At 46.1% G+C, this 242747-nt stretch overlaps 9 protein-coding genes, 2 long non-coding RNA genes and 1 other non-coding gene across 39 annotated transcripts in view; 6 read left to right on the forward strand and 6 right to left on the reverse strand.

The window, feature by feature from the left end:
- Positions 1–705: 705 nt before the first annotated feature.
- Positions 706–124304, forward strand: GBF1 (golgi brefeldin A resistant guanine nucleotide exchange factor 1). 8 transcript variants are annotated; one of them, XM_059881875.1, is made up of 42 exons: positions 719–962; positions 11770–11843; positions 13040–13148; positions 14588–14654; positions 93812–93943; positions 98348–98466; positions 99005–99113; positions 99618–99678; positions 100860–100914; positions 101643–101741; positions 104657–104804; positions 105132–105355; positions 105880–106048; positions 106472–106683; positions 107318–107416; positions 107999–108193; positions 108404–108593; positions 109185–109325; positions 109646–109734; positions 110687–110889; positions 111330–111453; positions 111743–111868; positions 112138–112220; positions 112870–113106; positions 113389–113482; positions 113852–114028; positions 114353–114417; positions 114503–114626; positions 114819–114890; positions 115036–115130; positions 115364–115517; positions 118870–119095; positions 119602–119762; positions 119893–120139; positions 120262–120467; positions 121328–121478; positions 121567–121697; positions 121896–121997; positions 122259–122372; positions 122521–122701; positions 122853–122981; positions 123457–124304. In XM_059881875.1, the coding sequence occupies exons 2-42, from the start codon at positions 11806–11808 to the stop codon at positions 123735–123737; spliced, it is 5739 nt and encodes a 1912-aa protein (XP_059737858.1). In that variant the 5' UTR covers positions 719–962; positions 11770–11805; the 3' UTR covers positions 123738–124304. The 8 variants fall into 8 exon arrangements, with proteins under 8 accessions (NP_001075069.2, XP_059737858.1, XP_059737860.1 ...); XM_059881877.1 differs by lacking the exon at positions 101643–101741; XM_059881879.1 differs by lacking the exon at positions 101643–101741 and having other exon boundaries at positions 120262–120455.
- LOC132343951 (uncharacterized) lies at positions 107127–134225 on the reverse strand. The gene is made up of 3 exons (XR_009492987.1): positions 125329–134225; positions 125041–125155; positions 107127–109371 (listed from the first exon to the last, which is right to left on the reverse strand). It is a non-coding gene; the product is annotated as an uncharacterized lncRNA (long non-coding RNA).
- NFKB2 (nuclear factor kappa B subunit 2) lies at positions 129763–137446 on the forward strand. 4 transcript variants are annotated; one of them, XM_024985643.2, is made up of 23 exons: positions 129763–129861; positions 131108–131200; positions 131482–131563; positions 131698–131738; positions 131998–132096; positions 132176–132327; positions 132592–132698; positions 132787–132945; positions 133205–133309; positions 133411–133496; positions 133575–133713; positions 133949–134077; positions 134205–134414; positions 134494–134635; positions 134988–135102; positions 135194–135407; positions 135561–135730; positions 135846–135948; positions 136085–136236; positions 136367–136436; positions 136667–136839; positions 136953–137064; positions 137163–137446. In XM_024985643.2, exons 2-23 carry the CDS (start codon positions 131180–131182, stop codon positions 137285–137287), a joined length of 2706 nt encoding a protein of 901 aa, XP_024841411.1. In that variant the 5' UTR covers positions 129763–129861; positions 131108–131179; the 3' UTR covers positions 137288–137446.
- Positions 137447–137535: 89 nt separating this feature from the next.
- On the reverse strand, positions 137536–154089 carry PSD (pleckstrin and Sec7 domain containing). Of its 3 annotated transcripts, none has more exons than XM_024985634.2 (17): positions 154028–154089; positions 150813–151549; positions 150440–150542; positions 149595–149955; positions 148414–148854; positions 147029–147223; positions 146782–146862; positions 146464–146576; positions 145769–145827; positions 145554–145643; positions 141598–141641; positions 139962–140164; positions 139802–139872; positions 139543–139700; positions 139229–139373; positions 138813–138956; positions 137536–138345 (listed from the first exon to the last, which is right to left on the reverse strand). In XM_024985634.2, the coding sequence occupies exons 2-17, from the start codon at positions 151464–151466 to the stop codon at positions 138115–138117; spliced, it is 3093 nt and encodes a 1030-aa protein (XP_024841402.1). In that variant the 5' UTR covers positions 151467–151549; positions 154028–154089; the 3' UTR covers positions 137536–138114.
- Positions 154090–155516: 1427 nt separating this feature from the next.
- Positions 155517–157565, forward strand: FBXL15 (F-box and leucine rich repeat protein 15). The gene is given in 3 exon segments (NM_001110077.2): positions 155517–155594; positions 155768–156798; positions 157235–157565. Coding segments are annotated over 2 exon segments (525 nt in total). The 5' UTR covers positions 155517–155541; the 3' UTR covers positions 156240–156798; positions 157235–157565.
- Positions 157566–157669: 104 nt separating this feature from the next.
- CUEDC2 (CUE domain containing 2) lies at positions 157670–165588 on the reverse strand. Of its 6 annotated transcripts, none has more exons than XM_024985620.2 (9): positions 165438–165588; positions 159515–159598; positions 159042–159185; positions 158887–158948; positions 158679–158746; positions 158413–158592; positions 158211–158272; positions 158070–158130; positions 157670–157994 (listed from the first exon to the last, which is right to left on the reverse strand). In XM_024985620.2, the coding sequence occupies exons 2-9, from the start codon at positions 159586–159588 to the stop codon at positions 157848–157850; spliced, it is 798 nt and encodes a 265-aa protein (XP_024841388.1). In that variant the 5' UTR covers positions 159589–159598; positions 165438–165588; the 3' UTR covers positions 157670–157847. The 6 variants fall into 6 exon arrangements, with proteins under 6 accessions (XP_024841388.1, XP_024841384.1, XP_024841387.1 ...); XM_024985616.2 differs by having other exon boundaries at positions 158679–158800; XM_024985619.2 differs by having other exon boundaries at positions 159515–159601.
- Positions 165589–168954: 3366 nt separating this feature from the next.
- Positions 168955–169060, forward strand: MIR146B (microRNA mir-146b). The gene has a single exon (NR_031033.1). It is a non-coding gene; the product is annotated as a microRNA mir-146b (primary transcript).
- A 2321-nt stretch (positions 169061–171381) lies between these two features.
- Positions 171382–176717, reverse strand: C26H10orf95 (chromosome 26 C10orf95 homolog). Its single transcript, XM_059882028.1, has 2 exons — positions 174474–176717; positions 171382–173020 (listed from the first exon to the last, which is right to left on the reverse strand). The coding sequence occupies exon 1, from the start codon at positions 176399–176401 to the stop codon at positions 175748–175750; it is 654 nt and encodes a 217-aa protein (XP_059738011.1). The 5' UTR covers positions 176402–176717; the 3' UTR covers positions 171382–173020; positions 174474–175747.
- LOC132343952 (uncharacterized) lies at positions 171382–176804 on the reverse strand. The gene is made up of 2 exons (XR_009492988.1): positions 176716–176804; positions 171382–174629 (listed from the first exon to the last, which is right to left on the reverse strand). It is a non-coding gene; the product is annotated as an uncharacterized lncRNA (long non-coding RNA).
- Positions 176805–183426: 6622 nt separating this feature from the next.
- MFSD13A (major facilitator superfamily domain containing 13A) lies at positions 183427–198733 on the forward strand. Of its 11 annotated transcripts, XM_059881847.1 has the most exons (12): positions 183860–183926; positions 185759–185950; positions 187001–187073; positions 187506–190953; positions 192744–192986; positions 193401–193483; positions 193693–194145; positions 194272–194395; positions 195623–195719; positions 196291–196462; positions 196550–196743; positions 197931–198733. In XM_059881847.1, exons 5-12 carry the CDS (start codon positions 192819–192821, stop codon positions 198191–198193), a joined length of 1554 nt encoding a protein of 517 aa, XP_059737830.1. In that variant the 5' UTR covers positions 183860–183926; positions 185759–185950; positions 187001–187073; positions 187506–190953; positions 192744–192818; the 3' UTR covers positions 198194–198733.
- Positions 198734–199864: 1131 nt separating this feature from the next.
- On the reverse strand, positions 199865–216197 carry ACTR1A (actin related protein 1A). The gene is made up of 11 exons (NM_001193248.3): positions 216071–216197; positions 208332–208396; positions 207425–207500; positions 206622–206747; positions 205700–205824; positions 204163–204379; positions 203371–203463; positions 202677–202851; positions 202520–202581; positions 201848–201888; positions 199865–201666 (listed from the first exon to the last, which is right to left on the reverse strand). The coding sequence occupies exons 1-11, from the start codon at positions 216116–216118 to the stop codon at positions 201564–201566; spliced, it is 1131 nt and encodes a 376-aa protein (NP_001180177.1). The 5' UTR covers positions 216119–216197; the 3' UTR covers positions 199865–201563.
- A 2924-nt stretch (positions 216198–219121) lies between these two features.
- SUFU (SUFU negative regulator of hedgehog signaling) overlaps positions 219122–242747 on the forward strand; it is a gene marked incomplete in the record, with an annotated part of 139474 nt that continues 115848 nt past the window's right edge. Inside the window, 2 exon segments of the mRNA NM_001098083.2 lie at positions 219122–219416; positions 224090–224222. Coding sequence (NP_001091552.1) covers positions 219235–219416; positions 224090–224222 — 315 coding nt within the window.

Here is a 242747-nt window from a genome sequence, read left to right on the forward strand (position 1 = left end):
TATACAAACATGGGGGCTATCTTTCCATTCTGGGACTCAGTTTCCTGATCCATAAAATGAAAGGACTTGAATTAAATATCCAAGCCTGTTGTCACCTCCCATTGTCTATTTCAGGATGACAGGCATAAGGCACAAGACACAGAAACAAAGTTGAGATGGGACAGATTCATTATGAGAAGTCAAGCAAGCAGAAGGCACGGTGGGGGATGGGAGGTTGGAATAGATTGCTCCCTTGAGCTGCCTTGAAAGGAAACGATTCCTCAAGTTTATAGTATTGGCCCAGGTGACTTTAATAGGGAGAAGCGGCCGGTTTCGGCCTAGAGAGAATAGTGTCGGCCACTCAAGGCTCTCAAAACGGACTCCGCCCCCTTTCCAGCAAATCATAGCTTTCTTCCCCATAATGCCCAGCAGCCACTGCCAAACTGTGCACTGCAACCTAACTCTACCTAACTCCACCTCTCCAACTGCCAGCATAATTTCTGCTTTTTTACTGGTTCTAGGAACTGTCACTCAGAGAGTCCTCGTATCCGTTGGTTGTCCCCTGCCTATCTTTTTCTTTCCCTTGTAATCTCGCCTCTTTAGGCACTACCCGCCTCCCGACGCCAATTTCCTTCCTTCGATTGGGTAACCGAAATGCCATTTTTCACGATGCGAAGCTATGATTGGCTATGAGCGGCAGGGCTCGTGCAGATACCAGGCAGCGGGCTAGACTGAGGCTAGTTACCACGTCAGTGAGCTGACAGGGAAGGTAGCCGGCTCCACCGCCCGTTCTGGCCGACTCTTCCTGGCTAATTGGGTGGGCTTTGATTTCGGCCTCAACTCCCGGAAAGGGCTCCTTTCCTGCTCCTATCTGCCGCCAGAGCCGGGAGAGCCGCTCAGAGACGCCTTCGAGGCCCGGGCTGGACATGAACAGCCGCCGCCGGTCCTGGGACTAGGCCCCGCCATTTTGGATCCGCTGACAGGTCAGCGAAGTCTCTTATTAGAGTTCCAGTGTCGTGAAGGCCGCCCTGACATCACGAGAGGGAATAAGGAGAGGAGAGCCCTTAAACCGAATGAGCCGGGCGGGTTGGGTTAGGGACGCAGGGGCAAGAACGAGATGAGAGAGAGATTGTTGTGGGAGGGCACTGGGAGAGGTGCAGGGGGCAAAGGTCAGGCCTCTGCCGCCGGAGGGGCGACTTCAACTCTGCCTTTTGATCTCTTGCAAGTACCCGAATCCTTCTCCCTGTGTTTCCAGGCTTAGCCTATTTCCTGTCTTTTGGAGCTTCCCGCGTCTTCCTTCCAGTTTTCAGAAGCTGAAAGCAAACTTGCAGAGTATCATATCTACATTTCAGGGTTGATTTTTAGAGCTTGGATGAGAGTCTCACTGGATTTTGTGCAGCGCCCACTTCTGTGTGACTGCCTCTTTAACACAGCTGAACTGCTTCATTAATGATGGTGAACTAATCATCACTACTACTAGACCAGGTAGTGAGAAAGCTTGTGGAAGGACTGAGGCCAGCCTCCCGAGGACCTGTTTAAGAGAAGGCTTTCCTTTTATGGGGCTGCTCACCTGCCAGTCTGGGTCTGTGTGTAAACACTGGGCTTAATCTTCTGCGCCTCTTTCATCTTTTACAAATATTTTCTTCAGGTGTATATTTTTGGTTGCCATCTCTTCCCCAGGTCTTCTCTTCACTTGTCCTAAGGAGATGAAGTTTAATTTCAAGGAAGCCATTCTATTACAACATATTTGGAGGAGAGCAGAGAGGAATTTGAAAACCTGTGAAGTTGGTACTGTTGGCCTATTATTTTTAGTGGTAGGAAGAGTCATGAGAGATATTCAATCAGTTTAAAAGTGGTAGGGTCAGGACAGCAGAATGAATGATGGAACATAACCCCAAAGAGCGTAGTTTGTGGTGCTGTGATGACTTTGACAAACTGCTGTATTGTAAAGCTATAAGAGTCCCTCAGTGGTAAAGAATGCCTTTAAAAATAAGGAATAGGTATAGTGTCTTTTAATGCACGACATAGAACTTGGCATGCTTTTAAATCAGGTATACAAGGCACACCTCTGGACCCTGTGGAGGATACAAATGGAAAGGTCTGATTGGAGGTTGCTTTGCTGTGCTCAGTTTATGTGCTCTAAAAAGCAGTAGCAATATATGTGTACTGGCCTATACTGTGCATGTCAACCTAAGTGCCTTTTAGCCTGTAATGTACACTCAGTAAGTGTTATCCATACCTAGGATTAGAGTTAGTGTGTGATCCTGTGGCCTGGTTCTAACCCTGGCAGTCAGGCCTTTTGCATGGTGAGGTAGTAACAAGGAGAATCTAAACCTCATTATGTTAGAAGGGAAAACAATCTAGGTTCTAGAGTGACTAAACTGTGCCCTCCTGAAATTGTGTGTGTATGTATTTGTTGATTTAAAATAAATGGGGTGGAAATTATAGGACACTATTTGCATTTTGAACTTATTTGAACTTATCTAACCTGAAGTATCCAGGGTCTGCTTTTCTCATCTGGGTTGACAGGCCCTGTTGATCCCTGTTGAGTTGATAATGCTTTGCATAATAGGCAGTCTAGTCTTTGGATATAGTATAACCAGTTCAGCATCTTTTCAGTTGGGCTTGGAGGTAAGTTAGGCATCAAAGATTTTACCTTTTCTTATTTAAAAAGTCATTTTCTGGATAGAAATAATTCTTTACTTCCAGCCCCCATCCCAAATCAGAAAATTTGTTCTTCCTTCAAGATTTGTATTTGAGCTTCTTTTTATAAGTGCCTGTAAACAGTACATTCTAATCTTGACAGTGATGCTCATTGGCACAGTGGGAACTCAGGTTGTAGACACATCTCATGAGTAGCTGGGCACCAATCCCAGTTGAACTCAAGTTCTCAGTAGTTACACTACTACTTCCTTCTCTGTGTTCCAGAAGGCAGGATGACTGCCACTTTTAGATAATAACTTTATTGTTTGGGTACTTAAACTGGCTAGCAATTAGAGAGGAAAAAGACACAGCTCCTGCTTTTGAGGAGACCCATTGTCTTTATACAGTACTCACTGGAAGGATCAGCCTTGTCTTTGCACAGCACTTCTATTGATTGATCAGTCTGTCCTTGTGATTCAAGGTGACTAATTAGAATGATTCTGTTGTGGGGTAATTGTGGAACTGAGTTGAAGGGAGTCAGGGAGGTTAATTTTACCTCTGGCTAGAAGAGCTGTGTAATTGTTAGCTCTTTAGCTTTTATTCTTCCTCTTTTTCTGTATTTCATTATGTTCAATGGCAGTTGTTTATTTAAATGAAAATGTACTGGACTTTGTGGTGATTTGGAGCCCACTTGTAGTGGATGTGATCATGAAATAATGATTTATTGCCATCATATAAATAAACTAGGAAAAAAAAAAAAGTAAATAAACTAGGGATTGCAAGCTCAAATGCCTGAGTATCAGGCAGGTAATGTAATTGAGTGAAGTGAGCCAGGAGGGAATGTGTTAGGATATAGTAGTGACTATAGTTGGAGAAGGCAATGGCAGCCCACTCCAGTACTCTTGGCTGGAAAATCCCATGGACGGAGGGCCCTGGTGGGCTGCAGTCCATGGGGTTGCTAAGAGTCAGACACGACTGAGCAACTTCATTTTCACTTTTCACTTTCATGCATTGGAGAAGGAAATGGCAACCCACTCCAGTGTTCTTGCCTGGAGAATCCCAGGGAAGGGGGAGCCTGGTGGGCTGCCGTCTATGGGGTCATACAGAGTCGGACACGACTGAAGTGACTTAGCAGCAGCAGCAGCAGTGACTGTAGTGTACTGAAATGTGAGCACAGTATGACCATGCTTCCTATTTTTCAGGAGAAACTGGGAATTCAGATCATTATGTTTTAAACTGTTGGCAACTAGTTAAATTATTTAAAAGCCTTTTACAGGTGGAAAATACGTCTGTGGACTGGATTCTGTGCCATGACAGTGGAGGATGACTCCTGATACTCAAGATGAGCAGACCTCATGAGACTTAATCACTGCAGTTCTCTATGTATAATCATACAGACTCACTTTTTAATATTTGTCCTACTCTGCCAACTTTTATGCTGAGTTGTCATGTTGGATGCTCTGAGTGGTTAAAAGATGAGTGAGAGAAAGAAGCCTTGTTTCGTTTTTCATCTCCAAGGTGACAGAAAGGACATCTTTGGACAACTTTGGGCTTATCTCAGTAACTCACTGCATATAGTTCTTGGGATAACCTCAGAATCTCTATAGAGGGAGGAAGTGGAATGGCAGAGCTGGGGTACACCAGTCACCTGCTTATGGGGTTGGGAGGATTTTCCAGTTGTATCCTCTCAGGGAATCAGCTTATTTCTTGGTTTGATTTTCTCTTACCTCCATACTTGAAGTAAATTTCTTGAGCCCAGTAAGTTATTTACTACTTCAGTAATTTTTGTTCACTTTCAACAAAGCACAGAATTATGGCATGTTCTTTGGCTAGCTATAGAAACCTTAAAAGCTCTGCATCTTTGGTGATTCTCTGGGATGTTAGAGAGATGAGTGAAGATAAACCTTGGAAGGGCCAGTTGATAGTTGTTCAGCTCCCTGGTACCTTCTACCTTCTCAGTATGCCCATCAGAGTTTTCTTGGTTTACATAGCTCTGTACTAGACATCAGAACACCATGAAAAAGAAAAAACCCTGAGTTTTTGCCTTTGGAGAATCTAATTTCTAGTTGGATAAGAACAACTTTTAAGCAATGAAGAAAAAAAATAATGGTCTACTAATAATCTGTATGTGTGTGTTCAGTCGCTTAGTCGTGTCCGACTCTTTGAGATCCCTTAGACTATAGCCCGCCGGCTCCTCTGTCCATGGAATTCTCTAGGCAAGAATACCTGAGTGGGTTGCCATGCCCTTCTCCAGGGAATCTTCTGAACCAAGGGATCAAACCCTGGTCTCCTGTATTGCAGGCATATTCCTTACTGTCTGAGTTACCAAGGAAGCCCCAACTAATCTAGTACCAAAGAAAATAAGACACATATACATGAATATGAAGAATTGACAATTACATAAAGAATTGTAATTATTTACAATGTTTCATAGAAGAAATGTGAACATGCACATAGCATATGAGGAGACTTCAGGAAGATAGATGTAAATCAGAAGCATTATTCTTTGGTGGATAAATGTGGGTTCTTTTTGTCCGTAGAGTGGCTAATATGGAAGGTTTGTAACTTCTTTTAATAGTAGAGGAACAAACGTGGGTTACAGAAAGTTTTGCCTGCCCGGCTTAGAGTCCTTGTCTTCTGTGAAGCAATTGTTCTCACAAGAGGTGGATGTGAACTGCATCAATATTGAAGAGTCAGTCTTGGTATTCTTTCATTTATTCATTCAGTATTTATCAATTTTCTTACTATGTATGTATCATTTTTCTTTATCATTTTTCTGTGTAAAAGATGCTAAATTATGGTCTCTTCCTGAAATGCTCATAGACTCGTGGGAGAGACAGACTAAATAAATAATTATAAATTAGCATAAGATATGCTTAAACAGAGGTAGGTGCAGTGCTATGGGGTGACAGAAAAAAAAAAAACCAAACCACTCTTGGAAAGTGGGTTAGCTAGGGAGGACTTACACCTTAGGTATTACCATAATAACAGCCAATCTTTGAGGGGTTTTAATATTCCTAATAGCATGCTCGGCCTTAACAACAAGTGGATGAGGAGGTACTAGCTCAGTTTTGCAATGAGAACTGTAAACTGGGGCTCAGAGAGCCTAAGAAACTTGTTTAATTAAGATCATATAGGTAATAATAGTCAAGAATACCACTGTGGTATTCTAAGTCTCTCATTGACTTTTGGATGTAATGAGTAAGGATTTACCAGGTGAATAAGAATGGGAAAAAATGTTCAAAACGGAAAAGGAACAGCATGCACAAAGGCAGACAGCAAAGATCGTGACTTGAACAAGAAAGAACTTTTGATGTTCTATTTAAGAAATATTTTTTGGCCACACTGCAAGGCATGGATCCTAGTTTCCCAATCGGGGATCAAACCCACTCCCCCAGCATTGGGAGGGCAGAGTCTTAACCACTGGACCACCAGCGAAGTCCCTTGATGATCTCTTATATAAAGAGTATATAGAGCATACATGGGGCATCAGTGTCCCCAGCCAAGCTTAAAAAACAGAGCATTACCAAAGCTAGGGCAATGTGTATGCCCTTCCCTGTTAGTCACATCTTCCTCCCCTTAGCCCCTGTTGTAAATTTTTTGTGCTTCCCTGGGGTGTAGTCTAGAGGGAGTTGCTAGTTGATACAGTGACAACTGCTCTTTGGATCCTCTTGGGGTGTGTAACTGGGATGCTGCAAAATACTAGAGGAATCCTGTTAGACCCAGGTTTAAACAGATAGTGGTTTCAAATAATATATGTTGCTCGGAATCTCTGAGCAGATAAGACAGTGGCTTATTTCCCTGGAGGATGTTAGTTGTTGTATTGTGTATTTAGTTGTTTGTTCTGATATTATTTCTGATAAAAGGTAAACCTTAAGTTCTTTTCTACCATACTCATGAGGTGTCTGCTGGCCTTTGTGACCTTGTGACAAGGGGGTTCTAGGTCGTTGGCTACCAGGCAGCAAGTGGTTCATCAGAGCTTCCCTTTTGAACCCAAAGGACAAATTTCCCTTGGGAGATTCTTGGGTAAGGAGACGTGTTTCAAGGCTTGGAGGGAGATTAGGCAACTCTACATAGTCCTTGAGAATAATTCCTCTTTATTCCCTACATGTTTCTTTTTTTTTTTTAACTAAGAAACTTATGACAATGATTTTTTTGTTAGACCTTTGCTATCTTAGAAATGTGTTAACTTTTGATGCCTAATGAATTTTGATTTAGTGTAGGTCGATTACTTCAGGTGGTATCCCAATTAATAACCTCAGATATGCAGATGACACCACCCTTATGGCAGAAAGTGAAGAGGAACTAAAAAGCCTCTTGATGAAGGTGAAAGTGGAAAGTGAAAAAGTTGGCTTAAAGCTCAACATTCGGAAAACGAAGATCATGGCATCCGGTCCCATCACGTCATGGGAAATAGATGGGGAAACAGTGTCAGACTTTATTTTTCTGGGCTCCAAAATCACTGCAGATGGTGACTGCAGCCATGAAATTAAAAGACGCTTACTCCTTGGAAGGAAGGTTATGACCAACCTAGATAGCATATTCAAAAGCAGAGACATTACTCTGCCAACAAAGGTTCGTCTAGTCAAGGCTATGGTTTTTCCTGTGGTCATGTATGGACGTGAGAGTTGTACTGTGAAGAAGGCTGAGCACCGAAGAATTGATGCTTTTGAACTGTGGTGTTGGAGAAGACTCTTGAGAGTCCCTTGGATTGCAAGGAGATCCAACCAGTCCGTTCTGAAGGAGATCAGCCCTGGGATTTCTTTGGAAGGAGTGATGCTAAAGCTGAAACTCCAGCACTTTGGCCACCTCATGCAAAGAGTTGACTCATTGGAAAAGACTCTGATGCTGAGAGGGATTGGGGGCAAGAGGAGAAGGGGATGACAGAGGATGAGATGGCTGGATGGCATCACTGACTCGATGGACATGAGTCTGAGTGAACTCTGGGAGTTGGTGATGGACAGGGAGGCCTGGCGTGCTTCGATTCATGGGGTCACAAAGAGTCAGACACGACTGAGCGACTGATCTGATCTGATCTGATCCGATCCCAATTAAAAATTTATTTCTTCTGAAAGCCTTCCAAATAGCATGTAGATCTCAGATAAGTCTTGACACTTTTGTTTGCAATTTGTAGTATAGTGTTGTTTCTTGTTTCTGTATTGTTCTCAGTATGGGTGTTTTCTCTCTTGCTCTTAGTTCTTTATTTAAAAAATTTTTTTTATTTACTTTTGGTTGTACTGGGTCTTCGCTGCTTCACAGGCTTTTCTCTAGTTGTGGTACATGGGCTTCTCTTTGCTGTGGCTTCTCTTGTTGCCGAGCACGGATTCTAGGGCGGCTGGACTTCAGTAGGTGCGGTTCCTGGACTCTAGAGCACAGGCTCAATAGTTGTGGCCCAGGGGCTTAGTTGTTCCGTGGCACGTGGGATCTTCCTGGATCAGGGATCCAACCCATGTCTCCTGCATTGGCAACTGATTCCCACCACTGAACCATTAGGGAATTCCTCTTAGTTCTTCAAAAGAGAAATTAAAGGTACTTCCCTGGCAGTCCAGTGGTTAAGACCCCGAGCTTCTGCTATGGAGGGAATCACGGGCAGGGGACCTGTGTTCGATCCTGGATCGGGGAACTAAGATCCCACATGCCCTGGAGCACAACCAAAAAAAAGAGAAATTAAATATTCTTATTTTATAGTGGTCCTCTCCAGGCCCCCCCAAATATTTTTTACAATGATTGTAGTCAGTATATATACTACATATATTGAAAGCCCTCCAGGCCCCCCACTTGCTTTTGTAGCTTTACCTGCTATTATTCTCCTAGGAATAATGTTCCAACAAGTCTGGAATAATCCTGATCCTTTACATACTGAATTTTCCCACCAGTAAGCTTTTGCTCTTGCCATTCTCTTGTATTTTTGGCTGTTTGAATCCTGTTTTACATTTGCTTTTCCAGTGTTCTCTAACAGGAATATTTTCTCTACTTCACCCCTGTGACACTGCGTACCACTCATGTATTGGGATATGTACGGGTTGTGTATAGATGTATGTGTTTAATCTATTAGATTATAAATTCCTTGTGGGTGGATAGGGATAATTCGGTATGACTGTGTCTAGCATTTTGCTTAGCATGTGCTAAGTAATATCTGGTTGACTGAGGTGAATGTTTATTAGTTAATTAACTTTGATTGCTGTTCTTAATCATTTACACATGAAATAATACAACTATTTTTCTAAAGAGCTACTCATTTTTAAAAATCTAAAATTTAAAAAACTTTAAATTTTAAAGTTTAAAAATAGGTAATATATGTATGTGACACAAAATTCAAAAAGTATAAAAGAATATACAAAGAAAAGTAAGGCTTCCCCCCTCCACTGTGAGAGGAAGGAACTAGAAGTTCCGTTCTCCAGTGGCAGCCTCTGTTGTGTGCTATGTCAACTCGCCTCAGTCATGTTTGATTCTCTGCAATCTTTTGAACTATAGCCCGCCAGGCTCCTCTGTTCACGAGATTCTCCAGGCAAGATTACTAGAGTGGGTTGCCATGCCCTCTTCCAGGGGATCTTCCCAATCCAGGAATTGAACCTGTGTCTCTTACGTCTCCTGCTTTGGCAGGTGGGTTCTTTACTTCTAGTGCTGCGTGGGAAACCCAATGTTTAACACTCCTCCACACTGGGGAATCGAACCCTGGTCTCCCAAATGACAGGTGGGGATACTCACCACTATGCTAAGAGTGTCTTAAAAATCTTTCCAGAGATCTAGAACATATTCATCTTGCCTAAATAATTTAAGGAAGAAGAGGTACTAGAGATTTTCTGATACTTTAAGTTATTTTTAAATTTATTTTTCTTCTACTTCTTGATTCTCTTCCTCTTCATCATTATGTGTTCTCATCATTGAATCTTCTCCATTCATTGAAGAGAATATTATTGTGTGCCTAGAGCATTTAGTCTTCTGAGACTAACCTAGTTGTTTCTTTAAATTGTTATTAAAATAAATGTTGGGACTTCCCTGATGGTCCAGTGGTTAAAATTCTGTGTTCCCAATGCAGGGGGCATCATTTCGATCCCTGGTTGGGGAAGATCCCACATACTACATGGTGAGGCCGAAAAAACAAAATCTTTAAACAATAGATACTATCTTTTGTTGGAATTCCCTGTGGATTGAGAGAGGTGTTATGGGCCTTTACAAAATTTGTACTTTTTTCCTTTGTCATAGTAGTTTACATGCTTCTCACTTTCTTTATGCAAAATATGCAAATAGAGCTACTTGCAGCGTGCTTCCCCCCCACCCCCCACCCTTTGTCTCTGGTTCAGTTTTCTTTTAGATCCTGCTGAACTCTATAAATGCCTCAAGGGCAGAAATTATATCTCATTTCTTTCATAATTATTAATTTTAAATTATATTGATAGTATAGTAATACATTCTTGTAAAAAATTAGAACATAGATAAGGCTATGCTGCTGCTGCTGCTAAGTCGCTTCAGTCGTGTCCGACTCTGTGCAACCCCATAGATGGCAGCCCACCAGGCTCCACTGTCCCTGAGATTCTCCAGGCAAGAACACTGGAGTGGGTTGTCATTTCCTTCTCCAATGCAGGAAAGTGAAAAGTGAGAGGGAAGTCGCTCAGTCGTGTCCGACTCTTCAAGACCCCATGGACTGCAGCCCACCAGGCTCCTCCATCCATGGGATTTTCCAGGCAAGAGTGCTGGAGTGGGGTGCCTTTATAAGTATCCTTTGATTGCAACCTAATTTCATAATACCTTCTCTAGAGATAACTGTGGTTATTGAGTTTTGGTACATCTGCTCAAACCTTTTATTCATTGTTTACATATCTCTGTATATACCTATATCTCTCTATATACCTGTAACGACATTAGATGACTCACACACACAGTATTTCAAGGGAAAAAGACAAATTGCAGAAGAATACATACAATCTGATATTATACAAAATATAAAAATAGGCAGAATGATACATACTGTCTAAAGATACATATCAATGAAGTAAAAGTATAAAGCAACATTAAAATTTTAATAAACATCAGATTTAGAATAGTGGGGACTATGGATGAAAGAGAGAAGGATGTAATTAGGAAGGACTTCAGTTGTACTGTTCATAATCTGGATACTGGCTTGTTATATCACTCTTTATATCTTGAAAGTGAAAGAAAGTGTTAGTCACTCAGTCATGTCCAGCTGTTTGCGACCCTGTTAACTGTGGCCTGTCAGACTCCTATGCCCATGGAATTCTCCAGGCAAGATTACTAGAATGGGTTGCCATTCCCTTCTCCAGGGGGATCTTCCCATCCCAGGGATCTAACTCAGGTCTCCTGAAATGAAGGCAGATTCTTTACCAACTAAGCCACCAGGGAAGCCCGTTTATATCTTTGTTGCTGTTGTTCAGTTGCTCAATCATGCCCGACTCTTTGCGACCCGATGGACTGCAGCATGCCAGGCTTTCCAGTCCTTCACCATCTCCCAGAGCTTGCTCAAACTCATATCCATTGAATTTGTGGTACCATCCAACCATCTCATCCTCTGTCATCCCCTTCTCCTGCCTTCAGTCTTTCCCAGCAGGAGTCTTTTCTAAGAGTCCTGAAAAGGAGTCTTTTCAGGGTCTTTTCTAATGAGTAAGCTCGTCGCATTAGGTGGCCAAAATATTGGAGCTTCAGCTTCAGTATCAGTCCTTCCAGTGAATAGTCAGGGTTGATTTCCTTTAGGATTGACTGGTTTGATCTCCTTGCAGTCCAAGGGCTTTATATCTTACTTTATGTTAAATATTACATATTTTTAAAAACGAAACTCTAGTATTTTATGTAGGATTGGTTAGTTGGTTTTTACATAACTGGTGACATATAATCATATACTACAGTTTTTTTGTTTTTTCATTTCACAGTATGTCTGAGGCTCTTTCCATGTCTTTTGCTCTGTTCCTTAGCACTCTGAAAGATGCCTTATGCATAGTAGCTGCTCATTAAGTATTTCTGAAATCGCTTCACTTACTCTGTTAACCTCACTGTTTTTTATTTTATTTTTAATTGGAGGATAATTACTTTACAGTATTGTGATGGTTTCTGCCATACATCAACGTGAATCAGCCACAGGCATACACATGTCCCCTCCCTCTAAAAACCTCCCTCCCTATCCCATGCCTCTAGGTTGTCACAGAGCACCAGCTTTGGATTTCTTGTGTCATGCAGCAAATTCCCACTGGCTATCTATTTTACATATGGTAATGTATATGTTTCAATACTACTCTCTCAAATCATCCCACCCTCTCCCTCCCCAACAATGATCTTATGTCTGCATCTTCTTTGCTGCACTGTGAGTAGGATCATCAGTACCATCTTTCTAGATTCCATATATATTGCTAGTATACAATATTTGTCTTCCTTTTTCTGACTTCACTCTGTATAATAGACTCTGGGTTTATCCACCTCATTAGAATCGACTCAAATGCATCCCTTTTTTATTGCTGAGTAATATTCCATTGTATATATGTACCACAACTTCTTTATCCATTCGTCTGTTGAGGGACATACAGGTTGCTTCTGTGTCCTAGCTATTGTAAAAAGTGCTGCAGTGAATAGTGCTGCACTGGGGTACATGTGTAGCCTTAGTGTTTTAATTTTCCTTGAGCCTGATCTAAATGTCTATATAACTGTGTGTCTCCCCTTCCCTTCTCTTTATCCCTTTTGCTTTTTAAAATTTTGTCTATTTTGAGGAGGATTCTAAATAATGGGAAGTGATTAGGTTGGTTTTATAAGCTCCTATTAAGGTTTTCTCTATGCCAAGAAGAGTCTACCTTTCAGTTTGCTTATTAGAGATTTCCTGCTATAAGCAAGTGAACTTGACTTTTTAGAACTTTTCAAAGCTTGCATCACTGCCACTGTCCAATTTTCTGGAGCTGACTTGGCAGAATAAATGCAGTCTAAAAATTGATATTGTAACTGTGGTTCCATACTAAGGCTATTTTTCTAACAGCCTTCATTCTTTTTTTTTTTTAACTTAGACCTTCATTACTGATTGGGTTGATAAAGTAAAAGAACAATAGGAAGGTCTGAAATATTTCTTTAACAAGCTAGGCACACAGAGGTATCTGCTTGTCTTCATGCTTTGTAGGGTAGATTTGAGGGACATTGACTTTGAGGAATTTGAATGCTTTTTAGAGATTGCTGAGGTGCCTTAGAGAAATTTTCTGGTGTGATGTTTTTGGAGTTGTATCTTGAACTTTTAGAGACCTCTAGAAGAGCCAGGTAATTGGATTCATAACATAAGAAGGACCTTATCACATTTTAGTATTATAGGTGGGGAATCTTGGTACTAAAAAGCTAAATTAATAGTTCTAACTTTATCAGGTACTGATTCAAGCATGGGGATGCTCTTGGGTAACCAAATATTAACTAACTTTTCTCTTAACTGTTTCAGTAGGTTTGCCAGGATGGTGGATAAAAATATTTACATCATTCAAGGGGAAATTAACATTGTGGTTGGGGCCATCAAACGAAATGCCCGATGGAGCACCCATACACCACTGGTAAGTGGGGGATGGGCAGAACACTTGGTTACTGAGTTGTTGTAGGGGATCTGATACATGGTCAGTTTCCTGGTAATAATGATAAAAGGAGCAATTCAGAGTTTTTCAGAAGGGTATCAAGGACCCTTCTGTTTTATTTTAATAAGAGTCAAATTTATAAGCTGCCTTTTTTTCTCTAGAACCCAAAAGGTGATACCATTTTTCTTCTAGCTGTTTTTATAAGCAGCTTAAGCTAGTACTTGGAACCTCTTTGATATGTCTAAACATGTCAGAAAGATTTCTTATCTTCTTTTTTGTTTGTTTACTTTTTGAACCAGAAATTTTACTTCTAAGAATTTATTCTAATATTCAAATATTAGAAAAAAATTGCGATATAGATTCCTTACCTTCTGATTCCTGAGAACTATAATTAGCTATCAAATTCATTTCAATGAGTGCAGTTATTGGCACATGGAATATGGCTTTGTAATGGTACTCCTTGGAAATTCAGCAAGCTTTCAAATATAGAGACCAAATCTTGCTAATAAGATGAGTAAGCTTAACTGTTGTAAAGCTCTCTTTGTTGCATATGTATGTTCAGTGATGTTTTTGTTACAGTTGTATAAAACAGTTTTGAGTACAATTGTAAAATTAAAGTTTAGACATTTCTAGCTTGGTGAATATGTATATGTTTGTTTAGAAATTTCTCACTTTCATTAATAAAAATGAACTGTTTTATAAGTAAGAGGGGAGTTACGGATGAATGTATATGACTATGATAGCTATGAAGAAAGAGAAGAGATAGGGTAATACATGTCTCAGTCTGTATGTTTCAGTCTGTTTGGGATGTTCTAACCCAATACCATGGACTGGGTAGCCTATAAACAGATTTTTTTTTTTAAACAATGTATTTATTTCCAGGGGCTGAAAGTTCAATATCAGAATGTTAGCATGCTTGGGTGAGGTACTTCTGGGTCTCAGATTTCTCATTGTATCCTTACATGGTAGAAGGGGCAAGGGAACACTCTTGGCATGTGGGATCTTAGTTCTCCGAGGAGGGATCAAACCTGTGCCCCCTGCAGTGGAAGCATGGAGTTTTAACCACTGGACCACCAGGGAAGTCCCAGCACAGAAGTTTTGAGGGGTCATGATCATTCAGACCATAGCACATATAGAAGACCTAGCAGTCTATGGTAACTTGAATGCCATGGTCTTGGTGTAGATTAACATTAGCACTTCAGGATGTACTATTTTAGGTAAGCCCAGGATACTTCTATGAGAATAAGAGATTAGGGAACTGGAAAAATGAACCATGGCTAACTTCCTTTTCGTCAGAAGGAAAACTGACTGAATTTTCTGGTTGGATTCAGAGAAAGAGCTCTTGATCTATCTTTTATTTCCTTTTTACTCTTGGTCTGATAATGGATTCTTTTTTTTTTTTTTTAATCTGTGTGTTATAGGATGAAGAAAGGGATCCTCTGCTGCATAGTTTCAGTCATCTAAAGGAGGTTTTAAACAATGTAACAGGTAAGTGTGTTTGATTTATTGCAAGGATGGGCAAACTTTTTCTTTATAGTATAAGACTATATGATATTTTAGGCTTTGCAGGCTGTAGCAACTGCAACTACTCAACTCTGTCATTGTAACTCAAATGCAGACTCAGATAATACTTAAATGAATAATAAATACAATTTTCTTTAAAAAAAAAACAGGCTGCAAGCCAGTTTTGGCCCACAGGTGTAGTTTGCTCTGGTTTATTTTACTGCTGATCCTTCCTGGAGCTCTTAGTGTCCCACTTTAGTGGGGTATCGGCGTTCATACAATTATAAGCTTCCTTCTTTGCTTGAGTTATAAGTGTTATTTTTGGCTAATGTTCTGTTTTGTTTTAGCTATTTTTCTTTCTCTAACTCACGTATGCCGTCAGATAGGAAGTTGATGACACAAGTGAAGTATTTAATACTTGCAGTATAACCTTTCTCTTACAGAAAATCCTTACTGGTTTTAGGACCTGAGCTTTCTGTAATGCAGCTCTTTTAGTCTTCACTTGTTCCCAGAATCTTTTGTGTCACACACTCCGCCTTTGTTTTCCTAATCATAATTATCTTATGTAATATTTATATGTTTAAAATTTTCAAAGCCACTTTCACATTTATTACCTTATTGAATTTTTTTCACTTTTGTTTTATTTATATTTCAGATCAGAAACTTCATTCTTTCTTCTTTTAGTTTAATTGAGATGTAATTGATATATAGCACTATATAACTTTAAGATGTACATAGTGCTTTGAATTACATACATTATGAAATGATTTCCCAATAAGTTTAGTGAACATCTGTCATCTCACAGATACAAAATTAAAGAAATAGAAAAAAAAATTTTTTTTCTGGTGAGAACTCTTAGGATTTAGTCTCTTAACAACTTTCATGTGTAACATACAGCAGTGTTAATTACATTTATCATGTTGTATGTGCGTACATGCATGCTCAGTCACTCAGTACGTCTGACTCTTTCTGACCCCATAGACTATGGCTTGCCAGGCTCCTCTGTCCATGGGATTTTTCAAGCAAGAATATTGGAATGAAGAATACTGGTTGCCATTTCCTCCTCAGTGGGATCTTCCTGACCTAGGGATTAGACCCATGTCTCCTGCGTCAGCAGGTGGATTCTTTACCACTGGGTCACCTGTGAAGCCCATTGTGTTGTACATTACAGCCCTAATACTTATTTATCTTATAACTAGAAGATTGTGTCTTTTGGCTGCTTTCATCTAGTTCCTCTTTCCCCCACCCCCTGCCTCTGGAAACCACAAATCTGATCTTTTTGTTTGTGAGTTTATTTGTTTGCTTTTGAAATAGAATTGACCTGTAATACTATGTTCTTGCTATACAACATTGTGATTTGATGTTTCTGTACATTTCAAAATGTTCGCCATGATAAGCCTAGTTACTATACCTTTTTGAAACTTTTACACAACCTATGAGGGAGGCATGGCAGATTTGTCCCCCTTTTATGAATGAAGTTGAAGCCCAGAGATATTTTAAGTGATTTAGCTGAGATCACACTGATCCTAAGAAGTGGAGTCAGAACTCAAAACTAGAGTTCAGGCCCCTAACACCAGATTCAGTGCCCTGTTCTGTGTGGTTTCTGTTCATACAATTAGAGGAGAATGTACACAGGAAATGCTTTATATTATGTTTAAAAACATGTCGAGGGAAGAGTTAAAGGCTCAACACTTCATATTTTTCAAGCTGGTGGGGGGAAGATATAGACATAAAGGGAAAGCCTCAGGGCTGTGCTCCTCTGTTGACTATAAAGGGCTTTTGCAGTGTATATCCCTGGAATGTTTTTAGCTAGTAACATCTAACACCACGATTGAAATAGCTTTTAGGCTTCTGCAGATTAAATAAATGAAAAATAAGTAAATGTTCTCCTTTTATGAGAAATGTAGGAGAATATCTGGAGAAAAATTCCTTTTACTTTCCTAACCCTAATCCTAGGGAATCTAAGGATTTTCTACATGTTTGTTTAAAGGAGCAAATTTGACTCAATGGGAAAAAGTGTTGGCAATGTTAGCCAATGATCAAATATAGAGGAAGAGGTGTCTGATAGCTAGTTTGCAGGGCTAATGCTGCAACTAGGCATGTTCTCATTTTATGGCCTGTACTGAAAGTGATTTGGCTGCTTTAGAAAGTTGGTGGCTTGTGCAGATTTTTTTTTTCAATTGAAATATAGTTGATTTACAGTGTTGTGTTAATTTCTTCTGTACAGCAAAGTGATTTAGTTATACATATATACATTCTTTTTTTTTTTTTTTTTTTACATATATACATTCTCTTCCATGATGGTTTATCCTGGGATACTGAATATAGTTTCCTGTGCTATATAATAGGACCTTGTTGTCCGTCCATTCTATACGTAGTAGTTTGCATCTTCCCAGGTGGCACTAGTGGTAAAGAACCCACCTGGCAATGTAGCAGATGCAAGAGATGAGGGTTCAATCCTTGGGTGGGAAAGATCCCTTGGTGGAGGGAGTGGCAACCCACTCTAGTGTTCTTGCCTGGAGAATCCCATGGGCAGAGGAGCCTGGTGGGCTACAGTCCATAGAGTTGCAAAGAGTCGGACACAACTGAAGTTAACTTAGCACGCACGCAGCACGCACTAAGCCCAAACTCCCAGTCCATCCTCCCCTCCCCCGTAGCACAAGTCTGTTCTCTCTCTGAGTGTTTCTGCTTCATAGGTAGGTTCATTTGTGTCATGTTTTACATTCTGTGTACAAGTGATATTGTATGGTATTTGTCTTTCTGACTTACTTCACTTAGTATGATAATCTCTAGTTGCATCCATATTGCTGCCAGATTTTTTTTTTAACTTTTCATGTAAAGCTTACATATCCCAATTACAAAGAAAAATAGTCAATAGATATTTACAATTCTTTTTCGTGGGTCAGAGTTTGGAGTATTATCTTTCTCAGAGAATACATTTGGCAAATGTTTGGCAAGCATTTTATATACAGCTAAGAATTGTTGTCATAGTGGCTGAAAGTGAAAGAAAGTGAAGTTTCTCAGTCGTGTCCGACTCTTTGCAACCCCATGGACTGTAGCCTACAACGCTCCTCCGTCCATGGGATTTTCCAGGCAAGAGTACTGAAGTGGGGTGCCACTGCCTTCTCCAGAGGATCAAACCTGGGTCTCCCGCATTGTAGGCCGATGATTTACCATCTGAGCCACCAGGGAAGTCCCGTAAGTGGCTGGGTACATCCTAAAATGGCTGAGGTGAGACTGGAGTTGCCTTGTAGGCCTTTTGGGCACTTTGCAGACCCTCAGGAGCTGAGGTGGTGCTGCTCTCCTGATAAAGCCACGTTTCCTGCTTGCCATGCAATCCATATCCCACACTTGTTTTCTCCATTCTGACATATCCCAAGACTTCAGTTCAGAGATGGTATCTGTGGTGAGTAGTGCAGTCCAGGATTTGGTTTCTAGTTCATCTGAGAGTTACCAAACTTGAGTCTGCTGCCTTAATTTCTTACATCTTTGGGTTAGGAATCCAGATTATCTTCTGCTTGAAACTATTAAAACCAGAATGTGCTGAGGAACCAGTTCTGTTAGTGGTACTAGGAACATAGCTGGGTGTTGGCCAAGCTTTCCCTCAGAGTGAAGAAGAAGGTGATGATATTCTCCAGGGGCCAGTAGCTGTGGCAGGTATTGAAACAGTGCCTGTCTAAGTTGCCCCATTGTTCTTGGGTTTTAACATATCACCCACCTGATAAAATAACAGAGTGGATCTGAAATAGAGCATTTCATGGTCTTCTGATTGGTTCTGACCCCCCACATAGTGCTGGCTTCCAGGAGCAGGTTTATGGGTCAGCTGCTCCTGTGGTCCTGGACTTTGTAATCCATGACCAATTTCTTGTTTCTTTTACTGAAACAAACAGATTTTTTTTTTGATTGGCAGTGTCAGGAGGATTGCTTTCTTGGAAGCCTGTTAATGGTCGGAGGCTGGGAAAGGGTTTTGAACTTGGAGAGAGAAACTGAAGGGACTGCCCATGCTATGTGACTGGGAATGGTGTACCACTTAGGTTGGAAGAACTATGGTAGGAATTCCAAGACTCCATTCAGTTAAACTCATGAAACTGATTTGGGCTTGGTCTCTTTTTACAAAGGCTTTTTATTTGCACTTTTCTAGACTATCTGCTGGCTGGGTTGGTTAAGAATATTATTAATGGACATAGGTGATTCATTGGACATTGTCAGTCAACCAAAGCAATTTTTCCTCTTGTAAACAGTCAGAAGACCTTTTAAGGGCATAAGTGCTACCTACTCCTCCAGGAACATTGTCTGAGCATTGTAAAGGATGTAAGTCTACTGTCTCTAGTAAGGGTTGGGTAAGTCCATGTCGTTATTCTCATAGGTGTGTCTCTGGACCACATTTGCAGTCCATATTTGCCCAAAATGCATGATAACTGAATGCTCTGTAATATCTAGAGTAATAGAATGTTCTAATACCACATCTAAAGAGAGGGTTGCACTTGGAAAGTATGAAGTGCCTGAGAGCAAAGTGTGCATATTGGTACTTTGGATAAAGCCATAGCTCACCACCAGTGAGACTTGACTGCTGCCCCTCATTTAGTCTTTCAGTTCTCTTAAAGAATCCTTTAAGAGGTTATTCTAAAGGAGTTAAAACAGATGTGTGGTTGCTAGGAGCAGGAAGTGGGCATGGGAAGTAACTGCTAATGGTAATAGGGTTTCTTTTAGGGGTGATGAAAATGTTCTGGAATTAGATCATGATGATGGTTGTACAACTTTGTGAATATACTAAAAACTGTAGAAGTGTATACTTTAGAAGGATGAATTTTATGGCATATGAAATCTATCTTAATTTTTCAAAATAGCAAGTGTAGACTGGAAAAGCAATGGGATTCACCAGCTCTTTCTCAGCACTCAGAGCCATGAAGGACTGCCTCTGACTATACTTGCTGCTGTGCTTTGAACCCATTGCCCAGCAAAGGCAGCGTAAGGCTCTGTTCAGCCTCCTGGCCCAGTTTGTCCTTTTATGTCTCTCTCATTAACTCAAGAAGCACATGGCTTTTATATTTAAATTTATTCAAGCTGTAATCTTTGACATTTGAGTTAGCTTTTAGTACAGTTTTGCATTTATAGTAATATATATTATGTATTTTCTCTATCCCCAAAGAATCCATTTTAATCTTTTCCGGATGCAAATTTCAGGCTGTCTTGCCCCATCTCCCCTTTCTTTCTCTGTTTCCCCTCCCCCAACGGAGTGTGTTTGATCAGGTGTGGCAGGAACATCCACTGTCAAGCTGCGCCCTTTATATTAGTCAATATTATCCTTCTCCCCCCTCCCTGTCTGTCTGCCCCTTTGGGCTTTCCCAGTTGATTTATAATTTTGGAATTCTCATCGGAGTCTGTAATACAGTTTGTTCATTATTTAACCAAAACCTGTTTAATGAGCAGAGAGAGGCAATGTAAATGTTAGGCATGTTGCAGTGATGTACCTTTGTGCTTCTCAAAGCGGGTGGGTAGTTAACTCTGTGCTGCCTGCAGGGCTGGGGCTTCCTGGCCTTAGGGGCAGAAGGACCAATGCCTCTTCCTTGCATCTGCTCAAGCCATACGGTGGGCTTAGATTCCAAAGACACATTTCTTTTTATCCTTTTAGAGATCTTGTTGGGGCTCTTGCGTACTGGAGTTATCTATAATCTCACAGACTGGGCGGTAAGATTTGTGTTCATGAGACAGGGGGATGGAAGGGAAAGTGAAATATTAAAATACTTGATACCGCTCTTGGTTTTAGGTGTGTAGAGAGTTGTTCAGTCACTCAGTCGTGTCCGACTCTTTTTGACCCCATGGACTGCAGCACGCCAGACTTCCTTGTCCTTCACCATCTCCCGGAGCTTGCTCAAACTCATGTCCGTTGAGTCAGTGATGCTGTCCATCCATCTCATCCTCTGTCATCCCCTTCTCCTTCTGCCTTCAATCTTTCCCAGCATCAGGGTTTTTTTTCCTAATGAGTCATGTCTTCGCATCAGGTGGCCACAGTTTTGGAGCTTCAGCATCAGTCCTTCCAGTGAATATTCAGGATTGATTTCCTTTAGGATCGACTGGTTTCCTTTAGGATCTCCTTGCAGTCCAAGCTGTAGAGAGTAGACGGTTTACTTTTTTTAGCTGTACTATGCCGCATGTTGGATCTTACTTCTCTGACCAGGGATCAGACTTGTGCCCACTGCAGTTAAAGCACAAAGTCTTTACCATTGGACTGCCAGGGAAGTTCCCCAAGTGTAGACAGCTTAGAGTAATCCTTCTAGCCAGCATGGTCTCTGGTCTTTGATCTTTTTGTTTCCCGATTAGATAAGTGCTTGGAAGCCTTAGTACCCTTCATTCAATATAGCTTCCCATACAGTGCTCCAATCAATTGTGATTTGTGGTGTTTGGCTATGGTTATTTACCTCCAGATTTTAGGCTGCCTTTGTCCTTGGTGTTTAAACTTAGATCATTACAAAGAGATTCTTTTCCAGAATTCAAAATTTTTAAACCAGAAATTTTGGTTTAAAGCACAGAGGGAAGAACAGTCTAAAAGTATCCCACCAGAATCTAAGGAATCACCTCTTAATGACTTTAAGGGCTTGAGAAAGACCTCTTAGTGATATGTGTGTGTGTCAGGGGTGGTGGTGGGGAGGGTAGTAAGTTTGCCTATGGAGATAAAACTTCTTGCTGGTCTTTTTAATTTTGAGGACCTATGAGGCTCGGGGTATTGAGCATAAGACTGAGGTGGTCTTGAAGCTCAGTATAAGCACCTGTATTAACTATGGAACTGTTGTCGCTGCTTGGACCTTTTCTTTCTGAGATTCACTAAGATTTGGATTTCTTCTAAGTCTAGCTTATTGAGTTGCTTCTGACCAATATTTATTGAATACCTGCTGTGTGCTAGGCATTTTGCTTAGGCACTTAGCCATTGGATCTACAATGGTAAACAAACTTCCTGCCCTCATAGCCACTGGTTTTTAAGACTAGTAACTCTGGCTGACCATTCTGAGACTAACTTATGTACTTATATACTATACTTTAGGCTATATGGTTCCCTATCAGATATGGAATAGATGATAGTGAATCAGAGCAGTCTGTTGCCATCTTTTCTTATTCCTCCTTTTCCCCTTGTTCACATAAACCATAGAAATGAAGAAAAATTTAGCTCATATATTTGCTTATTTGGTCTTCTCATGTAAAGCTGTTCTGGGCAGAGTTTAGGTATTCCCAAACATATTGATGGGTTTGCATATTGTAACTCTTGAGGGATAAGATATTTCTTCACTGTGCTTACCTGTACAGCAAGCTATGATGTGCCTGAGTTTAAGAGGAAGAAACAGGTGTCTGGAGAGAGTGGATATATCAGGAGTTTATTTAAATATAGTTTATCCTAGACAAACACACCTGTAGGGTACTGTCTCAAGCTTTGTGAATTCAGAGTTTGAGCTAGGAAGTTTGAATCCATGTAACCTCCAGAGCTTTACAGAGAACATTTAAACAGAGTCTGAAAGCCAACCTGGGAGGAACTATAACTTAACACCTGTCTGACTTAGGCCTCTTAGAAATAGCCTTCTAAGTTGAAGCAAAACTTTTCCAGGATGCCTCAGACCTCAAGTTTAATCTGTTCCAATTGAAACATAGGGACATATAGGAAAGACATTTAGTAGTCGCTGTCAGGAAAAAGACTGAGTAAGGGTGCATATTTGAAAGAGAAATATCAATAACCTCAGATATGCAGATGACACCACCTTTATGGCAGAAAGTGAAGAGGAACTAAAGAACCTCTTGATGAAGGTGAAAGAGGAGAGTGAAAAAGCTGGCTTAACGCTCAACATCAAAAAACTAAGATCATGGCATCTGGTCCCATCGCTTCACAGTAAATAGATGGGGAAACAATGGAAACAGTGACAGACTTTATTTTCTTGGGCTTCAAAATCACTGCAGATGGTGACTGCAGCCATGAAATTAAAAGCCGCTTGCTCCTTGGAAGAAAAGCTATGAGAAACCTAGACAGCATATTAAAAAGCAGAGACATTTCTTTGCTGCCAAAGGTCCATCTAGTCAAAGGTATGGTTTTTCCAGTAGTCATGTATTGATGTGAGAGTTGGACCATAAAGAAAGCTGAGCACTGAAGAATTGATGCTTTTGAACTGTGGTGTTGGAGAAGACTCTTTGAGAGTCCCTTGGACTGCAAGGAGATTAAACCTGTCAATCCTAAAGGAAATTAGTCTTAGATATTCATTGGAAGGACTCATGAGGAAGCTGAAGCTCCAATACTTTGGCCACTTGATGTGAAGAGCTAACTCATTAGAAAAGACCCTGATTCTGGGAAAGATTGAAGGCGGGAGGAGAAGGGGATGACAGAGGATGAGATGGTTGGGTGGCATCACTGACTCAATGAACATGAATTTGGTTAAGCTTCTTGAGATGGTGAAGGACAGGGAAGCCTGGCTTCCTGTGGTCTTGTGGTCTCTTAGTTCCTGACCAGAGGTTGAACCCAGGGCACCCAGCAGTGGAAGCTCAGAGTCCCTGGTCTGAGGGAATTTCAGTTTAACTTTGATCCACTTGGAAATGAGCTCAAGTAAATTGCTCAAGGCCTAACTAGAGACTAAAAGGAAAAAATGATAAAATGATAGAATTTGGCTGACAGATTTATGTAATGTGCTAAGTATTGGAACAGGCAAGATTGGGCACACTTATGTAAGTATCTCTTTCCTGTGCCTTTTTTTTTCTTCTGGTTGTGCCACATGGCATGCAGGATCTTAGTTCCTTGACTAGGGATCAAACCTGTGTTCCCTTTAGTAGAAATGTGGAGTCTTAACCACTGGCCCACCAGGGAACTTCCTCCTGTGCTCTTTTTTTCTTTCTTGTTCTGTAATAAAATATATGACTATATTAGTTTGGAGATTGTTGAGCAACACATTAGAGTGTGACTTGAATTTGAGTCAGGCTGGCTTTGGCATCTTGGTAGCTTGAGTGGCCTCAGATTTATGGGCGTTTGAGCACAGTTAGGGGAAATAAAGGTACTGTGTTTTTTTTTTTTTCCCCCTTGAGATTATTTATATCAATAAGATGGCTCCCAGAGGCCTATATTTTGATGACTTTACGTTGTCATTTCTTTTTACTGATGTGTTACTCGCTCAGTTGTGTCTGACTCTGCAGCTCCATGGGCTGCAGCCCTCCAGGCTCCTCTGTTCATAGAATTCTCTAGGCAAAAATACTGGAGTAGGTTGCCATTCCCTTCTCCAGGGTATCTTCCTGACCCAGGGATCGAACCTGAGACTCCCAAATTGCATGCAGATTCTTTACCAGTTGAGCCACCAGGGAAGCCCCATGATCTGAACCTTCATTTGAAAATTCTAAACCAACAAGTTCTTCTAAACCTTTGTTTGTCCTCAGGATTAGAAAATGAAGACTTTCTTGAGAAGAAGCAGTACTACGTAGTCTTTTTGTTAATCAGACTCTCCCTTTTCTCTTCTAGTGCTCAAACACACCATCAGAACCACTGTCCTGGTACATTTTCCACTACTCATATCTGAAAGGAAGCTGTGAAGAAAAGGCCTTTTTTTGGCTGTGCTGCATGCCTTATAGGACCTTAATTCTCCATCTAGGGATTGAACCTGCACTCTGGGCAGTGAAAGTGTAGAGTCCTAACCGCTGGACCACCAGGGAATTCCCATAAAGGGCATCCTTAATATATTGGCTCTCAAGAGCAGAAGCAAAGAAACCTAATTTCTTTCTAGCAGAGTTTAGCAGACAAGGTGACAGTGTGGCCTGTGGTGGGTGTCACTGTTGCTAGTATTGCTCTCATTGACATTGTCCTTTTTAAACAGCCACCTCTTGAGGCCTGAAATTTCTCTCTGGATTATGTGTTCCAGTTTGCCATAACAGCAGTCAGATGAGTAAAAGGAGGGAAAGCCAGATACAGCCTTGTTTTTAACAGGGAGGCAGGCAGAGTCCCTTTCTTCTCTTCTACCCATTCAAACCTAGGGCAAGTGCCAAGAGGGTTTCAGAAGGAGCCAGGTGTTTGAAATTCACTGTGCAGTTTTTGTTAGGAAAGATAGTGAAGAGTTTTGTCCTAGCCTTACCTTCTTTAACCACCTCTCTGTGCTCACAGACATTCAGTTGGTCACCTCAATTTCTAAAATGATATTGGGTATGTTTATGGAAAGAGTGAGTACATTTGTCTTTTCTGCACCCATTAGAAGATAGAGTGGGATATAGAGCAAAATGAAGATCAAGTTATTTTATCTCAGAGATCATCTTAAATAAGAGTTGTAGATGGAGAGCAGTGACTACCTTAAGCTATCAGTTTTGCTTCTGGAAATGAGGAGATAAGATGCTCCTTTCCAGTTTTGAGACCTTTGTTTCTTTACTTTGGTCTTTGGAAGTCTGAAGGACTTAGATGGACAAGCACTCCTGGCTGCCTGTTGGCTGGCTTCTCTTTGCATGCCTCTTCAGTAACACCAGCCTTCTGTTACCACTGTATGTTGAGTTGTGAAGGGCTGCCACATGTGCACATATCACAACTGACCTTTCCTTGTTCCACGCTTGTTGAGCAATTATTTGCCCATTTGTAGAACTCACATTATTGCTTTGGGTTTCTGGCCCATTGTGAAGTGGGGCCATCCAGGAAGTGGATTGATACACTGTACATCAGAGGGGAATAAACTGGCTTTTGATTTGGTGGAAAGGCAGGGCCAGATGTCGTGTGGGAGCAAGGGTTTTTCTGCAGTCAACCATGTAGCTTGCTTCAGGTGTCCTGGAAAGCAGCTTGGGAACTGGAGGCTAAGGGTAGTTGGGGACATTAATTGGTGAGCAAGAGGATCAAAAGGACTTCAATGTTATCTGTGATGGGCCCTTAACTGGAAAAAATCCTCTATAAGTATAGGGACAAATGAAATTTTTCTGACACTGGTAGTAATTTTTCAACTGATTATTTTTCCTTTTCAAGTAAAGTGAGTTATTAATTGGCAGAAAAATATAAAACTTGAATAAGAAAACTTCATTTCATGTGAGCTTTTCATGAAGGTTCATTCTTTTCTTTGGGCAACAACAGGTTTAAGAAAACTGCCTTAGTATTGGTAATAAAGGGAGAGCTAAGATAATATTATGACTACCCTACTGTGGGCTTGATTGGTATCTTCAGACTGTAGTTGCATTCTGTTAATGGATTGTGATATCATTTTAAAGGGTTACACAGCAGTTTTTCCTCAAGTTTTTAGTATGAAAAATTTCAGACATACCAAAATTGAAATATAGTGAGCACCTGCATCCCATACTTGAGTCAAAATTATTAACATTTAGCCATATTTACTTTATCCATGTATATGTGTATTTTTTTCTCATACATCATTTGAAAATAAGTTGCAGATGTGTTGACATTTCAGGCTGGATCCTAAATAAGGAAATTCTCCTACATAATCATAGTACCGTTATCATACCTAAGAAACTGAGCAGTAATTTACCAATATTAGTGAATATCCAGTCCATTTATTAAAATTTCCTATTTGTTCCCAAACTACCTTTTATATCTATAGCTGGTTTTACCAACCAAAATCCATGTAGAATTCTCATTTCATTATGTAGTTCTATCTCTTTAGACTTTAAAAATCTAATATAGTTTTCTCCACCCTATTTATTATTTTTTTCTTGGCATTGACTTTTTGAAGAGACTAGGCCTTTTATCTTTAGAATGTTTTACATTCTGGGTTTGTCTGTGTCCTTATGGTGTCATTTAACTTGTTACTGTACTTCAAATATTTCCATTCTAGAAGTTAGAGTTAAAAGCTTGACTCAATTCAGGATAAACATTTTGGGCATAGATGATACTGTGTGCTTCATATTATATCACCACAGGAGGCACATACTGTCAAGTTGTCCTGCTGTTGATGGTGCTAAATTTGGTTATTGCTTCTGGTGGTGACTGCCATATCTCTTCATTGTAAAATAAATTTATTTTTCTCTTTGTGATTAGTAGATAATCTGTGAAGTAATAATTTGGCCTCTTGCAAATATCCTGTTTCTAATATCCTTTTACCTAATAATCATCCACTGATGAATTTTTGCCAGAATCACTTATTTTACTAGGGGAGGGGATTTGCAGAATGATGATTTTCTAATTCTGTCTTTCTTTCTGCATTATTGGCGGTGTTCTCTAGAATAGTTCTCCTCTGTAAACTGGAGGATGAAACACAGTTTCTCCTGAAAAGGCAAGGAAAATGCCTAATTCTTTCCCTTAAATTACTAACTTTCAGATAAGGAGTTTGTGTAGTAATGAGCACTAATGGGGGCAAGTGAGGAGTTTTCCATTTTGGAGGGGCTTATGAATTTTTATTTATTAAGTGTTTACAGTTAATTATATTTATGATCGTTTTTGGTGCATAAGTAATTCCAAATTTGGTCAATGAGAGCCCCTTCAAACTAATTCCTTTGTTCCTTTGATATTGACCCCTTTGAGCACTTCCTTGTTTTCTGTGTACAAGCTGTGGGCCTTAAAAAGAATAGAATAGAAAACATCAGTGCATCACACATAATAAAGAGAATATCTGACTTATTCAATTAGCATAATGTCCCCAAGGTTCATCTATATTGTTACAAATGGAAGATTTCCTTTCTTTTTTGTTTATGGCTAAAGCAGTTCTATTTATATGCTCGTTTCTCTCTGGGTGAATCAGCTTTTGGAAGGCAGAAATTAATTTGAGACTATTTGAATCATAACAGTCCTGGAGAATGTTGGAATAAGTATTCTTCCCCAAGGAAATAAAGATTGTGGATGTAATCATGATTAACTAGTCACTTTGTACCTTCTGTATTATCTGTTTTACATGATGTTAAACTGATTGTTCAGGAAAGAGTGGATAGCACATCATGTTAGACATGGCAAGCAGGGAGTAAGTTGTGCTAGAAAGATTTGAAACAGCATCTTTTATAGGAACTTTGATCTGGGCAGAAATTCATTTATATATTAAGTCAACAGGTATTTCTTAAGCACTTCAATGTGTGCCAGACACTGAATTATGTATTAAGGACCTAGTTTTCAAGGAGGCTAACCCAGTTCCTGTCCTCATAAAGTTTATGGTCTAGTGGGTGGGTGATATGAGAGACTCTGGAATTTGAGTGGACAGCTGGATGGTGGTTTGAAGTCTTCCCAGCTTCCACATATGACCTTAGGAAATTGTTGTGTGCCCTGGTGTACTGAAAGAGGTTCTAGGGTCTTCGGAAGAACAGCCTTGGTGTTTGTCAGCTTTCTCTCTCCCATTCTCTGCCCTCGCCCTGGCTTCCTGGGAGTAACTGTGTGCATGGCAGCTTCATTAGCTGCTTTAGGGCTTTGAATGTCTTAGGGCTCAATTAATCCATTTATATTCATCTTTGATTAATCAGTCTGTGCATTTCAGAGCTGAACTAACTAAAATTGTACTATAAGGATAGGATATCAATGACTGATTGTCTTTTCTAATAAAAGTCAACCTCTAATAAAATTTTGCTTTCAGGCTTGGACTTCTAACGTAGTTGTTAGGATTCTGCAGTCTAGGGGCACAAAACAAAAATTTTAATAGCTACTTAGTTAAGGTACTAAAAGAATGAGGGGAATTCTATGGTGATCCAGTGGTTAGAACTCTGAGCTTCCACTGCTGAGGGGCCGGGTTTGATCCCTGGTTGGGGAGCTGAGATCCCGCAAGTCATGAGCTGTGACCAAAAAAATAAAATAAAAATTCACAACTTAATCAGGCCAACAGTATAAAAAATAAAAGAGTGAGGAAAGTCCTTTTCTATAGCTCAAATTTAATAATCCCAGTTCAAAAGTAACATGAGCAGCCCGTTGTCTTTAGCCCAGCAGCCTCACCTGAGGAAAAAAGTATCAGAACTCACAGTGACTTTGAATAGGATTTGACTTCAGATTAGCAGAACATCCCATTATATGTTTATCTTTTGAATCCCAGAGAAAGCTCCCTTATTTAGAAGTAACTCTTGAGAAACTTGAGTTCTTAGAAAGAATGCCATTTAAGAAATGTCCTTTTTCCTTAGGAAAAAGGACTATTCCTAGGATTTTCAAGAGTGGAGAGAGGTAGTAAGGCAGTGAAGCAATTAAACAGTGGTTACCCACTCCAGTACTCTTGCCTGGAAACTCCATGGATGGAGGAGCCTGGTAGGCTGCAGTCCATGGGATCGCGAAGAGTCAGACGCGGCTGAGCGACTTCACTTTCGCTTTTCACTTTCATGCATTGGAGAAGGAAATGGCAACCCACTCCAGTGTTCTTGCCTGGAGAATCCCAGGGACGGGGGAGCCTGGTGGGCTGCCGTCTATGGGGTTGCACAGAGTCGGACACTACTGACATGACTTAGCAGCAGCAAGATCTTTCTAAAAGAGGAAGTTGAAGTGGATGTTGGAGTAAAAATGTTACTGAAACAAATGTCCACAAAAAGACCTCATCATTTGCTTGATAGCTTATTGCGTTTAAAGTGCAGTTTTATCTTGTTGGCCTTTTTTCTGGGATGAGTGTACATCCAGAGTACATCCCTAATACCTGTTATAGCCCAATACTTTTGGTGACCAGAGCCCAGTGACTCTGGCAGAGGATCCTGTTCCCTCTAGCCCAGGAAGAGGAGTTCTCTTTTGGTTTAGCCCACCTGGAAAGAAGCATTGTGGGATAAATAATCAAGGGAAAGTCGATTTCTGTTGAAATCCAGAATCCAAATATGGCTCATTAATCCTCCCAAGTGAGCCCAAGATTACCATCTTAATCAGTCTCATTTTAGAGGTTTTAAAGACTTACTCTGTTCTCTAGGTTCTTTATAAGGAAGGAAATGAGCAGTGGCTGCAGTTGATAGAGCTCCTTGGTATTTAGAGAATGGGAGCTGTTGCTAGGGTCCTAAGTGGTCCTAGGTAGGCTGCAGCCTTAAGAATCAGCAAAACTGGGTTGTGTGTATCCATTAACTGAAGGCAGAGAGCTGGAAATATTTGTGTTGCTGATAGTGTTCCTCTAAAAGCTCAGAAGGGAAAGAATTGGCTTGCTTCCCTACCATTTAGTGTTTTAGTGTTATCTAGAATGTAAGTCAATCTCTACTTCTTCTTTAATTTACTGGTGTCAGGATATTTAATCATCAACTGATAGTGGATTCTTCTGAATTTTCATTTTGAAATAATTTCAAACTTAAAGAAATGTTGCAAGAATAATACAGAGGTCTCCTATATACTTTTGTTTTTATTATTCTTTTCTTTCTATATACACACATACGTATGTATATACATTTTTTTCTAAATCATTTGAGAGTAGATTATATATATATTACAGTCTTATCACTTAATACTTCAATGTATATTTGCTAAGAACAAGGATAACCTTTTACATAATATTTAATACAGTATCAAGTTCAAGAAATTTAGCATTGATACAGTACTATTCATATTCCAATTCTGTCAGTTGTCCCAATAATAAATTTAAAAAATTTTTTCCTTTTCAGTCAAAGATCACCTATTGCATTTACCTGTCATATTTCTTTAGTCTCCTTTAATCTGAAACAGTTCTATAGCCTTACTTGGTCTTTCATGACATTGAATTTTTTAAATGAATATCATCCATTTTTTTCTTTTTTTCTTCCTTTCAAGAATGTTCTTCATTTGGGTTAGACTAGTATTTCCTCATGATGATTCAGGTAATATGTATTTGGCATGAATCTACACATCACTGGGCTTTCCTGGGGGCTCAGACCATAAAGAATCCACCTGCATTGTGGGAGACCCGGGTTCGATCCCTGTTCCGGGAAGATCTCCTAGAGAAGGAAATGACAACCCACTCCAGTATTGTTGCTTGGAGAATTCTATGGACAGAGGAGCATGGTGGGCTACAGTCCATGGGGTCACAAGGAGTTGGACACAACTGAAGCAACTTAGCACATACCCACCACTACTGATAAGTGTCCTTCTTAGGACACCCCTCAACCCTCATTGGTGATATTAATTTTGATCACTTCATCAAAGTGTTAACTTTGTTTCTCCACTGAGTAGATACTGTGATCTCCTTGGAACTCACAAGCAGTTTGTGGGGTGACATATTAAGACCTTGTTTTGCTCCTCATTAAACTTTTGGTGGCTCAGTGATAAAGAACCAGCCTGCCAATGCAAGACACATGGGTTTGATCCCTAGGTTGGGAAGATTCCCTTGGAGAAGGAAATGGCAACCCACTCCAATATTCTTCCCTGTGAAATCTCATGGACAGGACCCTGGATGGCTACAGTCCATAGGGTTGCAAAAGAATAGGACATAACTGAGTGACTAAATAACAACAATGACAAACTTTTCTCCCCATGATTTATCATATGTTGATGATTCTTGCCTGAAACATTTTCAGGTTGCAGTGATGGAAAATTTGAATGGTTGCCTAAAACATCTGTTCTTAAAGGACTTGTTCTTAGGTATGAGAAGAAAATGTGAATTTTCTTCCTAGCTTGCTTATGTTTGTTTCTTTCTAAGAAGTACAATCACATGCTCTGAAGGTCTGTATTTCTTTATGGCTTTGGTGATGCTGCTGTTCTTGTTGTGTGTGTGTGTGTGTGTTTAATTTATGTTTTTTAATTTTTGGCTGTGCTAGGTTTTTGTTGCTGTGCTAGCTTTTCTCTAGTTGTGGAGAGCGGGGGCTGCATTCTAATTATGGTGCATGGGCTTCTTCTTGTGATGATTTCTCTTGTTGTAGAGCACAGATTTTAGGACACTCGGGCTTCAGTAGTTGTGGCCCCCATGATGAAGGCACAGGTTCAGTAGTTGTGAGACACAGGCTTAGTTCTCTGCGGCATGTGGGATCTTCGTGGATTGGGGATCCAACCCGTGTCTCCTGCATTGGCAAGCGGATTCTTTACCACTGAGCCACCAGGGAAGCTTGTGATGCTGTTTTTTAAAAATATACTAATGCATATATATGGAATTTAGAAAGATGGTAATGATAACCCTGTATGCGAGACAGCGAAAGAGACACAGATGTATAGAACAGTCTTTTGGACTCTGTGGGAGAGGGAGAGGGTGGGATGATTTGGGAGAATATCATTGAAACATATATAATATCATATAAGAAACAAATCGCCAGTCCAGGTTCAATGCAGGATACAGAATGCTTGGGGCTGGTGCACTGGGATGACCCAGAGGGATGGTACGGGGAGGGATGTGGGAGGGGAGTTCAGGATCGGGAACGCGTGTACACCCGTGGCAGATTCATGTTGATGTATGGCAAAACCAATACAATATTGTAAAGTAATTTAGCCTCCAATTAAAATAAATAAAGTTAAAATAAATAAATAAATAAAAATATACAGTAACTTGGGGAATTCCTTGGGAGTTCAGTAGTTAGGACTTGGAGCTCTTACTGCCAAGGGCCAGGGTTTGATCCCTGGTTGGGTAACTAAAATCCCATAAGTCACATGGCATGGCCAAAGGAATTTTAAAAAGCCAGTAACTTAAAAACTCTTTTAGTTGTTTTCATTAATAATTTTATTTAATTTTGGTTGTGCTGGGTCTTTGTTGCTGCACAAGCTTTTCTCTAGCTGTGGCGAGCGAGGCCTGCTCTTCATTGCAGTGCACAGGCTTCTCATTTTGGTAGCTTCTCCTGTTGCGCAGCATGGACTCTAGGGTGAGTGGGCTTCAGTAGTTCCGGCTCGTGGGCTCTAGAGCACAGGCTCAGTAGTCGTGGTGCACAGGCTTAGTTGCTCCATGGCACATAGAATTTTCCTGGATCAGGGATCCAACTCATATCTCCTGCATTGGCAGGTGAATTCTTATCACTGAACCACCAACACAGCCAAAACACTTTTTAGTTTTGAAAATTGCGAAAAGGTTTATCTCAGTGAAGCTTGACCAAGGGTTTGGTGATTTCCTAGAATATGGCAACATCATCAGTAGGATGAATTTGTTCTCTGCTCAACCAGCAGCATAAATGCTTTTCCCCTAAGCCAGATTGGAAACAGCCTTGTGAAGCTGATGCCCTTCTTTTTTTTCTTTTCTCCTTTTAATAAGTGGGATACCAATATGAATGTATCATATATCAACATTTCTCAGATATATTTTAGAAGCCTGGTTGAGCTCATTAAGAACTTCAGCTTTTTAAAATATGTAAAGTTTTGAAATGCCCATCATTCAGGAACTTTAAGAGAAAAAATTGGTTTTAGAAAATCACTCCTCATTCTTATTTACTATCACCCTTTTCTCTCCGTCACTCTTTTTTCTCTACATTTTTCCTTTTGTTTCTACTTTCTTTTTATTCCTTTGAAGGATCTGGTCAATATGCATGAGTGAGCCTCCCTAAGAAAAGAAAAGGTAGAGAAAAAGGTATTACTCTTGAGTCTTATTCTTTGCTGTTACTATGGTGAAGAGTAGGCTGATGATATGACATTACTAATGAAAACCTTACTAGTTATCAGTTATGTTTTGTGGAGGAAACCTTGCCTATGAAAAATTAAGAGAGAGAGAAAAAAATAGGGAAAGAAAATAAATGGAACTAGAGAGACAGAAAATAAGGAGGAAAGATCAGAAAGGAGCAGAAGAAAAGGACTTGGAGGGAAGGACCAAGGTTACAGAGCTGCTAAATAGGAAAGTGGGAATCAACTCTAACATTTACCCTTACCCAGTCTACTGTTTCGGCTTTCCCCTTTCAGTAGAGTGTGCTGCAACGTAGGATGAGGTCGGGATGAATAAAATGGTCCCAGCTTTGATTCCTTGGATCCGTCCATTCAGAACTGAAAGGTTTACCCTGTGATATGGTGACTTGATAGCCTGATCCTAGTAGGTTATGGTGAAAGAGTCTATTAAGAGATGCCTTTTGGGCAGCTAGCATTAACAGTTATTTTTAACTGTTAATGAAACTCCCATTTCAATCCCTTCATTCTTTAGACTCCTCCACTGGCTGCTATGAGAAGCAGTCAAAATTAGCAGCTATACAAAATGAAGTACCTCTTGTCTCCCCAGTCACTTCCAAAATAAACAGGGAGTAATACTGTCCGTATTTTGTCTCACTTTACTCTGAAGGCTACCGATAGAGGAAGCATGGATTAGTGTGTAGTGATTTCTAGGCTCTGCCCTCTGGACAGATTCCCCTGAGTGTGTGGCTGAGTGACAGGACCATGTGGCAGGAGTGCAGCTGGAAGTATATCATCGGCAGATTTGGGTTGGGTAAATATAGCAGGAGCAGGATGTCAGTGTGGGAGATGGATTGTTCTGGGAAAGGAAGTGTTGTCTTTCGTCTGAGAAACAATTTCCTGCACTTCTGGGACTCTTGCTTTCTTCTTTTTTTTTCCAGGGCAGAACAGGAGTTGGCAGGAGTTGGGTACACTTGGTGTATTCTATCTCTGGGTGTCTGTCTATTCCTACATTTGAAGATGGGAGTAGAAATCAGATCTGTTTTGGCAGTTAGCAATAAATAGCCATACCCTTTTGCCTTATAGTTCACTTTTTGCAGTCTTAAAATTATAGCACATACCTGTATAGAGTTTCTTTTTTAAAAGTAACTTTTTTTTTTTAGTAAAACAGACAAGTTGAAAGACAAATATAATTATACAAAGAAAATCAACTCTATTGAAAGTCAGACATGAGGCACCAGCTGGCAGGAAACAGCTGGGATGTTTCTGGGGGCTAGACTCTTCACACCAGAACTTAACTCTTCAAGCTATCTCTGTTATCTGAACTACTTAAGGTGGCTGCCTACCTATCAGCAAAAAGAGTAAATCTACTAAATTATGTGACCTTTTACAAATGACTAGAACTTTGCAATTTATAAAGTGTGCTTTTGCATAATTTAAAAACTTTTTAAAAAGTGTTTTAATTTTAGAATAGATTTAGATATATGGAGAAACTGTAAAGAAGTTTCCATATACCCTACACCAAGCTTCTCCTATTATTAACATCTCTCATTAGTATGGTACATTTGTCACAATTAACGAACCCATCTGATACATTATATTAACTGAAGTCCATTCAGATTTCCTTGATTTTCACCTAATGGTTCCAGGATCCCATCCAGGATGCCATATTACATTTAGTTATCATGTTTCCTCAGGCTCCTCTTCACTGTGATAGTTTGCATATTTTTTTTCTTTAATGTTTCATAACAACCCACAAAATAGACTGAGCCTTTATTAGTATCCTCCTCTTACAGATAAAATTCAGGCTCTGGAAAGGCTAAGTAACATGTTCAAGGTTATATAGTTAGTAAAAATTTCTATTAAAATGTGATTATGGCTTGGAAAAAGACAATGAAGTAGCTATTTGCTTTTAATGTGGATGAGGGCAGAACTGTAGCCAACTTTCCAGTGGGCCATTTGTAGAAGAGGAATAAGAGACTGATTTGAGTAAATATTACTTGTTTTGGACCTTTCTGTCTTACCTGGATATAAATTAACATTATTATTTTAGTAACAGTCCCATGGGAAATGCCCATTCTCTTTGTAATTCTGCTGTCTATCAAAGGAGCTGATTCCAGAGAATTCTGGACTGCCTGATAAGTTGACCTTGTTCTCTAGCAGCAGGCTTGCTGCTCCCTGGTGCTTGTTGTTAGACATCCAAGTTCAGTAGGAAGGTCCACTGAAAGCCTAGCATGTGCACTAACACAACCAGACTGTTTCTGGCATTATGTGGAAGTGACTGGGACTAAAGCACATGAATTTTTTATAAAGTTCTAGAGTCTAATTGAGCAAGCTGAAGTTCTGGCTTGAGGTTAGGAGATTCACAGGATTGTAGTGCTGAGAGGTGGTAGAAAAATGAAAAATCCACCAGGACATGGCAGTTACAGGCTCTGAATGTTTTATTCAGTGGGGTAAGGTGGAGGAGGGGAGAGGAGGTAAAGTGTAGTATGTTACTGATTCTGCTGCTGCTGCTACTGTGTCGCTTCAGTCATGTCCAACTCTGTGCGACCCCATGGACTATAGCCTACCTCCTATAGGCTCCTCTGTCCATGGGATTTTCCAGGCAAGAGTACTGGAGTGGAGTGTCATTGTAGATAACTGTTAAAAGATAATTTCAGGGTGATGGAAACTATAGGGGTACAAATTGTCAGATCTTGAGGGAATAGCATCTCTTGCCTAGAGAAGTATCTGTGGAATTGTACCTGTGTCTTAAAGACCAACTTTTAAAGTTCTCCAAATTAAGCTGATAGGGTAAGAGTTTATTGATGGCATTAACAACCACTTTTATTATCACAGTTTTTATTTTAATTAATGGGAAATGGGATACTTCTCAATTTATGCTTTTATGATATATAGCTGTGAGCCTAGAGGCTGGTTTAGCACCTTTTTGTAGTGACTGTTGCTCTCTCTGGTTATTAGCTCTGATTTTTTGTCTCCAAAAGGCAGCTATGGAAATAACAATGAATAAAAAAATGAGGGAAAACTTGAGGAAGTTTGTGTATATTGTTTGTCTTCATGGCATCATGTAGTAGGGTGGGGATGATGTAGACGTTATAAACTATCAGTTTAGGAGTCTTAATGGGCATGGATGACTAAGGCCTTGTGCCAGGAGAGTGGGAGATTATCGATGGGAGCAAAGATGACAGCAGTTATTAAACATTCCATGAACTACATACATGAACTATAGTCCTTGGAATTCTCCAGGCCTGAATAGTGGAGTGGGTAGCCTTTCCCTTTTCCAGGGGATCTTCCCAACCCAGGGATGGAACCCAGGTCTCCCGCATTGTGGGCAGATTCTTTACCAGGTGAGCCACAAGGGAAGCCCAAGAATACTGGAGTGGGTAGCCTATCCCTTTTCCAGGGTATCTTCCCGACCCAGGAGTCGAACCGGGGTCTCCTGTATTGCAGGCAGATTCTTTACCAACTGAGCTATCAGGGAAGCCATTAAACATTCCAGGATGGACCTAATACTCTGAAAATGCTTTCGCTTTACCAATTTGAAAGAGAAAATATAAAAGACAAAGTGACAATATGAAAAATGACTATTCAAACCAGAAAATCCTGTCCAGTGGTGAAATTTTAAACTGTCATTAGATCGGAGGAAAGTCTTGTTCAGAATGTAAGACAAGAAACAGTGAAGTATCTGTGTCTCCAAAGAACTCAGTATTTGAACTGTGGTGGAGGAAAGGGAGATTCCTTACTGTGGTCTTGCACAGTGTGAAATCTTCTTGAGGTCTCAGCAGATGTAGAGTCTCTAAGGATTTGTGGCTGGCTAAAGAGGCTCAGGAGGAGAAGGGGACGTCAGAGGATGAGATGGCTGGATGGCATCACTGACTCGATGGACGTGAGTCTGGGTGAACTCCGGGAGTTGGTGATGGACAGGGAGGCCTGGCGTGCTGTGATTCATGGGCTCGCAAAAAGTCGGACACAACTGAGCTACCGAACTGAACTGAACTGAAAGAGGCTCAGATTCACTGAGCCTCCAGTGTGGAGTGCAAGACAGAAATGGCTCACTGACATCTCTGCTTCAGAGCAATCAGTTTTGGTGAGTGGAAAGCTACCAGGTGTACTTCACTTTTGCAAGAATCCAGAACAGTTCCTGTGAACTATGGCCTGAGGTGACTGCTCGTCTCTACAAAAGCAACAAAGAAAACACTACAGGAACTTAAAATTTCCCAGAAGGAAAGCTCATATCCTGTTAAAGCACTGTAGAAAAATTAAGTAGAACTAGTGAAAACAGGAGAAGGCAATGGCACCCCACTCCAGTCCTCTTGCCTGGAAAATCCCATGGACGGGAGGGGCCTGGTGGGCTGCAGTCCATGGGGTCGCTAAGAGTTGGACACGACTGAGTGACTTCACTTTCACCTTTCACTTTCATGCATTGGAGAAGGAAATGGCAACCCACTCCAGTGTTCTTGCCTGGAGAATCCTAGGGACAGGGGAGCCTGGTGGGCTGCTGTCTGTGGGGTTGCACAGAGTCAGACACGACTGAAGCGACTTAGCAGCAGCAGCAGTGATAAGAGAATCTTTACTTTCATTTTCAAGAGCCTTGTAAAAAAAAATTGAGGTAAATTTCATCTAACATAAAATTGACCATTTTGAAGTGAACAGTTAATTCATTGGCACATGTTGTTCAGTCACTAAGTTGTATCTGATCCCATAAATTACAGCACACCAGGCTTCCCTGTCCTTCACTATCTCCCGGAGTTTGCTCAAATTCATGTCCATTGATTTGGTGATGCCAAACATTTATAGTGTTGCAGCCACCACCTCTGTCTAGTTCCAAAGTATTTTCAGTACCCCTAACGGAAACCTTGTTCAGTTCAGTTCAGTTCAGTTGCTCAGTCGTGTCCAACTCTGTGACCCCATGAATCGCAGCACGCCAGGCCTCCTTGTCCATCACCAACTCCCGGAGTTCACTTAAACTCATGTCCATCGAGTCAGTGATGCCATCCAGCCATCTCATCCTCATCCTCTGTCATCCCCTTCTCCTCCTGCCCCCAATCCCTCCCAGCATCAGAGTCTTTTCCAAGGAGTCAACTCTTCGCATGAGGTGGCCAAAGTACTGGAGTTTCAGCTTCAGCATCATTCCTTCCAAAGAACACCCAGGGCTGATATCCTTCAGAATGGACTGGTTGGATCTCCTTGCAGTCCAAGGGACTCTCAAGAGTCTTCTCCAACACCACAGTTCAAAAGCATCAATTCTTCGGTGCTCAGCTTTCTTCACAGTCCAACTCTCGCATCCATACATGACTACTGGAAAAACCATAGCCTTGACTAAATGGATCTTTGTTGGCAAAGTAATGTCTCTGCTTTTCAATACTTACTAAACAGTTAACTACTTCTCCCTTCTCCTCAATCCCTGGCAAACACCAGTCTGCATTCTGTCTCCATCCTGGATTGTTGTTGTTGTTTTAGTTACTAAGTCACATCCAACTCTTCTGTGACCCCAGGGACTGTAGCCTGCCAGGCTCCTCTGTCCGTGGGATTTCCCAGGCAAGAATACTGGAGTGGGTTGCCATATCTTTTTCCAGGAGATCTTCCTGACCTAGGGATTGAACTTACATCTCCTGCATTGGCAGGTGGATTCTTTACCACTGAGCTACCAGGAAAACCATGTGATATTTGACCTATCTGGTTTCTTTCACTTAGTATAGTGTTTTGTTTGTTTATTTGCATATTTATTATTTTTGGTTGCACTGGGTCTTTGCTGCTGTGCCGGCTTTCCTCTAGTTGCAGCAGGAGGGGGCTACTCTTGGTTGCAGTGCACGGGCTTCTCATTGCAGTGGCTTCTCTTGTTGCAGAGCATGGGCTCTACGTGCACAGGCTTCAGTAGTTGCAGCTTGCAGGCTCTAGAAGGCTCAGTAGTGTGGCACACAGGTGAAGTACTCCGCAACATGTGTAATCTTCCCAGACCAGGGATTGAACCCATGTCCCCTGCCTTGGCAGGTGGATTCTTATCCACTGGACCACCAGGGACATCCTAGCATAGTGTTTTTGAGGTTTATCCATGTTATAGCAGAAGTCAATACTTTATTCCTTTTATGGCTGAATAATATTCCATTGTGTCTATATACCACAGTTTATTTATCCATTCACCCACTAATGAACATTTGGACAATTTCTACTTTTTGGCTATTACGAGTAGTCCTGTTAGGCATATGTGTGTACATGTATTTGAGTACCTGTTTTCATTCTTTTGAATTACATACCCAGGAGTGGCATTACTGGCTCATATGGTAACTGACTTTTTGAGGAAATGTCAAACTGTTTTTCACAGCAGCTGAATCATTTTACAGTCCTAGTAGCACTGTATGAGGGTTCCAGTTTCTCCACATCCTTACCGGCACCAGATAAAACTCCTTCAAGTCTTTATGGATCTCTTGGCATACTTCCCTGAAATCACAGGAAGGCTCTTCTGGGTCAAATAAAGTACTGAGGTTCTACCTTTTGTGCTAAATAATTACTTTCTTCTAAAATCTGTAGGACATAGTGGTCACAGCTGATATGGTTTGTTTAGATAGGGTTGTTGAAATCTGACTTGCCAAAAAGAGTGTCAGTTACACTTTGGGTCTCGACAGAGATGGTAGTATTTCTGGTATCATATGCCATCAGAATCCTGCACCAGGCAATAGACTGGGTCTTGCTGACTATTCAGGAAGTTCAGTTTGCTTGCAGATTGCCAGTTTACTTTCCTGCTTGCTGAATTGCCTTCTGGAGAGGGAGTTAGTGCTAATTCCTGATAAGTTACTGGTTCTTTTTAAGGTACTACATAAATTGATTTCTGTTTTTATTCTTTTACTACTTGTTAGTTGGTTAGTTGCTCAGTCAGGTCCAACTCTTTGCAACCCCATGTGCTGTAGCCCACCAGTCTCTTCTATCTATGGGATTCTCCAGGCAAGAATACTGGAATGGGTTGCCATTTCCTTTTCCAGGGGATCTTCCTGACCCAGGGATCAAACCCAGGTCTCCTGTACTGGCAGGCAGATTCTTTACTGTCTGAGCCACCAGGGAATCCCTTTACTACTTATATGGACCTTAATACTCTAACAATCCCATTTCTTTGCTGTTTGGCAAGATGGTTTCTTATCTTGATGTCTTCTACATCACATTATTGAATTCCTAAATGCCTTTTTCATACCTTCTCTTTTTTAGGCCATCAATTTCTACTTCTTATGTCTATATATTTTGTGATTTGTATAATAGTAGTCACTGTGGTTAATGTTTTAGTGTGTCTTATCTAAATTTTTATTTTGTAGAAATTACTTTCTTCTTGTGGAAGGAAGAAATTGTTGCTGGGATCTAGGAAACTTGACCTTGTAGTTCTCTCTCACTTCTCTATAAGTCTAGCTTTCCTTTGTTTTTGGTAGCACTGCTTTCTCCAGTTTATGAGTTGGGTGGTAGATTTTTCTAACTTTCAGAAAAATAATTTTTTGCTCCTGTAATGTGTTTGCTGTGTTTTAAATCAGAATAAATCAGAATACATTTCAATGTTTATTGCTTCCATTGGTTGCTTAAAAAAAATTTTTTTTTAATGAGTCTGTACCAGTTTTCAAAGCAAACAGAAAATTGTAGTCTCTACTCTACCTCTCTCCCCCTCTCCCTCTCCCCTGCTCCAGGTTGGGTTTATAAACGCATCCTAACCATTTGATCAAAGTCAGTCTTTGAATAAGGCTTTATAGTCAGGTGTAGTTGAATGACAGGTATGTCTGGATTTGGTCTTGAGAGATTTGGGGATGGGTTTTTTTCCCTCCCTCTTCTAATAATGTGCTGTGTTCTATAATAGGTTGAGTTGTAACATTCATTAAACCACTCCTCACATTCCCTGTTTTCAAAGCTTATCAGGATGACTTTGATTTAGTTATTTGGAACCAAAAAGGCATTTGTGGAGCCTGGTCTGGAGTTGTGGAACAGTAATATATCAGAGATCAGACTTAGGTCCCAGTGGGATTATTCCTCAGGATTTACTTGCCTGGAAGTACACACAGGAGTCAAATGGTATGTATGGAAAGCTTTGCTGGAATGCAAATTGGACACATTTTGTTGGGACCTGTAGGGGATTTTCACTGCTTCATAATTTTTCAAAGGTTTGTTATACATCAGACAGTCACTGCCTCTTCTTTAAATCTTTAAATCCCCCCTCTTTTTCCTGTTGTAAAGGTCAGATTTTTTTTGACAACTGTGTGCAGGAACAAGATTTTCTAAATCCCTTCATTTTTATTCATACAAATATCGGCATTCAGTGAGCATCAGTTATCCCAGCATTTAGAGGTAAGGAAAACTCAGAGAGAGTCTTATGAATCTCAACTTAGTACCAGGCATATATCTCTGGGGATAAGTTTGCTGCCTCAACTTTAACCCTGACTGCTCTGATATGGGATGAGACCCTCACAGTGACTTGTACAGGAAACTTACCCTTCATTAACTCCATGTCTATGGTTTGTAAAATAGATAATATGACTAGTGGGAGGAAACTGTATTGGACTCTTCTAATGGGGCCTCTTTGTGACAATCCTTAGATTAGTGCTGAAAATAAAGGACAATTCATTCTCTCTAATGGAGCCCCTTTTTTATGTGGTATCTTGCTTGGGCAGCGTACCACTTTTAATTTGAATATGATTCTTTTTCTCACTAAGTAGATCGAATCATGGTATTATTACCATATGGTACAGTTCCCCATCAAACTTGTTTAGTTTGATGTTATCATGTTATCTATTGCTAGGTAGCAAATTACCCTAAAACTTAGAAGCTTAAACTTTTTATTATGGAACAGTTTCTAAGGGTCAGGACTCTGGGAGCCACTTAGGGGTTTCGGCTTAGGGTCCCTCAAGATGATAAGCCAGAGCTGCAGTCATTTGGAAGCTTGGCTGGGCTGGAGGACCCATATCCAAGCTTACTCATATGGCTTTTGTTAAGGTGCCCCAGTTTCTTGCAGGCTGTTGTCCAGAGGCCTCAGTTCTCACAATGCAGACCTTTGCATAGGATAGCTAACAGCTTTACAGCTGGCTTACCCCTAAGTGGGTGATCCGAGAGAGAGCAGAAGCTGCACTAATTTTTCTTACCTAGTCTCAGAACTTCTGCCATATAACATTGATCAGCAGACCAATCCTGACATGATCTGGGAAAGAACTGCACAAACATACGTAATCATTGTCATTGGGGGTCATCTTGGTGGCTGGCTACATAAGAAGTTAATCGAAAAATTTCAAAAGTTTACTTGGGTTTAAATACTGATTTTTTTTCCCCCTAAAAATTGTGTTCTCCTTACTAGCCCTCTTTCTGTCTTTTCTCTTTCTCTTTTTTTTCTTTCTGTCTTTTCTCATACTCTTCTGTCTCTAAATTATCCAGGGTGTATATGGCAAATATATATGTGAAATATATATTCTTCAACATGTGAATCTTTCTCACCCATTGTCATCTCTAAGCATTAGTAAAACCCTTCTCTTTTTCTCAAGCAAATCAGTAAGCATGATCAATCCATCTGCTGCTTCCTTCTTGTCTTCCCTGTGTTCTCTCTCTTTTCTTCTAAGAAACACCTGTGGCAGTTGGTCCCAAGAGCTCTCTCCTCATGAGAGCCCTTCAGTTGAATTCAAATAATCCTTTGTGCTTTCTCAATCCATTTACCACTGATCCTATAAAATTTGGTGCAAATAGACTGGAGTGATCAGAGTCATAGGACCACTGTGGATCTTCCAGATTGAGATATGTAATGATGTGAACTCTTCTTAGATTCTATCCAGGAGCTCTGAGATGGAGATAAAGTCCTTGCACAGGGGAGATATTAAAAAACTAAATTATCTGTTACTTGATGGGTTCATCTGGCCCTTTGTATACTAATCAGAAAAGAGCCTAAAGAGTGATTTGCTTTTCTTTACCTTTCTAGAACAAGCAGGCCTATAGTCACAGTAATGAAGAATGTACAGGTTGATCTTGAAACTAACCAGAGACACTGTCCTGCCTGTTCGGTAACCATGCAAGCTATGCTATTACATTGACATCTTTTGCCACCTTGGTAGAGTTTCTTCCACCAAACTCTATACCTGATAGCCTGTGTTGTGAAATTGAACTTGTTCAGCTCTTGTGGGTGTTAAAAAGGAGAATTAGCTTACTTTCTCAAAAATCCCAGAGCATCTTTGGCTTCCTAGGAACAGCCTGAAGCTGTGATTGAATCTGGCCTCATATTCCTGTTGCTGTTAACTGGCCTACTAGAAAATTCATACCTGGAAAAATGTACATGATACTTTTTTTTGACTCAGGATATACAGAACCTGGAAAATTCCATGGACAGAGGAGCCTGACGGACCACAGTCCATGGGGTTGCAAAGAGTCGGACATGACTGAGCATACACGCGCAGCGTAGCCCAGTATAGAACCAGTGAGTGAACCCCCTCAGTCGTGTCCAACTCTTTGCGACCCCATGGACTGTAGCCTACCAGGCTCCTCCATCCATGGGATTTTCTAGGCAAGAGTGGGTTGCCATTTCCTTCTCCAGGGGATCTTCCTGACCCGGGGATTGAATCCAGTTCTCCCACATTGTAGGCAGATGCTTTTACCACCTGAGCCACCAGGGAAGTCGTATAGAACCAGAGAGGATCCAAAATTGTGTTTACCTCTATAGAAGTCCATGGATAAAAGTAACAAAGCAGGCAAACAAGAACAAAAAACCTTTCATCATAAAATCACTCTTTACCTAACTCTGACCTTCTCTAATCCTTAGCATTATATACACATAATTTAAATAGTTTACTCAGTTTGCCATATTATTTTTGTTCCTTTTATTCATTTAGCATAACTTAATACAGAATTTTATTTAGCGTTTTTATTGTCATTATAAAAATACATTGAATTAGAATGTCATAGGTTAACTATTCTTTTAAAAATTTTAATTTGTTGTATATAGTGCAACTTTAATCATCTTTATACTGATAAAATTGGGTTTTTTTCCTAATTATCTTCGTGAAATAATAGGCCCATTAGTAGACTCAACTGAGTTTTATGGTTGTGCTATCCTTTATTATTTTTTACCTTCTTTTTATTTTGCTAATTTAGTGGACAAGATGATACCTTTATAATTCGTTTTACAGTTCTTTAATTACTAGCATTTTCTCAAGTGTTTTACTGTTAGAAGTTTTTCTCATGTGAATTATCTGTGTTTAAGTCTTGGCCACTTATTTGGCAGAGATTGGATAGTGTCCATTCCGATTTGTATCAGCACCTTTTATATCTGGATAATGCTTTTTTATCTTTTCATATTTATTCCTCATGTCTTTTTCCCCTATTATTATGGGATATTTGAAACCTGGTTAGGTTAGTGGTATTTTTGATCCTTACAGTGAGGTTCTTCAGCATTAACTAGTGTATCTGCATTTGAAGTATAGAAATGAGAGTTTCTGTGAGAGCCTTTAACTCAGAGTGTGCATGGGAGCCTCCCTGTGTGGAGATCAGGCAATCCAAGGTGTAAGGAGGGGAGATGAGGACAAGGCTGACTGATACCAGACCTATAAATAACCTAAGGTTTAGCTTTGTGCTTTGAAATAGGAATTAGGTCACTTTTATTGTCTTCCCCAAGTCATTTACTGGTTGGCCATGAAGAGGAGGCATTAGGATTTTTTTTTAAAGAAAATGTTACTGTCTTCTACTCTTAGAAAAATGAGAAGTGCTGGTATTGGTCAGCTCTGTCTTGTTTTCTTTTTTCTTTTATAGTGAGATGATTGAAAAGTGTGGGTTTGGGGATTTAACTAGACATGATATCCAGCTTCCTAAGAAAGTGGAATTCTAAATAGTGAAAGGCCCTGTATCTCTTTGCCATGGCACTGTGCCTAGGACAGATTGACCATGTGAAAGGGAAGCTGGTAACCCAGCATGTGTCAGTCTTCTCCCCATTGAGCAAGGTCCTTTTTTACCTTGTAGACTGATGTGCCTAATCATTCTCACTGCTCTCTGCAGAGAGTTAAAGGCCCAGACTCTTAGAACTTTTTCTCTGGGCCCTCAATTTTCTTCTCTAACCTGAGAAAAGTGGACCAAATGATCTCTGAAGTCAAAGTCCTTAGCTTCTTTGAGTCTACTCTCCTCTCGCACAAGTTTGGAAATACTTTCAGAGAGAGCCTATTCTACATGAGTGTCATTACCCTTTATTTGTAATGAAGCTTTTGATGTTGGAATAGTACAGAATGTAATTTTAAGGAGAAAATGCACATAATCTTTGCCTCCGTGTGTTTTGAGGTAGTCTCACTTTACAGTTTCCCTTTGTCTTTCTGTTGTCTACTTGGGTCACTTTTCAGGTGAACTGTGCTTCAAACTTGTTATATAATTTCACAAGGGCCTTTTAGTTCCAAGTAAGTGATTCTTAGATGTTTGTTATCTCTTAAAATTTTCAATAGTTTGTGGAAATGAATTAATATTACATGAGTGTTCTATTTTTGATTTAGAACTTTTACTCATTAAATACATTTATATATTAACATATATGAAGATATATAAATATGTCTCAGTTAAGACTCAAAACAATCCTGTGAGGTAGGCATGAGGATATGGAATAGTAATCCCCAATACCTGCTTTTCATCATGTGCCACTCCCAGGAGGCAACTCCTTTCATTTTTTTTTTTTTAGCAGATTCTTTCAGAATTTACTTAAGCATTTCTAACAAGCTTATATTGCTCCTTCTTGTTTTTTTCAGTTTTAGGCATGAAGTTCCCTCATTTGTTTTATTTCTCTGCTAACGTTTATAAGAATCAAGTTACCTTAGAATGAGACTTCAGATCTTCCAGAGACCCATGCTCAAAACTTTTAAGGGCCTAGTAGGTAACTTATAAATGGGTATGAGGATAGGGATCATTGGGAACTACAACAAATTGAAAGGCTACCCCAGCTAAAGAAATTCAATTCTGTTTTTAACTGCACATAACAAACAGTTTCAGTATATGGGTCTTATTTGGGTCCCGATTTATACAAAAAAGTGTTACAAAAATTTATGAGGATTATAGAAGTTGAATAATTGCAAATTGAACACTAACCCTTTGATACTAGGGCAATATTGCTGTTTCAGATGTGATGCTAATGATGTTATCAAGATGAATGAAAATATATGATATAAAGGATTTGCTTCAAAATAATAGGGGAATGGTGGTGGTTTAGTCGCTAAGTTGTGTCCGACTCTTATGACCCCATGGACTGTAGCCTGCTCCTCTGTCCATAGGATTCTCCAGGCAAGAATACTGAAGTGGGTTGCCATTTTGGGAGGGGATAATAAAAAAAGATTAGCCCTGAGTTGCTAATTATTAAGGGTGGATTTGGAATACATGGGAGTTCACTACACTAGTCTGTTTACTTTTACATAATTTTGAAATTTTTCGTAATGTTAAAATTACATAGTTCAGAATCAGGTCCTCACAGAGGAGTACTAGAATAAGGAGGAAAAGAATCTAGAATAGACTAGAACAAAGGTAGTTCTTTTACCTATACTGTCACCAGACCCTTAACAGTATATTCAGTCAAATAATAATTTGTTATTACAAATGTTCATTTGTCTAGTTTGTTCTTTTAAATTTTTATTTTTTTCCTTAGTAGTAGATGATAACATGTCATTTCAAAATGTGGTTTCAGTTATTCTTACTAAATTCATTCATTGCTCTAAACAAAAAACTTGCAGCTTACACCAGACAAAATATATCTGGGGCCTAGCCCTGATTTTTTTAAATGGGCTTAAGTTTGTGATTCCTCAGTTTGTTCCAGAAGAAACTAAAGCACAGAGTGGTTGTCATTTGACCAAGGTCACACAGCTTATTAGTGTAGAAAGCTAGAACTCAGGTCTGATACTATTGTCATTGTTTCTTACGAGAAAATTGCCCCATTAACTTATATAAGAAAAGGGGGTTATGGTTTTGCCTGGCAGTTTTCTTTTTTTAAACCTTAACTATTTGTCTTTAAAACATTGACTAGAGATTTGGCTTCTCTTTTTTTGTAAGGTGATAAGAATAAGAGATCTGAGCCACAGTCAGCTCCTGGTCTTGTTTTTGCTGACTGTTATAGAGCTTCTCCATCTTTGGCTGCAAAGAATATAATCAATCTGATTTTGGTGTTGACCATCTGGTGATGTCCATGTGTAGAGTCTTCTCTTGTGTTGTTGGAAGAGGGTGTTTGCTATGACAAACAAAAAAGTTTCTCTTGGCAAAACTCTATTAGCCTTTGCCCTGCTTCATTCCGTATTCCAAGGCCAAATTTGCCTGTTACCCCAGGTGTTTCTTGACTTCCTACTTTTGCATTCCAGTCCCCTATAGTGAAAAGGACATCTTTTTTGGGTATTAGTTCTAAAAGGTCTTGTAGGTCTTCATAGAACCATTCAACTTCAGCTTCTTCAGTGTTACTGGTTGGGGCATAGGCTTGGATTACTGTGATATTGAATGGTTTGCCTTGGAAACAAACAGAGATCATTCTGTTGTTTGTGAGATTGCATCCAAGTACTGCATTTTGGTCTCTTTTGTTGGCCATGATGGCTACTCCATTTCTTCTAAGGGATTCCTGCCCACAGTAATAGATATAATGGTCATCTGAGTTAAATTCACCCATTCCAGTCCATTTTAGTTCGCTGATTCCTAGAATGTCAACATTCACTCTTCCCATCTCCTGTTTGACTACTTCTAGTTTGCTTTGATTCATGCACCTGACATTCCAGGTCCCTATACAGTATTGCTCTTTACAGCATCGGATCTTGCTTCTATCACCAGTCACATCCATAGCTGGGTATTGTTTTTGCTTTGGCTCCATCCCTTCATTCTTTCTGGAGTTATTTCTCCACTGATCTCCAGTAGCATATTGGGTACCTACTGACCTAGGGAGTTCCTCTTTTAGTATCCTATCATTTTGCCTTTTCATACTGTTCAAGGGGTTCTCAAGGCAAGAATACTGAAGTGGTTTGCCATTCCCTTCTCCAGTGGACCACTTATGAACAAAGCTATTGGAGGTGATGGAATTCCAATTGAGCTATTTCAAATCCTGGAAGATAATGCTGTGAAAGTGCTGCACTCAATATGCCAGCAAATTTGGAAAACTCAGCAGTGGCCACGGGACTAGAAAGGTCAGTTTTCATTCCAATCCCAAAGAAAGGCAATGCCAAAGAATGCTCAAACTACCGCACAATTGCACTCACCTCACATGCTAGTAATGTAATGCTCAAAATTCTCCAAGCCAGGCTTCCGCAATACGTGAACCATGAACTTCCAGATGTTCAAGCTGGTTTTAGAAAAGGCAGAGGAACCAGAGATCAAATTGCCAACATCTGCTGGATCATCGAAAAAGCAAGAGAGTTCCAGAAAAACATCTATTTCTGCTTTATTGACTATGCCAAAGCCTTTGACTGTACGGATCACAGTAAACTATGGAAAATTCTTCAAGAGATGGGAATACCAGACCACCTGACCTGCCTCTTGAGAAACCTATATGCAGGTCAGGAAGCAACAGTTAGAACCGGACGTGGAACAACAGACTGGTTCCAAATAGGAAAAGGAGTATGTCAAGGCTGTATATTGTCACCCTGCTTATTTAACTTCTATGCAGAGTACATCATGAGAAACGCTGGACTGGAAGAAGCACAAGCTGGAATCAAGATTGCCGGGAGAAATATCAATAACCTCAGATATGCAGATGACACCACCCTTATGGCAGAAAGTGAAGAGGAACTACAAAGCCTCTTGATGAAAGTGAAAGAGGAGAGTGAAAAAGTTGGCTTAAAGCTCAGCATTCAGAAAACTAAGATCATGGCATCTGGTCCCATCACTTCATGGCAAATAGAGGGGAAACAGTGGAAACAGTGTCAGACTTTATTATTTTGGGCTCCAAAATCACTGCAGATGGTGATTGCAGCCATGAAATTAAAAGACGCTTACTCCTTGGAAGAAAAGTTATGACCAACCTAGACTGCATATTCAAAAGCAGAGACATTACTTTGCCAACAAAGGTCCGTCTAGTCAAGGCTATGGTTTTTCCAGTGGTCATATGTGGATGTGAAAGTTGGACTGTGAGGAAAGCTGAGCACCGAAGAATTGATGCTTTTGAACTGTGGTGTTGGAGAAGACTCTTGAGAGTCCCTTGGACTGCAAGGAGATCCAACCAGTCCATTCTGAAGGAGATCAGCCCTGGGATTTCTTTGGAAGGAATGATGCTCAAGCTGAAACTCCAGTACTTTGGCCACCTCATGCGAAGAGTTGTCTCATTGGAAAAGACTCTGATGCTGGGAGGGATTGGGGGCAGGAGGAGAAGGGGACGACAGAGGATGAGATGGCTGGATGGTATCACTGACTTGATGGACATGAGTTTGAGTGAACTCTGGGAGTTGGTGATGGACAGGGAGGCCGGGCGTGGTGCAATTCATGGGGTGGCAAAGAGTCGGACATGACTGAGCAACTGAACTGAACTGAAGAATAAGAGAAGAGATTCAGTCTTAAAGTCTGGTGGAAATCCAGGCCTAGAGATGGTTCTGTTTCTTAGGATAAGAAATTGCCAAGCTTAGGCAAATTATAAGCATAAAACTTTAACTGAGGCAGGACTGGAAAAATGAGCCCCTTGGTTCTATTTGATCCTTAAGTGAAATTTCACTCCCACTACAAAACTACTACTCTGTTTGCTTGAAAAAAGTTTTTTAACTATCTTAACTATTTTTTCCAAGTCCAAAGCACTAAGCCAGCAGAATAGATGTACAGACCTGCCAGCTGTGGGGAATATGTTGCTAAGTAGCTGTGACAGAGCCTTGGTAAGACACAGTCCTATAGAGCTGATACTAGGCTTTTGCTCCCAGAACAAATTGGGAAATAAGGATATGGGAAGTCGTCTTTTATATATGTTTTATTTTCATGCTTAATTTAAAAGCCTAATAAACCTGAGCTGACTTTCAAAGAGTTATTGCTATACTGGCAAAGAATCACATTGTAAATATTAGTTGAGGGAAGATTTATAGAAAGCACCAGAAGAAAGTAGAATGACTCTTCTAGATAGATTCTAATAAGTCTTTTCCACCAGTATAGCTTATTCACCTCTTTTTGACCATCCTTCCCTATCCCTGTTTGTTTATATATTTTCCCACCAAGACCAAACAGAAGCAAGATGGAAGGAAATGAATTGCAAAATTCTTTTGGGCAGAGAATTTGAAATTTTTTCAGACTTTAGTTAAATAACTCTTTTGAAGTAAACCCTGTTCTCCTAAGAACCCGCAAATTTTATTAAGTAGTCTCTTACCAAGTGTCATAGAACTCATGCCTTTATGTATTTTTCCTCCTCTCAGGTGTCAAAAGTTATTAGGACAAATATTTTATCATTTTGAAATTGATGCAGATACCTGGAATGAGAGAGTTGGAACCTGTAGTTTTTAGAATCCATACTATATCTTGACCAGTAAAGACTTTGCCCTTACCAATGCCAAGGGAATATTCTAGACTGGAAGGCAGATAGATTCCATACCTGAGTATTGATTCTGTTCTTTTTTTTTTTTTTAATAGAAAATTAAAGCTATTGACCAAAATTAAATTGAATTTATCTCTGTATTTTATTTATAGATCCAGCCACACAATTTAGCATCATATTATATAATAGCATCTATTATATATATATATTTTTTTACTTTCTTTTTTTTTTTTTCTCTAATTTTATTTTATTTTTAAACTTTACATAATTGTATTAGTTTTGCCAAATATCAAAATGAATCCGCCACAGGTATACATGTGCTCCCCATCCCGAACCCTCCTCCCTCCTCCCTCCCCATACCATCCCTCTGGGCTGTCCCAGTGCACCAGCCCCAAGCATCCAGCATCATGCATCGAACCTGGACTGGCAACTCGTTTCCTACATGATATTTTACATGTTTCATTGCCATTCTCCCAAATCTTCCCACCCTCTCCCTCTCCCACAGAGTCCATAAGACTGTTCTATACATCAGTGTCTCTTTTGCTGTCTCGTACACCGGGTTATTGTTACCATCTTTCTAAATTCCATATATATGCGTTAGTATACTGTATTTATGTTTTTCCTTCTGGCTTACTTCACTCTGTATAATAGGCTCCAGTTTCATCCACCTAATTAGAACTGATTCAAATGTATTCTTTTTAATGGCTGAGTAATACTCCATTGTGTATATGTACCACAGCTTTCTTATCCATTCATCTGCTGATGGACATCTAGGTTGCTTCCATGTCTTGGCTATTATAAACAGTGCTGCGATGAACATTGGGGTACACGTGTCTCTTTCCCTTCTGGTTTCCTCAGTGTGTATGCCCAGCAGTGGGGTTGCTGGATCATAAGGCAGTTCTATTTCCAGTTTTTTAAGGAATCTCCACACTGTTCTCCATAGTGGCTGTACTAGTTTGCATCTATTATATTTTTAAGAAAATGTTTCTCTCTTTAGCAAGAACATGTGTACCTTGTAGACAGGGGCTGTGCCTTCTACATCTTTCAAAGGTTAATAAATACTACCTTGTGTATTTAGTAGGTATTTAGTTTGGCAGGGCTTTATTGGCTGTATTCAGTACAAGTGGCAATAATATTAGTGTGTGTCATACATCATCTCATTTAATCTTTCCAGGAATATTTCAACATAATATTATCCTCATTTTATGGAAGAGGAAACTTAGGTTCTAAAAAGTGAAGAACTTGTAGAAGTTCACATACTTAGTAAGTGGCAGAACTTGAATTTTAATCCTAGGCCTATTTCCTTAATGATAGCTCCTGCTCTTTATTATGTATCATGTTGCTTAAAAGCTTTGGAATCATTGCTAGAAATCTTGACAAACTGTTCTCTGCTTCTGTTTTAAGTATGAAACTCATTTATTCTTTGGTACCAGAAGAGCCCTTCATGTTTAACTCAGGATTATGGCATGCTCCTCTGAGAGTCTAAGCTAATAGGGGGCAGTATAGCATAGTGGTTAACAGTATGAGTTCTAGAGCCACACAGACCTGGGTTTGAATATTGGCTTCACATTGGTGACCTTCAGCAGGTTACTTAACTTCCTTGAGCCCCAGCTGCCTTACCTATAAAAATGAGACAGCATGGAATGGTACTCAGCAATTAGAAGGAATTAACTATTGATACACACAAGAACTTCGGTGGATCTCAAAGCCATTATGCTGAGTAAATGATTCCAGTCATATGATATTCTAGAAAAGGCAAAACTACAGAGACAGGGAACAGGTTATGATTGTCAAGTTTAGAAGTAGGGAGATGGTGCGACTATTAATATAAGGAAGGATGGTAGAGGGAGTATTTGAGGTGGTGAAAGTGTTCTGTGTCCTCATTGTCATGTTGATTATATGACTCTGTAAATATTAAGACACATAGGACAGTACACCAAAAAAAAGTATTTACTGAGTGTTAATTTTAAAAAATAAATGTAAAAACGGGATAGTAATGAAACTTTTCTCATACAGTTATTGTGAAAATTAAAAATAAGATAACATGTTTATCACTGTATGTGGTATGTAGTACACAATGAATAAATGGTTGTTGTTTTATCATTAAAATATAATATTAAATATAGTGACATTCATTGAAAGGAAAATGGAATAAGCTTTCACATCATCTGCATGGGTACAGTCAGTCAGTAAACAATGAGAAAAATTAGCAAGAGGGATTATGTGAGTCAAATGTGAGTCAGATGGATTATGTGTTTTCACGTGATTTGAGATCTTCTGGAAGGTAGGGGAAGGTTAGGCTTCTTTTCTGGCTGCCTGAACAGTTCCCTTGATCTTACTCTTCAACAAGATGGCTTTGGTCTCAGAGGCCACAGCTCCTTTAACTCCTCAGATTAGATCTGAAATTTTGATTTGAGCAAACTGGATCAAAGAAGAAGCTGAAAGTGATTCTCACACTTGGAAGATAGTAACTGGTCTGTATAACAGCTGTGGCTTCCAGAGCCATTTACTCCTGCCAGCCAGTCTCTGATTAGACAGTGACAGCAGCAGGGCAAACATTATTCAAGAGCTAAAAAAAGTTAAGGTCAAAGTGGCATTGTGGTTGTACTAAGCAGTGAAACGGGGTCTAAAGTGAAACCTTGACCTTTCTGTCCTGTAGGTTAATTGTCTTGTACAAGAGTTCAAAACCTGAATCAAAACAACTTGAAGTGATAGTGAAAAGGAATCCAATCTTAAAAATACCTGCTGTACTATTAATAGTTACTTTACAGTCTTAATAGCTCTTACTGGTCTGTGAATTATATTTCTCTTAGCTAATACTGGAATTTAGGAAGCAGGGGGAAAAAAGGAATGTTTGGGGTTGTTGGTACAGGGCTTTGGGTTAGGAGTGGTTTGTTTTTTCCTAATTTCTTTATAGCGATGACAAATTTCAAGCAAAGCTCTGTCATTCAGTTTGCTTCTTTCATAGCTTATTTTACTGTATGTTGTTATTGTTGTTCAGTCACTTGTTGTCTGTGTCCAACTCTTTGTGACACCATGGAATACAGCATGTATTCCAGGCTTCCTTGTCCTTTACTATCTCTCAGAGTTTGTTCAAACTCATGTCCATTGTGTCGACGATGTCATCCAGCCTTCTTATCCTGTCACCCACTTCTCCTGCTGTCAGGATCTTCTCAGTATCAGGATCTTTTCCAGTGAGTCACTTTTTCACATCAGGTGGCCATAGTATTGGAGCTTCAGCTTTATCAGTCCTTCCAATGAATATTCAGGGTTGATTTATTTCCTTTAGGATTGACTGGTTTGATCTCCTTGAAGTCCAAAGAACTCTCAAGAGTCTTCTCCAATACCGCAGTTCGAAAGCATTAATTCTTTGGTGCTCAGCCTTCTTTATGGTCCAACTCTAACATCTGTTCATGACTACTGGAAAAACCATAGCTTTGATTATATGGACCTTTGTTGGCAGAGTGATGTCTCTTCTATCCTGTGAGGAGACAATGTCAAGGTGAATAGCCTTTTGTTTGGTTTTGGTTTTTAGTTCTCTGGTAGATATGCTGAGTAGGTGGTTGGGACAAAGGTATATAAAATACAAAAGGATCATCTTTTTCAAAAATCATATTTTATTACACAACTCAGAATATATTAAAAAACATTGACTTTTACACATTAAAGGGATGAATTTATATGACATGAATTATATCTCAATAAAGCTTTTACCTAAAAAATGCCATATCAAAAAAAATCATGATATGTGACCTTTTAATGGAAAGAGTTTGACTAAGAACTTTTCAAAATGGAGCTCTTGGCACTAAGGGATGGTCCTGAGATCCTTTCAAAATGATGGATTATGGAATATTAAATGACTTTTCCAGAGAGTTCTTAGAATTCATCTACTAAGCAAATAACCATTCAGATAGTCATGACATAAACATTGGTAATTTTGGAAAGGAAAAGTTTAGGGAGCATCATTTATTCTAAAATAGTGATTCTCAACCAGGCAGTTTTGCCTTCCAGGGGAAATCGGGCAATATCTTGAGGCATTTTGTGTTGTCAGTGCTAAAGAGGGAGGAGTTCTACTAGTATCTGGTGGGTAGATGCTCCAGACATCCTACCATGAGCAGAACAGCCTTCTACAACAGAGAATCATCTAGCCTAAACTGTTAGTATTGAGGTTGAGAAACCCTGGTGTAGAGATTACACACCTGTGTTTTCTTAGAGTTTTATAGTTTTAGTTTTTACATTTAGGTCTTTGATCCATTCTTTGTATATGGTGTGAGGTAGGGGTCCAACTTCATTTTTTTATATATGGATATCTAGTTGTCCCAGCGTCATTTATTAAAAAGACTAGTCTTTACCCACTGAATTGTGTTGGCATCCTTGTCAAAATCAACAGACCATACAAATCTGTGGAGATAGTGAAAAGATCAGGGGTTGCCAAGAGTTAGGGAGGAGGGAACACAGGTGAAACAGGTGGAACACAGACCATTTTTAGGGCAGTGAAAACTGCTCTGTATAATACTATAATGGTGGATACATGTCATTATACATTTTTCATAACCCACTGAAGGTACAACACCAAGTGTGAACCCTAATGAGAATATATACATGTATATGTATGACCAAGTTCCTTCACTGTTCACCTGGAACTAGCACAACATTGTTAATCGGCGATACCCCAGTTCACAATAAGCAATTTAAAAAAATAAAATTAAAAAAATGCCTTCTAGTACAGGAAAAAAAAAAGTGAACCCTAATGTAAAATATGGACTTTGGGTGATAATGATGTGTCATTGCAGTTTCATTGTAACAAATGTACCACTCTGGTGGGGGATGTTGATTGTTGGGTAGGCTGTGAATAAGTGGGGCAGAGGATATATAGAAACTCTCAACTTCTTTCTCAGTTTTGCTGCAAACCTAAAACTGCCCCCCCAAAATAAAGTCTAACTTTAAAAAAATCAATTGACAATAAACAACCCTAGTAAAAATGAATGATATCTGTACAGATTTCTCCTAGAAAAGGCTTACATAGCTTCCCTGAGATCTTAGGTAATCTTGATGACTATATTGCTTCAGAATAACTTAGGGTGTTTCAGTATGGACACTACTATACCTGAGTGGGGACAAACACCATTGTTATGGTGTCTCTAAGCCTCCTCCTGTCATATATTAAGGCAGCTTATATTATGCAGCCTCAGGGTTTTCCCCAGGCTAAGCTGTGGCATTAAAATTGTAGAGGACCCTAATGATCATTTAGTCCAACACTCTACTAAGCTCTCTGAATTCTGTCAGTAATATGTTGTTATTGTTTATGATACTTCTTAATATGCAGGGTGAATACCCTTTCAGGACCTAACTTTTTCCAAAATTATCTTAGCTATTCTTATCTGAGTACTTTATATACATTTTTTGTTTTTGTATTTTTGTATGTATTCAGTTGCTCAGTTGTGTCTGACTCTGCGACTCCATGGACTGCAGCACACCAGGCTTCCCTGTCCTTCACCATCTCCCGGAGCTTACTCAAACTCATGTTCATTGAGTCAGTGATGCCATCCAACTGTCTCATCCTCTGTCATCCCCTTCTCCTGCCTTCAGTCTTTCTGAGCATCAGGGTCTTTTCTAATAAGTCAGTCTTTGCATCAGGTGGCCAAAGTATTGGAGCTTCAGCTTCAGCATCAGTCCCTCCAATGAATATTCAGGACTGATTTCCTTTAGGATTGACTGGTTTGATTTCCTTGCAGTCCAAGGGATTCTCAAGAGTCTTCTCCAATATCACAATTCAAAAGCATCAATTCTTCAGCACTCAGCCTTCTTTATGGTCCAACTCTCACATTCATACATGACCACTGGAAAAGGTCCATCTATGGACCTGCTGACATAGATGGACCTTTGTCATATGGACCATAGATGGTCCATAGATGGACCTTTGCCAGCAAAGTAACGTCTCTGCTTTTTAATATGCTGTCTAGGTTGGTCATAGCTTTTCTAAGGAGCTTCCAAGGAGCAAGCGTTTTTTAATTTGATGGCTGCAGTTACCATCTGCAGTGATTTTGGAGCCCAAGAAAATAAAGTCTGTCACTGTTTCTGTTGTTTCCCCATCTATTTGTCATGAAATGATGCAACTGGATGCCATGATCTTAGTTTTCTGAATGTTGAGTTTAAGCCAGCTTTTTCACTCTCCTCTTTCGCTTTCATCAAGAGGCTCTTTAGTTCCTTTTTGCTTTCTGCCATAAGGGTGGTGTCATCAGCATAGCTGAGGTTATTGATATTTATATATATTATTTCATTTAATTCTCAAGCTGAGCCAATGTGGTTTTTCAAGTCTCCATTTTACGGTTATGGAAACTGAGGCTTAGAGAAGTTTGCTATGGTTACACCAGAATTGAAACTTGATTCTTGGTCCTTTTTATTCCAAAGCTACTATCTTTAAATGTAATGAGGTCTCCATCTTCATGTAAAATTGAGTTCTAATAGGAATAATAACTATAAAAATGTATTCAAACAGAAAAATGGTACATGAGACTTAAGTTTAAGCCAGTATATACTTATGGGGAAATCTAAACTATATTTAAGATTCATTGACCTTTTGTAGTCTATCTTCTGACCCAGAAGGGGAATGTAGACTGCTCTCTGAATACACTGGCTTCTTATTTGCTCTATAGCCAAAAAGGTCCTTACAATGGTGGGTCTCATCCTGCAGGATTTTAAAGACAAAAATATAGCATGTCAATACCTTAAATACCATTTGTGGTTCCATTTTCATATATATATGAAAAAAATTTAGAGAAAGTAAAATGAAGAAGGGACTTCTAAGTTTCGGAATATTAGAATTCAGGAACATAATCTTCAAATTAGAATTAAGTATAAGAAAAAGTTCTACCTTGTGTGGCTGTTAGTAAATTTGTAAGTTTTATATAAGAAGTTTATTCAAGAAGGATTGAGATCAGACATTCTGATCTGGGGTCTTGGAATGGAATTTAGGACATTAATAGAACTCCTGAAAATATATGCAGACTTGTATATATGCACACACGTGCATGACACGCACACACACACATTTCTGGGGAGAAGATTCATATCTCATTGGAATCTCAAAGGGAGTTCAGTTCAGTTCAGTTGCTCAGTCATGTCCAGCTCTTTGCGACCCCATGAATCACAGCACGCCAGGCCTCCCTGTCCATCACCAACTCCCGGAGTTCACCCAAACTCATGTGTATCGAGTTGGTGATGCCATCCAGCCATCTCATCCTCTGTCGTCCCCTTCTCCTCCTGCCCCCAATCCCTCCCAGCATCAGGGTCTTTTCCAGTGAGTCAGCTCTTCGCATGAGGTGGCCAAAGTATTGGAGTTTCAGCCTCAGCATCAGTCCTTCCAGTGAACACCCACAAACCTCCATAAACTTGGGCATTATAACTTTAACTTTTTGTGCTTCATTTTCTTTCACCTGTAAAATGATGGAATGCTCCTCTGATCCCTTAACACTGACTCTGGTGTTAAAACTTCCTTTTCTCTATAAGTTTGCATTCTTGGTTCCACGTGCCTGAGGAAGTGTCACCTTGGTGAAATAGTATTAAGAGGTACCACTTCTAATTCTGGACAATATTTTTCTCTTAGCTGTAGAAGTTGATGTCCTTTCAACTGTGTTTCTCTCCTGAAGAGTCATTTCAATATATTTTTATTGAATGTCTTCTGTATACCAGACACTTTAGGGTGCTTTGTGCGATACAAAAATAACCAAGTTTTATGAGTATCACGTACTGTCCTTGACAATGAAAGTGTTACTTGTGTCCAACTCTTTGTGACCTCATGGACTGTAGCCCACCAGGCTCCTCTCTCCATGGAATTCTCCAGGCAAGAATACTAGAGTGAGAGCCGTTCCCTTCTCCAGAGGATCTTCCTGACCTAGGGATCAAACCCAGGTTTCCTGCATTGCAAGCAGATTCTTTCCCTCTTGAGCCATCAGGGACGCCCAAGTAAAGAGTAATAGACCTTTCCTGCCAGAAAGATGGAGGTAGGACAATCCAAGGTTTGGAGAAAAGCAAGGAATCCATTGGGAGAGAAAATTGGATTGGTAGGTTGGATTCATGTTATGGAGGGCCTTAACTGCCAACTGAGGAAGGCCATTAGGTGGTGAAAAGAACTTAACTGGCAGTCTGAATACTTGAGATATAGACTGGGCTTTGTCATAATTTTGTGTGTGATCTTGGGTGAGTTAATCTCTGTTGACTTCACTTTCATTACACATGTATACACACACATAATGGGATAGAAAATGGGCTGGTTGAGTGCTTATTTCCTTACAGCTCTAAAATCCTATGCTTCTTCTTAATTCAGTTAGAAGTGGGAAATTATCGAAGGTTTCTGAGTACAGGAGTTTTTTCATCAGCAGAATTACTGCTGTTCTGTTGCTTGGATACTCCTATTTATTAATGCTGCCTCTTCACCCTAACGTGATTGCTCTAGTGGGACTGTCACTTTAGATAATTCTTGATGTAGTCAAGGAGTTGGCCATCATTGTCATTATTAAGTTATATTATCAAGAACATAGAAACTACCAGGTGTCTTTTTTTGAATCAGGTCTAAAGCTAGTCTTATTTCCTCATGTTATCAGTCACTGACCTGAGAGTTGGATCATGTGTCCTGAGGGTGGGCAGCAGGTAAGTGCTGACATTTTGATGGGCACATCATATTTCAGGGATCTATGAGAAGGCCTGTAATGACCATGGAAAGCCAGCCAATGATCTCCTTGCCATGGACAAATGGGAGAAGTTACTAAGTTTAGCTGACATTAAGCTGTAAATTATTTGAAAGGTGGAAAAGGATTCTATTCAGAGGCTATCTAGAATTTCCGTTTACTAATCAGGTCTGTGTGCTGTAGGGGCTTCCATCCCAGGAAAAATATTGCTTTCTGGTTCCTCTTTCCCCACACTTTGTCCCTGTTATATTGGAAGATGATTTGCAGCTCTTATTGGGACCTGGCACTTTAGTGCTTCCTGCTATTCTTAGATTCCAGGGGCCTCAGGATGATAAAATCAGAGGTTGGAACCGCTCGCTAAAAATTGGAATATGAGTTTCGTTGCAGTTGAGTTTTCTCCAGAGAATGAGAGACATGTATGAAATACAGTAAATTGATTTTTGAAAGGAATATTTCTAGCGATATTTACAAATCACCAAAACTAGCAAATAAAAAAGTCTCTATAAGAACTTGTATAAATCAATAAGAAGAAGGCAGATTTTGCAACAGAAAAATGGGCTAAAGACTTGAACAGACACTTCACAAAAGAGTATATCTGAATAGTCAGTAAACATAAGAATAGATATTCAACTTCATTAGTCATTAGAGAAATTCAGAGGCACTGTGGACTACTACTACACATAGAGCAGAACAACTGAAATGAGTTGATATACCCATACTCTGTTGAGCCAACAGTTTTATTTCTAGAAGTATATGCTGTGCTGTGCTAAGTCGTTTCTGTCATGTCAGACTCTTTGCAACCCCATGGACTGTAGTCTACCAGGCTCCTCTGTCCGTGGGAATCTCCAGGCAAGAAAACTGGAGTGGGTTGCTATTTCCTCCTTCAGGGGATCTTCCCAACCCAGGGATTGAACCCATGTCTCTTACATCTCCTGCATTGGCAGAGAGATTCTTTACCATTAGTGCCACCTGGGAAGCCCCATTTCTAGAGGTTTCAGTTCAGTTCAATTGCTTAATTGTGTCTGACTCTTTGCTACTCCATGGGCTGCAGCACACCAGGCTTCCCTGTCCATCACCAACTCCCAGAGCTTGCTCAAACTCATGTCCATTGAGTCAGTGATGCCATTCAGCCATCTCATCCTCTGTTGTCCTCTTCTCCTCCTGCCTTCTAGAGCTATACCCAATAGAAATTCATACATATGTTCACCAAAAGATGTGTACAAGAATACTTATAGCAGCACTATTCATAGAAGACAAAAAAGAGGGGAAAGCTACCCAGATGTCCATAATAAACAAAATGGATGAGTGATATATGTGTGGTATAGTCTTACAAAGAAATATTATACAGCAAGGAGAATTAGTGAACTACAACATATAGCAACACAGATGAATTTTTCCAATGTAATATTGAGCAAAAGAAGCCAAACACAAAGGAGTTCATACTACACAATACCATTTATATATTAAAAGCTTTTACTTTGGTTTGCAGAGCAAACCAGATTTTGTTTGGTTGCAGAGCAGTCAGTGGTATTAGAAGTCAAGATAATGGCTACCTTTGGAATCATTGTGAATGGAAGAAGTGATGATAGTGGCTTCTGGGTCCTGATTATGTTCATCTGGGTGCTGGTTACTTAGGTAATTAAGTTTGTGAAAATTCATTGAGCTGTGTACTTAATGATGTTATGTACTTTAATTGAAAAGTTTTCTTAAAGGGGGAGGGAGGGCTTAAGTTTGTAGATGCTGAGCTGTTAGCCAGTCTCACTTACTAGCTAAATAATTAACTGTTACAAATTACTTAAAGCAGAATTCAAACTTTTGTCTCAGAAAAGTTATTAATTATGATGAATCTTGGATCTTTAGAGCCATTTTTAAATAGTTGAGATAGTAAGTATTAAATTTATGGATGCTATTTTGGTCATCAATACTAATAAGAAGGTCTTTGGGGAAATATGACTAAAATGAAATGGCAAGAAGAGGTCTACTCTTATAATACTGATTTTTGGTCAGTATTATATGGAACACTCCTTGGAAGAAAAGCTGTGACAAACCGAGACAGTGTATTAAAAAGCAGGGACATTACTTTGCCAACAAAGATCTGTATAATCAAAGCTATGGTTTTTCCAGTAGTCGTATATGGATGTGAGAGTTGAACCATAAAAAAGACTGAGTGCTGAATACCCAAACTGCAGTATTGGAGAAGAGTCTTGGGAGTCCCTTGGACTGCAAGGAGATCAAACCAGTCAATCCTAAAGGAAATCAACCCTGAATATTCGTTGGAGGGACTGATGCTGAAGCTGAAGCTCCAATACTTTGGCCAGTGATGTGAAGAACTGACTCATTAGAAAAGACCCTGATGCTGGGAAAGATTGAAGGCAGGAGGAGAAGGGGACGACAGAGGATGAGATGGTTGGATGGCATCGCCAACTCAATGGACATGAGTTGGAGCAATCTCCGGCAGATGGTGAAGAATAGGAAAGCCTACCGTGCTACAGTCATGGGCTCGCAAAAAGTCAGACACAACTGAGCAACTGAACAACAAGAACAATTATATGGAACACAGAATACATTGTGTTCTGTTGACCCTTATAATACTAATTTTTTCCCTCTGTCAGCATCAGGCTCCAGAAGTTGTTTAGTGTGAAGCTTGCTTTTTCTCTCTGGGCAGCTCAGTTTATGACTTTTCTTACTTTTGCCTCAATATCTTTGTTTGTAAATATGATACTTGCTTATTTATCTTCCAAGACTGGTAAGATATCTTGTCCACTGTATTTGTTCAGATTAGGCTGCCTTTTTTTTTTTTTTTTTGAGGATTTTTGGTCTTCTAGTTATGATTTTGTGTGTGTGTGTGTATCTGGAACTCTATTCATTATTAATTGTGGAATGAAAGGCAAGGTATATTTTGTTCTCCTGAATTTTCTCCCTATTCTAGATCTGCTGTCATCAGGCTTTAGTCAGAAGCTAATATAGTGATGCTCAATTAGTCCTAGAAATTGCCTTCAATTCTAGTTTCAATTTATTCTGAGTTTCTGTGTTTTCAAAAAATCTCATTTTATGATTCTTGGTTTACATTGCATAATTTAAGAGAATATGGCCACCTGTATTTTAAATATATGTAGCTTCATCTTTTCTATTGGGCTTAAAGAGCTGTGTTGGATATCGTGAAACTGGAAGTAGGTTGTGTGGATAGGTGTGGGATTTAAGTGGATTAGTAGTTGGTAGAAGTGATGAATTGGAAAAGTGGTAGGGTACATGTGTTTCTCACTCAGGTCTGGTCTGTTCTTACTATTTGTTGTCAGAGTAAAAAGTGTCAGTAGCTCAGAAAGGCAGAAGCATCTTGACAGAGTTGAAAAAGTTATACTGATATTCTATTGACCAAGAGGAAGTTATATTTTCAAACTTGCACCCTGAGATGAAATCGAAATCGTGTATCTGCCCTGCTTATTCTTCTTAGCCTTGATTTGGTTTTCAAATCTTTTCTATTAAATATGATATATGTTATATTAGCATTGAATCTGCTGTGCCTGTATTGGTTGATATTTCTATTAATCAGTATTAGATTTCTGGTCTCTGTTAGGTACCTCATTTTTACTTTTGGTATTCCCTAGAATAGAGGCATGCCTGCATGTTTGTACTTTTATGATTATAAGCACTAGAGTTTTTTTTTTTTCTGGGACTGTTAGAAAATATTGCAGTGGTATTAACCTAGAAGAGATTTTGGGATTTTCAGATTTTCAGGTAAGTATGAGTGCTTGGTCAGCCTGTGGCTTCTACACCAAGACTATTCTTTAGCAGCCCCAAGCCACAGAGGTTTGTGTGGGGTTGAGGAAGGGATTGATTTTCTGTTTATTAGAGGTGACAAGAGCAGTGGGGCAGTGGCAAAGAGGCCATGTTGCTCTTGCTAAATATACATCCCTGACAGTTGGATAATAGGTTCCAGGAAGTTCAGTGGAAAATTAAAACAAAGCAACATTTATAGCTGATTGAACTTGAAAAGCCATTTTGGTGCTGAATGGCAAATATGTAGACTTCAGCATTCCTGGAGCCTGATGCATCCCGCTGGATGGCCCTGTTCCTGTGTACATGATGGCCTGGGGACTCAGCATTGTGCAGGGCATTCTCCTTTAGAGAGTGTTTTGAGGAAAGAAAGCTTCCTGGTGCTTACAGAAGTCCCTTTCCCATAGACTTAGGTAACACAGATTCCTTATGTCTTGGGAGCATCTTTCCTCTGATAATTTGAGGACTTATTTATTAGAAGGACAGGAATGTCTGGCAAGAGACAGAGCAGCTCTTAAGTCCTATAAATACTCCTAATCATTCTGTATTGGGGCTGAAGCTCTAAGCAGATTGTTGTGGTATATACACCCCATCTTAGCATGGTCCTACTTTTGATTAGTGTCCCTAGTTGTCCTGAGGCCACTGACTTGAGCCTTAATTTGAGCTGACTTGGCTATGAAGAAAAGGTTTCGGACTCCATGTGTTGGGTAGTTAATTTTTTTTAGAACCAGGAGAGGGGCTTTAGTCAAGAGATTGGAAGGTGAAGAAATGGTACAGGGAATATAGGTGGAGAGAGAATTGAGCCTTTTGCAACTATCGAGAAAAGTTGCTGTACCCATCTTTTTCTCCAAGATTATCTCATGCTTCCCTTCCTTTGTATCTCTCTTGTGGAGAACAAAGCTTTAATGTCTGATGAAAGCTTTTGAGTTTTGGTTTAGTAAGAATGATGAGAAAGTCCCTGTCACTTAACTTGATCAATCCCTTCAGAACTTCATGCTAATGAAGCTGTCAGGAAAACATGAACTGTGGATATGGGCATAATTTTATTTGGTTCCCACTCAGGTGAACTGCCTTTGTTGGCTGTAGAACCAGTCATTCCTGCACCCTGTGTATTTCCTCAAAGTTGAACTCCAGTGAAACGGAGAATTTATAGGTTCCCTAGCTTATCAGAGCATTTTCCCAACAAATAAAGAGTTTTCTTCCTTTCCACCTTAACTAGAAAACAGAGACCTACCTTAACAGTTCTCTAAGCTCCTCCTTTACTGAATGAAGCTTGAGTGGGCCCCATTTTAGACATATCTCCTATAAGAATGGTGGAATGTTAACAAACTTAGAAAATAATTAAATCTCTCACTGTCCCCATTCTGCTGTGGGTTTGAGGCATAATGCACTTAATGGGTCTCTTCCCTTCCCAGTTGCAGCCATATCAGCTCTATGCTTATGTTGCTTAGCAAACATTTATAAACTTTGGATAACCTGGCACCAGGCCTTCAGTTCTCTTTTATTTTAATGCTTTTGAAGTTTCGCTTTTAGTTCAGTAACCTTTGTTGGTGCCTAACTATTATAGTTAGCAATCTCATCCATTGCAGGGGAATCTTGGCAGCTGATCCACTGTTGTCTGTGCAGTTTCAAGGGTCTTTGGTTGCAGTAAACCCATACTTTGGGTGTTCCCAAACTGTGAAACTGTGATGCTACAAGGTGGAAACAGCTGTTTCAGTTTGGTTTCTCCTACAGAAAGAATTCTGCTCATGAAATTTGGCTCCAGGTGTTTTCCTCAAGTGCCTGTAGAGTCAGTCACTGAAGAAGAAATTGGTTTCCAGTGAATTGAGTTTAATTTTGCCCTGTTGCTTTCTCTGTCTGCATCTCACATTGGCGCCATTAGTTTGCTTTCTAAGCCACTGAAAGCAAGGATTTGCCTGTCCTATAGAGATCTGAGACTTGGCTAGGCTCATCTTTGTGGTCTCCTGGTGGTGAAATTAGGGCCAAGGCACAAGGAAATGCTGGTTCCTGTAGTGTCTTGTGGACAGTGAGTGTTCACTTTGACAGGACAAGGAAAAATAGTTCTGAATATGCACTCCAGAGTCCCGTGCAAGGGTAGCAATACTGTGAATGCTAATAAAGAATAATTGTGCTGCTAGGCAGATGGAACATTTCATGACTTGAAAGCAGGCTCCTTGTATTGTGGGGGCCAGGTTATGTTCCCAACTTCAGGGAGGTGACACTACATGTTCTTCTGCGTATACCCAAGACCAGACTGCAGTTAGTACTATTCCTTTCCTGAAATAAGAATGTGATTTACGAGGTGTGGGCCCTTACATGAAAGAAAACAAAACCGGCTGCTGTGTGGGCCTGTAAAATTCTTGTGCCATCTCGATGGTGTAGGTTACAGGAGGAGAAGATGGAGAGGGCTAGCTGGCCCTGCTTTGCTGGGGCACAGCTGCCCCAAATACTTGTGATATTGTGGGTTATTTATGAGCTCGTCTGGGCTGGGATTCACTACCCCACACCCTGGTAGGTGAAGATTTGCAGGCAGAATGTAGAAGCCCTCATTAATCTTCCTGGTCTTGTTGGGGATTTCTTGCCGGCCGGAGCTCCTGTTGGACGACAGACTGGCCTTCCCACTGAATTGCAATGACTCAGATTAATATTAATCCCTTTAATGCTGCAGTTCATGATATAGTCATTAGGTGACTTGGAACTAATCCTGTCCACCTAACTACTGTGATTTATTAAATACACATGGAGATCTAGCCTGAATACAGCCAGGCAGAATCAGCAGCAAATAAATACCTCTGTGTATCTGTATTAATGCTGGTTGATTGGGACACAATTGCAGGCTGGGCTGGGGAGGAATGGGAGTAAAAGAAGGCTGAGCTCTCTAATCAACAGCACTTGCCCATCCCTAGCCTTTAATTTAAGTGACAGAAATTCTGCAAACTCTAGATGCAGGCCCAAACTAAGGAGGAAAAAGTCCCTTAAACATATCAATTATTTTATTGACTTTCTTCCTGTACTTTTTCTCCTTTAAGTTTTAAGAGTAATTATTCAGATAAAACTTAACTGTGCCTTAACTTGCTTAGATTCTTTGAGTTCTTCATTATTAGACACCCTGGGCAGGGCATAGGACACAGTGATCTATCTTCTCTCCTGGCCTCAGGGCTTACATTTTTCTTTTTGAAAGGGGCAAGGATGTGGAGCAGCAATACCTGCCAGATAACAGTTCTTCTTTTATACCCTTGCCCAACTTAGAAGCATAATTTCTTCTGTAAATAATTTTAAGTTTATCATTTTCCATTCTCAAACCTCCTTTTCTTTCCCCTTTTGCTCTTTTAGCAAAGATGGCATTAATATGAAAAACATCTACCTTGCTGGCTTCGTTTAATCAGGCAAGTCTGACATTTGTGAAACCTCTCATTAACATTTTCCCCAAAGAGCACAAAATGGCCTCTCTCCCATCTCCCTTCCCAATACAGCCACCTCAGAGTTTAACTGCTTTCCATCTCCATTGGCAGGCTGTTCTCAGAAATGTTACTTCTCTGAACTCTCACTCTTGGCCAACAGCCACTGGTCACATATGGAGGGACCTTCTGTTCAGGTGCTGCCCTATTCCTTATAAACCTTACTTTTCACCAATTTTTCCTGGAAATGACAAGAAATCTTTTATAGGAAAATTGGGATATGGATTTCGTTAGTATGTCCCTGTGACCTTTTTAAACTGAAAAGCATTGATTGAGCACTACTATCTTCATGAACCCTCTCTGCCTTCCAGGAGCTTACAGACTACAATTAGCTATTCCATAATGGTACTTCACATGGTAAAGAATCTGCCTGCAATGCAGGAGACCTGGATTTGTTCTCTGAGTCAAGTCCAAGGTCCGCTGGAAAAGGGAATGGCTACCCACTCCAGTATTCTTGCCTGGAGAATTCCACAGACAGAGGAGCCTGGCAGGCTGTGGTCCCTAGCGTCGCAAAGAGTCAGACACAACTGAAGCTACTAACATGTTTCACCTTTCCTTTTTTTTCCCCCACAAGCCAGAATATGCTCTATATACTAAAGCAACAGCATTCTAGAAGTACCAAGAAGGGATAGATTAATTCTGGGAGCAAGAAATTAAAGGTAGTTATTTTTGCTGAAATCGAGAAAGTGAGTAATGATAGAGCCAGGCCTGAACTCTTGGGAAGATCTTGGTTTTGTTACTGCCATCAAAGTGGAGACCTCTGTGTGTGTGTGTATCTGTGTGTTAGTCACTCAGTCATGTGAGAAGCCCTCAGATCTGTGTACCCTGAACCAATGGATAAGAACTGACCCAGAATAGGCATCTTAATACATCATGGTAGTAATGGTGCTTCCTACTTTTATTGCAAGGTGAGCAGTGGTAATTCTCTTTATTGCTTGTATTCAGTTTTCTTTGCTATTCTTTTTATCCACTTGATTTCAGTGTGACATACTAATTCATATCCAAATGAGGACAATAGTCTCTTGTCAGTTACCTCTGTGTTTAGATCATACTCTTGAGAGGCTCTTTGTTCTTTGACTATAGTTTAAGTTAGGACATGACCTGCTTAGAGAAAGCAAGAGAATCCAGAAAAAGAGAAAACAAGGGAATTCCAGAAAACATCTAATTCTCCTTCATTGATTATCCTAAAGCCTTTGACTGTGTGGATCATAACAAACTGTGGAAAACTCTTAAAGCGGTGGGAATACCTGACCACCTTATCTGTCTGAGAAACCTGTACGTGGATCTAGAAATAACAGTTAGAACCTTACATGGAACAACAACTGGTTCAAAATTGGGAAAGGAGTATGACAAGGCTGTATATTGTCACCCTGTTTATTTAAATTATATACAGAGCACATCATGTGAAATGCTGGGCTGAATGAATCACAAGCTGGAATCAAAATTGCTGGGAGAATTATCAGCAACTTCAGATATGCAGATGATACCACTCTAATGGCAGAAAGTGAAGCGGAACTAAAGAGCCCCTTGATGAGGTTGAAAGAGAAGAGTGAGAAAGCTGGCTTACAACTCAGCATTCAAAAACTAAGATCATGGCATCTGGTCCCATCACTTCATGGGAAATAGAAGGGGAAAAAATGGAAGCAGTGACAAATTTTCTTTTCTTGGGCTCCAGAACCACTGTGGATGGTGACTGCAGCTGTAAAATTAAGACAGTTGCTCCTTGGAAGGAAAGCTATTGACAAACCTAGACAGCATGAAAGTGAAAGTTGTTCAGTTGTGTCCGACTCTTTGTGACCCTGGAATGGGTAGCCTGTCCCTTCACCAGCAGATCTTCCAGACCCAGGAATTGAACTGGGGTCTTCTGCATTGCAGGCAGATTCTTTACCAACTGGGCTATCCTAGACAACATATTAAAAAGCAGAGACATCATTTTGCCATCAAAGGTCCATATAGTCAAAGCTGTGGTTTTTCCAGTATTCTTGTATGGATGTGAGAATTGGACCATAAAGAAGGTTAAGCACCGAAGAATTTATGCTTTCAGACTTTGGTGCTAGAGAAGATTCTTGAGAGTCCCATGGACTGCAAGGAGATCAAACCAGTAAATACTAAATGAATTTAGTCAGCCCTGAATATTCATTGGAGGGTCTGATGCTGAAGCTTCAGTACTTTGGCCACCTGATGCAAAGAGCTGAGTCATTGGAAGGGTCCTGATGCTGAGAAAGATTGAAGGGGAAAGGAAAAGAGGGCAGCAGAGGGTAAGATGGTTAAGGTAGCATCACCAACTCGATGGAGATGAATTTGAGCAAACTCAAAGATAGGGAGATAGTGAAGGACAGGGAAGCCTGGCGTGCTGTAGTCCCTGGGGTCACAAAGAGTCAGACATGACTGAACAACACAACTTTTTTTTAAAAATAGATTTTAAACATTTGAACCACTATCTGTTGACTTCCTACTCCTAGATGTAGAAATATAGCACTTCTGCAGTGCTACTTGATACCTATTTTCCTTCCCTCCATCCTCCCAATATATGATAGTTCTCTTTCCAGTTGGCTAAATCAATATTCAGTCTTTACCTTATTAAGATCTTAAGTACTATTTACTATAAGTCAGATATTACTCCCTTTTGAAAAATATACTTAATTTTCTATGTTAGTGTTACTATTTCTTCTCAAGCTCTACAATACAGTTTTTAACTCTGAATATTGTTTTCCCACATGATCAAACTCCATTCTTGTCTCTTCCATTTTTATCTTGTACTCCATTTTTCTCTCTTCTTGGAGAATCTTTATCAGTGCCTGCTAGCCTCTTCTTCCATTCTGCATCGGTTGCTGTCTAGGCATGAGGTACAGCTGTCATCCTGAAACTTCCCTTCACTTTTCTCGGGACTCCTTTTTCCTGGATTCCATGTCCATTTCCTTTTTGTTTTACTCTCTCAATTTGGGTTGAAAATCCTCCAAAGGCTCCTAGGAAAAGACACCTGCTATATAAGTTATTTTAGACTGTATATCTGAAACTATTTGTATTCTGCACTGCTCTTGAGTGAAGATTTGACAGGATATAGAATCCTAGTTTGGAAATTATTTTCTTTCAGAATGTGGTGGCTTTGCTTCTTTGTCTCTTCATTTCCAGTGTTGCTCTTGAGTAGTCTGATACCACGGATTCTCAGTCCTTTGTGTTTGAACTGGAAGTTTTTTGCAATCTCTTTGTTTCAGTATTCTAAAACACGTGATGTAAACACTTGATGCCCCTTTCTAGTCATTGTGCTACGTTCTTAGTGAGGGTCCTTCTGATCTAGGAAAATCATTATTATTTGATTGGGAGATGATCTTATGTTAGTTCTTCAATGATTTCCTCCTCATCCATTTTATTTTCTTCTTTTTTCTCACCCTCCCCCTGATGCTTCCATTTCAGAACTTGTTTCTCACTGGTGCTTCCCTCTGAAGGACCCTGGTATTCAGCCTTTTCAGCTCTACTTCCGTTTCCTTTTCTTCTGCTAAGCATATGTTGATGAATCTTATAACTACTTTTCCTTCATCTCAGGTCACTTTATTTCACCTGTTAATATGTTTCAGTTTTTACATTTAACTCTTGAACACTTTTAGCACTTATGTGAGCCCTAATGTCTTTCTCTTCTACTACATAGGAAAGGATTGCATTGCATTGTTCACCACTATATTTCTATTATCCATCCCAGTAACTGCTACACAGTTGGTGCTCATAAATATTTGTTGAGTGAATTATTATTCACAAACAAAGAAGGTAATTATTATCTTCTTTTAATCACATAGAATTTATTTTGTCAAGTGAAATGAAGCGGGAATATAACTTTTACTCCCTAATAATTAACCATGTGTTACAGCACCATTTATTGAATTTTCTTTTATCATATATTACATATTATTCTACTTGTTCTTCTGCTAGTATTATACGTGCTTATTTGTTATAGTTTTGTAACTCATTTTAAAATGATACTACTACAAACTTTCATTCAGTTCAGTTCAGTCGCTCAGTTGTGTCCGACTCTTTGCAACCCCATGAATCGCAGCACGCCAGGCCTCCCTGTCCATCACCAACTCCCGGAGTTCACTCAGACTCATGTCCGTCGAGTCGGTGATGCCATCCAACTATCTCATCCTCTGTCATCCCCTTTTCCTCCTGCCTCCAATCCCTCCCAGCATCAGTTTTTTAAAAAAATATTCTGGCTATCATTATCTGGTTATTCTTTCACATGAAGTACAGGGTCACTTACTCAAGTTCTTTTAAAAATTCCAATTGGGATTTTGATTTTAAAATGTCAATTAATATGAGGAGACTTTACATCTTTATAATATATATGTTTGCCTCCCTGTCCTGAAACATGTTTTTGCTTCTGCATTTATTCAAGACTTCGTTTGTAACTCTAGTAAAATTTGTAGGTTCTTCTTTCCCCCATTTATGTACCATAAATTTCTTAAGTTTATTCTAAGATTTTTTTTTTAATCTTCAATTGCTAATGGAATGAGATTCCCCCCCAATATAAATTCTTTTTAACTAAAATTGGGTCGATTTTCCTTGTTTATGCAATAGAGTTTATGTTATATGCCCAGGACAAAAGAATACTAGCTTCATTTTTAACAAAAGCTAGCTGTTTCAGTTATCTGTTGCTACCTAACAAACCACTCGAAAAGTTCATGGCTTAAAGCACAACCATTTTATTATATCTCACAATTCCATGGGTTGACTAGGGCTCAGCTGGGCAGTTCTTCTAATGCTCTCATTTAGGATCTTTCTTGAAGTTGCAGTCAGCTATGACTGTGGCTTAGATGTCTGGTGCCATGTGGCTTCTTTTGATGTGATGCTTCAGTCTCCAGGGCTTTCCCTCATGACCTATCATAGAGTAGCTTAGAATTTGTACATGGCAGTTCAGATTGCCAAAATGAAAGAAATAGAAGCTTCAAAGCCTTTTTAGTGCCTGGGCACTGAAGTCCCAGATTGTCCCTTCCCCTGCATTATATCTGTCAACACAGTCACAGACCAGATTCAAGGGGAACCTCTTGATGGGAGGAAGCCATGTAAGGGGTGGCATTGTATGGGACTGTCTTTGGAGATTATCATAATGGCATTACCTGTCCTTACCTTTCTTTTATACCAAGTAGCTACTAGCTACCCTAGGCTCTTAAATTCCCACAAGCTTCTTTCATCCAGTCAGCTTCCAGTACCAAATAACTAGACTCATTGTTATTTGGGACTGGAAATTAGAATCTGTTTGAAGAGGGTAGCAGAGAGGAAAAAATTTTTTCCACCTTCCCACTTGCTCTCCTGGGTGAGGCATAAGTCTCATGGACAGAAATTCAGCGTTCACTTGAGCATGAAATTCCAGACAAGGGGACAGGTGTACACTGGCCTTGTTCTTCTGAATTCTGCCTACTCTCCAGAAAGAACAGCCTCCCCTCTTTTCCTCCCCAGCAGAAGTCTAACCACTTTCTTCATTGTAGCTTATCATAAGAGCTCCCTCCTATGCTGGTCCAAGCAGAAATGAGAAAGTGTCATTCCTTTTCTCTTTTCACACGTAATTCTTCCTACCCTGGGTGTACTAACCTCTAGCTTAAATATGCACTAAGCAAAGATGTATAGTCTTCCTCCCTTCCTCCCTCTCAGCTTAGTCTGAAGGAAGGCAGCAGGTGATAGAATGAATAAAGAATGGGGCTGGGGTGATGGGGAAGGAATCTTTTCTCACACAGTATGGATGTTGCTCAACAGAACGGGTGTGAAATTTAGTCAGAGCCACAGCATGTGTTTCAATTTTCCAGGGAATTTCCTCTTCCTAACAGTAGGTTTAACCCTTTCTTCTGTATAGTGCCAAGAGCTACATGACATGTGTGAAATAAGTTATTTACAAGAAGGCAAAAATGCTAGGGCCCTTTGGAGATATAGGATCTCCAACTTATTTCCTGCCAAATGGTTGTGGAGAAAAGTGTAACTTTTAGAGCTGAACAGACCTGGGTTCAAATCCAGTCTCTACCATTGGGTTGTCTTGGAAGTTTGTTGTTGTTGTTCAGTAACTCAGTCATGTCCAACTCTTTGTGATCCCATGAACTGCAGCACGCCAGGCTTCCCTGTCCTTCACCATCTTCCAGAGCTTGCTCAAACTCATGTCCATTGAGTCAGTGATGCCATCCAACCATCTCGTCCTCTGTCATTCCCTTCTCCTCCTGCCTTCAGTCTTTGCCAGCATCAGGGTCTTGACAGTTACTTGACCTATTTGAACCTCCATTTTTCATCTGTAAAATGGGGATTAAAAACTTGTTTTACCAGGGTTCTCCTAAGGATTAAACAAAATGATACATGCAAGGAGTCTAGTACAATGCATACCTAGCACATAATAGGCACTCAATACATGTTTGTTTTCTTCTCCAGTCTTCCCACTGGATTTTGAGGATACCTACTCTTCTTTTATAGACTTCCCTGGTGGCTCAGACAGTAAAGAATCCGCCTGAAAGGTGGGAGACCTGGGTTGGGAAGATTCCTGAGGAGGGCATGGCCACCCACTCCAGTATTCTTGCCTGGAGAATCCCCATGGACAGAAGCCTGGCGGGCTATAGCCCATGGGGTCGCAAAGAGTTGGACCCGACTGAGAGACTCAGCACAGCACTCTTCTCTTATGCTGCACCACCTTGGGTTTGCCATGTAAGCAGCTTCTTATATTCCTAAGCTGTAAGCTATTTTCTTTGAATCTAACTCTGTGTTAGAGGAGTGAAATCATTTCACACGAAATGCAGACTCTTTCTGGTTGGGGAGGGGGGTGGCTCTCATTAAACTAAAGGATGAATCTATAACAATGCTGAGAAGGATTACAAGGCTTGCCTTCCCCATCTGATCCTGGAGGTCATATGAACTAATAAGAGTATTAAAATAATACAGTGGTAGAGCTAAGGTGAAGCAAAAATGTCATTCAGGCCCATTTTATTGAGAAGGAACTGTGGCTTAGAGGTCATGTTTTATATAAGGTCTCATGACAGAGTGGTGACGGCTCTAGAACTAGAGCTCTGACTTGCTTGTCTATTACTATGGTTATAATATATTTTTTAAGACTGTGTGGGTTTTTTGGCCACACCACTCAGCCTGTGGAATATCAGTTCCTCAACCAGGAATTAAACCTGTGCCCTCTGCAGTGGAAGTGCAGACTCTTAACCACTAGACCACCAAGTCCCTGAATTTTAAGTAGTGAGGGCCTAACTTTTTCTTTGTGAACTTCTAAATTGAACCCTGATTATACTTTTATCAATGGAGAAGTAAACACTGGAAGACAAGTAAACACTGGAAGACATTTCAGTGACACTCCTTTGGGGAACCATAGGCCTCACTAAGGGTATATCAGTTACAACTTGAAAATCTTTTCTTTCCCCAAAGGTTGCCCAAGGGGCACTGAGGTGGCAGTTCAGCTCGCTGTTGAGCCTCTGCTCCCAGAATGGTGATGAGAAGCAAATCTGCTTCTTCTCTTCTATGTCTTCATTCTCCTAAATAATCCCAATAGGAGAGGCTGATCCCAAGCACCCCTAGTTCTCTCTTCTTTTTTCTTTTTTAGTTGAAATACAATTAGCATACAGTGAAGTACACTGACCTTAGGTGTTCAGTTGATAATTTTTTGAGAATTGTAGACATTCATTAACCATCTTAAAAAAAAGATATATAACATTTTCATCACACCAGTTTCCTCTGCCGCCTTTAAGTTAACCCACACGCGCATACACAAAACCACTTTCTATATTCTATTACCAAGGCAATGGCACCCCACTCCAGTACTCTTGCCTGGAAAATCCCATGGACGGAGGCTGGGATCCCGGGTAGGCTGCAGTCCTTGGGGTCGCTAAGAGTCAGACACGACTGAGCAACTTCACTTTCACTTTTCACTTTCATGCATTGGAGAAGGAAATGGCAACCCACTCCAGTGTTCTTGCCTGGAGAATCCCAGGGACAGGGGAGCCTGGTGGGCTGCCATCTCTGGGGTCGCACAGAGTCGGACACGACTGAAGCAACTTAGCAGCAGCAGCATACCTTAGTTTTGATTTTGAATTTCCTGTAAATGGAATCACATAAGATATTCTCTTTTGTATCTAGCTTCTTTTCACTTAGCATGTTTTTGGAATTCATCCATGTTGTTGCATATATCACTAGTTTTTTTTTTTAGTTTTGATTCATTCTGTTTTACTGAGTAGTATGCAGTTGTATGGGTAAACCATAAGAGAATTTACTTATTTTCTTATTGAAGGATATTTGGAGTGTTTCTAGTGTTTGTCCTTCATGAATAGGTTGCTATGAACGTTCTTATACAAGTCTATTTATGAACATATATTCTAGTTTCTCTTAGACAAATACTTAAGGATGAAATTGCTGGATCATAGGGGAGATATGTGTTTGAAAGAAACATTTCTTCAAGGTGGCTATAACCCCCAGTCTATCTTTTCCTCCCCTGGGGGGCTAGGCTCTTTAAATTGAGGATTTGGCAGGAGAAGAGAACCCGTATCATCAGGGTCCCTGCTGCCAGAGCACAGTGGCCTGAATCGGACACTTAAAAAGCTGAAACAGGTGTTTGAAACCCTACTCCAGCCTCCCTATTTTATGCCAGCCCCCTGAGAGGCTGGGGCTTGGCCAGCAGAATTCAGATCTAATCTAATGGATGCTGGATTAGAAATTTTCAGGACATGGCTAGGTAATAATGTATGTGCTGTGACTTGATACATTTGACGCAGGTAAACAAGCATCATCATGTAGGAGAGGGGCCTTTGGTGGCCCTAATGCTTCTTGATCAGGGGGTAGTTAGTCTGTGTGGCAGATGAAAGCCCCTTCCCACTCTTGCTTTTTACCCCTACCTTTTCTCCTTGAAGCTGAATGCAGTAGAAATCATTTCCCTTTGTAATGTTAATATTGCCAAGGGCCTTTAGCCAGTTAGGATTTGGCATCCTATGTATCAAATATTATGGAAAATAAAGTATGCCCTGGTAAAATTCTTTCTCTGTATTTTTAATGCCTCTATCTTACCTAGGTCTTAGGGAACAAATTCTTGGAAGCCAAAGGTTAAAGCAAGAAACAAAAGGTTAGGGTGTGAGCTTCCAAAGCCCACTTAATATACCAAAGAGTAGTTTCTCTACTGTTCTCAGTAGGCTTGAAATTGATGGAAGTGTGATCTGTCTCTGCAGGGCTGCTTCAGCTGAAGGTTTCTAAAGAACAAGCTCCAGTAACAATTTTTTTTCTAATATTGGTTAGAAGAGCCCAGGGAGAGAAGAAATAGGCTCCCCATGCCAGTCTAGCCTTTCCACAGAGGAAAGGGCTTTTCTGAATTCAGGTCCGTGTTCATAGGTGGCCATTCCCTTAAACCTAATCTCAGTGTCTTCAGACCTCAGTCTTAGAAGGCAGGGCCTGATATTCGGCTGCATCATGTGGATGCCATTCTTGGTGTGAACTAGGCTGAGATTTGCATGTTAAGATTGTTTCGGTACTTAAAAAAATTTTTTTTAATTTTAATTATCTTATAGTAAAATTGACTTTTTTAGTACACATACCTATGAGTTTTTACATACACATAGATCCCTGTAAGCACTGCATCAGTTGGAATACAGAACAGTCTCATCACCCCAGAAAACGCCCTCTGTTATTCCTGTGTGATCACACCCTCTCTCCTACCCCAACTCCCGTGAACCACTGATCTAGTCTCTCACCACAGTTTTACCAAAGAGGTCATATAAATGGAATCCTACAGTACATAACCTTTTCAGGCTGATTTGTATAAACTGCTACCTAAATCAATAGTCTGTTCCCTTTTTACTGCCAAGTAGTATTCCATTGCATGTTTCTACCACAATTTGCTTATCCATTCACTAGCTGAACGACACTGGACTTTTCCATTTTTGGACAATTACGCATAGAGCCGCTATAAACATTTGGGTACAGGTTTTTGTGTAAAGAACATTGGTTTTCATCTCTCTGGGATTAATATCCAGGAGTAGGATTTCTGGGTGAAAGAATAAGTGTGTGTTTGGTTTTATAAGAAACTGCCAAACTGTTTTTCCAGAGTCCTATATCATTTTGCATTCCCACTAGCAATGAGGATTCTGATTTCTCGACAGCCTCTCTAGTGCTTGGTATTTTCAGTACTTTTATTAAGTCATCCTAGTAAGTAAGCAGTGGTATCTCAATGTGGGTTAAATTTGCCTTTCCCTAATGGCCAGTGAAGATCCCCTGGAGAAGGAAATGGCAACCCACTCCAGTACTCTTGCCTGGAAAATTCCATGGATGGAGGAGCCTGGTGGCTACAGTCCATGGGGCCGCAGAGTCGGACACGACTGAGCAACTTCAGTCACTTCAGTCAGTCAGTGGCCAGTGACATCAAACACCATTTGGTGATCTGTCTGTCCAAGTCTATTGCCCATTTTTTGATGGGAATTGTTTTCCTATTGTTGAGTTTAAAGACTTAAGTCTATTCTGGATTCAAGTCCTTTATTGCAGTTTTAACTATAATTTATACAGTTATTTATAAATATTTTCTCCCAATCTGTAGCTTGTTTTCTCATTCTCTTAACAGTATCTCTCATAGAATAGATATTTTGTTTTTATTGAAGTCCAGTTTTTTCTTTCATGCATTTTGTTTTTTGTGTCCTATTGAAGTACTCTTTCTAAAAACTATGCAGATTTATGCTTTTCATTTACCCCTATGATCTATTTTGAGTTAATTTTTGTGTAACATGAGGTTTAGGTGAAAAAAATTTTTTTTTTTTTTTTTTGCATATGAGTGTTCAGTTGTTTCAACAGTATTTGTTGAAATTAATACCTTTTTTGATACCAAATTCTCCTTAGCACTGTGTATTCTTTAGGAATGAAGGAATTAAGAGCATTCTATTGAGTTCTTCTTGTCTTTCCAGCAATCACTTTTGTTCCTATTCCTTGTTTATTTCTGAGTCTTTCTGATTTGAGGTTTGTTTTTAATGCCATGTAATGGAAGACTCATTATTTATAAATTGATTGAGCATAAAGGTTTTCATTATAAAGTGGCCATCCATCACAAAGAGGCATGTGGGCTGTAAAAAACATTAACTGTGCACTCTGGCCTGGAATGCAACTTTACCAGAATAATGCAGCTTTTGTATTGTGTGAATTTGGAATAAAATGAGAGAGACAGATATTGTTGGGGAAACAGGTGTTGGCTGAACCTGGGTTCTGTCCCATGTTTTCTAAAAGGTTGTTTCCCAACCCTTTCAGGATTGTTCCTCTAGATTCAGCTGTCTTGAAAGTTCTCTGGGTACCTTTCAGAACAAGTAACATGTGACTTCTCAGAGTACTGGTGCTCCCATAAACTTTTATTTGTTCATTCTCCAGCTCATAGTCATGTCTTTAGAGGCAGCAATGGCAGGTGGTTAGAGTACTTGTCCTGGCCCTTGTTGATTATATTTTCAATGTCTTTGTTTTTCCCATCAGTAAAATGGAAATGTCCCTTGTCATAAAGTTCTTGAGCCCATTAACACAAAAGGTGGCTGAGGCAGAATAAGATTCCTCAGACTTATTGTCACTAAGAATTTGTGATATGCTGCTATTAAAAAAAAAAAAAAAAAATTTCCAGCTGCTGGGGAAAGGTGAAAAAGTAGGATTCTGTACATGTAGAGAACAGGGAGAGTTGCTTACCAGTCCTGTGACTGATCCTCTTTAGGGATTCTCTTACTCTTCTCCAAAAGCTTTGGCTATTGACCCTTCAGTCTTTTCTATCATCTATACACTATGCTAATGTCAATTCAGAATTTAGTTCTTTAGTATTTCCTTTTACTTCCCTTCAGGGCCCCTGGAGGAGACCTGACAGAGTGGTAATCTCTGATAAACCTGTAATTGTTTTCTCTTCTTGCTGCCATTGAACAATGAAATATTTTACTAGACTGTGAGGGGAATTTGGATTGAAAAAGTTGCTCCAAGTGTAATGACTGCATAAAGCTGGGGTGAATGTCCTGTTTTAAAGTATAGCAACAGAAATTTTTAATTTCTCCTGGGCTTTCAAATTGCCTGCTTAAGTTTGGTCTTGGTCTTATACAATGAATGCAGAAAACGGCAAGGCAGAGTAAAGGACCACAGCAGCTCTGGTTTGCCTGTATGTTACAACCTAATTGCTTTCCTTTCAATATGGGCCAATTTCCTCTAGAAGGAAGAGAACTAGTGGTTAGAGTTGATACGCATTAAACTTGGGCTCTCAGTAAGACAGATGGATCAGTGTGTCCTCCGGCCTCTGCGCTATGTTTGAGGCTGCTCCCTGTGGGCCTTGTTTAGCCCTGCCAGCCTTGTTAAAGGAGCCTCACTCTTCCCTCTTGGATTAGGAATGAATGTGGGCAAACCTGAAGCTTCATTTGTATGGCAGTCATAAAATCAGTGTTAGTCACTGGTTAGGAAGAAGAAAGGTACAGGAGAAACTTCAATTCTAGGATAGTTAAGTTTTACATTTTTATTTGCCATCTGTGTTATGCAGTTAATATATCTAATAGTAAACCCATAGCAATAGCATAGTATAATGTTTAAGAACATAGTCCAGAACAGACCTGGATTTGAATTCTACCTGTTCCACTTATTGTGTGACTTTGGGCAAGTCATTTAACCTCATAGAGGCTTGGTTTTCTTATCTGTAAAATGGGAACAGTAATATTATTCCTCAGGGCTATTCAGTTCAGATCAGTTCAATTGCTCAGTCGTGTCCGACTCTGTGACCCCGTGGACTGGAGCATGCCAGGCTTCCCTGTCCATCACCAATTCCCAGAGCTTGCTCAAACTCATGTCCATTGAGTTGGTGATGCCATCCAACCATCTCATCCTCTGTCATCCTCTTCTCCTCCTGCCTTCAATCTTTCCCAGCATCAGGGTCTTTTCTAATGAGTCAGTTCTTCACATCGCTGGCCAAAGTATTGGAGCTTCAGCTTCAGCATCAGTCCCTCCAACAAATATTCAGGGTTGATTTCCTTTAGGATTGACTGGTTTGATCTCCTTGCAGTCCAAGGGACTCTCAAGAGTCTTCTCCAACACCACAGTTCAAAATGGAAAGATAAAAATTATCTACATAAGATAATTAGTTTAGTATGTAGCTGTTGCTGATGTCTGAGGCTGCTTAAGGTTGTTGTCCTGAGCAATGGAATTGGATTCTTCTTGTGTGTCGTATAGATAGCAGCTCCTAGCAGCAAGCTAAACTGGTTATTTAACAGTTTAAATAACTGTTTAACTGTAAATAATATTTAACTGGTTATTAATGTCCAAGGTGGGAAGCTCATTCTTCTTTCAATCAGTATTATGTATCATATTGAAGAAAGTCATCCAGTAAATTAAAAGTATTTTCCCATGTGTGCACTGCCTTTTAAGTTTCTATCTTACCTTCTGAAAGTGAAGGCTAAATTTGACATCAGGCAGACCACGGTGGTCCTACTCAACAAGGAGGAGCTTATAAAAGTGAGGATTTCCGGAGCAGAGATATTTGGGAAATAGCCTGCTTTGGCTCTATATGCTGTCAAGAGATTTCAATCTGAAAAAAATAATCTTCTTTTCTATCCTCTCCCTAAGGAGAGATGGACCTGCTGTAGAGACAGAGGTGACCCAGGTCCTGACAAGGTGTTTGAGCCAGAGAACATATGTAAATACCAAAAACTCTTTTCTTTTTGATCATTTTGAACATTTGGAGGCCAGATGTCTACGGAAGAAGGAGAGTAGTTTTTATGTCATCTCTGCTAGCCTGAAAAATGAATACTTCTCAAGGGGTTTTTAAAGGGCGAAGTGTTAAACATAATTTGCCTTTCTTAGTGTAAGGTGGTTTGTACCATGTAGGCTCTAGGTAGACCCATAGACTCACCTTGTACCTGGATGTGGTAGTGATTACGCTATCACTGTACTTTAACAACAAAAAACCTTTAAATTTCTTTTTGGCTGTGCCGGGTCTTCGTTGCTGGTTTTGGAGGCAGGGGCTGCTCTCTAGTTGTACTTGGGCTCCTCACCAGGATGGCTTCTCTTGTTGTAGAGCACAGGCTCAGAAGTTGTGCACACGCTTAGTTGCTCCATGGCATATGGGATCCTTCCAGATCAGGGATGAAACCTGTGGTCTCCTGGGTTGGCAGGTGGATACTTTAGCACTAAGCCGCCAGGGAGCCTTCATACTTTGTTTCTTAAAGGGTCATAATATCAGAGATAATCTGCCTCCCACCCCCGATGCAGTCTGAAGGCACTTTGAGAAACTAAGCATTTGTTTGAAAATAGGAAACAGATCTGGGAAACTACTGGATGATATCTAGAAAAAGAGGATCCACTCTCAGGAGCTTAGACAAACAAACCAGGCTTGCTTTTCCCCCAGGCTACCTTTGTAGCAGACTGTCTACATTCATGTTTATTTATTCCCAAACTGTACTTTGTCTTTAGAATAAGCTTGGAGGGTCTAAAGGGAGCCTTAAAGAATTTCATTAAACTGTGTACTCCTACCACCATCTTTCCCGGGAAAACCCTGTGGATGAGAAAACTATGGCCCAAAGAAGTGAAGTGTTTGCCCAAGGTCACATATAGTGACAGACCAAGACTGGGCATAGCACTTTCGGTTTGTTTGTTTGTTTCTCTTGTTGTATGGGACAGGGTTGCAAATGGTTATCAGGGTTTAACCCTTAAGCCCAGACTAGGTAATTTTCTGAGAGCTGCTCTTTGGCAGCCTTCTCTCAAATCAGATCTTGAAATCAAGCCTAAATCCCCACCTAACCTTTCAAGGCTGGAAATAAAGGTGTGGCAGATATTTCAGAGGCTTCTGGCTCCACCAAAGTTTAGTTTGGCTTATCCTTTGGACCACACTACTCCTGATGTCCCCTAGTGACCAAAGAGTACAGCTCTTTCCTATGAACTTACAGTTTCTCAAAAATTCCATTTGTAGCTCATTCTCAATCTTACTTTGACTTTTACAAGAAATATTCCTAGGTATAGCTTAGAGAAGTAGAATATGAGGACCTGGACTTCCCTGGTGGTCCAGCGATTAAGACTCTGCTTCCACTGCAGGGGACATCAGTTTAATCTCTGGTGGGGAAACTAAAATCCTGCATGGCACACCAAAAAAAAAAAAAAAAAATAGGAGGATCTAACACTTTCCCCTAAAATGGAATGTGCAGGCATAGACATAAAAGCCCAGAACCAGAGAGCTTTTTATGCTCAAATAATTCTGTCCTATGTCTCTGGATACAGAAATGTCAAGTGGGGTAAATGAACTAGACTTCTGTTTTTATCATGCTCTGATTCATTAGTCTGTTATACATGATCTACCTTGTGAATGATGATATTCTGTCTCCAGGAACATGAGCCAATATTTGCAGGATGAAGAGTTAGGATGGGAGCAGGCTGGTGACCTTCTAGAAAGCAAGAAGGGAGAAGTAGGCTCTGAGAGCAAAAGGGGTCGAGACAAGCATTTCTGAAGTCAAATGGTGTTGAAATAATATACCGCGGGAGTTTTTCCTTGTCAGCGTAATCCAATTGAGAATGCCCAACCGTCCCTGATAAGAGTCACTCAGGAGTAAAGAGCTTCACTACCAGGGAAAGCAGCTTATGTGTGCATTTTGGCTCAGGAATGTGCCAGCCCAATGCTGGCCAAATGAGAAAAGGCTGCTGCAGGCTGGAGAACATACGCCTCCTGGGAGGATGGTGACTGCTCCCTTGTATGCTGAGAAGAGATTGTTCCCTTTTGTCTAAGGGCAGTGCATAGCACCACATGTTGAGGCCTTTGACATAGATTATCAGAAAAGGTATCAGCTCTGATGTGGGAAGATAAAACAGTGTCACTATTCATCTCCTTTTGGACAGGCCCCTGCATTATCTGAGAAGACAAAAGACTTAGGAGTCATCTACAGATTCTCGACTTGACTTTAGGCCAAACTGAGACTTACCTGTTAATGCTATAATATAGGGAGGTGAGAGCCCTGTTCACTGATGTTGAGCAGAGTAAGAGCAGAACACCATCAAGAAACCTCTGGAGATTCAGTTTGCTTTGTGTTCAAGTGGCCTACAGCTTCTCCAGAAATAGTTTAATAAGTCTTGTTTGATTATTCTTACTGGGCACTGACTGACTAGAAGTTGGACCTGGACTTGATTTGAGAAGCAGGTGGCCTAGTCCTCAAAGGATCCCAAGTGTTCTTTCTCCAATGGGAGTTGAATTCCCCCTCTTCCTTGTTCAGTTCAGTTCAGTCACTCAGTCATGTCTGGCTCTTTGTGACCCCATGGACTGCAGCACACCAGGCCTTGCTGTCCATCACCAACTCCCAGAGTTTACTCAAACTCATGCCCATTGAGTTGGAGATGCCATCCAACCATCTCATCCTCTGTTGTCCCCTTCTCCTCCCACCTTCGATCTTTGCCAGTATCAGGGTCTTTTCAAATGAGTCAGTTCTTCGCATCAGGTGGTCAGAGTATTGGTTTTTGAGCTTCAGCATCAGTCCTATTGAGGACTGATTTCCTTTAGGATTGACTGGCTGATGTCCTTGCAGTCCAAGGGACTCTCAAGAGTCTTCTCCAACACCACAGTTCAAAAGCATCAATTCTTTGGCGCTCAGCTTTCTTTATAGTCCCAACTCTCACATCCCTATATGACTACTGGAAAAACCATAGCTTTGACTCAACAGACCTTTGTTGGTAAAGTAATGTCTCTGCTTTTTAATATGCTGTCTAGGTTGGTCTTAGCTTTTCTTCCAAGGAGCAAGCATCTTTTAATTTCATGGCTGCAGTCACCTCTTCCTTGTACCCATTCCTTTTTTATCTTCCCATCTTAGAACATGAATTAGTCACCTTCAGAGCACCCCTCTACCTGATCTGCACTCTGTTTACTGAACTGTTTGTGCCTTGAGGTTGACAGCCTTCCAGGGTGGGAATTTTGGCTACTTGGCCAGGGGTGTCAGATGTCTCCTTGGTTGTGAAATTACTCAGCCTGCTTACTATGAGCAGCATCATGGCACCTTTTCCCTGAAGGACTCAGGCAGTCTTCGTACTCTTCCAAAGAAGATCTAGACAATTGAATCTCAATTCCTGGGCAGAATGAACCAGAAGATAGAACACCAGATATTTTTCTTTTCTGGATTCATAGGAAGCAGTAGAGTTGAATCAGCAGTTCAAACTAGAGGTCAAAACTCCAGTTCTGCCTAGACCAGATTTTCTTGGGAAAGTGATTTCAATGTACCATCATTCTCTTTTTTTGGAAGAGTAGGGGAATGAAGGTGATAGTGAAGGTTCCTGGTGGGTTCTTTAAAAAGTCCAGCCCTTTTAGTTTTCCATCACTAAATTTCCATAAAGCATGACTCACAGAATGGAAATGCTGGAATGGATGTATTGTAGCAATCAGATTCCAACTATAATCTGACATATGAGCTTAGGTATCATATGCCTGGTTATTAGTAGGAGTGAGACTAATGATTCCTTGTCCGTTGACTGGATTGTATATTTTGTGAGGGTCACATCCAGAGAGTTTTTCGTGGGACGTTGTCCAAGCCTCTGTATGGTGTCACTCCTGCCCCCTCAAAGTCTCTCAATGCCACATTGAGCTCTTTCCTCTTAAGAAGCACAAGGTTAGCAAGTCAGATCTAACAGTATATAAAAATAATTAATATACTAAGTCTGATGAGGTTAATCCTGGGAATAACAGGCTGATTCAATATCTGAAAATCAATTAATCTACCATATTAACTATCTAAAGAAAAAGAATCACCTGATCATATCAGTTGTTGAAGAAAAGGCATCTGACAATAAAACATCCATTTTTGATCATGAACATCTACAAAAACTTATGGCTAATAACATACTTCACAATGAAACACTGAATGCATTTATCCTAAAATTGGGAATAAAACAAGATAGCTACTTTTATAGTACTAGAAATCCTAACTAATAGTGAGACAAGAAGAGGAAATAAAAGGCATGTAAATTGAAAGGAAAGAAACGGGGACCTCCCTGGTGGCCCATGCTTTTAATGCAGGGGGCCTGGGTTTGATCCCTGCTCAGAGAGCTAGGTCCCACATGCCACAACTAAGACCCGGCACAGCCAAATAAATAAATATTTTTAAAAAGAAAGAAAACGGTCACTATTTGCAGAAAACATAATTGTCTATGTAGAAAACCCCAAGGAAGCTACCCCTCCCCACAAAAAAATCCTAGAATGAATAACCGAATTTAGTAAGGTCACAGGATACAAGGTCAACAGACAGGGATCAATCACATTTCTATATTCTAACAATGAACATCTGGAAACTGAAAATTAAAACACATACTACTTACAAATATGCCAAATAAAATTAAATACTTATGTATAAATCTAAAAAAACATGTATAGAACCTGTATGCTGAAAATTGCAGTACACTGATGAAAAATATCAAGAAGTAGTGACTACGCAGACACACCGTGTGCATGGATCAGTAGGCACAACATAATAAAGGGGTCATTTCATCTCCAAGTGGGACTATAGACTCAGTGCAGTTCCTGTAAAACTTCCAAGATTCTTTTTGCAAAAACAGACAAGTTTACCATGTTAAAATGGAAAGAAAGAAGAGCTAGAATACTGGAAATACTGGAAACAGTACTAAAAAAAAGAAGTAAATTGGAAGAATCACACCACCTGATTTTAAGATTTAGAATATAGCTGTAGTAATCAAGAGAGTATGATATTGTCACAGAGATTGACACACAGATGAGTAGAACAGAACAGAGAACTCAGAATAGACAAACAAGTAAGGCCACCTGATTTTTTAAAAATTGTATTGAAGTATAGTCAATTTATAATGTGTTAATTTCTGCTATACAACTAAGTGATTCAGTTATACATACATATATATATATATATATATATTCTCTTCATACTCTTTTCCATTATGGCTTATCACAGGATATTGAATGTAGTTCCCTATGCTATACAGTAGGAGCTTGTTGTTTATTCATCCTGTATATAATAGTTTGCATCTGCTAATCCCAAACTCTCAGTCCCTACCTCCCCCACCCACTCCCTCTTGTTAACCACAAGTCTGTTCTCCGTGTATCTGTAAGTCCAATTTTGTTTCTTAGATCTGTTCATTTGTGTAGTATTTAGATTCCATATATAAGTGATATATTATGGTATTTGTCTTTCTCTTTTTGACTTATTTCTTATGATAATTTCTAGATCCATCCATCCATAATGCCTTATATATTTACACCACAACTTCTTTTTATTTTTAACTATTTATTTTGTATTGGAGTATAGATGATTAATATGCTAGACAGCATGTTAAAAAGCAGAGACATTACTTTGCCAACAAAGGTCTGTCTAGTCAAAACTATGGTTTTTCCAGTAGTCATATAGGGATGTGAGAGTTGGACTGTAAAGAAAGCTGGGCAGTGAAGAATTGATGCTTTTGAACTGTGGTGTTGGAGAAGACTCTTGAGAGTCCCTTGGACTGCAAGGAGATCCAGCCAGTCAATCCTAAAGGAGATCAGTCCTGAATATTCATTGGAAAGGACTGATGCTGAAGCTGAAACTCCAATCTTTTGGCCACCTGATGCAAAGAACTGACTCATTTGAAAAGACCCTGATGCTCGGAAAGATTGAAGGCGGGAGGAGAAGGGGACCACAGGGGATGAGAAGGTTGGATGGCATCACCAACTCAATGGACATGGGTTTGAGTAAACTCTAGGAGTTGGTGATGGACAGGGAGGCCTGGCATGCTGCAGTCCATGGGGTTGCAAAGAGTCAGACACGACTGAGTGACTGACTGAACTGATAGATGATTAACAATGTTGTGATAGTTTCAGGTGGACAGCAAAGAGACTCAGCCATACATATACACGTATCCATTCTCTCCCAAACTCTGCTCCCATCCAAGCTGCCGCATAACATTGAGCAGAGTTTGATATGCTATACAGTAGGTCCGTGTTAGTTATCCATGTAAAATGTAACAGTGTGTACATGTCTATCCCAGACTCCCTATCTCTTCCCCCTCCTTTCTCCCTGGCAACCATAAGTTCATTCTCTAAGTCTCTTGAGTTTCTTTCTGTTTTGTAAGTAAGTTCATTTGTGTCATGTCATTTTAGAGTCCACATGTAAGGGATGTTATACAATATTTTTTCTTCTCTGTCTGACTTGCTTCACTCAGTATGACAATCTCTAGGTTTATCCATGTTGCTGCAAATGGCATTATTTCATTCTTTTTAATGGCTGAGTGATATTCCAATGCATATATTTACCGTATCTTCTTTATCCATTCCTCTGTGGATGGACATATAGGTTGTGTCTTGTCTTGGCTGTTGTAAATAGTGCTGCTGTGAACATAGGGGTGTGTGTATCTTTTTAAGTTATAGTTTTATCAGGGTATATGAGGAATGGGATTGCTGGATCATAGTCTACTCTAATTTTAGTTTTTTGAGGGACTTCCATACTATTCTCCGTAATGGCTGCACCAATTTACATTCCCACAAACAGTGTAGGAGGGTTCCCTTTTCTTCACAACCTCTCTAGTGTTTATTATTTGTAGACTTTTTAAAGGTGGCCATTTTCACTGGTATGAGGTGGTACCTCATTGTATTTTTGATTTGCATTTCTGTAACTAGCAGTGATGAACATCTTTTCCTGTGCCTATTGGCCATCTGTATGTCTTCTTTGAAAGTATCTGTTTAGGTCTCCTGCCCATTTTTCGATGGGGTTGTTTGGTTTTTTGTTATTTAATTATAGGACTTGTTTGTATAATTTGGAAATTAAGTCCTTGTCAGGTGCACCATTTGTAAATATTTCCTCCCAGTCCGTAGATTGTCTTTTCCTTCCATTTATGGTTTCCTTTGCTGTGTGAAAGCTTGTACGTTTAATTAGGACCCATTTGTTTATTTTTTCTTTTGTTTCTATTGCCTTGGGAGATGGATCTAGGAAAACATTGGTATGATTTTTGTCAGAGAATGTTTTGCCTGTGTTATCTTCTAGATGTTTTATGGTGTTTTAAGTCTTTGAGCTATTTTTTAGTTTATTTTTGTGTATGGTGTGAGGCTGTGTTCTAGCTTCATTGATTTACATGTGGCTGTCCAACTTCTCCAACTGTTTGCTGAAGAAACTGTCTACCCATTGTATATTCTTTTTCCTTTTCAAAGATTTATTGTCCATAAGTGTATGAGTATATTTCTGGGTTTTTTATGCTCTTACATTGATTCATATATCTGTATTTCTGCCAATACCAAGCTATCTTGAGTACTCTTAGCTTTGTAGTCGGAGAAGGCAATGGCACCCCACTCCAGTACTCTTGCCTGGAAATCCCATGGACGGAGGAGCCTGATAGGCTGCAGTCCATGGGGTCGCAAAGAGTCGGACACTACTGAGCGACTTCATTTTCACTTTTCACTTTCACTTTTCACTTTCATGCATTGGAGAAGGAGATGGCAACCCACTCCAGTATTCTTGCCTGGAGAATCCCAGGGACGGGAGAGCCTGGTGAGCTGCCATCTATGGGGTCGCACAGAGTCATACACGACTGAAGCGACTTAGCAGCAGCAGCAGCTTTGTAGTATTCTGTGAAGTCTGAGAGGGTTATGTCTCCTGCTTTGTTCTTTTCCCCCAGGACTACTTTCACAATTCTGGATCTTTTATAATTCCATATAAATTTTAGTTCTGTGAAAAATATCATGGGTATTTTGATAGGTATTACATTTAACCTATTGATTGATAAGGCCAGTTGAATTTTGACAAAGGTGCAAAGACAACTCAATGAAGAAAGGATTTTTTTTTTTTTTCAACAAATGCTGTTGGGACAACAGAACATCATATGCACAAAAAAAAGAACCACTTTCATATGAAGCTCATCAGTCAGTCAGTTTAGTCACTCAGTCACGTCTGACACTTTGCCACCCCGTGAACCGAAGCACGCCAGGCCTCCCTGTCCATCACCAACTCCCGGAGTTTGCCCAAACCCATGTCCATTGAGTCGGTGATGCCATCCAACCATCTCATCCTCTGTCGTCACCTTCTCCTCCCACTTTCAATCTTTCCCAGCATCAGGGTCTTTTCAAATGAGTCAGCTCTTCGCATCAGGTGGCCAAAGTATTGGAATTTCAGCTGCAGCATCAGTCCTTCCAATGCACACCCAGGACTGATCTCCTTTAGAATGGACTGGCTGGATCTCTTTGCAGTCCAAGGGACTCTCAAGAGTCTTCTCCAACACCACAGTTCAAAAGCATCAATTCTTCGGCGCTCAGCTTTCTTCACAGTCCAACTCTCACATCCATACATGACCACTGGAAGAACCATAGCCTTGACTAGATGGACCTTTGTTGACAAAGTAATGTCTCTGCTTTTTAATATGCTGTCTAGGTTAGTCATAACTTTCCTTCCTAGAAGTAAGTGTCTTTTAATTTCATGGCTGCAATCACCATCTGCAGTGATTTTGGAGCCCCCCAAAATAAAATCAGCCACTGTTTCCCCATCTGTTTGCCATGAAGTGATGGGACCGGATGCTGTGATCTTTGTTTTCTGAATTCATGAGCTTTAAGCCAACTTTTTCACTCTCCTCTTTCACTTTCATCAAGAGGCACTTTAGTTCTTCTTCACTGTCTGCCATAAAGGTGGTGTCATCTGCATATCTGAGGTTATTGATATTTCTCCTGGCAATCTTGATTCTAGCTTGTGCTTCCTCCAGCCCAGCATTTCTCATGATGTACTCTGCATAGAAGTTAAATAAGCAGGGTGACAATATACAGCCTTGACGTACTCCTTTTCCTATTTGGAACCAGTCTGTTGTTCCGTGTCCAGTTCTAACTGTTGCTTCCTGACCTGCATATAGGTTTCTCAAGAGGCAGGTCAGGTGGTCTGGTAGTCCCATCTTTTGAAGAATTTTCCAGTTTATTGTGATCCACATAGTCAGCGGCTTTGGCATAGTCAATAAAGCAGAAATAGATGTTTTTCTGGAACTCTCTTGCTTTTTCGATGATCCAGCGGATGTTGGCAATTTGATCTCTGGTTCCTCTGCCTTTTCTAAAACCAGCTTGAACATCTGAAAGTTCGTGGTTCATGTATTGTTGAAGCCTGGCTTGGAGAATTTTGAGCATTGCTTTACTAGTGTGTGAGATGAGTGCAATTGTGGGGTCGTTTGAGCATTCTTTGAGATTGCCTTTCTTTGGGATTGGAATGAAAAGTGACCTTTTCCAGTCCCATGGCCACTGCTGAGTTTTCCAAATTTGCTGGCATATTGAGTTCAGCACTTTCCCAGCATCATCTTTCAGGATTTGAAATAGCTCCACTGGAATTCCATCACCTCCACTAGCTTTGTTTGTAGTGATGCTTTCTAAGGCCACTTGCTTCTGTTAGGTCCATACCATTTCTGTCCTTTATTGAGCCCATCTTTGCATGAAATGTTCCCTTGGTATCTCTAATTTTCTTGAAGAGATCTCTAGTTTTTCCCATTCAATTGTTTTCCTCTGTTTCTTTGCACTGATCACTGAGGAAGGCTTTCTTATCTCTCCTTGCTATTGTTTGGAACTCTGCATTCAAATGGGTATATCTTTCCTTTTCTCTTTTGCTTTTTGCTTCTCTTCTTTTCACAGCTATTTGTAAGGCCTCCTCAGACAGCCATTTTGCTTTTTTGAATTTCTTTTTCTTAGGGATGATCTTGTTCCCTGTCTCCTGTACAATGTTATGAACCTCCATCCATAGTTCATCAGGCACTCTGTCTATCAGGTCTAGTCCCTTAAATCTATTTTTCACTTCCACTGTATAATCATAAGGGATTTGACTTTAGGTCATACCTGAATGGTCTAGTGGTTTCCCCTACTTTCTTCAATTTAAGTCTGAATTTGAATCCAGAGTAGGCACTTGTTTAAGTCTCTAAACTCAACAGTAAGAAAACAACTCCATCAAAAAATGGGCAGATGATTTGGACAGACAAATCACCACATGGTGTTTGATGTCACTGGCTATTAGGGAAAGGCAAATTTAACCCACATTGAGATACCACTGCTTACTTACTAGGATGACTTAATAAAAGTACTGAAAATACCAAGCACTAGAGAGGCTGTCGAGAAATCAGAATCCTCATTGCTAGTGGGAATGCAAAATGGTATAGGACTCTGGAAAAACAGTTTGGCAGTTTCTTATAAAACCAAACATACACTTATTCTTTTACCCAGAAATCCTACTCCTGGATATTTATCCCAGAGAGATGAAAACCAAAGTTCTTCACACAAAAACCTGTACCCAAATGTTTATAGCGGCTCTGTGGACATGAGTTTGGGTGAACTCCGGGAGTTGGTGATGGACAGGGAGGCCTGGAGTGCTGCAGTTCATGGGATTGCAAAGAGTCAGACACGACTGAGCGACTGAACTGAACTAAACTGATGCGTAATTGTCCCAAAATGGAAAAGCCCTGTGTCATTCAGCTAGTGAATGGATAAGCAAATTGTGGTAGAAACATGCAATGGAATACTACTTGGCAGTAAAAAGGGAACAGACTATTGATTTAGGTAGCAGTTTATACAAATCAGCCTGAAAAGGTTATGTACTGTAGGATTCCATTTATATGACCTCTTTGGTAAAACTGTGGTGAGAGACTAGATCAGTGGTTCACAGGAGTTGGGGTAGGAGAGAGGGTGTGATCACACAGGAATAACAGAGGGCGTTTTCTGGGGTGATGAGACTGTTCTGTATTCCAACTGATGCAGTGCTTACAGGGATCTATGTGTATGTAAAAACTCATAGGTATGTGTACTAAAAAAGTCAATTTTACTATAAGATAATTAAAATTAAAAAAAATTTTTTAAGTACCGAAACAATCTTAACATGCAAATCTCAGCCTAGTTCACACCAAGAACAGCATCCACATGATGCAGCCGAATATCAGACCCTGCCTTCTAAGACTGAGGTCTGAAGACACTGAGATTAGGTTTAAGGGAATGGCCACCTATGAACACGGACCTGAATTCAGAAAAGCCCTTTCCTCTGTGGAAAGGCTAGACTGGCATGGGGAGCCTATTTCTTCTCTCCCTGGGCTTTTCTAACCAATATTAGAAAAAATTTGTTACTGGAGCTTGTTCTTTAGAAACCTTCAGCTGAAGCAGCCCTACAGAGACAGATCACACTTCCATCAATTTCAAGCCTACTGAGAACAGTAGAGAAACTACTCTTTGGTACATTAAGTCATTTGGCTTTGCAAGCCCACACCGTATGTGTGTGTTAAAATTTATAGGACTCAAAGAGTCAGTTTTAACGAATTAAAAAAATTTAAAAACAAACAAAAAGAAGCAGAATGTACTTGGCCCTGAAAGTGTCAAATGCTGGTTGTAAAATTGCCCACGTCTTTGACTACAAAGCAAATACAGGTATAGCAACTGGGTGAATGCTCAGAAAAACCTGTTCCCTATCCTACATCTCAAAAGATTTTTTTCCCTTTAACAGTTTCATATCTCAAATATTCCCAACCTGACTATTTTTTTTTAATGACAAACCAAATTGTATGTAATAGAGTTGTGTTCCTAAAGCAGCAGAACTAGATGACTTTAATTTTCTCAGTCTGCTTTTTAAAGGTATTTTATATGTTTCACTTTTTCCAAATATTTCTATTCCTTACGTCTCAACCCTTTACCATCTTACACACACACACAAAGGTTTTTCTCTAGGCTTTTTCTGCAGATTGTATATCTCTTGGTGGGGGTAACGGGGGATGAGAAGCAGGTTTTATACAGCTGATGTGATCACTATACAGACAAGCTTGGAAAATGCTACCCAATCTGCCAATTAATTAAAGCATTAATCTGCGGAGCAGCCGGGCCAGGGAATATTTACCCTGAGAGGGGTGTGGTAGGAATTGAGTCGGAAGCTCCCTGTATTTGCATGAAAATGGAGGTGCTTAGGAAACCCAGCTTCCTTTTGTCTCTAAAGGTGGGGCAGCCCTTATCCAGTCCCTAAGTCTTTCTAGCCTATTTAGGAATCCTTTTAGGAAGCTAGTGTCTGATGTATGATAGCACCGTAGAAAAACAAAAATTAAACCCCAGGCATAGTAGGGTAGTGAGCAAGTCCAGTATAGAGTAGCTTCTTAGACCTGGGATGAAACCTAAATTCAGGAGTTTGTGCTGATAATTAAGTAGAATAGATGTAATGTTTTTGCAGGGTTTAGAACCATATGTTTGGGTTCAAATTCCAGCTCTGCTTCTTACTAGCTGTGTGATTTGGGGTCAGTCATGTCTTGTCTGAGCCTTATTTTTTTCATCTATAAAATAAAGATCATGAATTGCCTCATCATCTCAAGGTAGTTAGCCCTCTGCTTACTGTAGATTGAAAGAAGGCTGGAGAGTGATTAGGACCTTTTGGTCCAGTTCAGTAGCTCAGTGGTGTCTGACTCTTTGTGACCCCATGGTCACGCCATGGGGTAAGCACGCCAGGCTTCCTTGTCCATTACCAACTCCCGGAGCTTGCTCAAACTCATATCCATCAAATTGGTGATGCCATCCAACCATCTCATCCTCTGTTGTCCCCTTCTCCTTCTCCTCCTGCCTTCAATCTTTCCCAGCATCAGGGTCTTTTCCAATGAGTCAATTCTTTGCATCAGGTGGCCAAAATATTGGAGTTTCAGCCTCAGCATCACTCCTTCCAATGAATATTCAAGACTGATTTCCTTTAAGATTGACTGGTTTGATCTCCTTGCATTCTAAGGGACTCTCAAGAGTCTTCTCCAACACCACAGTTCAAAAGCATCAATTCTTCGGCGCTCAGCTTTCTTCACAGTCCAACTTTCACATCTACACATGACCACTGGAAAAACCATAGCTTTGTCTAGACAGACCTCTGTCGGCAAAGTAATGTCCTGCTTTTTAATATGCTGTCTAGGTTGGCCATAGATTATAAACTGCCTCCAACACAGCCTTTTGTTCTTTTTAAAGTTATTTTTCAGCAAGGGACTATAAACCACAAGTTTCCCCCTCAACTTCCTGGGATGTGCTGCATTGAGAAGTGAGCTTGATTATAACTACAAAAGACCTGAAGACAGCAGCTCATCCTGAGGTCTCTTTGGCCATGTTGGCTGTCCTCAAGATGAGGTTTACCTGTGTATCCCTGGGGAGGGTGGTGAAATGGACATGAAAAACTGACCCAGCTGTATTGATGATATTAAAGGATTACTGTTAATTTTTAAACTGTGGTTTAAAATATGTGTGTGTGTGTATATGTATATTAAAAACATAAAATTTACCGTCTTAACCATTTTATTGTTAATTTTTAAACATGGTAATGATACTGTGGGTTATTTTTTTTTAAGCTTTTTAATCTTTTAGAGCTACAAACTAAAAATTTTACAGACAAAACAACATAGTGTCTGGAGTTTGATTCCAGATAATCCAGAAGGAGGATGATGGTCCCAGCAACTAAGAACTTTGCCTCACGGCATAGACAAAATGGCCTTTTTCTATGTTTAGTTTCTTGTAAGATGGCACCTCCTCATGCTCGTTTCTTTTCTTACAGAACTCTCAGAAATTGAGCCCAATGTGTTCCTTCGTCCATTTCTGGAAGTAATTCGCTCTGAAGATACCACTGGCCCTATAACTGGACTTGCACTCACCTCTGTCAACAAGTTCCTGTCCTATGCGCTCATAGGTAAGCACTCGGGCTTTTTTGAGTGACCACACCCTTTCATTTCTTTGCCTTTCCCAGAGTGGTCAGGCTTTAGGCAATGAGCTGGTGATGTTGGAAAGTTTTCCCCAGCTATCTGTTTCCTTGTAGAAAAGAAATAGGATTGTTTTGGTTACTCATCACACTAATTGATTGAGGTTGTACAGAGTGGGAAGTGAGAGGAGGTTTCCTTGGGACTACTGATTTCTTTGTGCTTTGGAGGCATAAAGGATATGATACCCTTGGAGGTTTGGTTTTAGTTTATCTTTATTTTTCCAGTATAATGTATGATTATTTTAAGAAGATAAATAATAAAGAGGTGACTACAAGAAAAGTTAATGGTCTCTCTCAATGTTCCTCATCCTTCTTTAGGTTAAATGATGTCAACAGGAAGCTTTGAATCTATCTATACCTTTCCATACATGTATATAAATATATATAAAGTTCTACTTCTTTTTAAAAAGAAATAAAAATAGAATGTGAAAAAAAAAAGAAAAAATAGAATTGTGTGCTAAACTTTTTTTCATTTAATAGTATTAAAACAGTGTACGTAATATAATTATCTGATTTATTATTTTCCTTCTAATTTTATTGACTATAATTGTCATATAACATTGTATTAGTTTAAGTTGTACGGTATAATGATTTGATACATGCATATGTTGCAAAATGATTACCATACTTACTTAAGTCCATCACCTCACATAGTAACAAATTTTTTGTGTGATGAGAACTTTTAAGATCTGTTGTCTCAGCAGCTTTCAAACATACAACATAGCATTGTTAACTATAGTCATCATGCTGTACACTACATCCCCAGAACTTACTAATTGTATAACTGGAAGTTTGTATGTTCTTTTTTTATTGTAATAAAATATACATAATATAAAATTTGCCATATTAAAGTATATAATTCAGTGGCATTAACTACATTCACAGTGTTGTACAGCCATCCCCACCATCTGTTTCTCAAACTTTTTCATCATACCAGACAAGAAATTCTAACCATTAAGTAATAATACACCATTTCCCCTACCCCTCAGTCCCTGGTAAGATTTTTTTCTTTTTGGTAGCTGTATAATTTCTATAGTATAGATATAACACAGTTCACTCAATCATTCTCTTACTGGAGAATATTTAATATTTAGGTTGTTTCTGTCTTTTTTTTAGAAAAGATTTATTTCTTTTTGGCTGTGCTGGGTCTTCCTTGCTGCACGTGGGCTTTCGCCAGTTGTGGTGAGCCCAGGCTACTCTCCGTTGTGGTGCACCGGCTTCTCATTGTGATGGCTTCCCTTGTTGGGAAGCAGAGGCCCTAGACACATGGGCACGCTGGCTCAGTCGTTGTGGCATGGGCTTAGTTGCTCAGGGACATGTGGAATCTTCCCAGACCAGGGATCAAATTCATTTCTCCTGCATTGACAGGCGATTCTTAACCACTAGCCTACCAGGGAAGCTCAAATTGTTTCTTATTTTGAGCCATTATCAATAATACTGAAATAAGCTTCCTTGTTCACATAGCTTTATTATAAAATTTCCTTTTGTATGACAGATTCCTGTACTTGAAATTTGAATGTCTTCTCTTTTATTGAGTTGTCTTTGTTTTTCTTATCAGTTTGTAGAAGTTCTTTGTATAGTGAGAATATTAACCCATTATCTATCATAGTGTTACAGATTTCTCTCAATCTAGCCCAAATGTTTTATCTAGTCTATTGTTTGTCTCTGAATTTGTTTATGGTGTATTTTTAAAATTTATTTTTAGTTGATTTTGTCACTCAAAATCCTGAATTCTTTTTCTCAAGTTGTCTGCCCATGTGCAGTCGTGAGGAACATAGAACACAGGCAGCTGTCCTTATTTCTAACTAGGGGGACAGGAAAAGTAGAAGCTTAGCAAGAAAGGAAAATGACCTTCAGTTCAAGGCAAGAAAACCCTTTATCTTTTCTAGAAAATTGGATTGTTTAGTTGAAGCATTCAGGATTGGGAGCAAATATGCTGGTGCAGCTAGGTTCTGAATAGGGGCATCAGCTTCTCCAGGCACCGTGGTCCTAGCTTCATACTTGTCCTAAGCAAAAATCAGGCCCAGCTGCTTAGAGCCTTGCCCTGAGCACCACCTGCAGGTCATCTCTCTTCATGGCCTCCAGTAGCTGCCCTCTGTGCCTTTTCCCTCTGCTCTTTTGTCAGTGTTACTGTCTTGCCTTTCTTGGCTTGGCAGGCAGGCTGGTCATTGGAGACCTCAGGCCAGCTGGTCACTGGAGTTTCCTGTGGTGGGAAAAGAGAATGCTGGAGGTGGTGATTGCAGTGGGCATGAGAAAAGGAACAGGAAGGAATGTATGAAAGCCAGAAGGCAAAGGAGATGAGATTGGCAAATTTCCCTGCAGTCTTCTCCAGGGTGGCCGGGAAAGGAGGAGATTCTAAAGAAGAGGTTCTGGAGAAGATAAGGTCTGTTAAGTGGACCAATTTTTTGTTTAGGCTGCCCTTCTTGAAGGAACTGCCCTCCATCTCTCAATCCTGTCATGAAGGTTTCTAGGATTATTTTAGATCCTACTCCAAAGACCAGCCTTTTATTTGGCCCCACACAGCTGCCAGATCAGGATTTGTGTTTCTGATTGCCTGGCTTGTGAGGCCCTGCCTGTGTGGTTCTAAGGACCTGTCACTTGCACTTGCCTTTTTAGAAAATTAAGTTTGCTACTTCATTCAAGCTCAGAGGCTAAGGGCCACAAAAAGATCAGTAGAGCTTAAACCACTTTAACTAGGGAGGTTACTGAAAGAAGGGAAGAAATAAACCCCCAGAAGTTTGTGCAGTGAGAGCAAGGCTGCCATTCACTAGGAGCTCTGAAACACCCACACAGCACCAAGAAGGTCCTGGATTTTCTGAGCAAGGAAAGGTCCTTTTGTGGACTCTGTCCAGCAGGCCTGTGAGAGAGGATTCAGGCAACTGCCTTGAGAGTATAGGATCTTCTGTATTGATTGGGAGAAATATGGAGAGTTGGGTAATAGAAGGAGCTGGGTCACTTCCTCTACTATAGATCATCGTGAAATTGGCTTCCTTCTGCATGACCTCTAAAGTAGCCATTCATGATGCTGAGTAGAGGCATGAAGTAAATAGGACAGTGAGAGTCTTTGACCAGGTATCGGAGACTAACCAGGACGGAAGAGAAAAATGAAAACCAATCACATTGATGAAAGTGTTCTGGCTCATTGTTGGAAGAGAAATGTTCTGGTTTCTCAGCCATCCCCTGAGCTTCAAATTCAGGAACTCCATTATTGTCAGGTACAAGGAAAGAGAATGGAGAATTTCTTCTAATTCCTACACTTTCAAACTAGGAGGTTCTCTTACCTTACACCATGTCACCTCTGGAGCAGTTTTCTCTGTTACTCACAAAGTTTTTGTCATAGTCCCATCTTTTTTTTCCTATTTGTGCCCCCCAAGAACAATCCAGGCTTGCCTGGAGGACCTTTGTAAGCCTTGATGGAAGTCACCTCTTTGTCTACTCCTTATGGGTATTTAAATTATGAATGGGACCAGCTTCCTCCTTGGCAACATTTGTGTTAGCTTCTACCCCTGTGCTAGTTGTCAGAGCTGGCATCTCTCCTCTTATTCACAGTTTAAGGTCTTCTTCTCTCTTGCTTCCCAGTTAGCTAGCCTCCAGTCCTCTTCAGTTTGTCCCCTGTCACTCCTTAATCTTTAGTTAGGGATTCTTGTCCATGACATACTGTTTTTAATAAGCATGAAACCAAAGCAGGAAGTGCTCTCTGATTTGCTGTAATGGGCACCCAGATCTGCATATTGGCAGCAGTGACTGTCCATTTTTTACCTCTACTCCCCTACCTCAGTTGCACCAGAATACTGCATTCCAAAAGCAATCAGATAGATGTGTTGAAAGAGAACACATGAAAAGAGAAAGGCTACAACCTTGGCATTCAAAGCTCTGGCCCTCCCAGGCACTTGCTCTGGGCCAAAACCTCAAATTTCCAGGTCCTTCCTCTATCAAGTGAGTACCTTTACACCAGTGATTCCCAAGTGTGGTCCCCTGACCAGCAGCACTAACTTCACCTGGAATCTGGTTAGAAATGCAGATTCTCAGGCCCCATTCTAGACCTACTAAATCAAAAATTTGGGGTGTGGGCCAGCAATTTTTATTTTTTACAAGCTCTCCAGATGATTATGATATATGATTGAGAACCACTTTTACACGGTAGCGTTTGTGCTGGGATGGGCACAACATATATCAGCCAGTTACGGGCAAAAACTCTCAGGTAATTCAGGGAGCCATGGGTTAGAGAATTAAAAAGGAGAAAACTAAAGTCTCTCAAAATAGACCCTACACAGGACGTCTTGACTTTTTGTCTCTCCTCTTCATATCCTTTCTTTTTTTTCTTTGCTGGAGCAGATCCCAGCCATGAGGGCACAGCAGAGGGCATGGAGAACATGGCAGATGCTGTCACCCATGCCCGTTTTGTGGGCACAGATCCTGCCAGCGATGAGGTTGTCCTGATGAAAATCCTTCAGGTAAACGGAGGGGAACAGCAATTAGGCTAATGGCCAGGAGCTGGTGCCTCCGGCCCTACTTACCGGAGCCTGCCAGCAATGTGAAGCTGTGTTTTGACTCCACTGAGGCTTGGAGAGCTACTGTGTTTCCAAACAAGCTGCTCCGTACCCAAAGTAAAAGCTTTTTCTAAGGAAAATAATTAAAAGCTTTAAATTTGATATTGATATCAAATAACCAGAACCCTTAATACACTTGTACCTCTGGCAGACTGTATCTGTGCCATCCATCCATTGGGTTTGTGGGCTAGGGCAGAAATGAGTGCTGAGCTATGTCGAGGTCATATAATGTAAAGACACAGCTCCTAAGATAAGCTTCTGAGAGACTGGACCACCAGCACCAAGCCGAAGCAAGGTCAGCATTCTTGCTAACCTCTTTCTCACCCCTGAGCGCTTCCATAGGAGACTAGAGAAACAGGAGGCACTTTCTCTCCCCTCATATACACCCTTCTTCACCCAGCCTGCCTTGTTTATCATAGTGTCTCCTTTTTCTTCCTGGTAGGTACTGCGGACTCTGTTGCTGACCCCAGTAGGTGCCCACCTAACCAATGAATCTGTGTGTGAGATTATGCAGTCTTGCTTCCGGATCTGCTTTGAAATGAGGCTCAGTGGTAGGTGCTTGAATACTGGGCCCTTCATCATTCCTAAGGGCAGTATCTGTGAGTATAAATATAGATGCTGTCTCTGAACCCCAGAGAGACAGAAAACTCATGACTTCTCCATCATCTATCTTGTGGAGCCATAGGGATCTTGAAGTATCTGTACTTGACAATTTGTTTTGTGGCTAGAAGAGACTTTAACTCTTTGTGCCAGGACAGGAATTGGGCTAGATCGCAGACTGACTTAGCCCAGAACCAGATCTTCCCTTGAGGTTTCTGGGATTGACACCAGCCTACAACCCCTGAGAACATATCCTTGTGCCTTTTTTTCCTGACTCAGTAGTGCCATCTAGTGGGTCAGTGAAGTTAAGGCTGCCAGGCTGAGCTGGAGCTGGTTTTAATAAGTTTGGTATAATCCTTAGTAAACAAGGTTTGGAGGGGAGTCTGCTCTGAGAAGCCTCCTGATAATAGCACGGCAAGTAATGACACCTGTGTTATTTGTTTTTGCCTGTGCAGAGTTATTGAGAAAATCCGCAGAGCACACTCTCGTAGACATGGTGCAGCTGCTCTTCACAAGGTAAACCTGCTGCTGTTTGCTTCAGCCCGGCTGCCCAGGCCTCTTGAGCCTGCCTGCTTCCACACAGCCACTTCAGGGACCTGGCCAACCCCACAGCCACATCAGAGGCTACTGAGATTGTGGATGGGAATAGTTCCCTGGGCCCAGGGTTACCATGCAAGGGAGAAGGAGGAGGGAGCTGGCTTGGCCTCAGAGGGAAGCAGAGGGTTATTTGATCTAGGCTGACAGAACTTCTGCCTCCCAGACTTGTGTCAGTTTCTGTGCAAGTAGCAGCTGGGAAAGGAAACCCAGAGAGGAAGCCAAACTCAAGGGAGCCTGGAGCAGGTTGCTGAGCTCCCAGAGCTCAGTCCAGTTTCTGTGAGGAAGGACCAAGGCTAGGGTAACCAACAATCCTGGTTTGCCTGAACTGTCTGTCCTCATTTGAACACTGAAAGTCCTGTATCCTTGCAATCCAAAACCATTGGTTATCCTCATCAAGGCCCTCATCTTAGCCCTGAGGCGAGCGCTTTACAGCTTCCCCTAAGGGATATCGATGATGGAGGAGGTTATGCATGTAGGGGAGCAAGGGTTTTATAGGAAATCAGTGTACTGTGAAACTAAGATTGCTTTTTTAAATAGTCTATTAAAACACACACACACACACACACACACATATTTCCCCCTGGGATTTATTTTTGTTCTCAAATCTATAAATAATAATCCTTATTACCCACAGACTAGATTTGCCTCTGGACCCTACTGCTAATTGTTTCCTACTTCTCAGGTTCAAATTTACTGGTTTCAAAACTTCATCTGCCTTTCACTTCTGACCCTATGCCCAGTCTCCTGGGGTTTTAATAGACTGCCCTCTCCCCATATCATGCCTTTCAGCAATATCTGCCAGGTGAATACAAGCAGGAGAGTATCAGTTTAAAGATGAAAAGAGCCTTTGCACTCCAGGGATACTTAGTCACCTTTCCCTCATGACATCTACCTTCTTTTTTAGAACGTGTCTGTGTTCCGTGTTCCTCAATTTCTGTGGCCCTTCGATGAAGCTCTGAAAAGGGTGAAATGAGCCTGTTTCTTTTTCTAGCTTTTCCTAAGAGACTCTGACCTAGAGCGTCTTTGGGCTGTGACTGAAATGAAGGAGAATATTTGTTGTTATCCCTAATTACAGTCCATGGGATTTTCTTATCTTACAGGTTACCTCAGTTTAAAGAAGAACCCAAGAACTACATGGGGACCAACATGAAAAAGGTATGATCTGCTATCCCTCACCCAGACTTCAATCTCCCAGCTTCTGTGCTATTGGGATTTTCCTGGATACCCTTGCTTAGCAAAAGTATGCTTTTGCCTAGACAGGTTTGCTTGGAATCTAGAAATAGTTATCACTCATTTACCAAGAAATTTTCCAGGTACCTCTTTCCCAAGTACCTCTCCTTCCCCAGCCTTTCCTTTCTAGCCTATCTTTGTTGACCCACCATGTAAGCTAGTGAGCCAGTCCTTCATGGAAACTGGGTGAGGCCCATCAGGCTGGGCAAAAAATGTATGCTGATAAAGGTGAAAGTCCTGCCATCCCCTCAGGGCCCAGTCTTGTCAGCAGGTAGGAGGCCTAGAGAGGCTATACCTAAAATCCCCTGATACTGGATTAGACTGGGCTCATGCTTGGGCTAGCCTCTGACAAGATAAATCAAGTCTGACTCCAGACCAGAAGGTTCTCAAACTGCTAGGAGAAGAATGGTGTTCAGAAGAATGGCCTCTTTCTATCTTAAACTGAAGCCCTGGACTTCACAGGCCTCTCATGAGGATTCTGCTTGCAGCCCTACGAGCTTCTGCCCTTGAAGCTGACCCTGGGCTATTTGGTGCATGAACCTGACCTTCCCATTTCCCCTGCCATCCATCCCCATTCCTGCCCTGTGCCCTGTTGGCTTGTGTCTGAGTTTATTTCACTCTGTTTAAATCGTTCGTTTGCCTGTCTTTCACAGATTTCTCCATGTCTCCTCAACAAACTGGAGCTAAGTAGTGGGGAGCAGACCAAAGCCCTGAACCAGTTAGAGAGGGTACTACTCTTTAAGAACCTCAAGGTCTCTCTCCCTCTCCCTCTCCTTACTCCCTTTTAATTAATTTATTTATTTAAATGTTTATTTTTTATATGTAACATCTGGGTCCCATGTCCTCTGTGTAGAGCGCAATTTACCCCTCCCTAGTAATACCTCACAGCTTTGGAAGAGCTGCATGGGTTTGTAACTTTGCAATGTTGGGAATTTTCATGGGGCATCTGGCTGCCTGGAGGCAGAAGGAAGCCTTGAACTGGTAACACATTGTGTAGTGAACCTAGATAGAGAGCCTGGGTCCTGCTGCCATCTTGTGAGGAGGCCTAATATCTACCATTTCTAGGGGAACTATGAGGGACCGTCAAATAAGACCCTTCACTTTTCTACCCTCTCTCTGTCTCAGAGCTGGTATTAAAAAGCTTAAGCATAGTCCTTGATTCTAGCTGGATAATTGAACTTGGTTTTGAGGGAAAGGGTAGTCTGTCTGGTTGAGGTCTTTTTCTTCTTGGTTACCATTAAAGGAGTCATTCTAAAATTTAGGACTCTAGATGGATGAAAAGGAGCCAGGTCCCAGGTTAGCCCAGGACACTGGAAATACTTTGTAATCTGCCAGGGGACCCTCTGTCCTTGAGAAGTAGGGGAACTTAGAAGAGGTGCAAGCTAAAGATTACTGTAATCCCCGTATCCCTGCTTTAGGAAGGAGAAGGAAAGAAGGCAGTATGGGCTATCTAAGCTATCCCAAGAGTGTGCATGCTAGAGGTGTAGCTGTGGACATTGAGGTCACTGAAGATGGACTGTGTGTGCACTTGGCAGTCCGCAGGCCTGTGTTCTCGCTGCATGCTTCGTCTCAAAGTTTCATTTGTGTGCTTGCCTAGTCTCAAGTTGCAGCTCTCTTCAGTGGCTACCCTGTGTTTTGCCATGCTTATTAAGCTGGAACCTGCCCCCTGTTTTTAAATAAAGCTTGTATTGTCTGTTGGAAGTAAAATTATATGGAAAAGGTGATGAAGAGTTTCATGAACTGTTCACCCCAGCCCCCACTTTAGGATCTTAGAACAGGGAGCACAGCTATACTTTTAAAGGACTGAGACACTTGTAAGAACTGGCAGCCTCTCAATTCTTACTCCAGCCAAGAGGCAGAGAACACTCATTGAAATGATCAGGTTAAAGCTGCCTCTGCAGAGGATGGAGAAGGAGACAGTGATATGATCCTAGTGTGGGAAGGAATTTCAGTGACTAGCTTCTCAGTGAAAGTGGGACTACCTGGAATTCCTGAAATTGGGGAGCCACCTGGAGAGAAAAGATATCTCACACAAGTCAGCCCAGATGTGAGTGTTTTTTGGAGCTCAGTGACAGTTTCCAGTTTAAGCCAGGAGCTTCCTGTTTTCCCTCATTGATCTCTTGGACTTCTGGCCTATCTGTATGTTTGACTGATTCTTACCTCCAGAACTTTCTTTTGCCATGGACTTGACCCAGATGAGCTTCAGTGGTTCCCGGAGGGAGCATCCTGGTTCCTGCTTACCACAGGAACCGCAGTACTCAGAGCACTTGAAGCTCTATTCTAGGCATATGACTGCTGGCATTTATGAGATGCAGGCACAAAAAGTGTAAATCCAATGCTAGGCTGTTGCTATGTTACTAAGAGCTGGAAGTGGGGCTCAGCTGTTGGGCCTCTCTCCTTTATGGGTGGAGATATGGGTAGGGAGGGAAAAAATAACGTGCTTTCTAAGCAAAACATCAAAGGTTAGCCAAATTCTGGAGGGCTTGGGGGAAGAAGGGGGGCCTATCCCTCAGATAGCAGAAGGAATTGAATAGGCCAAGGATAACATGGGTATATTCAGCCTTTAGAAAGAGGCAGGGAGAAAAATTGTTTCTACTCTCTTTTAGAGTCATGCTAATGGTTCCTAGAAGAGAATTTTTATTGCCCATCCCAGGAATGGTCCATCAGTCTAGGAATAGTTTGATAGAACTGAAGTGGGATTGGATTCAAACCATAACTGAGAAGGCATCAGGATTAAGAAAATGAAATGAGCCTAAACAAAGTAGCTGTGAACTTAGGGTAGAAAAAAATGCATGAAAATTTATACCCTAAAGTAGTCAACAGGTGATAAAAGTTTTCCTTTGTGACTAAAAAGAAGCTATAGGAGGGATAGAAATATAGCAAGAGAGAGGGAAATGGAATAGAGCAAGAGTCTAAGAAACCAGTAGTCTTAGCATCTGAAAGCATAAAGTTGCTTCTAGAAAGACCCAACAGTGAAAAGGACAGGAGGGCTCATTTATATACTGAAATTGGGAGTACCAGAGCAGCAGCCTGACATGACCTTTCATCCTTAACTCCACAAGTCAGCTGGGATACCACTCCTTCCATAATTCCAAGGAATGAACCTTTGACCTGTTTGATGTAGACAATCAAGCATGAGGGATGTGGTTAGGATCTAGACCCAGTTCATGAAGTAATAGGAAAGCTAAGCATTTGGCTGGGAAGAAGTAGGCTCTCATAGCTGGGTAAGAACTAGGAGTCAAAGGCTTCTATGCAGGTAGTTGAGGAGGAAAGCCCAGGGATCCAGGGCCTGTAGATCTGAAGCTTCTGGCAAAGGACCCCTGCCCTTACCCTTTCTGCACAAGGGTCGGGCACCATCTACAGGGCTCAGGATGGCCACCTGGGATTCAAGGAAGCAGAGTGATGTGTGAGGATTGACCTTAGCAATGACCAGCCTAAAAACAGAATGTCACCTTGCACTTGGAGGCTCCCAGGCTGACCTTTAAAGTGGCAAATGTAGAAGGCCAGCTAGAGGACTAGGACTGTGCTCTGATGGTCTCAATTGTTACTTGGGTACAGATGTGGTGTATAGGCTATTTTCTAGGGACCAGTAGAACTAAAGAAGGGAGATTTCTAGGGATAGAATCCTAATTTGAATATCAGGGCTAATGAGGTATGATATTTCCAGCTGAAAATGAGAGCAGGAGGCATGAGTGATTCATCTAAGTGGAAGAAACAGAAGAGATCTCCCCGGGCCCCACGCCATATGACCAAAGTCATACCAGGTTCAGAGCAGCCCACCTCCAGTGGAACCACCTTATCCTCTAACCTCAGTGGTGAGTACCTTGAGCTGCTTCTTCTGATTGGAATAGGTGGAAGAAAAGCTCCTACCTCTCTCAGGAATTGTGTCAGTGAAGACCAACTAACTGAGGCACTTTGGTCCTTCTGCAGAGAGCAAAAAGGAAAAATTCCAGGTCAGGTCACACTGTGACCATTTAGCAATTCTGCAGTGACTTAAGGTTGTTCTCCTTCCAGTGGGACTATGACTACTTTAGAGACCAGCATATGCAGTCTAGGCAAAAACAAGCAAACAAACGGTACCATGGAGGGTAGGTGTTTCCCAGAGTCTCTTTTCTTTAAGCTTTACTTACTTTATTTGGCAGGTGGGATGCCCTTCATTGATGTACCCACTCCCATCTCCTCTGCAAGTTCAGAAACTGCCTCAGCAGTGGTCAGCCCCTCTACTGACAGTGGTCTGGAGTTCTCTTCCCAGACCACCTCCAAAGAGGACCTCACTGACCTGGAGCAGCCTGGCTCTCCAGGGTACAGCACAGTTGCAGAGTCTGGCAGCAGTGAGCTGGGGGTTCCCGAGCAACCTGAGCCACAGGTATGGCTTTGATTCTAAAGATCCCTGTGCAGTCTTCTGCTGTGGGAATTGGCTTGATCCCTTGGCTCCTTTATCCAGGCCTTGGTTCACAAGAAGGTTGGGGCAGTGGGGGTTCTTCCCTGTTTCCTAGAATTAGCTGTGCTGCCTAGGAAGAATACATAGCATGACTCACTGTGGTGGGTAGCTCCCGGGATTTTCAAGTTACGCATACAGGCAGTACTTGGCAAAGGTGAGGATGCTGGCCATGGCTTTTTCTGGGTGTTAATGATCTAAATCCCAAGCCCCTGAGGTCCTCTGTTGGTATGGGGTTCTAGTCACCATAGGTCAGTGTTGCCTCAGGTGATGTTTTCTGAGTCCGTCATACTCCTTCCCTAAACCATCTTGCAGTGATTCATAGCCCACTGAGCTGGCGCTGAACCCACAGTCCATTAGAGACACTTGGAGGACAGAGACTTAAGGGAAATAAGTTCCAAGTTGCTCTTGCCTCATCCTTTTTCCTATATCCTCCCCATAACTGGTCATAGCAGGAAGGGGCCCATGTGGAAAAGGCCCAATCAACATCTGTGGAATCCATCCCTGAAGTGTTAGAGGAGTGTTCATCCCCTGCTGACCACTCTGACTCCGCCTCTGTCCACGACATGGATTACGTCAATCCCCGGGGCGTGCGCTTTACACAGTCCTCTCAGAAAGAAGGTGAGTACTCTCAGACAGGCTTTTCCCCTATCCAACTCACTAAGCTGTCTGACCCTAAACCATCCTAGATCCAGGGGGTCTTCTAGCAATCTCCTAGGCTATTTTCTAGTGAGGAAATGGAATCAAGCCAGAGGACTGTTGGATGGAGCCCTTCCCTAGCTTACACAGAGAGGGAGTTTGGTTAACAATAGGAAGTGAAAGGGAAGAATAGAAGCTTGAGACTTCTAACAGAAAGGTGGGATCATCAATTCTGATTCCCTTCAATAAGTGAGACTAGTCTCCCTACTGCCCTAGAAAAAAAAAAATTTTTTTTTTTCCAGAAGAGAATCACTTATCTGAAATATTCTGTATAATACAGGGCAGGTTAGTCCTGTGATTGAGCCAGTTTCTTAGCAATCCCACTTCCCTCCTGGCCTTTCCCAGGCACAGCTTTGGTCCCGTATGGTCTTCCCTGCATCCGTGAGCTCTTCCGCTTTCTCATCTCCCTCACCAACCCACACGACCGCCACAACTCCGAGGTTATGATCCACATGGGACTGCATCTGCTCACAGTGGCTCTTGAGTCTGCCCCCATAGCCCAGTGCCAAACCCTCTTGGGCCTCATCAAGGATGAGATGTGCCGCCACTTATTCCAGGTAAGACTGGATTTCTAGAGGGGCGCCAAGCCCCTGGCTTTTTTTCAGGGTCTCTTAAGGGCCAGGGACACAGGGAGGTTTGGCTGATTCGTGTGAAGAGTATAGGACCCAGGAAAGAACCTACCTCCCCTACTGACCGCTGCTGCTGCTGCTGCTAAGTCGCTTCAGTCGTGTCCGACTCTGTGCGACCCCATAGACGGCAGCCCACCAGGCTCCCCCGTCCCTGGGATTCTCCAGGCAAGAACGCTGGAGTGGGTTGCCATTTCCTTCTCCAATGCATGAAAGTGAAAAGTGGAAGGGAAGTCGCTCAGTTGTGTCCGACTCTTAGCAACCCCATGGACTGCAGCCTATCAGGCTCCTCCATCCATGGGATTTTCCAGGCAAGAGTATTGGAGTGGGATGCCATTGCCTTCTCCGACTGACCACTAATGATAGTCAAGAGGCCTCCGTTAATTCCCCGGGGATGCTGGCAACCAAGGGGAAACATAGGAATGGCTGGATACAGAGTTCCCTCAGAGCACAGATATAGAGTTCCCTTGGTGGCAACTTCCCACAGTTTGCTCTCCTGCTCTTCTCTTGGTTGAGCCAAAGTCAGGTTCAGAAACCTAATGGCCTGTCCTACTGTGATCTCCAGCTACTCAGCGTAGAGCGACTGAACCTTTATGCTGCTTCCCTTCGGGTATGCTTCCTACTCTTTGAGAGCATGAGGGAGCATCTCAAGTTCCAATTAGAGGTGAGTTTCTTGAACTTGGAAAAAAGAAGGAAAAAAAAATAGGAAGATGTATGACACCTTCATTTGGATCAGCTTTGTCATGCTGCAGGGGTGGGATTTAGTGGCATCTGAGGAGAGTGCTTTTAGCCTCCATAGTTTGGTTCACTGGCTAACCTCCCTCATGGTCAAATTAAAAGGAGCCCAGAGAAATCTGCCTGGCTTTAAAATAGGAGAACCCAAACGTAGAACGGGCAAGTAACCTCCCTGTGAGTGGGTACAACTCTTTTGCCTATAGTTCTTTTGCAACACAAGCAGGCAGGTCAAGCTGAATTCACCAGAAAATTGCAAAAAGGAACCCTGAATAGGAGCAGATCAGGCTCACAGAGCACAAAAAGGGCAATAGGCAACTTGTTTTGGATCAGGCACAAGGTAAAGAACCAGCCCGCTCCATCATGAAGGGCAAAGAGAGGAATGTCTTTAGGTATGGAATACCGTTGTCTCTTAATGCATGCTTCCTGGCTAGCATTTGCTTCCTGTCTAATTTGCCTCTTCTTATCTTGAACCCTTTCCCCATCCAAATGGCAATTACTGGATTATTGTCAGATGTACATCAAAAAGCTCATGGAGATCATCACTGTGGAGAACCCGAAGATGCCTTATGAGATGAAGGAGATGGCACTGGAGGCTATTGTGCAGCTCTGGCACATCCCCAGCTTTGTCACCGAGCTCTATATCAACTATGATTGTGACTACTACTGCTCCAACCTCTTTGAAGATCTCACCAAGCTGCTGTCCAAGGTGCTGAGCATTGTTACTGGTCTCTAGAAAGAAAATTAAGGAAATCTCTCTGGTGGTAGTGAGGATAGTACATATAGGGAATGAAACACTTGAAAGTTGGGGAACAAAAGGAAGGGCATTTTCTCAAAGCAATGTAAAAGTTACGGGCAGTTTTAGGATTTTTTGAGAAGTATTCTAACCTCAAGTCTACTGGATCTGTTTACTTTCCAGAATGCCTTCCCTGTGTCTGGTCAGCTCTATACAACACATCTGCTGTCTCTCGATGCCCTATTGACAGTGATTGACAGCACTGAGGCCCACTGCCAGGCCAAAGTCCTCAACAACCTTATCCAGCAAGAAAGGAAAGAGGCAGCCAGACCTGGCTATGAGGCAGTAGATGGCACTCGAGAAGCCAACAGTAGTGAGAGGAATTTCTTTTCTTTGAGAATCCCAGGAGTCTATGTTTATCCCTTCTCTACTCACTGAATCCTTTCTCCTACATTTTCATTTCTTCCTCTGAAGTACTCCTAATTCTGTGTTTCTAAGATTTGGTGATGTGAATCATAGACCAGACTGGCACATTAACAGACTCATGGACTTCTCCCTTTCTCTTCTTCCGTACTTTGTCTTTTTTACCAAATTGTTATTTCTTTATGGGGAGAAAAGAGAATTTAAATTAAATGATATATAGGACCTTTTCCTACTTTCCTTTTCCTACTCCCAGTAACTGCCTCAAATCTAATTAATCTTCTCTAACTTTTCCTTGAGATTGAGGTGCAGAAGATCAAGGAAAGTGACTCAGTAATCTATTTATTAAACTATAGAATCTAATGCTTGACTAATGTGGGATAGTGAATACTTATTTGGGCTTGAGTTTATCCTGTCAGGGTTGGTGACCTATGTGGGAACTTGCAGATCTCTTTTGCCTGAGATTCGATTGTCCTGAAGCACTGCTTGACTTACTACAGTACCTACAGTACAGTCTTCACTTAGCTTCTTCTCTCTTAACCAGCTGAGAGAGCAGCCAGTGATGGGAAGGCTACAGGCATGGCCCCAGACATCGCAGGCCTGAATCTGCCAGGTGGAGGGCGGCTGCCAGCAGAACATGGGAAACCAGGATGCAGTGATCTGGAGGAAGCTGGTGACTCTGGGGGTATGTACTGGATGTCCATCTTCCTCAGCCCCCTCAGCTTGAAGACCTGTTGGAGAACAGAGGGGATGGTTGCAGAAACCCCTGAGGGCAGTACCCAAATGAACTTGGCCGCTAACCTTGGCTTCAGACCCAGAGAGAGGAAGGAGAACATTGGGAGCCCTAGCAAATAGAACTTCTAGGGATGTGAAAGACTGATGAGCACAAGAAACTTTCTGAGGCATCCTTGTTTTCACTAGAGGGTATATCAGGATCCTTCTAAAAGTCATTATCCTGGTAAAAGAGGTCTTACTGGTGTTTCACTCTTTCCCTCTCATTCCTAGCTGACAAAAAGTTTACCCGGAAGCCACCGCGATTTTCCTGTATCCTGCCAGATCCACGGGAGTTGATTGAAATTAAAAACAAAAAGAAGGTACATATAGATATCCCCAGAGCTCAACCTCTACCCGCTCTGACTGGGTGTTCTCTGTGGGGTTCCGTCTCAGAGAACAAGGGAGAGTTTCAGCTCACTGAACAGTTTGCTATGGCTAATTTTTGTGCTTGTTGGGACTTCAGCAGTCCCCCAGTCTCCTTTGAAGCCCTTCATTACTCCTAAGCCATGTAATCAGGACCACCTTTTGTGTGCTCCTGGGCAAATGCTTCCCTCACTGAGAGTCAAGTGTTACTTGTGGTGACAGGAGTCCTGGGAACTGGTATCCTGTGGGTCACTGAAGGTTATTGGTCATCTGGAGCTCTGGGGTGATCATTGGCAATAAAAGGGTATTGACATTTATTCTGGTGCTTTTAGTAAAGTTCAAATAACTGTGCTTTGTGGTTTTCTTAATACAAAGAAAACCTATTTAACCCTTCTTCATCTTAAGGCCAGCCTATATGACTTTGGTTTACATGTGCCCTTGATTGCAGAACTGTGGATAGACAGTCAAAAAGGTATCGTCACAGTTAGTTCGCCTTGTCTTTCAAACTCCAGGGCCTTAAGAGCTAGGAAACCAAAGAAAGAAGGGGAATCTGTAAAGAAAGACTAGAATCAGCTAGTCTGTAAACAAATACTAGGGATGGCTGTAAAACTGAAAAGAAAACCTTCTCTAGTCTCTTTCTTCTACTTTTTCCCCCTGATTCTCAGGTTGGAGGAGAGTGCTATGCATTTTTAGTACTCAGAAAAGGAGTGAGAAGGAATTCCTCAGCCAGTTCTACATAAACAATGGGGATTGGGGAAATCTAAGGGTCAATATGATTCAGCCTTAGTTCTGGAGTGAGCTGTGTCCTAGGAACCCATTAGGTGACCAGCTGTGGACCCTGATGGAGGCCTGGTCTTGTCTGCTTTAGGGGCAGAGCAGCTTTTGACACCTCCTATCTTTCTCCTGCAGCTGCTGATCACTGGCACAGAGCAGTTCAACCAGAAACCAAAGAAGGGGATCCAGTTTTTGCAGGAGAAAGGTCTCCTTACCATCCCAATGGATAACACAGAGGTAGCCCAGTGGCTGCGAGAGAACCCTCGACTGGACAAGAAAATGATTGGAGAGTTTGTGAGTGACCGCAAAAACATTGACCTGCTGGAGAGCTTTGTGAGGTGAGGAAACTGTAAGAAACGTGGGATGTAGTTGGGGGACAGACAGTTCAAAACAGTACCAGTCAGTTCCTGCTGGTAACCCAGGTCACACGCTTTTCCTCTTCCCAAGATTTATATCTGTTGAGTTTAAAAGAGTCTCCAGCAAGAAAGCTGAAGGGGACAATCCATTCTATACAGAGAACATTGCAAAGGGGTAGAGCAGGGTTCCTGAGCACAGAGCAGGTTCTGGGTTCCAGAATGAAATTTCTAGGCAGGAGCACACTGATGTGAAAAGTACTAACCGACTCAGTGTTAGAGATGTCCAGAATATACCTCCCCTTTGCCAAAGCCTTCAGCTTCTGTTCCAATAGGAGAAGCTTAGGGGAACTATAGCTATAGATAACCCAACATTTGCAACTTATTATATCTTAAGTCTTTCATCCTTCTTTCTTTCCCTGTAGCACTTTCAGCTTTCAGGGTCTGCGATTAGATGAAGCTCTCCGGCTCTACCTGGAAGCCTTCCGCTTGCCCGGGGAAGCACCGGTCATCCAGAGGTTGCTAGAGGCATTCACAGAACATTGGAGGGTGAGTTTGAGTGGCAGGGGCTGAGTCCAGCATCCCAAATTAATTTGACTAAGGGTTTCTGTGGCTTCAACTGAAAGACCCAGTTTCTGTCTCCTAAGAAGGCTGAGAAGAACATCAATGAGCTTTTTCCCATAGAGGGGATGCCAACTTCCATCAAGGAGTTGGCAAGAGATGGGTCATTTTCTGACTGGTACCTTCCCTCTGTCTCAGCATTGACCAGTAGGTTGGCAGTGAGGGTTTGATTGGCCAGAGAAGAGCATTGACATAGGCGGGGTCTTTGCTTTTTCAGAATTGTAATGGCTCCCCATTTGCCAATAGCGATGCCTGCTTTGCCCTGGCCTATGCTGTCATCATGCTTAATACTGACCAGCACAACCACAATGTTCGCAAACAGAATGCGCCCATGACCCTAGAGGTAAGACTGAATCCCAGCCGTGGCAGAGCAGTTCCAGCACAGCTTTGGAGGTAGCAGGAAGGATGTGGGATTTCCATTGGGCACAGTGGACATGGTTCTGTCCAAGGGAGTCAGGGAGGGCTGGGCAGTACAGAAGAGGAACTGGGGTAGGGAAGTGGATTCTTTTACTTACTGTTTCCTAAGTCCTATTTACCATAGACCCAGGAGTTCCTTGAGTGGGGCTTCAGCATTGACACATGGTAGGGTGAATCTTACTGCCCTGTCTCTAGGAGTTTCGCAAAAATCTAAAAGGTGTGAATGGAGGCAAGGACTTTGAACAAGACATCCTGGAGGACATGTACCATGCCATCAAGTGAGTATGTGTAGAGAATGCTGTAACATCTCTGCTAAGGAGAAGCACACTGCTTCCTTTTCCAAATGTTGGCATCATATCAGTCTGCAGTGACTCACATGCCCTGGATTTAGCTTCGTACTTTAGCTGGGCAGCCCCATCTCCTCCAACTCATTTATTTCTTAAAGAAGCTGAACAGTACTATAACTGAAGAACCCTGAGCCAGGATTCAAACTGCCTCTGCTGAGTGGAGGGGGCATCATTGCCCTGTTTTCTGAATCCACAGCAGCTAGATTTTCCTGTCTAGCTCACAAAATGCGTTAGGATGGGGGTAGTAGAGAACCCAAAATGAGTGCTAGAGGGTGAAGTTTGGGACACTTAGATTTTTACTATAAACCAGAAAAAGAATTGTTTATTCTCTCATACTCAGAAAGAATATGAGATCTTACTATAGAACTAAAGGGCCACTTAGAGACAGGGCTTGGAGATTATGGGATGCTTCCTTTCTTTCTCCCTGGTGCCACTGGTGGGCAGGAAAGCAGACCACTAAGCTGCAGTTTTGATGACCTCTCATTGGTGGAAGTGCCAGTTCTGGGCAAAGCCCCTTTTCCTAGGTTGTGACCAGTCAGTTCAGAGCAGTGCACCTACTCTTTTTGTTACCTCCTGACAGGAATGAGGAAATTGTGATGCCTGAGGAGCAGACAGGCTTGGTCCGGGAGAATTATGTGTGGAATGTGCTGCTTCATCGTGGTGCCACCCCAGAGGGCATATTCCTACGTGTGCCTGCTGGCAGCTATGATCTTGACCTCTTCACCATGACCTGGGGCCCCACTATTGCTGCTCTCTCTTATGTCTTTGACAAAAGCCTTGAGGAGACAATCATCCAAAAAGCCATCTCAGGCTTCAGGTAGCCAGGATTTGACTTTGGTCTTAATCTTCTTCCACCTCTCTGAGTTAACATGATTGCCTCCATGCCTCTCTGACTCCTACTCTTATTGTCCTTAGAATGGGGTTCCTCCTGAGTTTTTGGAGGGAGACTGAAGCTTGGGAAAGCTCAGTATTAAACAGACTCAAGAGTAAAAGGTTTCTTCCTGAGACTGATTAGGGAAGAATCCCAAGCAAGCCTCCTTGAGGACTTGGAAAGGCTGCCTGGCCTCTCAGTGACTGTATCTGGTATGTGACATTACAGGAAGTGCGCCATGATCTCCGCCCACTATGGCCTCAGTGATGTGTTTGACAATCTCATCATCTCTCTATGCAAATTCACAGCTCTCAGCAGTGAGGTGAGCAGCGATAGGAACTGTGTTCTTGGCATTCCAAAGGAAGACCTCTCCCTTGGCCATAGATCTACCCTTATCTGTGGAGCTGATTCCCTTCAGCATATTCTCTCACTCAGCCAGACTACACAAGAGCTTAGGCCATTTCTGTCTGACATCCCTGTGATGAGAATAGCATTACCTCATATAATGGGGATGAGAGAGGAGACACAATAGTGGAGAAGGCCTTAGCCAGGTTAGCCCTTCTCACCAACATTACAGGGGATTGAAGCAGAAATAGCAGAAGGACCCTTAGGAACCATAGGTACAGGCCAAAGAGAATCTCCTTTCAATTCATTTGCCAGGCTCTCAGCCTCTTCTCATCTTCTTTTCCAGTCTATTGAGAACCTACCCACTGTGTTTGGAAGCAACCCTAAAGCCCACATTGCAGCCAAGACGGTGTTCCATTTGGCCCACCGTCATGGTGACATCCTGCGAGAGGGCTGGAAGAATATCATGGAGGCCATGCTGCAACTCTTCCGAGCCCAACTGCTACCCAAGGCTATGGCAGAGGTAATTCTTGGTAGGAGACTAATCGATAATAACAAGGCAAGAGGTCCAAGATTATGTACTGTTTGTTTTTAGAAATGGTTGAGAATAGCACTGGGCCTGATGCATGCTTACCAGGAACGCCTCAAATGTAAGACCACAGATCTTCAGCCAGGGGATAGCTGTGAAGGAAGACTGGTAGAAGTCATTACCAGTCACCAATTGGAGGGGACCCTGTCTGTTGTGGAGGGCAGAGGGCAACAGGAAAAAAGCCAGAAAACTTTACTCAGAAGAATAGGAAATGCAAAAGGCATGTGAGAAGAAATTATTCTTGACCTGATTTTCCAGGTAGAAGACTTTGTGGATCCCAATGGCAAGATCTGTCTACAGCGGGAAGAGACACCATCAAACCGGTGAGGGCAAATCAGAGGCTAGAGACTTTGGGGAGGGAGTATTAGAACTGTAGAGCTCACTAGAGCTTGTACCCTCTTTCTCCAGAGGAGAGTCAACAGTGCTGAGCTTTGTGAGCTGGCTGACACTAAGTGGTACTGAGCAGTCGAGTGTGCGGGGCCCATCCACTGAAAACCAAGAGGCCAAGAGAATGGCTTTGGACTGTATCAAGGTAACTGACCCTGCTCACCCCTGGTGAACAAGCCTAGACCCTTCTGTACAAGATAAGACACCGCTGTATGAACTGAAGACTAGGATCACTAGCGTTTGTGACCAGAGCTGACTCCTTCTGCCCTCTCTTCCTAGCTTCTTGGGAACATTCTCTTCCCTCTAGTCCTTATCATTAACCCTTGTGCCCCTCTAGCAATGTGACCCAGAAAAGATGATCACAGAAAGCAAATTCCTCCAGCTGGAGTCACTGCAGGAGCTCATGAAGGTACAGAGTGAAGAGGAAAGAGGGATGAAAGGGCTGGGCTGGGTCTGGGAGGGGAGACAGGGACATATGCCTCAGTCACTGTCAGGGCTGGGCCAATGGCTGGCTTCTTCTCCATGCCTTCTTTCCTGCAATTATTCTCCTCCAGGCTCTGGTCTCAGTGACACCAGATGAAGAGACCTATGATGAAGAGGATGCTGCTTTCTGCCTGGAAATGCTGCTGAGGATTGTGCTAGAGAACAGGTAGCAGGCAGTCTTTAGGCAGGCCTCATACTGGACTTGTGCCAAAGGGATGGAAGCCTGGAGTCATCTTGCAGGGTGGACTCTAGGGACAAGAAGCACAGGAAGCTGCAGGCAGTGGAGGAGAAGCTTGCTCATTAGACCTGCCTTGCAGGGCCTAGCTTCAGTCAGAAAAGAAGGCTTATTGCCTACCGGCCTCTTCATCTGAGACTGTCTTCATCCCTTATGTTTCTCAGGGACCGTGTTGGCTGTGTGTGGCAGACTGTTCGAGACCATCTATACCACCTATGTGTCCAGGCCCAGGACTTCTGCTTCCTTGTGGAGCGGGCAGTGGTGGGGCTGCTGCGCCTAGCCATTCGGTTACTCCGGAGAGAAGAGATCAGTGGCCAGGTAAGCAGAGTGCAGCTGGGAGGGCAGGAAGTTATATAAGGGGTAGAACCACAGTATTAGTTATGGATATGGCCTGAAACAGAGAGCTCATTTAATACCCTATAGCATGAGCCCAATGGCAACCCACTCCAGTACTCTTGCCTGGAAAATCCCATGGACGGGAAGGGCCTGGTGGGCTGCAGTCCATGGGGTCACTAGGGTCGGACACGACTGAAGCGACTTAGCAGCAGCAGCAGCAGCATGAGCCCAGTGATCTACACAGGGCTGGGGGAGTCTTAACAGGTGGCATTGGAAGTGAGTCTGGAATGGCCTCAGGCATGAAGCCTGATACTCAGTGTCTGTGCTCGGTAGGGTTGGACAGCTACTGCCCTGTGGCAGTCCCAGCCCTGTACCTGATTTCCTAGTTCTCATGCTTAGGACCTTTGCCCAATTTATAAAAAGACAACCAGCATAGAAATAATAAGTGAGTTCTGCAAGATCAGGGGATATAAGATCAATACACAAAAATTAATCACATTTTTTAATACTAACAATGATCATATAGAAAATGAAACCATTTCAAGTGTTCCAAATGAAATCAAATACTTAGCTATAGACCTAACAAAACATGTATATACTCTGTATGCTAAAAATTACAAAATGCTGATGAAAGATATTAAAGAAGACCCATATAAATGAGACATAGTATATGCATAGATTGAAAGATTCAGTGTAGTGAGGACACCATTTCTCTGTTAATTGATCTGTTTAATGCAACTCCTATGAAGATCCCAGCAAGGTTTTTTTGTAGACAAACAAGCTTATTCTAAGATTTACATGGAAAAGCACAGGCCCTAGAATAGCCAAAAAACATTTTGAGAAAAAAGGTGGGAAGGGTCACTCCATCTGATATTAAGGCTTACTATACAGCTACAGTAATCAACACTGTGGTATTTTTGGAGGGACAGACACATGAATCAATGTAACAAGCCAAAAACAGACCCACACAAAGAAACCTAACTAATTTTTTGACAAAGGTGCAAAAATAATTCAGTATAGAAAGGATAACCTTTTTAATTGCTGGAGCAATTGAAATCCACGGTGGGCGGTGAACCTAGACCTAAGCCTCATACTTTATAGAAAAGTTAACTCAAAATGAATTATAGATTTAAATGTAAAATGTAAAACTCGGAAACCTTTAGATAGAAATACATGAGGATATCTTTGGGAGCTGAGCCAAGAGTTCTTAGACTTGACACCAAAAATACAATCCATAAAAGGAAAAACTGATAAATTAGACTCATCAATATGAAAAATTCTACTCTATCAGAGCCCAATGTGGAAAGGATATAAAGACAAGGAGTGTTTGTTTTCAAATCAAATACCTGAGAAAAGACTAATATCTAAAATGTAAAAGAACACAAAACATAACAGTAAAAAAAAAAATTAGAAAATGAGTGAAATATATGAAAAAGATACACAGATGGCAGATAAGCACATGAAAAAGATTAAGTGATGTTCAAATCATTAGCCAGCAGGGAAACACAAAACCACAGTGAAATACCACTGCACACCTCTCAGAATGACTAAAGTGAAAAATAGGGATAATACCAAATGCAGACAAGGATGTGGGTCACTCATAAATTGCTGGTGGGAATGTAAAACAATAGAGTCATTTCTTATCAAACTAAACATGCAGTTTTAACCCAGTCCAGCAATTGTGCTCTTGGGTGCTTATCCTAGAGCAATGAAAGCTAACTTTTATAAAAACCTGTGCATGAATGTTCACAGAAGCTTTATTTGTAGTAGCCAAAACTAGAATCAGCCCAGATGGTTTTCAGCATAAAAGTATAGTGTATGTATACCATGGGATACTATTCGGCAACTAAAAGCAACAGACTATTGATACACAATTTCTTGGATGGTTCTCCAAGGAATTATGCTAAATGAAAAAAGCCAATCCCAAAAGGTTATATACTGTATAATTCCATTTATATGACATTTTTGATTGACAGAGTTTTAGAAGTTGTGGACAAATGCCCAGGGGGTAAGGATCGGGGCAAGAAAGAGTTCATGGAATTCTCCAGGCCAGAATACCAAAGTGGGTAGCCTTTCCCTTCTCCAGGGGATCTTCCCAACCCAGGGATCGAACCCAGGTCTCCCGCATTGCAAATGGATTCTTTACCAGCTGAGTCACAAGGGAAGCCCAATAATACTGGAGTGGGTAACCTAGCCCTTCTCCAGGGGATCTTCCCAACCCAGGAATTGAACTGGGGTCTCCTGGATTTGCAGGCGGATTCTTTACCAACTGAGCTATCAGGGAAGCCCAAGAAAGAGGAAAGTGTGGTTATAAAAGAACAACACGAGGGATCCTGTGGTATTGAAACTATTCAGCATCTTGGCTAGTGGTGGAAACGCAAACCTCCACAAGTTAAATTTAATTAAATTGTGTAGAACTTAATATACATATAAGTAAAACTGGGGAAATCTGAATAAGATTAGAGAATTCCATCAAGGAATACTATAGTTTTGCATAATGTTACTGATCTTTTCTTTTTTTCAGTTTTTTAAAACTTAAACTTTTAATATTGAGTTAAAAGTTATATATATCTATATAACTATATATCAATATAGTTATATTGATAACTATAGATTCATATGCAGTCTTTTATAATAAAGTATTGGATATCAGGTAATTTATTAGATGCTGTACTGAAAATGGCAAACAAAATGGTTGTAAGTGCATCAGGTGTTCACCTTTATGATGGCATGTCTGACTGGGAGCTGTGGCACCCTGACACTGCCCAGCATCGCAAGAGAGTATTGTACTGCATGCACATCAGTAGCCCTGGAAAAAATTAAAACTCTTAAGTATGGTTTCTACTGAATGTGTATTGCTTTTGTACCACTGTAAAGTCCCAAAAAATCTATATCAGATCACCATAAGTTGGGGGCTGTCTGTATACATTCCCCATTTTTCCCCAATGGTAGCACTATGCAAAACGATAGTATAGTATCCTAACCAGGATACTGACATTGATATAGTTTACTAATCTTACCAGATTTCCCCAGTTTTGGTTGTACTCATATGTGTACTAAGTTCTACACAGTTTAATCACTTGTGTAGATTTGTGTTTCCACCACTAGCGAAGATGCTGAATAGTTCCACCACCACAGGACTCCTTGTGTTGCCCTTTTATAACTTGCCCCTTTCTTGCCCCCATCCCTCGCCCCTGGCCATCTGTCCACAGAGTACCCTAAGTTGGGTCTTAGCTGAACCATCCTCATTGGCCTAAGGAGACTGCTGGGGAAAGAGGCTAGACAGGATACTGTGTGCCCACTTTCTACTTCCTGCTCCCTACTCTTGCCCCAGGTACTGCTCTCCCTGCGCATTTTGTTACTAATGAAGCCCAGCGTGTTGTCCCGAGTCAGTCACCAGGTAGCCTATGGGCTCCATGAACTCCTTAAGACCAACGCAGCCAATATCCACTCAGGCGATGACTGGGCCACTCTCTTCACACTGCTGGAGTGCATTGGCTCAGGTGTAAAGCCTCCAGCTGCCCTGCAGGCCACAGCCAGGGCCGACGCACCTGATGCTGGTAAGCCCTTTTCCAGGGACATCTGCAGTGGCAGATAAACAATCACGGCCCCAGTGGCTGAGACAGGAAAACAAAACACAGGTTGTTGTGTTCATCAGATTAAATACCCTTGGCTCTGCCATCTGCTTCCAGGGCTTCCTGTGCCCACTGGCCTCTCACCAGTACTCACAGACTAACAGCATAAAGGCAAGCATGGAAAAGGCTATGAGCCAGGCTTCCTACTGTCCTGAGGGCTGTTTCCTCAGAGACTGTCCTCACTGCCATCTCCCTCCCCAACAGCTGCTACTAGATGCCATCCAGAGCCCAAATTAGCCTGCTGCCCCATTTGGTCAAGAGAGCAGCTCTGCAGGCCGTCCTTCAGCCCTCTGGTGACAGAGCTGAAACTAATCTAGACCCAGAGAAAAGAGAGGCCAGGCTTCAGCACCTTTCTTCTGATAACTGAAATTATCCCTCATCCCAACATCCCCATTGCCACCCTGACTCTGCCCCTTTCCCTGCTGTCTCAGGGGCCCAGTCAGATAGTGAACTCCCATCCTACCATCAAAATGATGTGAGCCTGGACCGGGGGTACACTTCTGACTCAGAGGTCTACACTGACCATGGCAGACCTGGCAAGATTCATCGATCGGCCACGGATGCTGATGTGGTCAACAGCGGTTGGTTAGTGGTGAGTGAGCATATGGGCAGCGGGTGAGTCTTCCCTCCTTGGCCTGTGGAAAAGATTCCTGGTCCTTGAGAGGGCATCTAGGGGATGATCAGGGTCAAGCCTGGATTCTCAGCTCTTCTGTACTCAACAGGTGGGGAAAGATGACATCGATAACTCTAAGCCAGGGCCTGGGCCCAGCCGGCCAGGTCCTTCACCCCTGGTCAATCAGTACAGCCTAACGGTGGGGCTGGACCTCGGGCCACATGATACCAAGTCCCTGCTCAAGTGTGTGGAGTCACTGTCCTTCATCGTGCGTGATGCTGCCCACATCACACCTGACAACTTCGAGCTCTGTGTCAAGACTCTCCGCATCTTTGTGGAGGCCAGTCTAAATGGCGGTGGGTATCCTGATGAAGGGGCAGTTGGGGAGTAGCCATGTGAATTATGGGGCAAAGAGGGGGAAAGGCAGGCCATCTATGCCCATAGATGTGAAATGTGTCCTGGGTCTGGCCCTGCTTAGGGTACAAGTCCCAGGAAAAACGTGGCAAGAGTCACAAATATGACAACAAAGGGAACCGCTTCAAGAAAAAATCCAAGGAAGGCTCAGTGCTTCGGCGGCCTCGAACCTCCAGCCAACATGCCGCTAGGGGCGGGCATAGTGACGACGATGAGGATGAAGGTGTGCCAGCCAGCTACCATACGGTGTCTTTACAGGTCAGTCAGGACGTAAGTATGGCACCCTTTATTTCCTCTCCTCTCCCAGTACCTGACATCGGGAGTCTTGGTGGGGCCAGGGACAGCCAGGGCTAAGAGGAAGGGCCTGTTTTCCAGCCCAAGTCCTCGGCTAGCACCCCCAGTGTTTCCCTATCCAAGACTACTTGTAAGTCTTCATTTGCTTAATTTTAAAATTATAGTTTATTTTTTAAATAAATAATTCTAATGCACATAGTACAAAGTTCAAAAGGTACAAAGGGTAAACAGATAAAAGTCCCATTCCATTCCTGTCCCTAGCTGCTAAGTTCTCCTTACCAGAGGGAACCACTGCCGCCAGTTTTTGTTTCTTTCTCGTTATTCTGTTGTCTGTTCAGAATGTACAAAGTTTATTTTATGAGCAGACTTTATATCACTAAATAAATGGAGAACTAATTGCTTTAAATAGAATAACTTTAGAAAAATAATGAAAACAAAAATTACTACATCTGTCCATACACTACTGCCTGTCAAAGCCTCTGAGCCTGAGATTTGCCATTTTTAAAATGAGATTAATGAACATGAGGCTTTATCTGTCATCAGGGTGAAAGAGAAGTGAAAAGAAAGTGCCTTTCTCACTGTGTAATTGTGTTATTAAATTCTTAGTGCACACACCTCAAGTCCCTGCTACTGGGAGTAATACCTGTCTTTGGAAAACACTGGTCAGGACTAGGACACCCAGCTCACAAAGTTGGAGAGAGTGATGAGAGGAGTGTGGTGCGATCAGTACTAGGGGCTCCCTTGAGGACTCAGTCAGGGACAGTGGGAGCGGGCTGTTGGGGAGGGGGTCCAGCAGACCTAACCCCATTTGTGTCCTGCCCCTCCTGTGATTCCAGTTGCTAGATCTGATGCACACCCTGCACACAAGGGCAGCCTCCATCTACAGCTCATGGGCGGAGGAGCAGCGCCACCTGGAGACAGGTGGCCGGAAGATTGAAGCTGATTCACGCACCCTCTGGGCTCACTGCTGGTGCCCTTTACTGCAGGGTAAACCTCAGGGGCAGAGGTGGAGCTGGTGCTTAGGAGGTACCGAGATCAGGATGCCTGAAGGATCTGAGCCTGTTCTTGTTCTCAGGCATTGCCTGCCTGTGCTGTGATGCCCGGCGGCAGGTGAGGATGCAGGCACTGACCTATCTGCAGCGAGCACTGCTGGTACATGATCTGCAGAAGTTAGATGCTCTGGAATGGGAGTCCTGTTTTAACAAGGTAGGCCCTCCCTCTGGTCTTAAGGTAAAGCGCAAATCCTAAAGACAGGGATCCCCTGGCAGCCTGAAGAGCTGCTAATGTCAATCCTCAGCTGATTATACCTTCCCTCCTGCTCTGTACCCACCCTCCTCAACCCAGGGTCAGGTGGGCAAGGCTTCCACCTGACCCTTCTGGAGAGATGTTGACTCTACCCACCAGGTGCTGTTTCCTCTACTGACCAAGCTCTTGGAGAACATCAGCCCTGCAGATGTGGGTGGGATGGAGGAGACCCGGATGAGGGCTTCCACCCTGCTCTCTAAGGTACTGTCACCACCCTGCACTCACCCACTCTCTCCACACCTGCCATTTCAGAAGCCTGAGAGGACCCAGAGATGTAGTGTAGGCGCTTATGACCCCCAGCTGTAGAGAGAGACTCAGCAGGAACCAGGAGGATTTTGGAATTCAGAGGAGTCTCTGATCCAGGAGTCCCATGAAAGATAGAGAAGGCTTGCCTCCTACCCATGGAGAGGGGTGCAGAAGGCTCCTACCTTCCTCTCGGCTGAAAGGGGCTGGGGGCCATAGGTCTTCCTGCAGCACCTGTCTCCACTGCTGTCGCTCTCCACCTTTGCGGCCCTCTGGCTGACCATCCTGGACTTCATGGACAAGTACATGCATGCAGGCTCCAGTGACTTACTGGTACGTTCTGTCTCAGCCCAACACTGCTGCCTGCGTCCTCTCCTACCTTCTGGGAAGACCTGCTGTTTCCCCCTTGGTGGCTTTCTCCTTCTTACCATATTCCCCCATATCCCTTTTCCCATTCTCATGGTCCCACTGCCATCTGCAGTCAGAGGCCATTCCAGAGTCTCTGAAGAACATGCTCCTGGTGATGGACACAGCAGAGATTTTCCACAGTGCAGATGCCCGAGGAGGCAGCCCCTCAGCCCTCTGGGAGATCACCTGGGAACGCATTGACTGTTTCCTGCCCCACCTGCGAGATGAGCTCTTCAAGCAGACTGTCATCCAGGGTAGGGGGCTCCGACCAACTTCATCAGAGAGAGTCTGGAGCTAATAATTAGTTCTCTGTGCCCTGGGTAGGTGGGAAGTCTAGTAGGCAGCCAAGACTCTACTCGAGAGAAAGCACTGAGAGCTGCCATCTGGATTCTCTGCCATCCCCAGACCCTGTGCCCATGGAGCCTCATGCCCCCAAACCGCTGGCCTCAGCACACCTGACTCCTGCTGCTGGTGACACTAGGAGCCCTGGCCATCCACCTCCCCCAGAAATGCCCTCTGAGCTGGGGACCCGTGGTGAGTCCCTCTGAGTGAGCTTGCTGGATGTCAAGGCCTAAGAGGAGGCCCAGAGTACTTTATGACTGCTGCTGAGCACCGGCAGTGAGCCAGGGGAAGAAGGAAGGAGCCATAGGATCCTGCTCACCTGCTCTTCCTGTGGGAGATTGCAGGGCCAGGTCTGATGAGCTCGCTGCCTGGGATTTCCAGGCTTCAGAAAAGAAGGCTGGATTGGGAACTTGGGATGAAGAGGCAGAGGTGCCCTTCAGGGATGCTAGTAAAAAGCAGACCAAAATTAATCTGACTGGAGGTACAACAGTGGGGGGAGTGAGTAGGTATGAGGTAACTGGACACTGGAATACGTTTCAAGCAGAGAATCTCAACTATGTAGACTGGGAGAGGTCATTTTGCTCACAGGAATGGGGAGGAGCAGAGTGTGGTAAACCAGCTGCAGACTGTAAGGGAGTTTGACTGCAGCCACCTTGCTTTCCTCTAGACTTTGAGAAGCCCGAGGGCCCCCGACCTGCTAACAGCAGTTCTTCTGGATCACCAGTGGCGTCCAGCCCCAGCAGGCTGAGCCCTACCCCAGATGGGCCTCCTCCGCTGGCTCAGTCCCCATTGATCCTGCAGCCCTTGGCCTCCCCGCTGCAGGTGGGCGTGCCCCCCATGACTCTGCCCATCATCCTCAACCCCGCTCTCATTGAGGCCACCTCACCTGTGCCCCTCTTGGCCACACCTCGTCCCACAGACCCCATGCCCACCTCTGAGGTCAACTAAGGCAGGCCCCTCAGCTATCAGGACCAGTACTTCGTAGCAGGCTGTCCTGGCCCCGCTCTCAGCTGTCCCAGGGGCCACAGACTCTTCAGTCCCAGCCCAAGCGGCTGTCACTGCTTTTTGGATGGGGATGGGAAATGGAACTTTTATGGCCCCTCCTAGGACCCACAGTTAGTCTGTGGGACCTTCCTCCTCTGCTCTCCATTCCTGGGAGTCCAACCTGAGAGCACACTCAGGTATCACCTGCAGGCTGGCAGCTCCGGGGAGGGAGGCATCACTGTGCCAGCCCTGCAGTGCCCACCCTTGGGCCCCTCCTGCCCATGTCAGGCATCGAGAGCCAAGTCAACCACTCTGCACTTTGTTTCCCTTTCCCAGCCCCACTCTCACTAGCCCTGGACCACCACCTCTAGTTTTTCCTTTTATTAATTGGTCAGTTTGGAGAGTTGATTTGCGCCATAGAGTGTGGGCAGGTGGGACTGGAGAAAAGGAATGCCCACAGGAGCATGTACATATGGAAAAACAGGAAAACAATGGACTTTTTATGATGTAATAAATGTCTTAGTACCAACATCATGGCCTTTTCTTCTGGTTTCCTTCTTGAGCTTGTGGGTACCATGTTCTGGGATACGTAGGCCCTCACATGAACAGAGGCCGAGCCTACCAACCATGGTCAGGATTCCTTCACCACTGCTGCTACCCACCTCCCCACCCCCCGACCACCACCACCACCACCATCGTAGCAGTGCTCCCTTGTCACCAGGGATGTGCTGGGGGTTGACAGTTCTCTTCCCTAACTGCTCCAATGGAGATAACTGTGACAGCCCAGGCTGGGGTCAAAGGGAAGGTGAGCCAGGGCTGAGCTGTCATTACTCAGAAGGCTTCCCTCAGGTGTGCTTCATAGTCCAGCAGCACAGGGAGCCCATGGGCCTTAGCGGGTGGGAGGCTACCTTGCCCATAGCTGTGAGCTTGTGTTTCTGGACACAGGGCATTCATTCTGGCCCGTAACTGAGCATGGAAATGTTTTTCCTATCCCGTAGCCTCCAAACAGCCCAGCCACTGAAGTGTGATTGGAGAAACCCTTCTCTTCTTTCCCTTTGCATCAGGATAAGACAAGGAGTGTGCATGGGGCAGGCAGCATGGCTTCTGCAGGGCTGAGCTACTGTGGGTGGGTTGCAGAATGCTATTAAGCCTTCCCAAGTGAAGCATCTCCCATCATCTTGACTTCCTCCTCTACCATAGTCTCTTCCACCAAAGGGTGGAGAGTAGTACCAGTGGGCCTCCCTTTTGGAGACTTGGGGGCGCTCACCTCTTCATTGGACCCAGCTGTGTCTGTGATCATTCAGCCTCTCAGTCTTCCCTTTGCTCAGCACAACCACGTGGATGGGTCTGGATGTCTGTCAGTGCCTCCCTTGGGTGTACTGCTGTGGAAACGGAAACAGCTGGATGTGGAACAATACTAACAGGAGTCCAGCAGCTCCTGCACTAGTCTCTTCCGCTTCCCTTCCTTCTGCAAATAATCCAAACCGTGCCTGCTTGCCACACTAACCTAAAACCTTGCCCCTGGGAAAATTATGAGTAAGACTGAATGCCTCACCTGCTCTTTTCCTTATGGGTGCAGAAGAGCCTGGATCTACAATCAGGTAGACACTTGGACCATTGGCTTTGACTCTAACATCTCTGTTCTCCCTTCTGAGCCCCACAGCTCTGCCTTCAGAAGCTTCTGAAGGAAGGGAAACATGAGGTGAGGGAGACAACATAGACTAACATATAGAAATCCAAAGTCTATCCTGTGAACAAAATAATACGAAAAGTCTGTAGCCCTTGGTCTGAAATATTAGGGAAGAAGCTGGGGTGATTGCAAACTGAACCCCACCCCACTGGCAAGCAAAGGAAAACATTCGTCGAAAGTCTTATTCTGGTATAGAAAAATCAGCTGACATATAACCTGACTTGTGTTGAACAGTGTTGTCAGGTGAAGGAAACTACAAGAAGATCTAATACGCAGGCCTTAATTCTGACCAAGAAAGACTGGCTAATGACGTGGAAGTGACAAAACCTCTGGGAAAATAGTATAATCTGGAAGGAAATGCTGGTCTTAACAGTGTCTCCTATAAGAACTCTAGGATAGCAGGTTTCAAAAAGCCCGGAGGCCTGAGATCCTAACGAGGAGTGACATTGTTGGAACACGAGTGTATGTCAATATTAAATGCACTGCTTACCCAACCTTGTAGAAATATTAACTCTTCTCCTAGATGAAGCAGCAGGTTCAGAGAGGCTGTGTTCCTGGGAAGTTAGGGAGCTGAGATTCCAACCCAGTTGTGTTTCACTCTAAACTGCATGGTCTTTCCTATGACACTTCCCCAGCTCAAAAGTAGTGATGGTGGTGTGGAAACTCTCAAAAATGAGTACATTTTTCTGTAGTTTCTCATGTGGAAATAAAAGGTCGAGTACCTGAAGTAATAATTACATGGTGAGCTAAGACTTCACTAGAAAACTGGGAAAGAGGGGCAGGGATAAATGAGTTTGGATTAATAGACACACACTATGTGTGTGCATGTGTGCTCGGTTGTGTCCAACTCTTTGCCACCCTGTGGACTGTATAGCCCACCAGGCTCCTTTGTGCATGGGATTTTTTGGGCAAGAATATTGGAGTGGGTTGCCATTTCTTCCTCGGGATTTTCCCAACACAGGGATCGAACTGGTGTCTCTTGCATCTCCTGCATTGGCAGGCAGATTCTTTACCACTGAGCCACCTGGGAAGCCCATAACAGATACACACTACTACATATAAAATAGATCAACTATATTCAATATCTTGTTATAAACTATAATGGAAAATAATCTGAAAAAATATATATGTATGTGTGTGTATGTTGTTATTCAGTCACTCAGTTGTGTCTGACTCTTTGTGACCCCAGGGACTGCAGCCCACCAGGCTTCTCTGTCCATGGGATTTCCCAGGCAAGGATACTGGAGTGGGTTGCTGTTTATTTCTCCGTGTGTGCGTGTATGTGTGTGTGAATCACTTTGCTATATACTTGAAACTAACACAACATTGTAAATCAACTATACATCAATAAAAGGGGAACTCCCTGGTGGTCCAGTGGCTGAGACTCTGCACTCCCAATGCAAGGGACCCCAGTTTGATCGATCCCTGGTCAGGGAACTAGATCCCATCTGCTGCAGTTAGGAATTTGCATGCCATAACTAAGGCCCAGCATAGCCAAATCATTTTTTTTTTAACTATAATTAATAAAATAAAAACAGGAAAAAAACAAACATAACCAAGAATAAATGCGAATTTTCTGAGCACATAAGAATGATATCAGAACTTCCCTGGAGATCCAATGGTTAGGACTCCACACTTCCACTGTAGGGGGTAGGGGTTCCATCTCTGCTGGGGGAACTAAGATCCCACAAGCCCCATGGAGCAGCCAAAAAAATAAAGATATCAGGGAGGACGAATTACAGAGTTAGTAATAATGGGCGCACACTTCCCCATCACCCCGCCCCTCCCAATAAATGCTAGGAACAGTAAAGTATGTGGCTTTTCAAGCCCTTGGGTATTCACCTGCGTTCAGGGCTCACTGGGAAACTGTGGTTGTGAGAAAACAAGAACCCTGGGCTTCAGCTGAGAAGGAGCTTTAATTCAACTAAATAGTTTACCACCCCCTCCATGAAATGCTCTCACCTGGCTGAGACACAGGTTTTTCTTGGTTCTCCTCTGGCTCACTGACCATGTCTTTTCAATTTCCTCTTTTGGTTCCTCCTCATGTCCACAGCTTCTCAACATCAGAATGTCCCAGGGTGTAGTGCTTGTCAACTCCTTTTCTCTACATTCAATCATGGGGTAATGGTGAACACTGTCAAAACTTCAAATACCATCCATTACACTGACTTAATGTACAATTACCCCTCATCTCCTCTAGGTTCTTATATCAACACCCCTTCCCAACATCCCACACCCAATTCCTCAGCAAGTTTTATTGCCCCTGACTTTCAAATCTACCTAGAATATAACCATTTCTCCCAGTTTTACCCACTCCCACCCAAGTCTAAAGTCTCGCAATGGGGTGGGAAGACCTGCTTTGCTTTATACAAATTTAAGGTGAAGAGCTTTGTGCTAGAGTTAAGAGACTGGGTTTGATTCTCACTCTGTCCCTTTCAAGCCATGTATTTGGTTATGTTACTTCTCCTCTCTGAGTCTTAACTTTATCAGTTTGGGCTTCCCTGGTGGCTCAGTGGTAAAGAATCCATCTGCCAATGCAGGAGATGCAAGAGACTCTGTTTCAATCCTTGGGTCTCAACCCAGGGATCCTCTGGAGAAGGAAATGGCGATCCACTCCAGTATTCTTGCCTGGAAAATTTCATGGACAGAGGCACAGTCCTGGAAGGCTACATACAGTCCATGGGGTCGCAAAGAGTCAGAGACGGCTGTGCAACTGAATACACATACATCTTCACATAGTATCTGGCACATTCAATTTGCAGGCAAGATGAAGAGGGGGAAGTGACAGGAAATTACCCAAATCAAGGGCCACAATAGTCTCCCTTTATGCAGAGCTCCGAGAAGGCGATGGCACCCCACTCCAATACTCTTGCCTGGAAAATCCCATGCATGGAGGAGCCTGGTGGGCTGCAGTCCATGGGGTCACTAAGAGTCGGGCACGACTGAGCAACTTCACTTTCACTTTTCACTTGCATGCATTGGAGAAGGAAATGGCAACCCACTCCAGTGTTCTTGCCTGGAGAATCCCAGGGACGGGAGAGCCTGATGGGCTGCTGTCTATGGGGTTGCACAGAGTCGGAACACGACTGAAGCGACTTAGCAGCAGTAGCAGCAGCATGCAGAGCTACTGCAGGCCTGTAATTCTGTTATTAAGGTCAGGGGCAAGCTGCAGGCAAGGTTTGAAACAACAGCCTGTGTTCTACCATGGTGAGCCTAAGGGAGGACATCTCCCAAAATGGAGATTACTCATGGCACCTCCTGAAAAGAAATTCTACCAACCAGAAATGTCCAGCCCCAGAGGTCAGTACTTTGTGAATCTGTGCTGACCTTGCTGCCGCTAGAAGTGTCTAAGCAGGGACTTCCCTGTGGTCCAGTGGCTAAGACTTCGCACTCCCAATGCAGGGGGCCCAGATTCCATCCCTGGTCAGGGAACTAGACACAATGAAGACAGAAGATCTCAACAAAGATCTCAACTAAGACCCAGTGCAGCCAAATTATATATCTATATCTTTAAAGTAAGCGGACATTGGAAACTATATAAAAAGGTAATTTCTTACATCAAAGGCATTTGAACTAATAATTTTGGATGACTTTTCAACTCTAATATTCCAAACTTCCGTGATCGATGAGCAAGACCTGAGTTTCCCAGATAAATACCTCCTTTCCCTTATCCTCGGAAGACTTCCTGAGCTCAGGTCTGAAAGTCTGGCCAGCTGTTAAATGTTCTGTCATTTACAGAACAAGCTTCAGGTCCAGACACTTTCTTCCCGGGAAGATTGAGAGTATTACGGAGTCTCCATGAGGCTCCAGAGGGGCCACCAGATGGCACTCTAGAACCTACTGCAAGATCAACTTCCTTCCTCTTCCTCTAAGTCTTCCCGGCAGCCGGGCCCGCTCCGGGCGGGACCAGAGGGCTGAGGCATATCAGCTTCCCCCTGGGGTTCCCCGACTTCAGAGGTGGCCGAGCATTAGGCGGAGCATAGAACCGAGTAGCAGCAGGGGCTTCCAGCCGGCTTGGACAGGCCTGGGTGTGAGGAGACCGGAGCCAGGTCCCTCGGCTGGGGAATGGCGCTCGGTCAGCGGATCCCGCAGCGGGTTGGCAGAGCTAGTGCCTGTCTGAGGGTCATTCTCACTCTGGCTTCCAGAGCTACACAAATGTTTCTCCTCCAAGGGGCGCCCCAGAGTCACTCCCGATTGGTTGTGTAAGTCCAGGAGTTAAACTTTCAGCCAATGAAAAAGGGCATGGCGAGTGACGCACGGAAACGTCACGGGAATTCCCCCCTCCCGGGGGCGGTAAAGGGGCTTTCCCGGCTGCAGTCCTGGTGGTGGGAGAGGTGTCGCGACCCGTCCGAGGTGGGTCCGGCCGGGAGAGAATCCTGAACCGGAGCCGCCGCCGCGGTGAGTGGCCGGGTTCAGACCCCTGGGTGGTGGGACACCGGCAAGGGTGGGAGGAGGGTCCTTAGCTGACCGAGCCCTAGAGCTGAAGAGCGGCATCTGCGCATTCAGAGAGCGCGTATACGAACATGACACGCGGATACACATCGATATCCTTGTACAAAGACACGGGGCGTACGTCCATCTACACGTATGCCCGCAGATGCACAGGATCGTCCATGCACTCAGACTCGCACACACATGCATACGCAAAGCACACTCACCCGTGCACAAGTGCCTGGACACACACCCTCCACGCAGAAACTCAACGACAGGTTCACCTGTGCCCTCAGATACATGCTGACATGTGTCCACACTAATAAGTTTAAGGACTCTCACCTGTACACGCATGTTCACGTCATGCACACAATGCGCAAGCACATGGGCTGAAACATAGACACCTGTGATGTACCTATGTTACATACGGCCATGGGACAGGGGCGGGGGAGGTGCACCCAAAGCAGGTGCGGTGTGGGAATCAACGACTGTTGAGATTTTCGGGAAGAGAGAATGGAGGTGCCCATCCCAACACCCCCTCTGGCCCCTTGGCCTCAGAGACTGCTTCTCGGGACAGAACCCCGGGGCCCTCTACTCGGAAGAGCCCCCACCTACAGGCCTTCGGGGAGGAGGCCTTCCTACAGCAGGAATGTCCCCCCAAAACCCCCCGGGGTGAATCAGCCGTGGCCTCCCTGAGGGTAGAAAATCCCAAGGTTGCTCCAGGACGGGGGAGGGGAAGGGGGAGAGGAGGGGCCGGGCCCCGGACTAGGAGCTTCCTCCGGCCTTGAAAGACCCCCAGTCCCCGGCGCCGGCCCTGGAGAGAGGGGGGGGGGCCCCCAACCCCGCGGGGCCTTCCCTGGGTCTGATTGCCCCTCTGCTTGCAGAGACGCTGCCGGCGCCCTCTGGCCAGCGAGAGGACCTCACGCCCCTCCCGCCAGGGGGCGTGGCCAGTGGCGTCATTTCCAGGCCCGCCCCCCTGGCCCCTCCTCCCCCTGGTATTTTCGGGACTTTCCTAAGCTGTTCTAACTTTCCTGCCCCTTCCCCGGCCTGGCCCAGCCCAGCTCCGGATCTCGCCCTCCACCGGATCCTGCCCGCCACACCCGGACGGGTAGCTGGAGGAGATCGGACCCTCCCCTAAATTTGGGCCCCCCTCTCCCCCCAACTCCCGTCCTGATCTGTCTCTCCCTACACCCGCCACTCCTCCCCACCTAAGGCGGGCGCCTGAAACTCTGGGAAACAGAACCCGGCCGAAGCCACCGGACAGAGCCGGGCCTAGCCCAGAGTCATGGACAGTTGCTACGACCCAGTGAGTCACGCCGCCTGGCTCCAAAGCCTGCCGGCCACCCCCTGTGCCTGTCTGCTTGTTTGCCTGCCTGTCCTAGTCCCTTCTACTCCCTTACACCTCTAATGTCCTCAGATTATTTCACCCTGCCTGTCAGTCACTCTCTGCAAACTGCTTTCAGTAGGAGCTTTTTTATGGGCCTGCCTAGGAGAGGGGGTGATTGCTAATGCTTTAGAGAGCTGAGAGGTGGGGGGTTCTGGGGGTGGCTCAGAATCAGCTGCCATCCCAGTCTGTCTCCATACCAGGGTCTGGATGGCATCATTGAATATGATGATTTCAAATTCAACCCGTCCATTGTGGAGCCCAAGGAGCCAGCCCCAGAGACAGGTTAATAAGTCCCCTGACCTGCCCTTGTCTTGGAGGGAGGGGGAGGGAGGAGGAGGGAGGAGCATGTGGTGTGTGCCCTCTGTCTTGGGAATGGGCTCAAAGGTCCTGGCTCAGCAAGGCTCCTCTGTCCCCAGCTGATGGTCCCTACCTGGTGATCGTGGAACAGCCTAAGCAGGTGAGCAAGTAGAAGGGATGGTGTGGGATGGCTTCAGCTTTGGGGGCAAGTGGGACAGTTGTAGCTGGCTGGCCACAGGGAGGGTAACTATCACAGAGCCACTTCAGGTTGGGATCGTTAGCAGCTGCTGATCACAGTGGCATTATGGTGATTCAGGATACACACGTCTAGTCATTATGGTCACTGCTGGCTGGGGATATGGCTGGTGAGGGGGGATGTTTCTCCTGGTCACAATGTCACTCTGCCCTGGCACCTTCAGCGAGGCTTCCGATTTCGATATGGCTGTGAAGGCCCTTCCCATGGAGGACTGCCAGGAGCCTCTAGCGAGAAGGGCCGGAAGACTTATCCCACTGTCAAGGTGAGCCAGAGTGGTGCTGGAGGGTGGGCTAGTGGACAGTGTGTCCATGGGCATTACTGACAGCCCTCACCCCTCACAGATCTGTAACTACGAGGGACCTGCCAAGATTGAGGTGGACCTGGTAACACACAGTGACCCGCCTCGTGCCCATGCCCACAGTCTGGTGGGCAAACAGTGCTCGGAGCTGGGGGTCTGCGCAGTGTCTGTGGGGCCCAAGGACATGACTGCCCAGTAGGTGTCCGGTGCCCCCTACCCTGGTCCCCACTGGTGTGCCCCTTCATCGCTTGCCAGTCCTAGGTCCCAGCCCACCTTTGTGAGCTTAGCATCTGACCAAGGGGAAAGACTCTGGTTGGCCCCAGAACCCAGGGCCCCAAGTAAAAACTAGAAAAGCTTCCTAGAGGAAGTAGAGCAGGGCCAAGCCTTGGCAGTGGGGAGGGTGCCTCAGGAGGAAAGAACTGCCTGCAAGGCCCCTGACTTCTCCCTGCCCCCACACAGATTTAACAACCTGGGTGTCCTCCATGTGACCAAAAAGAACATGATGGAGATTATGATACAAAAACTTCAGAGGCAGCGTCTTCGCTCCAGGCCCCAGGGCCTTACGGGTATGGGGGATATGGAGGGAGTCATGGGAGGTGGTCATGGAAGGAATAGAGGAGGAGTCCAGGGGTCACATGTATGCCCACTGTCCAGAGGCTGAGCGTCGAGAGCTGGAGCAGGAGGCCAAGGAACTGAAGAAGGTGATGGATCTGAGCATTGTGCGACTGCGCTTTTCTGCCTTCCTTCGAGCCAGTGATGGCTCCTTCTCTCTGCCCCTGAAGCCAGTTATCTCCCAGCCCATACATGACAGCAGTGAGTATCCTGACCACCTGGGGTGCTGGGTCTGGGTGCCACAGGTAGTGTGGAGGGCAGCCTCGAACTGTGGATTTGAACTTGGCCCCACCATGTATGAGCTGAGTGATCTTGAGGAAGTCACGTCCCCTCTCTGAGTAAATGAAGATACTGGCAGTTCCTGTGTCTCTTGGGGTTGTTAAAATACAAAGCACCTGGCTCCCTAGTTGGGGCCATGGCTATTGTATCATCTCAAGTAACTGATATGCCATCTCCATAGAGTCTCCTGGAGCCTCAAACCTGAAGATTTCTCGAATGGACAAGACAGCTGGCTCTGTGCGGGGTGGAGATGAGGTTTATCTGCTCTGTGACAAGGTGCAGAAAGGTGAGGCTGGAGCCCAGGCTGGGAGCTAGCGATGGGTATCAAGCTTGGGGAACAACACAGCTTCAGGACAAATGGCCCTATAGATTCAATTTTCCCTGTAGATGACATTGAGGTTCGGTTCTACGAGGATGATGAGAATGGATGGCAGGCCTTTGGGGACTTCTCTCCCACAGATGTTCACAAACAGGTACCCTAGGGCCAGGGCTGGGGCTGGGCTCAAATTAAGTCAAGACCTTAATGACACCTATGTCCTCCTTCCCCCTAGTATGCCATTGTGTTCCGGACACCTCCCTATCACAAGATGAAGATTGAGCGTCCTGTAACCGTGTTCCTGCAACTGAAACGCAAGCGTGGGGGGGACGTCTCTGACTCCAAACAGTTCACCTATTATCCTCTGGTAGAAGGTGGAGCTGGGCTGAAGATCCCAGGGGGGCTGGAGACGGGGGCTTGACTGGAGGGTCCCAAGAACTAGATCAGGGGACCCATGAGTGAAATCAGGAGTAGGGAATGTCCCAGAAAGAGGTGGCCCTAGGAGCCAGCCTGAGGGTTTTTGGGGGAAAGGCCATTACCAGAGTGGGACAGGGCTCTTGAGGCTGGTGCGAGTTGGGGTTTTAACATCTCATTTCCCTCTACCCCTAGACAAGGAGGAGGTGCAGCGGAAGCGGAGGAAAGCCTTGCCCACCTTCTCCCAGCCCTTTGGGGGTGGCTCCCACATGGGTGGAGGCTCTGGGGGCTCGGCTGGGGGTTATGGAGGAGCTGGAGGAGGAGGTGAGGTGGTGCTGGTGGCAGGAAGGGCAATGGAGGAGGATGGGATAAAGGGGAGAAAAGTTGTGGGGAAGAAATCTGGGAGAGTCCTCCTGGTGCCCTCTCCCCACAGTCCTGCCTGTATCCACAGGTGGCAGCCTCGGCTTTTTCCCCTCCTCCTTGGCCTACAGCCCCTACCAGTCGGGCGCGGCCCCAATGGGCTGCTACCCGGGAGGCGGGGGTGGGGCGCAGATGGCCGCCGAGACGCCTAGTGTGGATGCTGGGGAGGAAGCAGCAGAGCCGAGCGCGCCCCCCGGGACGCCCCAGCGCGAACAGCAAACCCCGGAGCTGCTGCATCGAGGTATGACCTCGGGAATCCCAGCGGTCGGGACGCTGTGGGTGGGGACCTAGTCCACACCCACGCCCCCTGTCACCTCCAGCCCGGGAGTACAACGCACGCCTGTTCGGCCTGGCGCAGCGCAGCGCTCGAGCCTTGCTGGACTACGGCGTCACGGCGGACGCACGCTCGCTGCTGGCGGGACAGCGCCACCTGCTGACTGCACAGGATGAGAACGGAGACACGTAGGTGGGCGGGAGAGCGGGCGGGGACCAGGGCTCCGCGCGCCGGTGGAAGGTCGTGGGCTGTGGGGCAGGAAAGGAACCTATAGAGCCAGGGTTCCGGAGTTAGGCAGACCCAGTTTCAAGTTCGGCCTCGCTACGCTCTAGCTCTGTTCAAGATACTTAAATCTCTGTAGACTTTAGTTTTGTCGATTGCTTAAGGGGCACAGTAATAGTACGCACTTACCGCAAAAGGTGCGCGGAAGGATTTACTTTCGTGGGCTGGAGAGATTATGGAGGTGGTGGTGTTTTGAGAGTAAAGCATAACGAGTTGCTGAGCTTCCTAAGCCAGAGTCTCACCCCCCTCAATCCCTAGGCCACTGCACTTGGCCATCATCCACGGGCAGACCACCGTCATTGAGCAGATAGCCCACGTCATCTACCACGCCCCACACCTCGGCGTGGTTAATATCACCAATCACTTGCACCAGGTGAGGGGCCTCTATTGGTGAGGGGGAGGGGTTGGAAGTCAGGTGGGTGAGGCAAGGAGCGGGCCTGGCTCACCCTGCCTGCCTCCCCCAGACGCCCCTGCACCTGGCAGTGATCACGGGGCAGACGAAGGTGGTGAGCTTCCTGCTGCAGGTGGGCGCAGACCCAGCACTGCTGGATCGGCATGGAGACTCAGCAGTGCACCTGGCACTCCGGGCAGGTGCCAGCGCCCCCGACATGCTGTGCGCCCTGCTGCGGAGTGGGGTTCCTGCCATGCCCCAACTGCTGCATGTACCCGACTTCGAAGGTGAGTTCATCACCTCATCTGAACCAGCGGGCAAGAGTGGGCACCAGGGAGAGGATCTGGGGAGTGCCTACAGTGGACGTGAGGTGTGGAGGTCAGCTGGTCAAGGGCTCACATTAGGGGCACAGCTGCAGGCTGAATACCCTGTGTCACTAGGGCTATACCCAGTCCACCTGGCAGTCCGTGCCCGAAGCCCCGAATGCCTCGATCTGCTGGTGGAGAGTGGGGCTGAAGTGGAGGCTGCAGAGCGGCAGGGGGGCCGGACAGCCCTGCATCTAGCCACAGAGATGGAGGAGCTGGGGTTGGTCACCCATCTCGTCACCAAGGTGGGACTGAGGACTGTGGAAGATGTGGAGCCAAGGGCTGGGGATGGTGAAGGTGTCGGGGGAGGCCCAGCGGATCAGTCAGTGCTGTGACCAACCACTCCCTCACACCCCACAGCTCCGGGCCAACGTGAATGCCCGCACCTTTGCGGGAAACACACCCCTACACTTGGCAGCTGGACTGGGATCCCCAACCCTCACCCGCCTCCTTCTGAAGGCTGGTCAGTCCCACCCTCAGGGGCTTATGAACAGGGCTGAGGGGGGAAAGGGGGCGCCTCCCAATCCCCCAATCCCCCACTTTGCAGTCCTTAATGTGGGCTCCAAGGGAGCCTCCCTGTGACTATCTCCTTGCCCCAGGTGCTGACGTCCACGCAGAGAACGAGGAGCCCCTGTGCCCACTGCCTTCGCCTCCCACCTCTGGTAGTGACTCAGATTCCGAGAGCCCTGAGAGGGACACCCGAGGCAGCTTCCGGGGCCACACACCTCTTGACCTCACTCGCAGCAGCAAGGTGAGGCCAGCCCCGGACTAGCAGTACCAGGGGATGGGGCATCTGGGCTTGTAGATGGGGTCCTGAGTAGCTGGTACTGGGGGTCAAGGACTGTGATGGGAGGTAGTCAAGGCTGAGGCTGTCTCCCCAGGTGAAGACCTTGCTGCTAAATGCTGCTCAGGACACCATGGCGCCGCCGCTGACCCCGCCCAGCCCTGCAGGTGAGGAGCTCTCCCCACCCACTGCCAGACCCCTGACCCCTGCTCACAGCGGTCTCTTGTCCTTCGGGACCACTGAAGGAGGTCTCCCTTTCTCCATCCCCGTCCTCCATCCATTGCCCCAGTGGCCCCGCCTGCACTATCAATCAGGTTGCCTTGAGATAAAGGTGACATTTGGGTGTCTTTGCCATCTCTGAGGGTAACTAACATGTTTATGTGTGTGTCCCCTTCAGGGCCAGAGATACCCCTTGAAGATACAGTCCTACAGAACCTGGAGCATCTGCTTGATGGGCCAGGAGCCCAGGGCAGCTGGGTGGAGCTGGCAGAACGGCTGGGGTTGCGCAGTCTGGTGGACACGTATCGAAGGACAGCCTCGCCCAGTGGCAGCCTCCTGCGCAGTTACCAGGTCGGTCAGGCCCCTGCCCATGCTCCATGCCCCAGTCTCAGATCTCTGGTGCTTCCTCCGGGATCCCACACCCTAACCACAACTCCTGGTTCATGCTTCCTCCTTCTCCTCAGCTGGCTGGTGGCGACTGGACGGGCCTGCTGAATGCTCTGTCTGACATGGGCCTGGAGGAGGGGGTGAGGCTGCTGAAGGGTCCAGAGACCCAGGAAAAGCTGCCCAGCACAGGTAAAGGGACCGTAACTGAGAGGTGGATCTGGGCTTGGAGGGTGGGAGGCCTAAGGCCTGACTCTTTCCTGCTCCCTTTCCCGTGTCCACTCCCCCAGCAGAGGTGAAGGAGGACAGTGCCTATGGGAGCCAGTCGGTGGAACAGGAAACAGAGAAGCTGGGCCCACCCCCTGAGCCACCAGGAGGGCTCTGCCACGGGCGGCCCCAGCCTCAGGTGCACTGAACCACTCCCCACCCACCAGCCCCTTCCAGGATCCCTCTGTACAGTGCCCCTGCCTGTTCCAGTTCTTATTTAACACCCCGTGCCCACCCTTCAGTTGGGGCAAATAAAAGATTCTCATGAGAAAGGGAGGGGGCCTGGCCTCCTCCCCAACTTACAGCAGCCCCTGATGTGTGTGATGCTTGTCCCCGGGAAGCAAATGCCTACCCTGGCCTCAGGCCAGGCACCAGAGAGAGGAGGAGGCCCAGCCAGCAAGTCGAGAGCAGTTTTAATGGAGGTGGAGGCGATACAAAGGGCAGGGCCCACTGAAGGAGGGAAGCAAGGCCGCACTGCCTGGCCTGTGCATGGGGCCTCAGCTTGGACATCCATCCTCCACCTCTGGCAAGGGAGAGGGTGAGCCCTCAGGGCAGAGGGAGGGAAACCAGCTCAACCCCAACTCCTGGCTTGTGTCTGAGCCGGGCCCCAGGATGGAGGGGGACTGCTGGTGTCAGGGGTGGGGGTGGTCTCAGCAGAAAGCAGAAACGTCAGGTCTCCCCCACAAAAAAAAAAAAAGGAGCATCAAGAGTCCAGGGGCCCTGGCCCCTCCCACCCCCATCCCCTGTACGAAAAAGTGCAAAACATTATCACAAAAAAGGGGTCTCAGAGGGGCCCTTAGCCTAAGGCTCCTGAGGCCCACGCCCTAGCCCTGCCCTGCCCCGGACACCGCGTCCGGCGCGGTCAGGCCCTGGACCAAGAGGCCCTCACAGGTGGCCCGAGGCCGGCCCGGGCTTAGGCAGGGCCGTGTCATGCAGGTGCCCGGTGGGCACCGCCCCCCCACTCCCACCCCCAGCTCACGGCTTCCACCGCCCACTGCCTGCCCCTGCCCGAGCCTCTGAGTCGGAACACTGAGCCCGGGGCTGGCTGGAGGTGTTGGCCGGCAGGGAGGGACTGGAGTGAGGAGGGGGGAGTCCATCCTCCGTGCCGCCGGCCTGGGCCACTGCTGCCTCCACCGCATCCAGCTCCTCACTGCCTGCCTTCAGCTTGACCCGAAGCAGCGCTGCGTACGTGCCGTAGCGGGATTTCTGAGGCAGAAGGGCAGCGGTGAGCCTGCTCATCCCCCTCTGCCCAGCCCACCCCATCTGGAGCAGGGAGGCAAAGAAGGCTAGGAGATGCCAGGTTCTCGCCAACCTCTGGGGCCCCCAAAGTCTCCAAGGACTGACTGTGACCACTCACACCCCTGGGTGTTCTGGTGCCGTTCTCTGGACTCTGTAGACTGCCAGCTGTAACACCTCGTGTTCCTGGAGCCTTTACCAGAGTCAGCAAAATGGAGCCCTTGGCAGAAATCGGCTCCCTTCATCACCCTATGGGGACAGACTACTGTCCTCCCTGTCCCACTTGAGAGGAAACTGAGGCTCATGGCAAGAAAGCTGCCCACGCAGGGTCACCCAGATAGTCCCACTCTGAGCCATGCCCTTAACCACCTGTCTGAGCCTGTGCATGGGACACAGAGGCCCTGAGGGAGCAAGAGGTGCCTGGGCTGGGAGCTTACCTCAAACTCCAGATACGCCTCCTTCTGCCGCTGCTCTTCAGCCTCCTTGCCCCGGGCCTTCTTGGTCAGTTGCGTGGCCCGGTGCTCCCGCAACTCACTTGCCATGGCCTTCAGCTTGGCCTCGTGGGTCCGCACTTGCTCCTCCTAGGGGCCAGGGGAGCACGATCAGGGTTATTCTGGCAGAGACAGTGCCTTTGTGCAAGGTTTCTGAAAAGGTGCCCCTTCCTCTGGATGAACAAAGCACCCAGTGTCTGGGTTAACTGACTGGATTTCAGCCTCCACGGCCCCCCGCATCCTGGTGAGGTGGACAGCCACATCATAGGCAGCAGCCTCGAGTGTGGCCGGCCTAGGCTGGCCCCACTCCAGCGCCCCACTTGTCCCGAGGCACCAGGTGGACAGGAGGTGGGGGAGGGTACCTGGGAGAGGCGGGTGGCAGCGCTGGGTAGCAGAGGGCGGCTGAACTTCTTCTGGGAGCTGACGGCAGCTGGGAATGGGGGTGCGGAGAACATGGCAGCCACCACATTGATGCGAGTGATCCAGGACTGCATCTGCTCCAGGCTCCTGGGGAGACAGCACGGCCACCTGGGACTGGGCCAGGGATCCGTCCCGCGATGGCAGTGCTGGCTCAGGGTGTGGCCTGATAAGGAAGGAGGCAGTCCGGGGACAAGCAAGGGAAGCATGCTGGGGGTGGGGGGAAGGGGTCTGGGATGGGCCGGAGGAGGGCACTCACGGGGCCTGGAAGAGGAAGACCCGCCAGTCAGCAGTGCGCAGGTAGAAGACATGCGGCCTCTTGCTGTAGTCACTGGCCCGCGTGGCCAGCGCGTGGTGGATGCTGATGGCGTTCTTAAGCTCTGCCTCTGACAGCGCTTTCCCAGGCTGGTACTCCTCCTGTGGGGTGCCCGTCTTGTCCTGGCCACAGTCCTGTCCCAGCCCAGCCCCCCGAATCCTCTGAGCCACCCCAGCCCCACCCCTTTGGGCTGGCCTCGCACCTTCTGCAGATAGAGGATCATGCCCTTGAGGATCCCGTGGAAGTTCTTCCAGCCGCGCTTGCCCCGAGGTGCTGGCGGGTGGGCAGAGGTGGGGAGTGAGGAAGACGAGCAGGGGGGCCTGAGACAGGCCCACTCCCATCCCCCTCCCAGGCCTTCCCACCTGGCCACATACTCTTCCTGCAGTCAGGGTCCGCGTGCACCTTTCGCACCAGGGCGCCGTGCTTGTAGACTGCAGCCCCGGGCTCGGGAGTCAGGTCCAGGAAAGGGCTGGAGCCACTGCCACTGCCCCCACTGACCCTCTTGATGACCTTGGGGTTGGGGTCGGCCAGCTCAGACAGAGACCGTCTCAGCTCCTCCTCGTCTCTGCAGGTGTGATTACCTCAGAGGGGGCTGGTTGTGGAGCCACAACCCTGCCCCCACATCCAGTCCTGACCTCTGGCACCCAGGAAAGCTCTCCAGTGTCTGTGGAGAAGTGGGTGTGGGGGCTGCCCCTCTTCTCCACAGAAGGAGCCACAGAGGGTGTGGCTCTCCTCAGCCTGAGGCTCCTGGAGCCACATCTTCGGCCTCAGACTGGGTGGCCCAGGGTGCTGCTGTACCTCGCCACTCAGATCAGGGCTCCTTGAGCCAGCATGTCTCTGCCCCCATACTAAAGCTCCCACGGGTAGGGCCATGTCTGTCCCTTCCTCTCTTCACATGGACCCAGTCCCATCCTCTCCATTTCTGCACACACACCCCTCACTCCCTTCTGTGCTAGGGCATAAACGTCTGACTCAGCTTCTCAACCACACCCAGCACCAGGCTTTACTCAGAGCTTGTTGGCTAAATGGTGGCAAGAGGAGCTTCCTAGTAGTTCCCTTGTACATCCTGGTCTGCAGGCTCTGTCAGATATCCTCTAAAGGATCTGATTCCATCTTGTTACTCCCTCCTCAGAAACCTGCAGTAGCTCCCTACTGCCCCCACATGGAGCCTACGCCACATCCCACCAGCACTGTCTCTCCCACTCTCCAGGCCAGTCAGGCCTGCCTCCTCTTGGTCTCCCCACCCCATACTCCTTTCAGCCACCATGCATTTGCCTCCCAAATATCAACTTCCCTCTTTCTCTCCCCAATTTTTCCTCTCCTTCAAGGCTTGCCCCAAGACCAGTCCTCACAGAAGCTTTCCCTGATCCCACCCTCGCCGTATCCCAGTCCTGAGCTTGGCCTCCTCTGAGGAGCAGAGGGAGCACCCAACTAAACTGGGCAGTGACTGGACTCTCAGCAGATACCAGCAAGTATGAGTGACCCACCGACTGTTTAGATGAGGGCTGTACTCTTAGACCTGGGGATTCAACACTAGACCTCCTCCCACAGACTAGACTTTTCCAAGACAACTCTTAAGTCTTTCTGTTTCACTGGGGCTGCCAAGAGTAGACAACTCTGGACTCCCTAGGACCCAAGAGGGGGCTCTCCCTCTATCGGTCAGAGAATTCTGACCAGAGACTTTCCCACTTAGATTGCCAAAAAGACCTCCCTGTTTTGTTTCAGTACCCCTCCTCCCAGGCCAGTTGATACTGGCCACCTACCCAACCCAGCTTGTCAAAACAACCAGCTACAGACAAGACACAGGCCCTACATCCAGGCAGGATCTCCAAAAAAGGAAGTGAGGCAGCCTCATAGCCTCTCATAGTCTCAGCCACCTCCCCTGTCTCACAGCCCCAGGGTTCACTCAGCCCACCTCAGTGCTCTCAACCCCTCCAGGCAGCCCCTTCCTGACATCTCATCCCCCCCACCCCCTCTCCAGACATCCCCAGGACTCACATGGCCCACTGCAACTTTTCATTCTTGATGGAGCTGTACAAGGCCTGGGGAGGAAGGAACAAATCAGGGGGGTGGGGGTCGATCCAGGGGGAGGTGCACCAATGCCAGAGCTCAGAGCCCTCCCTCCCAGTCAGGGGGAGGAGACAGAACTTCGGGTAAGGATGGGCATGGGTGTAATGACCAACGACCCAGGCTGTAGAGCGAAGGACAGGACCCAGGCCCAGATCTCCCACTTGAGCTGCAGGCCAAGTGTCTATGGGAAGAACAAACTATTACCATGTGTTATTTTTTGGTGGGGCTGAGCCGTGAGGCATGCAGGATCTTAGTTCGTTGATAAAGGATCAAACCCACAGCCCCCATATCGTATTAGGAACTTGGAGTCTTAACCACTGGACCACCAGGCAAGCCCCAGTACCACGTGTTTAACACAGGGCAAGCAATTAACACAGACATCACAGCACATGGTTGATGTACAGTAACTGCTACTATCATCTTTGGGCTTCCCGGATGGCACTAGTGGTAAAGAACCCATCTGCCAATGCAGGAGATAAATGTGGGTTCGATCCATGGGTCAGGAAGCTCCCCTAGAGGAGGGCATGGCAACCCACTCCAGTATTGTTGCTGGAGAATCCCCTGGACAGAGGAGCCTGGCCATAGTCTACGGGCTCGAAGAGTTGGACACGACTGAAACGACTTAACGTGCATCTTTACTGTTGATATTGTTAAGGGTCATCCTGTTCAGATTCTGGGTGGGGGGAACGCGGCTCCAGAGGGAACAGAAAGAGCAGCCTAAGAAGCTCTCCTTTCCCCAACCACATCTTTGGCCTATTTCCATGGAATAAACCCACACAGAGCATATGGAGAAACTGAGGCCCAGGAACAGGACTTTCCCTGTCACCTCCCTCCTTGGCTAATAGAGAACACGCTCTCATGGCTCCCAACCCCAGAGCAAGCTGAGCACTTCCCCCAACCCAGACAGCCCCACCAAGCCGAATGCCAGGGTGTGCCAACCCCCTGCCCATGCCCATACTTCATGTTACTGGAGAATGGACATCAGCCTAAAGGGCAATAGTTTTAGCTTCCAAACCCTGTATACCACAAACTCCCTGTGAACTCCTGAACCAGTCCCTTCTCTCTGTGGAGTTGGCCTGGGGGACCTGCAGGGGCCTTAGGGTGGTGGGAAGAGAGGATGAGTTCAGGAGTGGCACAGGGGACCCCTCTTCTTGGGAGCGGCCAGCAGCATGGGCTCACACCAGTGCCTCCCACTGTGGGGGTGCCTCCACCAGCCTGTGAGTGGGTGTGTCCCCAGCATGTGCGGCTAAGTGTGTGGCGTGTGGTGGCGTGTGCTGCTGCCTGCCTGCAAGAAGCTGGGTGCAGTGGTGACGTCGGCACCTTCTCCAAGATGGGACACAGCCCCCCACACACCGCTCCCCACGCAACATGGTCTCTGACTCTTTCACTGTCCACCCGCTATGCCCAGCCCCAAATGCCAAGCATCTCACCTGTGCACACCCTGTCTAGGGTAGGTACACCCCACCACATCCACCCCACAGCACCACAACCTCCACCCCACAGCACAACCCAGACAGGTGCACACACAGCCCTCCCAGTACAAGCCCACCCCGCACTCAGCACAGCTCAGAGCCCAAGCCCTCACTCTTCAACTCTCTGGCCAGGACGCTGAAGTGGTCGCTGAGATCCGGCCTGAAATCCTGTATCCAGCCTCCCAGTTCATCCCCTACCCCCTCTCGGCACTTCCATTGGTCCACAACCACGTCTTCCTTCCAAAAGTCCTAAACTCCACGCGTGAGCCCCATATCGTGCTCTCACCTAGAAGGACCCTTTGGTCTGAGATCCCCAACTTGATCTCAGGGCCTCTGCTCTACCCTCTCCATCCATGCCCACCCCTGGCTACCCATGGGCTCTGTCCCTGTCGGGCTCCCCCCCCAGCGAGGCCCTCATCGGCTCGTGCCGCCTTCGACGCCTCCCTCAAGCCGCCCCCTCAGTGGCGCGCCGCCCTCAGCAACCCCCTCGGTCGCCCCCCAGCCTGGCGTGAGCTGCGGCCCCACAGCCCTCACCGCCTTTTTCTTCTTGCGGCTCTGCAGGCGGCTGACCACCAGGTCGGTGTAGAGCACGGGCTTGAGACTGCGCGAACGCTGCGGCCAGCCGTAGCACAGGGTCTCCGCGCCGCGGTGGGTGCGACCGTAGCGCACGGAGCACAGCGAGCGCGAGCGCAGCCGCCCGGCGCTGCTGTGGATGCTGTTGACACCGATCATGCTGGCCTGGCCGGCGCGCCGCGGCCCCCGGCCATGCCCCCGTCCGTCCTCGGCCCCGGACGGCCCGGACGGCCCGGACGGCCCGCGGACGGCTCCCCCGACAGCCGGCGCGAGCGGCCCGGCCCGGCCCGAGCCCGGCCCGGCTCGGCTCCCACCGAAGCACACAGCGCGCGGCGGCGGCGCGGTCGGCTCTGCAGCTTGGCGAGAGCGGGAGGGGGGCGCCGACGGGGAGGGGAGGGCGAGGGCTGGGGGCGGGGACGGCGCAACATGGAGGCGTCCGACCGAGAGGAGGGCCCGCGGCGCGCCGTCACCGTCACCGGGGAGGCGCCTGGGAGAGCCAGTAGGGGGTTCTGGGCGGGGCCGGGGGGCTGCTCCAGGGGTGCTGGGAGGGTGGGGCTGTGAAGGAGGACGCTCCTGTAGGGTCTGGAGCGCCCCCCGGGCTCGGCAGGGTTGGGTGGTGAGGAGAAAGGTCGGAACGCCTCCTGGTGGCCCTTTTTTATGGAGCCAGGAGGGGCCAAGAGGCTGGAATCACCCACCTCGCCGAGCCGCAGATACTTCAAATGCCCGTGTATATATCCCAGATCACGCTCAAACACCCCACCTTACTTACATACATCCCAAATAGCCAGATGCACCAGTTCACACTCACCTCAACTCACAGTAGAAATTCAGAGGTACACCTCAAATTTTACAGTCACATATACCCCCCTACTCATGGACACGTCATAAACCAGATAGCCAATTCACAGATATACCCCAACACACACAAACACGCAACCTACACCCCCAACTCAGATACACTTTACATCATAAAACCTAAGGACAAACACACTCCAAGTCAGACAAACCCCTTTGGTTCACCGACATCCTAAATCACACGTATACAAGTATACAACTAAACTCAGTATATATCCCAACCATTAACCACCCCCAACTCACAAAGGACAGCCCCACTCAGATGCATCCCCAAACTCAGAAGCTCAACACACCCCAAGTTCACAGACATGCCTGTGCTGTCACACGTAGGTGGTGCCCGGGGACCCCCTTGACAACTCTAGGAGTGCAGGCCTCCTTGGATAAAGCACCACCGGATCTGGTAGAGGAGTGAAGCCACGGACCAGGACACCCACCTCCTCCTCCCGTTCTACCAGCTCCAGTGTAGCTAACCCTCAGGTTCTGGCGCCCGGGCGCAGGGCCTGCCCATTAAGGACCCAGAAGCTAAGTATGTAGTCCCAGTTTCGTGCTGACTTTGCGATCTTCTAAAGCCTTTGTCCCTCTCGCGCCCCTCTACCTCCAGGTCCCCCCGGTGCAGTGGTACCAGGGAGGCCTTTGTGGCCATACACCCTGGCGCGGGCGCCATACACCCCAACTCAGTGAACACTGTAGGAGGGGCACTAATGAAGGCAAAATACAGAGTCCAGGGCCCGCTGATCACGTGTTACCCAGACCAGCTCCGCCCTCCCCCACGGCCTGCGGGGATGACGAGAGCGCATGCTCCGGGAGAGCCAGTCCCTTGGGGGCTGGGGGAGGGGGCGGTCCCCCGGCTGAGTCACTAGAGCCCAGGCTTCCACAGCAGGAGTTGGGTGCTTGCAGGCCCCTCAGCTCACCCGCCTTGGAGGCCTGCTGTCAGGTCCCCTGCCCCTCCCCTCTGGCCACCTCTGCCCTGCCCCAACCCCCCACCTTGAGCAGCTCTCTGGGGAAGTCGCCGCCTTCGTTGAGGCCTTCCAGGTTACCGATGAAGTCTCCGCAGGTCATGCGTTTCCCGATGTTCTATTGGAGGGCACAGAGGCCTGTCAACTTGGTGGGGGGATGGGGGGGGGCGGTCCTTTGCCTCCCAGGCCTTGAAGTCTCCGAACGGGGTTTTCCCATCTCCCTCCCCCCAACCCCCCACTCACGTGGCCGTGGAGATCCGTATTGAGTAGCATGAGGGCGCAGGTCAGCGTGTGCGCACCGTCTAGGGGAGAGTTAACATTTAGCCTCGGCTACCTCCCAAGGGATCTTCCCACAGCTCCCTTCCTCTCTCTTCCAGTTCATGCCTTGCCCCTTCTCGGACCCTTTTTGGCCCACAGTCACACTTTCGGAAGTCCTGGACCCCATTGGCAAACTCCTATGGAGCAAAGACCTCTCTCCTCTAGCAAATCCCTCAGACAGGACTTCTCCCCCTTCTTAGGTCACCCTACCTAACTCCCTAAGGTTCTGGGGACAGCCCACTGCTCACACCCAACACCAAGGTTCCTCTGTGTCTATGCATTAAACACAAGCAGCTGGGCCCCACACAGTTATGCAGGCCAAACAGAATCCCTACTCAGGTCAAGCACTGTCTTGTACATATATGTGAACAACGGCATGCAAACACACCAGCCACGTGCCTCTTCACAGCACACACTAGCCTCTGGCACTGTACCTGCCCACACGCACAGTTCCTCATCCGTGCAGCCATGCCAGTATTGTCTGCATACATGCATGCTTCCATGCCTGCAAGCTCGTGCACTCATGTACTTCTGCACACACACTCATTCCGCTTTGCATAGATGCAGTACCCATTTGCCTTCATGACCAGACAGGAAAACCCTGACCCTGGCCTCCTCACCCTCTGAGGACAGGGCTCCAGGATTACACTGGAAGTATCTCTGGGAGAAGTGGGCCAGCACACGCTCCCGTTCCTGGGTCTCACCCATTAAGGCCAGCTCCTTGAGAAACACCCTGGGGAGAGGGGAAGAGGGGGCATGTCACATCTACTCAAGGTCCCCTTACCAGGCAACTCTGGCTCTTGGCCATGCCCAGTCAGCTTGGGAAGAGTGACTTCAGGGCAGTTTAGAGGAGGCACAGGGCTCAGGGGAGGCATAACTGAAGCCCTGCACACCAGGCCTAGAGAGTAGGGCCTGCTTTCAAAGGGCTGGACACCCACCTGAGAGCTTGGTCCAGAGTCATGCCCGTGAAGACAAAAAACTTCAGGTACTCGCCAGCCACAAGTTTGCTGAAGTCATTGCTGTGGGCAGGGCAGAGAGACAGGTGGAGTCTCAAGGGCAAGTGTCAAGGGGCCAGGTGGGGGTAACATAAAGACCTGGGGGTATCAGATATAGGGGATGTGGAGGTGCTGCCCACAGAATGCATTCCCTCTCCCCCCATCCTCAATCCCAGCCCAGTGTCTTTACTTCTTGCCCAGATGCCGGGCCACATCCGCCTTCCTGAAGCCATCTAGTCGGTACAGCCTCTTAGCGAGGCGCTGTGCAGCCTCCAGGTCTGCTTTCTGCCCATTGGACAAGGTGTCAGTGCTTCCCAGGGCCAGCCGCTCTGTGCTGTCCAGCTCTGAGTCCGAATCAGACACCAGTTGGTTCAGGGGTGGTTCACTGCCAGGGTAGAACACCAGCTCAGAGGTGAGACAAGCCCTCAGGGGCCATCCAGATGCTTCCTCTGCCTCCAGACCCAGTAGACAGAGAAGGAAAGATTGGGACATGGGAAAGGCATTTTTCTTTTCTCCAGAGGAGATTCTTTCCATCAGCCTAATCTATCATTACCACCTCTCTGTGGAAGTCCTGCCTTAAATCTAACGTGCATCCATCTTGCTGCTGTGCAAGTTTGGGCTGCTTTCCCCCAAACTCCCTAAGTTTGCTATTAGACATAGATTACCCTTCCCCACACTGGCCCTACTCAGGGCAGAGTCCTGTCTCTCTGAGAATAGGGCAGAGATAGGATAGATGGACTGCTAGGGAGGAACAGTGGAGGGTCAAACAAAGATGTGAGGCAGCAGGGACACTCTCCTGCTCCTACGTCTTTCCTCTTCCCGCCTTTTAGCAAGAGGAGTCTCCTCCATGGTCCTTCTCTTCCACCCACAAAGAAGTAGGCTCTGGGGTAGAGGGGATAGGGGGTCAGAGCACACCCCCTCAGCCCCTGTCTCCTCCTCCCTTCCCTTCCCACCCCAGCTGCTTTACTCACAAAACCACCTGTCACCCCAGAGACAGAGGCCAGAAACTCCTGGTTGCTAGGCAACCCTGTCTCCCTGGCCACCCCCTCCTGTTGCCATGGCTTCAGTGACTGAGAGGGTAGCTGGCAGAGGGGAGAGCAGAAAGGTTAGACTGGTGAAAGGACTTCCTGGGGAAGGGTGAGAGACTCCAGATTGGAGCGGGTAGGCGACATGGGAGAGAGGAAATAGGAGAGGCTGGTGGCTGATTCTTTGGGAGGAACCTCCAGGCTGTGGGGTGGGGTAAGAGCAAAAGAATTCTAAGCAGGTTAGAGGCTCTATGTAAGGAGGGAAGCAGCCTTCTAGAGAAAAAGGGCAGTGTTCTCTAGGGATCATTCCATCCTGAACCATGGTTTTACAAGTCACTGGGTCTGAGACCCAGGCAGCAGGCTGTAAGGGGCTCCCACTCAGAGCCACTGGAAGTAGTCCTCCAAATGGGAAAACACATCTGTATCCCCTAACCACCCAGTCAGGAGTCAGGAATATAAACCACATTTTCACATTCAGGATCCATCCCTTGGAGCAACTGTTCCTGGGACCCTAGGGCCTGAGGTCTGAGGAACCAAAGGAATCACTCACCTGCCCAGGGGTGCTGCCCCCAGTCCGAAGCTGTCTTCTGAGTGGCAAGGACTAGGGGGATCCCTCCCTGGGGTCTGCTTGGCTCCAGCCTCTGCCTCCTCTTCCTCCCCTCTCTGTGTCCAAGGCCCATCAGCAGCAGAGCTGGTACCAGAATCCGGTTCAAGAGGAGCAAGTGGGGCAGGAGCAGGCGGATCAGGCCTTGGGGCAGGGGGTTGGGGAGGCAGCTCAAAGGTGAAAAAGGGGCTCTGGGTCGGGCCAGGTGAGGCCAGGGCCTCCAGCGAGGCGAGGCTGGTGTAGGAGGTGCCCTTGGCCCGGTGTGACTCCAAGATGGCTTCAAACACACAACTGAAAGAGTCAGGCCCATCAGCCGAGGGGCTGGTCCCAGGTAGAAAGGGCAGAGGTGACTTGAGAGGCCCGGAGTGAGGCATTCGGGTACCTGGCCTGCAGGGGCAGGGAGAATCTCTGATCAGGGGCCTAGAGGACAGCTCTCAGGTATCATTTCACTGAACTTTCACACCAACTCTGTGAAGGGGATTATCATCTCTTTTCACAGGCTCCCAGCCCCTCCCAAAAGCTACCTGGCTCAGGGCTCCCCACCACAGGTTCACCAGGCTATACAATGCCCCAGAACACCCCAGCCCTACCCATCCCCAGTGCCCAATCCCTTTCCTCTCTCACTCCCTGCTAATCTCCCTTTCTCCTCCTTCTCCCTGATCCTCTCCCCTCCTGCCATTCCATTTCTATTTCTGGCAACATCTTAGGAGAAGAAGATGAGGCTCCAAGCTGCAATGGGGTGTGAGACAGAGAGGAAAGCCCCCACACTCCACATTCTCCTGCCGGGATCCAGGATCTAAACTGATGCTCCCAAGCCCCCAAGCTTGATTCTGGCCTTTCACCCTGCCCCCCTGTCCTTCCTTAGAACCCCTTTCTTCCTCTATCCTGTGTTCCTACCCTCCTGGGTTCTTGCTGATGGTCCCCCACAACCCCAAACCCAGTACTCTGCCATGCCACAGGCTTAGGTCCAGAATTCCGTGTTCCACCGCCCTGTCGGCACTCCAGCTTGGTCCTGACACTCCCAGCCCCACCCTTGTCTCTATCCCAGTCCCTTGGAGCCCAACCCTGGCTCAGGGTCAGTGGGAAAGAACAAGTCACTTTCCTCTCCCACTCCCCCACTCACTCACCGGGCCCCTTCTGAGGCCTCAAACACTTCGTCGTCCACATCCTCTTCCCCACCTGCCTCATCCTCGTCCTCATTGCCACTGCCCAGGCTGGGGTGAGGGCCAAGGCATGGGCCAGGACGTGGGGCAGGTGGGCGGGCAGTGCCAGGCAGGCCCTCAGAGCTGGGCTGACTCTCGATGGCCGAGTCAGCCTCTTCCCGCTCAGTCAGCACCTCATCGATGTCGGTCTCGCGGTAGCACCTCAGGGGCACTGTGTCCAGGTCCGTCTCGGAGTACTTGGCTGCTCGCCCCACAGCCACCCCAGAGCCCTGCCCTGAGCCCACCCCAGGTGGAGATGGGGGGGCCTGCTCTGGGGGCTTAGCACCTGCAGTGTGCATAGGCATCCGGGTCAGCAGGTTACTCAGGTCAGCTCCCTGTCCTGATTCTGTTCTCAGAAGGAGCTCTCCCCCACTGCCTCATATTGGTCCGAATTTCTTTCGCTGTCTAACCACCATTCCTTCTGCTATAGACTCAGCTTGTTCCTGGTAAGGCTCCTTTCAAATCAAGTTCTTGTCAAACAGTTTTGAGGGGCCTGAGGGAGACCAGCCTCTTTACTCCTCCAAGGAATGGCCCTTGATATCTTGCCATTCCCCTCCCTCCACTACCCAGCTGCCTCCAGGTGCCCAAACCAGCTGCCATCCCCAACTGCTATCATAACATGGATGGAAAGACTGAGGCTTAGAGAGGCATTAGCCGACTCAGAAGCCCAGGAAAGGACTGGGGGAGTTTAAAGGAAGGCTCCCTAGCATACCATGGCTCCTGCGGAAAAGGCCCTGTCCTGTTCCCCTGGCCTCAGTCCCAGGCCTTACCTGAGCTGGGGGGATCCAAAGAGCCATAGAAGAATTCCCATTTGGCTCGAGCGATTCTCTGGGCATGAGAGGAGACTTCTCGTGGTGAGGACCAGATGTCCCCCTAAGCCAAGGAGGGAGTCATAGACACAGGCACCCAGAGAGAAAACCAGAAATACAAAGACACAAGAACACAGGACAAAAGCACAGAAGGGAAAACATACAGGACAGAGGTACAGAGACATAAGGACAAACACAGAGAGCAAGAAGGAGGCAGATTTAGCACAGATTGAAGAATTCAGAGTGATAGGCCCAAGATCACCAAGGAGATAAGACAAGTCTTGGCCTTCGCTGGGTGTCTGGGGTTGCAAGGAGCCCAAGAGAGATCACATACCTGGTTCAGGAGTCCAGTGTCAGCAGGTCCTCGGAATAATGTGGCCAGGTGCTCAGAGGGTCCCCCCAGCCCATTGGGGAGAGAGGAGTAAAGACCATCTGCTCCAACCTGCGGTTGAGTTGGTGGCCCCTGTAAAAGGCCCTGGGTCCCAGGCCGAGCTGAGCCTCCTCCAGCTGGTAGCGGGTCTGATGTGGATGCTTCTAGCCTCAACTTTTGATGGGAGCCAGGCCCAAGGGCTGGGGTGGGCCTGGGAGGAGAGACCCCACCCAGGTCCCAGCTCCGACTCAAGCCTCCAGGAGCTGGCAGCCCATTCAGTGGCCTCACACTGGCCTTCTCCACAAAGCGGAATATGACCACAGAGCTCCGGGCCCCTGGTGGGGGCTGCCCAGTGGGTGAAGAGGGTGCCCAAGGTGAGGGAGCAATGCGGGGTGAAGGGGGGCCACGCAGAGGTGTACAGGGTGCTGTCACACGTCCAAGCTCCCGACTTCGGGGACCTGGACCTGCCACTCGCCGGAGTAAGGAGCCTGTGCTGCCATACATGCTGGCTGGGGGGCTCTGGGGCACTGGGCCTTCGGGGAGCCAGCGGCGTGGGCATCGTGGTGGGGAGATGGCACAGTCGCCTTCCGAGCAGAAGCGCATGGCACCCTGGGCCATGCTGGGGCCGGGGGTCAGGCTGGGGGGGCAGGGATGGCCAGGCCAGGTGGGGAGTGAGCGGGCAGCATGCTCTTCAGACAGGCCTGCAAGAGAGGAAGGGGAGCAGGGGGTGAACTTCTAGGGAGTCAGGAGGATGGGAGAGCAGAGACAGGGAGGGGAAAGCAGATGGGGCCACTGGGCACCAGGGGTCTAGCCCACCCCGGGAATATGGCAGCACTGATCCCACCCCTGGGGGTGGTAATCAGTCCTCCTGCTGGGCTATTTCCATGGAGGCCTGAGAAGAAAAGAATTATGCCCAAGTGGGCCCCTGGCTGAGAAGGCAATGGCACCCCACTCCAGTACTCTTGCCTGGAAAATCCCACGGATGGAGGAGCCTGGTAGGCTGCAGTCCATGGGGTCGCTAAGAGTCAGACACGACTGAGCGACTTCACTTTCACTTTTCACTTTCATGCATTGGAGAAGGAAATGGCAACCCACTCTAGTGTTCTTGCCTGGAGACTCCCAGGGACGGGGGAGCCTGGTGGGCTGCCGTCTATGGGGTCGCACAGAGTCGGAACACGACTGAAGCGACTTAGCAGCAGCAGCAGCAGGGCCCCTGGCTCCTCTCCTTTCTGCCTGGGGGCCCTAAGCATCACCCTGGGAGAACCAAGGAAGCTATTTCAGAAGCTGAGTGAGCCCAGAGTCACTGTGGCATTTTGGAACTACTTCTGGTGGGGGAGGGGGAAGACTGCTACCCCACCCTCAGGATCAGAAGTATGAGCTAGCCATCATCATCATCATCCGGTCAGGGGCTTCCCACAGAGAGACTGTGGGAAGGGGAGGGGACTCAGGCCTCCTGGAAGGAGAGGGAGGAAGAATAGGGGTAGTATATAGGGACATGAGAGGCTCAGAGGCACAGGTGAAACTCTAATACATACGTGATGAATGGGAAAAGGATATTCTTGTTCTCCATATAGGTACACACACATGCACACACACACGTAAGGACAAATAATGTCAGTATACAGCTAACACGTTCATAGGCAACACCCTCCAGCACACACAGACACAGGCACACACACACATTGCTCAAAGACACACCCTCATACACTCAGTCATAACAAATATGTGTGTAATGGAAAGGCACATGCTTGTTTTACACACACACATGGCAATCAAACAGAAACACACAAAGAGATACCCAAATATACACACAAGGCCCTCATTCCCCAAGACACACAGAGACACAGGTATATCAGACACTCACAGAGACCTACTGGTCACAATCAGACACAAATACAGATGCCTACTCACACACATACTTAAACAGGGACATACACCCTCTCCCCTAACCCCTACCAGTCACTGGTCTCTGAGGGGAGGCGGTGGGGCTGAGCTACACCAGACCCCTCTCCCCATCTCTCTCTCCACCCCCAGGGACAGATCTTGTCCAGCCCAGGATCGACCATAAAGGGGTAAAGGGGCCCCTGACGGCAATGCAGGGTAGGGGCAAAGGTCCAGAGCAGCAGCCTTGCCAGGAAGGCTTCTGAAGCTCAATCGGGGCCCCATGTGCTCTCAGTGCTGCCCTGGACTCAGCCGCGTCAGTACTCACCGCTGCTTGCCTGGAGCTGGGGCCGAGAAGAGGCAGCGGAGAGGCTGGGCCCAGCTCAGCTGTGAAGGCAGCGCGGCTCCCGCTTGCTCCCGCTTGCTCCAGGCCCGCCCGCCTGTCAGTCCCTCCTTCTCCCCCCTACGCGCGGCTCAGAGCTAATCCCCCAACCCACCCACCACCGCCCCCCCGCCCTCTCCCCGGGCCCTAAGCCCCAGAGGCTGCCCCCACTTCTCGACACTAGGTCCCCGCTGGGCTCTCCCGCCAACCTGAGACCCGCCCCTGAAGAGGGAGAGGACGTATGGAACCTCTGGTCTGTTCTTCAGACCCTCACATGCCCCACCCCAATCGTGTCCACGTCCTTCTCGTCCACCACCCCCTGAGCCGCACGCGGGACCCAGCTGCACACGCGTGTCCCGCTCCAGACCCCACGCGTGTCCCTAGGAGGTTGCCACATGACCTGTTATATGCCACACGCGCTCCCGCCCCCACGAGCACGCGGCCGCGCCAGCACACGGTATGGGTGTAGACTGGACCTGCCCCCTACATCCAAGAGACCATCAATTTATGGAAGAAATATCCAGAGAACCCGGCCTCAACCCCTCCGGAGGTTCTGAGACTAGGACTCAGGAGACACAGCCCTGACCACTCGCCCAGGATGCAGGAGGAGGGATGTTAGTCAGACTTCAAAAAGAACTTCCTTGCTGCCTGAGTTAGGCATCTTGCCATCTGGGAGTAAGAGGTTAGACGGAATAACGCCTGGATTAGACGAAGTGGGAGACAGGCAACCCTTGTGCCCTTGGCCAAGGTAGAAGCGGGCCCGGCTATTTTAAGAAAGCGCCGCTAGAGTTACTATGGCAACTGCTCTCCTTGGGAACTCCAAGGCAGGCAAGTAGTGACCTAGGAAGGAAGAAGGGGTCTGTTCGAGCGGTCAAGGGGCGCGAGAACGTGCGAGGCGGGGGTGCGCGGGGCTCACCGCGGGGAGGGGCGGCGCGGGCTCGGCGTGGTGCTGAAGGGGACAGCGCCAGATTTGTCGCACTGCGCAGGCGCAGAAGCGCGAACAAAGCTGGAAGGGGGAGGAGGCGCGCGGCCCGAGGAGGTGCGCGCCCACTTGACTCTATCTTAGCAGAGATCTATCCTCCCAGCTACCGTTCCCCAAGCAGGCGGAGGAAAAGGGAGCAAGTCCCCCACCCAAACAGATCTTCTTTGGTCCTTCCCCGCTGCTATTTACTCTCTTCTCAGCAGCATGGGAGTGGGGGTGGGGGAGGTTGGAGGAGTGTGAAAGGAATTCGGGGAAAAACAGGATGCCTGAGTTCTCTATCCCGATTCGCTTGACCCCTGAAAAGGTGCTTCCTCTCCAGGGCCTCGGTTTCATCTTTAAAGTGGATTGACGGAACAGACCTGTCCACCTTGCAGAGGTGCCTGAAACCCTGGTAATGGATGGGAAGCAGTTTTCGTTATGAAGAGGCAGGTGAAACGGTTGCACGAAGGGAGAATGCAACCCTGCTAAGGCGGGTGTGAGGGTGGGGGAGCTCTAGGGACAGCAGTAGCCCTCTGCGTCTTTCACACCCTCCCTGACAATGGATGATGGGGAAAGCACTGCTCCAGATGTTCCCTGGAGCGGACTCTGAACTAGGATCTGGGGACGCGGTGAGAGGACGACCCACAGTCTGAACCGAGAGGTCTGAGGGGCCGCTGCCCTTGGGCGGGCCCAATCTTAGACCCCACAACTAAATCCCCAGACCAACGCCAGGCCAACCAAGAAGCAATATTCTTGGTGGGCCGACCTGAACATTTACTCTTCTCAGGATTCCAGACCTCCCGGGTAAAGGAAAGGGACCTAGCTGGAGATATAATCCTTCTCGCCTCCAACATTTCTCCCCAAAAGGCGTAAACCCGTTCCAAATCTTCTGGGAGTGGAAGGGGTTGAATAGCTCTGTACCTCACAATCAACCAGGGATGGGAGGTTTGGGCAAATTTGCTTCATTAAGGAACATAAATTCTAACTTTGCCCCTTCAATTCATTCACTAATTCTTGGATATCCACTCCGTGTCAAACAATGAGAGCCTGGACAGTTTCTCCCCATTTTTCAAACTCGCTAAACGCGACCAGAGGGCAGAGAAAGCAGGCCCAGAACCTTAGAATCTTGGCCCCGCCCCTTATACATTTGACTTTGCCTGCTCCTCCCATCACTTCACTTAGACGCGGCCACTGGCCCAAAACGAAAAAAGTCAGTCTCTGCTGAACCATCGTATTCTTCAGCCTCCAGTCTCAAGCCCTATAGCGGAGAAAGCGAGGTCTCAGTTTACACCACCGGTCTGTTCCGCCTTCGGTTTCGGGATCCATCCGGAACGCTTTCAGATAGGAGCCTCAGTGAGCCGGCACTCGATTGAATCGGTCTGTCTCTGTAGCGCAAGAAGGCGGGTTTGCTGCGCCTGCTCCAAGGCCACAGCGAGAAGACCTTACTGCGCACGCGCAGTAGGCAGCCGATGGAGCCACCGATGGACCCGTCCGGAGGGGAGCAAGAGCCCGGAGCCGTCAGGTACCTAGCACCGGAGGGGCCGAGAGAGGGAAGAAGGGCCTGGGGGAGTGGAGCTGAACCAGGGCCGGGCCTGGGGGCCGCTTTTAGGAGCCTAGGCTCAGGAGCATAACGGAGGCGGACTCGCAGGTAACAGTGACCCGGGGACGCCGCCGCCAACGCCCTTTTACCCACAGGCTCCTGGATTTGCCCTGGGAAGACGTGCTGCTCCCACACGTCCTGAGCCGGGTGCCGCTGCGCCAGCTGCTCTGGCTGCAGCGCGTCAGTCGGGCTTTCCGGGCGCTAGTGCAACTGCACCTCGCCCGGCTGCGCCGCTTCGACGCCGCTCAGGTGAGCCTGGGGCTGGAGCCCCGCCCCCTTCTGGATACTGCCCCCCCCGCCCCCCGCCACCCCGCGCGCGCCCCGCCCCCACCCCCCAGTCTCCAGCCCGGAACATCCAGCCCCCAGACCCCAGCCCCTCTGTCTACCCTTCCAGATCGCCCGTGGGCCTCTAGGAATGCCTGGGAAGCGATCCACCCAGCGAGAAGTACTCTCAATGGGGGAGTACCAGGGATCAACTTGAGGGCGCGTAGGGTCTCTCCTGGGAGGGCAGGTGCCAAGCCCCGAGGGCAACCTGCTGCCAGGAAAGAACTCCTCAGGGGCGAGTAGGCAGAGTCCTCCCCCGGGAACAGCTGAGAGTCGAGGTGCCTCCCCGCCCATAGGTGGGTCCGCAGATTCCACGGGCCGCATTGGCCTGGCTGCTGCGGGACGCCGAGGGGCTGCAGGAGCTGGCGCTGGCGCCGTGTCACGAATGGCTGTCGGACGAGGATCTGGTGCCGGTGTTGGCGCGGAATCCGCAGCTGCGGAGTGTGGCGCTGGCCGGCTGCGGGCAACTGAGCCGCCGCGCGCTGGGGGCGCTGGCCGAGGGCTGCCCCCGCCTGCAGCGCCTTTCGCTCGCGCACTGTGACTGGGTAGATGGGCTGGCGCTGCGCGGCCTCGCTGACCGCTGTCCGGCCCTGGAGGAGCTGGACCTCACCGCCTGCCGACAGCTCAAGGATGAGGCCATCGTATACCTGGCGCAGAGGCGCGGCGCAGGCCTTCGCAACCTCTCCCTAGCGGTCAACGCCAATGTAGGGGATACCGCCGTCCAGGAGTTGGCTCGGAACTGCCCGGAACTCCAGCACCTCGACCTAACAGGGTGCCTCCGCGTCGGAAGCGACGGTATCAGGTACCTGGGCCTGGGGTCGGTGAGATGGGAGAAGAGCGATCGCTTAAGTCTCTGGGGATAGAGGCGGGCTGTAGTTGGCAGAACTGGGGTTTCTGGATCTTTCTACTAGCACGGAACTGCATTCTGAACAGGAAGTGCCTCCAGGAATACCTAGGCCAGAGATCCCATAGTTGAAAAACTTTACTGAACTCGTATTTACACCTTGGGAGATTTCAGAAACAAAGTCAGATTTCTGGCTATTCTTCAACAAGGGGAAAACCTTGCAATCCTGGGGCATGAAGTCTCTGGTTCACTGGAGGCATTGAGTGTATTGACCTCAAATTAGGCCCCTTCGGAGGGAAGCATGCCACAACTGGAGGAAGACTGGGCTCTGCTGGCTCCCCCACCGCGTGTGTAGCGGCTTCACGCCCTTTGCCTCCCCCTGCTCCTCCCCCAGGACTTTGGCAGAGTACTGCCCTGCGCTGCGCTCGCTGCGGGTGCGGCACTGCCACCACGTGGCCGAGCCCAGCCTAAGCCGCCTGCGGAAGCGCGGTGTGGACATCGACGTCGAGCCGCCGCTGCATCAGGCCCTGGTACTGCTGCAGGACATGGTGGGCTTTGCACCCTTTGTCAACCTGCAGGTCTGACCCGCCTGCCGATGGGCACAGCTGGACTGTGTGGCCGGGGCCTCATTGCGAACTGTAAGGAAATTGAACTGTGGGGGCCTCCGGTGAGAGGCCAGTGCCCGGCCCCACCCTAGAGCTTCAAATAAAGAGCTTTTTACCCCCTCTTGCCTGGTGCCGCTGCCCTATTGGAGATAGGGGATGTAAAGTTGGGAGAGACACAGTATTCCAGCACCCCAGCTATGAAATGACCAGAATGCACTCACATCTTCCTGGGGCTACCTTTACTGTGCCTGTGGCAGCTCCAAGAGGAGGTTAACACAGTAGAGCAAGGAAGTTGGGAAGGAAGGGGGACAGGAGTTAGGGCGGGCCCTGTGTCGTGTGTAGGGCTCCTGCATCCCTCTGGGATCTGTGCCTAGATGGCTCGGGCAGAGTCTGGCAAGTGCCTCAGTGGAAGCGGTACTTTCTGGCCGGCTTGAGGTTGATGTATGTGGCCTTCATCTCCTCAGCCTCAGGGTTCCGCACATCTTTGAATCGCTCCCCTTTGGTGCTCACTATCTGGTTGTCGATGTATCGGATCAGCTTCTTGGGAGCCTGTCAGGCAATCAGGCAGTGAGCAGCAGAAGCCTGGAGACAGATGTGCCCGCTCCACGACCCCGATTGTCTCACCTCCTTAGGAGCCATAGGACGGTGAATCTTCTGATCCTCTGCACTATCCACCATCATGTACCTGCCAAAAACTGGCTGGGTGAAGCTCTTGCCACCCTGGGAAGACCCCAAAGGTCCCAGCCCTGCCCAGCCCAGACTCACTTCTGCAGGATGAAGGATTTCAGCTCATCTTTTTGGGGGCCTCTGAGACGCCTAGGCAGGTCCTGCAGAGAGAAGCCAGGTGTAGGGCCTAGGGTACCAGCAGGGGAAGCAAATGGGGCTAGGCTAGGGGCAGGGGCTTAACACTAAGCTGGAGCATGGCTGAGGTTACAAGGGGGGGGGGGGGTGGTCTAGCAGAGGTTACCTGGTTGGGGCCATCCCAGGCTGGAGGCCCCTGCTTCCCCTCTACCAGCATCTGCACAGCTTCTTCCAAGTCCCCTCGAGCTTTGGCCAATACCCACTGGGCCTGCTCCACTGAACAGGTGGGGAACACCTCCAGGAGTACGTCCACCCCTGGCAGCAGCTCTTCCTCAGGGCCGGCTGCCTGTGGGCATAAATGTTGACAAAAGGCACTATTTCCTCCTTTCCAGCCCCCCGAGCTCCTTCACTGGTACCCTCCTCTACCAGTACCTCATCTTGGGTGTCCCCAGCAGAAGACATCGTCTCTTCTTTGAGCTTTTCGGGCCGCTGCAGGGGCTCTGGGGAGATAGATACCTGACCTTGGACCTCGGAGCTCTGTGGCTGCACATTCTCTTAAAGGGGCAGAAAGAGCAACAGGTTTGCCAGGGCTTTGGAGGAGGCAGTTTGAGTCACCCAGGGGCCCAATTCCCAGGCTCACCTTTGTTCCTGGCACCACTCAACTGCCCTGAGAGCTTCTGGATCATGTCCCCTATTGTACCCCTGAAAAGACCAGGAGGGTGGTTAAAGGACAACTCTACCACCCTCCACCATCTGCCAGCCCCCCTCGTCCTCTTGGCCCCAGCCAGGCCCCACCTGGGGATGTGGGCGAAGCCAGGCACATAGGCCTCCATCATTTCAGTGAAGGCTTCCATGTCGAAATTCTCCTCTGATGGGCCTGAGGGGCCCAGGTCCCCAAGAACCCCGAGCACATAGGAAAAGATGACATCATCCAAGCCGCTGCAGGAAGGGAAAAGACAAGCCCTGTTAGCCTGGGACTCCAGCTCCTGGCTTCCTGGGGACGATGAGGCAGACCTCAAGCCTGAAGCCTGGAGAGTATCCCACCCTCCCCCTTCCTCAGAGATCTGGTCTCCCCTTTGTTCAACAAGGGTGACGGGAACAGGATGAGAGGCAAGGCCACACCAGCAGATCATACTCAGCCCTTCCACATCTCAGGAACAGGGCTGAGTGCTTCCCACCCCAGTCTCTCCACTGGCCAGGGTCCAGAGTCCTGCCCAGCTACTCCAGCACTGGCCCAAGCATGACCCTTCTAGGAGAGCAGCTCCTACCTGAGGTCGGCCTCTGGGAGGTGCGTCTGGACAAAGGCAAGAAGGGCTGCACTGACAATCCTCTCCAGCTCCATGCTCTCTCCTCTGCTGAAGGGATACAAGATGGAGGCTTGTCAGGCCCTCTTCTGCCTGCCCCTGCCCACCAGGTCCGGGGGCAGCCAGCTCCTCCCTCCTGCCCTGCTGTGGAAACCATTTGTTGAAGTTGCCTGTAGCTTCCAACTCTCTGGTCCTCCCCCGCTCCCTCAAGCAGAGCCACAGCCCCCCCGCCTCCCTCTCTCTCCACCTCCTCCAGCCTGAGACAGGACAGGACACTGTCTCAGGAGAAAGTTTTCAGAGTGGAGGTTTCCCTCCTCCCTCCCCCTGATCTCTCCCCATCTCCCCACCCCACTCCCCAGAAGTAGGCCCAGATCTTCTGGGAAGACGCCAAGGTCTTGAGGTCACATGCCTCCTGGCTGAGGAATCCCATCACTGAGAGGGCCACTGGGCCCCCAAGTCCAGCCACAAGGGGCCCATTGTCCAGCCCCCCAAGGAGCAGGCCTCAGGACTGAGCATAGCCATCCCCCCACCCAGAATGGGCCACCCACCCTTCAGACAAAGGGGCTTTTCTGGCTCTGGGGCCCAGATAGAAGAGGAAGTCTTTCATGAATTCTATCTCCCTGCCTGGTCCTTGCCCTCCAGCAGCTTGGGGCTATCTACAGAGGCTGTCCATTCTCGTTCCCAAGGCCTACGACGTCCTAGAAGATCTGGCCTTTGCCTACCTTCCAACCTCACCACTCCCTCCTAGCTCACTCCACCAGCATCCTTGGGGTCCTTCAAACTCGCCCAGCTTCTTCCTGCCTATCTCTTCCAGATATCCACATGGCTCATCCCCTCACCTCTGCCAGGGCTCTGCTCAAATGCTGCCTCCAGAGAGACTGTCCCTGACTAACCTACCAAAAATAAGCATTCCCCATACTCCCCAATCTCTTTCTCTGCTTTATTTTCTACATGGCATATACTACAGTTTAATGTTATTTTTATGTTTATTTGCTTATTGTCTCTCCTCCCCCATAAAACATAAGCTTCAAGAAGAGGGAGTTGGGAGGGACTTTGTCTTATCCTTTGGTATAGCCCTAGCACTTAGAGTGGAGAAGGAAATGGCAGCCCACTCCAGTGTTCTTGCCTGGAGAATCCCAAGGACGGGGGAGCCTGGTGGGCTGCCGTCTATGGGGTCACACAGAGTCGGACACGACTGAAGTGACTTAGCATAGCACTTAGAGGGAGAAGGCAGTGGCAACCCACTCCAGTACTCTTGCCTGGAAAATCCCATGGATGGAGGAGCCTGGTAGGCTGCAGTCCATGGGGTCAATAAGAGTCGGACACGACTGAGCGGCTTCACTTTCACTTTTCACTTTCATGCATTGGAGAAGGAAATGGCAACCCACTCCAGTGTTCTTGCCTGGAGAATCCCAGGGACCGGGGAGCCTGGTGGGCTGCCATCTCTGGGGTCGCACAGAGTTGGACACAACTGAAGCAACTTAGCAGTAGCAGTAGCACTTAGAAAAATGCCTGCACTTAGTAGGTGCTTGATAAATACTTATTGACTTGTTTCAATCCTGCTTACATGCTTTTGACTCCATAAAGTCTGTATTTGGTAGTCAAGAACATACAGGTGGCAACAAACTGCTCCAGATCCACAGGTCCAAATGTCAGCTTATCCCAGTTAGAAGACTCAGGAGAACCTACCCCCAATTCACCATATCCTTTCTGTCTGTGTATACCTCCTCCAAACAGGTACCTCCTCCTGTTTCACTAGCTGACACAACTTGCTCAGCTGCCAAACCTGAACTTGGGGGTTACCCAGAGCCTCACCCTCTCTCAACCCCACCTGCTGCAGTCAGTCAGTCACCAGGTCCCGGTCAAGTCTGCTGCCTTATTATTCTCCATGCTAGCCACTTCTCCCCAGCTTCAGTCTGGCTTCTGCTCCAACATCTCTACCAAATCTTCTCAGGCTAAGGTCAGGAGTTACTGTTTTCAGGTTTTGGTCTAATTGTTTTTGTTGTTTAGTGGCTAAGTTGTGTTCAACTCTTACGCAACCTCATGGACTATAGCCCTCCAGGATCCTCTGTCCATGTGATTTCCCAGGCAAGAATACTGGAGTGGGTGGCCATCTCCTTCTCCAGGGGATCTTCCAACTCAGGGATTGAACCCACATCTCCTGTGTTACAGGCAGATTCTTTACTGCTGAGCTCCTGGGAAGCCCTAATTGGTCTAATTAGGTTGAACCATATGAATTTGCCAATATCCATTTTTTATCAAGAAAGAGAGAACGGCCATTTCTTATACTGTCACCTCATATTTGCCCTTTCAGCAGCATCAGTATTGGTCTAGGAGGCATCACGTCCTCCTGTTTCTCTTCCACCTCCCTAGCCATTACTTCTCAGGCCATCCCTGCCCCCTCTCCTCTTTTTCCCCTCTAACTGTGGCAGCAAAGCTCAGGCTCAAAGCTGCTTCTCCTCTTTCTTCAGTCTGCACCCTCTGTCTCTGGAAGATCTCATCTGGGCCCACATCTTCTTGTTCCAACTCCATGTCACCAATTCCCAAATGTCTAATTCTCTAGTCCAGCCTCCTCCTCTGAGCTACACACTTGTACATCTATCTCTATGACACCTCCACGGGGATGACTTAACGTGTTCCAAACTGACATTCTCCCAAGTTGTCTACTCCTCCAAGGCTGTCCCTGTCCCCTGTGTATACCTGTCCATGTACCCAGCTGTTCCTGCCATAAGTCTGAGACCAGATGCTGTGAGGATCCCTGACACCATCCTACCGTCTGCCTTCCCACATCCAATCAGTCACCAAGCCCTGACCATTATCTCTCAACATATCTACTTCTCTCCATCTCTCCTCCCACTGAGCTCCATCTCTTGCCTTAACTGCAAGTTTCCCAGTCGTTCTCCTGACCACCATCTTTCCGCCAACAACCTATTTTCCACAAACATCATGGCTGTACAATCTTTACAAAAAATCATGTTCTTCCTGCATAACATCTATCCATGATTTCCTGTTTCCAGATTAGTCCAGATTCTTTTTGTGGCCCTCAGTTCAGGGCCTTATTCCTGCCTCTGTCTCTCCAGCCGTCATGTACCACTGCCCGCCCCCCTCCCCACCCAGATCACTCCCCTCCACCCTGGCTTGCTTTCACCTTGCCAGCACTCCAGCTTTTTCACAGCAAGAGTCTCTGCATGAACTGTGTCCTCTGCCTGGGTAACCTGCTGCGTCCACACCTTCACTTGCTAACTCCTCTTACCTCTCAGGTTTCATTTTACAGTTTCCTTCAAGGGATGCTGTTCCTGACCCTCTAGAACTGGTTTGGTCTCTATCTTACACCATTACTGCCGACTACACTTTTCCTTATTTAGCAACACCTTTTATAGCTATAATTTAAAAAATTACTGGGGCAATGTGTAATGATTCTTCCACTTGCTTCATGAGCGTAGAGACTACACACCTGGTTTACTGATCAATGTACACTCAACAAAGTTACTTCCCACTTCACAAATGAAGAGATTGAAGCTCAGTGGGTTTAATGACTTGCCCAGAGTCACCTGGCTTGACTGTAGTAGTCAAGAGATAAATCCAGGACTTTCTAGTTGAGTGTATATTCGAGGGGCTACTTTGGGAATAGGAGGATGTCAAGACCTCCAATTGGGTTGAGATAGGGCTGCCATCTATGATCACAGTTCCCTGGTCCCCTGTCTGGTAACACAGAGTTGCTGTGACAGTACAGGGTCACTTGGGACAGCAGAACTGAGAAGCCCTATCCTACCAGGGGAGGCCAGCCTCTTGCTTCAGACCCTAGTATGGGCCTTGGCGAGGAGTGTAACTGCTCAGACCAGGCATACCAGATCCATCATGCTGCTCCCCCAAGAAGTCAGCCCCCTGTGGAGACCAACATCCACCCCAGGTTATACCACTCCTGGCTGCTAGCAGTTGTCTGCCAACCTCTGCGAGGACCAAGGTCCATGGATGCTGCATGAAAGCTTCTAGGGAAGAAGCTCTCAGGGATGTGGCTGATGCCTAGCTTCTAGCCAAGGTCCAAGAAGTTATTCATGGGAAACACCTCACTGTGCTCAAATAAAAGTCTTCCTGCCCTGAGCTTTTGCTCTGGCTTGTTTCCTAACAGAATGTCCCCCTTCCTCCTGTTCTTGGGCTGCCCAAACTTTCCCCAGCCTTCAAAGCTTGCCAGTTCTTTCTTTCACCCTTCTCCACCCCTTAGGCTTCACTGGCATTCCTTTCCTACCCAGCACCTTCTCCTAATATTTCTCCTCATAGTCCCTAAGTTGGGGAAGCTGCAGCCCAAACAGCCAGGCTTCTCCAGGGTCAGAACAGGATTTCCCCAAGACTTTTCAAATTCTGGATATAGCCCTCAGAACCCCATTACATGCTGGGGGCTCCAAATCAGGGTTCACTGGTTAGTTGCACCCATGAAATGTGACTGACATCCTATTGTGAGTCTTGTTTGAATACCTCTAATGAAGGTAATAATATTTAGCATTTACTGACTGCTTACAGGGCTTCCCAGGTGGCACTAGTGGCACTAGTGGCACTAAACAAACAGAGGTGGGTTCGAGCCATTGGTCTGGAAGATCCCCTGGAAGAGGGCATGGCAACCCACTCCAGTATTCTTGCCTGGAGAATCCCCTGGACAGAGAATTCTGGTGGGCTGCAGTCCATAGGGTCGTATAGGGTCACACAGAATCGGACACAACTGAAATGACTTAGCACTCATGGATGACTGCTTAAGATCTGCCAGGGATTGTTCTGTGCTCTTTACATGTATTAACTTACCTAATCCTCACAATTACCCTAACATATAGATACTAATATATCATATTATCCCATTTACCCAAAAGGAAATGGACACATTGTGAGGTTAAGTAACTTGCCCAGGGTCACAAAGGAAGTTAATGGCAGCTTTATACCCAGGCAGTCTGGCTCCAAAACCTTCACTGTTAACCACCATACTACACCACCTTTCATGATGCAAAGGGTCTGTCCCCAACCTATGTTCTGATCCTCCTCTCCTGCTTGGCTAGGCCTCTTGCCTACCTCAGAATCTTTGCTCACACCATTCTCCCCACTCAGAATGTCTTTGCCCCTTTGCCGACTCACTTCCCCTTTGGAGCCAACAATGACTGCCCCATCCTCACTGGCCAGGTGGCCTGGGAGCATCTCCGGGAGCGCACAGCCCTGAACTCTCCAGATGCTCCATAATGCCTCCTCCCCTCCCCAAACAAATTTAAGTGAAACTGGGGAAAGAAGTACTATGTTGTTCCTTTCAGGTGGGGATGTGCCCCAGGTGGAGGGAGACCAGTAGGCCATGTGGGAGGAGTCCTGGGAAGCGGAGTGGAAGAAGCCCCGGGCATCGAGAGTCTAGAAACGAGGTCTTCACTGCTTCTCCCAGATTCTATGAAGCCCGGCTCCTGGGGCCCTGGTACACAACGCAGGTTCCAGAGGACATCATAGTCCCCTGACCCTCAATGCAGCTCTTAGAAGCACCAAGGGGATCGAGGGGTATACGGGACTCCGGCATCCAAAATCAGGCGGGAGTATAAATGCGGGGTGATGGGAGTACAGGAAGTGGGGCCACAATGATGGCCGACCCCTGAAGCAGCAGCTCCCTAAACGAGCTAGCGGGATACCCCTAAGCATCCAGAATAGCGGGCCCGAGGGCACATGGATGTGCTTGCGGCCCTGGGGGACACGATGAGGGAGGCCTGAGCAAGCTAAAAAGCGCCTTAATACAGGCTACGGCGAGACTCAGAGATGGGGGTCTGGCGGGCCCCGGGGGTACCGTGGGGAGACACACAGGACGGGTACCCTGGGTCAATGCTCTCCGCGACTCTTCCAGCCCTGAGTCGGGGCCTGGAGGGGGAATCACCTGCTCCGTCGGGCGCCGCCGGCGACTTGTCCCGCGCGGTGCAGCTCGCATGCCCCCAGCCCCACCAACGAGATCAAAGGCGGGGCCCAGAGCGGTTCACTTCCAGAAGCGCTGTGGTGGCCATTTTTAAGAAGGGCAATTGCCCACAAGTGGGCGGGGCTTCTGTTTCCAGTCCCATTTGTCTCAGGGTTTTGGACGGGTTCTCGCGGCGGCCATTTTTTTTTGAGGGTAGGGAGGAGTTAGGCATGAAGATTACGCCATGGGTGGAGTCTCACCGACTGACTGTATGCCCTCCTAGTTCCTTGTCTGCCCAGACCAAGGACGTTTGGCCCAACCCAGTGTATTCCCATCCACCTTATTTCCGAGCCCCCCAAATCTCGCTCAAATCCTGTATCTTCCCCTCGACTTCTCCTTGTTTTTCCCGTCTTCGCACAAACCCGTGGCTCACTGGTTGATTCTGGTGGCCCCTATACTCCCAGACCTGGTGTTCCCCAAATCCCACTGTCTCTCCTCCTACGTGTCCAGTCCAGATTCAAGCCCTGTCACCCATCAAAAATAATCAGCCTAAATTCATTCCCATGCTGAAGAGAAGCATTTGGGACAGCAAATTTTGCTCCCTATGTCAGCAAATAGGAGGAGGTCTTTGATGTTGTCATAGGGCATGGGAACTCCCCATTCTGGTCTCCCAAGTCTATTTAATTAAGGCTTCTGTTTATCAATTTTTATATAGGCCACACGTTGCCCAGATAACTCTTAAGTACTGACTTGCCCGCCATGCAAGTGTGTGCATGTGTTTCGGGCTCCTTGTGACCCCATGGACTGTAGCCCCCAGGCTCCTGTGTCCATGGAATTTTCCAGGCAAAAATAGTGGAGTGGGTTGTCATTTCCTCCTCCAGGGGATTTTCCAAACCCAAGGATCGAACCTGCGTCTCCTGTATTGGCAGGAGGATTCATTACCACAAAGCCACCAGAGAAGACTATATCTGCCCCTATGCATTCTCTTAACAGCTATGTCTCCCCAAGATTAGGGTGGCTACAGGGCCTAAGTTTGGGTGGTTTGGATGGGGGAAGGGGCAGCAGGTGCTCTGAGGACCCACCTGAGCTCAGATGCAGGATGCCTGCAGGCCAGTACCTCAATGCCCATGTTGGCAGGGCTCCTCATTTAGGACAGGATGGCTGAACCCCAGTACCCAGTAAAGCCCCAGCTTCCTCTTTCTGTTCCTGCTACCTCAGCTTCCCGGTGCTATCCAGGGGGGAAGTCCAGAGCCTTCCCTTCCCAGAAGTCCTTCAATGTGTCATGATGGAAGGAGTTCCATTCAAGAATGAGCTCTCCCATTCCCAGTCACGAGGCTGAGCCTCTTTTCAGGTCTAGTCCCCCTGTAAGGTGCTGGGGGCCCAGAGATTGTCACTATGCTGAGGAGCTCATGGTCCAAGGTAGAAAGTCCCATTCTCTATTTCCTAAGGACAGAAGCAATGCCATAATATGGAGAAAAAGAGGATCACCACTCCCTATTCCAGTCCTGTCCCTCACTTCAACCTCCCACCTCCCCACCAGGATTCTCTGGCCTCAAAGTGAGCAAGATGTGGGCTGCTGGGGAAAGAAGGAGGGAGCACTTTGGCGTCGCGTCTCCCATAAAAGCTCTGCTGCTGCCAGCCTGGTGCTGCTGGGGTTAATGAAGGGTGGGGTGACAGCCACTTTGAACTCTGGCCAAGCAGGCCCCTGGGAAGGAGGTGATGGATGGCTGCCAGGCCTCTAAAGACTAAGCCGTCGCTCCCCTCCCCCAGCCCCCAGTCCGTCCTCCTCTCCCCTCCATTGCACAATACTGATGCCTCTTCTCTCCCTACCACCCCCATTACAGGAATTTCCAGGTTTCCTCAGTAGAGCTGTCCCTGGTTCCAAGCCCAAGACCCTGGCGACCATCCCTGAGACTGTACCTTTCCCCCTTCCCAACAGCCTGTTTCTTGAATGGCAGTGGATGTAGCTACTTATCATGGGAAAGAACTTCTTGAGGTTTTGGGGAAAGACCATTTAGGGGGAGCCCCTCAATTCCCAGCTCAGATTCTGGAGGGTCTCAACTCTGTGCAGTAAGAGTTGGGTTCTGGAATCAGAGGACAGACGGTGGGCTGGGGAGAGGGCCCACCACAGACACAGGGACACATACAAACCATAATCAGGAGCTCCAGGGAACACTAGTCCCATGCGACATTCACACTGCCTGGGCCTTAAGCCCCTGATTTTTCTGTTCCCTCAGGTCTCAGTATCTTTCCACGGAATGGGAATAAACTCCACTCATGCTTTGGATGCAGCTTGAAGCCACATGATGTAGAAGGCGGTAGACTGATACCCCCTTCCTCCCCATTCCATGAGTGAATTCTGCAGCTGATGCTGGGCCTCCTAAGCTGAAGGGGAAAGCTAGAATCTTGTGCTGAAAGCCTCCACTAGCACATCAGCTCCCCACCATTCAATCTCAGAGTGAGGAACTGGGCTTGAATTAGGCAGAAAGGGCAGATTTCCCAGACATTAAGGGCAGAGAAAGAACCCAGGCGGCTGGCTTCAAGGGGTGGGAGGGACTCGTCAGAGACTGAGGTGAGGGAGGGGATGCTTTGAAAGATTGGGGGGCGTGGAGAAGGGGGTCCCCATTCTTGCTTGAGGTCAAAAAGGGCTCTCTGGGCAGGGTGCCCGGCCCTCCCACACCTTCCTCCTTTCTCAGAAGAGCCAGGATGGGGCGGGGGCGGGAGTTGGCTGGGGCGGGGCCTATTTAAGGAGCAGTCTCTGGGAGCATCACTGTAGATCCAGCTCCAGGAGGGAGAGGAGAGGCTTCAAGGGTAAGTGCAGACCTGTTTCTTTCAACTCAAGTTGGGGGTGGTAGTGGAGGGTGGCTCTTGAGCCTGCCGGCCTGCCTTTACCTCTCCAGAGACAGGCTGCAGCTCTGCCCTGAGTGGGAATAGCACCCCCATCCTCAGTTTAACTCTCTAGAAAGTCACAGTGTGTTTCAGGGGAGTCTTTCTCTTCCATTCCCTTATCTATACCAGGTACTTCCTGTCTTCATTTCAGGCGTGTGTGTGTGTGTAGGGGCGCGGGCAGTGGTTTCAGGGAGCTTGGACTCCTGGGCCTCTATCTTGGGGATCCACATTTTGTGGGTCTTGTTTGGCTCAGGAGGCCTGTCTCTAGAGAAATACCCTCTCAGTGTACATGCTCTAGCTTTTCCCCCAGTCCCTTGTCTATCCAGTTCCACCCCTAGGCCCATTGGAGCACATTTGGACAGGGGATGACGGGACCCATTCTGCATGGAATCTCTACCACGGCCCTGAGCCCCCACCCCTCATATCTAATATCAGTATCCTGTTGGAATTGAGAGAACCTTTGCCTCTTCTAGCAATGGACCCCTATTTTCTGCTCCAAGCTCAGACCCTTCCTGGAATAGGAGGAATCTTGAGATCTCAGGTTTCTCACCTGACCCATCCTGGGGATGAGGAAAGATTCACAGAAGAGAGTGCAGGAGGGCAGCATCAAGGTTAAGAGAACTTTGGCCACCTGGCTCTGAGAACTGAATTCCATAGGCTGTGAGCTCTAGCAAATGCCCTAGGGACTCAGTTCTGGTGCCCGGCTGTGCTACACCATCAATACTGAAGTCACGGGGCATCAGCCAGTTGCTGCCACTGGCTCGATCTTTTAATAACTTCAATTCAAGCCACTCTCTTGTCAAAGACTTCAATGGCTCCCCAAAACTCCTCACTTTGCCGTTAAAGTCTTTCAAAGTATGGCCTCCACTTAGCTTTGAAGCCTGATCTTCCACTGCTTCCTGGTTATAACCTATCCTCCAGTGAAACCCTGCTCCTCCCTGCTCCTTCTGCCATGCTTTTACTCATGCTGACCCCTCCTCAGTTCTTCTCGGGACACCTCCTTTCCATCACTGTCAGATTCCTACACATCCTTCAAAGTCTTTCTCAGATGCCTCTTACGAGAAGCTTCTTCAATGCCTCAATGATGCATACGATGTCCTACAAATCCTCCACACTCTGCTTCCAGTGGGGCTTGATTCATGAGCCCCGTGATGACTAGTCTAGTATTCCTCACAGAGTGGCTGTTCAATAAATGTTCCTTGTATTTTGCTAAGCATGTCTCATGTTTGAAGAGGCCTGTATGTAAAGGCCACAGTCAGATTTCCCAGGTGTACTCTGTGTATACCCTTGGGTAAGTTGTTAATTTCTATAGGCCTCAGTTTCCTCATCTGTAAACAGGGATAATAATTATATCCACATCAAGGTTTTGTGAAAATTAAATGATAGTTTCTGTACAGGGCTTAGCACAGTGCCTGCACACAGTAAGTGCTCAGTTAAGTGTGTAAGATTGTTGTGATTATTACCCTCCTTTCAGTAGAATGTGAGTTACCCAGTTGGGAGGTGGGATAGGGTTTAAAATTGGTCAGTCATGGTTTATTGGCAAAGGGCTCTAAACCAGATGCCAGGATTGGGTAAGGCTGGGGCGAAGCCAGGAGGAGAAGGCCATCAGGATGAGAGTTTGGTGGCTCAAGCCCCACTGAGGGACAGTACTACTGTGTGACCTTGGGTGAGTCACCCCTCTCTGGCCTTGGTTTCCCAACACGAGGTAACTTGAGGAGGTTGAGCCAGATAAACAGTAAAGTCTCCGGCAGCTCTGATGTTTTATGAGTTCTAAGCTTCTAAGGGTTAAGTTCAAAGAAAAGATCAAAGAAAGAAGCATCTAGGACTCCCTGCAGGGCTTCCTTACAGCCACAGGGCTGGAGCATGGGGGTTTGGAAGCAGTGGCAGGCTGGACTGAGCTGAGTGGCAGCACTTCCTTCAAAAAGTCTATAATTGGGGACCTCCTCCCTCACTGGGGCTGGGGGACAGGGGTAAATTATGTGCAGCTTCTGGACATTTCCAGGGCATAAGTGGAGGCCTTAGGGAAGGAATGTGTGTGAGCAATGTGGATTCTCAGAGATGAGGAGAGTTGAGAGACTTTAAGAGTGGGCTTGAGAGGGTAGAAGAGGAAGGGGATTCAGAACACATTTTATATGGTGGGAGATTCATGATTTACTTAACCTGCTTTGTTTCAAAAGAAAGAAAAGAAAAAGGATTTGAGGAGGCTTACCAGCATGTAGAAAATATCTCTAAGATTAAAATATAAAATCTGTGACAGATTACATTTTAAATGTGTATCCTTTTTGATCCAGAGACTCAATATCCTTATTATCACTATTTTTAGTTAGAAATTGTTTCAGACTTACAGAAAAGTTGGCAGAATAGTACAAAGAACTCTGACTTAGCCTTATACCAGATTCACCAACTGTTAACCTTTCTTTCTTTTTTTTTTTCAAGTATCACAGTGTTTATTGATAGATACAAGTATATAAAATCAGGGCATGAACATGACTTGATAAATTAAGTAGACTTAATTTCAATACTATAATAAGAGGAACCAATTCAAATTCTCACCATTTGTTTCACACCCACAAAGACCACTTCAAGGGCATTTACGATCTCTCAAAACTGATCAGTTTTGTGCAAGTAAACCATGTTTCTTTTAAAAAGACTTGTGCACTTGCCCAGGCTCAAGGATATTAAAATCTAGCACATAAAGCCCATTACTAGAGGTAGAAATACAGGCAATATACTATTACGGCAACAACCATCAATTACAGTTAAGAATTTTTCTGTAACAACCAAATGGATAATCAAATATTGCAACAACTCAAGTATTACTGAGCAAAGTGCATTTCTACAGTATTCAGTGTTGCTATTCAGTTTTCTAACTTAAAACAGCCTATGATAACTGGCAGCAAAGAAGGTCCTTGCAATAGACTGCCTCTGCTTGAGAACTTATGATGTAATTATTGCATGCTGCTAATATACTATCTAAACATTAAAGATACTCCTAAAATATTTGATGGTAGACTATGATTAGTCTTTCTTTCTTTCTTTCTTTTTTTTTTTTTTGCCATATTGCTTTCTTTAATCTATAGTCCTCATTCAAATCTTGCTACTTGTCCCAACATTGTCCTTCATAACAATGTTCGTTCTAGGCTAGTATCCAAAAGAGGATCATGCGTTGCATTTAGTTTTCATGTCTCTTTCATCTCCTTTGACTTGAAACCTTTGTCTGTTATGACACTGACATTTTCGAACAATTTTCTCTCAATTTAGGCTTATGTTTCCTCATGATTATGCCTTACCACTGAATTTTTGATGTTGTATTTTTCAGTTTAACATATCCAAAGCACATGATGTCAATTTGTATCCATTAAAGAAAAAATTTAAAGACCCTCATTAAAGATGGTAAGAAAAAAAAGATGGTAAGGAAAAAAAAAACGATAAGAAAGATTTTGTTTAAGAGGGACTACTGCAATGGGGTTATTAACGTGTTTACCCACCACTTTTCCCTATTATACTATTAGGTTACTATTTTCTTCAGGTTACTACTTTAAAATTTGTAATTAATAAATATCTTATTGGAACATATCTGAAACTATATAAATATCAGGTTTTTCATCAAACTTTCACCCATTAGTTTTAGTATCCAGAAATGATTCTCACTTGAATCAGTCATTACTGTGATGATTGGGAATGGTAATTTTCTAGTTTCATTTTTCCTTCTTCTATAAGGAGAGCTTTCCAGTCACATGTATTTATTTAGTTAATATTAGCATGGACTTAGGAATCCTTATTTTATTCAGTAGGTTATAATCTGTTACTGTGACTGTTTTGATGCTTAAAGTGTCCTTGATTTGGTCAGTGGAAGTCCCTTCAAGTTGGCTCCTTTGTTCTTTTGATATTTTTGAGGAGTCCTTTAATTTCTGGCACAAGTTGTTCCAGGCTCATCTTGTACCTTTCCTGCCACAGCCTTGAAATCAGCCATTTTCCCAAGGGCAGTGGTTCCTTTTTTGGAGGATGGAATTTAGAATCAAAGATCTGGGCACTGGCTGTGCTTGTTGCTACTAGGGTGTCATTGTTCAATGATTCAATCTCTAATTCTAACGTTTCAGATTCCACAATTTAACACTTGTATCTGTGAACAAAGATGCATATTCAAGGACATTTATTTTCTCATCACTCTCTCAGCTTATTTCTCAAATGCCTCCTAACTGTTCTCCCTATTTCTACAGTGGCCCCTCTATAGTCTCTTTTCCACACATCATCCAGAATAATTTTTAAAAAATCTCATCACATTTCCCTGTGCTCATAATGTTCCTCTAAGGAAAAAAATCCAAAATTTTCTACATGGCTTCAAGATGCCACAGGATCCAGCTTCATCTATAACTTCATTAACTATTCAGTTCAGTTCAGTCACTCAGTCGTGTCTGACTCTTTGTGACCCCAGGAACCACAGCATGCCAGGCCTCCTGGTCCATCACCAACTCCCGGAGTCCACCCAAACCCATGTCCACTGAGTTGGTGACGCCATCCATTAACTGTTACATTTTCACTAACTCACCGGACAAGGACACCCCAGCCAAGGGTGTTTGTACTTGCTTTTCTCCCCCAGCTATTCAAATGGCTTGTAAAGGTCTTTATTAGGTCTCCACTGAAGAGTCACCTCTTCTGAGAAGCCTTCCGTAAGTATCCTGATGAAAACAGCACCCCATCACTTATTGCTGTATGACACTGCATTGTATATTCCCCTTTGCTTATTGTCAGTCTTCATTTCCCTACATTACATCTCTAGAGTAAGCTCTATCGAGGGCAGAGAGTTGTTTTTCTCCTAGAGCCCCAGTGCCTAGAATACTGCCCAGCATATGTGGGCTTTCAAATGCCTGTCAAGTCAGTGAAGATGACTTTCATTCCTTGGGACTTTTGCATTCACCATACTTTCTGCCTGGCTTCCCCTCACCCTTCTCTTTGCACAGCTAGCTTTTTCATTTCTTTAGGTCTCAGCTTAAATGTTTTCCATAAGGACAGAAACTACCATGGCTATCTCATTCACGACTATATCCTCAAGGCCTGCAATAGTTCCTGGCAAATAAAAGGCATTCAAGAAATTTGTTGGATGGATTTTTAATAGCTAAAAACTGGAAAGAATCCAAATGCTACAGACTGTTGAAGAATGAGGTAACACCATGTTCATTGGCATAAAACGATGTCCAAGATATACTTAATGTAAAAGGCAACAAGCAAAACTGCGATTCCTTTTATGTAGTTAATATTAGGTGCACAGAAAAAAATAGTAAAAAAACACTAGATTGGACCTCAGTGATCATTTGTGGGTGATGGGCTTCCCGGGTGTCTCTAGTGGTAAAGAACCCTCCTGCCAATGCAGGAGACATAAGAGACACAGGTTCAGTCTCTGGGTCAGGAAGATCCCCTGCAGGAGGATATGGAAACCCATTCCAGTAGCCTTGCCTGGAGAATCTCATGGACAGAGGAGCCTGGGGGGCTACAGTGCATAGGGTCGCACACAGTTGGACACAACTGAAGGGACTTAGCATGCCCACACAAAATATTAGAACAGATTTTAACTCTCTATTTTATAAATTTCTGTATTGCAAACTACTTTTTAAAAACAAATACTAAAAAAATAAAAACAAATACTAACCTTTGAGCACTTAGTATATGACAGTTACTGTGGTAAACATTTTGTGTGCAGGATTTCATGATATCTTCTCAATAATCTTATGAGATAGGTCCTGATACCATCATCCCCATTCTCGATGAGGAAATTGGTTCAGGGACATTAAATAGTTCACTCAAGATCACACAGCAGACCTAACACACTACAACAGCTCCCTGTGTTTCCATAATTTACAAAAAGAAAGAAAGGAAAATAAGCTGAAACTAGGGGTAATAGTTCAGGATCCAGGTTTTACACAAAAGATGCTAAGTAAATTTGGCTCCCTAGAAACCAGGGCAAAGAGAAAAATATGATCAATTATGAGATCCTTGGTGCTTCAAAGATAAAAAAAGCAAACCACTCATCAGGAGAAACATCTTTACCAAGTGCTGAGGTTTAACAGAACTTCTGCATGAACCTCATAATTATAGCAGTGTTCAATCAAGTGATCTACAGTTTCAGTAACATACCTGTATACCCAGGTATCTTCTGGCCAACTACAAATGGAAGTTCACTGAAAGCAATTCCATGAGGAACCAACTTCATACAGCCTGGGTGTCAGATCTGGTGGTATGGCTAGACCCGTAGTTAAAATCGGATGTGTGGCTTAATCCTCCAGCAAACTCCTAGAATAGTGCACATTCAACCTATTAAAGACTGTTAGGCAGAAGGAGGAGACAAGATACAAATATATGTATGACTGAGTCCCTTCGATGTTCACCTGAAACTATCATAACATTGTTTATCGGCTGTCCCACAATATAAAAGTTTAAAAAGAATTGGGACACAAGATGTGACATCATCTTAGATTTCAACCCTGGTAAAATTTCCAGGTAGGCTGTGTTAGTTTTATTCTTCTTTAACAGATGAGTAAACTGAGACTCAGAGAGTCTAAAAAATGTCAGTTCAGTTCAGTCAGTCTGACTCTTTGCAACCCCAAGGACTGCAGCACAACAGGCCTCCCTGTCCATCACCAACTCCTGGAGTTTACCCAAACTCATGTCAGAGCCAGCCCTAAATCTGTGTCTTAGGGATCCCTTCCTCAGCCATGCTTGCCATCCACACCTCAATAAAATAGCTGATGCCCTCAGAATCTCTCTGTGGATGGTGGGCTCAGGACCTAGGAGAGAGTCGTCTTGCACTGGAAGGCAGCTGGTTAAGGGAAAGTGGGGCCCAGCGAGTGAGGAAGCACACGTTTCCCACTCTAATCCCTGACACCTTGTACCCCAAAAAGGGAAGTAAAGCTCACATTACATAGATGAAGAAACGCCACCTCCACCCCCAAACATAAAAACAATCTTAAAGCCTACACCTGACTTCAGTCACTTTTCTTTACAAGCTGCGAATAAGTGGGCCCTCAGCTTGGGGAGTTAGGGGAGATTTCCTGGAGAGAAGAGACGAAAAAGGGCACGTGGGGGCTCATTGCAGGGCAGGGTTGGGCAGGGAGGAAACAGAGGGTCCAGGCCCTTCCTCCACCACACGCTCAGGCTTTCCAAGTCCAAGGAGAAGGAAGGAGTAACAGGACACCCACTCAGAGATCTCTATGATCCCTTTTCGCCCTCTCCCCACCATCCTGCAAAAACCTGAAATCAAGGAAGAGCCTCAAGCCGGTGGTGGTTAAAAAAAAAAAAAAAGGCAAAAGTACAGGTGACAGGTGCACCCAGCCCCAGCGCATAGCTGCGGCGGCAGGAGAACGGCGCGCGTGCTCACAGACGCCTGCCGCCGGGCCTCGCGCGCCCCCAGCTCAAGCCTTCCTCTTCTTCAGGCGGCCGCGCTCCACCGCTTCCCCCGCGGGACTCTCGTCCCCGCTGTCGCTGCTGGCCGGCGGCCGCAGGACTCCCCTCTTGACGCGGTACTCGGGCTCTCGCAGGCGCGGCGCGCCTTGCAGCAGGAACTCGCCGCCGCGGTAGGTGACACGCACGTTGGTGCGCGGGTGTGTGCCGTACACGCGGCGCAGCTCCCGGCGCACCGAGTCCGGCAGCTCGAGGCGCGGGCCAAGCGCGCGCTCCACACGGCCCCACCGCAGCTCGGCCTGCACGGTGCCGCCTTCCGGCCACTGCGCCCCGCTCTCGACTGCCGCCTGTCCTGTGGCTGCGGGCGCCTGCAGCGATGGCCCCAGGTAGCTGGGCGCGGGGAATGGCGGGCGCAGGGCCGCGGCGTAGGCCGGCGGGAAGGCCCAAAAAGGCGGCGCGACCTTCAGGGGCGCTCCGGTGGAGTGGAAGCAGTGGTATTCCTGCGGACCAGCCCACTCGCCGGCGCACAGGTCGCGGGGCCGGCTGCAGAAGTTATGGGCCTGGATAGGGGGCAGCAGCAGAGGGGCGGGCTGGTAGGTGTAGGTGAGGTGCTGCAGTAGAGGCCAGATGTCCTCCCCAGGCGCTCGGCAGTAGTATGCGTACATGGTCTGAAGTTCAGGCGGCCGGCGTGGTTCCTGGGGCCTTGTCCTGGTCCAGACCTGGAGTAGGGGAGGTGGATGCGCTTTGTTCTCAGGTCCACCGCAGATCCTGGTGACTAGTAACGCAGGCCTTGGTTCACAGCAGGAGCCCCTGCGATTGTGCCCCCGGCTTTGGGGAACTCTTCCTAAAGAGTTTGGCTACCAGGTCACCTCTTGTCCTAGGGCGGGACTCAAAGCCCAGGCTCCGAGCAGGCTAGAAGGACTCAAGGCCGTTTGAAGCCCCAGCCCTGAAATGCCCTTTCAGGTAGCTCCCCACTCACTTGTCTCCTTTAGCCTCGGGGAGCTGACCCCCAGCATTTGGAGGAACCAGAGAGATCCAGGAGCAGGGCTCCTCTCCACCGCTTTTCAGTTGATCTGCTGTTCTTCATGCCCTGACTCGGCCACACCTCCTGGTTTCCAGGCAAAGGGAAACACCTTTACCTTGCCAGAAGCCAGCCAGTCTGTGTTTACACTGGGTGAACCTGCTGGAATCATGCTGGCCCCAACTTAGACACAACATCCGTGAGGGTATCCCAGTGCCCTTTGCAATTAGGTTAGCTCTCTGTTATCCACATCCCGTTTTCCCAGTCAGATGGATTGAGTTATCCAGCATTTGAGTTAAGCTCCTCACCAGGCACTGAATCAAGTTGCTTCGTGGTTCAGTCGTGTCCAACTCTTTGAGACCCCATGGACTGCAGCACACCAGGCTTCCCTGTCTTTCACCATCCCTGGGAGTTTGCTCAGACTCATGTCCATTGAGTCGGCAATGCCATCCAACCATCTCATCCTTGTTCAAGTTGCTTATGAGCATCTAACTTCAAGTTTACATCAACCCTAGAAATGAGGTATTAATAGTTTCCCCACCTTACATAGCAAGAAGCTGCTTATCTCAGGTTTGGTATACAATGAATGTATTCTATGACTGGGGCTTATGTAAATATCTTGTCCAGACTCACATAGCTAGTTATGTTAAGGGTAAAATTCTCAAGACTTGTACTGTCAGTAATAGCATGATCACCAATCTATACTGAGTCTGCCTTCCCGCTATCTGACTATCCTCCCCTCTAGAATGTTACATAAGAGCTTATAACTTTTTTCAAAGAACTTCTAATTCTTATTAGCCACATGAAGAACATGGTGATATCATTCTCATGGAATAGATTAAGGAACCAGAGACTCAGGAAGTTAGGCCACTTTCCCATCTTCTCACAGTCTGTAACTGTCACTGTGGGATTTGAACTCAGTCCAACTGATGCCAAAGCCCAGAAGCGACTTGGGTGAAGCCAGAAAGGTTGCTTCATTCACATGGGGTGAGGACTATCTGAGCTCCAGTCCCCATTGGTTCAGGTCATGTCCTTCCAGCTCTCTTCCCCAGTGGAGTGGGTCATAGTTGCTGGATGCTTAAAATGGATACCCTCTCCTAGTTGCTGGGCTGCCAGGCCATCATACTTTCCTTCCTCCTCTGTTAATCTAAGCAGTATTACCATTAACCCCCACAGTTTCTCATAGATTTTCAGCATCCCTCAGAGTCCAGCTACCCTCTGGGAAGTTCTCCCACACTCAGCCTGGTGATGTCATGTTTATTCCTGACTGCACCACTCTTTCAAGTCTAATTCAGGCCATTGGCCTAGTGACAGCAGCAGCTCGGACTGGTTTAGGTTATCTACCTAACACTCCCTATCCAACAGCTCCAAGAAGGGAGCCTCCCCCTCTGTCTTCTTTAAGAACTGGTCCCAGGGACTTCCTGGTGGTCCAGTGGTTAAAATTCCCCGTGCTTCCAATGCAGGGGGCACAGGTTTGATCCCTGGTTGGGGAACTAAGATCTCTCATGCTGTGTGGCAAAAAAAAAAAAAAAAAAAAGAACTGGTCCCAGGACATAGTGGTCTTTGTTGGGGGAGGCCTCCCACCCCCATGATGTCCATGGCTTAATCCCTGGGGTCTGGTTAATATGTTACATTACATGGCAAGGGGGAATTAAGGTTGCAAATGATATTAAGGTTGTTAGTTAAAAGTCCTTAAAATAGAGAGGTTATCCTGGATTATCTCGGTTGGTCCAGAGTAATTACAGGAGTCAAATGTGGAAGATGGAAACTCAAGAGTCACTGGCTTTGAAGATGAAAGAGGGTCATGAGCCTCATGAGCCAAGGAATGCAGGCAGCCCGAAAGCTGGAAAAGACAAGGAAATGGATTCTTCCTAGAAAGGAATGCACTTCTGCCAATACCTTGATTTTAGTTAATGAGACAGAATTCCAGTCTCCAGAAGTATAAGATAATACATTTGTATTGTTTAGAGCCTCTAAGTCTGTGGCAATTTGTTAGACCATTAGTGGAAAATTAATATACCTCCCCATTCTATTTATAACTGCCCCTTTCTCCCCCATGGGGATCTGATCACCCTGAGTGGGAGATGAGAGTGTGAGACCAAGCTCAAGTTGAAGCCTGGGACAATGAGAAGCCTGTGTTTTAATGTTCTGACATACTTGCTGAAAACTGCTGGTCTGGGGCGGAGGGTAGTTTTAAGGAAAAATGAGAAAAATAAGAACCAGGCCAAGTTTCTCAGCGTTTATTCACCTTGATTCCAGTAACAGCCTCCACATTTTTAGAGTTCCACACCTTATCTACTGTTAGGAAAGTGGTTCTGGGGGAGTTGGTTCTAGCCCATCCTTAAATTACCTAGGTGATTTAGGGCTCGATCAATCATCACTGACATCCCTTTGGCCATAGTGACTAGTTTACGCTAGCCATGTGACTCAATTTGGGCCAATGGGAACCAAGCCCAGGGCTCTGTTCTCTTATTGTGTGGAGGGAAGGGCTCTCTCCCCTGGACCGAAATCTGGAAGAATGCAGTTCTGGATCCAAAGGCGATGCTCTCTCAGCATGGAATCGCAGAAGAAGTGGAACCAAAGGTCAGAGGGAGATATTGAGTCCTGATGACATCGTTTGAATCCTGGACTTTGAAGTTATGTGAGCCATTAAATTCCTCCCCCCCCCTCAGTTTTTTAGGATATAGTTGGTATACAGCACTGTTTAAGGTGTAGAACATAATGATTTGACTTAAATTTATTGTGAAACAATTACTACAATAGGTTTGGTCAATATCCATCATCTCATATAGATACAAAAAAAATTTTATTTTCCTTCTGATGAGAACTCTTAGGGTCTACTCTCTTAACAACTTTCAGATATACCATACAGCAGTGTTAACTTTGGTCATCATGTTATACTTTACCTCCCTAGTATATATTTATCTTATAACTGGAAATCTGTATATTTGATCAGCTTTATCCAACTTCCCTCTCCTCACCCCACAATAAATTCCTTTCCTGCTTAATCTAGTTTGAATGGAGTCTTTTTTTGTATATGTAACCAGTTTTGTTTACTTCATATAAACTTAACTACAAAAGACACAATGAAATGGGCATTTTAAAAATTATACCAAAGCACCATCATGTTAGCCTTTGGAAGTTTAAATATTTATTATACTGTGGAGTGGGTCTTCTGTTGTTTGCATCAACAATACACCCTGAGTGTTTTCCCCCAGAATTTATGAAAAAATTCAAAATACAGCAACCTGAGTAGTTTTTGATCAGTGACCCCCATGATCAGAGGCTCTTTTTCAGGCAAAGTAGAGGATGGATTGGGGAGAGAAAGATTAGAAGCCAGTCTTGGAGGAGGTTCACATCCTAGTTTAGGAAAACTGACAACCAGAACAAGAGCAGGGATGAAAAAGACATGGAAGCAGATTCACCTGGAATCAACTGCCTGGATGGGTAAAGGTGGATGCACGTGTTTTTAGCTTGGTCACCTGGATGGGTAGTCAAGGTGATCCTGGAGATAAGAAACACGAAGGGGTGACAGAAGTTGAGACAGTGCCGAGTTCTGGTGGGACATTTGGGGAAGACTATCTAGCAGCAGTTTTATATTCAGGCTGGAGATAGGAGGTGAGTTGGTCATGAAGGAAAGGTAGTAAGTGAAGTTACCAAAGCCGCTGCTGCTACCCTGCCCGTATTACATACACTGTGTCATCACGGATGCCAATTTGTTGGGTTCCACTTATGCCTTTTGAGGGCAATTGAGGTATAGTTTATGTATAATATTGTAAGTTTCAGGTATACAAATAGTGATTCACAATTTTTAAAGGTTATATGCCATTTATAGTTATTATGGTATTTGACTATATGTCCTGTGTTGTACTATATATTCTTGTAGCTTATTCATTTTAGATATAGTAGTTTGTACCTCTTAATCTCTTACCCCTATCTTGCCCTTCCCCTTTTCCTTCTCCCCCACTGGTAATTTGTTCTGTATATCTGAGTCTTTATTTTTTGTATATGCATTAGTTTGTTTTATTTTTAGATTCCACATATAAATTAAATCATACAGTATTTGTCTTTTACTTATTTCACTTAGTATGGTACATTCCAAGTCCATTCTTATTGTTGCAAATGGCAATATTTCATTCTTTTTTTTATGTCTGAGTAGTATTCCATTGTGTGTGTATGTGTGTGTATCGGAACTTTCCCAATGGCTCAATGGATAAAGAATCTGCCTGTAATGCAGGAGACACAGGAGACCGGAATTCAATCCCTGGGTCAGAAAGATCCCTTAGAGAAGGAAATGACAACCCACTCCAGTATTCTTGCCTGCAAAATCCCACGGGCTACAGTGCAAAGGGTCGCAAAGAGTAGAACATGACTGAGCGACTGAGCACACAGCATATATGTGTGTGTATATATATAGGCTCACATGTTCTTTATCCATTCATTTGTTGATGAGCACTTAGGTTGCTTCCACATCTTGGCAATTGTAAATAATGCTGCTATGAACATTGGGGTGCATGTATCTTTGCAAATTATTGTTTTCATTTTTTTCAAATAAATACCCAGGAGGGAATTGCTGGGTCATATGGTAGTTCTATTCTTAGTTTTTTTGAGAAACCTCTATACAGTTTTCCATAGTGCCTGAATGAGTTTATATTCCCATCAACAGGCAGTCTTGGTTTTGAAGTCCCTCTTACCCCATATAGTGTATGGCCTGATGAGTTTAAGTGAATACATGAAAAGAGTATTGAAAATGGAAATTTGGGGGACCCTCTCTCTGACTAAGAAAGCCCTGGAAAAATGTGTCCCAAGGAAGGGGACTGAGGAGTTGTTAGGTGGGAGGAGACTATGGTGGAACCCAAATGAAAGAGGTTGGAAGCCAAGGGAGGAAAGAATTTCAGGGAAAGTGTGTATCTCTTTCCCACCATCCAAGGACTCTGATACAAGTTGAGAGAAGGCAACATGATCTTCAGTTGTACCACATGTCCCCTCCCTGTTATCGCTGTGCTTGACAACTGGGAAGGAAATCAGATATAATCACAAGCCTGGTGCTGACACAAAAGGGTAACTGGTTACACTGTTTATAAAGTCAGAAGCTGAGGGAACACCAAGTGTAACTATGGGGCATTAAGTGCAATACAGAGGCCAAAGCCTTCCCTGTAAGACCACATCTAGTTCTCACCCCTTGGCAGCTCAGCCCATTTTTCTGTTCCCCCACTGGATACCCAGGGAGGGCTAAGCCAAGATTCAGGGTTGCTCTGAAATAAAGGTGCATGCATTCTAGAGATGGGATGCCAGAAAGACTCCTTTAGTCAATTTATGGGGGACCTAGTGTATCAGAGTCCATACTGAATGCTGGGTTTCCTGCCTTCTATTCTCACAGCCAGGAAAGCATAGACAGGGATAAGGGGTAGCAATGGGAGAGAAATGGTAGTCTTCATTCTAGTAATGAGGGCTTTCTAGAACATGAGGGGATTCAGCAATTGCTTGAAGTCTTTAGAAGAGAGATGATGCCTGTGTGGCCAAGGCGGGGAGGATACAGGTGTTAAGAAGAGGGTCTGAAGGGCAGGATTGGGGAGGAGGAAAATGAGACAGACTAGTGGGAGATGGACGCTGGGGGCAAGGTTCATGGGGCCTCTAGGACTCTCCAGGAACTGGGTGAAGAGACTCTACCCCTGGACACTTAGGCTCTTGTGCTGGACTGTTTGCAACAGGTGTGCCCTTTGCAATGGGTGCCACCCAGGTTGTCAGGATGGAAGATACGGTTAATATTCCTGTTGACAACAAAACTTTTACACCCCTATTTCTCATTTAATGCCCACAAAATCCCTCTAAGGAGTAAAGCAGAGACTCACAAAATGACGGTTCCTGTAAAAGAAGTGGTGGAGCCAGGGAACTGAGTCCCAAGTCCCCCAGAAGTAAAAAGTCGTGATCATTGCCCCTTATCCCAGGGTAGGGAAATAGTAGGACTGGAGTCTGTGCTGTCTGACTGCCTAGAAACCTAACTAGGCTTACAGGCCTATTGAGAGAAGACATGGGACATCCTCACTGGATTGGACTAAGCAAAACAAATCTTGACTTTCACGGCCTGGGAAGGGGTAGGAAGAGGAAAGACTCCTAAGAGTCAGGAGACCTGTGTTCCAGCTTGTCTGGGCCGCTTGCTTGCTGTGTGAAAGTCACTGAATCTCTCCCCACCTCAGTTTCCTCCTCTGTAAAATGGGATAATAGGACCTACCTCCTAGGGATAACAATGTGAGGACTCAACAAGATAATGCATACAGAGTGTTTAACACAGCACAGTGCACATTCTAAGAGCTCAGTAGCTTTATAGTTTACTATTGTGTGCATGCATGCTAAGTCACTTCACTTGTGTCCAACTCTGTGAGACCCTATGGACTGTAGCCCACCAGGCTCCTCTGTTTACGGGGTTCTCCAGGCAAGAATACCGGAATGGGTTGTCATGCCCTCCTCCAGGGAACCTTCCCCACCCAGGGATCGAACCCGCGTGTCTTCAGTCTTCCGCATTGGCAGGCGGGTTCTTTACCACTAGCGCCACCCGCGGAAGCCCATATTTTACTATTAACAGTACAAGGAGGTTGGGCCGCTTGGTTGCTCTCTCAGGGTCTGGTGCGTGTGACCTGAATCCTGGTGCCCACAGCAGCTCGAGGTGGGCGTGTCCACTCTTGGCTCACAGTCCAGCTTCAGGGAGTTCCAGGTCGTGCCACCGCCCTCTCCTTATCTGTCTCAGCTGTGCATCCAGTCACATGACAAGGCTTGAAGGAGGCACTGAGCTCTCTTCATTCTCCGAATTAATAGGAAGGAGGGTGAAGAGGACGGGAAGCTCTCAGAAGAACAGTTGATTTGAACTGAACTGACATTAAGCCTTCGTGGAGGTGAGAGTCAGGAATTCAGGCAACCTGCCCCGTTTTTTTGGCTAGCGTGCACATCCTCTGTTTGATCCTTAAGGGCAAAGGCCCATAACAAATATGGCGGCGACAGCCTCAGGCTCCAGCACCTGCCTAAACTGCGGTCCCAGGAGCCGAGCGGAGCCAATCGCTGGGTAGGGGCGGAAGAAGAGGCTGGAGAAGCTACAGGCGGCCCGCGCGCAGGCGCACTGGCTGGCAGCTGGCTCCCGGCAGCCGTGGGATTAGGCTTCGCGTGCCACAATTGCGGTGAGCGGCTGGCCGGCGGCAGGGGCTAGGGGGCAGCGGGCCGGACTGGGGGCCAGTCAGACACAAAGGACACACGGAGGGGGACAGGAGTGCTGTCTGCTCTGGGAGTCCTGGGGGCTGTCTTCGGGGGTTCCTGAAGTGATCTGGTTGTGGATTGAGAAAGTGCTTGGGTCAGGGTGGGAAAAGCTTGAGCTCAAGGGGTGAGGATGGAATTCTTGCAGAGGGGACTCCCTAGAGTCGCCGGCAGCTTTAGGCCGGGATCCATTTCATTAACATAATGGCCTTTAACCCTGGTGATGTAGTAGAACCTATAGAGGAGCTTTAAAAGAACACCGATGCTGGGCCCCTTCTCTAGAGATTCCAATTTATTTAATTGGTTGGGAGTGAGGCTGGGCCTTGGTTTGATTGAGCAGCTCCTCGGGTGATTTTAATGTGCAGACAGGCTGGAGAGCCACCACATGGTTCAGCACCATGGTTGATCCCAGACTCCTCTGTGGCTTGGAACGGGTGGGTGGTCTTGGGGTGAAGTTACTGACCCTCCAAGGAAATGGTCCCAACTCCCAACAGGGTGAAATTGACTTCTAGCCTAAGAAAGAGGATGGGCCCATTAGTCACTGCATGGAAAGTGGGCACCCTTCCAGGGTGGGCCTCCCCAACAGCCCTGCCAGGGGTTGTGGGAAGACTAAACAGGGAGACAAAGGGGATGTGAAACAGGAAACTCAGCAGACAATTCAAAGGTCACCTTGTTGAAAAAAGGACACCCTTAATATTTGCATAGGGTTTTATACCTTTAAAATTCATTTAATACCCCCTGGGGACAGACAGGGAATGGAATTTTTCTCCCGCTTTGCAGATATAGGAATAAACTAGTTAGTGAATAGCTAGTTAGTGATAAGGTTCAGACTTGCAGGGCTCCCAACTCCAAATAATGCTTACTAGTAGATTTTTCCCCTCCATACTAATTGCTTCTCATACAGTCTGCAGTCCTTCAGGAGCCCCTCACCCCAGGGGGCCCTATCTGGCACCCTTGGTTTTCTCTCCCAAGTTTATCAGCTCCCTGCCCACCATAGGCTGGTTCAAAGAGCAGGGAGCTACTCTTGTTTCCGTGCTTTTCTAGTTATTTCCCAGGAGCCCGATGGGGTGAAGAGGGGAGCATTTTTGAAAGATGCGGGGGGGGGGATTCTTCTAAAAATCTTTTTCTGTCACCCGGGCACCCCAGTGGCCCCCACGCCCCTTTCTGTTGTCCTCAGGAGACTTATCTTGTGTGTGGTTTCCAAGCCCTTCCTAATCTGGTGTCTTTCTGTCCTGAGCTCACTCTCCATATTGTATCAGTTTTCCTTAGCACATGGTGAAGGCTTAATAAATGTTACATTTTGTTATTATCACTGTTCCTCTTTGTTCACCTGTTGCCTTGCTGTCCACGTTTCACATCAGGCTTTCCCAGGTTGCTTCTTTCTGACTTCCACAGTCAAGCAGAATGAAGAGCTGAGGGGGACAGTGGGATATGGGGGTGTCACTCCTCCTATGGCTGCTTTTTCCCCCCTTGGGCTGGGGATGTCCATATGAGCCTTTTAGGGGCAAGTTGACCCACTGGGTATTAATTAAAAGGCCAATATGTGGTGAAGGAGCCTGGTGGAGGCTAGAGGTAGAAATCAGGGGTAGGTCTGACCTGGCCCCGCCCATAAGGAGCTTGGAGGCTGGAGAAGGGTTAGGGAGACCTTTGGATCCTGATGGACGGAGGAGCCTGATGGGCTGCAGTCCATGGGGTCGCTAAGAGTAGGACACGACTGAGCGACCTCACTTTCACTTTTCACTTTCATGCATTGGAGAAGGAAATGGCAACCTACTCCAGTGTTCTTGCCTGGAGAATCCCAGGGACGGGGGAGCCTGGTGGGCTGCCGTCTCTGGGGTCGCACAGAGTCAGACACGACTGAAGCGACTTAGCAGCAGCAGCAGCAGCACAGAGGATTCAGCCAAGGAACCTGAAAAAGGGAGAGAACATCTAACTTGGTGTTCTTAAGAAGGTTTGTGCCACTGAACTGGCCCTTTCTCAGATAAGCAGGATTTGATAATGATTGTGATGGGCAAAGTGATGTGAGAAATGCTGAGGGTTTTTCCTTTTTTTTGCTCAAAAGCATCTGTTTTGAATCTTAGCTCCAGCACTTAATAGCTCTGTGATTTGGGGCCAGTTACTGATCCTTCAGAGTCTTGGTTTCTTCACTTATAAGATAAGGATAGAAATAGTAACAAGTTATAAGGATACATGATGATAGGTGTAAAAACCAGGCATATCTTATATGCCTGAGAACTGGTATGTAGTTATATCTAGAGTGTTTTAGGTGGAAGGAACAACATGAACTAAAGTTGGAGGTGGCATTCAAAAAAGAATTTGAAAGATGGTAGGATATTCCAGGCAATGAGAAGCATCAGTGTTTCGTACTGAAAAGACAACTTCAATCCTCAATCTGCCAGAAGACACAGACTGAAATCCTTTAGAGATCATAAAGCCAAACTTCAGAGAAGTGAAAAAAAGGAATAGTTACATTTTACTGAGGGTCTTCTAAATGCCAGGCACTAGGCTTGGTGCTTTATATACCTTTATGCATTTCAGCCCCACAGCAATCTAAGAGGTTGGCTTAGATCCCCACTTTATAGATGGGGAAACTGAGGCCCCGAGGGAGGGAGTGGCTGGCTCAAGGTCCCACTACTGGGACCATACCTGCTGTCGCTGTGGGGGATGGGCTGTGGAGCCTCCAGCAGTCTCTCTCTCATGGTGTCAAGGTAAGGGTGGAGCTGGTTGCAGGTTACAGGACATCTCAGTCACATTATACAGCTAGGCTAGTATGGGCCCCAAGCTGTTCCTTCCCAAGAGAGCCAGGGCTGTTGCTCTCTGTGGGGGTGGATTGGGGGTGGTGTTTTGTGGAAAGTTTTCACTTTTGTCTCAGGTTCAAAGGATTTGTTAACAAAATAATCCTCTTGTTATATATGAATAAATAATACCAGTATTTATTAGAGAATTATCTAACTTACTTTTTTTTTTTTCTAACTTACTTTTGATATACTAACATTAAAAGAAACGAGAGAGAAACAGCAGAGGATACATCACCAAATTGAGTTTTGACCAACATCCAGACTCAGATAGCACTGGTAAGTCCCATGACACAGCACAGCTGGAGTCCCAGTTGTGAAAAGATCCCAGGCATCCCATCCGCTTTGTGGGTGAGACTTCAAAAATTGCAGTTCAGAGTTCCCGCTCATAATCCCTGGACGCAGACTGATAATCATCAGTCTGTGAGCAAAAGCAGCTCTGGTTTTATGTTAATGCTGTTTGTTTTGTCATGTAAAACGTGGAATGTTGTTAAGCCTGGGACTTGGTTGGTCAGAGCCGCTCTATGGGTTCAACAATTTCAAGATTTGTCCCCTATCTTATCTATGGTGCCACAAAGCTTCCACTCACAGCAGGCAGTCAAGGCACTCACAGTCAGGGCAGTATCCAGGCAGGTTAGAAGCAAGGTCAGAGACCTGGTCTGCCTTGTCTCTGAAGCCTAAACAGGACTATTTATTTAATTTCCCTAACAGGTGGGACTTCCCTGGTGGCTCAATTGGTAAAGAATCTGCCTGCAATTCGGGAGACCCATGTTTGATCCCTGGGTCTGGAAGATCTCTTGGAGAAGGAAGTAGCAACCCATTCCAGTACTCTTGCCTGGGAAATCCCATAAACAGAGGAGCTTGGTGGACCCTAGTCTATGGGGCTGCAAGAGTCAGAAACAACTTAGTGACTAAACCACCAACAGGTGGGGAGGGCTAGCAGAGGAAGAAGTTACTGATGGAGCAATACCATCTGGAATAGAGACCGTTGAGTGCCCTGCATGCTCCTCCCACAGCTCTGTTTCCTGGGCAAAGGCTTACCTGGGCAGGGTGCTTTGCCTCTAGATCTAGTCCATGGTTTACGGGTTTGTCTCTGGTACCCCTGAACATTGTATATCCTGCTTCTTGCAGGCCCTCCTCCTCTGACTTTACCTTTTGTGCTTTTTTTCCTCCTCAAACTCCCTTGCCACAAGAAGGACCTGATTACCTGCATATTCCCCTGCTCTTACTCTGATCTAAGTGAGCCTAAGCAAAAGCCAGTTTCTCCGCATATTTCTGTCGGTGCTCTAATACTCCCTTTGTTTGTTGGTGATCAGTCACTAAGTCACGTCTGACTCTTTTTGACCCCATGGACTGCAGCATGCCAGGCTTCCCTGTCCTTCACTATCTCCCGAAGTTTGCTCAAACTCATGCCCACTGAGCCTGTGATGTTATCCAACTGTTTCATCCTCTCTTGCCTCCTCCTGCCCTTAGTCTTTCCCAGCATCAAGGTCTTTATCAATGAGTCGGCTCTTGGCATCAGGTTGCCAAAGTATTGAAGCTTCAGAATCGGTCCTTCCAATAGATATTCAGGGTTTATTTCCTTTAGGATTGACTAGAATTGATACTTTCGAATTGTGATACTGGAGAAGACTCAAGAGAGTTCTTTGGACTGTAAGGAGATCAAACCAGTCAATCCTCCTTGCATTCCTGTAAAGATAGGCACTTACTTTCATTTTGCAAGTGAGGAAACCAAGGTTCAGACAGGCTCAGACCTTACCTGTGGGTACAGTTAGTAGGAAGTGCAGTTGAGATTTAAAACCAAGCTCTTTTGATGGCAAAAGTCATACTTTTTCCATCTCACCACACTTTGAGGTTTTCCTCTACTGTTGTCCCAGTGTGGGTGCAGGGAGCTGGCGGCTGGCAGCTGGGGGCCTTGCCTATAGAGTCCACCTTCTCCAGTAACCAGGGCAGGTCACTGGACATCTGGGTAGGGCACCAGGAGGCTTCACTCCCTCTGGACAAAGGCTTTCGAGGTGAGGGAGGGGAGTTCTGAAAGGCCCTGGGGAATCAGAGGAGGTGACCTGAGTTAAGGGTAAAAGCAGACGCATACACTGTGCTTTATAGGCTCAAAGCACCTTTAGGTGAATCTCCATCTCATCCTGGTGTGGTGGATATGGACAGTCTGGGAGGCTTGATAGTGATAGTCTGTGAAGTTCCGGTGCTCACTGCACTTACTGTGCTCACTATGTCGAAGTATCTTCTCATTGACTGCTGACCCTAGCCTTAGGAAGGTTGGCTTCATTGTGCAATTCAGGAAACAGGCATGGAGGGGTTAACCAAATTGCTGCAGGTCACATGGGTAGGAAATGGAGTTGGGCCTTTGGAGACCTCCACTTGTGCCTTCTTTCCACAACATTGCTTGGGAAAGTGCCAAGGAAACTTTCAGGGTGATGGATATATTCCTGATCTCAACTGTGACAGTTTCACAGGCATACACATGCCAAAACTGATCAGACTATACACTTTGAATATATGCAGAGTATTATTATCTAGGGAAGGGTTCTTTTTTCCATTCTCTCTCTCTCTTTTTTTGTTTTTTGGTTGTACCACATGGCTTGCAGGATCTCCGTTCTCCAGTCAGGGATTGAAACCAGGCCACGACAGTGAAAGCCTGGAGTCCTAACCCCTAGGCCACCAGAGACTTCTCCATTGTGCAGATTACTGTATGTCAGTTATACCTCAATAAGTCTGTGGGAAAAAACAATATTTCCCACCAAATACTTCTTCAGGGGCTTAAAGGCCCCATGGATATCGTCCTGCTTTTGGACAAGGCGGGACCCTTTTGGCCAGGGAGAGATTCTCACAGACTTAGTGGCTGCTTTCAGGAAGTTTGGGCTTCCCAAGTGGTGCTAGTGGTAAAGAACCCGCCTGCCAATGCAGGAGTTGTAAGAGACGTAGGATCAATCCCTGGGTTGGGAAGATTCCCCTGGAGGAGGGCATGGCAACCCTTTCCAGTATTCTTGCCTGGAGAATCCCCATGGACAGAGGAACCTGGCAGGCTAAGTCCAAAGGATCTCATGAGTCGGACACGATTGAAGTGACTTAGCATGCACACCTTCAGGTAGTTTTGGCCATTCCTCCTTCTTTCCTCCATGACTAAGATGTGGACTGGCACAAAGCTGGCACGGGGGTGGGAGGCTGCATACTGACCTCTTGAGTGACCACCTCAGCTTCCAGTGAGTCTGAGAGAGACCCTGTGAGAGTCCCTCCTTGTTCTCGCTGCAGAGCCTCTATCTCCTCAGCCAGTCACTCCCACAGCAAGGATGGCTGAGTCCAGAGATGGAGGTAGAGGGTGAGAACACAGGCCCCATGCTGGCGAACCCCACCGTCAGGTTGGAGTGCGGGCAGGTGGGAGAATGTGTGCAGGGCTGGAGGCACAATGAGGGATGAGGAGTTGGAGTTCTAATGGCCATGGCACCTGAGGAACAGGTGAGATGGAAACGAAGATATGTGGAGGGCGCTTCTGGTAGCAGGGGCCCTTGAGAACAAAGGCCTGGCCAGAGAAGATGGAGGCTTGAAGGTCCGTGGGAAGCTGGGCTGGACTGGCCAGGAGAGGCTGGACTATAGAGGCCCTTGAAGGCTGGGCATGGAAGCAGAGCCCTGGGGACTCATGGGGCAAGAACAAGACCTGTCGGGGGCGGGTCACCACTTAGGGACTGAGTCTGAGTTGGTTCTCCAGGGCCTGACTCTAATAGGGAAACAGGAGTTTCTGTTCTGCATATGTGTGTGTAAGGATGCAGACATGTAAATGAGGCCTGTGGGTAGGCTTGGGTCACGAGGGCTTCAAGAGGAGATAGCCTCTGAGGAGGTGCATAAGTTTTAGGGCTGCCGAAACAAATTGCCACAAACTAGGTAGCTTAACTCCAGTACTCTTGCCTGGCAAATCCCATGGACGGAGGAGCCTGGTAGGCTGCAGTCCATGGGGTCGCTAGGAGTCAGACACGAATGAACGACTTCACTTTCACTTTTCACTTTTGTGCATTGGGGAAGGAAATGGCAACCCACTCCAGTGTTCTTGCCTGGAGAATCCCAGGGACGGGGGAGCCTGGTGGGCTGCCATCTACGGAGTCGCACAGAGTTGGACATGACTGAAGCGATTTAGCAGCAGCAGCAGCAGGTAGCTTAAAACAACCTCACAGTTCCTGGAGGGTGGAAATCCAGCATCGGGGCACCAGCAGGGTCATGCGCCCTCTGGAGGGAGCCTCTAGGAAAGCATCCTCCCTTGCCTCCGCCTGGCTGTCTTGTGCTACCTGCAATTCTTTGTGTTCTCTGGCTCATAGCTGCATCACTCAGATTTCTGCCTTCATCTTCACATGGCTGTCTTCCCTTTCTCTGTGTCTGTGTCTGTGTCCAGATTTCCTTCTCCTTATAAGGACAGCAGTCCTTAGGTTAGGGCTCACCTCAATTCAGACCTCATCTTAATGTGTTACATCTGTAAAGCTCTTTCCAAATAAGATCACACTCACAGGTGCTGGGGGTTAGGACTTGAACCTATCTCTCTGGGGCTAATTCAACTAGCTACAGGGAGTTTGAGAGAAGAAAGCCCCTATAGCTTCCCTCTGGTGAGCGGAGAAGGCGGGTGGTCAGACAGGCACACATGGGATTATGTTTCTGAAAAGAGAACAACAACTTTGAATCTAAAAAAAGAGACAGATAGACTTAATGCCTGGCTGCTTAAAGTGTGGTCATGGCCCAGCAGCATCGGTGCCCCCTGGGAGCCTGTTAGAAATGCAGAATCTCAGATTCCACTCCACACCTGTGAAGGTAAAAACCTACATTTGAGCCAAGTCCCCAGGTGACGTGGAAGCACATTACAGTATGAGAAGCACTGCTGTAATAAGAATTGGATTTTTATCTCCTTTTAAATCCATGGTCAGTCTGGCCTGCTGGTCTCTGCACGAGCTGGCCTGGTCCGGAGCAGGCCTGTGTGTTGTCCTTTGTTCTTTCAAGTAACACGTCCTTGAGTTTCTCTCCCGTGTGTTGACGCTGCCCACGTACTTGACCTTTGTGGAGAGCATCGGGCTTGTTGAGCCAGTCCCTTTGTTGTGTTCCTGGGCTATGTCCAACTTTTGGCTGTTTTTAGATGTTGCTGCTGTGAACAACTCTGTACATGTTCTCTTGGGGTTAGTTCCTTAAGGTGGGGTTTCTGGAATCAAAGTGCATGGGCAGTTGTGGACTCTTATCATATCATATCACTCTTATATCCCTATGAAACCTGACATCACGGCAGGTCTCTCCATTCTACCCAGCACCCCACAGTAATCCAGTTTGGGAGGTCAAGTGGCAAAAAAAAAAAAAAAAAAAAAGGCTTTGGAGCCAGACAGGCCAGGGTTCAAGTCTGCTACTTTTATGCTGTGTGACCTTGGGCAAATGACTTAACCATCTCTGAGCTTGGGGTTGCTCTCCTATAATATTGGAACAGTGCTGTAAACTTTGTATGGGTTTTATAAAGATGATAATGATACCACCAATATTTATTGAGCACTTTCTGTGAGTTACCTCATTTAATCCTTTTATTCTTCTGAGTAGCCATGATCACCCACTTTTCCCTTTTACAGAAGAGAAAACTGAGGCTGGGGTTAACTAGCTTGCCCAAGATTCTACTGTAGGCACAGTGTGTGCCCAGGCCCAGGGCTGTCAGGTTAGAATATGGATGAAAGAAGATGCCCTAGCATGCGACCTGACTCTGCACTTGCTAGCTGTCTGCCTTCTCTTCCCACGCCTTTATCAGTTTCCTTTTACTCCCTAATAGTGGTATGTAGTCCAGCATTGTTTTAGCTGGTGATTCCCACTGGCGATTCCCCAGTTTTGTGTGCAAACTTTCTCCCAGTGAGATGACTCAGAGGTCTGGGGTTAGGAGCAGGGGTGGCTCTGATCCCTGCAGCTAACTGGCTCCTTCTTCCCCAGGGACAAGTATGGCCAGAATGCCCATGGCCATGGGCGCACCTCAGTGCTCCTGGGGCTGAGGCTGGGCTGGCTGCCATGAGGCTGGGTGGGCCCTGGGCCTGGCTGCTGGGCCTGCCCACGGCTGTGGTCTATGGCTCCCTGGCCCTCTTTGTCTCTGTCCTGCACAACGTGTTCCTGCTTTACTACGTGGACACCTTTGTCTCAGTGTACAAGATCGACAAAGCTGCCTTCTGGGTTGGAGAGGTAGGCCAGCACTGGGGCAGTCAGCCCGGGTGGGAGCTGGGCAGATGGCAGGGCAGGGTCCTACCCAGGCAGGAGCAGAGGGTAAGCTGGCTTGCCCACTAAGATTCAGCAAGAAAAGGTAGAGCTGGAGGCCTCAGTGGGGATTATGCCAACTCTCCCGTCCTCTGTCCTGTGAGCCAGGCACTGTATGCACACTTATAATATATTCACATGTATTTATCAGCAGTGCCCTGGATGGTGGGAGTTTGATGGGGGCAGTGGCTGTGGGTTATGGCAGAGGGACTGACCTGAGCACCTGTTTGCAGGCAGGAAAGCTGGCATCATCTCTGAGGGGTGGCGAGCAGGCTGGGGTGGGGAAAGCCCTGGAGAGGACGCTGCCTGGAGCCCACCTACCCGTCTCCCCTCTGCCCACAGACCGTGTTTCTCCTCTGGAACAGTCTCAACGACCCCCTCTTCGGCTGGCTGAGTGACCGTCAGTTCCTCAGCTCCCAACCCCGGTTTGTTTCCTGGGGAAAGCTCAGGCCTGGTCCTCTCCCACCTCCCCCTCCCCAGGGCTGGAGGACCACTGCCTGTGTGTGGGGTGGGGAAAGAAAGGGAAACCACTGCCAGCCGTTGGCTGGGCCTTCTCATTTCCTGAGTTCAGGCAGGGAGTGGGGCCTGCCAGGGCTGCCAGGGCATCTCCCAACGGCCCCCCTCTCCCTGGCAGGTCAGGTGCTGGGCTCTCCTCACGGGCTGTGGTGCTGGCACGGGTGCGGGCACTGGGCTGGCATGGGCCGCTGCTGGCACTGTCGTTCCTGGCATTCTGGGTGCCCTGGGCACCTGCTGGGCTGCAGTTCTTGCTGTGCCTGTGCCTCTACGACGGCTTCCTGACGCTCGTAGACCTGCACCATCATGCCTTGCTGGCCGACCTGGCTCTCTCAGCCCACGACCGCACCCACCTCAACTTCTACTGCTCCCTCTTCAGCGCGGCCGGCTCCCTGTCTGTCTTTGCCTCCTACGCCTTCTGGAACAAAGAGGACTTCTCTTCCTTCCGCGCCTTCTGCCTGGCGCTGGCCACTGGCTCTGGGCTGGGCTTTGTGGGGGCCGCACGGCTGCTGAGGCGGCGGGTTGAGGCGGCCGGCAGGGAGCCAGGGTGCCCAGCCATGGCTGTGAATGACGGGTGAGTGGCCAGCACTCTGCTGGGCTTGATTGCCATGCTGGGGCTCCTGGCTGATGGATGGCTGCCTGGGGTGGGTGATGTCTCTGGCCCAGCTTAAGCTGTTCTTGATTCCCCTCTGCCCCGTAGCCTATGTGAAGAAGAGCTGCTTGTGGGCGGCGAGGAGGCGGGTAGCATCACCTTGGGCCAGTACCTCCAGCAGCTGGCACGCCACCGGAACTTCCTGTGGTTCGTGGGCATGGACTTGGTGCAGGTATGGGAGCAATGCCCATTCATAGGATGGCTTCAAATGCCTCACTCAAGGGAACCACCTTCCCAGAAGCTGGAAAATCAGTTCTGGCCTTGCCTGAGGCTGAGCCGCTGAATGGCAGGAATACAAGTTGGGTAGTTAGAGACCTGGATTCTCACTGCATCTGAGCTCCTAACTCCCTATGTGCTCTTAGGCCAGTCTCTCTCTTTTGGGGCAGCCATGTTCTCACCTGCAACATGCGTATAGAAGAGAGGTGCTCCCTTGGGGACTTTTTTTTGGCCACTCTGCAGGGCATATGTGGACTTCCCTGATGGCTCAGTGGGTAAAGAATGTGCCTGCAATGCAGGAGACACAGGTTCGATCCCTGGGTCAGGAAGATCCCCTGGAGTAAGAAATGGCAACCCAACTCCAGTATTCTTGCCTGGAAAATTCCATGGACAGAGGAGCCTGATGGGCTATAGTTCATGGGGTCCCAAAGAGTCAGATGTGACTAAGCACACACAATGCTTAGAACACTTTTGTATAATTGTATTTTTGCAGGGCATGTGGGATCTTAGTTCCCCAACCAGGGATCAAAACCACACCCCCTGCATTGGAAGTAGAGAGTCTTAATCACTGGAACACCAGGGAAGTCCCTGAGGACTCTTTTTAAAACACCACAGGCCAGACCTAGAACATATGTAGTATATAAGCCAGCAAAATTTAGAAACACATTGTTTTTGTGTCATTAAGCTTGTTTTAGCATTGAAAAGTTTTACAAAAGAAAGCTTTCAGTTGTTTTAATGGTGATGTTATCATTCCTTCTAACTTTTATAGATAAGCATAGGAGTTTGGTTTTAGGTTTTGTTCTGGTATGGTCCATGCTGAAGGACATGGGACTAGACGCCGCTCTGGCTCCTGCTGCTGCCCACCCCTGCCCCACCCCTGTTGGTTTTCCCTCTGTTCCTGGCTCCCCTTCACCCCGCCTCCCCAGCCTCCTTAGTGTCCCTATTGGCTGTTCCTGGCTCCCCCTTCACCCCGCCTCCCCAGTGCCTGCCCAGCCTCCTTAGTGTCCCTATTGACTGTTCCTGGCTCCCTTCACCCCGCCTCCCCAGCCTCCTTAGTGTCCCTATTGGCTGTTCCTGGCTTCCCTTCACCCCGCCTCCCCAGCCTCCTTAGTGTCCCTATTGGCTGTTCCTGGCTCCCTTCACCCCGCCTCCCCAGCCTCCTTAGTGTCCCTATTGGTTGCAGGTCTTTCACTGCCACTTCAACAGCAACTTCTTTCCCCTCTTCCTGGAGCATCTGTTGTCAGACCACATCTCCCTCTCCACGGGCTCCTTCCTGTTGGGTGAGTGGGTACCTTGTGCTGGCCAGAAGGACAGAGGCTTGCACCCCAGAACCCCTAGACTGACTGCAGATACAGCCACCTCCCAGCTGGGGCCCAGGTGGCAGAGGGCAGAATCTGTGCTGGGGTTGCACCTCCAGCCCCCAGCCCCACCCCCACTCTGTTTTCCAGAGGAAGGGAGGGAGCTTATGCGAGTTTGAGTGGGTAGGGTTGCCCTCATGGTGGTCCTCTTGATAGTCATGCCACCTAGCGGTAATGCGGCGCAGTAGCTCGTTCACAAGGACGACTACTCTCCTGACAGGCCTGGGAACGTGTCTTGACTGTGCTTCTTCCCTGTGTGGCCTTGGGTGTGTTTTATTTCATCTTTTTGGGTCTCCATTTATCTGTAAGGTAGAGATAGTACTTACCTTAAAGGGTTGCGAGGACTAAATAAAAGGATGTGGAAACTCTTAGCACACCGCCTGGACCGAGTTAGTGCTGAATCAGTGCAAACTTTGATTTCTGATGGTTAAAATGTGGGCAGTTGTGGAGGTTGTGGCAGCGCCCCTTGACAAGGCCACGTTCCCTTCCCCAGGCATCTCCTACGTCGCTCCCCACCTCAACAACCTCTACTTCCTGCCCCTGTGCCGGCGCTGGGGTGTCTACGCCGTGGTGCGGGGGCTCTTCCTGCTCAAGCTGGGCCTGAGCCTGCTTATGCTGTTGGCTGGCCCCGACCACCCCGGCCTGCTCTGCCTCTTCATTGCCAGGTAGACGCTGACCCCTCCCTCGCCCCCACACCTGTGTCCCCCCACGCCCACCCCGCTTCATTCTTATCCGTCCTCTCTCGCCGGCAGCAACCGTGTTTTCACAGAGGGCACCTGTAAGCTGTTGACCTTGGTGGTCACGGACCTGGTGGATGAGGACTTGGTGCTGAATCACCGCAAGCAGGCAGCCTCAGCGCTTCTCTTTGGCATGGTGGCCCTGGTGACCAAGCCAGGCCAGACCTTCGCTCCGCTGCTGGGCACCTGGCTGCTCTGCTTCTACACAGGTGAGGGCCCAGGGGCTGGCATGGTGCTCGAGGCTCCAGGGAGCACAGCATACCTGGTGTATCTGCTGATGAGCCTGGGACCTGGGTCGAGTGAAGCAGAGAGAATGACAACCAGCCATGACAGAGGCTGGGCCTGGGCTGCCCCTGGCTGCCACCCCTCCCCTGCCTGTCCCTATGTGGGCAGAGGAACTGGGTTCCATCTTTTAGTACTTCATTCATTCATTCACCAAATATGTATGGGATACCTTCTCTGCCAGGTGTTGTTCTAGGTGCCTCTAGGGAGAGAGATAACAAAATAAGACAGATAAGGTCTTTGCCATCATGGACCTTATATTCTATGTTGGGGTGGGGTGGGGTCGACACTAAACAGCTAAACAAGAGAAGAGCAGGCAGTGATAAGTGCACTGGTAAAAGTATCATTGTGGCTAAGAAGCTACTCTGTGTGGTCCGGAAGGACCCTGAGGAGATGGCACCCAGGATGTGAAATGAATGGTGAGGATTTAGTCTAGAAAGATCTCAGCAAATCACAGACAGGCAGAAAAGAAAGTACAGGAGCCCAGGTTGTCAGGAATGGTTTGGATTGGCATTTCCTCCTCCGGAGGATCTTCCTCACTCAGGGATCGAACCCCAGTCTCTTGCATCTCCTGCACTGGCAGATGAGTTCTTTACCACTGCACCATCGGGGAAGCCCAGGAGTGGTTTGGAGATGAGGCTGAAAAAGTGAAGAGGGGCTCTGTAGATCAGGGCAGGGTTTGGATTTTGTTCTCAGTGCAGCTCTTAGGAAGGTTTTAAGTAGGGCAATGGCCTAGTCTGATTTACATTTTTTAAAGTTCACTCTGTCTGCTGTTTGGAGAATGGACTGTAGGGAGGCTGTGGCAAAAGCGATGGAGGCTTGGAGCAGGCGGTGCTGGGGGCTGAAAAGAAGTGTTTGGTTTGGGCTGTGTTTTTGAGTTGGGAGGTGAAGGATTGGCTCTTGGGGAGTGGTGAAGCTAATTGAGGACTCTAGGAAGACTTTGGTTATTGGGGGGATAGTGGTGCCATTCCGAAAGAAGGAACGGGGGAGAAGCAAGTTTGGGTGCGGAATTGAGAGTGGGGTTTGGACGTGTCCATGTGACATCTGAGATGAGGCGCTGTGGACTCTGGAGGCCAGGGCTGACCTGTTCTTTCTGCGGGCTCTCTTGTCCTAGGTCATGATCTCTTCCAGCAGCACCCCCCGGCCCCTGTGGGGAGTGCTCAGCCCTGGCCGGAGCCCCCGGCTCCACCCCCAGCACAGGCCCCACCGCTCCGCCAGGGCTGCTTCTACCTGCTGGTGCTGGTGCCCATCGCCTGTGCTCTGCTGCAGCTGTTCACTTGGTCCCAGTTCACACTGCACGGGAGGCGCCTGCACATGGTCAAAGCCCAGCGCCAGAGCCTGTCACGGGCCCAGACCCTGGACGTTAAGATGGTGTGAGGGGAGTGCAAAGCCACCCTGCTGAGGACACTACCTGTAGCCCTGGGGGCGCCAGCCCTGTGTCCTGCTCTTCTGCCTCCCTGGGGTCCTGCCTGGAGGACAGATGGCAGAGTGGGAGCATTTGGGGCTGAGCCGGAGTGTCACTGGGGTCTAAGTTCCTGCATGACTGTCTGGCCCAGCTTGGGCAAAGGCTGGGCTGTGTGTGTGCTCAAGGACCTGCTTCCTCCTCTAGAGCAGAAGGAAGAAGAGGACCGAGAAGGGTGGGGCCCACACTGTGGTCACATGGGGTTGCTATGGGTATGGAGGCCATTCCTCCTACCTAGCCGGGGCTGGTGCCCTGTGGGCTCTGGAACCACTTTTGCCTGGTCAGGACTGGGAGTCCTACCTGCCCCTTCCAGTGATTTGTCTCAGAATTCTCTGCTTCAGCCGCACCTGGAGTAGCATGCCCCAGTTGCTGCAGGGCGCCCCTGAACCCCAAATGACCTCTCAATGAGGTTCATCTCATCACAGATTGATTAAAGCCAGTCATTTCTATTTCCATTCCTGGAGTCTATGCTGTGTATGGGAATGGTGGGCTGGAGAACAGGATTTCTTAATAAGAGCAGCCTGAGAAAGAGCAGTTTTCAAAGATGAGTGGGGTAGGGCGGAGGGGACGCTGCATCAGGTTCACTGAGGTAGGGGGGAGAGCCTGCAGACCGTAGCCTCATGGGCCCCTGGGAGCCAAACAGCTTTCAGGCCTGTGGTCATAGCCCCATTGCGTTTCCCATGTACCACTGCTGGAGGTGGTGGGCAAGGAGTGGCCACTTCTAGGCTAGAGATCCTTGGAGTCACAGGGATCTTCCAAAGATGACTTAAAAATTTTTTTTTATTTACCGTGAGACTGGGACTAGAAACCTCGGCTTTAGGCCGGCGTTTCTGTCTGGGCTCTATAGACATTTGGGGCTGGGGAGTTCTTTATTGTGGATGGCCTCTGCCTACTAGATGTCAGTTGCATCTCTCCCCAGTCATGACGACCAAACACCTCCAGACAGTGCCAAATGTGTCCCGAGAGGCAAACTGACCTTAATTGGGAACCACTGCCCTAGACCAATGGTTATCTGAAGGTCTGCATCACAGTTAAGAATGTAGTCTAGTGCTATATTGCCTGGGTTCAAATTCTAGCTAACAAAGGGCAGATTTGGGAGAAATTACATAATCTCTCTGTGGCTCTATTTCGTCATCTGTAAAGTGAGTAACAAACATACTTGCATTTTAGTTGTTGCGAGAATCAAATGGTTAACACTTGTAAAGTGCCTAGCAATTCCCACCCCTAACTGTTCAAGTATACAGGTTTAAAATGGAGAAGTGATTAATCAGAATATCTGAGCATAGACCCCAGGAACTGTGTTTTAATAAGCTCCTGACTTCAGAGATATGAAGAGCTGACCTCTCATTGTGGGTGGAATCTCATCCATGGGCTTGGGCACAGGGCATGGACTCTAAGTTCCTGGCCTGGTCTCTGGGCTTCTTTGTCAACAGCCTCTTTGCATACACCTGACAGGCTGGGACTTGGGTGAAGGTCTGGCCAAGTCTGGCGGGCGCAACATGCCCTCTAGAGGACAGACTAGGCCCAGTCTCAGGGCCCACAGCTCGTCCCTCCCACCCTGCACTGACTGCAGACAGAGGCCCAGCTGATGTGTCTATTAGAACGAGTTTATTTAAGTACACTGGGCCCCACCAGGCAACATGGTTTGTGCGAGGCTGTGCAGGGGACAGGCTTGGGCTAAGAGGAGGGAGGTGAGCTGGTTAAGCACACTGCAGTCCGCGGGTCGCCACATCGCTTTCACACACACCTGCTGCTGCGGCCCACACCTGGCAGGGCCTTTGGTCGTTGGACGGCATGGGGTCGAGAATACTGCCTGGAATCTGGGATCGGGCAAGTGTTGGTGTCATGGGTGAGGGTGCCGGTGAATATCTGCTAGCCCCAGCTTTGCACTTCTGGGCTGAAGAGCCTTTGGACCCCTGCCAGGCCAGCCCAGTCCAGGGTAGGCGCCTGGCCCCACTGGACCAGAGGAAGTGAGCCTGAGCCCATCAGTTCCAGGCAGCCTGGTCTGGCCCCTCCTTCCCTGACCAAACAAGTCCAAAGACAAGAATAGCACAAGTCAGCCAGAGGGGGCTGTCTGGCCTCTACAAGCTAGTCCCCTGGGGTCAGCTAGCATGGGAAAAGGCAGCTTGGTTAACTGTGGCTCTTTCTCCAGTCCTAAGGAGGCGGCATCCCCAACACCCCTCCTTTGCCGGGAGCCTTTGCCAAATGGTGATTCTACCTCCTATTTCAGAAAAATCCAACCAGCAACCAGCCTGTTGATTCCAGGGCAGTGAGCAAGTGGAAGAGGGAGAAAGAAAGAGGCCAGAGTGACTTTGAATGTAGCCTCTGATCCCAAATGGTCCTGAGGCCTATGGATACTGTCAGTTCATGTTGGCAGGGAGTGGCAGGGCCCTGAACGCTATGCTAAGCTTAGGCGCTGTAAACATTAGTGTGAACAGGGTGACTGGTGGATGGGGCAGTGAGCTCCCTCTCTCCAGTCCCCTAACTGAACAAACACTTCAATAAATAAAACTGAAGATGGCACTGCCCATGGATGGATGGAAAGCAAGTTAACAGGACCTGAGGCCAACAGGCTCCTGAAACTCTCCAGAGATCCCTGGATGGCGCTGGGGGTTGGAGCGGTAAGCCCGCCACTGATCAGAAGTAGCACTCCATGCCCTCCTCAAATGCCCAGTGTGGTCCTGGTCCCCAGGTGAAGTTGAGGGCATCCTGCCCGCTCCTGACAGGGAAGTCTCAATAACAGCTCCTGGAGTGTTTCTCCAGCTTTCTAAACCCAAACTGCAACAAGACCAGACAAGAACTCAACCCTGGACTCAAGCCTCAGTCCACGATCAAGAGGCATCGAGAGCAGAATGATGAACAAGGGGAGGCCACAGGGCCTCCTTCGGGGGTGGGGCCAGCCCAGCCTAGGATGGGCAGCAGCAAGTGTCCCCGGGGTTGGTTTACCTCCCTCTGTCTCCCTGTGGTAGTAAACATAGTCCCACACAGCCAGACAAAGGCCCGGCTGACAGAGCAGGGCCCTCTGCCAGCACTCTTCCCTGTCAGGGGCCAGTTAGTGGTCAACCCCAGGTCTCAGGCCGTCGCCATTATGGGTAGTTCATCGTCCTTTCCGGACCCTGAAATCCTGGGATCCCTGGGCCACACGGCACTCGCATATGTGCACACATTCATACCCACACACACACATTCATACACACAGGCAGTTCCTCGCAAACACTCCGACTCAAGAAAGCGAGTTTTAAAGTGGAGTTAACTTCAGAGAGAGGTGAAGACGATGTCCCAATATTAGAAGGTTTTCCTGTGGATGGACCGGGCACCATCTTCCTCATATTCCTTCTTAGAGACCCACATCTTCTTAAAGGTGTCCAGGGAGGCGAGGATGGAGCCCCTGGCATGGAGGGAATCCAAAGGAATCATGTCAGAGACGGGGAGTGGGTATCTGTGGAGCCAGCCAGTCCCCCTGGGGTCAAACCAGACCAGGCTTTTCTTCAAAGCCCTGGGGTGGTGAGGCGTAATCAATGCCTCTGCAATAAGAGTGCTCCACTCTTATTCCCAGAAGAGCTACTCACCCAATCCATGTGGAATACAGTCTCTCCTGCGGTGCAGATATCTGCCGGGGTGGATGGAAAGAGGAATCTGAGATGGCCGTCCTCCCCTCTCCCTTCCCCGTCCAATACTCGTCTCTCCACCAGTGAGAGTCAGTGGATACGTTTCACACAACAACCTTTAAATTCTGTCCCTGTGGCCTCTCTGGGGGATACCATGGTCAGCCTGACACTCATCTGGAGAAACAGGCTTCTGGCAACCCGAAGTACCTATGGCTCCCAGGGAAGCAGGGGCCATCTGAAGGCAAGATCCAGCTCTGCTGGGAGCTGGTGGGGAGCAGACTGCACAGCAGGCACCACAGTCCTCCACTTAGGACCCCTCCTTCCTCAGGCAGGCCAGCTCCTCTCAGCAGTCACTGAGGTGCTGGACTGTGTCACAGGGGCAGCTGAAGTCAAGCTCCCTGACAGACTGCATGTCTAGCATCCTGCCACATCGGGGATCAGAACTGCCCCGTTTGGTGAAGCCCCATCATGAGGATGGGTCCCACCGCTCTAGCAGGCCTCAGGGGCACAGTAGAAGCTGGGAGCCACCTGATGGTGCCTGGAAATCTTGGGCAGAGCAGGAGGGGAGGCCGCGCCACGTGGTGCTCCAGACCCTTGGTGGCCCAGTTCGCCCACCCCCTGGCATACTCCTACCCTGATCTTCACGTCTTTCGGAGCCAATTTCTTCACTTCACTCAATAGCCTGTCACCAAAACCTGAATAGGCAGGAAGGGAGAATCTCACATCAGTCCCCTGGGCCCAGCAGGACGTGGCAGCTTCCTGGGGTAGGGCCCTGAGAGTAAAGCCCAACCTTTGAAGAGGGTGGAGCCACCCGAGAGGACGATGTTGGAGAACAGCGTGCGCCGCAGGTCCATGTCAGACTTCTGGATGGCAAACACCAGCACCTCGTGGATGCCCTCGCTCTCCTCGCCGATCAGGTCCGGCCTGAACAGCAGCTCAGGTGCTCGGAATCGGGAAGGACCAATCTGCGGGGTTGGGGGACAAGCGTCTTAGGCTCAGGTCCCTCTGCCCAGGGCTTAGTAACCAGGTGGCTCTGAAGGCCATGCTCAGGGAAGACTTTGTATGTCAAGAGCCTCAACAAACAAAGATAGAGCTCCTGGGAAACTAGAGAGAGAAAGCTCCTGTGTTTAATCCTAGCTCTGACATTTTCCAGCCAAGAGACTTGATAGATTCATTCATTTGTGGAAATTTCCTCCTATCGGTGGAGGTCCAGGAGGCTGGAATTCACTCTATACTGTCCTGAGTGGTTAAGGATAGCATTACATATTGGCCTTCTAATCCCACAGGAGAACACCTCCTCCCCTCCACACAGGAGAAGCCAAGTCCCTGGCACCTCACCCTGCAGGAGACGCTGCAGCTCAACACTACACTGCTCCAGGCAGAGGGTGTAAAAGGACCAGTGCGCCTGATTCCAGCCTCCCCATGGGGAGTTCTCTTTGGGCTCAGTGCTTTTGGGACCTGAGGGGAGAGGCCCCGCCACCTACCTCAATGGTGCTGCCGTCGGGCAGGTAGTATTGCGCCTTCTCCGTCTCTAGTGTCTCATCCTTCTGGGGGTTTATGGACAGGTAGCAGGCTCTCTGGAGAACCAAGCACAAGTCAGGCTGGCTGGAAAGCTGGTGCCTACCTGGTCAAAGTCCCCATCCATTGCAGTGACTGTCCTAAAGGTCATGAGAGCTGCATATCCTAAGTGCTACCCAGTGAAGCTGACCCAAACCTCCCCGACCCTTCTTAGGATATGTGTCCCCACCTGCTCCACCTTCCTGGAGGCCAAGTGTGGCAACTCGGCGTTTTGGATTTGAGTCTGAGACCACACCCTAATCTTAGTTCAGACTCAGGTGTCTTTTTCCTACTACTTGTATGGTTCTGGGCCCTGCCTACCCAGCTCAGAGGTCTCCCAGGAGCCGTAGATGACAGGAGGGTTCACTTTACTTAAAAAAAAAAAAAAAGCAATCTGACTTCTTCAAGAGTGTAAAAGAACATGTGTAATTTATACATGATGTATAAAAAACATAATGAGCATGGGTGTGCTTATCACCCAGCTTAGGAAATACAGGCAGCTCCCTTTAGCCCACAAGATGGCAGCACTTTGGAAGGTCAATCCCTCAGGGTGAGGGGACTGGCTGGAGATCATAGGGCCGCCAGGAGGCCTGGTCGGGAAGGACAGAGACCCATCTCCAGGGCAGGGGTTTAGCCACTCTTCACTCCACGTCACGGAGGTCCTGGCTGCTGTTCCCATTCCCTCTCCCAGCCCTGGGCCCATGGAGGGCAGCACTCACTTCTTTTATGGCCTTGACAATCTCAAACTCGGAGGATGAGTGGAAATCATAGCCCTCCTTGCGCAGGTAGAGGCGAAGAAAGCGAGAGACGTCTCGGCCAGCGATGTCGATGCGCATGATGGAGTGGGGCATGGCAAAGCCCTCGTAAATGGGCACGGCATGGGTGACGCCATCCCCAGAATCCAGCACCACACCCGTGGTCCTGCCGGTGGCATAACTGAAGCAAAGGGGGCACACCATCACTAACCCCTGCCTCCTCACTCTGGGAAGACTCTCACTTCTTGCTAGAGTTCAAGGTCAACTGAACTAAAGCTGGGGCCTGCCTTCTCCAGAAGCCTCCGACTGGACTGAGTATGAAGGCAGCCTGAGCACTGAAGCAAGCAAGCCTGGAATGTTTAAAGGAAAGGAGCCAAGCCTCTCCAAGCACCCCTTCTGCCACTGCTACAGAAGAATAGGCCCTCCAACCACAGGAGATGACCTGCCCTTCCACTTTCAGGGACCCAGCCTGAGGGACAGTTTTTACTCTCTAGACAAGAGGAAAAAAACTCGGGTTAGGCAAGAAAAGTGAATGAATTAAAGAAAATAAGAATATTTTCACTTGCATAAAAAACTAGCTTTTGGGGACTTCCCTGGTAGAGTGGCTAAGACTCTTCACTCCCAATGCAGGGGGCTCAGGTTCGATCCCTAATCAGAGAACCAAGATCCCACATGCCGTGCAATGCGGCCAAATGTTAAAGAAGGAAAACAAACCAACCAACCAACTAGCTTTTGGCCCTCTAGGTCTGTCCTTAAGTTTTTCTCTTAGTAAGGACAAGGGTACAGAAATATATTTCTGTGATATGAAGGGGGAAAACCCATAATGTTTCATAAATAGCACCTGAAATTCAGCCTTCGTGTTGGATGACAGGCAGTGGAGAAGGCTGTGGTGAAGTCAGGTTTCCAAACCCTATCTAAAATGGCAGCTGCAATTTTCTTTCAGCTCCTGCTGATTTTTGCTCTAGAGGAATGCAGGCCCGGCATTATCAGATCTTCCCATTCTTTTTTAAGAGAAGTCAGAAATTTTGATTTTGATAGGAAATGTCCCAATTTTTAAAGGTTGGCTCACAATTTTTCAGCGGGGTCAAACATGCCATCTGCAGGCTACCAATATATGATCTTGGCAATGGACCTAACCCTGGTGGGAGGCAGGCTGGGAGCAAGACAGGATGACAGGGGTGTTTTCATCACGAGCCTATCACCAGCCTTGCACAGCGCCTGGCTCAAGGAGGCCCTGAGAAAAACACCTGAACTCACTGCGGGGCCAACAGGGAGAGCTGTTGTAGCACGTGGCCTTCCCAGCAGGCTCAGCGGAGAGCCTTGGCACCAGACCAGCAGGGAGGGCCGAGACTGGGAGATGCTGCCTTTCCCACCATCCATTACCGTCCCTGGCAGGGGTACTGAAGGAGCTCTGCACCAACCCACAGCAGGGCCAGCCTCGCTTCTGCCAAAGGACTGCTTGCCCCCCAGGGGCCAGGCTCGCCAGCCAGCTGTTACTCACAGACTGAGCACAGCTTGCATGGAGATGAAAAGGGCTGGCACGTTGAAGGTCTCGAAGAAAACTTCAGCAGCTCGTTCCCGGTTTTTCCGTGGATTTAAAGGCGCCTCTGTCAGGAGCACAGGATGCTGGGGAAAGATGCGCAGACAGCAATCAGGTGAGGACAGATTCCCAGCCCTCATTAGCACTGAGTGGCTGGCTGGAGAGCCCACACGAACTCTGTCAGCCTCTCTCTAAAAGAGGGCTGGTGGGCTGGTCACTTGCCGCCACCCAAGCCAGTTGCTCAACTTTCCAAATTCATACCCCCTCTAAAGTGTCATTCTATCCTCACTTTCTACTACCCTCTTGTCCTCCAAGATTCTTATATAGGCCCTTGTACCTTCTGGATAGCTCCAGGTATCAAGATTTTGCTAAACTCTATATTTGGAATTACTATGATAAAAGTAATACTTAAAATTTTTTTTCCAAAATAGAAAATTAAATATCATTATTGATAATACTATTAAAAAACAGAATACATCCCTCTCCTGGAAATTCTGATAAGCCTAGTCAGCACCTTCCTTTGTGTTTCTGAGTTGAGAGTTCCTTCCTTAGAAACTAAAGAGTATATACAGCTCCGAGGTCTGAAAGGCATGGGTTGGAACCCCAGCTCTACCACTCTTCGCTGGGTGATCGCGGAAACACCATCTGGCTTCTCTGAACTTCTGTTCCCTTGTTTGTAAAATGGAGATGATAATACTACCTGTGCCTCATAGGGATGCTGTGAAGATTAAATGCAAACATGTCTGAAAAGCACATGCCTGATGCCTAGAACATGAGACACAAATGCTCAAGGCGGTTATCGTAGTCATCTGCCTCATCTCTGGGGTAGGGCTTCTGTCTGCGCTGCATAGCCCACATGGCGCCCCACACACAGGACCCTCACCTCCTCTGAGAAAGTCTGCAGCTGGTCCTTAGAGTAGACGTACTGCCAGATGCGCTCCATGTCATTCCAGTCCTTGACGATGCCGTGCTCCATGGGGTAGCGGATGGAGAGCAGCCCTCGGTGCTCCTGGGGGCAGAGAGCAGTGCTTGCAGCCGCAGCCAGCCTCTCAGGACTGCCGGGTGGACCCCACGATCTGCACCCATGGCTAAGGGTGGACCCACCCATCCTTCAAGTCCCTAAACTATCCTGTGAACTGTGCTCAATGCCCAACCAGCTGGCAAAGCAGAGGGCTTCTGCCTTTCCGTGGGCCCCTGGGTGGCATTCTCCTCATTGTCTGGTCCCAGGACACAATCTCCTGGCATCTGCAGCCAAGGTTGGCAACAAAGATTCTGTTGTTCTGCTTCTAGAAGTTGCCCAAGGGTTCTGCCAAACTGTGCTAATTAACTTATCCCCAGGGTACCCCAGCCAGGATCTCCCCTCAATCACTTTTGCCAAAAAATAACCAAGCCAGTCAATTTGATCTTTGGCAACATAGTGATAGAAGGAAGGCAAAAGCCCTTTTTTCTGGACTGGTCTCTGTTTCCCAAAGTGGGGTTCCAAGTATTTCCTTTCTAAAACCAGAGGCTGTTCCTGGGAGAAATAAACCAGTTGGGTTTATTCTCTTTAGAATGAGAGAGTGAAAGGGGAGATTTCAAGAGGAAATTATTTCTTTTACTCATGTCCCTCTGTCGGATACTGCCTGCGTGGGGAGCAGTGAAGGTCCCCTGCTGGCTTGAGGCTTCTTCAGTAGGACATGGGATTACCTCGGCTTTGGGGCCAATGAAGATGTCACCTTCAAGGGCGCCTGCCATGACACGAACGTGCTTGGGTCTGCCCACACTACAAAAGAGAGCGGGGAAGACTATCACTTCTCATTTCATGACAGAACACAGGCAAGTTATACTAATGCATGTACTTGGATGGGAAGAAATATACTCCATTCTACTGTGACTGTCACTGAGGAATGCACTTCCCACAATTCCTATAATGAACATTTTTTTGTCTTTATTAGCATACTGTTTCATATATTTATTATAAGTTATCAAATTCAGGAGGATTCAATATCCCTAGTTCTTCTCTTTCCCCAATGTATGTACAGATCAAGAGACACAAGGAAACAAGTGTTCATTGAGAATGATTAACTCAAAAAGTTTTTGTCTCCTTAGCCTCCTGCCCAGGCCTTCTATGAAGGACAACTGTGATGCTGTAACTGAGAGATGGCCTTCCTCATTTCTCCACTGCTTTGACCCCTTTCCCAGGTGCCTGTGCCCTTCTCCTGCCTGCAGCGCCTCTGCCTTAGTAAGAAAGTGCTGAGAAAAAGACTCATTCTCCCTAGAATGGTAGGTATGGTTTAATGTCAAATTCCATTCTGAGTGACAGGAGAATTTTAAGAAGAAGACTCCATTATGAGACTGTCATCCAAAGCAGTAAGTCACCAATGATAACATTTTTGGCATCAGATAAAAAAAAACAAAAAACTGCCTCTCAATTGTAACACGCAGGCAACAGTTTGCTCACTCCAAAAGCCAGCTCTTGTCCCTGCTTGTTGTTGTTTTGAAGACCAAGACTGACCTAAATGAGAGATCCTTTCCCCCTAAAAGACGGAGGGCTGACATCATAACAAAACTGACAAGCCTTACAAGCTTCTCACTAAGCTACAGAATGACTTACTAGTTTGGGAAGCAGTATTTAGGGATCTGATCACCAGCAAAACCAGCTTTAATCACACCGGATCCCTGAGGAGAGAAAGAGAAGTCAGAAAATCACACAAACAAGAGGAGATTCATATCACACAGTATGTATAATATGGTCCCACCTTTCTTTTAGAAAGAGAAAGGACCTTATATTTATGTGTAGTATATCCACTCATGAGGATTTGTACAGTGAATACATGCCAAAGGGAGGACACTGGGGCTGGGAATGGTGAGGGGAATTTCTACTACACACTCTATTTGATTTTTATATATTCTTCGTCTTTTCTACATTGAACATGTTTACTTTTGGAATTAAAAATAATATTAATAAAGGGAAGAAAAGGAAAAGGCTTGAGGAGAGAAGAGGAAAGTACCTAGAAGCACAGAGAGGCCGAGTTTAGGAACATAACCAAGGTGGGAAGGGCACACAATTCTGCTAAACCATCAGGGAGTGCGCGTCTAAGCTACCTTCCCAGCTCAGACCTGAACTGCCCCCGCCCTCCAGGGCCTCTATGACAGACACACCCTGAGAGCACTGCCATGCTCAAAGCTAACTCCCATACGGCGTTCATCGTCTGGCTCTGACTGCAGGGGCAGACTCCAGTGACTCGGGGGACTGCAGTAGGTGTTTTGCCTTTTCACTGTGCTTTGCTGCACTCATTGGTCTCTTGAGGGTCAAGAGCAGAAGAGCCCTTAAGCACTCTGAGAAGAGTCTGCCGTCTCCCACCATCATCTCTGGTACCGCGTGGGCCCAGCCAAAGTAAACATTGATTCTGGATATCAACGCCATGCAGGACAGGTGGTGAGGCTTGATGCTGCCTGCAGATCACCCTGTTCTCTTCCTTCTTAATTCTTCTACCACTACATCAGTTACCCTTGTCCTTCCACCTCCAACACAGTTGCAGCTCCAAGAGCAGCAAGCCACCTCCTGCTGCCTGTCGACTTCTCCTGGGGTGGAGTGTAATGTTTGCAGAACACACAAGCATTAAACACACCAGGAGATGCTACATAGCCAAGGTTACCTTGGTACCAAAGGCTTCCCAGCAACACCCCTGGATCCATCTGTCTTTTTTATTTCTGCTTTTTTATAAGAGCAGGGTGAGGGGGTAGGTGACTGATCCTAGCGAGGGAGGAGGTAAGAAGTGGTTGAAGGACAGGGAAAGAGGTGTTGGGGGAGAGCAGGGCAAGCCCGTTCTCTAAGACAGCAGGAACTTTGCCAACAGAAAAAACAGGAGACAATGTGCAAACTCATCGGTCTGGGCAGAACAGCAAGGAGCCTGGAAAAGGTACAGCTGTAAACTGAGCTGAAAGACTGGGAAGGAGGGCAGACTATCCTACTGCAAACCCAAGGGCTTGGGGACAGTGGCGCAGCTAGAGAACATCCTACAAGAGAATTTGGGGAACTTGTTAGCTCAGGCTTCCGATAATTGCCCACTGCCTTCATCTGGGTGTGGTGATGCTAACAGACTAATTAGATCTCCTGGCAGGAGTTGAAAACGGGAAAAGTAAAGATGAAATCTGTGTTTCAGACTCTAGATTTTTTTTTTTTTTACGAGACTGATACTTTTTTTTTTTTTTTAATATTTATTTATTTGGCCGCACCAGGTCTTAGCTGCGGCATGTGGAATCTTTTAGTTGTGGAATGTGGGATCTAGTTCCCCAACCAGGGATTGAACCCAGGCCCCTTGCCTTGGGATTATGGAGTCTTAGCCAATGGACCACCAGGGATTCTCCAAGATATTTCTAAGAGATGATTTTCCTGGAGATTTGATTTTGAGTTTACTAACAAGGGGCTAGAGTTTGAGTGACAAAGCAGATTAAGACATTAGATTCTTTTCTTTCTCCCTGTCCTTTCCAGCTAGAATATAACAGGCCCAGTTCAAATATCACTGCCTTCCTCCTGAAGGATAATCTCCAGTTGCAATTTGTTATCCTCTTCCTATTACCTTCCCCAAATCACCACTGCCTGTTTCACTAGGTAGCATGAATTTCATTCTGCTTTCTATTCTAATTTATGGTTTACACTTTTGTCTCTTTTCACTGCAAATTCCTTGAGGTCAGAGACTTTGTATATCAGCAGTATCTGACATTTGCAGGGTACTTGGCTAGATGCTGGCTAACTAAAATGAAAACCAAGCTCAAATGATTGGCAGATGAACCTGAATGAGCAGCCGGAATGCCAGAAGCCCCAGGCAGAGGTGGTACAGGGAAGGTGATACACAAGGTCGAACCAGACCCAGCTTGTCCCTGCAGCCCCATGAGCTGGCTTGGCAGGCCAAGTGTCAGGTGAAAAATGGGTGGGGACAAGGGAAGTGGCTGAGTTGCCTCTATTCTGCTCAAGCCATACCAGGAGAGCATACAAAGGGGTCATGTCAATTTCTTTAATAGTATTTGTAACTAGGAACTGTATACTTGGCAAATGAGCTGCCACTCTTTGTTATTCACTCTGTCAAAACCAAGTAAACAAATGCCTTGTTTGAAACAAATGCCTACATTTGAAAAAGTAATCTCATTAAATATTTGATTTTGGGGACTCAAGTCTGCTGCCAGCCAACTCTGACCATTCTCCTTCTGTTACAGGCGAACAAATAGCAAATTCCTCAGCATGTTTCTAGTAGTACCTGCTGGCTATCGACCTGTGGCTTGGGCAACTTTACCCTAAGCATTGATTATTCTTAACATGCTGGGAAGAAGGCTAGTTGTCTGCCATTTAATGCTGTGAGGTGGAGCCTCAGATTCTAGGACACTGGTGAAAACATCGTACAAAAGAATTTGGGGAACTTGTTAGCTCAGGCTTCTGATTTGGACTCAGATTCTAGGACATTCTGGCCCAAAGACATATTTTGTTTGGTCCACAAAATCGTTTTTAAAAAACAACTTTATTGAGATAAAATCCACATACCACACAATTTACCCATTTAAGGTGCATCATCTAATGGTTCTTAGTATATTCACAGAGCTGAACAATCATCACTACAACCTAATTTTAGAACTTTTCATCATCCCCCCCAAGAAACCCTGTACCCATTAGCAGCCACTCTCCATCCTTACTAACCCCCACCCTGCTGCTGCTGCTGCTAAGTCACTTCAGTTGTGTCCGACTCTGTGCGACCCCATAGACAGCAGCTCACCAGACTCCCCCGTCCCTGGGATTCTCCAGGCAAGAATTCTGGAGTGGGTTGCCATTTCCTTCTCCAATGCATGAAAGTGAAGAGTGAAAGTGAAGTCGCTCAGTCGTGTCCGACTTGTAGCGACCCCATGGACTGCAGCCCAACAGGCTCCTCCGTTCATGGGATTTTCCAGGCAAGAGGCAACCACTAACATACTTTCTGTCTCCACAGACCACAAACTACTTTTACATTAACTTCCAAAAGTTAAAAATTAGAGATTGCAGGACTTCCCTGGTGGCCCAGTTAAGACTCCATGGTTCCCTATGGGGGCGAGGCATCGATCCCTGGAATCAGGGAACTAAGATCCCACATGCCACGTGGTGTGGCCAAAAAAAAAAAAATTAAAAATTAAAAAACACTAGAGATTGCATATGAAATTAACACTTCTGATTTCCCTTGAAAAATGAGAAAATCTGGTAACACTTGGCCTGCATTCCTGCATGGGGACAACTTGCTGGAAACCTTGGTCAAGCATGCTCAATGCATCTCTCAGATTTCTCACTTATTAAGACTACCTTCTCCTCATCCCCCTGCCCCTCCTCCGCCTCTTTAATGTATCTGGTTGGCCTCCCCAGGCATTGAGTTTGAGACCCCTATTCTGGACATTCTTTCCAGTTTGTGAAGCACATCCATGGCTCTCAAAATACACATAATTGAGTGTAATCTATAAGCCACCTTCTCTTCCCTCTCTCCACCAAACTAGGGAAGATTCTCACTGCAGTTGTACAACCAACAGGCTGAAAGTCATACCACAAGTGATGGTGTTAAATAAATATACTGACTTCATTTCCTCAGCTAATTCTAGTGTCCCTTAAACTTAAGTGAATCAATAGATCTTAAGAGCTGATGACAAACTGTTAAAAAAGAGAGAAAATTAGTGAAATTTGACAGACTAGATATTTGATGATACTAAGGAATTAGTTAATTTTATTAGCTTTGATAATAGTATATTAGTTATGTTTTTAAATGTTTGTGAAAGAGGGAAGTGGGTGGGTATGTAGCTAAAATGATTGGTCAAGAGTTGATAACTGTTACAGTTAGATGATGGATACATGGATGTTTGTTATAACATTTCCCCTCCTTTTGTTTATATTTGAAATTTTTTACATTAAGGAAGGGTTTCCCTGGTGGCTCAGCAGTTAAGAATCAGGATGCCAGTGCAGGAGCTGTGGGTTCAGTCCCTGAATCTGGAAGATCCCCTGGAGAAGGGCATAGCAATCCACTCCAGTATTCTTGCCTGGAAAACCACATGGACAGAGGATCCTGGCAGGCTTCAGTCCATGGGGGTCACAAAGAGTCAGACACGATTTAGCAACTAAACCACCACCACCACCAGAATAAGGAGAGCTAGCAAATAAGATGATAGCAGCTAAGTAAAAATTCAAAACATAAATACTATATACACACACATTATAAAATACATGTGTCCATAAAATCAGAAAGGAGCACATTAATTTTACAATGAGGTTTGCTTCCGGGGTTATGTATGGACCAGAAAGGATAGGATTATGGATGGGTACAAAGAGGCTTCAATTATATCTGTAATGTTTTATGTCCTAAAAAAATCTGAAGCAAATTTGGCAAATGACAACATTTATTAAATCAAGGTGGAGGACACATGCTACATAGGTGCTTGTTATATACGTCTCTGAACTTTTCCGTGTGTTTAAAGAATCTCACTTTTCACTATAAAAAAAAAAAAAAAATAAAGAATCTCACTTTTCAAAAAGGGGGCTGACGAAGCATAATGTAAACTCAGTAAACAGTAAAACTCTTAGCTTGAAAAACTTGTAGAGATCTGATATTATTCCTGCATTTAGGCCCACATAATATAGCCAGAAAAGACAATTTTAAGATTGACCATAATGTTGCTTCATTTTATGGAAGTATTTAACCTTCGAGATCCTCCCAAAGATATGAGCTTCAGAATAAATATAGTATTCCAGTTAAAGTGTTGTAGTCCTGGGAGTGGCCCTTCTCATTCTTGTACTACTATCTGTGATATGACTTTGGGAAGAACAACGTGTTTCATTTTTTAAAATACTCATCACTTTTTTGTTGTTGTTGTCATCATTAAATCGCGCATGCACATACGCATACACGCACCCTTCCATCTTCTTCATTAAATTCTGATGAATTGGTTTGGTCCCAGAATTCTATGAAAGGGGTGGTCAACAATTGTCTTAAGACTAGGAAAGGCTGTGAACTGGTAATGGGGCTATTCTCTCTTTTCCTTGCTTTCTTTGTTCTTCTGTCTTTTAATTACACTCTCCTTAGCCCAGAAATAAAACTGTGGCAGCACGATAAGCTATGGAGCTGTTAAATCTGCTAGAGACACGTTATTCTCATAATATAAAGCTGGCTCAAATATTTTAAATGATTTACTGGCAGATAGTAAATTCTAGTGGGAAAATTAATTTAAGTTTCTCCTACTTCAACTTTTGGTGGGATTGCTGGCATAATAAAGGAAATGTTTTCCAAGAGAAAAAACAAGTCTATTCCTTAAGTATTCAAACTGAAAAGGTACTGCTTCTTTGATGCATTTCAAATACATTATCAAGAATGAGAAAGAAGGAACTAAGAAGCATTTGCTTAAGTGACATAAAGAAAATGGCTGGAGATAGCACTGCTGCCCAACAATTCTAGAAGCAAAAGGTCTGGTGGGATGGACAGACTGCTCCTTTTGCACTGATGAAAACAGGAAATTGCTAATTTCTATTTTCCTTTCTTTTTAAAACAAAGAAAAAGGCACATGAAGCATACACAAACTGGCTGAAGATAGAAATAGTAGTCTTCTCTGAAAATTAACATCAAGAACAAAGAGTCCTGCTCAGCCTTATGCAGTAATCAGTCCTTCCTCCCATCCTTTTATTTAAGGACATCTTTATTACTGTGATAGAGATTTTCAGCCATTAACCCCCCCCACCCATAAAAATTAAAAATCCAATGTGCACCTAGTGGTGCCAGGCCCTAGACACTGTCTGTGTGTGGGGAACTGGGGAACGAGAGACTAAGGAAAAATGAAGGATACCAAGCATCTTTTCCCACCCGGATTCAATAGCCTAAGGAAGGCGATCCGCAATCCTCCCCGTCCCGCCCGCCGATCAAATCCTCCCCCAAATGACACGTCTCACTGAGCTCAACTTTTTTCCAGGAGAGAAGGAAAGCTAGCCAAAGAAGCACGTTTCCTTGGAAAAAGTGAGGAATTAAGAACTCAATCTCAAATTGAATTTTAGCTCTTCAATTTATAAGCCAGGTGGTTTGAATACTGTTATTTAACCTTACACGTCTCATTTTTCTGTGTATTTCGAGTCCTATCTACCTATCAGTGTTGAAACTTGAATAAGATGATGCAGACGAAAGGACCTTTCAAGTGCCAACGGTCCCAAGGACTGAATCAAGAGACCGAATCTGAGTCAGCTTAGTAGAGGAACTCAGAGGGGACTAGAAAGGTAGCAACAAATCTCCGTTGGACCAAACCTTTGAATGGAAGACAAACATCCACTTTTTAAATAACTGCCTCCTTCCGCCAAAAATAAGAGCTATATTTAGATTCTTTCCATTTGTGACTATCGTGCATTTGCGTGGGTTACTATCAGGATGAACAACGGATAAAGCACTGGATTAATGTGCGACCTTGGGCTCACTTTACCTTTTTGTGCTTTTTTTCTCATTTGTAAAACGAGGATCAAAATTCCTGCCTTAACTATTCACCTGGTTTTTGTGAAGATCCAATTGGAATGTATGCGAACCCCTCCGTGTAAGCGCTGGAGCGCCTGGCAAGTATTATGTTTAGTAATTTTTACCCCTAGCAACTAGGCGTTTCAAAGAGGAAGGTACCTCCCTGCTTGCTTTGTCATTCTCCTTTCTTCTCGACCTTTATTACCGCTGTAATTTATAATCACAGAAATAACTGAAATTCTCAGGCCATTTCTGGCATCACACTCTCAGACCCCACCCGGATACACCGCCAAGCCGCCCTGCCGGCTGGGACCGAAGGAAACTTAGCCCTGCTCCACCGCCGCCCTATCCCGTCTGCCCCCTCCACTGGAAGTCCCCGAAACCAATCACAACAGCCCTCGTGCACCGCACCGCCCTTAGAGAGGGGAAACACTATGGCGGCCCGGAAGAACGGCAGGGGAACGAGCCAATCACTGCAGAAGGCTGCCTTCATCCGGCAAGGCCCAGAGGCGGGGTCAGCGGTCAAGATGGACAGCCAGAGCAGCCAATAGAGTTATCGAACACTGGGGAGGGGCGGGCGCCGGGGGCTCAGAGAGCGGTTAAGGCCCCTCGAGTCAAGGGCCCAAGGACCCTGCTAGGACTATAACCCTTCCCTTTATCCATCCCAAGATTCTCCATCCCATAGTTGCTGGCCAGCTGGTCGCCCTATCTGCGGACTTCGGGTCGAGGGAGGAGAGAGGCGGCGGCGGCTGAACCCGCCTGACAGGCCGGGCCAGTGACAAAGAACCGGCAGCCCAGACTGAAACACGGGAAGCGATCCCTTCGGGGAGGAGAGCATAAGCCCTGCTAGGGGGATGCAACTCACGTTGTCGATCACGACAGGCTGGTTGGCGATTACATCGTAGGACTCCATGGCAGAAGAACCTCTCCTTCCGAGGAAGGAACTGCCAGCCCGGTCCGCTGCTAACGCCACTGACACGCATGCGCAGTCTGGCCGCCGGCAATGGGCAGCCGGGGAGCGGCCCGACCTCACTTTCGAAGAACTACAATACCCAACATGCCTTGCACCTGAGTTAGCAAGCCAGGCTGCTTCGGAACCCCGCCTAGTTTAAGGAACGGAGCGTCGCATTTCGACGCACTGTACCCTGGGCTTTGTAGTTTCTGTAGGTAAATAGAAGGGTACGCCTATTGATGGTTGCAATCTCACGTCTGCATCTGTAGTCCATTTGAAGGGATTCTCAGTGCATGCTGAAGTATGTAATCTTCAGTATTGTCTGTACGGTGTGGATTGATCAGTAACTGGTGAATGTTTGGATTTTACAGGCTAGTCCTTCCACTCGCCACCACTTCCCCTGGACGATATGAGGTTGCGATGTTTTTATATGGGTCTATAAGGCATTAATAAACATCTACCACCCGTATGCAGGTCAGGAAGCAACTGTTGGAACTGGGCATGGAACAACAGGTTGGTTCCAAATAAGAAAAGGAGTACGTCAAGGCTGTATATTGTCACCCTGCTTATTTAACTTCTATGCAGAGTACATCATGAGAAACTCTGGGCTGGAAGAAGCACAAGCTGGAATCAAGATTGCTGGAAGAAATATCAATAACCTCAGATATGCAGATGACACCACCCTTATGGCAGAAAGTGAAGAAGAACTAAAGAGCCTCTTGATGAAAGTGAAAGCGGACAGTGAAAAAGTTGGCTTAAAGCTCAACATTCAGAAAACTAAGATCATGGCATCTGGTCCCATCAATTCATGGCAAATAGATGGGGAAACAGTGAAAACAGTGGCTGACTTTATTTTGGGGGGCTCCAAAATCACTGCAGATGGTGATTGCAGCCATGAAGTTAAAGGACGCTTACTCCTTGGAAGGAAAGTTATGACCAACCTAGACAGCATATGAAAAAGCAGAGACAGTACTTTGCCAACAAAGGTCCATCTAGTCAAGGCTATGGTTTTCCCAGTAGTCATGTATGGATGTGAAAGTTGAACCATAAAGAAAGCTGAGTGCCGAAGAATTGATGCTTTTGAACTGTGGTGTTGGAGAAGACTCTTGAGAGTCCCTTGGACTGCAAGGAGATCCAACCAGGCCATCCTAAAGGAGATCAGTCCTGGGTGTTCATTGGTAGGACTGATTTTGAAGCTGAAACTCCAATACTTTGGCCACCTGATGCAAAGAGCTGACTCATTTGAAAAGACCCTGATGCTGGGAAAGATTGAGGGCAGGAGGAGAAGGGGATGACAGAGGATGAGATGGTTGGATGGCATCACTGCCTCAATGGACATGAGTTTGAGTGAACTCCAGGAGTTGGTGATGGACAGGGAGGCCTGGCGTGCTGCAGTTCATGGGGTCGCAAAGAGTTGGACACGACTGAGCGGCTGAACTGAACTGAACTGAACTGAACCACCTTCTTAGTCTAATAAAAGGAAATTTTAGTATACATACAGGTGAGGTACATGTTCCTAGAACAAAGGAAAGTATATTGCATAAAGCTTGCTTTTAAAAAAAAAAGGTATATTTTTGTTCAGTTCAGCTCAGTTGTGTCCGCCTCTTTGCGACCCCATGGACTGCAGCATGCCAGGCTTCCCTTTCCATCACCAACTCCTGGAGCTTACTCAAACTTATGTCCATTGAGTCAGTGAAGCCTCCAAACATCTCATCCTCTGTCGTCCCCTTCTCCTCCCGCCTTCAATCTTTCCCAGCATCAGGGTCTTTTCCAATGAGTCAGTTCTTCACATCGGGTGGCCAAAATACTGGAAATAATCAACAAAATATTTTTGGTTGATTTTCTCATTTTTTCCTGGAAAGGTGTAAACTTGGCAACATACTAGTATTGTTCTGAAGACTGACATTTGGAACTACTGGTATAGATGATCTTTTGGTCATTAAAACATCGTTCATCTAATAGCTTCAGGAACTGTTCTCTCTCTCTCTCTCTTTAGTCACTAAGTCGTGTCCTACTCTTGTGACCCCATGGATTTGTAGCTTGCCAGGATCCTCTGTCCATGGGATTCTCCAGGCAAGAATACTGGAGTTGGTTGCCATTTTCTTCGCCACAGGATCTTCCCGACCCAGGGATCAAACCCAGGTCTCCTGCACTGCAGGCAGATTCTTTACCGACTAAGCTGTGAGGGAAGCCCAGGAACTGCTCTAGTATACCTTTAATTTTCATGGGGAGCTAGAAATGACACTGATGAATGAGAAAATGGAATTAAGAGAGATTATGTGTTACTGCTTTCTAAGGAGCCCAGTGCATTTTTCTCTAATAAATTATTTCGTCCTTTCCTTCATGTTGTGGGGACCTTTAGTTAATAGCCAGTAGTCAGGACTCTCTTCTATCCCTTTCTCTTGAAATTTCAAGATTATTTGAGTGGAAGACATTACTATAAGTAAAGTTATTGCAGGCAGAAAAATAATTTCCAACCCGGTGCCTTAGAAACTAAAAAATTCCGTTTTTAATGCTACATGGACGAAGGAAGCAATCCATTGTCACATTTATGTTTAAATCCTTCTGAAATAAATTAATTAAACAAATCCTTCTGAGCACCGTGTTAGCATAACAGTGACATGCTTTTTGTCGGCGCACTTCCCAAAGCTTTCTTGGGTCCCTAGCACCTCAGAGGATGTCCCAGTATCTCTATTTAATCCTGGGCTCCTCCTAACGCTAGGGGGAAGCGAAGAGCCTTGGAACACCCCCACAACTCTGGGAGACGGAGGAGGGACCTATTGTCAAGTCATGCCTTCCCTACCTGTGACTGGCACAGACATTAGCCAATGGAACCGGAATAGGGCGCGCCGGCACCCCGCCCCCTGAGCGCCCCGCGGCCCCCGAGGCACCCTCTGGCCGTCTCCACCACGGCGACGGCCTGGGCGGACAGTGCGCCTTGCGCAGGCGCGGAGCCTAGACCTCGCTGCAGCCCCCATCGCCTCCGGGAGTCGCACCCAAGGAGTTCGCCTGCTGGCGCGTCAGTGCTCTCCCCCTCGTCTGCCCTCCCCGGTCCCCCCAGCACCCTACGCGCCCCGATGGCGGAGTTGCGGCCTAGCGGCGCCCCCGGCCCCACCGCGCCCCCGGCCCCTGGCCCTACTGCCCCTCCGGCCTTCGCCTCGCTCTTCCCCCCAGGACTGCACGCCATCTACGGAGAGTGCCGCCGCCTGTACCCAGACCAGCCGAACCCGCTCCAGGTTACCGCTATCGTCAAGTACTGGTACGTCTTGGGCCGCGCGGAGACCGACAGGGGCGGGCTGAGAAGGGTTAAAGCGCCGGGGGCGAAGTAATTTGCCAGGGAATTGGAGGGGAAAGGAGAATGGTTAAAGCACTTGGAAGAGGGCTTCCTGCTGTGAGGGAAGAAGTTAAGGCTCAAGTTAGGAATGGGGACAAAGGGGTTAACGAAGCCTGTGGGTAGCGAAGGGTTAGCAAGGGAGGGGAGGATGAAGGGTTAACTGGCATTAGAAGAATGGAGTGAATTGGGGGTGTCGGTAGAAGCTGAGGGGGCGACGGTTGGAGAGAGGGAACTGTAAACGTGGTGAAAGGAGGGGGCGCCTGGAGGGGGTCATAAGTGGGCGCGGGGAAGCCGAAGGGGGGCGGCTGAAGTGAGATGGGGGAGGCGAGGCGGAGCCTGAGGAGCATCTGAGAAGGCTTTGGAGCCGCGCGGCCGGAGGAGCTCGGAGGGCACGGGACTGCACAGGGTAGGGGCGGGTGTGGGTCTGTGGGTTAGGATGTGAGCGTTGAGCTTGTGAAGGGATGAGGGGGAGGTCTCATTTTGATACCTTCCGGATGAGCTAAGACATTCATATCAGTGCAGTGCTTTTGCGTTTGAAGTTTGATGGAGCAGCTTCTCCCGATCAATTTTCTGCTTACTCTGCACAGTTCTCTTTCTCCATGCAGAGCTTCCTCTGGCTCCGCGGCTGCTTTGGTCTAGGTCACTGGCTAGAACAGGGGCAGGCTGGGTCAGGGAGATCCATGGTTTGGCTCAGGATTGAAGGAGGCTGCCGTAAACGATGAAGATGTGGAATTTGGACGGGGAGGATCCTTCAGTGAGATATTAAGAGGAACTTTGTGGTCTGGAGCACCCAGATGTAGGCAACAGTTCCTCAGGGGAGCTGAGAGTAATCCCCAAGTAACTCTGTTAAGACCAGACCTATGTACACATCGACTGCCCCTGGGGAAGGAATGGTCTTTTCTAGTTTCCCATTCTTTTTGCAACCCGTTTCTTCGTGCCACCTCTGTTATGGGGACTCTTCTTCATGGTCTTTCTGAACTAAAAGTTGACTGAGAAACTAGTTGAATCTGTACAAAACCAGTTTCATGCAGGCACTGTATTAGATGAACCCCTTCATTGGCTCCTGAAAGACTGTTCAAGGCAGCCACTTGGGGTGTGACCAAAGGGGAGGTACCCCCGAAGGGGGAATGAGTAGAGTGGATGTCTTTACTGGTTACCTTTCTTTAGGGCTGAGTCTTTTCCCTCCATGACAACCACTTCTTCTGGAGATGGCAGGAGCTGGGTTGCCTAGGGCGGAGGCCAGCTCCCTATGTCTGTGGGAGGATGTAGAGAGGCTGACAGTGTGAAGGGCCTGGGGAGCAGCCACCTGCTCCGTGGGGAGAGCGGCAGGAGCAGCCTGCCTCTGTCTGGTAGCCAGGAGGAGGTGTGGCCAGCAGTACAGATCTCTCTGGCAGGCACGGTGTTCTTTGGTTGAGAGGAGTTTTTGAAGAGGTCTTCTGAGTAAAAAGCAGCTCTTGATAACTTAATCACCCATTTTAAACTTTTTATTTATTTTCATCTACAAATTATGGCAATTTTATTTCATTTTTGTCATTCTTTTACCATTTACTTCTTTTTCTTGACTTATTGCCATCTGGTATAATTTCCTTTCAGTACGTAAACTTTTTATTTTGTATTGGGGTATAGCCAATTAACAATGTTTGTGATAGAGTCAGGTGAACAGTGAAGGGACTCAGCCTTACATACACATATAGCCATTCTCCCCCGAGTTCCTCTCCCCTCCAGACTGCCACATAACATTGAGCAGAGTTCCATGTGCTATACAGTAGGTCTTTGTTGGTTTGTACCACTATATTTAAATATGTACAGTGATGGACTCTATTGGCATACTTCGTGAGAAAAAGGGGACCTGCCTCTGCCATGCTGTTTGTTCAGGCCTTGTTTGAGTATAAGGAGAAATCCCCTCTCAGACTTGGGCCACTGTTATTATGTCACCCAAGTGGACATAAAGGATAGAGTTGTAAAAGGGATTGAACATGGGCTTCCCTGATGGTCCAGTGGTTAAGACTCTGTGCTTCCACTGCAGGGGGTATGGGTTCGATTCCTGGTTGGGGAAGTTCTACAAACCATGAGGTGTGGCAAAAAAGAAAAAGGTATTGAACACATGCAAAGGACTAAGACTGGTTTGGGAATCTAATTTTTCCTCCATCTCCCTGTGAACCTTTTTTCCCATCTTGCTGCAAGTTTGTTAGCCAGGTCAGGACTTATCTTAAAAGATGGGCCAGCATCTAATGATGAATAAAGATGATTGTACAGCACTTTGTGAAATTAGAAATGCTGCCTGGATGCAGAAATAAATGAGAAGAAACAGCCCAGGGACTGGTTCTTTCTAAGATTCAGAAGGGGTTGCATAATTAAGTCCTGAAAGTGGTTCACTGATAAACCTTCACATTTAGGATCCTATAAGCCCTCTTCAATTTTCATAGCAGGATGACTGACTGAGGCTGCCTCAGTTTGGCTGTGGCCCAGGGTATGTTGAGATTCTTTTTTCTTGTGACAGAAGGATGACTTTCTTGACTAGTAGTCCCTAGCTAACCGGGACATCATGGCTGAAAGCTGAGGCTTTACTGGTCAGGGAGCTGAAGTAGAGCCAGTGCCTTGGGTCACTCTGGCAACTTCCCTGTGAAGTCAGGTGTTCAGGGACTTACACTGAGGGATGATCTGGGTCCTGGGATAGCATCTTTTTCCAAGTGCAAAATATGATGATTTTCCACGTACTCATCTGCTTCCTATCAGGTCTCCGAGTGAGTAGAACAGAACACTATGTACTTAGAGAAAAGGCTAATTTTGTCTGACTGTCGGTCCTTTTCTGCAGATGGAGTTTTGAGGTAAAGCCTCTCTCTTTGATGAAATGCCCTTTGGGAGACTTGGCCAGGGCTGTCAGGGTTGTGGTAGATGGGGAGCACAGAAGAGTGGACACAATTTTGCCCCTTGTTTCTGGAGGGACCTAGGCTGAAGGACGGGCAGGACTGGGACTCGGCAGCAGGGAGACTAGAGCAGATATGGAGCCTGTAATCATTCCCACCTGTTCCAGGGCTCTGCAGTTATCATGAGGTCCTTGCAGGGGTAGCCACCCTTTCTTTCTTCTTTTCCCCAACAAACTTTTCTAAATCCAAATGATTGTGGAATTAGTCGAGTGATTTACCCACTCACTCCAGTATTTGTGCCTGGAGAACTCCACGGACAGAGGAGCCTGGTATGCTACATTTCATGGGGTTGCATAGAGTCAGACATGACTGAGTGACTAACTTGGCAAAAGCAGAGTTAAGGAAAGCCATGGAGATTTATCCCTTTTCCTAATCCACTCCGTTGAGATTCTAAGCTATTTGTAGCGACTTTCTTGTAAGTCCTATAAATAACTTAGCATTTCCCAGCAGAGAATAAGGACTTCTGCAAAGGCAAATAATGTCCTGGCAAAAGAGGGTGAAACCAAACCTACTGGTTTTAAAAGTGTTACTGGCATGTTTGCTGGGATCACATACGTGTAACATCTTTTATTTGGTTGGTTGTGTTCTTTCAGCGTATAATCCCCAATGCCAAGTGTACCCCATCCTTGTCCCAGGGTCAAGCAAAGTTTTTGCAGTCTGTGGAACCGTCCGATGTCCAAGGCACCTCAAGTACAGGGTTTGGGGGCTCAATGCAGACTTCCTTGTGCTAATGGTTTCCATTTAGTCTGTCTCTCGACTCTACCACATTTCCCTCTCCATTCTGAAGAAAAGCAGGATTCTTTTAAAAAGATCACTAATTACTCAGCTAAAGGGACCCCTTCTTGAATTAAATCCTCAGAGTGAGCTAATGACTGAATCTCTTCCTCAGCTGCCTCTCTGTTGGAATTATGGGGAAGTCTAATGTGGTCCTCAGAGGCCCTGAATCATTTAATGTTCCAGCTCTACCTTTCAGGCAGCCGTCTCCCGGGATCATCTTGCAGTTGCAAGACCTCACAGCGCTCAGCCGGGCTCCTGCTGCAGTTCTCTGTGCAGAGCTAAGCTAGCCTAAGTTTGGCCTTTGTCACTTGCATGATAAAAGACCAGCTTTGGTCTGGGATGTTCAGGCTGGGGTCTGGAGGCATTGGGTCTGTTTAGAACAAACTATAATTAACATAGGGTACAATATGGTCTTTCAGGAATTAGCTCTCTAAGAGGCAGGAGTGGAGCCGAGCCTCTGCTTCCAGTAACAATGCCCATTGGAGATGCTCAGGATGGTCTTTCAACAGAGGCGCATTGATTGACTGATGCACTTCTTGCCTTGAAGCTTGGCGTGTTTACAGGCACCATGGAAGAGAGAGAATCCCTGCCAATCCCACTTGGGGTTGGTAACTTGAAACAGAAGGAAGTCAAAGGGAGCAATCAGTCTGTTTTATTTCTAAAAGAGGTTCTACCTGAGATAGGAGAAGGGAGCCTCTTGTGCTTGTGGAGCTGGGCTACCTTCAGCTGCCCATCCTTTGGTCTTACCCTAGAGAGGTGTGGCCCTCCCTTTAGTTCTCTTTTACCCCAGATTCATCCAGGATGGGGCCTGTAGGTTTGTAAGGCAGAGCCCTTTAGCTTCACATTGTCTGCTTTAAGGTTTACGCTGACATCCCTGTGTTTTGTCTTTTGCAGGTTGGGTGGCCCAGACCCCTTGGATTATGTTAGCATGTACAGGAATGTGGGGAGCCCCTCTGCCAACATCCCTGAGCACTGGCACTACATCAGCTTTGGCCTGAGCGATCTCTATGGCGACAACAGAGTCCATGAGTGAGTGTGTGCTCTTGCCTTCTATCTCCCTCTTCCCTAGCCTTGAGCCTTATTTCTGAGTTTTGTTTTGCTGGGAGTTTTACTTTCATTTTAGGTTTGAAGGATTCGTTAACAAAAGAAACCACTCATTACATACAAATAAATAATTTCAACTTTTAATAGATTAACTTAATTTCAATATACAGTCATTAGAAGGAAAAGAAATAAAAACAATAGAGAGAAGTAACAGCAAGTACATCACCAAATTAAGCCGACAACAACATCCAGACTTGAACAGTTCTGGGAAGTCCTGAATGATAGCAATCTGGAGTCCCAATTGGGAAAGGGTACTGAGCAGTGCATCCACCCCATGGGTGAGGCTTCATATTGCACTTTTGGGGGCTCCCGCTTATAATCCCAGACCGCAAACTGATATCATCATCAGTTTGCGCGCAAAAAGGCAGCTCTGATTTAACTTTTACAGTGGTGTTTGTTTCACCTTGTGAGTCACAAGACTTCTTAGACCCCGGGGGGCTGCTAGGCCTTTAGGGGCTTACGAGATCCGAGACCCACTCCCTTTCTACCTAAAGTGCCACCTGACTGACTGTGCCTGTTGCTTGGAACCTGGGCAGTGTCCATGCAGGTCAGAAGCAGGTCAGAGGTCCACTCTCCTGTTTCTGAAGCCTGCACAAGACTTCCTCTATTTTAATTTCCCTAGCAAAGTTTTCCTGAGCAGAGAGGATCACGTCATAGTCCCTTGAGTTTGGCATTTCTCACGTGGAACATCTGGGTTTCTGCCCTCTGCCTGTAGCTACTTGTGCTGATGTGGTCCAGATCAGGACCTGAGCTCTACTCATCTGGTGCAGAAGAGTGTCAATGATGAGAGAGAATTCCAAAACTGTTTCTTCAAGCTTGTTGTGATGTTTGAGCTCAGAGTACAGGCAGCATAGCTGTGACCCAAAAGTTGAGTTGATTCCTCTAGGTCTACTTCCTTTTCCCCCCTCTAGATTATTATAAAAATTTTAAAAGAAGCAAAGTTGAAATAGTTTTACGGTGAACAATCATATACCACTACCTGGATTCTACCATTAAGATTTTATTCTACTTGCTTTATCATGAATATGTACATCTCTGTTCCTCTGTGGATCTTACCTACTTCCTTTTTACCTCCAGTTATCTGTGCTCAGATCAGCTGCAGTACATTTTTTATCCTAGTCTATCTTCCATTTGCTGCCCTGTGACACTTCTCAATCCTACCTGCCTCCCCTACTTCCCTGTCTAATCACTGAATTTAAATACATTTTACTATTAAGTTAAACATCATCAACTGAAAAAAATAGCAGCAACAAAATAATAAAACCTAATAGTTGTTTGGAGAAGGAAATGGCAATCCACTCCAGGACTATTGCCTGGAAAATCCCATGGACAGAGGAGCCTGGTAGGCTACAGGCCATGGGGTTGCAAAGAGTCGGACACGACTGAGCTACTTCACTTCACTTCACTTCACTTCAATAGTTGTTGAGCATTAACTATTAATATGAGCCAAGTACTCTTCTAATCACTTTATATGTATATATATTAACTAATTTTCACCACAACCCTAAAATACTGGTAGGTTCTGATATTTGCCCCATTTTACTGTTGAGGAAACTGAGACACAAAGAGATTCTATAATTTGCTTAAGGTCACACAGATTGGAAGTGCTGAAACCAGGATTCTAACACAGGCAGTCAGGCAGTACTCTTAATGACTATACTCCATTGCCTCTTAAACAATTATATCATGTTCCCTAATAATTTTAAAATAATGTATAATAAAAAAAATGTTTCCATCTTTTGAGGGAAGGGTTCTTCAATTTTAATGTAGTTTTCCCTCCCCCTTATTAGTATGGTTAAGCAAGAGCCGATTTCTATTATATCTTTTCCTATTTTTTGCCTTGCATATTATCTTTTTATTGCCATCTTTCTGGTATCTTGGTGGTGGCTGCTTAGTGTGTATAAATTGAAAGAGTAGCCAGGCTCTTCCTGCCCTGCATCAGCATAAGAGGCTGATTCTGGAGATGATTCTGAAAAAGAAGATAATATTCTTTTTTTTTTTTTTGCTTTGTTTTAGTTCTTACTGTGTTTCATATCATTGTGTCGAATGCTTTACAATCTTATCAGGTCTTTTTGTTATCTCTGTTTGGTACATGAGGAAACTGAGTCCCTGGAGGGGTTGAATGAATTGTCAAAAGTCACACATCTAGGCTATAAAAGAGCTAGGATTGACTTGAGCTGTTCAGAGTCTGAGCTCTTAACCACTGGGCTATACCACCTCTCTGATCACAGGCTCAACTCAACTTCCTCTTCACTCTTGTTAAGCTTAGAGGCCCAGGCCCCATCTCCTCATTGATCACGTGTTGGGAGCAATGCCTGGGCCTGCCCTTTATAGCCTTCCAGACATATTCATTGCAGTGTCAGCAGAAGGCTTTGGGAACAGGGAATTAATCTTGCTTGAATCAAGACCCTGCATTACATTAATAATAATGGAGATAGAATAGCAAACAGATGCGGGAGTAAACGGACTGTGCTGGACTTTAATTTATATTTTTAATAAGAACCTGCAGAGGATATTTAGTGCCGCTAGCCTGTACCTTTTTGTTGACAGATTTATTCCAGTTAAAAAAAATACGGTTTTCTATGTGACCTAAATATTCTTACAGTCTACGCGCCACTGAGACATGAGTCCAAGGCCCGGGTGACATGAAGAACATAATTGAGAAGGTTCTATGTTTGAGGAAAGGCAACCTCTCAATTTGAAAAAGGGCCTTTCTTTGTTCAGCAGTACCCTTGTATATATGTGTCATTTCTATGTGATAAAACACTTTGATATTCAGATGTCATTCATGACAATGGTGAGACCTCCCTTTGGGCTTTTATCTTACCATTCAAGCTTAGGATTTTCTGGTATTAAACCTGTCATTGGAAGGACATGGGAGGGACGTTCTTAGATATTTACTGAGTTCTGGTCTATGTTGCAGAAGTCAAAAGTACCTTTGTAATTGGTCTTGTGCTGGTGTGACTGATCTCTTCTTGATCCTGGTAAGTTTCTTGAAGAAAAGTTTGCTTTTCCAAACATTTCATGTGGAGAGCCCTCTTTAAAACTGTTTCATGAATTTTCATGTAATTTAGCGCTTGAAACTGAGTTCAGAAAGGTGAGTGTTCTCTCACCCAACTTAAGTGCTAAGAGGTGTTGAATTGGAGTTATAACAAATGAATTTCTGGCAACAGGCTTTTTACACTGTCTTTTGACTTCTCATTCAGTGAAAAAAAGGGCAGAAGCCTCGGTTCGTTTATTCAGCATTCATCACGTGCTGAAGTTCTATTTTGCACTGGACGCAGATGTCTTAGGGATAAGATGTCTTGAGGATAATATGCCAAGGCAAAATTCCTGTCTCAAGGAGTACATGCTGTAGAGGGAGGATAAATGTACAGATACTGAATAAATAAATGCTATGATCTATGATGTGGAACATGATCTGGGAGCACAGTGGAGCAAGCGACTTGTTGTCGGGCTGCTGGATTGGAAGAAGCTCCAGGGAGGAAGTGAAGTTGGAGAGGAACCTTGTAGGAAGGGACTGGGGGGCATCTGCAGTCTGACACTCTTGGGCACAAACATTCACTTTGGGAACTAAGAGGAGCTTTCAAAATCTTCTAGCCCAGTATTTCCAAAATATGCTGCCTTCATAATTTTTGTCACCTATAGTGTATTACCTACTTTATGTTCTCTTTAAATGAATCTCCTTTTAAAAAACTGATATCTTTTTAAAAGTTAAATTACCTTGGTGGTCCAGTGGTTAGAACAGCAGAGGACATGGGTTCAGTCCCTGGTTGGGGAAAGTTCTCACACGCTGTGGCCAAAAAAAAAAAAGTTAAATCATTACCATATATGGGAAACCATTAGCACTTGCTATAATTTAAAGGTACTTATTAGAGTAAACATAGTGATAGCAAAGCAATGTTATTAAATTCTAGCTCAATTCTGGCCTGTCAGAGAAGAGTCTAAGCCTGAGGTCAGCTTTCTCTGTCCAAGAGATTAGTAAGTATGAGTGAAGTATTATGGCAGAAAGTGAAGAGGAGCTAAAAAGCCTCTTGATGAAAGTGAAAGAGGAGAGTGAAAAAGTTGGCTTAAAGCTCAACATTCAGAAAATGAAGATCATGGCATCTGGTCCCATCACTTCATGGGAAATAGATGTGGAAACAGTGTCAGACTTTATTTTTTTGGGCTCCAAAATCACTGCAGATGGTGATTGCAGCCATGAAATTAAAAGATGCTTACTCCTTGGAAGGAAAGTTATGACAAACTTAGATAGCACATTAAAAAGCAGAGATATTACTTTGCCAACAAAGGTCCATCTAGTCAAGGCTATGGTTTTTCCTGTGGTCATGTATGGATGTGAGAGTTGGACTGTGAAGAAAGCTGAGTGCTGAAGAATTGATGCTTTTGAACTGTGGTGTTGGAGAAGACTCTTGAGAGTCCCTTGGACTGCAAGGAGATCCAACCAGGCCATCCTAAAGGAGATCAGTCCTGGGTGTTCATTGGAAGGACTGATGCTAAAGCTGAAACTCCAATACTTTGGCCACCTCATGTGAAGAGTTGACTCATTGGAAAAGACCCTGATGCTGGGAGGGATTGGGGGCAGGAGGAAAAGGGGACGGCAGAGGATGAGATGGCTGGATGGCATCACCGACTCAATGGACATGAGTTTGAGTGAACTCCAGGAGTTGGTGATGGACAGGGAGGCCTGGCATGCTGCAATTCATGGGGTTGCAAAGAGTCAGACACGACTGAGCTACTGAACTGAACTGAACACCAAATTGAACCTGGCCATAGGTATGATTAGAAAAGTTGAAAGACAATTGAGAAAAGAATTTTTTAAAAAAGTATTATTTAGTCACAGACAAATGGGAAACACTGATTTAGTCCCTCTCTCTTAATTGTGCAATTGAGAAAGTACAGTAGCCTACCAAAGACTACAGCAAGTTAATGTCTCCTGACCTGTTAGCAGCAGGGTCTCCTTACATCTAAAATGTTCTGTGTAACAAGGTCCTGCTGTATAGCTCAGGGAACTATATTCAATATCCTGTAATAAACCATAATGAAAAAGAATATATGTGTATGACTGAATCACTTTGCTGCCCACCAGAAACTAACACAACAATGTAAATCAACTCTACTTCAATTTTTTTACAAAAGTGTGAAAAGTAAAAAATTAAAATGTTCTGTGTGTTCTCTCCTGACTGGGGAGAAAGGAATATGTACAAGGCATTGTTTGTCTTTAAGGTAATAATATAAGCAAACTTTTTTTTCTTTTTAGTTTTGACTATATTCTAGAGTAGTGCTAAGTTCTTTGTATTATCCTTATAGTAATTATATGACATAAGGAATTCTTATTACCTCTTGCTCATAGATATAGAAATTTACACTTAGAGAACTTATTGCACATGTAGTAAATTAGTAATCAGTTCTAGCAACCCCAAAGCCTGTGTTCTTAGCTATTGTTCTGTATTGCTTTTCCATTTTAATCAGTCAACGACATTTATTAAATGCCTACTGTGTACCTCTTCCCATTAAGGTCTTATTTTATCCTCATAGCTTATGGAGGACAGGGACAGAATAGGCAGAAGCCCAGGGGGTGGGGGTCCCCTGGGTTTCTTCTTGCTCCTGGCAGGCTTTCTTCAGTGAGCAAGAGGGGAGCTGAACCCTGGTAGCCCTGAGAGGGGTGAACAGCAAACTGATTGGATGAGCCCTGGGTTGGCCAGTTCCCTCCAAGTTCTTTCCCCGTTCACATTCACTAAAAAAACAGGACAAGAGAGCACTTGTTTGAATTAAAAGGTTCTCAAGAGGCTGTTTCTAAAGTTGGAGAGCTGGAACAAGTTCCACCTCGGGGCAGCCACATGGGAGATGGACGTGCTTTTCTAGGAACCCTAAGGCCACCCCCAGCTGATTTCAGTGGCCAAGACTGTCCTGGTCCCCCCACCCCCAACCCTCCCAGCTTGAGAGGTGTGAGACAGCTGAGCTTCAGCTGCCAAATGCCTGTCGGAAGCCTGCAGCTCTGGCTCTTCTTTTTGTGGCCAGGCAGCTGCGGACTGGAATGTGGGGCTTTGCAGGGCTGTGGAAGAAGTGGCTTCAGCACCCCTCTCCGTGGGAATTTCTGGCTGTCCCTGGTCCTGCCAGCAGTCCCAACAGGACCCAGGCTACAGGGGCTCTGACTGAGGCGCAGGAGGCTGGCTAGTTTCCGAGTGTGTTTGTGATCTCAGGCAGACTTCCCTGGTGGGATTCCACTGGGCAGGTCATCTGCTGTTCATGCCGGGCTGGTTCCAAAGCCAGCCTTTGTGTGGTGTTGGCTTGCAGGCTGGCAGCTCCAGAGGGCAGAGCCCACACCGCGACGCTACCTCCATGGTTGGTCTGGGCTCTGCCCCACAGACCCTGGCTTCTTGGCAGATGTGTCATAAAGTAGAGAGGTGTTCTCTCACCCCAGGGGCCTGGAGCTGCTGCTTACTGGCTCCCCATGGCTGCCTCTGCTGGGCTGGTGGAGAACCTTCTCTTCCCTTTGGGTTTCTCCCATCTGGGCTCTGCACCGAATGAATTATTTATTAAAACACTGGATACAGATTAACTTTTCCACTTGTTGTTTTGTGTGGCCTTGGTCCCCTGCAGTTGGGAAATGCTCATTTTCCTCTCTCAGAACTTGGTTGGCAGGAACTTTTTAACATGCCATTTCATCCCCTGGGGTTTCCAGTGGAGATTCTGCTTGTTGCCATAACATACCTGTTCTGGGAGTGCAGGTCCTCTACTAGTTGGCCTTTGCTTTCTTCCCAGGGCTCTCCAGAGGCTGACAACTGGATTGCCTCTCTAGACACCCACAGATGGCAGGCCCTCTCCCTGGCTGGGCACAGCAGGCTGAGGAAATCCTTTGCAAGTTCACTGGAAGGCAGGCCTTGTTGATGCTTTGGTTCCTCTCTCTGTCTTTCATCTCAGAGGTGGTTAGTTTCAGTATGACCGTGTGAAATGGTGATGTTCTCTGCTAAGGGCAGGGGACCTGGGCTATTGGTCTTGGCCCAGGAATGGGCAAAAGGGCCAGCAGTAGGAATAGAGCTCTCCCTGAGGCAGAAACTACTGCTCTGGGCTGAATTTCAGGCCCCGGATCTTGAATTATAAAACTTTGAGAATTCCTTTTCTTTTGTAACCACGGAAGACCTGAGGCATTGTGGGGTTCTTAGCAGATCTGTGTGGGGCTGTGGCTTTATCCTCTGTAAAGCATTTCACTTGCAACATGGATTCTCTCTGCCTTCATGGTGTAAAGATTCTAAATTTTCCAGTTCAAGGAGTCCTTCAGTAAGGGGGCAGTTGGGAAGAGATTCCTTGAGCTGGCCCAGTCAAACTGACTGAACAGTCCTAGAGGCCTGATTAATCTGGGGTGACTGCCAGGCTGGTGTGGTGCCAGGTTGGTCAGCATTGGGAAGTTTCCTCTTTCTGCAGGGAGAGGGGAAGAAACTTGGAAGCCCTTATGGGTTTGATATGATCAGATCTCAAAGTCCCAGCATTCTTCTCTGCTAGCACATGATTTTCGACTCCCATCTTCCATGCCGCAGTTTTTCCCAACTATGCTGGTCCTCACACCTGCCATGTTCTGGGTCTGGGTTTGCCAGCATCTCCCTTGCCCAGTATTCTGACTCAGAGAGCCTGACTCAGGACTCTGGTCTTTGGCTCCTAAATTCATTCCTCTGTCCTGCCTCTTGGGTCTCCCAGTCAACTACATTTCCTGTTTTCAGTAGCTCTGTTCTGCTGTCTGGTCCTCAGATGTGTGTGGAGAGGTCTTGTCCTCACTGACCTGAGCCCCCTGGGAGTGGGCCCCCATCCCTGCACATCCCTTTGCAGCTTGCTAACCTGCCTGCTGAGCTCTCCACAGAGCACCAGGCTGTGCAGCACACTCCAACAGCAGAGCTGCACTGAGTCCCAACAATGGCAGAATGGACTTCTCCAGGTGGCTCAGTGGTAAAGAATCCACCTGCCAATGCAGGAGACATGCGTTCCATTGCTGGGTCAGGAAGATCCCCTGGAGAAGGAAATGGTTACCCACTCCAGTATTCTTGCCTGGGAAGTCCCATGGACAGAGGATGCTGGTGGGCTACAGTCCATGGGGTCACAAGAGTTGGACACAACTGAGTGACTAAACAACAAGAACAACAGGCAGAACACTGGAGAAGGTGATGTGTTTGGGTAGTGGTGGAGATCAATGAAAAGTCATACTTAGCTCCTGTCCTTGAAATACCCAATGTATATACTTGGTAAGAGTTGCAGAGTCCCTGGGAAAGAGGCAACAGTGAGAATTAGGGCTAGGAGGAGCTTTTGGCTTTACTTGACTCTGAGGCTTTGCGACTGTCTCCCCTCACCCTGTAGTCTTCAGTGCTTCAAGAATCTTAAACCATGTAATGATAATTGTAGCTCCTACTGTGTGCAAGGCACTCTTCTAAGTGTTTTATATAAACTCGTTGAATCCTCACAATGGCTCTTTGTGGTAGGTATTATTAAGCTTATTTTACAAGGAAACTGAAGCACAGAGATGTTAGAGAACTTATCCACCCAGCAAGGGAATGCTGGAGCTGGGCCATCAACCCAGGCAATTTGGCTCCAGCAGCCCTCACCCTTTCCTTCCTCCACCTACGGGGAGTGTGGTGGGAGGTCCCCCTCAGACCACTATTACTATCATGCACCGCAGTTCAAAGGTATCTTGGATTAATGGAGTGTGACTAGGGAAGCAGGAAGTGCTTTGCAGGGGAAATGTTGACCTGGGTATTGAAGCAAGTTTGTAATGAAAGAGTCCTGCCAGGGAATGGCAAGGGGGTAGGTGACAGGATCCTTTGTCAAATTTAAGTCAAGGCTTCTGCAGCCTTACTGTAACCATTTTTAGTAGGTTTCCAGCAAAGTTTGGGACTCCTAAGAACACAAAGTTGATGCTTCTGACTTGGATGTCGGGTTCACATGGTCGTGCTTCCTGTGTGGTCAGGGATGTGCCCAGCATTCCAGTAGCGCAGAGGATATCTTGCATAGAATGTGTGGACTGTCTGATCATTCTTTCTGGGGAGAGGGTATAGAAATGAGGAACACTTCAAAGCCAGGAGTATTCATACCTTCTAGCTGAGGTATCTGTAGTGTCAACATGGGAAGGATTTTTGGTCTGAAATGAAGTTGTCTTATCACTCTGCAGAGGATATATTTTTCCTCTGTCATTGTATTCAATACAAACTGTCGTATCACTTTTTAAAACATCTTAATCTCTATAATTTTTTTTAAATTAATAGGCTTTATATTTTAAAGCAGTTTTAGGTTTGAAGAAAATTGAATAGTCCAAAGAGTTCTCATATACCCCTTCTTGCCTCTGCATGTAATTTCCCTGTTACTAAATTTCTTTTGTTAGTGTGGGATATTTGTTACAATGGATGATCCAGTATGGATACATTATTACTAGCTAATGCCCTCTAGTTTCCATTAGGGTTCATTCTTTTTGTTATATAGTTCTGTGGGTTTTGACAAATATATATCCTGTATCCACCCTTAGAGTATCTTATACAGAATAGTTTCACTGCCCCCAAATGCCCTGTGCTTTGCCTTTCTATCCCTTCTTCCCTCCTCCCAGACCTCTGACAACCAGTGATTGTTTTCCTCTTTAGTTTTACCTTTTTTGAAAAAGCAAGAGAGTTCCAGAAAAACATCTATTTCTGCTTTATTGACTATGGCAAAGCCTTTGACTGTGTGGATCACAATAAACTGTGGAAAATTCTGAAAGAGATGGGAATACCAGACCACCTGACCTGCCTCTTGAGAAATCTGTATGCAGGTCCAGAAGCAACAGTTAGAACTGGACATGAAACAAGAGACTGGTTCCAAATAGGAAAAGGAGTACGTCAAGGCTGTATATTGTCACCCTGTTTATTTAACTTATATGCAGAGTACATCATGAGAAACGCTGGGCTGGAAGAAGAACAAGCTGGAATCAAGATTGCCGGGAGCAATATCAATAACCTCAGACATGCAGATGACACCACCCTTATGGCAGAAAGTGAAGAACTAAAGGGCCTCTTGATGAAAGTGAAAGAGGAGAGTGAAAAAGTTGGCTTAAAGCTCAATATTCAGAAAACTAAGATCATGGCATCTGGTCCCATCATTTCATGGCAAATAGATGGGGAAACAGTGGCTGACTTTATTTTTCTGGGCTCCAGAATCACTGCAGATGGTGATTACAGCCATGAAATTAAAAGATGCTTACTCCTTGGAAGGAAAGTTATGACCAACCTAGACAGCATATTAAAAAGCAGAGGCATTACTTTGTCAACAAAGGTCTGTCTAGTCAAGGCTATGGTTTTTCCAGTGGTCACGTATGGATGTGAGAGTTGGACTGTGAAGAAAGCTGAGCACCGAAGAATTGATGCTTTTGAACTGTGGTGTTGGAGAAGACTCTTGAGAGTCCCTTGGACTGCAAGGAGATCCAACCAGTCCATCCTAAAGAAGATCAGTCTTGGGTGTTCACTGGAAGGACTGATGCTGAAGCTGAAACTCCAATACTTTGGCCACCTGATGCTAAGGGCTGACTTATTTGAAAAGACCCTGATGCTGGGAAAGATTGAGGGCAGGAGGAGAAGGGGATTACAGAGGATGAGATGGTTGGATGGCATCACTGACTCAATGGAAATGAGTTTGTGTCAACTCCAGGAGTTGGTGATGGACAGGGAGGCCTGGCGTGCTGCGGTTCATGGGGTCGCAAAGAGTTGGACACGACTGAGCGACTGAACTGAACTGAAATGTCATGTAGTTGGATTCATACAGCATATAGCCTTTTCAGATTGACTTCTTTCACTAAGCAGTATGCATTTAAGGGTCCTTCATGTCTTTTTGTGACTTTATAGCTTATTTGTTTTTATCACTGAACAATATTCCATTGTGTATATATACCATAGTTTATCCACTCACTTATTGAAGGACATCTTAATTGCTTCCAGTTTTTGGCAATTTTTAATAAAGCTGCCATAAACATTCATATGTGAGTTTTCTGTGGACATAAGTTTTCAACTCATTTGGGTAAAATTGCTGGATCACATGGTAAGACTATGTTTAGTTTTACAAGGAACTATGAAACTGTCTTCCAAAGTGGCTGTACCATTTTGCATTCCTGTCAGCAATGAATAAGAATTTCTCTTATTCTGTGTCCTCTCCAGCATTTGGTGTTGTCAGTTTTTTGGATCTTAGCCATTCTAACAGGGATGGTAGTGGTATCTCATTGGTATCTTAGTTTGTAATTCCCCAGTGACACATGATGTTGAGCATCTTTTTATATGCTTATCTGCCACCTGTATCTCTCTCTATGAATGTGTTAGTTGCTAAGTCGTGCCTGACTCTTTGTGATCCCATGGACCCTAGCCCACCAGGGTCCATGGAATTCTCTAGGCAAGAATACTGAGTGGATAGCCATTCCCTTCTCCAGGAGATCTTCCCCACCCAGGGATCAAACCTGGGTCTCCTGCATTTCAGGCAGATTCTTTACCATCTGAGCCACCAGGAAAGCCTGTATTTCTTCTCTGGTCATATATATTTGGTTTTGTTCTTCACCTTCTCTCCTTCCCCATTTTACCTCTGACCACAAACTCCTTTTTCTCACATCATGGGTGCAGACAGTGTTTTCTGGTATATTTTTCTTTTGGTCACTTCTCAAGCCATTAAGTGAGTTAATTCCCTTGAATAGGAGCTGGCTCCACATCTGAGGGCTTTCCAGGTGGTGCTAGTGAGTGGTAAAGAACCCGCCTGCCAATACAGGAACCACAGGAGACGGGGGTTTGATCCCTGGGTCGGGAAGATCCCCTGGAGGAGGGTGTGGCAACCCACTCCAGTGTTCTTGCCTGGCAAATCCCATGGACAGAGGAGCCTGGTGGGCTACAGTCCAAGGGTTGCAAAGAGTTGAACATGCCTGAGCAACTGAACACATACGCACACCACATCTGACTCCTCCATCTCTCTGGTTTTTAACTGGGGCTGGCCCAGTGTTCTGTACCTTCTTTTCCCTAGTGATACCTTCTTTTCCCTGGTGTCTTTTTACAAAGTCTGTAGCTGGTATTGGGTAGGCTGATAGCCTGCAACTTCAATCCCAAGGTTCAAGATTGATTTGCCCTCCGGTACAGATACTACTACAAAGACTGGAGTACAAACTTGCCCACAGCAGACCCTGGCAAACTTAATCTCACCTTAGATGAGAAATGAGTATACCAGGTTCCTTGAGGCCCCAGCCAGACCTCAAACTCTCTTAGTTGAACCAGCATCAAGAAGACTCTTTTAAAGTCCAAAACTTTCCTGTTCCATTCATTATTGTTGTCACTTTTGAGTTACAAATTCACTTTTTTTTTTCAATTGAACCATTTTACCAAAAAATGTTGGAATTAAAGAAGGAAGAAAAGAAACCGTTCATAATCCTATCACTTTTTGTTTGCAATCCTACGTCTGTCCTCATTATGACTGCTGTGAACAGTTCATTGTGAATGATGCTGTGCCCAGATAATGCAAGGATTCTGTCTTGTGTGAGTTTCTCAGTTTGAGGTTAACATCTTCCAAGGCTTCCTTGCTACTGCTACTGCTGCTAAGTCGCTTCAGTCGTGTCCGACTCTGTGCGACCCCAAAGATGGAAGCCCACCAGGCTCCCCCGTCCCTGAGATTCTCTAGGCAAGAACACTGGAGTGGGCCACCATTTCCTTCTCCAATGCGTGAGAGGGAAAAGTGAAAGTGAGGTCACTCAGTCATGTCCGACTCTTAGCGACTCCATGAACTGCAGCCTACCAGGCTCCGCCGTCCATGGGATTTTCCAGGCAAGAGTACTGGAGTGGGGTGCCATTGCCTTCTCTAAGGCTTCCCTAGTACCTGGCTTATGCTGTTTTATAAATTCACCTGGGCCATGGCTGCTTAAACTTCCAATTTCTAAAAACAACACTTTTGCTTGAGATGATGGCTCCTACCCATTGTTGGGTTACATTAACTCCGTCCATTAATTTTACTGCTTGACTTCTCACAGAAGTGAAGAGTAGAGCTGAGGTCTGTGTGTATCAACTGTGCTGGCGACCTTCTTAATGCAAATCACCCTGCATGGTGGTGGTAGTCTTGAGAGTGTGTGTTGTTCTTTTTGTTGTGTGCCCCTTTGGAAGTTGATCAGCAGTTAGATTCTATGATCATTGTCACCTGGAAATTAAGCACCACAAGCCTCCTTGTCTCTCCCTTACTTGGGTGTGTGGATACAGAAGACTGAGACTGACCTTACAGAGTACCCTAGGGTGTCAGTACCCAAGGTACTGATGACACATTCTCAGAGATAGGTAAGATCCTTTTCAGGTAATTACCTGAAATAAATGGGCTACTGTTTAGGACCCTGGAGGCTTTCTGCCATACATAGGAATCAAATCAATAACATAATAATACTCTTGTGTTGCAGCGAGATCTGATCAGTGGCTCTAGGAGAAAGGATGGTCTGTTGTCCTTTCCTGGCACTGGGTTTACCAGGTGATGGCTGGGCACACTTAGTTCTCATCCAACATTAATCACTGGCCACTCTTGTTTGCTTGGAGGGTCAGCCATTCACTCATTACAGAGATAGTCACTGCTGGGATAGTTGTGGGCATGAGGTATGTAGTAATGAAAAGGATACTCCTGGTCTGGTCTTGTCTTCATGGAACCTCCAGTCTTTTGGCTGAAGCATCCTTGAGCAGGAAAAGTGTGGGAAGGTGGACTTGTTACAGCCTCAGAACCTTAGGTATCAAACAGAGCCTCCCTGCCTCCTTTTCTCGGAGAAGGCAATGGCACCACACTCCAGCACTCTTGCCTGGCAAATCCCATGGATAGAGGAGCCTGGTTGGCTGCAGTCCATGGGGTCGCTAGGAGTTGGACAGGACTGAGTGACTTCACTTTCACTTTTCACTCTCATGCATTGGAGAAGGAAATGGCAACCCCCTCCAGTGTTCTTGCCTGGAGGATCCCAGGGACAGGGGAGCCTTGTAGGCTGCCGTCTATGGGGTCGCACAGAGTCGGACACGACTGAAGCGACTTAGCAGCAGCAGCAGCCTCCTTTTCTGCAGTCTGTCCCTTGAGGCCTAGAGGGGGGCTCTTTGTGAGCAGGAGTCCTGAAGCTCAGAAATGAGGCCAGGCCTTTGTTCTTGGCTCGGCCAGTTGCTCATCTGTAAGTGAGAATGTGGATTCATAGCAGTTACTCAGAGAGATGTGGTTCACTAGACTCTAGGCCCTTAACTAGCAGGTTAGTATAAATTGGTGGCCTCTAAAGATCCTTTACCTTCCTACTCCCTCCCCCATTACTCAGGCTTCTTGAGACCCGTCATAGAACCAGCTTTGCTGCAATAAGGCCAATCAAGGAGATATTTTTGTTATTCCAGTGCTGACCTCCATGTGATGCCTGGAGGTACTTGGAGGCTTGCCTCTGCTACCAGTTTCCCTGACTCTGATCTCCCCTTTCAGCATGAGGTGAGGAGCTCAGGAGCCATGCCTGTGGAGGGGGCTAATGAAGGGTAACTAGCAGAGAATGGAGCCTGGCCCAGGCTCCCAGTCCCAGGGGGTCAAGCTGGCTGGCTGCACTCTCTGACTGTGATGGATTTGACTCCTAAATGCTTCTGAAAAGCTTGTTTGGTTTGAGGAAAAAACTTAGTGAAATCCGACAGACAACACCATGGCTTGTCCTAACCCCTTCTCCTTCCTGACCTAGCTTTTTCAGTATATCAGATTGCAGACATGCTGGATTCCTGCCCTCCTGGAGCCAGTCTGGCAATTTTTCATTCCTATAGCCATGGGTTTTGCACAGAGAAAAGGCCCAGAAGGAAGACAGTGGCTGAGCAGGGAGCCTTTGAGGTTGGAGCTTTACAGGAGCTTTGCTACTGTAGAGCCCTTAGTCCGATCCCAGCTCTGTGGTTGATGGCAATGTTCATACCATATCCCTCCCTGCCATCCAGTGACCTCCTGTCTCAGTAATAGCCAAAGGCTATTGCCACCAAGATTCTTTAATCCACCTCATCCCCTGCTGTTCTCCTTCCTCATTCTGTTCTTGCAAAACCAGGCATTCTGCTGCCTCAGGGCCTTTGTACCTGCTCTCCCCATGTTTAGAAAGCTCTATTCTCAGATAGCTTCATGCCCTACTCCCTCATCTCCTTAGGTCTTTCCTCAAATATCACCTTTTAGTGAGGCCTTACCTGACCTCCTTACTTAGGATGGAAACCCTGAGCCCCCTCCATGAAACACTATCACCCTTTCCTGCTTAATTTTTTTAAAGCACTTATCACCATTTACCTTATTTTATTTAATTGGCTTGTTTGTTGTCTGTCTGCCCTTCTTCCCACTAGAATGTAAGCTCCCCTAGGGTAAGGATGTACATCTGCTTTATGCATTGATGTTTCCCCAGTATATCAACAAATATTTGTTGAGTGAATGAGTAAGTGAAAAATTTAAAAACCTTGCTTTGGGGTTTCTCTGGTATTGGGAAAGCATTCTCACAGCAGAGTCAAAGAATTCTTCTGGCCCAGCACCAAGTCTGAGCATTTAGCTCATGCAGGGAGATTTCTTCAGTTTGGACCTATGTACTCATAATGGGGTTGATGCTCCATGGGGATTTTCATAAGAGTCAAAAGCCTTTCTTTGGGAGGAGGTGTGTGATTTCAGTAGAAATGCTGGAACCTTGCTTTATTGGGGTGCGGGAGAACCTCTAGCACCTGGCATGGTACTTGGTGTATAATAAGCCCATTATTGGCTTCCTGAAGTGTTTAGTGCACTTTATGTTTTAAATGCTGGGGATATCATAGGAGCAAGACAGGTAGGGTTTCTGTTCTCATGGATTTTACATTTTAATAGGAAAAAAAACCCGTTAAAAAGTTTTAGGTAATGCAAGTACTGTGTTGAAAATAAAGCAGAGATGATGTGCTGGAGATATCCAGGTAGAAATTGGGGTTGAGGTAGCTGGAGAGGTTACATTTAGCAGGTAATCAGTAATGGCTTCCTTGAAGACACAGCATTTGAACTGAGAGCTCAGAGACAAAGTAGCAACCAGGTTGCCACCCCCTGCAACTCGAGGGGCACCATTCATATTATTCTGTGCAATTTGTGCTCCCTGGAGTTGTATGATGCTCTGGTCACTCAATTATGTGAAGATTGTAGGCAGTGAAAATTGGCTATTTCAGAGGCCCTGTGTAGTAAGGACCTTGACATGTTCAGGGAACAAAAAGAAGGCCAGTATACTTGGGGCTTGGTAAGAAGAGCACAGTGGAGCCAGATGAGGTTGGAGAGTTTGAAGGCAATACAAAGAATGTGACATTCAACAGATTATCTATTATCTGTTGATGAGGGGAGCAAAGGGATGATGTGATGGGGCAGAGGTTTCAGGAAGCTTTTCCAGTAACGTAGGAAGTCAGCACTGGTGTGAAGTCAAGAGAACAGAGCTGAGTGATGGTTTTATTTCCCTAAAAAGGAAACATCTGCACATTGACTCCAAGGAAATGCCATTAAGATATTTGAGTCTGACTTTGGTAGTGACTGAGAGGAAAGCTCATTGCTTTTTAATACTGTCTTATCTTGTTTGTCATTGAATATCTCAGCCTGATTATTTCTTTGGACAGCAGTGGGAATACTACTACTGTTTAGCATTTGCTCAGCTGTGACACTTTGTGCCCACGTACAGAACACACAATAAGTACAGTCCTTGCTCTTGGGGAATGGAGTGCAAGAAGATTTGTTCCTTCCCATTACCCTCTTTCAGGTGTCTCGATCTGGGGTTTCTGACTTCCCAGAGTCCTGGAGGCAAGTGGGTGAATAGAAAGTCCTTGGGCAGAATACCCTGGCTCTTTGGGTTTGCAAGAAGCCCCAGGCTGTACACCTGTGTGCAGACAGAGTCTTGCTTCCTAAATCCGACTGTGATCTTGCCGCTGTCGGCCTAGCCTTTTTTTTTTTTTCTTAATTAAAAAAAAAATCTTAGTATAGATGCTGCTTTAGCCCAAAGCCTAGAGTGGGGGCTGTCCTAGTGATGCCAAGTAACTCAAGCACCAAGCTCGTCTTTGGCCTAGAATTCCTATAGAACACCGAGTGGGCTTGGAATCCCTCTGGGGACTGACCTTTGAGTTCTTTGGTGGTGGCTGGGAGTAGAGGGGAGAAGGTATAGTTGATCTCCACTAGGGGAGGATGAACTCTCAGCTTTTGCCATCTTGCAGAGAAAGGGTCTGCTGCTCTTGGCTCCGTGCTTTTCTTAGATTCAGTTCTCAGGCTGGGAGGCTGATTGCTCACTGAAAGCCTGGGATAGAATTAAACCACCCTGAGCGTTGGGAGCCAGGTAGATTGTTTAGCTGGGTTCTCAGCTGAATCAGCCTGGGAGCTACTGTTTTTAAACCTGAGGAATGCTGTGGGAACATGCTAGTTGACTCCCAGCAAGGGATCCGAGGAAACATCTACTTGAGTGAGGCAAATGCATTCCATGAGTCTGGTTGGATGGCACGAAGCAGAAAGAGCATCTGCTACTCAGAGTTCAAGCTGAGAGGTGGCTGCCCTGCACCGTAGCCTCATTAGAATCCCAGCTCAGCATAAGGTGCAGAGTCTCGACTGATACAGTTTTTTTTTCTTTCTTTTTTACTTTCTTTAAGATTGTGCAAAATTAACATGATATAGCTGGAAGTGTTTAAAAAAAACACAGCTATGTCAGAATATTACCATATAGACATTGGAAAAGAATTTTACAAAGTTTTATTACCTCATTTAGTCCTTGTGTAGTCACCAAACACGATTTCAAAATAGATCATGATGTATCAGTACTTGTGAACTGTTCAAAATGAAAACATAATCTTTGCAAATGTTTAGTTTGTAATTGTTCACTGAATTCTGTTGTAACGGCTGTCACTCAAAGCATGGAAGCAGCCAGGAAGACTCTTGGGCATGGTTTGAGGAATCCAAGGTCAGGAACTTGGGCAAAGTTGGAAGATCCAGCACCTCTTGAAAGATGGGGCTGGTTAAGCTTCAGAGTCTAGAAGGTAGGGAAGCTGGAAGCGTCTGCTGCTATTCTCAGGAAGAAGTGATAAACGGGACTGCTTCTGCGGAGCACCAAGTAAGGGAAGGTTGACTACTAGCTTCTCTGTATGGGTATTTGCTAGTGCTGGACACTGTGCCACCCACCAAAAGCCTCCCAGCTGCCCTATGAAGTCAATATTCTTATTCCAGTTTAACAGATGAGGAAACTCCAGGGCATGTGGAAATTAACTTGCCCAAGGGTCAGCTGGAAAGTGGTGGAGCTGGGCTTTGTGTCTTGTCTATGTCACTGGACTCTTCTCTAGCATCTTATTAGGACCATAAAGTGGGATGAATTTTTGCAGTTGCTGCCCCGAGTCCACCTTGGGACCTCCAAAGGGTTCAAGGAGCCCGAGACTGAGACTGTCTTGTGTTCCCCATCCTCACTTCCCAGCCTCCCTGCCCTGCTGGCAGGCTCACTCTGCCTAAG

The sequence above is a fragment of the Bos taurus genome, chromosome 26 (genome assembly GCF_002263795.3).
Source record: "Bos taurus isolate L1 Dominette 01449 registration number 42190680 breed Hereford chromosome 26, ARS-UCD2.0, whole genome shotgun sequence".
In the NCBI taxonomy this organism is placed as follows: domain Eukaryota; kingdom Metazoa; phylum Chordata; class Mammalia; order Artiodactyla; family Bovidae; genus Bos; species Bos taurus.

Coding starts and splice junctions, on each gene's coding strand:
- NFKB2 (XM_024985643.2), top strand. CDS start 131,180: ATGGACAGTTGCTACGACCCA. Junction 132,699..132,786: donor CAGGCCCCAGGGCCTTACGG/GTATGGGGGATA, acceptor CCCACTGTCCAG/AGGCTGAGCGTCGAGAGCTG. Junction 135,408..135,560: donor GCATGTACCCGACTTCGAAG/GTGAGTTCATCA, acceptor CTGTGTCACTAG/GGCTATACCCAGTCCACCTG.
- GBF1 (XM_059881875.1), top strand. CDS start 11,806: ATGCAGCAAATTCCCACTGGCTATCTATTTTACATATG. Junction 99,114..99,617: donor CTTTGAAATGAGGCTCAGTG/GTAGGTGCTTGA, acceptor TTGCCTGTGCAG/AGTTATTGAGAAAATCCGCA. Junction 104,805..105,131: donor CTTATCCTCTAACCTCAGTG/GTGAGTACCTTG, acceptor TTTATTTGGCAG/GTGGGATGCCCTTCATTGAT.
- MFSD13A (XM_059881849.1), top strand. CDS start 192,819: ATGAGGCTGGGTGGGCCCTGGGCCTGGCTGCTGGGCCTGCCCACGGCT. Junction 193,484..193,692: donor TTCCTCAGCTCCCAACCCCG/GTTTGTTTCCTG, acceptor TCTCCCTGGCAG/GTCAGGTGCTGGGCTCTCCT. Junction 196,463..196,549: donor CTCTGCCTCTTCATTGCCAG/GTAGACGCTGAC, acceptor TCTCGCCGGCAG/CAACCGTGTTTTCACAGAGG.
- CUEDC2 (XM_024985616.2), bottom strand. CDS start 159,588: ATGGAGCTGGAGAGGATTGTCAGTGCAGCCCTTCTTGCCTTTGTCCAG. Junction 158,801..158,886: donor GAGTGGTGCCAGGAACAAAG/GTGAGCCTGGGA, acceptor TGCCCCTTTAAG/AGAATGTGCAGCCACAGAGC. Junction 158,593..158,678: donor CTGGGGACACCCAAGATGAG/GTACTGGTAGAG, acceptor TTATGCCCACAG/GCAGCCGGCCCTGAGGAAGA.
- PSD (XM_024985634.2), bottom strand. CDS start 151,466: ATGGCCCAGGGTGCCATGCGCTTCTGCTCGGAAGGCGACTGTGCCATC. Junction 147,224..148,413: donor GGGGCAGCACCCCTGGGCAG/GTGAGTGATTCC, acceptor CTACCCTGGCAG/TGAACCACCCCTGAACCAAC. Junction 141,642..145,553: donor TCCCCAGAGAGCTGCTCAAG/GTGGGGGGTTGG, acceptor CTTCCTCCCCAG/GCCTTGTACAGCTCCATCAA.
- ACTR1A (NM_001193248.3), bottom strand. CDS start 216,118: ATGGAGTCCTACGATGTAATCGCCAACCAGCCTGTCGTGATCGACAAC. Junction 207,501..208,331: donor AAATACTGCTTCCCAAACTA/GTAAGTCATTCT, acceptor TCTCTTTTGTAG/TGTGGGCAGACCCAAGCACG. Junction 201,667..201,847: donor CTGTATTCCACATGGATTGG/GTGAGTAGCTCT, acceptor CCTCCATGCCAG/GGGCTCCATCCTCGCCTCCC.
- C26H10orf95 (XM_059882028.1), bottom strand. CDS start 176,401: ATGTACGCATACTACTGCCGAGCGCCTGGGGAGGACATCTGGCCTCTA.